The sequence below is a fragment of the Lissotriton helveticus genome, chromosome 2_2 (assembly GCF_964261635.1).
Source record: "Lissotriton helveticus chromosome 2_2, aLisHel1.1, whole genome shotgun sequence".
NCBI classification, from domain to species: Eukaryota; Metazoa; Chordata; class Amphibia; order Caudata; family Salamandridae; genus Lissotriton; species Lissotriton helveticus.
This window is the reverse complement of record NC_136060.1, coordinates 525446425-525705668: the sequence shown is the minus strand read 5'-3', so window position 1 is coordinate 525705668 and position 259244 is coordinate 525446425. Positions and strand designations below refer to the sequence as shown.

The window sequence follows — 259244 nt, the reverse complement described above, 5'->3', positions numbered from 1 at the left end:
TTGTTCAGTGTTTTCAAAACAGTTCTTATTCGGCTTATTTCCCCCAAAAACGGGGATTCCAGGCTCCTCACGGTACCTTTCTCTGTCCTGATAGTCAACCAGGATTCCCCCAGCTGTCCGCGGCCTCTCTGTGCCCCTAGGTTACCCAGCGATAGAAAAACGGGCCCAATCTGCCCCCTCTCACGCTTTTGGCGGGAGCGGCGGCCGGGGAATCAGCGCCTGCCTCTCAGGGCGGGCTGCGCGGCTGTACACGGCTGACAGGGGGAGAGAGCGGGGGCCCTGGGAGCGCTCCACACGCAGCTCCGAGGGCTGGGCGGGACAGAGGGAAAGGAACAGTACCTTGCTGGGGAGTTGGCTGGGCGCAGGTCAGCGCGGTAGTCCGCGTCGCGTTGTCGTCCGTCCGATGTTAGGAGCGAGCGACGGCTCGGCTCTGGCTCGGGGGTTGGTGGTGCGGCGCGGGCCGGGTTGCACTGGGCAAGCGCCTCGGGATTTCCTGAACGGGAGAGCACATACAGGGGGCAGTGATCCTCGGCGCAGGCCTCTTTTGATCCAGGCGACGTTCAGGCGCCCCACGCAACAGCTGTTTCAGCGGCGGCGCGTTCAGGGGCACAAGACTCGAAGGGGTGCAAGCAGGCACCGGGCGCCACCTTCTCTTCACGATGCGAGCTGCAGCTCGGGGCCAGTCACGGTGCTTGGATCAGCTGGGCTGGTCTTCACGTTGCTTCTGGGCCCGGCAGGCGGCAGTCACTTTGTTTAGAGCGAGGGCAGCTCCCAGAGTGGTGCTGGAAAGCGCGATTGTCAGAGCGCGCTCTGCTTTTCCTGGAGAGGCTCGCAAAAGGAAAACAGCGTCTTGCAGTGGTTCCTCTGTCAGGGGGTAGCGCCCACTGTTCCTGGGGCGCTGGTCAGGGGGCAAGTTCACAGGCAAGCCCTTGGAGATCTTTCAGCAGAGTTTGGTACAAAGTTCAAAAAGCAAAAGTCTCTTGTAGTCTCTTCTTTTCCTCTCCTTCTGCAGCAAGGCACCAGACACAGGCCAGAGACAGCCCTCCTCCTTGTAGTCCTTCCAGGTCCTTCTCTTCGGGCAGAGTTTCTTCTGTAGCACAAACAGGATCTAATTTACAAGGAGCAGGGCTCCTTCTTTTATACCCAGTTTCTTTTGTTCTAGCAAGCCAGGGGGGCCTCTGCATAACTGCTCCAGTCTCTGAGCACTTGTGGGTACTTCTGGCTTCTGCATTCAGCGTGAGGGCAGGCACATCAGCCGCTCCCCAGGGGGGCGGAGCCGGCATTGTGAAGACAGGGGCAGCTTGAGCACTTTGTTGACAAGCTTCGGTCCTTCCTGGGCCAGGTGCAGGCTGAGTCATCAGTCGCTCCCCAGGAGGGCGGAGCCAGCATTGTGGAGGCAGAGCACAGCCTGATGCATCATTCAGGGGAAACTCCCACCACCCACTAAGGTGTCATCTGGCTATTCACTACCTGTCAACTCCCAGCCCTGTCACTCACACACACCAGACAGTCAGATCCACATCCAAGCAGAGGCGGGCTGAAATGGTTAGGCCAGCAAATGCTAACTTTCTAAAAGTAGCATTTGCAAACACAGGATATTAAAATAAACTTTACTAAAAGAAGTATTTTATTATTCTGAGTTCAGGCATACTAAACATTAATTTCTACCATGTTCCCTGAGCCTGCTGGGATTATAGAGTGTAATAATTCCAGCAGCCCATCTGGCCTAAAGGGAACTGGTAGCCTTACAATAGTGAAAAACGAATTTGGCAGTAATTCACTATTAGAACATGCCACACACATCAGGGCATGTCCTACCTTACACTTACAATGCACCCTGCCCTCAGGCCTACCATAGGGGTGACTAATATGAAGTTAAGGGAAGGTTTAGGGGCTGGCAAGTGTGTGCACTTGCCCAGCCAGCATGACAGTACCAGACTGCACGCAGGTTCTGCAATGGCAGACCCTAGACACATTTTAAGGCTGCTTCTGTGGGTGGCGCAACCAGCGCTGCAGGCCCACTAGCAGTATTGGCATTCACAAGCCCTGGCACTCCTGGTGCACTTTACTAGGGACTAACAGTAAATCCAATGAACCAATCATGGACATCAATCACATGTACACTTTACAGTAGGGAGCACTTGCACTGCGGCACGGGTTGGCCGTGGCGCAGTGCCCTGAGTAGCAGACACCAGCAAAACATTTGAGGCACAACAGCAAAAAGTGGAAGGGAAACTCACGCCAAGGTGCCAGGTCTAACACATGTCCCCTCCAGCTGAAATGTGGGGGGAACTACCCTTCCCCAGGGAGTTCCACATCACTAAGGCGGAAAAATCTGGACAGACCATTAGCATTGGCGTGATCTGTGCCAGGGCGGTGTTCCACCGTGAAGTCCATACCCTGTAGGGAGATGGACCACCTCAACAGTTTTGGGTTCTCACCCCTCATTTGCATCAACCATCTGAGGGGCCTGTGGTCTGTCTGAACCCGGAAGTGAGACCCAAACAAGTAGGGTCTTAGCTTCTTCAGCGCCCAGACCACAGCAAATGCTTCTCGCTCTATTGCACTCCACCTACTTTCCCGTGGAAGTAACCTCCTACTGATGAAGGCTACGGGTTGGTCCCAGCCTTCCTCAGTCATCTGTGAGAGAACAGCCCCTACACCATGCTCTGAAGCGTCTGTTTGCACTATGAATTCCTTGGAGAAATCAGGAGCCAGGAGCACGGGTGCCGTGCACATGGCAGTCTTCAGGGTGTCAAAAAGCCTTCTGACAGGTGTCAGTCCAAATCACATTCCTGGGCTGCTTCTTAGAAGTCAGCTCTGTCAAGGGGGTCAAAATAGTGCCATAGCCCTTGACAAACCTCCTGTAGTACCCAGTGAGCCCCAGGAAGGCTCTCACTGCAGTCTGGCTCTTGGGGGGTTCCCAAGCCAGGATGGTTGCAATTTTGGGTTGCAAGGGTGCCACCTTGCCACTCCCCACTTGGTGTCCCAAGTACACCACTGAACCCTGCCCAATCTGGCACTTGCTTGCCTTGATTGTGAGGCCTGCCTTGCGCAGGGCCATCAACACTTCCCAGAGGTGCCGCAGGTGTTCTGGCCAGGTACCACTGAACACTGCGATGTCATCCAGGTAGGCGGCACTGAACTCATCCAGCCCAACCAACACCTGGTTGACCAACCTCTGAAAGGTGGCAGGGGCATTCTTCATCCCAAATGGCATAACCCGGAACTGGAAATGCCCATCTGGTGTGGAGAATGCTGACCTCTCCTTTGCCCCATCGGTCAAGGCGATCTGCCAGTACCCAGACGTTAAATCAAACGTGCTGAGGAACCGGGCAGCCCCTAGCCGATCAATGAGCTCATCAGCTCTGGGGATAGGGTGCGCGTCAGTCTTGGTGACTGAATTGAGTCCTCTGTAGTCCACACAGAACCGGAGTTCAGGTGTGGCTCCCGGCGCAGCAGCCTTTGGGACCAAGACCACGGGGCTGGACCAAGGACTGCTGGAAGACTCAACCACCCTAAGAGCAAGCATCTTGGAGACCTCCTCCTTGATGCAGGCCCTGACCCTGTCAGTCACCCTGTAAGCCTTATGCTTCACAGGTAAGCTGTCTCCTGTATCCACATCATGGACGCACCAATCTGTGACACTAGGAACCAGGGAGAACAGATCTGGAAACTGCCCCAGCAATTGGCGGCAGTCTTCCTGTTGCTCAGGGGTCAGGGTGGGTGAGAGGTTAACTCCATCCACTGACCCATCTTTTTCACAGGCCACTAAGAGGTCAGGAAGAGGCTCAGACTCCTCTTCCATTCCATCATCAGTGGCCAACAGCATGCCCACTTCGGACCTTTTCAAGTGGGGCTTGAGGCGGTTAACATGGAGGACCCGCAAAGGGTTCCTGGGCGTCTTCATGTCCACCAAGTATGTCACTGAGCTCTTGCGCTCCACAACCTCAAATGGGCCTGTCCACTTATCCTGAAGTGCACAGGGTTCCACTGGGGCCAAGACATACACCTCCTGTCCAGGCTGAAGCTCTACCAGAGTGGCATTCTGGTCGTACCACCGCTTCATCTCCTCCTGGCTAGCTTCCAGATTTGCCTCAGCAAGTTGTCTGAAGCGCCTGGTTTGGTTTCTGAAGGCCAGCATGTAGCTATATACATTCTGGGGAGGTTTCCTGGGAGATTGCTCCCAGCCTTCCTTTACCAAACTCAGGGGTCCTCTCACGGGGTGACCATACAGCAGTTCAAAGGGGCTGAACCCTAGGGACTTCTGTGGCACCTCACGGTATGCAAAGAGCAGGCATGGTAAGAGGACGTCCCACTTACGCCTCATTGGACCTTCCAGGCCCATGATCATGCCCTTCAGGGTTCGGTTGAATCTTTCAACCAACCCATTTCCTTGGGGATGGTAAGGGGTGGTGAACTTGTAGGTTACACCACACTCTTGCCAAAGGGACTTCATATACTTGGATATAAAGTTGGTCCCCCTGTCGCTCACCACCTCTAGAGGGAATCCCACTCTGGAGAAAATTCCCATTAGTGCACGCCCCACCACGGGGGCCGTCACTGTCCTCAGAGGGATGGCTTCAGGGTACCGGGTGGCATGATCCACCAAGACCAGGATGAACCTGTTGCCCATGGCTGTCTTGGGGTCCAGAGGCCCAACAATGTCAATACCCACTCGTTGGAATGGCGTACTGACCACAGGGAAGGGTTGGAGGGGAGCCTTGTTCTTCCCTCCGCTCTTCCCACTTGCCTGGCAAGTTGGACAGGTCCTACAATGAGCATCTGAGCTCTTGTGCATTTGGGGCCAGTAGAAGTGGGTGACAAGCCTGTCATAGGTCTTGTCCATCCCCAAATGTCCTGCTAAAGGCACATCATGAGCCAGTCCCAGTAGGAAGGCTCTGAACTTCTGGGGTACCACCAGCACACGGGCTGACCCAGGTTCAGCAGCCTTAGGCTCTGAATACAGGAGGTCATTCTCCCAGTACACATAATGTGTTTTGGCCTGAACACCATTGGCCTGGTCTGCAGCCTGCTGCCGCATACCCACGAGAGAAGGGCATTCTTTCTGCTCCCTGCAGAATTCCTCCCTGGAGGGGCCTCCTTCTTGCTGCCAATGGGTCAGCTCAGGCAGGTCCCCCAGTTCGGCAATCTGTTCCCCAGTAGGCTCCAGGGCATCCCCCTCAAGGTCTGCTTCCTCCTGGACCGTGAGAACTTCAGGGGCCGGTTTCCCGCGCCCCCTGCGCCTTCTCCCTAAGGCCGGTTCCTGGGCCTCTCCTTCAGGCCCCAGGACCTCTTGATCACCCCTACTGGCTGCCATTTACCGGGTGGTCACGCACGCCCTGTCAGGTAGACCCACCATCTTCAGGTGAGTCGTTTTCTCCACCTTTTCCCAAGGGGAGTCCTCCAAGTCATTCCCTAGCAAACAGTCAACAGGCATGGCTTTCCTCACACAGACCTGCAGAGTACCAGAGACCCCCCCCCACTCGAAGGGAACTTGAGCCATTGGACATTGGCTCTCTGAGTTGTCAGCATTGACAACCCTACAATAGGCATGGGGTACAACCTGCTCTTGAGACACCAGGTGATGCCTCACTGCAGTCACACTGGCTCCTGTGTCTCTAAGAGCCTCAGCTTTCCTACCATTGATGGTAACCACCTGCCCATATTTTTTAGTGTTAGAGGGCAGGTAGTTTGTAGGGACCATCTCACTGTCTCCTAGCGAGACTAGGGTCATCTGAACAGGATCTCCACCCCCCGGGACCATCACTTCTTCTCCTAAGTGAACACTGGTCACTTGTCGGGGCGGAGCACCAGTGGGTGCTGGTTTTCCAAACAGGCGACACTTGGGGTCCCTGGCTATGTGCCCCGGGTCACCACATTTGAAACAATTGAAGGGCCTCTTTGGAACAGGTCTACCTGTCGGGCCCCATTCTGCTTTGGGGGTGGGGGAGGCTGAGAACCTTTCTGCTGGTCCCCTTGGGGATTACTTTGGGGGCCTTTTTGGAACCCTTTCTGTTTTCCCTTGTCCCCCCCACTCTTCTGCTGGGGACCTGCCCACCCTTGGCGGAGTCTCCCACTGGACCCTTGTGGACCCTGGTGCTGAGCCAGCGGTCCGTCTCCTCAGCAAGCTTCCTCGGGTTGGACAGCTTGCTATCAATCAGGTGCTGGCGTAACTCAGGAAAACATTGATCAGACAAGTGCTCCCATGCAATTAAATCAAAGAGACCTTGAAAATCATTCACTTTGTTACCCTTCACCCAACCATCCAGTGCTCTGCAAAAAAAAGTCACAAACTCCACATATGTATTCCCAGGCCGCTTATTACACCCCCTAAACTTCTGTCTATACATTTCAGGGGTAAGCCCATACCTGGTCATTAAAGCTTCTTTCATATGGGGATAGGATCTCTGGTCTTCAGTGGGCAAATCTAGCAGGGTGTCCCGCCCTTCGCTAAGGAACCTTCCCCATAACCCCGCTCCCCAATCCTTCTCAGGGACCCGGTGGGAAAACATGGCTACCTCATATGCCCTAAACCACTGTCCTATGTCATCCCCCTTAAAGAACTCTTTAACTACATCTTTGGGGATGTGCACTCTAGACTCTACCTGCACCGGCGTTGCGCTGCCACCAGAGGGAGGATGATCCAAGGTTTTCTCTTTTAGACTCCTCTCCCTCATTTTCACTTCATGCTCCATTTGGAGTTTTCGCTCTTCCAGAGCCATTCTTTTGCTTTCAAGCTCCATTTGGCCCTTTAAATTCAATTCTGCCAACTTCATTTCATGATCCCTGGTTGCCTGTCTGTCTGCCAGCTCCTCTGGCGACAGGCCTCTGCCAAAGCTAAGGACGCTGTCTGGTTTTTCCAGACTCACAGGATCCACAGGTGCACCCTGATCCTCAGGTGCCTTCCTAGATTCGAGCCAGGCTCTCATGGCCTTGTAGAACTCAGGTTTGTTTCTGCACCCTGCGTGTGGAACCTTGAGTTTCCTGCAAAAAAAACTCAACTGCTTCTTTGTGTAGTCATCCAGCTTTGATGCATCCCATTCTAGCTCCTGCGCACCAGAGGCTATGGATTCTCCTCCATCAATGCTGTTTGTGCCAGGCATGCTTGCAACACTAGGGATCTTCTTCTTTTAGTAAAATTAAGAACCAAAAAGTCTGTGGCTAAGATACTGGACTGTAATCACTATGCAATGGTCAGTAGCTAAGGTAAAACACTGCAAATGTAAATTCGCGAAATCCTCACCGCTGCGTCCAATGTAGGAAGGGGGAGTCTCTGGTTGGCGCAGTGCAGCACTGGCGACAAGCAGGGCCTCTCTCTTCCCCGTCAGGGCTGAGGGTTACCTTCAAGACAACCTCTGCTTACCCTCTAGGTAGTGTGGCTTAAGCAGTCTTAGGCTAATCTCTGGGGCACATAGGGTTAAACATTTGCAATATTACACCATCACAACCAACCCACCACACAATGACGCCAAACTGTATTTTGTAAAAATATATACTCTTTATATAAATTTCAAGCAGGCTTGTAAATACAGTCTTGGTTCACTTTAAAACGGTTCCAGTGTACTTTAGATTAGGTTGCCACAGTTCTTTCTAGCAATAAGCAATCCTTGTTCAGTGTTTTCAAAACAGTTCTTATTCATCTTATTTCCCCCAAAAACGGGGATTCCAGGCTCCTCACGGTACCTTTCTCTGTCCTGATAGTCAACCAGGATTCCCCCAGCTGTCCGCGGCCTCTCTGTGCCCCTAGGTTACCCCGCTATAGAAAAACGGGCCCAATCTGCCCCCTCTCATGCTTTTGGCGGGAGCGGCGGCCGGGGAATCAGCGCCTGCCTCTCCGGGCGGGCTGCGCGGCTGTACACGGCTGACAGGGGGAGAGAGCGGGGGCCCTGGGAGCGCTCCACACGCAGCTCCGAGGGCTGGGCGGGACAGAGGGAAAGGAACAGTACCTTGCTGGGGAGTTGGCTGGGCGCAGGTCAGCGCGGTAGTCCGCGTCGCGTTGTCGTCCGTCCGATGTTAGGAGCGAGTGGCGGCTCGGCTCTGGCTCGGGGGTTGGCGGTGCGGCGCGGGCCGGGTTGCACTGGGCAAGCGCCTCGGGATTTCCTGAACGGGAGAGCACATACAGGGGGCAGCGATCCTCGGCGCAGGCCTCTTTTGATCCAGGCGACGTTCAGGCGCCCCACGCAACAGCTGTTTCAGCGGCGGCGCGTTCAGGGGCACAAGACTCGAAGGGGTGCAAGCAGGCACCGGGCGCCACCTTCTCTTCACGATGCGAGCTGCAGCTCGGGGCCAGTCACGGTGCTTGGATCAGCTGGGCTGGTCTTCACGTTGCTTCTGGGCCCGGCAGGCGGCAGTCACTTTGTTTAGAGCGAGGGCAGCTCCCAGAGTGGTGCTGGAAAGCGCGATTGTCAGAGCGCGCTCTGCTTTTCCTGGAGAGGCTCGCAAAAGGAAAACAGCGTCTTGCAGTGGTTTCTCTGTCAGGGGGTAGCGCCCACTGTTCCTGGGGCGCTGGTCAGGGGGCAAGTTCACAGGCAAGCCCTTGGAGATCTTTCAGCAGAGTTTGGTACAAAGTTCAAAAAGCAAAAGTCTCTTGTAGTCTCTTCTTTTCCTCTCCTTCTGCAGCAAGGCACCAGACACAGGCCAGAGACAGCCCTCCTCCTTGTAGTCCTTCCAGGTCCTTCTCTTCGGGCAGAGTTTCTTCTGTAGCACAAACAGGATCTAATTTACAAGGAGCAGGGCTCCTTCTTTTATACCCAGTTTCTTTTGTTCTAGCAAGCCAGGGGGGCCTCTGCATAACTGCTCCAGTCTCTGAGCACTTGTTGTGGGTACTTCTGGCTTCTGCATGCAGTGTGAGGGCAGGCACATCAGCCGCTCCCCAGGGGGGCGGAGCCGGCATTGTGAAGACAGGGGCAGCTTGAGCACTTTGTTGACAAGCTTCGGTCCTTCCTGGGCCAGGTGCAGGCTGAGTCATCAGTCGCTCCCCAGGAGGGCGGAGCCAGCATTGTGGAGGCAGAGCACAGCCTGATGCATCATTCAGGGGAAACTCCCACCACCCACTAAGGTGTCATCTGGCTATTCACTACCTGTCAACTCCCAGCCCTGTCACTCACACACACCAGACAGTCAGATCCACATCCAAGCAGAGGCGGGCTGAAATGGTTAGGCCAGCAAATGCTAACTTTCTAAAAGTAGCATTTGCAAACACAGGATATTAAAATAAACTTTACTAAAAGAAGTATTTTATTATTCTGAGTTCAGGCATACTAAACATTAAATTCTACCATGTTCCCTGAGCCTGCTGGGATTATAGAGTGTAATAATTCCAGCAGCCCATCTGGCCTAAAGGGAACTGGTAGCCTTACAATAGTGAAAAACGAATTTGGCAGTAATTCACTATTAGAACATGCCACACACATCAGGGCATGTTCTACCTTACACTTACAATGCACCCTGCCCTCAGGCCTACCATAGGGGTGACTAATATGAAGTTAAGGGAAGGTTTAGGGGCTGGCAAGTGTGTGCACTTGCCCAGCCAGCATGACAGTACCAGACTGCACGCAGGTTCTGCAATGGCAGACCCTAGACACATTTTAAGGCTGCTTCTGTGGGTGGCGCAACCAGCGCTGCAGGCCCACTAGCAGTATTGGCATTCACAAGCCCTGGCACTCCTGGTGCACTTTACTAGGGACTAACAGTAAATCCAATGAACCAATCATGGACATCAATCACATGTACACTTTACAGTAGGGAGCACTTGCACTGCGGCACGGGTTGGCCGTGGCGCAGTGCCCTGAGTAGCAGACACCAGCAAAACATTTGAGGCACAACAGCAAAAAGTGGAAGGGAAACTCACGCCAAGGGGCCAGGTCTAACATTTATGATTTAAAAAAAAAAAAGAAATGTCATGAGCAATGCCAATAGCTCTACCTTTAATAATGCCGAGACCATTGCATTGTAAATGCTTGTTTGGTTATGAGTTTTCCACAATAATTTTTTTTATTTATAAATTAATAACACGCCCATCCCCAATGCATTACTGGCCTATCGCCCTTCGTCAGGGTGTACAATTTGTCAAATTCTCTCCTGGGGAATTAAAAGGAAATGCAAAAACAGTTGATGGACAGAATGCAGAGCAATGTCATTCATTCACCCCAGCATATGGCCATGTCTGAACTGGGGTGGCTTGGTGAGCAAAATAACGATGGATTAAACCCAGATCTGTCCATCATCTTGTGTGTTTTGCTGTTCACCTTATGTGGGAAGGGTATGCTCAGATGTGAGTACCGTGCTCACTACGCCACTGGAGTCAATCTATCCTGGCTGATAACGGCTGATAGCCAGAAACCGGTCCTAGGAAGCTTGATTCCGGTCCAGGAAAGACATGGCTTGGCAGTTTGGGCTGGACTGTTCCCATGAGGCACAGGGTCAAGACTGATTTGCATATGGCCATGTCTGAACTGGGGTCAATCAATCAATCAATCAGGTCATTTGTAGAGCGCACTACTCACCCGTAGGGTCTCAAGGCGCTGGGGGGGGGGGGGGTGCCGCTACTGCTCGAACAGCCAGGTCTTGAGCTTCCTCCTGAAGGAGAGGTGGTCTCGGGTCAGGCGCAGATTGGTCGGAAGTGAGTTCCAGGTCTTGGCGGCCAGGTAGGAGAAGGATCTTCCTCCTGTTGTCGCTCTTCGGATGCGGGGGACGGCAGCGAGGGCGTGGTTGGTTGATCTGAGGAGGCGCTTGGGAGTGTAGAAGTTGATCCGGTTGTTGAGGTAGGTCGGGCCTTGGTCGTGTAGGGCTTTGTGCGCGTGGGTGAGGAGACGGAAGGTGATTCTCTTGTTGACCGGGAGCCAGTGCAGATCTCTCAGGTGTCTGGAGATGTGGCTGCGTCGGGGGATGTCGAGGATGAGTCTCGCCGAGGCGTTCTGGATCCGCTGGAGTCTCTTCTGGAGTTTGGCAGTGGTTCCGGCGTAGAGGGCGTTGCCGTAGTCCAGTCGGCTGGTGACGAGGGTTTGGGTGACCGTCTTCCTCGTCTCGGTGGGGATCCACCGGAAGATCTTCCGTAGCATGCGCAGGATGTTGAAGCATGACGAGGAGACGGCGTTGACTTGTCTGGTCATGGAGAGGGAGGAGTCCAGGATGAAGCCCAGGTTGCGTGCGTGGTCCGTCGGTTTGGGTGCGGTGCCCAGGGCGGGGGGCCACCAGGAGTCGTCCCAGGCGGAGGGCGTGGAGCCCAGGATGAGGACCTCCGTCTTGTCTGAGTTCAGTTTCAGGCGGCTGGTCGTCATCCATTCGGCTACGTCTCTCATCCCTTCGTGCAGGTTGGCTCTGGCGGTGGCGGGGTCGTTGGTCAGGGAGAGGATCAGCTGGGTGTCGTCAGCGTAGGAGATTATGTTGAGGTTGTGTTGGCGTGCGATGGTCGCGAGGGGGCTCATGTAGACGTTGAAGAGGGTGGGGCTCAGTGAGGATCCTTGAGGGACGCCGCAGATGACTTTGGTGGCCTCTGACTTGTACGGTGGTAGGCAGACTCTTTGTGTTCTTCCGTCGAGGAAGGAGGTGATCCATTCCAGTGCCTTCTCCTGGATTCCGATGTTGCTGAGGCGCTGTACTAGGGTGCGGTGGCAGACAGTGTCGAAAGCCGCGGAGAGGTCCAGGAGGATGAGGGCCGCTGTTTCTCCGTTGTCCATCAGAGTTCGCAGGTCGTCGGTGGCGGCGATGAGGGCGGTCTCGGTGCTGTGGTTCGCTCGGAAGCCGGACTGTGAGGGGTCGAGGGATCCATTCGTCTCGAGGAAGGCGGCCAGTTGTTTGTTGACGGTCTTCTCGATGACTTTGGCCGGGAACGGGAGAAGCGAGATGGGACGGTAGTTCTTGAGGTCGGTGGGGTCTGCTGTGGGTTTCTTGAGGAGAGCGCCGAGTTCGGCGTGCTTCCAGCTCTCGGGGAAGGTGGCGGAGTCGAAGGAGGTGTTGATGATGTCCCGCAGGTGGGGTGCGAGGACAGCGTCGGCTTTGTTGAAGACGTGGTGAGGGCAGGGGTCGGTCGGAGATCCGGAATGGATGGAGTTCATGGTGCGGATGGTGTCTTCGGTGCTGATCGGGGTCCAGGTGCGGAGGGTGGTGGTGGGTGGCGTCGTTGCGGTTGTGGCTTGCGTTGGTTGGTTGTTGAAGCTGTTGTGTATGTCCGTGATCTTGTTGTGGAAGTAGGACGCGAGGGAGTTGCAGAGTTCTTGCGACGGGGTGATGTCATTGTTTCCGGCGTTGGGGTTGGATAGCTCTTTCACGATGTTGAAGAGTTCCTTGCAGTTGTGTGCGTTGTTGTCCAGCCGGTCCTTGTATGCATTTTTCTTGGTGGCGCGGATCAGTTGGTGGTGTTTCCGGGTGGCGAGCTTGAGGGTGGTCATGTTGTCCGTCGTTGGTTCCCTTCTCCAGGCTTTCTCGAGGGCTCGACAGTTCTTCTTGGAGCTCTTGAGTTCGTCGGTGAACCATGGTGTTTTTCTGCTGCAGGATCTGCTGGGTGGGGTTCTCAGAGGGGCGAGTTCGTCCACGCAGTCGTTGATCCATTTCGTGAGGTTGTCGGCGGCCTGGCTGGGGTTCGCTGAATTGGCGGGAGGGTGCTGGCTCAGGGAAGCGGTGAGCTGGTCGGCTGTGATCTTATTCCAGCTTCTTCGAGCAACCTGTTGCTGGTGGTGGTGGATCGTCGTTCTTCTGAAGGTGAAGTGGACGCAGCTGTGGTCCGTCCAGTGGAGTCCTGTTGCGTGGCTGAAGGTGACGTCTTTGCTGGATGAGAAGACGGCGTCGAGTGTGTGTCCGGCGAGGTGGGTGGGGGTGGTTACCAGTTGCTTGAGTCCGAGGTTGTCGAGGTTGTGGCTTGGTGAGCAAAATAACGATGGATTAAACCCAGATCAGTGACTGGGGGTGAATGTTTTGCCAATGTGCAACATTCCGTCCATCATCTTGTGTGTTTTGGAATTAAAAGGAAATGCCAACAGGGGTAATCATTTGTTTGATTACACTGATTTTTTTTTTCTTTTTCTGGAGACACATCCCTCGCATTAGCCTATTTCCATTTATTTTAGATGTTTGGAATGCTTAGTTAATCTTCTATATGACTACTATGTTGCTTCCAAAAATGTAATTAAACATATTGCAGTGATCAGTATTAGATACCCCTCCGAGAATATCAAGATGGCCGGCCATATCCCACATTTCAGGGCATAATCGTTAGAACAGTTGTCCAGCCTGTCATGTGCGTATACAGGTCCACAGAGAATTTTAAGACGGCCACCACATCCATCCTCATTTGGGCGATCCAGCGATTGAGTCAGTTTACATGCATGATGAACCATCGTTGGGCACAGTGAACAGTGTCCTCCAATACCAGTGGAGGGGCTCACCTCCTCGTGCCCGTTTCAGCTGCCAGTACACCGACTTTGCGGTTATGTACTTTTGGAGACTGAACGTGAGTGAAGCACAACATAAATGCCCACCCGTGCACTCTTACATTCAAAACCTGTTAATTGATAGCGTCGACATGCGCTTTCTTGTTTGCGTGTATACTTTAGGCTTTCTCCTCTGGATTATGGAAATCCCTATTAGTGATTCGTCTCCGAGTCAATCTCTGGAGGATTGGACAATTAATTTTATCTATCAATAGAAATTATTGCAATAACATGATTATTTTGAGCAATTAAACCTATTTTAAGATGGATATTGTGATCCACGCCAGCCTGGAGCCATTTCTTTCAAACGATTCTAGGTGTCACTGATCATCAGAGCACACATTGCACTATTTAAGGGCCCGCTCCAGCTGCCTCTCCACCTCATTTGGGAAATGTGTTCCGCAGAGCTAGGTTGGGAATGTCTTGGTGAACATTGGTGCAGTAAGTAATCCCCCTGGGTCACTTGTAACCATGAGCGGAATTTGCGAATTCGTAATCGCGAATCGCAAAAATCCGCAAAATCCGCGAGCTTGCAAATTATTTTTGTTGCGAGTACGCAAAGTTTTTGGCGAGTTTGCGAGGTTTTTTTACCAGTTCGGGAACGCAAACTTGCGCATGCGGTCGCAACGGTCGCGAACATGTTGTTTCCACTTAACCAGCCTGCTCGCGATGCCTTTTTCCTGTGGCGGGGCTTAATGACGTGTTCGCGTTCGCAATTTCCTGGTTCGGGTCGCAATGACGTGTTCGGGATCGCGGCGTCGCTCGGCCAACTGTGTGACCTTTTATCCCCTGCATTTGCTCCCATGAGGCTTGGATAATCTCCGTTGCCACGTATGTTCCCCACTGAAAACATTAGGAGCCTGGTGGCTTGCATTGATGATCTTACTCTCCTCTTAATGTGTGGATTTGTGATGCACTGTGTGAATCCACTTGGATAATGAGGGGACTGCATGATCCTGTGATTACTAGCTCTTACATGTACTTTAAGTCACACCAGGGCACTTATGCTGGCTTATAAATAAGGGTATCCCCAAGATTAGAGGCCCCGCCATTTTAGAGTGCTGCACGGGTTTCTTTGTTTCAAATACCCGTATTCTAATATTGTTGTTATTCCGTTTCTGCGTTCCTTCTGCTTTTCTATGATTCTTGAAATGGATAATCTCCAGTTTTCAATCGACTCCCCTGTTTAGCAGGGTTGATTATTCTCTCAACTACACTACATACTATCTCTTGATCCTGCATGGAGTGCGTGCGGGTGCATAACTCCTGCTCAGGATAGGTTTGGAGCTCAAGAGTCTTGGAGATCCTGGTGAAATCTGCACATCTTACGAAGCAGATGAAACACGACGACCTAGAATAGACACCCTGGCTCAGTAAATGCCTCTTTATGTCATGTTATGTTTCTAACTATATCACAGGGCCCCTCCAATGAAAGAATTGGGTTAGGATTCCCTAGTGATATTTTTGACCTTTTCTGTCCTAAGATCCTTATAGGAATATATAGAATATCAAAGTGCTCCCTCCCTGCGAGGTCGAGTCCTCCTGGTGGTGAGTACCTCACCAGGTGTGGACTTGATGATGATACATGCCTGATTATTAACATGTGGGTGAGGGTTCGATAAGATTTGATTAGAAATAAAGGCCGGATGAGATGCAAAGGCTTCTGGTAGTAGATGGAACATTTTAAGTGGGCATGGATCCAGTGGAGAGCCAGATTTGGTAGACCGCAGAAGATTAGTGACCTCATCAACAGACAATGGAAGAAAGACAGATAATTCAGGAGGGTCACCAATATCTGAAGTAACTGGTGGCAAATCCCTTTCCTCCATAGGTTTTGTTCCGGTCTCCGAAGAGGATGATGTCCCTTGGGGTAACAGTTGGGAGAAACCACTATAAACTGCACTGACTTTGTCTTGGAAAGACGTGGCCAGTGAGTTACGGAACGTCTAATTCATTGGTGAATCTATCACCTCTGGGCATTTGGCTAATTTCTTTACTGTTCTCCTCATGCACAGATTTTTACAGTCTAGCAAGGCTTGTTTATAAGCAGTTCTGTCATTGATTTCGTAACTAAATCTCCACTTCCTTTCGAGGCGAGGACATTTTAGTTTCAAAATTCTAAGACGTTCGGAGTACCAGGGTTCCGTGTGTCTTGCCCTATGATTGACCATGGATTTGACCGGTAACACCTGATCAATTTTTACTCCTGAGCCATTTCTCAAATGAGGCGGCAGCCCCATTTGGATCCTCTATGAGGTTAGGTGGGTTCTGGGACAAGGAATTTTTAAAAGCATAAATTGCAATCTTATTCCAAGGCCGAACCCTCACCACAGGGCATCAGTTTGCCTGCTTGTTTTTCTTTCTGAATGAGTTTGATATTTATGTACATATTTTGGGATATTGAACTTCCCTGTGTGTTACACGTGCATTGTTCTGATGTAAGTTTTCCACATCATTTTGGCCACTCTCTGCATGGGATGAAGCCGGTGTGATCTGGGACACACCTTCCCTTTTGGTCTTGCTGCTGCCTTGTACGCCACTTCGGGTCCCTGCTTCTTCGCTTGCCTTTCTTGGCATCCATTAATGCATCCCTTGATCGCCCTTAGAATGTTGATCCAAATAGCCTGTTTGCAGTGATTGGGAAGCTTGTTAGTGTGTTTCTTGTGTCCAGGGCATTTGCCTTTGCCTTGATGCTAGTGATTTTCATTAAGATCAGCCTCACTAAGCTGACTTCTTTCACACTGGTAAGGTCTGGTTGTAAAACTATTCTAGATACCACAGGCCACATGTGCAAAACTTCAGCATTGCAATTTCCTAATTGCAATTCTTAGTGAATCACAAGTCATCTGTGAGTGAGTGACCACCAGTTCGAAATTGGCCGTATTTTGCTAATGTTTTGCGACCTCATTTTGGTTCCAAAATATTCACACATACCATTGCGATTAGGTATTAGGAAGAGACGCCTTAAACACGCCCCTTCCTAATACCGAATCGGCAACCCAATTTGCAATTGGATGATAGGTTACTGAATCGTAAATGGGGCTTTCTACATCCCCAAAAGCCTTTTTGCGTTCACAAACTGGCATTTCTGCTAATCGACCCATTTGCGAACACCAAAAAGGTTTGTGCATGTGGCCCTAGGTGGAAAAGATGTTTGCAGGTAGTTTTTGTATATTTTTGTAAACCCTGGTGTTCACGGGACATTCATTCCTCAGGGAGATCTGGGCTGATGCAACTGCACTGCACTGTGGTTGTCTCCTGGGTTGGTCCGTTCATTGATGGTTCGTTCTTCTAGCCATCAGCCAACTTGAATGTAAGGGCTATGACTCAGTTACTACCAGCCAATGGCTCTTTCTAGCCTAGAACCACATTATATTATGATTGACAATACTTTGCACTGACTTGATAGATGCCAGTTGCGATTATCATGCAACATTCTGAAGTTGGGCCCTCCCTGGATTTGTTTCTTTAGGTCATTACTTCTTCTTGTTTTTTCATATATATTATAGTTTAGCTTCTGGTGTGGAATCTTACCTATCTATGTTGTCTCAAAAACTCCTATAAGTTTTCTAAAGGCCTTTCACAGTCTCACATTCACCAGGAGACGTTTCTTACTTTTTTTTTTTTCTGAATCTTCCTTTTGATGTGGAGAGGAGCCAGCATTTGTTAAGTGGATGAAATACCAGAAAAATCCCATTCACACCATAAAGGATAATAATAAACACATATGAACAGATCCATCCTTTCATATGTGTTTGTCTTTTGACAGATGAGCTTCCAACACTTTGAATGCCTGTTGTGTGGTCCCCGGTTCATTGATTGTTAAACAGTTGTCAGCCTTCAGGTAGGGTGATCTTGTTCACGGAGTAAGAAACAGGCAGCAGCCGACCCTTACAAAATCATGGCACTTTGACGATAGAGATTTTCAAGGCAACCTCATGGGCTACACTGCACGCATTTTAACAGATACATATACAAACAGAGTCCATTTAAAGATTGAAAGGTTTAAAAATAAGGAAGGAAACACAGTAGCTGACGCCTGAGGGAACCTGTTGGAAGCAAAGTTCACTGCGTCTTCTTCTTTAAATTAAACCATTCTATAACATTGATTACTGTCAGAGGGTTCAACATTTGCAGTAGTGATGACAACACACACACAATATTGCAACACATCCACATGGAACATATTGACTGAATATACACAGTATCACACGCGCCAACACACACACACTCTTTATATCTCTCTCTCTGACAGGCACACCAGTACTCTCCTCCCAATGAAATATTCTTCAACCTTCGCTCCTTCCAGTTCCTGACGTCTGTGAGACTGACGTGCCTCGTGCCCATTTGGTGCTTTGTTCCATTCCTTGGAATTTTGTTTGATAAACAGGCAACCACTTCATAAACGACCCACCTTCCTTCACTCTATTCATCAATTCCAAATTCTTCATGTGTATCCTACTCCATGACGTTGAACTCGCTTCCTATAAATAAACTTTCTCATCAGCGTCCGCCTTCCATCCCTTCTCCTTCCAGCCAAGAATAGACACACGTCCTGCAGTCCTTCGCTTCGTGACCACAAAGGACTCCGCTCATCAGCGGTGTTCTCCGTTATTGTCTACATCGTCCGGGAAAAAAACGTTTCCAAACTCCTTTCAGCCGCCAATTGAGTTCCTACTGCTCTGTTGGCTCTTTCTGCTAAAACATTCCCTTTGACATCCTATACAACTCTTAACATCACAAGTCATCAATATTTCAGCAAAGCATACCACAGCCTGGGCTCTGCATGGGAACCGAGGCATCAGCAGTGAGGCTTCTTGGCGCTCGACTGTCGCGTCACTCATGACACATCGAGGGATATAGATGACAAAACGCTGACCCTGCTATGCAGGAGGTAGTTCTTGGGATGTGTGGGCCCCCATGCGAAACATCTGATCCTGGAATCCTGCAGGTTATTTCTAACATATGGAGGAATCCATGTCAGATATTGAAAAATGGGGCAACAGCCTGGGAGGGTCAGACTTTCTTGATGCACTAGGAAAGAACTGGAAAATGTCATGACTTCCCTTTCTGAGCATGACTTTGGCCAACTTATGTGAACATGTTGCCTTTAAAATGCACTTTTAACTCCATCTTTTTAAAAATGTTTGGGATAGGGAGGCAGGTTTGAACCCCCTGAACCTTTCTAAAAGATGTCTGGCTGGCTCATTTCACTCTCGGGTAATAGGCGCAAGTGTTCTTGCTCACCACTTTCCCAGACCACCAGCCGCCACTGGTGAGTAGTAATGTCAGGGAGCACAGAGGGCAGCGTCTGAGCAGGGGGAAGATGTTTGTGCAGAAAGGGCACAAGCTGAGATTTGGCAAAGAAATTAAAATCAGTGTCCCATCTTTAAATAGATAGAATTCTTTACATATCAGAAGGGAAAAAGCCGTCTGTACTCTGCTCTTACCTGACATTCTTCCCCCTATATATCCAGAGTTAGGTCATGTGATCTGGGACCCCACAAATAATTGTTTTAACCTGGATCCCATCTGTATCTTGGAAGACAGTAGTTAAACTCCATTACCGGTGGCAGTTAATTTCACGCTCCCACTCTGCAAAACCATTTCTTGAAAAATCCTACCCCAGCTTCAGTAATCGACGCCATGAATTCCACTTCGATCCATGTAGAACCATTATCCTCCACCTCTCATGTGTATCTTTCCACATTCCACAAATTTCCACTAGACCCACTCTGTCCAGATCTATATTTCAGAAGCTACACGTGGGAATCCTGCTTACTGCAGCTGTGTAGCATGTATGTGTTGAACTTCCCTCAATAAGACATCAGAAACCAACCTCATCGGCTACTCCAGATACTTGTCTGACTTATGTTTAGGGCTGGGCGTAGTTTGCGAAGTAGCGCTTCGCGAAGCTACTCAAAGTGCACTTCGCACTACGCGAGTTACTCGTAGCACTATGCGAACTGCGTAGTAGACGTTTTCAATGATTGCACAGTGCGGACAAGCATCCCGCACTGTGCAATCATTGAAAACGGCATCCTGCACAGTGCGAGCTGTAGTTTTCTGGCGCTCGAGGAGATTTTTCCTCGAGCGGCAGCTTTCTCAATGCAGACTGGTAGTTTCTCATCGCGAGCGGTCGCGAGCATAAGTGACCACTCTCAATGAGAAACCAGACCTCCCCGCGTTGAGAATCTCGCAGGGACGTTTATTTTCCACGCTCGCGATCGGCAACTTGATGTTGCTGATCGCGGACGAGGAAAAAGTCTCGCCAGGATGTCATTTTGCTTGCTCGCGGTCGCCAACTTGACGTTGAGGGCCGCGAGCAAGCAAAAAATTACCCCTGCACTACGCTACGTGTGTTGGCACTGTGCTACGTGCAGTTCGCATAGTGCGAAGTTGCGCAAACTTCGCAAACTACACGAGCGTAGCGCTTTGCCCAGGCCTACTTATGTTACCCCTCTAGCTCTGCAGCCTTCTTTTTGTCATGTTGCTACCTGCCTCTCTGCCATTTTCCAGCACCTCGGTTTTCACCTTCATTCATGGTCTGCTGGCGCCTGAATCAGCTCTTGGGGTGTCCTTAGGGTGTCCTTGTTGTAATTTCCCCTATCCGTAAGCATTTTTCTTTGGTAAGTCGCACTTTCTACCATCCACTCTCCTTTCTCCACATTTTGGGATATCCTCGCCCCTAGAAAGGATTCACCTCCTATGTCCTCTGTCTATCATACATGTATCTCACAACTTTCTCTAAAGTTATGCACAATGACAATAATTCCCCTTCGGCTCCACCAACTTGACCTACGCCTCATCTTCACAGTAAGATAACTGTCACTGTCTCAGTTGTCTATCGTCTCTTTTCCTGCACTTAATTCCAGTATGCTCCCGCTGTGCCTCCAAGAAGAGTAGTTACCGAAACAACGTATGTCCGATGGCATGCAGTTTTACAGATGACATATTTCAATTAGACAATCCCTAAATAACATGAATATTGCATTTCTTGTTGTGCATAAGACATGATTTCTTGTTGAGTTTTTCTTTCACCTTTTCTAGGCTCGAGAGGATGGCCAAATGTTGGCCGCGGAAGTGGAGTCCATCGCACAGCAACTCAAGACCAGAAGCCCCTCCCTGCTGGAGGCACACCGGCTCTCGAAGGAAGTGGGCGTGCTGACAGATGTGAGTAAGGCTGGGGATACAGGATACGGGGGATACAGGGCAATCACTGGCTGTCTGCTCACTGCCATATTTTTCTGTTCATAATAGAAGAAGGTGATCAGCATAGCTTGTGTGTTATCAGTTTTGTTAAACACTATTTGGGTCATCATCTAGTGGATGCATTTTTTTAAATTTCATAATTTAGCGGCAAACTCAGTCACAGCCAAGCTCAGATTGTGAGTGTGCAATGAGCACAAGGCATAGTTCAGAGGTTTGCAGTTTTGGTTTGAAAGTGGTACCCGCCTTATCTCACAAACTTAATTACCTATATCATCTCCTCTATCAGTCCCTGTCATCCAGTCAGCATAAGAGATTCTGTCTGACATCATATAAGGTCCTATACACACCAAAAGGTGTAGGGAGTGAAAATCGCGGTGTAGTGATCCAGTGGTGGCATGTGCTGTATGTCCTAATACTGCCCTCACTCACACATGTGTGTGACATGCTTCCTCATAGGGCTGCTTACAATACACCCCAGCACAGCCAACGCCTGGGGTTGAGCAATAGGGTGGGGAAGACAAACACAACATAAAAGAGAGAAAACAATGCTTTCAATAGTGACTGGGAAGGCCGGAAGTGAAAGTGCAGTGTGATGTGAGTTTTAAACTAGCTCAGAGGTATCTCTATACCTATACTTTATTCCTAGACCCTCCGGCCAAGATTAAAAACGTGAAGGATGGTGGTGATAGGGAGATATAATGTGCTCCTTACACCCCACCTTACTGGCAGGTGGTCAACATGTTTTGGACGTGTGTATGTGCCCAGTACTCAGGGTCACGCCTGCCTTCTTCAGGACTCTACCGGTCCCAGTGTATTATGTAGTGCTCTGATCTCCGTTTGAGGATCGTAGGTGTCAGAAACCCTAATCCTCACATAAAGGAACTTGTAGGCATACCTACACGGCGGGAGCAGGCGAGCACCGATTAGGAGGAGCACCACCCTTGGAGTAAGTGTGACAACAGGGGATCTCGCCTCGCCGACTGCCATTTTTAACACGACTTAGGGGTAAACTTGTAAATCCACAAATTTTCTAGAGGAAGTTCCTTTATGTGAGGATTAGGTTTTCACCTGTGTGAGTGAAGGTAGTATTAGGACACACAGCACGTGCCACCACTGGATCACTACACCGCGATCTTCACTTCCTACTCCTTTTGGTGTGTGTAAGTATTTGACAGAGGGTTCGTCCGTGGCAGCCCAGCTCCACCAACATGCACGAGGAAGTTACAAGAGGCTGGTGTTGGAGCTCTGGGTGCAGGGAAGGCATAGCGAGAAAACAGGCATCATAGGGTTCTGGACACCTCTCCCAGGTCTCCGTCTCCACCTCCCTTTATTGGACGGCAGATGCCTTACAAATAGTAGCCAGTATTCAATCAGGGGAAGGAGCTGAACCCGCCCTTCTATTTGTTAGATGAATGTTGCTGTCTGTTAGATTTCAGTGATCCACTGAGGGGGGTGGAGCCAAGGGTGCTGAGGGTGTGCACAAGTAGCAGCCTTGATTCAGCTAAAGGTGCTGGCCCTGCTGTCTCCCCTGCTCCTTTATACACACTGTACATGTGAAGGAGGCTGGTGGGTTTAGAGCAGCTTTCCCCACATACAGTCAGTTTACATGCGTGATGAACCGTGGTCCGGGCACAGTTAACAGTGGCCGCCATTAACAATGGGGGGAGGGGGGGCTTGACCCCTTGTGCCTGTCTCAGCTGCCAGTCCTCTGGCCTTTGGAGTTCTTTACTCTGGGAGACTGAGCGTGAGTGAGGCACACCATAACCGATCACCGGTGCATTATCACATTTGAAACTTGTAAAGTGATATCAGCCTTGCAACACTTGAACTTTCTTGAGGCATCGCTCTAACGAGATGGCTTTAAGATCTGCTCTCCTTCATGCTTTTACCTGAAATCCAGACCACAATGTCACGTCAGTCACCTGAGTCTTGGGTTTACTTGATTAACCCCTTCGGTGCTGATGACGGCTCCCGGTCATCATGCGTCACGGTGGGCGTGTGCTGATGACGGCGGGGGGCCGTCATGACCACGCCCGCGATCGGAATGTCCAGCACCGGCGCGGAATTCCGGCCGCAGCCAAGGTGTTAACTAGGTGAGAGGATGCGTGAAACTTTGTCTCCGTGACCAGATCAATGGGGGAGAGGAGTTGGCCTTATGGCTAGGGCGGTCGACCTTGAATCTGGGGAACCGCGTTCGAGTCTCGGCAATGACGCTGAATATCCTGTGAGTCTGGGCAAATCACTTAATCTTCCCGTGCCTAACAAAAATGAATGTGTGTCCTCATGTAACGCAACTGGTGCTATGTAAAGTGCTCTGATACCCGATACCGGGTCAAGTTCGCGCTATATAAAACTCCGTAAAAAAAAAAAAAATCTCCAAGCCAACTTGAGGATAAGTTGCAATGGAGGCCATGATAAAGAGATGGTTGTGTTATAGAGCTGGAGTATGAGACATAGCTAGCTACAATGAAAGGATGCAAGGGATGTATTCCAGGAAGGCAGGAGTTTGGATCGCACCCATTGTTTGCCACATTTGACGTTTTTGTGCTTCTCCCATTGCATGGGTCTGTTATCAGAGTGTGGATAGTGCCGCGATGCCGCAGTGGCAGAGGAAGGAGCTGCAGATGGAACTGAAGTCTCTTCAGAGGGCCGCCAACACAGCCATCCGGAAGCTGGAAACCCGCCAGGTAAGGTGAGGTAGGATGTGAGTGTACATGCCCGATGCCCTCTTCAAAGCATCTGTGTTCTCTGTGATCGCCCTCTGTGAGAAGCTCAGACACTACATCACTCATCAGCGGTATCCTGCTGTCTCCTGCTTGCTTTTCTTGCTCTTCGCCTCTTCGGCTCCTGCTGCCTGCTTTTCCATGGCTCCCTTCGCTCTGTTCCTTTTCTCTGTGCTCCTGCCTGACTCTTTCCTCTGTTTGAGATGAATGCCTTTTGGAGATGTTCAGCTAAAGTTTTATCAAAGTAAGAGTGGAGAAGTGTGGCTCAATGGTTAGAGCGGCAGACCCTGATGCAGAGGTCTGGCCCGGGACCAGGGTTCAATTCCCGCCTTGGCGGGTCTTGGGCTCAATTTCCTCGGACCTGATCATTCTCGCCTCGGTGCCTATTCTAACCATGGGTCCCACGCTGCGACTCTGGGCAATAGCTTGCTTAATCTCCACAACCGCCCCAACAGTGCTGGGATGCCTGGCTTCACCTTGGGGGTGCCCAGGAGTGGACATTTCACAGGGAAAAGCCAGGAAGGGTTCCACAGCGGTATGTGTACAGCGCCAAGACGCCTCATGGTATAAGTGCGCTATACAAGTACGAATTCCTCTTCTTCTTCATCTGTCCGGCTAATTGTCCTCTGCCTACTAAGAAACCCCTGTTCATACTGCAACGTGTGCTTTCTATTTCCCCCTAATCTGATAGAGCCCAGTACGCAAGGTCATTCAGTCCCCTGCCACTAACTTCCCACGACTGCTTCAAGTTATTCTGCCCCAGGGAGTACCAGGAACATGCATCGTCCTCATTGAGCTGTTTCCAAGGCTGCTCTGATGGGATTCACTCCTCTCCCTTGAACCCTGGCTAGTGTCTTCCTTTGAGGGATTCTGAACTTTGAGCTGAGTTGCCTCCAGGGAAGGAACACGCTCTTGCATCAGTTTGCAAGAAAAGCTTTGATGTGCACGAAGACTCCCAACATGTCAACAGTTGACGTCAAGTCTAAATCCATGATGGTCAAGTATATCAAGGTCTTTGGAAATGATAAGGGCTTAAACACTTTTTACTCCTGGAAATGAAGCTGCCGGACCCGTTCACCGGCCTTTACGCATAAATATCACAGAGGTGTGAGCCGCCTGCTCAGGGTCAGGGAGCGAAGCTGACGGTTGCGATGGTTTGGGATATCCCTTTTGATCTGGTTCTAATCTTTGTCAACAGACAGATTTCAAGCATTGAAACACTAGCTTCAACTATTTACACAAAGTATTGAATGATGACAAGAAAAGTTACATCTCTGTCTTCTGCTCCCTGCGATCTGCTGTACATCAACAGAGGGTCCATCGGGAATGCGGAATCCAGCTATGCCGCAGGTATCTGCGATTTGAGCGGGGATCGACTGATCCACCCTTGAGATGGGTGGTGGCTTATACTGATGGGCTCTTAGAATGATTGTTTCTGGGGCATTCTGTGTGAAGTCTTTCCATCTCCGTTAAAAGTAGTTCAGATAGGTCTGTTCAGAGATGGGGGCACGGGCAAGGACCTCGCGTTGAGAAGCATTTAGCACTGGAGTCGCTGTTGCATGCGTTGAGGGTAAGAGCGGTCAGGATGACTTCGGTCTTTGCTAGCTGCAGCAGAGAGGTTGCTAGTGCAGGCTAACTAGAGTATGTGTGATGGAATCGGGTGACTGACAGCTCAGGCCCTAAAACTCTATGTCTTCTGAAGCACATTTTAGAGCCATCGAAGGGCCCCAAAAGAGTGGTGAGTTAGTGAGCCTTTTCTAGAGAGAACTGTGAGAAGACCATGGATGAAAGCTTGGTCTGCATAACAGCAAGCAAACCCAGTAGTATTCTTAGTTGCAGGTCAACCATTTGCACTGGTGTACCACCAAAACATCTTCAAAAGAAGAAGCCAGGCAAGACTACTTTATTCCCCATCGCCCATTTTCACAGGAAGTGACATCACTGCATTTTCCATCTTCCATCTTTACAGAAAGTGACATTTCTTCCTGCCTTCCCCTTAATTCAGTCACTTCCTTGGGGTGTCACACTGTCTAGTCGTCTCCCGCGGCAGACCGCGGACTAGGACATTCCCCAGTTAGGGCCAGGAAGGGCTTTGGGCCAGAACCTGCTCCACCGAAACCAACACAGTAAGATTTATATCACCTGGCACCCCGTACTGCCAATTCTCCCAATCATACCCGGGTCAATACGACACAAACGGACACATAGTATCCTCATTACACATAGACCCGATCCGACACATTTCCTACTCAGTATCACACACCCTTAAACTACAGAACACACATTCCACTCGTGATATTTTTTCAGGATTTCTTTTCAAAACTCAGCCAGTAAGGACTTTGTAAATGTAAGAACCTGAGACGGAAAGCCAGGTGGACTGCAGCCATCCTGCAACCCACTGAGCATCACTTGAGTGAGATGAGTTTTAGGTAACAATGAATCCTGTGGGATATCACAGGATAGTTAGTGGAACCCAAACCCTCTTTTATCACGTAAAGGCCACTCAAGCAGACTAGGAATCCAGAAAAATATGTTCAATATTGATTTGAAATCAAAACCCTGTCCCAATGCATACAAGATGAATAGTAAAAACAGGTCAATTAGTGGCAATGATACTTACCAGGAGGGGAACAATACAACATATAGGGGCATATGTAGGAAGGCGTTTGCGATTCGCAAAAAAAAAGATCACAAACGGCGTTTTGGTATGTAGGTGCCACTTAGCAAAATAAGGAATCGCAAAAATTGCGATTCCTTATTTTGCTCAAATTGCGATTCCTTATTTTGCTCAAGCATTTAAGAAATTGCAATTTTGCGATTCCTTAAATGCTATGTAGAGGTGCCTTTAAAATTGCGATTTTGGCTTAAGGAATCGCAAAATACCACCTACTTCAAGTAGATGGTATTTTGCGATTTCCAGTCAAAATGCATTTTAAAAAAAAATTCAAAGTGCCATGTGGCACACAGACATGCCCTTAGGGCATGTATGTGCCCCACATGTACATACATGCACATTCCAGGGGTGCAACAGGTGTCCTTTGGACACCCTAGCACCATTGGAATTGCGATTCTCAAATTGCGATTTTCTCATAGAAAATCGCAATTTGAGAATGTATCCCCATTCATTCCTATGGGGCTCCTGGCCCCTAGGAATGAATGGGACACTCATTCCTTAATTGCGATTCGCAATTTTCTAATCGCAATTAAGGAATGTCAGAGATTGGCAAACAAATTGCGATTTATTACCTACATTCCATTTTGCTATTCTCAAATAGCGATTCCTTAAAAATCGCTATTTGAGAATCGCCAAATGGAAATTACCTACATATGCCCCTACGTAACGTTGTGGTTGTATAATACTATGGATATGATATATGGATATTTTCCACTTCACCTTCCTCTCAGTTTACTTAACTAAGCTTATCACCGTAAGCAGCCTCCCTTGAGATTCAGGGATCCTTCATTCTTGTCTCCATGGGCAGGCTGGCAGAGAAGCCTACCGAGTGAAGGCGAGATCTCCCTCCTGTAGCGTACAGAGAATGAAGGCAGTTACAGCTCTCTCCTTGAAAATACTCTCTGGAGCTACTAACACGGCACTCCCCACAACCCTCACCCCCACCTTCCATCTCAGCTTGAGGCCTTCTGGGCCGAAGAATCAATACATTCTCAGATCTCCTCTCCAACTTTTCCATCGTCCATTTGTTAAAAAATACAACCCCTCAATGCTCTAAATGATACAGCTCGTCACTAAGCTAACACACTCCAAGTCCTGCCCTGACCACTTGGTCGTCACCATAGATTCTGACCAATCCCTGATGTCCTCCGTGATGCTACTACACCCTCCCGCCTCAGCATATCCAGGTGCTGAGGCTAAAATACGTGATCACCTGCTTGATCTGCTTTGTGAACCTTTGGCCAATGACTTTCACATACTCTCTGATGTGGCTTCTTGAAGACTCAACACACTGAGACTCAACACACTGAGACTCAACACTCTGCTGTTATATTAGCTCTGGGGTTGGGTGGGTTCAACCTCCTTCCCAAGTATGCTGTTGTAACGAATCAAATGTTTGTTCCTGTTTTGCAAATGGTTTCAGGGGGTGTTGATGGTGCCATACAGAGAGGTGTTCACACTGCCCATAATTAGTTGAATTAGTCTTATTAAATGTGGTTTATCCTTGCTTTTCCTGGAGCTCTGCTCTATGCTGATGCTCGCTGTGCTTTGTATTTTATCTCCAGGCTGCTGAGAAGGCCCGCGTTCTTCTGGAGAAGCACCCTGACCAGCTCGTGATCGTCGACACGGTTCCCGCTGACTCCGTGTTTGTAAGTTCTTCCTGTAGTTATTCACTCACACTAACATCTGGGGACAGGCTTCTGGTAAATACCTAAGATCACAGAGATGAACTTTGAAGCTGTAAGTTTACCAGTTTGTTTACTTGTTTACACAGCCATGAAATGTGCGCTCTCTCTTTCTGACTCTATCTATCTATCTATCTCTCTCTCTCTCTCTCTCTCGCTCTCTCTCTCTATATATATATATGTTCGAGGCATGTGGGCTGCTAAATTCATATCTATAGCATAGATCGCCGCCTAGTGTTGGGTCCGGATGATTGCACATTGTTGTCCTGGAAGAGTCTTCGAAGTATCACGAGATAGGTGGCTCCTCCCCTGGACTACAGTGCGCATGGGCATCGACTCCATCCCCAGATTGTTTTTTTCCGCCATTGGGTTCGGATGTGATTTCGACGTCTCCTGTTCGGAATCGTGATAGAACTTTTTAAAGGCCAAAAGGCCTTCTTTGCACCGTCGGTATTGTTCGCGTTCGGTCCCGTATATCTTCCAGCTCGTGGAGTCGGATATCCGGGGGGTCGTGTGACTCTTCGGTGATCGGGGCCTGGTCGACGCAGCAAGACTTCGACGGCATGGAACGGAGTCCGTTCAAGAAATGTCCCGTGTGTGGATCCAAGTACCCACACATTGACGTCCATCCTGTGTGCAACAAGTGCCTGTCGCCGGACCACGACGAGGCCAACTGTATGGCCTGTTCAAGATTTCGATCGAAGAAGACGATCAAGCTTCGGCGCTTGGCGCGCCTGGAGGCCCAGCGATCGGCTCCGGCACCGGTGGACATCTTTGACGACCCCGAAGCAGATGAGCAAGTGCGTCACCTGCAGATTTCACCTACACCGGTGGAGGTCGAGTCCGACTACGGAGCGGACGTCCACAGTCAAGACATTGAGGAAATCGTCGAGAAGATAGGGGACGACAAAGAAGCATATGGGGCCATGGAAGATAGCTCGGAGGAAGAGCTATGCCCCGTTCGTACTCTTACAAAGGCTCAGGTCACGGGATCGCCACACGGCCTTACCCAAGACCTTACACCTCAATCCACGGCCCCGCCTTCCGGCCCGGCTACGGAGACCTCCGTGGAGCCGCCATTATTGAAATCGAAACCGAAACTGAAACCCTCGGTATCGACGAAAACAAAGATGGCCAAAACGCCATCGAAACCGAAGACGTCTGCTCCACCATCGACGCCGTCGTCTTCGGGGGCCTCCAAGCCAATGAAAGCTGTCGACCAGGCAAAGGTGCCGAAGGTGGTCAAGGAGCCAAGCTCGAAGAAGGCCGTCGAGCCGGTGTCAACCACAGCGGACAAGCCGACATCCAAGAAGGCTGTCGAGCCTACATCGGGAAAGTCTGTCGCGCCGAAGACCAAGGGGCCCGCTGAGGCAAAGTCAGTGAAGGGCGCAGAGCCAAGGTCTGGGGTCGTGCCACCTAAAGGAACACCTGTCGATCCGAAGCCGTCGGCGACGACGTCTGCGGCCGTGGACAGGGATTGAAGCGCACCGGTCAAGGGTGCTCCTGCGCCTCGACCAGACAAACACAAGTCATCCACGCTCGGGTCTTCCCCTGGGGGCGGACCAAGGACATCGGTCGGGTCGACAAAACCGTCCGCTTCCTTTATGAAGCAGGTCTCGGACTCCCTCAAGCGCCTTAAGGACAAGGCTTTGGCATCGGAACCGAAGACTCCTTCCGCACCGAAGCCGGCGGACCCACCGAAAACCACCTCGGCGCCGATCCTCTACACGTTACCGCCTAAGGTGGCGCCGGAGGCCTTTGCACCGCGGTCGGTGCCCAAGGACACTGTGTCGAAGTCAACTCACCCGGCTGGGTCTTTGGGTCATCGACATCCTTTAGTTGAAGAACGGTCGGAGCATTTCATCGATGCCGACACCGGGAAACTCACGCTATACAAGAGGAAAATAACTTCGCAGCCTTTAGAGTCGTTTACAATTCCTCTGAAACGAAAGAAGCCTGCACCAGAAACACCAGTACTGGTTGAGCAGATTCTTCCACAGCCTAGGAGGAGTGCAACACCCTCACCCACATACTCTGATGGGGATGAAGGGGAGCAGGATGAGGAGTACAATTTTCCTGCACATGCAGAGCCTGATGAGCAGCAGGACTCATGGATGGACTCTGGTGATCAAGGGGACCAGCAGACGGTCCAGGATCCACAGGTTTATAACGTCAAGCCGTCTCCCACTGAAGATTCTGAGGCATTTAATGCCTTGATTGAAAGGGCAGCTACAAACCATAAAGTGGAAATGCATGCTGACCCCGTGGAGGTGGACTTCCTTTTTGACACTTTCTCTACTGCTGAAAGACTGTCAAGACTCTCCCAATGTTGAAAGGGGTCCTTAAGCATGCGGCAGACATTTTCAAGGAACCCACGAGATCAAGGGTTGTCAACCCACGGATTGAGAAGAAATACAGACCGGCACCTGGCGACCCGACCTACATAAGGGGCCAGTTGCCTTTGGACTCTTTGGTGGTCTCTAATGCCCGCAAGAGGGCAAACTCCCAAACCACGGATGAAGCTCCTCCCCCAGACAAAGAGTCAAAAGAGCTGGAGGCATCTGGGAAGGGGGTAGCAGCTCAGGCGGCCAACATCTGGCGCATCTCAAACACGCAGGCCCTGTTGGCCAGATACGATAGGGCACACTACGACACCCTAGAGCAGCTCTTACAACACCTCCCAGACCAGTTTAAAGAGGGAGCTGAAATGCTTATCCAGGAGGGGAAGTTAATCTTCAACGCTGCGATAAAGTGTGCGCTGGATGTTGTGGACACAGCAGCGAGAGCGATCAACACTAGTGTGATGTTGAGGCGTCAGGCATGGCTCCACATCTCGGGATTCAAGCCAGAGATACAGACTACTATCCTCAACCAGCCCGTTAATCCAGACAGGTTATTTGGTCCAGAGGTGGACACCACCCTGGAGAAGATTAAAAAAGATACCGAGACTGCCAAGTCCATGGGAGCTCTCCAGTCACAACAATTTAGAGGGAACACTTTTCGTCGCTCAGGCAATCGAGGTGTTAGCAGAGGGCACATGTCGCAGCAGACGCCATTCAATAAAAGTGGTGCGCAATCCTCCTACAGCAAGCAGGGCAGAGGTGGATACAGAGGAAACAGTGCCAAGGGTAGAGGCAGAGGCAACAACAGTTACCGTTCCTCTGCCGCCAACAAACAGTGACTCCCTGTCACTGCCCCCGACCATCCAACACCTGTCGGGGGGAGACTCCAACAGTTCCTGCCAGTCTGGAAGTCCATCACCACAGACAGGTGGGTCAGGAAACTTATCCAGTTCGGCTATTGTTTGGAGCTGACATCCACTCATCCAAACATACCCCCAAAACACCGTCCTATGTCAGCAGAGCACTTGCACTTATTGCAGCAGGAGGTTCTGGTGATGCTGCAAAAAGGCGCAATAGAGCTCGTGCCAGTGGAGGAAGACGGCACAGGGGTTTATTCCCTGTACTTCTTAATCCCAAAAAAGGACGGCTCACTCAGACCGATTCTAGACCTACGCCCCTTGAACCAGTACATTCTTTCAGAACACTTCCACATGTTGACACTGCAGCAGGTTCTTCCCTTGTTACAACAGGGAGACTTCCTCGCAACCTTGGACCTCAAGGATGCTTACTTTCACATACCACTCCACCCATCCCACAGAAAGTACCTCCGGTTCACCATCCAAAACCGGCATTACCAGTTCAAGGTACTCCCCTTCGGAGTGACCACTGCTCCCAGAGTGTTCACGAAATGTCTGGCGACAGTGGCGGCGCACCTCCGGAGACAGAGTATACATGTCTACCCTTATCTGGACGACTGGCTCGTTCAGGCAAAGTCAGCCCAGCAGTGCGCCACAGACATGTCCCACACCATTCACCTCCTTCACAGTCTAGGATTTTCACTGAACTACCCGAAGTCGCATCTTCAGCCGGCCCATGTGCGGCAGTTTTTGGGTGCGACGATCAATACTCTGGCTGCCACAGCTCAGCCAAACCCAGCGAGGATCGACAACATCCAGTCGCTGATCCAGAGGTTCAGACCGCAACACTCACTCCCAGCGAGAGTGTTCATGCAGTTGATAGGCATGATGGCCTCCTGCATCTTCATAGTCCCGCACGCCAGGTTGCATATGCGTCCGCTCCAAGAATGCTTAATGCATCAGTGGACTCAGGCTCAAGGACAGTTGAACGACCTAGTGTTGGTGACGGGTCGGGCATACAGCTCTCTGCATTGGTGGAATCCACACAACCTTTGCAAGGGCCGACCGTTCCAAGAGCCTGTGCCACAGATTACACTGACGACGGACGCATCTCTCCAGGGATGGGGGGCTGATGTGCTCCACTACACAGTGCAGGGACTGTGGTCCACGCAGCAACAAAAGAAGATGCACATCAACTACTTGGAACTGATGGCAATCTTCATGGCTCTCAAGTCCTTCAAGGTACATCTGTGCAACAAAGTCGTGTTGATCTGGACGGACAACATGACAGCCATGTACTACATTCAAAAGCAGGGAGGTACGCACTCTCCACAGTTGTCTCATCTGGCTCAGAGCATGTGGAAGTGGGCCATTCAGAGGAACATCTTCCTCATGGCGGAACACCTCCCGGGCACGGACAATCAGATGGCGGATCTGCTCAGCAGGTACAGCCACCAGATGCACGAGTGGGAGTTACATCCATCAGTACTCCGCCCGTACTTCCAGCAGTGGGGTCATCCAGAGATAGACCTGTTTGCCACGGAGGAAAACGCAAAATGCCAAAGCTTTGCCGCCAGGTTCCCTCACCCACTATCGCAGGGCAATGCGATATGGATGAACTGGTCAGGCAAATTTGCGTACGCTTTTCCACCTGCGCCTCTCATTCCGCTGGTGGCAAGAAAGCTAAAGCAACACTCGCTGACGCTCATCCTGGTTGCTCTGACGTGGGCGCGACAACCATGGTACACCACGTTCCTCGAACTCTCCGTGGTACCGCATCAAAGACTGCACCTCACACCCCGGCTCTTGACGCAGAACCGTGGCGATATTCAGCATCCAGATCCGCACCAGCTCAATCTGGCGATCTGGCTCCTGAGGTCTTAGAGTTTGGCTACCTTGATTTGCCCCCTGAATGCATGGCCATCATCCGGGAGGCAAGAAAGCCCACTACCAGAGCTTGCTATGCAGCGAAATGGAAGCGGTTTGTCATCTACTGTACTGAGCACGCTATCAACCCGCTCGATGCATCCATTCCTAATATCATCTGCTATTTGTTGCATCTTTACAAATGCAATCTAGCATACGCTTCCATTCGGATACACTTATCCGCCATAGCGGCTTATCTCCAAAACAGGCAGCATCTCTCTGTCTTCAGGGTGCCTGCCAGTAAAGCATTCCTGGAAGGGCTGAAGCGGGTCATCCCTCCCAGGACCCCGCCAGCTCCTGTGTTGAACCTCAATGTGGTACTCACCAGATTGATGGGTCCCCCGTTTGAACCTCTGCATTCATGTGAGATTCAGTTCCTAACATGGAAAGTGGCTTTTCTCATTGCCATCACGTCTCTAAGACGTGTTAGTGAGCTACAGGCGCTCACAATTCAAGAGCCATTTATACAAATTCATTCAAACAGGGTGGTGCTGTGCACTAACCCCAAGTTTCTTCCGAAGGTGGTGTCGCAGTTTCATGTCAATCAAACCATCGAACTGCCCGCATTCTTTCCAAACCCAGAAACGGTGGCAGAGAGGATGCTCCATACGCTTGATGTCAGAAGAGCGCTTATGTACTACATTGACAGAACACAACCTTTTAGAAAGACACAGCAACTCTTTGTTGCCTTCGCAGCCCAGCATAAAGGCAACCCCATTTCCAAAGCAGGAATAGCCAGGTGGATCGTTAAGTGTATTCAGATTTGCTATCAGAAGGCTAAGCGCACTTTAACGGTCCCCCCCAGGGCACACTCCACATGCAAGTTGGGGGCCTCCATGGCGTTCCTAGGTAACATTCCTTTGGAAGACATTTGTAGGGCAGCCACATGGTCTACACCACATACGTTTACCAAACATTACTGTCTAGATGTGCATTCCAAACAGCAGGCAGCTGTTGGACAGGCTGTTCTTAAAACACTTTTTCAGACTTCTGCAGCTGGCACGGGCGGCCGCCGTTAATGGAGGGACTGCTATGTATTCTCTGCAATAGATATGAATTTAGCAGCCCACATGCCTCGAACTGAATATGCTACTTACCAGTATGCATCTGTTCTTGGCATGTAGGGCTGCTAACATTCATATCGCCCGCCCTCCTCCCCGGCGCCTGTAGCGGCTGCAGACTTTCTTACATTTACTCTTAGCATGGCCATCTCTTACTGTACTATACTCCATCTTCGCCACAATGGCTAAAAACAATCTGGGGATGGAGTCGATGCCCATGCGCACTGTAGTCCAGGGGAGGAGCCACCTATCTCGTGATACTTCGAAGACTCTTCCAGGACAACAATGTGCAATCATCCGGACCCAACACCAGACGGCGATCTATGCTATAGATATGAATGTTAGCAGCCCTACATGCCAAGAACAGATGCATACTGGTAAGTAGCATATTCAATATGTATATATAGTAGTAGAAAAGCTTTATTCGATTTTAGAACAAAATAAAATCATAAAAGCAACAATCATTATATACAGTTACATATACATCATAAATCGATACACAATAAAAATAGTATTAAACAACATATGTGTGTATACACATGTGAAAGCCTTTCAACCATACAATGGATCATATCAAAAGTTTGGATTCTGTCTGCTAATTATCTAAAATCAGGCATAACAATCTAGAATGGTACATTTCTACGTCTCTGTAAGTCACCATAAGTGGCTCGGATTTTCAAACAGGTCTTAAGAAACATGGCAATGCATTTGGCATTTGATACTTGGTCTAAAAATTGTAGGGCCATAAAAGCTGGGCGGCATCTTCTCAGCCCCAGGGATAACAGAATTGGAATAATCCAGCGTTTGCGTGGTACTTCATAATATTTACAGAACAGTAATACGTGAATATTGGACTGTTCAGAAGTACCATCGCAAGGACACTGGATGATAGAGTTTGACCCATCCTGTCTTCCCGGGAATGTTACCAAGCGGAAAAACAAATTGAGCCTTAACCGAGTTAGCAAATATTTTTCAAAGGTGGACAAACAGAAAGTAAGATACGGCTGGATGCCCTGAGTGCATTGGATAGTTAAAATATGGCGATTGGTAGCTTTTTGGATTTCTTGTGCCATACGAAGTTCCCCCAAGTGAGATAAACAGAGCGATCTTAGGGCCTTCCTAGTAACAGTAGTTAAAATTACAGGTTCTTTGAAATATTTGGAAAGGCCCAGATCATTAAGGAAATTATGTACATAGGACAGCCATGGAACATCCAGCCAGTTGTCTAAGACCAAGCAATCTGCAATTAGTGCACGGGTCAAGCTACACTGCTCCGTCGTCCAGATGCGATGCCACAATAATATTGGCTGGATTTTTATGGAGTCAGCAATATAATCCATGCCTAATTCAATATAGCAGGCAAAAGTTGGAGAGCACTGTGGAGCAGCCAAAAGGTAGCGTATGAAATTATTCTCTGCCCTCTGCAAGGGGACCACAGATACATGGCCCCACACCCCAGCACCATATACAGCTACGCTATGACACTTGGCGTAGTATATTTGCAAGAGTTCTTTTGGGGGTGGTTTCCCTATTTTACGAGAAAAAGCAATCAGCGCAGAGGAAGCTCTTAAAAATAGAAGATATCTACTATCAATGGCCGATTTCCAAGAGGAGGTATTATCAAATAATATACCTAAATAAGGTTATGTCCTAGTGCAGTCTAACTTAGCTTTTTCAATACATATCGGTTTTTTCTTATTTCTCTTTTTGCCTAGATGCATGACTAGTGTTTTCTTAATATTGACCCTTAGGTCTAATGAAGCCATACATTTACAGTATGAGTTTAGCTGGTTCTGGAGTTGTACTGGGGTTCGAGCCATAATTACCGCGTCATCCGCGTAAAGTAACGCGGGAATCGGACGACGGGCGATTGTTGGGAGGTCCTGACTCCCTTCTAACATGAATAAATGAATGATCAATGTGGAGGGAAGGGAGGAATTCGTGATCCGTCCAATTTCCTCTAATAATGTATTCTGATCAAAAGGGGAGGATCACTTGTCCTGCATAACTTCGGGTATGCCGGAACGGTTTTAACTAGTCCCAAAAAACCCCTCATACACGTGTTGGTAAGTTGACGGTGTTAAGCGGTATATCTTGGTTCTCCGCTGTCCCTCACACGTGTCTGCATAATCATGGGGTTTAGTCGTTTATGCAACCTCCATCCAGGAGGCGATACCCTCAGTTAAAAACAGTAGTGATCAGTGATAGTGACTGTAATGTGATTAAGTGAAAATTGTAAAATGTCTCGCTCATTCAGAAAAGATTTTTATTAGTTCTGATTTTTGGAGGCAAATGTAAAAACATTTTTTTTGAGGGTTAACTAGAGTGATAATGACTCTTTCACGCTAAAGTTGTGGAAAAAGTCGACATGTTTCAGCCCTTGAGTCGCCAGAAGGTCGTAGGGGCTTTCATCAGGACCACGGTGCAGAGTGTATAGAGACCTCTCACGTCTCTACTTGTGAGAATTAAAAAAAATTCAAGTTTAAAAGAACATGTCGTTATGCTGCTCCTAATAAGGTCAGTTTGTACCTTCGTTTGTGGCTATATTGTGGCGCTTCAGGATCCAGGTGGGTCAGGGAGGCACACTCGCTCTCTCCGTCAGTTGCTTGTTCTGACACTGCCAACGCTGGTCCCGGAAACATGGCCTTCTCAAGGCCGTTTGTGTACAGGTTGAATAGAAAAGGAGCCAGGACACACCCTTGTCTGACTCCCTTAGTTACTGCAAAGGAATCGGTGAGCTCCCCATTCACCCCAAATCTCACCCTTGCCGATGCTCCTGAATACAGCTCACGCAAAAAGGATACTATTTGTGGGTCCACTCCCATTTCCACTAGGATTGACCACAGCCTAGAGTGTGAAACACAATCAAAGGCTGCGGTCAAATCCACATAGACCAGGTGAAGATTGCCTTTCTTCGCCTGGACATATTTCCCAATTAGAAGGGAGAGATTCAAAGCCTGCTCCACGGTACCCAGTCCCTCCCGGAAACCGTATTGCAGGTCTGTCATGATGTTGTTATCTTCAGACCAGACCCGCAATCTCTCCAGGATCAAGCGACCTGCAACTTTACCAAGGGAATCCAGGAGGGAAATGGGCCTGTAGCATGCTGGGTTGTTTCGTTCACCCTTCTTAAAAATGGGGAGCAGGATAAATGTAGACAAAGATTTTATGAGACCACCTCTTAGTGCCGCTTCAATTACTCTGGTTAGTACTGGCGACCAAAGCTTCTGGGTATGCGTATAGATGTCCAGCGGAACGCCGTCCGGCCCAGGAGCTTTACCAGGCTTTGAAGAGGACAGAGCGTTGATTACTTCCTCCTGGCTAAAAGTTAGTTCGAGGGAATAAGGGGATGAATATGGGTTTTCACTATAATGTGCTTCCTCAGCTAAAAAAATCTGTGAAAAGTGGGAAACCCAACCCTTTGCGGTAATCGCTACTTCCACAGTAGGGCCGGTCTTTGCCGTGTTCAAGAATGGTGAGTTAACCACTTTCCAGAACATTAAGCTGTCTTTCTTTTTACAACTCTCATGGAGCTTCTCCCACAGATCTTTTTTCCTATCTTTTTTACAGTCTTTTTTCGCTTTATTATAGAGTTTTCTCAACCTCCTAATTTCTAGTTGATCCCTCTCGGTTTTATGTAGGGCTGATTTTAAAGCGGATAGGGCTTTACGGCTTTCGGAATTAAACCATCCTTTTTCCTGTAGGCCATTCTGCTTTTGTTTGCGAAGGAGCTCTTTGCTAATCACTTTGGTTATATCAATAAAATTATTCAATATTTCCTCTTCAGTAGAAAGAGGGTTTAAACATATTTCTAACATTGAGATTGATTTAACAATGACGTTTTGTGTGATAACGTCTGGGTCAACTTTAGCCCATTTAATCGAGTACCCGTTAGTGTTATCCAAAGTCAGGGCTCTTTGGTTCAACAGGCCCAATTTATCAACAGGAGCCGATCCAAACGGAACTGTGATAGTCACACTGTTTGGGAAATGATCGCTGCTAGCGTCATCTCCAGTAAAAAATGTCTGCAAATCATCCCTCATGTGATTGGAAGTCAAAATGAAATCAATTGTGGTGCTACAGCCCCTACCGTGAAAGGTAGGTGAAAAATCAATTGGGGGGTACAACTAACTTGTTTGCAAACCCCAGTCCTAACATAAAAAGCTTTTCATTTAAAATATTCCCGACATTTGAGTGAGCGAAGTGGGTTAAAGGACTCCCCTCCTCGTCCACGATACCGCAATTAGAGTTAGAATATTCAGTACATAAAGGAATATTGTAATCACCACCCCAAATTAACTTGAACGGAAGAGAAAGATAACATTTCCGATGTTCCTCTAGAGTGATGGTTATCTTGTTAACAACTTTCACGAAATCCAAGGGCAACATATTATTATAAAAATTTACCAGAAAATATGTATGCCCTTGGTCCACTGAAAGTTTAATTATCTGATAATTCTCTTCAGTTGCTATTTCAGTGATCTTCTTACATGGGAGGGTATTAGATATATAAACTGATAAACCTCCCTTAGGTCTACCGGAAGAAGAGGGACAGGCGCTAGAGAAATAAATCTATAACCCTGTAGTTGTATCTCGGCTTCCGACCATGTTTCCTGGCAACATACTACAGTGTGGTTTCTAACTATTTCTAACCAGTTAGGTTGCTCAAATTTTGTCCGCAGTCCTGCGACATTCCAAAATAGGATAGAAAGAATCAGACTACCCGACTGGAGAGCCATAGGGGAGAGTTGCCGCTGTATATTTCGTGCTTCGATTTCCACCATTTGCCCCTGTGGCAGCGAAAAGACATTTTGTGATAGGACGTTGGACCGTTCGTTCGGGAAACCAACGTCGTTGGTCTTATTTGGGGGGTCTGGAATACATGGTGTGTTACCACAAAGATCTTCAAAAGAAGAGACCGTCTCCGCCATCTGCCCTTGAGGTAACGGGGGAGGAACCTGTAATTGACTGCGGTGCCCAAAATTCGTGGCACAATTAACCAGGGCCGTGTGTAGGGAGTCGGATTTTATCAGTAAAAGCACCACGGTGATCATCCATTAGAGTGTCCTTTACAACCATTGTCGGCCTGTCCAGGGGAGGGGGGTTAGAGTTGTTTAAAAGGATTGGGTTGATGGTTAGTCACTCGATGTCGTCTAAGCCTGACAGAATGTCAAAGCGATTCTGAATAGGGATCGTGTATGGTCTTGTTATCGGGGGATAATTATTATAATTCCCTTCCCATGCATGTGAGCCATTCCATGATAAAGGATAGTGATCCCATGGGGTCCTAGCAGGGTCATTATAATATTGAAGGATAGGTCGAGGATAATTAGCCTGATGTGGATGAAAAGGCCTAAAGGGGGCACCCTGGTGATGAGATAAAAATCTGGAATGATCAACACGTTTATCAGAATATGGTCTGTTGTAGGGAGTTTCTTCAGCGGATAAAGACCTAACATCATCTACCTGGTATTTGGTCGATGATTTAGGATTAATCGGGAATACCATATTCCTAGGATAGAAATACGTGAGGTCTCGGGCTATAATTTCATTGCTACCATTTGGAGGAAACCAGTCTAGAATGTAACTAACTGCCCTGGTATCTCTAAAGTTTATTACAACAATGTCCCCCGTAATGTTTTTTATAGGAGGACCTATCCAGGGAAGGCGCCTCACGTGTAAAATTTCGCCATTTACGTATGGAGGAAGTGGTCGATTTTTCTTTAGCCAAAATATGACCTTATTCTTTAGCTGGTTATGGTTTTCATTGATATTCTTTTTACCATCTATTCCTTCCTCCAAGGGCGGGACGGCAGTGAATACCACCACTAGCGGAACTGCTTCCGGAGGCAGCTCTATGTTTAGCCTCTTATGGGCGGTCGACCTCATTATTGCCTCGGGGCCGGTAATTTTATCAGGGTTTACTGGCGAATTTGTCCTTCCTTTTTCCTCACCTATTCTAGCACTGTTTTTTTCTTTTGTTTGTGAAGCTATGGTGGACATTAGTTTAGGAGCTTCCGGGGTGGGTAGCTGTACAGGATTAATGGCAGATAAATCAACAACATTAGAAGGCACCTCCTTCGTTATGGGTACTACAGGAGGTACTGCGGAACCCCTCATTCCTCCTTTGATGTCGATTATTACCTGTTCCAGGTTCCCCAGTTGTTGGTCTATTTTTTGTAATCTCTCTACCAAGGGTAGTATGAGTGACCTAATTAATTTTTCAATGTTACCCATTAAGTTAACACCTAATTGTTCAGGTATTGAAAGGGATGGTTCAGTAGATGAAACAAGCGGCACAGGTGTAGGGGATATAAGACTCCTGGGTTTAGCGCAGTCGGTGTAATTTAATTTATTAAGTTGGGGTCTTTTACCCCCTTTCCTCCTTTTTTTGGGGGGTGGACCTTGCGGACGTGGGTTTATCAAGGCATTTGTACAACTATTAACATGATCAACCGCAGGTAGTGGTGAAACTGACAAGCTCCCGGCCGATTGGGTCAAGATTCCGGGGGAAAAAGAGAGATCTATAAGCAGGTCATTGTTAGTAACCAAGGGTGGAGTAGTGTTTTGGAGGAGTACTGGGATGCTATTACTATTACTAATTAGAACATCGTTTCCCTCACTTTCACAGTCGGTAGAAGGAAGTGGGGACAGTGCCTGCTGTAATGAGCCCAAGGAAGACCGCTTATTCTTTATTAATTCCACTGATCGACGTCTTTCTGCCCGTCGTTCAGCTAGGGTGATGGTTCTCTGCGTTCCCACCGGAGGCTTTATGAAATAATCGTCCAATGTTCCCTGTTTGTCACTTCCGCCCACCAAAAAGGGGTCAATATGGACCGGGGAGGTCATTGTGGCCACTTAAAACAATCAATGCACAAGCACAAATAATGGTAATGGGATCGTAAAATAGTAAATACCAAATGTCATTAATTCACAACAGACAACAGAGTGAGACCAACTATACGAATACAATGAAGGAGCCTTAATAGTCAGTCATACCTCCGTATGACAATTCACAGCTTGGAAGGAGGGGGCCCGGTCCGGACTCCTCCGGCCTCCTCCGGCCTCAGAGGGCCCGCCCTTTGCCCGGGCTTCGCCCCGGGCTGCGACCCGCGAGCGCGGGCCCTTGTTAATCTAAATAGAGCGAGGAGGTGAGGGCGGGAAGAGGACCAGCTGTGGCAGGTTGAAATCCGCACTGCCCGCTGGTCCTCGCAGTCCCGCGGGGTCCAAGCAAAGTCTCGAATCACTTCCCTCCGATTACTTAACACACGAGCGGCGGGCCGCGAGAAGTGGGGTCAGCGACCAGAAAGCAGCAATCCACAAAGAGATGGTCTAAGAGGTCAGCTCCCACTCGCGCTCGCAGCACAGGAATATATTACCTACTGGCGGTCGCCAGTAGGTATATATAGTTAGAATTTTCAAAAATCCCATAGAGAAAAAATCCTATGTCTAATAACTTTGGCGTTTGTGGACGGAATTGGCTGACATTTTCAGGAAAATGGCACATTTTGTTTCTGAGCAGCCCTTGAAAATTTGGGGGGGGTTCGTCAAGGGGGGGCCGAGAAAAAAGGGGGGTCCCAAACGTGTTTTTAACATTGAGTTTTCCATAGGGCGGTTGGCCTCACTTTTAGCCCGAACGGCTGAATGGATTTGCACGAAACTTGGCAAAATTGTAGGGACTGGTAGCCCGATGTGCCTTTTGTAGGTCTCAATATATGTGCTCCAGTGGATTTTGAGAAATTAACGTTTAAAAAAAGATATATATCTGTAACAGCGGACCTGGCAGCGTCCCAGGACGCGTACTTTACGCGCAACGGAGCTTTGTGAAGCGAAGCTGATTGGTTCTCCGGCGTCTGTCAACATTCCAAAAAGTCCGTAGCGGCCGCCATCTTGTCTCTCGGTAGGATCGAGAGACAAGAGGAGGTCAAAACAAAGGGGGAAATAACTATAAGGGGGCATAGTAGATCCTCGCTGACCCCCTAGGTTTGATGTGGAGGTTTTAAAAGGGCCCCGCGGGGCAAAAAAAATAAATAATAATAATAATCGAACGGCTGAATGGATTTGCACGAAACTTGGCAAAATATTAGGGACTGGTAGCCCGATGTGCCTTTGCTAGGTCTCAATATATGTGCTCCAGTGGATTTTGAGAAATTAACGTTCAAAAAAAGATATATATCTGTAACAGCGCTCCGCTTCGCGTAACGGAGGTTTGCGAAGCTGATTGGTCATTCTGTCACTGGGCTATAGTTGGGCTACATCTGGCTGATATTTGGGCTACATTTGTTTTTTTGTGTGTCTGGCGGCCATCTTTGGGCTACATTGGGCTACATTGGGCTTCATTGGGCTACATTGGGCTACATTTGGGCTCCAACATATATATAGGCCAATGTAGCCCAATATATATTTTTCAAAGTTAATTTTCGTAAAAACCACTGGAGCATATATCTTGAGACATAGCAAAGGCACATCGGGCTACCAGTCCCTACAATTTTGCCAAGTTTCGTGGAAATCCATTCAGCCGTTCGAGCTAAAAGTGAGTCCAACCGCCCTATGGAAATGAAGGAAATGAATGGGTAATTTGTAATTAGCAAATAGCTCATCGCAAACTAGGAATGGTAAAGAATCGCTATTTATTCCTTAAAGTTCGCTATTTAGGAAATGCAAAAAACTTTGATGATACATATGGCGGTTCATCTCTAACAAGATAAGAAGCATAGGGATACATTTATGATGACTGGCGCATCACCAGGGATGTGTTAGTCATTCTGTGCCGCTGTTCCGTCACCTATGGTGTGCTGCATTTACAATGCGGCGCATCATGGGGCAAAAACAGCACAGATGCGTGATGTATCTGTGCCGTAAAGGTGGCGCATTGCTGGAGTTGTATCGCAAGTGTAATGAAGCTCCAGCAAGGGTCGGGGGTGCCCCTGTCGCAGGGTTTCTGTTCTCACACAGAACTGTGGACAGAGGATTGGAACCTCGGCGAATTAGGGTGTCCCAAAACTCACGTTAGTAATCAAAAACTCCTTAGCAAGCTAGGTACAGTGTCACATTGGATATAACAAACTCTCAATGTTTAGACAATCCAGAATATGAACTTATAGTACCTCAGGATACGTGGAACTCATGAACAGTCGGTCGTTATATATTTCTTAGAAACCAGAACATGGAGTTAAGAAGAACACATGTGTATTTGAAATGTTTATTTACTAATGCCGTCTTCTCAGGCGTAGTATCTTAGATAATAGAAGTACACATATTATCAGTAGCAAAATTACCAGCATAGTTACTAGTACATAAAAAGCGAATGGTGATAGTATGTTAACATGCTGTAAATGAATAAGAGTTAGCAACACTTATAAGCAGCCGCGGGCCGTGGAGGGAGTTACGGTGAGGCAGGGAGGCGGGGAGGGGGAGAAGCAGGGTGGAGAATACAAGTACACATATTATCAGTAGCAAAATTACCAGCATAGTTACTAGTACATAAAAAGCGAATGGTGACAGTATGTTAACATGCTGTAAATGAATAAGAGTTAGCAACACTTATAAGCAGCTGCGGGCCGTGGAGGGAGTTACGGTGGGGCAGGGAGGCGGGGAGGGGGAGGGGCAAGGTAGAGAGGGCTCCACCCTGCTTCTCCCCCTCCCCGCCTCCCTGCCTCACCGTAACTCCCTCCACGGCCCGCGGCTGCTTATATCTCACCCTCCCTAATACACATATTATATTATTTGCTAAGAAGGTCTCTTTGTGTTGGTTTAGGGCGTGCCCATACTTTAGTGTCTTAGATTTGAAGGAATCACATCAGCATACACCAGCTCTCTCTTCATGTGAACCGCATCAACTGTTGTGTATGTGTGTTCGGCAAAGCAATATAAAACCCGCCTCATGCCCAGAATTGGCAGAAGTTGCACTTATGTTATGAGTATGAAGTCGTGGAGATCAGACCTCATAACAATTCTGTATCGTGTTGTTCTTGAAACTTTAGCACTCGCTGTACAGATATAGTTTAACAAGCAAAGCAGATAGTAGAGCAATAACATATTATTCTCATGTAAACCACGATGAACTACTAGGTGGAAAGCTAAAGCAACAACTAAGTGTCGTGTGCAGAAGTTGCAAAAAAGGAAAAATGGCGTTTAAACCGGTAATGAGCCCATGCTAACTTAACACGGTGTAAAGATATCCAGGACCTAGATGACACCTCCCCATGATCCGGAAACGAACTGAATAAGATAATAGAAGTGCCATCTCATGAGAGCAGATTGCAAGTTTATATGTGGACGGTCCGCAAGGTAAAGCATTAAAAACTAGGAAAATTTAATGCTAAAGGAAAATACAACAGCCAAGTACTTTATCGAGTCTTAAGCCAATAGGCAAGGTAAATAATAAAAACTTGACAAATAAGTCAATGAATTGTCAATGAAATGCTAGTACTCAGCATATCAAACATGAAAAAGGTCTATGACATAACTGTGTATGCAAAATAAGCTGCAACAGCCTCCAATAGGAAGTCACCGTCTTCATCCGAAAACAGTTCAGCCATCCAATTTAAAAGCGGAAAAGAACATACGTGCTCTCCCAGCACCGGATCCTCTATCACCATCAGAGGACAGCTCGGTGGGTTTTCAAGAAAGCTCTGTTCCAAGAAAGACTGTGCTGCCGCCAGTAAATTCCAGGGACCAAGTAGTCCATGCATCAATGCCACAGCCATAATCCTTTCGCCAGGACAAACCAACTCGTGAGTAATGATAGGAGTCATCAGCTGATTAAAGTCGACGTCAGGAGAAACCGGTCCGCAGAGACACAAATCAATGGCCCAATCGAAATCACAGGTCAGGCAGTGAAATACAGGCTGGACACAGGTGAAGTAGGAGAATCGAAAAGATAATCCATATGCCGTGCTTAATATCGCCAACGGCATTGTGCCATAATATTCTAGCATGCGATTGCGGAACAGTGTCAGCAGCTGCAGGGTGGGAGGTTGCATAGGAGGGACATCCATATTTAAAAATGTAAAAAAGCACAAGAGCGTCCGCTGGTAATGCAAGTAAAAATGCCAATCCACGAACCAGAGTGGAGAAAATAGAATGAAAGGAAGCAGGGATGACTCCAAAGATTTTCTCAAATGAAGTCACGAGACCACTGGTAACAACTTTAAAAAAGTGCGCCAGGGTCTTTGTGGAGGATGCGTTAAAGATAGTCGGAACCATCTTGCTGAAATTGAAAGGCAAATCTGAATTAAAAGTATTCCTTTAATCGTAACAGTAAGTGAACGGGTTATTTGCTGCAGAAATGTTCTATTTCCTCCCACACATGAACATAGGGAGTTTTCAATCTGGCCACAAATACCAACCTTGGGACAGATTTCAACGGCATGGCAAGAATAAGAGCTCTTTTGTCTCAGAGAGAGGTGGCCTTGAGTTCGGCCCGTGAAACTTTCGTGCTTCACATAGCGAACACCCGTACAGAGGTGCAGACCCTTTTCAATTAACTCAGAACAATCTTCATTATTGAGCATCAAATAACTACCATTTTCCAACAACTTGAACGTGGGGATGATAGCAGGAACTGGCGTGCCTTGCAACACGCAAGCCATATTTGGTCGGTGTTTGTTGCATGAACCGTGTAACTGTATGTGCCTACACATTAGTGAATGATCTGGCGTCTCAGTGCATTCCTCTCCATTCAGATAAACTTCTTGATCATCTTTGAAACATCTGTATGTGTATGGAAGCGACCAGACCTCATGAAGAAAAGCACTACCTAAAGGTTCATAACGACCTATTGGTATATATTTCATACAATTTGAAAACTTATATAAAGCAAAAGGCAGCGTTATTAAACCGTGGATAAGGCACGTTGCCAAAAAACCCGCAATCCTCTGCTGATGATGTCACTGAGCATGTCATGAATGATGTAATATGTGACATCATCAGCAGTGGATTACGGGTAATAGTATCTCTAGTTTACTCCCCTATAGCTGTCTTTCTTTTAACATAAGTGTCTGTTTCCTTCCCTTATACTTACTGTTTTTGGTTCGCTTCTAGTTCGCGTACCGGCGAGCGAACTGGGAAGCGAACTAAGAGAAATAGAGGTTGGCACAGTTCCAAATATTGTACCAATTTTTTAATAACGGGGAGGTAGTTCTGAAAAGAACTTTTTTTTTTATTGTTTTTGTTGTTTTATATTTTTTTTATTATTTTTCGGAACATTTTTTTACTTTTTTTGAATTTTTCTGAAGTTTTATATTTTTTTGGGTTTTTCTTGGAGGGGGCAATGAAAACGATTCATTGTAAAGGGCTCAACAGGAGCAACAAAACAAAAAAAGAAGTATTTATTATTTTGGGCGTTTCGTACAAACTTGCATATGATAGTCAATAGCTCTGTTGATCAGAGTGATGCTTTTTTCTCCGTAGGAAATGAATCCATCGCAAAATACGCAGGTGTGTTTTACTTCACCAAATTTCATTTGTATATTTGGCACCATCTCCCTGCCCTCTGGTCCCGTTACTTCCGGTACAACAGATCTTCTGGCCATAATAGGGAGATTATCTAGGTCGTTCCGAAACTGTGCAGCACTGTAGTTGTTAGGATGCCACCTAGTCATATGGCGATGCATTGTGTAGTTTCCGAAACTGTATTTTTTCTCGGTTCCTCTGGACAGTCTATCTTGACATATAAGGCAAGTTACGTATCTTGCATTTACTTTTTTCTGACCTTTGGGAATTTTAAAAAATTGCCAAATGAAGTTTTCTTTCCGGTGAGACGTCCTGGGCTGCTCAGGCAAAAACTGCCTCTCTTCGTGCTCGTCGTCCTGTTCCTCTTCTTCTTCTTCTTGTTGAATTATAACTTGAGCAGGTGGTCCACTCTTCCTTGGATGTGGTGGAGGTGGTGGGGAAGCACCAGCTGAAGCTACTAAAGAAGCCATTGCTCAGTGATCACAAAGGGTCTTTCTCTCACAATGATGAAAGTCAGAGTGAGGAAAGAAGGAGGGATTTTCATCATTTGGGAAAAACAAGAGTTCTCAACCAATCAAAAGTGTTCATTTTAGATTATATGACCTAGTCTTACATCATTAGGAAACCAAAAGTGAAATGAACCAATGAAAAGTGTTATTACCAAGTCACATGACTTGCTGTGTTTACGTTAAGCGCTTTGCAGGGCCTCCCGGTTTGCTTCCAGAAACCTGCGCTTTGCGACTCGCTTCGCGTACCAGTTCGCTTACGTAGCACGTCATATGACGTATCACGCGACAACGTGAAACGTCATGCGGACGGGAGGCGTCACGATGTTGTTTTCTAACGCGGCACTTGCGGTAAAGAAACGTTTACCGGCTCGCGGTCTATTTCGCGGCATCAAGGTCAGCTAACGGGAAGCTTCCCGATTCGTGAAGCGGGAACGAAGAAAAAAAAATATTTAAAAAAAAAATTATTCATAAACATATAAAATATATTTTTGGATTTAAAGAAGAATACATTTTACAGCTACAGATATTAGCTGTTAAAAAACCAATGAAATTCACAGAAAAAACCATAGGTTATAGACCATATATAGTTAGGAATTAGCATTTACAAAACCTTGAAAATTCACTGAAAAAACCATAGGTTATAGACCATATATAGTTAGGAATTAGCATTTAGAAAACCTTATTTTACTCACACAAAACCATTGAAATTCCATATATAGTTAGTTGCACTAACTATATATCGCGCACCCGCAATCCACTGCTGATGATGTCACATATTACATCATTCATGACATGGTCAGTGACATCACTGATGACATCACTGATGACATCTCAAATGACATCACTGATGACATCACTGATGACATCTCATTTGACATCAATGACCACATCACTGATGATATCATTCATGTGACAATACAATGCATCTCCTCACATTTTAATATAACCTCTGTTTCACCCAGTGTTAAAAAGAGAGTATAATTTTTGAAACCATTGACACACCAATACTAGTTACTACATACGCACTCACTGATTGCTACGTCTACACACACCTTCACTCATTCACCCATACAATCATTCATACATACAATCACTCATCTTTACAACACTATCATATGCACTCATACACCTATACAGACACTCACAGTCTGCCACTCATCCATGGAGTTACTCACACACCTAGTCAGTCCTGTAAAGAATCAATGACACTTCCATTTTCTTGTCTATACAGTTAAACATAGGCTTGACTACGGTAACATTCTATACCTGGGCTCCAACTTAGCTGTAACCAGGCGGTTGCAGCTTGTCCAGAACTCCGCAGCCAGGCTGTTGTGTAAGATCCCTAGGACAGCAAGGATCTCGAGTCACCTTAGAGACCTACACTGGTTGAAAGTTGAGAACCGGGTCCGGTTTAAGGCCTTGACCTACATGTTCAAGATTAGAGCGGGAACCGCACCACGGTATCTGCAGAAACTGGTTAAGCCTCATGTACCTGTACGCAATCTCCGCTCTTTAAATGGAGCAACCTTCACGGTACCCAGATTCAAACTGGCCCGAATGGGAGGTAAATCTTTTTCCCGCCTGGGACCAGTTCTTTGGAACTCCCTTCCTTTAGCCCTGCGCAAAGAGGAGAACTATGCCAGTTTTAAGAAACAAGTTAAAACCTGGCTGTTTAATAAATAACTGTTTAAACAAATAGCGGTCAATGTGTTGTCAGCAGTTGCTTTCTGTGCCTTGTTCTTTTAGCCATGGCGCCGGGAAACCCTTTGTGGGTATCTGTGCGCATTACAAATGCAAAAAATAATAAATAAAAATAATAAACATAGAGCACCTTACATTTTCAAACATATACTAACACATACTTACCTTCTTATACAATCATTGATACAAGTACAGATTGATCTGCACAGAGTCACACACCTCCCAGCTAGCCACACACACACTCAGTCTCCCATACAAATACTTGGGCAATCAATCAATAACCCATATAGTTACTCATATAGCTACTGATCAACACATGCAGCAGTTTACAGAACAACAGACATAATGATGCACAAATTAAGACAGTTTAGTCACTAACCCATGCAGTCAGTGAGACACATTTAATCACTCACTCATACAGTCAGTCATGCACCTACTAAATCCTTCGTCCAGACACTTACACATCCACTCATTCTTCAATATGTAAGACATATTTAAACTTTATAGAAACAAAAAATCACTGGATGTTGTTATCAGTGATGTCACTGACCATGTCATGAATGATGTAATATGTGACATCATCAGCAGTGGATTGCGGGAGCGCGATATATAGTTAGTGCAACTAACTATATATGGAATTTCAATGGTTTTGTGTGAGTAAAATAAGGTTTTCTAAATGCTAATTCCTAACTATATATGGTCTATAACCTATGGTTTTTTCAGTGAATATATATATATGTAAATAGAGAGAGAGAGAGAGAGAGAGTATATATATATATATTTATACTCACTGAAAAAAACAAAGGTTAAAATAACATCATAATTGGATATGGTATTAATATCTTTTTTTTATGACAGATTTTATTGAGTTAAGTGGTACATGGCGGGTAAAGCCTAAAGTATACATTATGGATACATTTCGAATGAGATAGTACCAAGTATTTTTCCACAACAAGCTAACCTGCAGGCCAAGAAACTGAAAGTGAAACTGAAACTTGGCACAGGTTACCCCAGAATTCACTGACCAAAGTGTATCTAAGTGTGCATATAATGACACCAGAGCTGCTAATCTAGGTTATCTAAAGGTTGGGGAGATGTAAGGACCTGTTTTCGAGGGAGTCTGATGGTGGTAGGGGGGTAAGTCTATGCCCCGGTATGTCGCCCAACGGGACCATATTTTCCTATGTTTCTGTGGTCAGCCACGTGCCTAATAAACTGCGACTTCTGCCCCCATGCATCTGTCCATGGCCGCCTTCCACCCACCAATAGTTGGTGGGAAGATCCCTTACCACCGTTGGGCGATGTCCTCTTGGCAAGCTTGAGGCCCAAGAATAAGAGGTGCTGTTTGTAGCCAATCTCCTCCGTGCTATGCAGCAGGAACAACTTGGGGTCAAGCGGGAGGCTCCAGGACAGGACCCGGCCCAGACATGATGACATTTTCCCCCAAAACGGCCGCAGCGCCCCACAGCTCCAGTGTGGAAAAGGGTTCCCTCCGTTTCTCCGCATCTAAGACACATAGGGGACTGGATAACACCCACCTTCCAAAGACGGGAGCGGGTGAAGTATGCACGGTGGAGATATTTAAATGGAATGAGACAATATCGTGTGGATATAGCGGCTCCAGGAGGACCAGCGAGAGCCTCCGTCCAGTCATCATCGTCATGTCGAGCATATCCGCTTCCCACGTCCCCTGGGTTTTGTGTAGCGAGGTATGAGTATGTGCGGTTAACGTCTGATAGATCTGTCGGATCTTATCGGCTCCTAGGTCTCCCCTTACTAAGCGACCCTCAAGGGGGTGGAATTACGGCAATTCACTCAGTGAGCGGAACAAAGGAGTCCGAGCAAGCCTCAACTTCAAATATTTATAAAACTTCGATCGGTGCAGTTGAAATTAATTTTCTAGTTGCTGAAATGATTTTAAAGTGGAACCCTGCTCGGTGTCCCCAAGGGTAGAGATTCCGAGAAGGTCCCATGCATGGAAGCCTGAAAGTTCAGCCGTGGGGTGCAGGTAGGTATCCTGCCACAGCGAGTCATCTGTGTCAGGAGCCCCCATCCCATTTTCTTAACAATATATCGCCAGAGCTGAACGACCGTTCGACTGGCTGAGGGCAAGAAGTCAAGGTTCATGCGGCTGTAAAGAAGTTTCAAGAGGGGTATGCTTAACTCAACTCAAACGCTCAACTGCATATGCAGGCTGCAGGCTGTACCATCACTCATTGATCGTCCGCAGGTGTGACGCTGCATAATAAGCGTATACATCAGCCGCTGCAATTTCTACTCACACGACTTGTGTAGTATATTGGAGTGTTCGTTTTTAGACACTTGGTTATGAAAACCTGCTCTCCATCATCTGTTTTTAAAGAGCCAGATTCTCCATCAGGGGAATGCCGCTTCTTTAAGCGCAGAGCCGCGTGGTGTACGGTTCTGAGGCTTGTGCTGACTCTGCCCCCGGCTCTTTAAAAACAGATGATGCAGAGCAGATTTTCATAACCAAGTGTCTAAAAACGAACACTCCAATATACTACACAAGTCGTGTGAGTAGAAATATTCATGTATGTTAGTCCTGACGAAAGCTCCACAGACCCATAGGGCCAAAGGGAGCTGAAACATGTCGACAAGCCCATTATAATACTCACAGATCTAGTAACTCGATCTTCCTGAAGTATCAGTATATTTTATGGCAGTAGAATCTCACCTCACATTAAAGTATTAGGGAGACTTTCTCTTTTTAACTTTTTTCAAGAATTCTGGTTTTACATTTTTTTGTGGGGCAACCCTCAATCTCTGGACACTGCATTCTAGACCAGAGGTGCCTCAGGATGAGGCTGGCACTTAGCACATATTGGAACATCCAATGATAACTGCCACAACGTCAATGTGGGGCGGATGAAACATATATACCGCTTTTCCGAACAACATTGAGTTTTTGAGGGTGTTTCAACTATTCTTCTAACCAGTGGTTTAGAATTGTTACAAGTGTCCTGTTTCTGTTTTTGATTAATTTCATGAATCCAGTACCCCAGATGACTTATAGGAAGTGTTGCAAGGGCATCCTTGTGCCCTGGGCACCCCCACTTTTTGCTGACTGACACTGGTGGTAACTGACTCTGACTGTCTCTGGGCTCTGCTTAACCAGGCCCAGGGCCCGTGAAATGGCGAAAACACAGTGAAAATACACACACACGTTAGGCTACACTATGTGTTAGGGTACCCCTATGATTGGCATGACCTACCCTGTAAGGCCCTAGTACGTAATCGGTTAGGGGGATTAAAACTAACTTTAAGTCCCTAGTATGTAATAGGGCATGGCAGTTTAGAGGCCGGCAGCACTTTCTGCACTTGCAAGTGTGCACTGCTGGGGCCTGAGGTCAGATTAAAAGCAGCCACGTGTTGCAGAACTGCTTTTCGATGTCAATTGTGCCCAAACTCGACTTTGGTAGCAGGGGCACTTAAAAACTACAATATTTTGGCATATTAGGTACCCCCAGGGTCTCCTCAAGGTGTCCTATGGGTGGGGGGTCAGGTACTTATAAGGAGACCCTTACAAAAGGAGTTGTATATGCCCTGGGGATAGAGAAATTGCACATTTCACTCCCCCCGCCCATTGTAGTAAAGTGCCTTCCAAAATCAACTTTTGTGCAAGGAGCACTGTGGAGTGAGGATCTACATCATGTTTGCATATTCAGACCCCCTAAAATCTCCCCCAGGTGTCCCAGGGGTGGGGGGTCATGTAGCTATAAGCAGGGTCCTTATGAAATCAGTTTAATGGGCCCTGATATTGGAGAAATTGGACATTTCATGTTCCCCATTTTAATCCCCAGCCACATAGGTGAACATTGCAATGGTTTATGAACGCATAACGTTTGGTAGGAATCAAATTAAACTATCATCCAAGGACTTAGTAAAATGGCATTGATAAATCCAACAGTATTCTATTTTTGAAGTTATCCTGAGAGGTACAGAAAATACGTTATAAGACTTTGTTGTCTGTAAGCCAAAATTCAGCCTTCTAGGGAGGGGCCTGCCCCGATCCGTCAGAGCTGCTTTGATGAAGTGATAAGTGGCACCCAGGGAGAAAAGGCTCTCTCTTGTAAGGGGATCCTGCTCCACAGGAGTGCCAGAGCAGGGGGAAGGGTCGTAAGGCATCGTCTTCAAAGGCAGAGAGAGACAGCCAGGTCCGTCTACCCCCTTCCACTTTTAACCCATCCAGGTGGAAGGCTTAAGGACAACATTTGCAGATGTCGCGGGAGGGAGACTATGGAGATCAGCCATCCTGGAGTACGGTTTAGCCAACACTTGCCTCTCTGCTGGGACTTCAGCCATATTGAATTCTGGAGAAATATTGCTTTCTGGGAGACCTTTGTACCATACTTTGGAGGAAATGGTCATGCTCTGGTGGTGTTGGCCTCCACTTCGTTGGAGAGGAGTTCCCGCCGTTGTGACCCCAGAGAACACTGAATAAGTATCTGAAAGGGGCAGAGCCTTTCAGCCCTGCTCCTGGAAACTAAGAGAAGAGGAAAGAGTGCCAAGCAGGAAACTTGATTTGCACCATCAGGCCCTGCATTCTGACTGACTGCGCCTGCTGCATTATCTGGACTACAGTCTTCAGATGTACCTTGCTTCAAGAGGAATAAAGAGTGGGCTCCCTGCAAGCTACAGGTTAACAGAGCCCACCTGAGCCATCTCCACCAAGAGTCCCCTGCCTGTAGTGCATCCAGTGGAATTTTAAGGGTTTCTGCAGGTGCATTGTGGGAATTGTGGTCCCAAACTTTGCAGGACCATCTTGGAGCTTTCAGACCCTTGGATTGTCTTTTGGACCCTTTGGACTCTCTAGAGGAACTTCAGGAAGATGCTTAAGACATTTGGATAAGTTTGGAGCAACTTTGGGAATAAACTCAATATGGTGACTAAGTGCTAGAAAGTGTTAATTCTTTAAACATTCATATATCAGGTTTCCAACATTGGATTTGTTTAATTTTGGTGTCATTGTAAAGATACAAATATTTCCCATTTTTATAATTTGTTGTTGGATTTTTATTATGTGTTGTGCCTTAATTATTGACTGAATTTTAGTTTTTAAATGTTTTATATACCTATCTCTTAAGTTAAGCCTGTCTACTTGCAGCCAAGCTACAAAGGGTTGAGCATGGGAATAATTTCAGCAGACTTTTTCTTATCAGAGGACTCTTTTTGCTCACACATATGCTTACTCACATTCTCCCCCAATCATTATCTTTGGACTTGTATATATGAGTGTTAGAGCACAAATATTTTTATTACAAAGCAATGTATAGTCATTCAGGACTTTGTAGCTTAACTGTTTCTAGCAACTCGCTGTTCACTGGTTATTTTTACTAAATTCACATGTCGCAAGTGTAGTTCTAAGTTTAAAGATATGTAAATGTAAAGCGCACTACTACCTTTTCTTAGGGTCATGTTTATGCTAGATAAAACACCAAATAAATAAAATAAATAGAGTTTTATGAATGTTGTTCCCAGATTATAGTAACCAAGCGCCCGTCCACCTCTTTCTCTACTTCTAGGCGCTGATGAAGGTGGTGAACCAGGTGTGTGAGCAGGTCCCGGCAGCCTCAGTCCTGCTCCTCAGCCAGCAGGATTCTGGGAAAGTCCTTTGTGCATGCCAGGTATCCAAGGTAAGGCGCTGAGCATGTAGTGGAACCCTACAGCCCTGTCCGTGCTTTGTAAGCCCATGCATGACGTAGTGTCGAGGAGCCAATCACACAAGCCTGTCGGACCAGCACGGCAAACACGAGCTCTGGCAGCATCAGATGCTAAGGACGTGTTAAGATAAATAACAGATTTATTAATGATTAAACACTTTTTATAGGGTTTTATCAACTTTTGACGTTAGCAGTTGCACAGGATGGGATCAAAAAATGGGTGGCATTCTATTAGACAGTTGTAGCAGGATAAGAACAAAAACAGGTAGCACAGACTTATTTTAAAATCTATAGATTAATGTTGAAGAAGGAGTGAACATGTGCAGGGCTTGGGCTCTGTCCAAGAGAGCTTTAAAGAGACAGTGCTCCCAGAAACTGTCCCCACAATGGCTCGCGTCTGGATTTCCCCCCACGGTTGTGTTATGGATCAGGCCCACCAGAGAGAGCCAATCATAGCACAGTGCCTCTGATATTACTATGTTTCTAACTGAGTTTCTGCACTTGGCCCACAGATGACCATTGTATATATCGGATCCACAGATACGACGTGGTGTGTGTGTGGGTGGGGGGGCACGGAGTGGGGAGGGGGCGTTGATTGGGTACCACATTCTTATTACAGGCGACACTGCCATTAACGTAAAAAGTAATATTTCTGCCAGCTGTGCCCATGCTTGTACAAAAGATTGAAATTGATTGAAACTCATTTAAATGTAAACCTGATTCTCGTGATTCATCAATCAATCAATCGCTCCGGATCAGTCGAAGAGACAGGTCTTGAGGTCCTTCCTGAATGTGTGCAGGGTCGGAGAGCGTCTAATGTTCACAGGGAGCTCGTTCCAGGTCTTGGCTGCGACGTAGAAGGCTCTTCCGCCGGTTTTGGTTCTGCGTATGCGGGGGACCTCGGCCAGGGCGAGGTCGGCGGAGCGGAGGTTCCTCTTGGGTACGTGGAAGGAAACTCTCTCATTGAGGTATTTGGGTCCGATGTTGTTGAAGGATTTGTAGGCGTGAGTGAGGAGTTTGAAGGTGACCCTCTTCTCGACAGGGAGCCAGTGGAGGCCTCGTAGGTGTTGGGTCATGTGCTTGTGACGTGGAGTCCCGAGGAAGAGTCTTGCTGCGGCGTTCTGGATGGTTTGTGGTTTGAGTAGAAGAGTTCTGCTGATTCCGGCGTAGAGGGCGTTGCCTTAGTCCAGTCTACTGGTTATGAGTGCGTGGGTGACGGTCTTTCTGCAGTCTGGGGGGATTCATTTGAAGGTTATACGGAGGATGCAGAGGCAGTTGAAACTAGTGGAGGTGACGTAGTTGATCTGGCAGTTCATGGAGAGGGAGGTGTCAAGGATGATGCTGAGGTTCCGAGCGTGGTCTGTCGGGGTGGTTGGGTTCCCGATGGCGGGGGCCACCAGGTGATGTCCCAGGTGGAGATGCAGGGTCCGAGGATGAGGACCTCGGTCTTCTCTAAGTTGAGCTTCAAACAGCTGACTTGCATCCATGCTGCCACGTTTTTCATTCTTTCCTGGAAGCAGAGGCTGGTGTCTTCAGGGTTTTTCGTGAGTGAGAGGATGAGCTGGACGTCGTCGGCATAAGATATAATTGTCAGGATCACACTCCGCAGGATCCGCATGCAGAAGCAATGCTCCACCTCCGGACCTTTCGAACACCCCGACTGTATATCACAGGGTGTTCAGGTGATACGGTGAGGGAAAAACCCCAAAAAGGGAAAAAAAACAAAAGAAAAGATAGAAGGAAGGGACAGCGGGGGATAAGAAGCTGCAAGAGAAATACACACGCATTAATAATGTTCTAAATGCTACTCTCATTACATTCTCACTACATGTAACGCAACCTGATTCACCTGTAATGATACACGTGTTTGCCCCTTCATACAGCAGTATCTTCTTTGTCCCTCCTGCCCCTGCACAACACAAGAAGCACGATTATGATCAGGCAAATGAAACAATGACCTTCCTATTTGAAGCTGTCACTCTGGATACATACCCTGCAATGTAATGTAAGCTACCTCTAATATGTACAGTAAGGAGTGTTGACGGAGGTCACCTCAAAGAAAACAAGCAGATTCCTCCTCTGCTAGGAAAACGTAAGGCAAGTCCCAGATAGAACCTCTAGTTTCCAAAAGAAACTAAACACGGCATGATGTAGTTAAACTCACTACTAACATCCGCTTTAGTATTTGTAATCCACTAGGTTTAAATCAACATCCTGTAGTACTTTTTCGTGCCGGCATTGCGGAGGACTGCCCCCTGCAATCCGTCACTAGATCAAAAAAAATACAATCCCCATCCGGGGGTTGCTGGCATCTGTTAGGCAAACCAACAATATAGAACCAAACAAGAACCGTGACTGTCCCTCGCAGCCGCGAGGCTCAGAAATGACTCGGGCGGGAATTCCCCGAGCTGGTACCAGTTAACACAAACGATGCGCTAGTAGCGCGAACACATTACCCGACTGTTCTCCCTTCTAGGCGCCACTGGAACCTCAGAGTTCTCTGTTCCGTCACGTACAGGGCTTTCAGGAACAGAACGGGAAACAGATGAATCCTCCGGAACAAACAAAATCACGAGCACTGTTCCCTAGTCCCGCCCCGCTATATCCTGTACCGCAAAAGAGCATGGGACCTGTAGTTATTGGCCCGCATGTCTTGGGAGTTGTAGTTCAGGTAGGCGCGGTATGGAGCTAGATCCTGACAATAATGCTGAGTCCATGCTGTCTGACGATGGTGGCGAGGGGGGCCGTGTAGATGTTGAAAAGCGTGGGGCTGAGCGATGATCCCTGGGGTACTCCGCAGTTGATTTCTGTGGGTTCGGAGAGGAAGGGAGGGAGTCGAATCCTCTGGGTTCTGCCGGAGAGGAAGGATTGGATCCAGTCGAGGGCGGCTCCTTGTATGCCAGCGTCGTGAAGTCTGGCTGCGAGCATGCAATGTGAGACGTTGTCGAAGGCTGCGGAGAGGTCTAGAAGGATGAGGGCCGCAGTGTGTCCCTGGTCTAGTAGCATGCGGATGTCATCCGCGGCGGCAAGGAGAGCGATCTCAATGCTGTGGTTGCTGCGGAATCCGGACTAGAAGGCGTCTAGGATGGAGTTCTCTTCAATGAAGGCGGTCAATTTGGCATTCACGAGTCTCTCGGTGACTTTGGCCGCGAAAGGGAGGAGGGAGATGGGCCGGTAGTTTTTCAGGTCTCTTGGGTCGGCTGTTGGTTTCTTGAGGAGGGGTTTCACCTCCGCCCGTTTCCAGTCGTCTGGGCAGATGTTGGATCTGAGGGAGGTGTTGATCATCTGTCGTAGTTCGGGTGCGATGACAGCGGTGGCCCTGTGGGAGATGTGCGGTGGGCAGGGGTCCGTTGGGGTTCCTGAGGGGGTTTTCTTTATGGCCGTGGTGATGAGTTCGACGGTTCTGGGACCCCAGGATGTGATGTTTGGCTTATCAGCTGCGGTGAGTAGGTGGGTAGTGTCCGGTGCTGGTTCGCTGAAGTTGTCGTAGAGGGCCTTGATCTTTAGATGGAAGTAGGAGTTGAGCTTGTCGCAGAGTTCCTGGGATGGGTTGACGTCCGTGGCTTCGCAGTGGGGGCAGCCTTACTGACATCACAGATTTATGACGAGCGCGTCTCAACACACCCAACAGAACCGACATATTTAAACCTGATGCAATACACTCCCTACAGCACTTTTCCTTACTCTACAGTGAGAATAGTGTGCACCATGTTTATGTAGGGGGAGCCCTGGAGACAGTGGGGGGCTTCATATTAAAGACGACAGCAGAGCCCTCCACCCAGGCGACAGCACAGACCGCAGGAGAATCGATGCCACCTAGAACAGAACACTGACAGGCTACACCTAGAACAGAGCACAGACAGAATGCACCTAGAACAGAGCACTGACAGACCACACCTAGAACAGAGCACTGACAGACTGCACCTAGAACAGAGCACCGTCAGACCACACCTAGAACAGAGCACTGACAGGCTACACCTAGAACAGAGCACCGTCATACCACACCTAGAACAGAGCACTGACAGGCTACACCTAGAACAGAGCTCTGACAGGCTACACCTAGAACAGAGCACTGACAGGCTACACCTAGAACAGAGCACTGACAGACCACACCTAGAACAAAACACTGACAGGTTACACCTAGAACAGAGCACTGTCAGAACACACCTTGAACAGAACACTGACAGACCACACCTAGAACAGAGCACTGATAGACCACGTCTAGAACAGAGCACTAACAGACCACACCTAGAACAGAGCGCTGACAGACCGCACCTAGAACAGAGCACTGGCAGACCGCACCTAGAACAGAGCACTGACAGACCACACCTAGAACAGAGCACTGACAGACCACACCTAGAACAGAGCACTGACAGACCACACCTAGAACAGAGCACCGACAGACCGCACCTAGAAGAGAGCACTGGCAGACCACACCTAGAACAGAGCACTGACAGACCACACCTAGAACAGAACACTGACAGGCTACACCTAGAACAGAACACTGACAGAACAGAGCACTGGCAAACCACACCTAGAACAGAACATTGACAGGCTACACCTAGAACAGAGCACTGATAGAACAGAGCACTGGCAGACCACACCTAGAACAAAACACTGACAGGTTACACCTAGAACAGAGCACTGTCAAAACACACCTTGAACAGAACACTGACAGACCACACCTAGAACAGAGCACTGACAGACCGCACCTAGAACAGAGTACTGACAAACCTCACCTAGAACAGAGCACTGACAAACCTCACCTAGAACAGAGCACTGACAAACCTCACCTAGAACAGAGCACTGACAGACCACGCCTAGAAAAGAGCACTGACAGACCACACCTTAAACAGAGCACTGACAGACCACACCAAGAACAGAGTACTGACAGTCTACACCTGGAACAGAGCACTGACAGACCACACCTAGAACAGAGCACTGGCAGACTCACCTAGAAAAGAGCATGCTTTATGGCCATGGGAGTGCAGTGTAACCCTGGGCGTAGTTTGCGTAGTAGCACTACGCATAGCTACGCGAAGTGCACTTCGCGCTACACGTAACTACGCGAACTGCATAGTGCCGTAGTGAAATGCTGTTTGCACTGATTGCACAGTGCCGGATGCTTGTCTGCACTGTGCAATCATTGCAAATGGCATCTGGCACAGGGCAAGCTGTTCTTTTCTGTCGCTCGAGTAGATATGTACACGAGCGGCAGCTTTCTCAACGCGTACTGGTAGTTTCTGATCGAGAGCGGTTGCAAGCATACGCGACCACTCGTAATGAGAAACCTGACCTCCCCGTGTTGAGAATCTCCCTGGAGCGTTATTCTCCACGCTCGCGATCGGTAACTTGATGTTGCTGATCGCAAACAAGGAAAAAGTCTCGCCGGGATGTTGATTTTGGCAGCTCGCGGTCGCCAACTTGACGCTGAGGACCGCGAGCAAGCAAAAAATGCCCGCTACCCGTTTTTGCACTGTACTACATGCAATTCGCATAGTAGCGCAAACTATGCACGCCCCGCGAGCGTAGCGTAGAACTGCGCCCAGGGTTAGTGCAGTGCCCATTTTAAAACTGGAACTCATGACTATAGTCCTGATATCCGTAATGCTAATTAGTACACAGACGGAGGGATCACTAGCCAAGAACGAGGTAAGTTTGGATCAGAGACCTAAAGAGTTTTCTTTTGATAGTAAATAGGACTTGTTTCCAGAACAGTGGTTCGGGTTCCTCCAGTGCTTGGTTGATGGGGATTGGGAACTTGCACCGAGGAGCGGTACTGGGGCAGTGGCCACAGAGCAAAATCCCTGCTGTTTACCACAGAGCTAACATCTTAGACTCAAAAAAGAAGCCACCACAGTAATGTGGGAGGGTCTGATGCCGCTACAGAAATGTGGGAGGGTCTGACGCCACCACAGTAATGTGGGTGGGGGGGTCTGGTGCCACCATGGTAATGTGGGTGGGTCTGGTGCATCCACAGTAATGTGGGTGGGTCTGGTGCTGCCGCCGTATTGTGGGTGGGTCTGGTGCCTCCACAGTAAAGTGGGTGGGTCTGGTGTCTCCACAGTAATGTGGGTGGGTCTGGTGCTGCCACCGCAGTAATGTGGGTGGGTCTGATACCTCCACAGTAAAGTGGGTGGGTCTGGTGCCACCACTGTAATGTGGGTGGGTCTGGTTCCTCCACAGTAATGTGGGAGGGTCTGGTGCCTCCACAGTAATGTGGGTGGGTCTGGTGCCTCCACAGTAATTTGGGTGGGTCTGGTACCTCCACAGTAATGTGGGTGGGTCTGGTGCCTCCACAGTAATTTGGGTGGGTCTGGTGCCTCCACGGTAAAGTGGGTGGGTCTGGTGCCTCCACAGTCAAGTGGGTGGGTCTGGTGCCCCCTCAGTAATGTGGGTGGGTCTGGTGCCCCCTCAGTAATGTGGGTGGGTCTGGTGCCTCCACAGTTAAGTGGGTGGGTCTGGTGCCTCCACAGTAATGTGGGTGGGTCTGGTGCCTCCACAGTAATGTGGGTGGGTCTAGTACCTCCACAGTAATGTGGGTGGGTCCGGTGCCTCCACAGTAATGTGGGTGGGTCTGGTGTCTCCACAGTAATGTGGTTGGGTCTGGTGCCACCGCAGTAATGTGGGTGGGTCTGATGCCTCCACAGTAAAGTGGGTGGGTCTGGTACCTCCACAGTAATGTGGGTGGGTCTGGTGCCCCCTCAGTAATGTGGGTGGGTCTGGTACCTCCACAGTAATGTGGGTGGGTCTGGTGCCTCCACAGTAATGTGGGTGGGTCTGGTGCCTCCACAGTAATGTGGGTGGGTCTGGTGCCCCCTCAGTAATGTGGGTGGGTCTGGTGCCTCCACAGTAATGTGGGTGGGTCTGATGCCTCCACAGTAAAGTGGGTGGGTCTGGTGCCTCCACAGTAATGTGGGTAGGTCTGGTGCCCCCTCAGTAATGTGGGTGGGTCTGGTGCCTCCACAGTAATGTGGGTGGGTCTGGTGCCTCCACAGTAATGTGGGTGGGTCTGGTGGTGGTTGACGGGCTGTGGTCTTGGATGGTCTTGGCTGATTCTTCTTACTGAATTTCTAGAATCTTTCAGTTTGCAGACCCCCTTACATATATACCAATGTTTTTGGTATTAGTGGACTTGGTGATGACATCTGACCTTTTTTAGTTAAATAATATTAAAAATGCTGATCTGGTCATTTGTAACCAGTGAGACCATTCTGGTGGGGTTGAGGGGTTTATACCTTACATCTGTGTGAGCTGCAAGAGATTTGGCCTTTTGTGCTACTTCTTCAACTCTATGCCTGGGAGCCCCAAATTCTGCGAATCTGCCCTCCCGTCACCATGGCTGCGTACCTCTGTCAAGCACGACTGCCTTCCCTTGGGCTTGGGCAGAAGTGAAGCTGCATGAGAGTTGGCCTCGACCCGCCTCTGGGACACCAAGTGCACAATCCCCCTCAGTAATGCCATTGTGAATAAAAAGGAGTGCAAAAAAGGAATGGTGTGTGCCGAGGTGTAGGGTTAATAAGGCTATGTGTGACCGCCATTAATGCCAGAACATAGGTTCACCAGCGAGACACCAGGTCTCTTTCTGTGTCCCACGTACAGCAGGTGCATTAACCTGTTGACTCTTATTATGCAGTAGGAAGGTTATTTCTATCCTCCTGTGGTACACAGAACTCACAGGTTATCTTACACCTTAGCTGTAATGATTGGCATCAGATGAAGGCTGCAGGAAGCACACTCCCCTTCCTGTTGCAGTTTTGCAGAATGAACCTAGTTACCTGCTCCTCTGGATGCACAGAGAGCTAAACTTTAACCTATGATGCTCTCTAAATCTACATAAAAAAAAAAAAACGAAAAATGTTCTTTTAATTTTTTGGTCTTGCCTAGGCAGCACGTGCGCTATCTCTTCGAGACCTGTTGTATTAAGCTCCGTCCATTTTCCGCTCATACATTTTATTGTCTCCTTGCACTGTCTTTCAGAATTCTTGTAAGTTTGTTGGTTTATTTTTTTGGTAGTCCCTCATTCTTCCTGTTTAATACCTCCCTCTCTTCTGTTGTTACCTTCCAATCGGACAGCCCCTTTTACATGTAACATTACTCTGTACGTTGTACTTACTGTTTCGAAGCACTCTTTTGTTAATACCTTTTTCGTGGTAGCTGGCGTTGGAGGCACAGCTACGCACTTCCCCCAACTCTAACTCATCAGTTGCTTCTGAGGGTGCCTGTTCCGTGTACTTCCCTCTCCTGCATTGGCACACACATTTTGCATCTCAGGGCACGGTGCACTTCCCACTTGTTTTCTTTTGGTGGTATTGTTTAATATTATTTAACAATAATTATTATAAGTTTAATTAGAGCATTGGAATGTTGGGAGCTCCATTGCAGACAATGGAGTGCTCCCTGCTTCTACGGGCCGGTAAAGGCCCGCAGAGCAACATTCCAATGTTCTACAAAGGCTTCTCGAAGCTCGAGGGGATTTATATCCCCTCGAGCTTCGAGAACCCTTTGTTTAATTTGTTAGAACATTCTGCCCTCTAGTGGCAGAATGTTCTAATAGCCTTATAGCCCTTCGTAGCAGGGCTATACCGGCTATTAAAGTCCCGCTGTCTCGTTAAAGTCCCTCGTCTTCGGCTCAGGGCCTTTAACGCTGGAGAGGGCCTTTAATAGACTAGAACCTAGTTCCCTAGGGCCAAAGTCAGCAGTTCTGTTTGTTACGCTGAAAGCACAGTTACACACTTCCCCCAACCTGAACAGATGCTTACGAGGGTGATGTTCCGTGCACTTCCCCCTCCTTCATTGCCCCACACGGCATTGCCACTCTTCATGTTTCCAACAGCATTTCTATTTTTGAACAGTAGCATGAGTAAACCGACTTTTTTGAAGCATAGCCGGCTCTCTTTTGCTCTGCTGAAGAATTCCGTAACGCATTAACGGCGGCCGCAAATGGGCGGGCCGCGTCGGCCATTGGCCAACAGCAGCACTGGGGAGGTAGTGCTGCCGTCGGCCAATGGCCGACGGCTGCACGGAACGGGTTAAAGCTGTTTTTGCTTCCCCCATCCCGCTACGCATTATGAGCACACAAACTCGGCCTTTTGCTTAAACAGGCGGCAACACTTCCTCATTCCTCCTTTTGCAGCCATTTGCTGCTCTGCCCTATCACCTTCCTCTCTCGCTCCCGAGGTCTCTTCAGGGACACCCGCTTCATGTTTCCAGCGGCATTTCAATTTTAAAAACAGTAGCGTGTGCAGGCATTTTTCAACAATAGCATGTGTAAACAATTGTTTTGCATGGCGCTGCGTGTTCTTGAAGGTGTTTTAAAAAATGTTTTCACTACCATTCACAAATGAGAACTGGTCCCCTGTGGACCCCTTCCTGTTTACGAATGGGTTACCACCTACTTGAAGTAGCTTCCAGGATCAACTTTATTGTAAACTGCGTGGATGTAAGTTTATAATATGGACCACTTTTGCTTATCTTGTGTGACATATGACAACTTGTGCTGCATTATTTATGGGGCAGATGTATCAAGATTCCATTTTGCGATATCTAAATAGCGATTTTTAAGGAATCGCTATTTAGAAATCGCCAAATGGAATGTATGTAGAAAATCGCTATTTTTTAGCGATTTCTTAATCTTCCTTATTTGCGAATTCGCAATTAGGGAATAATTTCCCATGCATTCCTATGGGCCTCCTGATTGTGAAATAATTCTCAAACTGCGAATTCGCAATTTGCTAATCGCAATTTGAGAATTATTTCTAGGGTGCAGGGGTGTCTCAAAGACACCCTGCTGCACCCCTGAAATTTACATGTGTGTGCATGTGGCGCACATACATGCCCTATGGGCATGTATGTACGTCACATGCCACCCTCACAAATGCCAAATAGGGCATTTTTAAAAGAAATCGCACATTACCACCAACTACAAGTTGGTGGTAATTTGCGATTTCTTAACCCAAATTCGCAATCTCAAAAAGTTACATATATCGCATTTAAGGAATCGCAAAATTTGCGATTCCTTAAATGCTTAAGCAAAATAAGGAATCGCAAATTATTGCAATTCCTTGTTTTGCGATTTTTTCCCTACATTTCAAAAAATGCAAAAATGCCTTTTGCGAGTCGCTTTGCGAATCGCAAAAGGCTTGATACATCTGCCCCTATGTTTGCTATTTGAAAATTATAAATAGAATATAAAAAAAAGCAAATGTTTTGCGACCACCTTTCATTCGCAAAACATTCACACATACCACTGTGATTCGGTATTAGGAAGGGATGCCCTAAACACGCCCTTTCCTGATAAAGAATCGCAATCCCAAATTGTGATTTAGTGATAAGTTACTAAATCGCAAAGTGGGTCTCTGTACATTGGAAAAGGCCTTTTTTTATTCGCAAACGAACCAATTTTGCAAATCTGGTCATTTGTGAACAAAAAAACCTTTGTACATCTGGCCGTAGGTGCCTTACCTCTCCGGGACATCTTACCTACTACACCCAAAATGAATGGCTGGAGCGTACAAAGATATCTCTGCAGTTGGTGGATTGACGCCTTTGGTTATTCAATATCAATCTGTGTTTAACCTGAAGGTAATCTGTAACTCTGTATGGCTGGCACTTTACACCCTGAGCTCGTGTTCATGACACAAACACAATATGACCAGTCGGGTCAGATGGGTGTGGTAGCAGTTATTTCATCATAGATGATGTGGTGTTTGTGTGAACCTAGGGTAAAGGTAGCTGAGCACTGCACAAGGTCAAAGGTAAAAAATACATTCAATGTATTATTGGAGGAGTAGATGGTGTCGGAAAGCAATGGTCTACTACTACTGCACTGTGATGTAGTGTAATTCAAATAGGTGTCTTCAGCTCTTTACTTATGTGGAGCAGCTCTGGGCTGGTCCCCCTTAATGATGGGTGCAGAGATGGAGAAGGCCTGTTGCCTTGCTTGTTTTTTTTTGGGCATCTTTTCGTCCCTAGTCTGATGTTTTCCAGCAGATACCTAAATAATTACCTCCAGTTATACTAACTTCTCTGCAGCAGGTGCACTAACCCACTGTCTCATCTCACACTGTGGAAACCTGACAAATATAATGTATTAAACACATCCCTCTGCTGTACGTCAAGTAACTCACTGAAAACTATAGGTGCACTAACTAACTATTTTATCTTGCACCATGATTGGCAAATAAAAATGGTAACAAACACAAACCTCTGCGCAGGTCCAATAACCCACTGACCAACCTACTATTTACAGGTAATAAACAAGCAGTATAAATGAAGCTAGTGCTGCTGCTGTAACTATGCAGGGATCCCAGGGTGCTCAAGTGCAAAGTGCATTAGATGCACACTTTAGGATAGCATTAGTAGGTGTGTTCACATGGTATCCACAATTCTCAAAGCAGTATCTCTTCTCTTCATATCTGTTCTAGGCCTCAGTGCACAGGTTATCAGCAGCTGATTGGGCCCTGGAGGTCTGCGGTCAGATGGAAGGAAGCGCTGGTGGCTCTGACGTTGTGGCCAAGGGGACAGGTAGCACCAGCAACGTGGACACTATTCTGTGTGCTGCTCTGGCGTGCGCAAAGGCGAAGCTCCAGGAATCTGGCTCATGAGCCCTGAAGAAGCCTGAAAAAATCGAATGCAAGTCGAAACGTCGTGTTGGAGAAGCAACACACACCCACCCTGTGAAGGTCGTTCTGGTATCTAGAAAGGACACCGCTTCTAAACCCTGTCATTTGGATATCAAGGGACACACATCCTTTGCCAGGCTGTGTCATAACACTGACCACGACTGAGAAACCGGTTTCGCGACTGGGAAACCGGTTCATTGACAGGTTTCGGCTGCAAAGGGAAGGATCGATGTACTTACTCTTGGGCTCTGCGTTCTCCGGCCTACGTCATCGTTGGCCCTGCCGCCGGGCAAGAAAGTCTGTTCACAGTAAGAAAAACAAATAAATAAAGAACAGCACTGTAGCATGTTTTGGAAGCAACTTCTGAAATGGAGATTCAGCCCTGCTCTCCAATCGTCACACTGCACTTTGTTACACTGAATCCCTGAACCGGATTATAACATCTTGTTCTCCTGAAATCAAAGGTACATGAAGGGTCACACCCATGAGGACACTGCAGGTATGTCAAGCACTGTGTCTCCTCAAGGTGGAGGACTGTTCCCAAGTCTTGTATTAATTAATGCAATAAAATGTTTCCCATCACCTTTTATTTTGAACGCTCAGTATCAGTTCTTCAATGTCTCCAGAGCAAAAAAAAGTTTTGAGGACCTGCAGTGTAACGTCCTGATTTCCTAAAGATAATAGGTAAGTTAAAAGGGTTGCAGTTTGCTTCTGTGGGTTTATTCCTAGGACTGAAGCAACTGTCCAAGAGGTGTCCTTGTGAAAAACTGTGTCAGGTGTAGCTTCTCCTGGGCACCCTCATACCTAACATTTGTAATTGCTATATTTCCACTAGTTGGAATATACACTATTTTGAAATTTGTTGCAAATGTTTACTAACTCGTGCAACTCTATTTTGTTTCTTCTGAGTGGGGAAAACATTTGCCCCAAGCCCCAGCTTGAAATCACACTTACTCCTGCCCTGGAAAGGAGTCATTTTGCAAGTATTTCCATTTTCTCATTTTTTTTCGAAGGCCCACAACCTTATGAGCTGTGAGTGTTGATTACATTTTAGAGGTGGAACCACCCGGGACCATCCACACGTCTTACAGCCACACGTGTGAATGTGGAGGTTTCAGAAATCCGACAAAATTCTCATAATGCCCGTTGCGTACAAAAAAACTAGCAAATCCTGATTCTGTGAATTATGATTATAGAAATTTCCATCTACAAAGTTTGCATTTTATTTACCTAAGTTGACCGTAGCTGTGCATAAGTCTTTCTGAGTCGCGCCTCTGGTGGTCAGACATGGTTGCCTTCCCCATGTTACTGTGCTGCTCTATGATTAGGGGTGGGTGGAATTTGCGTAATCGCGTTATGCAAATCTCTGCGAAACGGTAAAAAATCTCTGCGAACACGCAGAAATTCCGCGAACACGTGGGATTGCTTGTTCGTGAAGCTTTTTTACTGTTCGCAATCGCTGTTTGCGTGCTCGGGGGAAATATCTTGTGAACACGCATTTTGTGACCGCGAACAAGCAAAACATTTTGCGGAATGCAGAATTTTGGGAAATTTCGCGTTCTCTGCAAAATTACCCAAATTCCGCGAATGGAACGGAATTTACCACCCAGGCCTAGCTATGATTTGGGATCTGAGGAGTTTTTGAGCCTCCTCCTCAAACAATATGTTGCCCTCTGCCATGACTACTCACACTGGCCCAGTGGAGAACCCCACACACGCCGCCGCCATCTTTACAGCTATCCTTGAAGCCGTGTGAAGGTCGCTGTGCGCCACCACTGGCAGGGACTGGTATTTTGTAAATATTACTACTCCACTGGTACCATGAGTAGTGGCACCTTGGAGAGGCGTTGAGTCTTTCTCTCTGATATCCTTTATTATTCTTGCCACAAAAGTATACTCGTGCCCAGTGAGACCGCTCCCAAACATGCTCTTATAGGACCAGGGCCGGCGGTACCGTGGTAGCGCCTGGAGGTGCAATCTCATAGTCCACAGATTCCCTCTCTACCACCCTCCACCAGTGCCCCTCATCTCTCCACAGCCTCTCTCTCACATGCATTTTATTTGTTTTATAGCACTGTGTGAGGTGTCAGAGCACTTTACATCACACACATTATACAGAGACAATGACTATGTTCACATCAGTCGATTGGAAATGGTACATAAGGCAGTGAGGACTATAAGGCGCAGGAGTCACATTTCATCCATACTGGTAGGCAGTATGTTTTAAGAGTGTTTGGTCTGGAGAGGACAGACTCAGGATTTTAAACATGCCACAGTGGTTGGGATTGAATTTACTAATAAGAATGGTTTTCTACCCAAAAGAACTATTATTATCTGCATTAGGATAATGTAAGACTGGGGGAAAAACATAATGTTCTTATTATACCATGCAGTTTACATGCAGCTCTTTGATGACAGTTCATAGGTCACTGTGCTGTATTAGAAGGATTGTAACTTGTGAACTACAGGTAACAAAAGGATCTCTGTGACAAAAGCAGTAACCCACTGAGTTATCCACATAAAATACAAGTCTGTGATCTCCATGATACATTTTCTTTGCAGCAAGCACATTAACCCTCTGCATTTCTCTATGATTTATTTATTTTTAAGATTTATAAAGCGCATCATATGCCCTTGGGCGTCTTGGCGCTGAGACTCACAGGTACCTCAAAATACTCCATTTGCCGTTTTCTTCATGAAAATAGTAACGGTGGAAGAGAAGCTTATTGGTCAAACAGCCATGTCTTCAACAATTTTCTAAATTGTAACAATGTGGGAGTGGATCTAATTTCTAGTGGAAGCGTGTTCCAAAGTTTGGCTGCAGCCTTGGTGAAGCATCTGTCTCCCCAAGTGACTGTCTTTGTTCTTGGCACAATAAGATGGAATGCATTTGTTGACCTTAATTGTCGACTGGGGCGGTAAAACATGAGCTTCTGTTTAAGGAACGCCGGCCCTAGCTGATGGATGGCTTTAAAGGTGAGGCACAGTGTCTTAAAAGTAATCCTATCTTTCACCGTCAACCAGTGATAACTCCTGATTACCTGTTTAATCGGTTTATATTTGGGGGTCCCAGACAGCAGCCTTGCTGCCGCATTCTGGACCAGTTGTAGCTTAGCAACCACCCTAGCTTGAGCATTCAAGAATAAACCGTTACAGTAGTCCAAGGCGGATAGTACCAGTGAGCTCACCACCGTTTTTCCTCCATTGTCTGAGAGCAATGGAAGTATTTTTCTTAGTAGTTTGAGTTTGAAAAATGCAGTGGAGGCTACTTGATGGGCATGGTTAGTGAAGTTTAATCTCTCATCGAAGATAACTCCAAGATTTCGCACCTTCTGCACCGGAGACGGTAGCACCCCGAGCAACGGAGGCCACCAGATTGATGACCAGATGGGAAGAAGTTTACCAAAAATGATCACCTCCGTTTTCTCGGAGTTCAGCCTTAAACAGTTGCAGGCCATCCACTCCTTAATTGCCAACATGCCTTCCTGAAACCGGGCTGCCACCTCATCTCCATCATTATTGATGGCTAGCACCAGCTGCGTCATGATGAGTCAAAGCTGCCACTAGACGAAATGAAATGAAATGAAATGAAATGAAAAAGAATTTCTAAAGCGCATGGCTGCCCTTGAGCGTCCCAGCACAACACTCTGTTCTCTCTGCAGCAGGAGCATTAATCACCAGAGTTATCTCAACATCTTTATTGTTGCCTGAAAACTGCTGGATACACAAGGAGCTCTGCAGCATAAGTGATTTCTAAATGCAGCGCCAGCCAGCTCTGCGTCAGATGCGGCCACACATCCCTAAAGCCAGCCCTGGGTATGACGTTTACTAGACCAGTCACAACTGGCCAGTGAGGCAGAGCTGGGCAAACAGTCTTTGCCAATCCATGTGTCCTTCATCAGATGCATGTGTAAAGTTTTCGTAGACAACAATTTAGAAACATGAACTGTTGATTTTTATAGATTTTGGTAATTTTTGAAATGTAAGTATTAAGAGAGAGAAGCTCTGGACCTATGTCGAAGGCACCAGTCACCACGACTCCGTGTCATCGAAACAGAGCCGGCGCTGCGGAGCTCTGCCAGACATTTCGAGATCCAGAGAAGCGCCTGGGATATTCAAGGTGAGGAAACTGCAGGTAGGATGAGCATCCACCAGAAAGAGCGTTACCGTAGGAAAGTCGTTCGTTCATTCCACTCGACTTAAGCACATGTATGTAGGTCGGCTTGTGTGCACATTGGTGTGTTTGTATGGAACCTAGGGAGAGTAGTGGCACACCGTAGATTCAAAGGTGTCAGGAAAGATTCTCCTGATCAGCCCAAGGGAATTATTGGCTCAGTGAACCCTGGCAGTTTGTGTCCAAACAAGAGAGCTTCTACAAGTGTTCAGTGACACGATTTGCATGGCTTAAAAGAAGAGGATTGCTGCATCAACCATTCAAGCTGAAAGGAGGAAAAAACTGTTCAACATCAAAATATGATAGTAGGATCCAATACGACAACGCTTGGTCTGAAGAAAAATATGAGCTCTAAGGCTCAAGGGACAACATAACAATAATACTCCTCTTCCAGTGCATGATAGGTTGGTCTTGCAGTCAGAGAACGTGCAGGTACACTATTTAATACCAACATTATTTTGGTGGGGAACAACAGCATTGAGCCATGTTGCTCTTTCTTTACCGAAGTAAAATCATGATATCAGTGCTTTAGAGAACCCCTCATATTGCCACTGAGTCAAGTTGGGGAGAGGAGTTAGTCTAACGGCTAGGGCCGTCGACCTCGAATCTGGGGAACAGGGTTTGAGTCTCGGCAATGACGCTGAACATCCTGTGAATCTGGGCAAATCACTTAGGGCCCAATGTAGGTGGCTCATTACCGGTCAGTAAACCCGAAATTCAGTAAATTTCAGACTTACTGACCAGTATTGAGCCATTTCCAACGTAGGTGATGATTCGGTAAATACAGAATCGGTATTTACCGATTCTGTATTTACCGAATCATTATTTACCAAATTCGGTATGTAGGAAGCACATTTAAGAGTGCTTATGTGCTATAAGGATTCGTTATTTACCACCAACTACAAGTTGGTGGTAAATATCGAAAACCTTTGAAAAAGCAAGTTTGTGCTTTTTCAACAGTGCCAAGTGGCAGACATACATGCTCTTAGGGCATGTATGTGTGCCACGTGTGCACCCATGCACGATTCAGGGATGCAACAGGGTGTCAATGTGACACCCTGCCACCCTTGATTGTGATCCCCCTATTACTGATTCGGTATTTACCGAATCGGTAATAGTGAATGGCTTCCCATTCATTCCTATGGGCCTAAAGTCCCATAGGAATGAATGGGAATTACCGATTTGGTAAATACCGAATATTACCGAATCGGCCATATTTACTGAATTTTTAGCTACATACCATTCACCGATTCTGAAATACCGAATCGGTAAAATTCAGTACTTTAGAATCGGTAAATAGTATTTACCTACATATGGCCCTTAATCTCCCCTTCCTTAATGATGGAGCGGTAATTTCTTCTGGTAGTTTCTCAATGCAAAACCCTCATGCTACCTCTAATTTACCGCTCAAAAGGTGTTGGGCCCTTCACACCATGTATTACCTTCAGGAGACTTTAAATAAAGATGAACAGTCAAAATGCAATTATTATTTCAGCCTATAAAGAGAGTTGTTGAGTATTTAAAGGGTTTTATTTTCTAGTCAAAAGTTAAGTTTTCTCTGACCTTTTATTCATTAGTAAAATATCAATCAGGTTACAGAATTTTGAAAACAGGAAAAATAGCATTAATACAGAACAAATTACAGTCTGCATATAAGCATTACATGTAAGAAAGAAAATGTGGCGCAAAATTTCAGTCACAATTCTTAAAGAGTTTCTAAGAAAAATAGTCTTGCAAAGCTAATCAATAATTAAATAGTTTGCAGAAATCTCCCATTAAGAGAAATAAATGCACAAGTCAAATAAATCTTTTCAGACCTAATTAATTAGTCAAAGCATAAACTTAAAGTTTAGCATCTAATTCTATCTTAATCAGCTGCACTCTCTGTCTGTCTGTGTCTAAAGAGGAAGACAGCCCCTCCTTCACAAGACCTCAAAGGAATGTGGCCTGCAGTGCCAAAATATGACGTGGAAGCAAGAAACCTCCCCCTGACTCTCCTCGGACGCAAACTCCGCCCTTCAGCAATCTCCCGGGACGTTTCTCGTACCTAACCCATAGAATGTCTGGTCTAATCTGTTCCTTCTCTCAAGAGCTCACACACCCCCCTAATGAGCCTAGAAGCCAGCTGAGCTGAGAAAGCCAGCCCCTCCTCCGGAGAGGTCATTATTTATACTCTAATCCTTGGCAGACTACACAAAGATGTTGCATTTTCAGGAAAACTTGTACGTGATTGGTCAGTCATGATGGCATGAGGTCTAACCTTACTGACTAATTGAAAATTCTAGTGCATACCAGTTTTAACAAAAGAAGCGCAAATGATTTAATACATTTTATATGTTTGCAACTTTTACTAGGAAAAATGTTTCATTCTAATTCCTACTTCCTTCCTTTCACAGCGCAGTCAGGACGGATACTTTATCTAACTTGTACATTGGCACAATCACAAGAATATCCAGTTTGAAGTGTCCTTGGCTTCTTCAGGAAAGCTGGCACAGTCTGCGCATGCTCCCTTCTCATTAAAGTGCAAGCCATAGCCTTGATGGTTTCACAGGCAGCCATGTTTTGTGTAGGCCCCAAAAATAAAACGGACACAAAGAAAACATTAATTTCATGTAAATCAGCCCATTATGTGGAGTGGAGAAGTGTGGCTCAGGGGTTAGAGGCGGCAGACCCGGAAGCTGAGATCGGCCCTGGACCAGGGTTCAATTCCCCGCCTCGGCAGGTCTTGGGCTAAAAAAATTCCACGGACTCGATAATTCTCGCCCCGGTGCCTCCTCGACTCACGGGTTCACACTCTGCGACTCTGGGCAATAGCTTGCTTAATCTCCACAACGGCCCCTCGCGGCGGGATGCCTGACTTTCACCTTGTGGATACCCTGCTATCTCACAGGGGAATATCAGGACGGGTTCCCTAAGCAAGCGCCGGGACACCCACTGCGGGTAGCCGTGCGCTATATAAGCACAATCTACATTTACATTTACATTATTATGTTTCCCAACTCCATACGAATACCCCTTATAAATGTGTACCTAGCCAAGCTATTAGTTTCAAGCAGCTTTTCTATTATTTATGACAACATGCAAAATAAATGTGCAATGTGCAACATAGCATTTTCATGCATTTAGTGTAAACTTTAAAAGCACACACAATTAATACAGCACACAGCAACATGCTTTAGTATTTTAGATAGCTTTTCATGCAAAAAGCATTTAGCCCCCTGTGTGGTGTTTGGTGCATTATTAATTCACACACATTATAAAAAGAGGTGTTATTAACTGAAAATGTTTATCAAAATATGGAACAAGTCAAAGTCTTTTAAGACAGAAATAGTGAATTTAGATTGCAAGGGATGAGCTGGGAAGATAAAAACCCATTCTATTAATCTTCAAAGCTAAAAAGGCCACTTTTCTCTACATTGCAAAAACACATGTAAATTCAGCACAAGTATTTCAGACTGACTTAGGCCTCACTTTCATGTTTTTCATGTGCCATGGTTTTAACTTGCACCAAAATGTGCGTGGCAATTTAAATGCAGTCTGTCTGTAGAACAAAAAATAAAACAAGGCCTCACTGCAGATGAAATCTGCTCCATCACTAACAATAAATGAATGTGCCCTCATGTAATGCAACAGGTGCTATGTAAAGCGCTCTGATACCCGATACCGCGTCAAGTTTGTGCTATATAAAACACATGGAGAAAAAAAATAAAGTTATAAACTGCCTATTAGGACTTCTTACAATTATACCCCACGTAGCACAATGAAGTGACTTTGGAGCACCGTGCCGTGCATACGTACAGTTATCACCGCAAGCCTAATTAGTTATATGACAAGATTAAGAGCATGCTAAAATGTTTCGCGCAGTAGCTATGGTGGCCGGGACTATCACGAGAGACAAAAGGTTGTTGTTTTGGGATATATATATTTAATCCGACGTAAACAAGAATTATGTGCACCATCTCGTCCTTATAAAAGCCATATCATGTATTTGATTATATTTAACATGACACATGGACATTATTGTGTCTCATCGTCTGCAATGTACAAAAATCTATGGTTATATATATTGGTTAAAGTTCTGAATAGCAAATCTCCATTGGTGTCAATCATTATTTTTTTATTGTTTACTTTAGGTTTATTGAAAATGTTGGTTTCTCTTTGACTGACTTTGAGTACCGGCTATAGATGCCCAGCATTGGCAATACATTTTTGAAATTTTTTGCAGCATTCAAAAAATAGAATGCACAGCCAGGAGGTCGTCTATGGCAAAGTCAAAAGGTGAAAACTATGAACTTTGCCAATGTTTGTTGTAGGATGGAAACGTGAATTAAACACCTGTGCACCATTTATTTACGGTTCGTTTTCCGGTTATTATGCAGATTTATCTTTTACAATGTGCGGAGCAAAACCAATAAAATAAGTATCCGTGACCTGAAAAATAGCGTTTTTTTGCCACTTATAAATATAAATTTGAAACAGCATGCTCAAGACGCAATCATTTTTTAAGTAACTTAAAACTCATTTTTATATAGTACTAAGTCGGCCGAAGATAGTCGAGCGCTTTACATTATACAAGAACAAATATATTTTTTGGGCCGGGGTAGATTGCCGGGAATCGCAGGATATTGAACGGCGGTTTGCTCGTTCCGAAGTCGCAGCGCTTGCAGTTTACTCCTATAGTTGTGTAGTACACGGGGTATTTGTATTAATATGTAGAAGGCATTAGGCCATTGTTCCTGCACTGCACAGACACATAAAGGTTTTTTTCTAAGTGAAACTAATAGCCGAGTGCTTCTTACGTCTTGTCCATACACTATCCTTAAAGTATAAAACATTTTTATTAAAGAGGGCAGGGCGGTATACGTACGAGAGGTCAAATGTATTTATTTAATAATACATTTTATACAGCGCTAGCTACACCCGTGGGTATCAGAGCGCTTTACATACACAGGGGAAAACAAGTTGCATTACATAGCAGGACATACGGCTGCATAAAGATATAAGCCAAGCATTATAATTAGGCATATATTACATGGCAAGACATAAGGATGCATAAAGATATAAGCCCAGCATTATAATTAGGCATATATTACATAGCAGGACATAAGTAGGCATAAAGATATAAGCCAAGCATTATAATTGGGCATATATTACATAGCAGGACATAAGGATGCATAAAGATATAAGCAAAACATTAAAATTAGGCATATATTACATAGCAGGACATAAGGCTGCATAAAGATATAAGCAAACATTAAAATTAGGCATATATTACATAGAAGGACATAAGGCTGCATAAAGATATAAGCAACACATTATAATTAGGCATATATTACATAGCAGGACATAAGGATGCATAAAGATATAAGCCAAGCATTATAATTAGGCATATATTACATAGCAGGACATAAGGCTGCATAAAGATATAAGCCAAGCATTATAATTAGGCATATATTACATAGCAGGACATAAGGATGCATAAAGATATAAGCCAAGCATTATAATTAGGCATATATTACATAGCAGGACATTAGACTGCATAAAGATATAAGCCAAGCATTATAATTGGGAATATATTACATAGCAGTACATAAGGCTGCATAAAGATATAAGCCAAGCATTATAATTAGGCATATATTACATAGCAGGACATAAGGATGCATAAAGATATAAGCCAAGCATTATAATTAGGCATATATTACATAGCAGGACATAAGGCTGCATAAAGATATAAGCCAAGCATTATAATTAGGCATATATTACATAGCAGGACATAAGGATGCATAAAGATATAAGCCAAGCATTATAATTAGGCATATATTACATAGCAGGACATTAGACTGCATAAAGATATAAGCCAAGCATTATAATTGGGAATATATTACATAGCAGTACATAAGGCTGCATAAAGATATAAGCCAAGCATTATAATTAGGCATATATTACATAGCAGGACATAAGGATGCATAAAGATATAAGCCCAGCATTATAATTAGGCATATATTACATAGCAGGACATAAGGATGCATAAAGATATAAGCCAAGCATTATAATTGGGAATATATTACATAGCAGGACATAAGGCTGCATAAAGATATAAGCAAAACATTATAATTAGGCATATATTACAAAGCAGGACATAAGGATGCATAAAGATATAAGCCCAGCATTATAATTAGGCATATATTACATAGCAGGACATAAGGATGCATAAAGATATAAGCCCAGCATTATAATTAGGCATATATTACATAGCAGGACATAAGGATGCATAAAGATATAAGCCAAGCATTATAATTGGGAATATATTACATAGCAGGACATAAGGCTGCATAAAGATATAAGCAAAAAATTATAATTAGGCATATATTACATAGCAGGACATAAGGATGCATAAAGATATAAGCCCAGCATTATAATTAGGCATATATTACATAGCAGGACATAAGGATGCATAAAGATATAAGCCAAGCATTATAATTGGGAATATATTACATAGCAGTACATAAGGCTGCATAAAGATATAAGCAAAACATTATAATTAGGCATATATTACATAGCAGGACATAAGGATGCATAAAGATGTAAGCCAAGCATTATAATTGGGCATATATTACATAGCGGGACATAAGGATGCATAAAGATATAAGCCAAACATTATAATTGGGCATATATTACATAGCAGGACATAAGGCTCCATAAATGTATAAACAAAGCATTATAATTAGGCATATATTACATAGCAGGACATAAGGCTCCATAAATGTATAAACAAAACATTATAATTAGACATATATTACATAGCAGGACATAAGGATGCATAAAGATATAAGCCAAGCATTATAATTGGGAATATATTACATAGCAGTACATAAGGCTGCATAAAGATATAAGCAAAACATTATAATTAGGCATATATTACATAGCAGGACATAAGGATGCATAAAGATGTAAGCCAAGCATTATAATTGGGCATATATTACATAGCGGGACATAAGGATGCATAAAGATATAAGCCAAACATTATAATTGGGCATATATTACATAGCAGGACATAAGGCTCCATAAATGTATAAACAAAGCATTATAATTGGGCATATATTACATAGCAGGACATAAGGCTCCATAAATGTATAAACAAAACATTATAATTAGACATATATTACATAGCAGGACATAAGGATGCATAAAGATATAAGCCAAGCATTATAATTGGGAATATATTACATAGCAGTACATAAGGCTGCATAAAGATATAAGCAAAACATTATAATTAGGCATATATTACATAGCAGGACATAAGGATGCATAAAGATATAAGCCAAGCATTATAATTGGGCATATATTACATAGCGGGACATAAGGCTGCATAAATGTATAAACAAAGCATTATAATTAGGCATATATTACATAGCAGGACATAAGGATGCATAAAGATGTAAGCCATCTTGAAGGGGAGGGAGGAAGCTCGGGAGGTTGAAACAGTCAGATAACCACCTATCCTTGATGGGCAAGTGAGCAGGGAGTCAGCTAGGCCATTGAAGTCTAGGTTACTTGACTTGGATGGTAAATGCCATAGGGAGAGTGGCTGTCGATACAGCTCTGTCCAGAGGGGATAATCCGACCCTTTCCTAATTACTAACCTGCAGCTCTGACCCTGCTGCTCAGTCTGACCCCCTGCGGAGGCACCCCTTCGGGCCAAATTACTGCAGCCCAACCCCAACTCTGCCAAAGTCCTAACAGCGCCATCTCCCACTACGGCGCTCGGTGATGACGTCGGAGCAATAGAAAAAGGACCCAGAATGGTGGCGCTTCCTTGCTGCAATTGTAAATGCTTATCTGGGCACTGCGCATCCATGTTGCATTCAGGCTCTGTCTGTCACTCGTTGTAAATTAATTCACGGCATTCAGTACGATAACACTGCACATTTGACTTTACGTTAGCGCAGCAAATGGTGTAGTCTGACAATATGTTGACTGTATGTATGCATCTGGCCCTTTATTCAGTTGTGAAAACAAAAGCAAGACTCAAACCACAGCACCTTTACGTCAGATATATAAGTTTCAAGAGCGCTCAGATGACGTAGTTTCATGTTTGAATAACGCCACCCAGAGCAGATTTTTAGATCTGGCTTGATAGCACTTATGTCACCACACTCCATGATTCTACCATGCCCTCATAGGCCAGTAGCTCATTGCAGATGTTGAATTAAGGGGCAATGAAGATTACTGAATGGGTACAAGTCTTAGCAAGCATTGGGGAATGCAAGAAAATGTGCCACAGCCAATAGAACTGGAGGAAAAGTAAGTGGCCCGTCCAAGAACCAATGAAAAGCCAGAAAAGAGAAGGGGCAGGATGCCAACCCTTTGCAGGGGGCACCCAAAAAAAATAGCCCAATCCCCCTTAAAAGAAAGCCCAAACCAAGCAAGTAACCTACTAGAAAAAACCCAAATGGCGGTGGAGATCAAAAACTGCTAAAAGTCAAATTACAAAAATACAAGCAACGGAACTGGAGCCACAGTGGGGGAGGCAGCAGTTAAAAAGACAGCAGAAACACAACTGTGGCATTAAGAGGAGGTGGTAGGAAGAATGTTATAAGTGAATAAAAGCAGGTAGGCCGTTGAAGCTAAACACAGGCAAACAGTAACATAGCAGGAAACCAAGAAACAAAATAGTCCCTCAAAGTACAGATAAAGAACCATAGCAGAATGAGACAGTAATAAGTTCCTGCTCTAAGAGAGGAACAGAAGAGAGAAAGGAGGGACAAAGAGTCAGGACTGACCACTAGCAAGCAAGGATTTTTAAAGGACACTGACACAGACAAATCAAAAGCAATGGCAAGAAATGGGATGGACTTGAAGTCCACTGACTGATTACAGCAGGTCTCAAAGAGACAGTGCATGCTCTCTCTAGCTTGACCTAAAAAAGTTATGTGAATGCAGAGAAGTCTTGAGCAGCATTTTTGGATCAGTTGTATTTTGTGTCTGTTGAATCTGGGTGCACCGAGGGCTGTTGGCATAGTCCAGCCTGAAGATTTGGAGCGTGAGAATGGCCTGAGGTTTCTGTTGTTATCGAAGATGCGGCACAGTTCTTCATTGTGTAGAGGGCACTTTTTGTGACGTTGTTAAAATGCGCCATCAATGATAGGACTGAGCCTGTGCTTATCACTGGATTTCTGATGTCTCTCGAGATTGTTGAAGGGGCTCGGGTTATTTGGACCATGTTGCGGTCGACTGGTATTTTTGCCATTGTCCGTAGGTCACAATCCATGTTTTTGTAGTATATATTAACTGTTTCAATCTTTTCTTGAGTAGGTTAGTTGTATCGTTCCTCTCAAATATATTTGTATAGATGTCAAGAACTTCTTCCAACACGTGTTTCATCCTATGGACTTTTTCAAGGCTTAGTAAGCAAATTAATCGTTGAATAGGCGTGGAGAGCTTTGTGGTATTGGTTGCATTTTAGAGAGATGTAAAAATAGCCACTATGAATCCCTGAGTGACGTCACAGGCGTGGTTGTGACAGTCTGCAGGCCCATAACAGTGTGCTATTATTCTAGGTGGGGGTAGGGTCTCATAAGTATTATGAAACCCTAAGAAGTAACCTATGATAAGCCCTCAAGACGTTCTATTGATGTGATTGCTGTATGCGTTCATGTCTTCCGTGACTAGTCTCTGGACTACTTGTATGTTTAACATTTAATATTCACTCCGGTATGTGACGTAGGACCTGAATTTCAACAGGATTGTTCAGCAATGTTGTATGTTGTAGGCCACTGCCACCTTTTGTAATAGGGCTGGTAAGGGGTTCGGGAGATGCTGACTAATTCAGGCCTCTGAGGGACGCCATAGTTGTCAGGATTCTACCGTCCTGCCACTAGATGTCGTTTACAAGGGCCGTTTGGGAACCACCCTTTATATCCGTGTAGGAAACCATACGCATCTCCACCTTGCCTACTTGATGTGTCTTCACACTCCAGTCCAGGTTTCTGTCCCACATCCCTGCTTGATTGTTATCCTTGCAGTTCCCTCTGTCACCAGACCCTTCCTAGCTCACTTTGTGGTGGAGTTTATTTGTTAACTAGCTTAGTTCCTGGATTCTACGGTTATCTTGACCCTTTTATATCTGCATTCTTGGCTCGGATCCATGCTCCCTTCCTGGCTTTTCTGTGCCCCGTCTTGTATCTGCTGGTTTCCCTGGCCTTCCCCTTTCCACGTCCCAGTTCCTCCTTCCATCCATTGGTCATCCCCTGATTCCTTTCACCAGGTTTGTTCCTTGCACCTGGCTCTCACCCTGCAGCCGTGCTCGTACATCGAGCCTCCTGATATCACAACCACCCTTGTTGCCTCACACCCGCTCACCCGCAAGTCTCTAGAATGCATCAATGGACGGCGGCACTCTAGAGTCAAGGGAAGAGTGTCTGGGATATGTGTATGGTTGGTGTTATGATATGATTTTGTATTGATGATGTGGTGACATTTATACCCATGTGAAATAGAGCTTGGGAAAAATACACTTTGGTGAGTCTTTCAAGCCGGGCAATGCCTCTGGATAGAATGTTTGAAAAACAACAAGATCTAAGTGGCCTGGAAACTTCCCCGGAAGGGGACGTACCAGGGGGCATATGTAGGTAATTTCCATTTTGCGATTCCCAAATTGCGATTTTTAAGGAATCGCTATTTGAGAATAGCAAACTGGAATGTAGGTAAAAATTCGCAATTTTTTTGCGAATCTTTAATGTAGGAAGGTGGATATCTGACTATGGTTACCCCCAAACTTTTTGCCTGGTGTTTAGCTGGTTTTTGACTTTAGTTGGCCTGGGATCCTGCTATCCAGGGCCCCAGGCTAATTGCTCTCTCCTTAAAATGGACTCCATGTACCTTAGGTACATACACAATTGGAATTGGCACACCTTATTGGCCCCTGTAACAGTGTACCCAGGTACCCAGGGCATAGGTGCTTCCAAGGCCTACCACGGGCTGCAGCATGTATTGTGCCACCCCTGGCCTGGCCTCCATATTTGACACAACTGGCTGATCACTCAGCTGGGGTAAGTCGGTGTAACCACCCCTTACTTAGGTGTAGTATGCCTATACCTAACCTAAAATGGACACATATGTTCCTATCAGTCACTCCTATGGAAGGCCTCATCAATCCTGGAGGCAGAGTGCTTGTAAATATGTGAGATGGTGCTCTGGCATGAGCTGAGCCTGTCTGCAGCTTTCGGAACCATGTCCTTTAGCTGTTTCATGATATTGCCATACCATATACTCTTAAGTGCATTATGAACCTCGCGGTTAAATGCTATCTTGGATTTGGCTTTATCAAAACATGTCGAGTAAGGTGTCATACGAATTGGAATACTACCCCCTCGCCAATTCTGGCGACGGGGGTAGCATTCCACCCTTCTAGAGGGACACGACATGTACCTAACCTGAACCCCGGTTAAAGTTAAACAGAGCCTCAGCATCACAAAATGGATGCTGCCACCACAGACACAAGTCTGACCTCCTGCTGCTGGGAGTCCTTCCAGCGAGGGCAGCTTGGACAAAGGGTTTCCTGCCTGGGGAGGTGCTAGCACCACTCCAGACAGGATTTTGTGTATTGGGTAGGACAGGGCTGAATAGAATCAGACATGCCTGGGGCACACAAAGTGTCCCTGTGCATAGGCCAGTTCAAACCGGTGCTGGGGCTTTCCAGCCCCAGTCCTGGCACGAAACTGGACAAAGGAAAGGGGGTGTAACCACCCCCCTTCCTGGTTCCACCCAGAGGAGGGACCTAGTAGGTGATCCGGCCCCCCAGATTCGAATAAGAGTGGGAGCTGTGTCCTGAGACTGCAGATCATCCTGAATCAACTTGAAATACAGAAGAAGACTGGACTTCGACATTCTGCTGCACAGAAGACGGAAGAGAATCTCCCTTGTGGCCAAGGAGTGACCACCCTGTGAATACAGGCACCAACCAGCAACTCGACGTCTGCTTTGCCGCTGCCTCCCGCCGGAGCCCGAGCCCAGAGCCTGACAAGACCCAGACTCCCAGACTTCTCACCGCCCGATCCACAGTCCCTGCAAAGAAGGAACCCGTGGAGGCACCGAGAGACGTGGGACCGGACCTCTTGGAAGACCCCCGAAACGCTGACTGTGCAGCATCAGAGGCACCCTCGATGCTGTGCTTTGGGGTTTGAGAAGCCCCAACCTCGAGCAGCCCTTGCACCGAAGATCAGCCCCCCAGCATCTCCACGATCTGCGTGGGGCCCTTTTGCACTGTGCCACACGACGCGCCATCCCGGCCAATTGCCACGTGGCTAGCGGCCATCTTGGCGACGAAACCTTCAACTTACACTGCGGGTCTGGTTGCGCCAGACTTGCCCTCGCTCCTGTAAAAAGGAGCACCTGCTCTGACCTTGCTGGTCCGAGTAACAAGCCTTTTTCGATTCCTGCGTGGCTTGCATTAGCCAAGGCCTGTTTGCTCCAATCAAGTTGCCGACACCGTCAACAGCGAGAAGCCTGCGTGGGACAGCTCGTGACCGACTCCTGGACGTCTTCGACCCCTCGTGTCCACGTGGCTGCAGAGAGAAGCTACACCTCGACGCCTGTTTGCACCCGACATCGCCTGGTTCCACTCTGGTTCCACGGTAGTCACTGGCTAGTGACTTTGAACATTGTCCCCTCTGCTTTCAGGTCTTCACCTCTTCAGATCCACCCTTGTATCCACCGGAACTCTTCGCATCGAGCCGCCTGCAGCATCTTCAGCTCCAAGCACCATCGACCTGCGTGATGAAACCCGACACTACTTCGACCCTATGCACCCGCTTCCTGTGGGTGAGGTAACTCAGCTCCGCCGGTGTTCCCACACTGGTACACACCTCTAGTGTCTGTGTCTGAAGTTTCATCCTTCTAGGTCACTCGGAAGGTTCCTTTCTAACTAACTTTGTACTTTTTACGCACCATAGACTTTGCATTGGTGAGTGCGTGCACTTTAAACACTGCACCCGAGTCCCGCGGGCCTTTCCCGACTTCTTCACTGCTAGTCCCGAACAGCTCCAGCGATTCCCCAGACCCTATGATGAGTTCAGGCCTCAGCAAGGCCCAAAGGTACCGAAAGGGTTCGCCCTTCTGTGTACAAAGTCCTTAGACTTACAAATGAAGTTGGCAAGGAAACTGGAAATACAAAAACATAGTTTAATAAACCTTTAAAGGTGGTGATACAACCTCCACAACACTTCTACAGTATTGTACAGAGTAGCACACTGAATACAAGCACATGGCCCCTTTTATACACAGTGGAAGGGGTTCAGCTTACAGCTTAGACAGAGGTTGCAACCACGTAAGGACATTTCCAAATATATCAGTGGGTGGAGCTAACAGTATTTCTAGAACATGGGAGGGCTATGCTAATAAGGAACAACTGTTACTTCTGCTGAGCATGCGCTACACTCTCAAGAAGGACTAATAATAACTGTTGCTAGGTAGAATCCACAGTGTAACTGGCAGAGAGGTAGGACAATCAGAACATTGAGCACATGGCAATGTAGGGCATGAAAAATGGTGGACTCGAAATACAAAATGGAATCCCTATACTAGATATTTGGACTGATGCATTATGGCTTCAGCTAATGCTTAATAATACCGTTGTTTTATTTACAACAGACGACCCTTTCAGCGTTAGCTGAAGCCATTCCATTTCATAGGGTAGTCATCAAACTCATCTTGAATATCAATGCTCATAATGTTAGAAATCTCTTTAGTTAGACTCTTTTGATAAGCAGCTTCGGAAACAGCTTTCTTATTGGGTATACAAGAGGTAATGCAAAGGGAACATATCATAGGACCACATTGAATACACATACAGCAAGAAAAAAGAATTACTACTATTATACAAAGGCCAGTGAGGATCTTCCAACCCCATGTAGTAAATAAGGTCCAAAACCAACTAGAGAAGGTCCATGTACCATTATCAACATGTATGTCAGCAGCTATTTTATGCAGTTTATTTATGGCATTATAAACAGAAGGCGAGTTGTCTGGGATGAAGACACAACAGCTACTTCCAATAAGTCTACAAGCTCCTCCTTTTTCTGCTAATATGACATCTAACACCATTCTGTTTTGCAGGGCAACAATTCTAGTAATTTGCAACTCTTCAGTTACGTTTCCTAGTGCTGCAGCAGTTTGGTTGGTCACTGCCTCTACAACTCTAGTTAATCTTCTTATCTTTCTACTGTTTAGGGCAGCTCCAACAAAAAAGAATAACCCTAGGTTAAAATCTACATATTGCTGCAAACTAGTATCGGTCTGGTCCACATCATCGATAGATAAAGTACGTTTGTATCTATTCACAGTGGCATTATTCAACAATTTCAAGTCTTTATGATAAGTGGCAGGTGCTAAAAACACTGGTGGTAATAAAAACGATACATAGCATACTCCTGACCAGCCAGCTGGTAATCGATAATATCCTCTATTACCGCATACAAAATATGTATTATGGGATGCTAAAAATGTGCTATTATTCAGACCATCTATATTTAAGACTTTAATACAATCACTAACACCTACAGGGATGTTCCCAACACTTTGTACGCATAAGTCCGCTTGTGCTTGTGCAACTGAGATCACAAATTTTTCACTTTCGACAGTGTCTCTAGTGTTCGTAAAAATGTAGGGAGTAGACTCATTGTCCGGTCGATATTCTTCCCACTCCCATATTGTTCCATTGGCTTGTGGATAGCCGTCTTTATTCTGGTGACATTCTTTGTTTAGTCTAAAAAGTAATCTTCCAACAGCAGGCTTTCTTGTGGCAAATAGAAGAGTATACCAGGCACGACAAGAACCATTATGAGAGAAAGGGAGAGGTATAAACGGTGTTCCCCCCTTCTTCTGGTGCGCTGGCATCATACCACATATCCAGCAATTTGTTTCATTTGTAGCAGTGTGGGTATGATGTAGCATCTGAATGAAGGTGTTATTTACAAAGGACAAGCGGTGTTTTGATTCCTGATAGGGGAGCGTATAAAAGAAATGCTCCTCTGGCACCGGTGTAGAAACCACATATAGATCACGGGCAGGAATTACATCCTCAACAAACCACGTGATAATGGCAACAACTGCCACACTAGCAATAAATCCGAAGGCGCAGATCACTTTCTTTCTCTCCATGTTGAACAAATGTCTCGCAAATCTTCCTGAAACTAAAAAAAAGGCTGTCAGAACTCTTCCCCCAAGGCGGCTGTTGTTTTCTTCACCAACGGGCCAAGACGGGTGTCACTACTCTAATGCAAGGCTGATCCCCCCCCCTTGCCTCATCGGCTCTCCGTTGCACCAACCAAGAGGCCGTTCTGACAGCAGTCTAAACAGCAGAAAACTTCTTCCTGGGTCGAAGGTTGTATTTTCTTACTCCAGAAGTCGTCGGGTCCGGGAAGAACTCCTCTTGCTCATCAGGTACCACAGCAGGGCCTTTCTCTGTAGTCAGGATTTCTCGATGGTCAGTCAACACGGCAGGCTCCATCAATCCGGGTTGCACTCTGCGACAATGAAGGGAGTGAATCCAGTTCTTCCGGTTGGTCACTCGGACGGCCGTTCTTGTTGCGAGCAGAACCTGCTCGGGACCGCACCATCGGGGCTCCAGGCCACTCGTCCTCTCGAACGCCTTGATGAGGACGAAGTCACCGGGTCGGAGACTATGACCCTCACCTGTGGACCGGTCAGGGAGTGCTTCTCGAACCTGTTGATGAATAGAAACCAAGTTATCAGTTAATTGTGCCAGATAGTCATTCATCAATACACAAGGTACATCATATACGGAACTTGGTTTGGGCACTCCCCAAATATTCATGGGACGACCAAACACCACCTCATACGGTGTAAGGCCAGTTCGGGAGTGTGGTACTGATCTTATTGACAACAATGCCAAAGGCAAAGCGTCGGGCCAAGTCAGAGAAGTGGAAGCCTGGATCTTTGCTAGTTTAAGCTTCAGTGTTCCATTGTAGCGTTCCACCAAGCCAGCCGACTGTGGATGGAACACTGCATGAAACTTCTGTTTTATCCCCAGACCTCTCAGAACGTACTTGATAACGTCTGCTATAAAATGAGGCCCGTTATCACTCCATAATAGTCTACAAACACCATACCTAGGGAAAAACTCCTTCAGTAGCACCTTTGCTGTAGTCATTGCAGTATTGTCCTTAGTAGGGTAGGCTTCAATCCATTTACTGAAAGCACACACCACTACCAAGACGTACTTTAGATTATTACAGCGTTCAAGTTGGATATAGTCCATTTGCAGGACTTCAAAAGGTGCAGTAGGTATTTCAAATCCTCCTGCTGGAGTCCGTGTTCCTTTCCCTGGGTTGTATTTAAGACAGATCATACAGGTCTGTACCACTCTCTTGGCCGTGCTAGCAATCTCTGGATGCTCCCAAACTTGCGCAAGCAATTTCACAATCGCTGAAGCTCCAACATGTGCTAGCCCATGTGCCATTTGAACCATAGGTTGGACAAAAGCTGTGGGCAACTTCCACCTATCCATTTGTTTGTTGCGCCAACAACCTTCATCATCCAGTTCTCCATTTTCAGACCATTGCTCTCGTTCTTTATCAGAAGCAACTCTCTGTATTTCCCTCACTTCTTTCCTAGCATCATGCCATCGTTCTGCTTGTGACTTCACAACATACATTGAAGTGGAGTCAGGTCTCATTGCAGTTTCTCGTGCTACTTGGTCAGCTAAAGCATTTCCTTGCCCTACTTTGTCAATAACTTTCTTATGTGCACTGCATTTCACTATAGCTATCTTCTTAGGAAATGTCAGGGCAGTCAAAAGATTGTGCACCAATTTGTGGAAAAGTAAATTTTGCCATGTTCTGTGTCCCTACGCCTCATCCATCATATGTTATGTGTGCATGACCAATATGCATATGTTATTCCCCATGTCCGATTAAAGACGCAATTACAGTTGTGTCCACCTCTGGTATGTCCTTTTCCAGTCCTCGTGAATACTACGAATATCAGGCCTAGGTAAAGTTATGTTGCCACGTTTCTTAGTGTGCACGTTATTCCATTATAAAGTCCCCGTTTCCAGGCCTCAAAAGGGCCCGGACATCAGATTCAGCTCCTGTCTCCTGAAAAGCCTCGCTAAGGAGCGATACAGCCCCCACCTGTATCCTCGACCCTTCACTTACTTCCTGCTTCGCAGTGCCCGGTGCAGCTTGGTTCTGCCTCTGAGTCTGCCAAAAGTATGTTATAGTTCCAGCTATCAGTTCAGTCCTCCTTCTCTGCATTCCTAAGCTACTGAACTGCATCAATAGTTTCCGTCATTGTCTAGCCTTCTCGTCTCCATGTTAGAGAAATACTGCATTTACGGGTCATTTAATATTCTTCATCACGCACTACCTGTAGAATAATGCATGGTCCAGTCTTAGAATCAAGTTAGCTTTTCCCCTCATGACTTCTAGTTTATATCAACATGTTCCCTAAACATCAGATACCAGATAGGGTTTAGGTACATGTCGCTCCGACCCTCCAGACTCTAGTCTCTGCTCCTAGCACAGAGTTCGTAGCCCCCAGCTTCTCCTAGTAACACGTCATTGCCAGTTTACGCGCACCACCAGGTTAGAGGTCTCGGCTCCTTAGGTAGCCCCCTCCAATGATTCCGCCCATTCATGACATATTCTGTTACGTTTGCACCACATGTCTATGTATACGCCCAGTTACACCTCTTTTCACTGTTATCTTTCGCGACTGCTACGCGTCACGCCTTCTGCTCCACCCACTGCTACGCCTACTGCAATGTAATACTATGTGTTTGCGCTATGTATATAAGTTGATGTATTGTTATTAAAAGTTAGCGCGCTCATCCCAGACCAAGCCCCAGCAGCTGCTGGGTCATCCTATGCAGGTTGTCCTGATCCTGTCCTTATGCTGTAATAAACCTGCAAAAACTCCTACTACCTCGAATCTTGACTCTTATTTTATTGAGCTATCTGTTATTCATTCATTCATTCAAAAAAGAGAGGTATTATTTATTTATTTACCACATAATGGCGCCCGAACAGGGACTTGCCCTTTCCCCACGCGTCGGTGAAGCCACGCCGACCCCCTGACCCTCTGCAGTCGTGACGGAACCATACCGTGCACTGGCAGATATTTCTGCTCCAAGTATCCCTCAGGCCCACGGAGGAGACGGAGGAGGCGGTCCAGCATCCAAACGAGACGGTGGAGGAACGCGGCGAGTCCCGACCAGAGCCCAAGCCGAGAGTCCAAGGTCCAGGGTATCCGGAGGCCCACCTGTAACTGAAGTCCGAAGTTCGTCGTCCGTCGTCCAGTCCAGTCCGAGGCCTTCCGTTCCGTGCTGCCCGGTGAGTACCATTGCTGGGGTAGTATCTAGACAGGACCAATCTAAATTGACTCCTGGTCCGTGGGTTGGTGGTGCCCAGACTCACAAACGAAGTGTTCACCTAGGTGGATACGGGTCTTGATGCGTCCCTTTATGGGACCGGTATGTTCCGTACTGTTACAGCAGTGCATCCAGTAACTCTAGTCTGTTCCGTTCTCGAGAAAATCTGTTCTATTTCTGTTCTCAGTATTCCAGGTAATATTCTGTTCGAACTGTTATTTATAATGTTCTTCATGTATTTTACTGTTGTGGTATGAGTGCGATGTGATTTCGTGTTTTTATTGTGTATTGTATTGTGTCCAGATTACAGTTCAGTCATGCCTATATTTTCCAAGTTACGTCAGTTAAAAACTAGAAAGGGTCTGTTAGAGGAAGCGGTTCCTGTCCCGCCTAGGGACAGTCCAGGTCACTTTATGTATCAGAAACATGGCATAAGCGCCATATTGTATCTAGATTTATGGGTAGAGTATACCAAACAGTTAGAAGAAAAGTATAGATGGCCCGTATCGGGTACATGGGATGCCGAATGTATCATGCGAGTAGAAGAAGCATTATGGAAAAAGAAAGCCAGACAGTCACAGAAAGATGCCATCGAGTTATGGCGCAAGGAAGCTCATAGAAGAACGGAAAAGGAAGTCAGAAAGTCAGAGTTAAGTAGAGAATCCCAAGAACGAGTCCAAGAAAGAGAATTAATCGAGATAGGTGAACGAGTCAAAGCCGAACAGTCAGACAGACGGAGGCATGCCCTCATTAAGGGTATGTATCCTCTTCTTGCCGAGGGCTTGCCAAAAGCGACCCCAGAGGCATCCAGTAATTTCCCGCCACCATTAGTTCCGACCAAGCTACGTCACAAACCGACCGCAGCTGATATTTTTATTTCGTCCTATTTGGACGACACAGTCCCCGAATATGCAAATCCTGTTCGCGCTCCGCCAGTCCCTATAAATCAGGCACTTCCCGCTCCTCCAGACACCGGAGTACCTGTTACGGTACCCCCGGTCCAGCCTACAGTTCCATTTCCCACTCTGCCAGGACGTAGAGCCTCAGTAGACGACTCCAGTCTAGGGGCCGCAGGAGGAGCTACTCCTCAAACCCCGCCGCCACACAAGCGTTTATCAGCACTCGAATTACATGCTCAAGCATCACAGCGTACTCCTAAAAGTAATAAGTCTGTCACAGAAATCAGACAAGCCCTTAACGAATGTGTCTATGATCCAGTCCCAGGCGAGTATAATATGGTTTTATATTCCTTACGTGTAAGGAGAGTGACCGAGTATCTAGTCACCTTACCGAATATGAAAGAAGATCTAGACAGAATATATCGTTTCATCCGTACAGGGGATGATCCAGAAAGTATTGGCGAGATTATGTCTCAAAGGAAAGCCGAGATTCAGCTCATGATATTAAAGTTCCTGATCAATTGTCTAATAAGAGAACAAGATTACCCGTCTAAAGATCCCGCCGAAATGAGAATCCTGACAAAGTGGAGTGATAATATAGCCGAGGGTAAGCACAAGACCGTCGGTGCCATGGAGAGTATGTACAAGAAAATTCGTAAAGAAATAATAAGGTTACACGACCAGCGTAAAGCAGCACAAGTAAGCGAGAAAGAAAGTATCTCTGATCCTGAAGAGGAAGACGAGAATTCCGCCAGAATAGCGTATGTAGGAAAATCTAGATTTCCAGATCGCCATTTACGCCTAGAACACAAGTCTATTTTTCATCATTCAGCACCAGAACAAGGTTCTCTAGAACAAGTATTTCAAGCTACCGATCACATTCTGAAATCACGAATCGGTTACAGTGAGTTAAGTACCATGCATGAACAAGAACTAGCCCGATCAGCAGTCCGATGGATTACTGATTCTACCACTTTTCCAGACGAAATAGTGGCACAAATGTTTCTGAAACTGCCCCCAGCCGAGCAGCGACTGGTGGGAATGTATATGATTCAGTACCTCATTACTTTGTATGAGGGTCAGCACTCTGATCCAGGTCCGTTACATGATATCCTGAACGAGTTACTCCAGTACAAATGGAGAGGTCTAGGTACCGATTTAATTAGTGTCATTCTAGAACAGCGCCACAAATATAGAACGTTTTTGAACCCGCATTTTGTTCATGTCTCACCTCCAGAAAATAAATCATTTTACATAGACAGACAGAATCCGTTACGAGAAGTCCACCCAGTCAGAGGGACGGGTGGCGAAATGCAACGAGTGTTCGTATACACTCCGATTTCAAAGATGGAACTTCTTGAAATGAAGAAATTAATTCCCTGTCATGACAAAGATCCAGCAGGGTTCCATAGAGAATTAAAAGACATGCTCCGTATGGGAGAATACACTTACCCAGATATCATTAAAATGTTAAAGGTCCTGTTACCCGCAGGGGTGTATGAAAAGTTAAAGGAAAAGGAATGGGAGGTGGGAGAGAAAAAGATCGATTGGGCAGTTCTAGAAGCTGAAGACAAGGCACGAGTACCAGGTACCGGTCTTGGAGATAAATGTAAAGAATTACCAGAATTATTGATTCAAGTTTTACCCAGATTATTGACAACGAGAAAAGAAGACTGGGATGCAATCTCAGCCTGTAAACAGAAACAAGATGAAGATATTAGTGATTTTTATTCTAGATTTGAAAAATGTTTCAGTATTAATAGTGGTCTCAAGACAAGTAGTGAGTCATACCCTCATCTTTTTGTTACTAAATTAGTCGAGAATTCAAGTCCACAAATTAAAAATCGAGTTTTGAAAGTCGAAAGCACCTGGCAAGCAAATACTCCGTCCCAGATGCTCCAGATGCTCCAGTATCACCAGAATAGAATCAGGGAAGAGCAAGAACACGAGAGAAAACGTATAAAAGATACGAAAATGAAAGTGCTAGTTGCACAATCTGTTCCTCAAGACAGTCAGAAGAGGGGTCCGAATCAAGCCAGTCATCCTGCAGCTCCCGTTAAAGGGAACTGCAATTATTGTAAACAGCCAGGTCATTTTATAAACGAGTGTGCAGTTCTGAAACATAACATAGCTACTGGTAAGACTAAAGAAAGACCACGTCCGCCTAGACAAGAACAAGTTTCACAGATTCCTCAGTTACAGAATGCACCACAGACAGTTACAGTACCGCAGCCCATTGCTGCAACACAGCATGTTACACAACAGATGTACCAGTATGCACAGTCCGAGTATCCAGAGTATCAGCCATATTCATGAAACAGCCTAGAGAGGGAGGTAGGCTTGCCTCTCATCGAGATACCTGTAGATCAAGAGGGTCCCTATGTTCACAGTCAAGTATTAGGGAAAGACAGAAAGTTTTTGATCGATACAGGGGCAAGTAGGACCACAATTAGTCACGCCGAAGTTCCAGGGGCTCCGCTCTCAGGCTCAAGAAATGTTTCCCTTGGATTTTCAGGAAAGCCAATAGTTAATGAGATATCAAAGCCAGTCACTCTAGAAGTAGGTCCATTGTCCCGTACTACTGATCTGTTACTTACTAAGTCATGTCCAGAAAATCTATTAGGCATTAAGACACTGAAAGAATTAGGTGCAGTTATATGCTGTTCCCCAGAGGGAATACGATTGTTCCTACGTGACTTTAAGGGTCACTATGTATTACGAGATTTTGATTCAAGATTGTCTAATGTTCCACAGCACTTATGGGCGCAAGGTCCAACTGATGTAGGTTACATGCAAATCACACCCTATCGTGTGACTCTCAAGCCAGGTGTAGTGTTACCACGAATCAGACAGTACAGATTGCCACCTGAGGCTGTAGCAGCCTTATCCAAAATTATTGACGAGCTCATGGCTCAAGGAGTAGTTGTAGAAACTGACTCCAATGTATGCAATTCTCCGATCATTCCAGTCATGAAACGTACTGATCCAAATGCACCCCCAGTATATCGATTAGTGATTGATTTACGAGAGCTTAATAAATGTATTATTCCTCAGTACCCAGTTGTCCCAGATATCTCTTCCCTGTTAACAGCCATTGATTCCGAAGCCATGTTTTTCACTGTCATTGACCTCAAGAATGCATTTTTCAGTGTTCCAATTCATCCAGACAGCCAGTTTCTTTTCGGATTTTGTTTAAATGGAAGGAGCTATATGTTCACACGCGCTCCTCAAGGTTTCACAGAAAGTCCTAGTATTTACAGTCAAGCACTTAAGAGACAACTAGACAACATTCACATGCCAACTGACACTGCCCTGCTCCAGTATGTCGATGATCTACTGATCACAGCCCGTTCTGAACGTGCTTGCGAGCGAGCATCCCTTACAGTTCTGTATTTTCTAGCCGAGATGGGGCACAAGGTGTCACCTTCGAAGCTTCAATTCTGTGTTCAGCAAGTGGTATACTTAGGACACTTGCTGTCCAAGAGGGGTAGGCAGTTGACACCAGACCGTATCCAGTTAATAGCGAGTCTTCCCCAGCCCAGAACCCAGAAGGAGGTACGTGCTTTTATCGGCCTTACTTCTTATTGTAGACAATGGATTCCCCAGTATGCATTTCTAGCCAAGCCACTGATACAGTTAACGACACAGGAGGCAGCCGTATCGACTGTCCTCCCTTGGACATCTGAACACACACTTAGTTTCAACGAGTTAAAGAAAGCTTTATGTCAAGCTCCAGTTCTAGCTACACCGAACTACAGTAAGCCTTTTACACTTTTCGTTACTGAACGCGAAGGTACAGCATTATCTGTTCTCACACAAGATCAAGCAGGACAATACAAGCCCTGTGCTTATTTTTCGAGCACATTAGATCCAGTCGCCCAGGCGTTGCCTGCGTGCCTCAAGTCAGTTGCAGCCACAGCACTAGCTATCAGACAAAGTGATTCCATAGTTTTAGGACACTCCCTGACAGTACAAGTTCCACATTCAGTGGAAGTTCTTTTAAATCGAACACAAACTCAGCACTTGACAATTGCACGTTTAACAGGTTATGAATTGACACTGTTCCAGCCACACATAGAAATTAGACGCTGCAACGTCCTGAATCCTGCTACACTGTTACCATCAGTTAGTTCAAATCCTGACCCCCATGACTGCGTGGAAGTAGTTAACATTACGACAAAGCCAAGACAAGACCTGACAGACATTCCGTTACCAGATCCCGATCTGACACTCTATGTGGATGGTTCATGTATGAGAACTAGTACAGGAGAACTAGTCGCCGCGTATGCAGTGACTACTGACACCGAAGTTATTGAAACACACCGTATTGACACCCTGTCCGCTCAAGCAGCAGAGCTAGTCGCTCTGACACAAGCCTGTATACATGCCAAGAACCTGAAAGTTAATGTTTACACAGATTCACGTTACGCATTCGGAGTTGTACACGACTTCGGAGTGCTCTGGCAGGAGAGAGGTTTCATGACTTCTCATGGAACCAAGATTCAGCATGGTCTCCTTATTCAAGCCCTGTTAGATGCCATACATTTACCGACATCCATTGCTATCATGAAATGCAAAGCACATACGAAAGTTACAGACATTATTTCCCAAGGTAATGATCTAGCAGACCGCACAGCCAAGCTTACAGCACAGACTCCAGACATTCCAGTTAATCAGACACATACTCCAGATCCGATTACATGCATGACAGTTAAGGACCCTACACAAGACGTCATAGATATACAGTTACATGCTACCCCCGATGAAATCAAGAAATGGTCTGAACAAGGAGGGGTCCAGACAGATCAAGGATGGTTAACGAAGGGTAGAGCCACATGGTTTCTCCCCGATTCTATGGTTCAAGTCATTATCAGTACCGCACATAGTCCAGCACATTTAGGAGAAAAAGCTATGTTAGACAGTATCCAGAACATTTGGTTCAACAAGCATTTACGAGCTGCAGCCAAGCAGAAAGTCCGTACCTGTATGATATGTTGTCAGTTTAATCCAGGTAAAAGTGTCCCGGTGGAACAAGGTGGTTTCCAGCCCCCTGACCACCCTTTTGAGGTCCTCCAGATGGATTATATTCAAATGGAGCGATGTCGAGGTTTCAAGTATGTCCTTGTAGTTGTATGCGCTTTGTCCAGGTGGACAGAAGCATATCCAGTCCCAGATTACACAGCCGCGACCACTGCCAAGCAGTTGGTTCGTGAATTTTTCCCTAGATATGGACTCCCTAGAGTCGTATATTCTGATAACGGTCAGCCATTCTCCTCAGAGTTAATGAAGCACGTTTCCCTTTTGTTAGGGTACCAGTGGAAGTTCCATTGTGTACGCCATCCTGAAGCAGCCGGTCTCGTAGAGAGACATAATCAGACCCTGAAAATCCGCATTGCCAAAGTTTGTAAAGAAAAAGGTGTGGACTGGCTAGTAGCTCTGCCAGTCGCTTTGTTTTATATGCGCATGGTTGCACATTCCAGATCAGGTCTGTCCCCGTATGAGGTCGTATTCGGCCGCCCCCCTAACATGTGGGGTACTCCTAGACCCCGAAGTATTACCGATGTTTCATGTAATATGCTGACAGATTACCTAGCTTCCTTGATGTCTGCCCTCAACTCATGTCGTTCACAGGTTGCCGCCGCATTTCCAGACAATACCGAGGTGGCACCGCACGAGATCGTTCCAGGCTCCTTGGTGATGATCAGAAATTTTGACAGATCAAGTCCGCTGGAACCACGTTGGAAGGAGCCACGTCAGGTCCTCTTGACCACCCGTACTGCCGTCAAGTTGGAAGGCAGAAAAGGATGGGTCCATCTTTCTCATATTAAACTTTTTAAAGGATTGAAACCGGTTTCTAAAAACATTTCCAAGGATTCCCAAGATTCTAAAGACTGCCAAAACATTGTTTTAAAGGACTGTCCCGCAAAAGACATTACTACAACCCCTCCCTTGTTAGAGAAAACTCCGCAGCAGGAGTATAAGTTAAAGCTCAGGTCTAGTAAAATAAGTCAGTCAGTTTGATTGTATAAGTCCTCCCCTAGGTGAAACGGTTAGATTGTTTCTGACATGAATAAAATAGACCCCCATAGTGAGAGAGTCAGTAATAACTCAATTCAATGTATCGTTTTTCTGAGTTTCATATTATTCATCAGCATTTTGATTTCCTGCACCAGCTATGCGTTCTATCTGTATTTTCCAGTTCCTCATGTAAATATGTCTGCTAATGCTACAGTAGAGCACACGTTTAGTGATCTGCCTCCTCACGAATATTCATACCGCCTCGCTATGCGCAACAATTCTTTCATCCGTATGTTACATTATTCACACCAGACCAGCAATGCCACTAATTGTTGGGTGTGTGGTCGACTCCCCCCTTTCCAGACACCGAAGGGAGTTCTGCCACTGTTTCCTTATCCTTTTTCACATAATGGTTCATGTGGAGCATGGTCCACGTTAACGTCATCCTCAACAGATATGTCTTTTCTTAACAGTACATGTTTTCCAGACAAGCAAGGTCTTCCCCACAGAACAGGTTTAGATCTAGAAAATGAAGTTTATAATTTAGGTAATTATTCGTCGAATTTCATGGTCCTGAATGTTCAGTCTGATACTACTCCAGACTTACCTGCTATTTCAGTATTACCTGTCAAAGGCGAATTATGTGTCCGTAGTTATGGTTCCATACATGTAGGACATAGTGAATGTACTACTGTTATCAAGTATAGTGACAGTGGGAAATCTATTTTCAAAGCTTCACATCATTCTTATTTTGTTTGTGGTCAAACCGCATATGTTCATCTGCCCCTCGATTGGGAGGGAACCTGTTACATTGCCTTCCTACTGCCACCTGTTTTCCTAGCCCCACCTGACTACCATAGGAATTCCTTCCTAGTACATACTAGACACAAGAGAAATCTCCCGATTGTCGATTATACTGAAACCGCCGCAGAACAATTCATTGATATAGATAAAGGTGTTTTCCCTTATTTAGGTACAGTTGTAAATAGTAAACTGATCCGTAGGTTAACAAGAACCCTTGAAGCAGTAGTAGATGAGACTGCCTCCGCTCTAGGTAACCTAACCGAAGAGCAATCCTTTATGAGAATTGTCGTTTTACAGAATCGTCTCGTCCTTGATGTCATACTGGCCGATAGGGGCGGGGCCTGTAGAGTTCTCGGATCTAGTTGCTGCATTTTCATTCCAAATAACGCGCCGTCTGTTTATTCAGCTATAACCAGACTTCATAAAATTGCCCATCTGTTACATCAAGACCCAGGCACCTGGACATGGTCCGGTTGGTTCTGGAATATAATTTCCGCATGGGGATGGAAATTCCTGTCCTTTCTAGGTATTGCAGTAGCGATCATATTTAGCTGCTGCCTCTGTATACAATGTGGCCCTGCGATTTGCAGCATGTGTGCTACCTCTTGTATTCCTAGTCCCAAGCCCCGTTCTAAATCCCGTTCCAAGATAATTCGAGACGAGCAAATGGTACTGTATGAAATGATAGATGGTATCATGAAAATTGATGTTTCCTGATGGAAACGTAGTGACAAGGAGGGAATGTGGAAAAGTAAATTTTGCCATGTTCTGTGTCCCTACGCCTCATCCATCATATGTTATGTGTGCATGACCAATATGCATATGTTATTCCCCATGTCCGATTAAAGACGCAATTACAGTTGTGTCCACCTCTGGTATGTCCTTTTCCAGTCCTCGTGAATACTACGAATATCAGGCCTAGGTAAAGTTATGTTGCCACGTTTCTTAGTGTGCACGTTATTCCATTATAAAGTCCCCGTTTCCAGGCCTCAAAAGGGCCCGGACATCAGATTCAGCTCCTGTCTCCTGAAAAGCCTCGCTAAGGAGCGATACAGCCCCCACCTGTATCCTCGACCCTTCACTTACTTCCTGCTTCGCAGTGCCCGGTGCAGCTTGGTTCTGCCTCTGAGTCTGCCAAAAGTATGTTATAGTTCCAGCTATCAGTTCAGTCCTCCTTCTCTGCATTCCTAAGCTACTGAACTGCATCAATAGTTTCCGTCATTGTCTAGCCTTCTCGTCTCCATGTTAGAGAAATACTGCATTTACTGGTCATTTAATATTCTTCATCACGCACTACCTGTAGAATAATGCATGGTCCAGTCTTAGAATCAAGTTAGCTTTTCCCCTCATGACTTCTAGTTTATATCAACATGTTCCCTAAACATCAGATACCAGATAGGGTTTAGGTACATGTCGCTCCGACCCTCCAGACTCTAGTCTCTGCTCCTAGCACAGAGTTCGTAGCCCCCAGCTTCTCCTAGTAACACGTCATTGCCAGTTTACGCGCACCACCAGGTTAGAGGTCTCGGCTCCTTAGGTAGCCCCCTCCAATGATTCCGCCCATTCATGACATATTCTGTTACGTTTGCACCACATGTCTATGTATACGCCCAGTTACACCTCTTTTCACTGTTATCTTTCGCGACTGCTACGCGTCACGCCTTCTGCTCCACCCACTGCTACGCCTACTGCAATGTAATACTATGTGTTTGCGCTATGTATATAAGTTGATGTATTGTTATTAAAAGTTAGCGCGCTCATCCCAGACCAAGCCCCAGCAGCTGCTGGGTCATCCTATGCAGGTTGTCCTGATCCTGTCCTTATGCTGTAATAAACCTGCAAAAACTCCTACTACCTCGAATCTTGACTCTTATTTTATTGAGCTATCTGTTATTCATTCATTCATTCAAAAAAGAGAGGTATTATTTATTTATTTACCACAAATTCTCCATACATAATTTGTGTTCCGTGTGATGTCAGAAAACCTCTTTCCTTCCAGAGCAGGCCAAAGTCGTGCGCTACTCCGAAAGCATAGCGGCTATCTGTATAAATATTCACACACAACTCTGCACTAAGCTCACATGCTCGTGTCAATGCGATCAGCTCCGCTGCCTGGGCTGATTTCTGTGGAATGCGTGCTGTTTCCACGATAGTATACAAAGTAGTGATGGCATATGCTGCCGAAGTCGTACCATCCGGTAGCTTCAGGCAGGAGCCATCCACCCATAATTCTCCATCTACATCTGGGAAAGGCGTATCCTGGAGATCGATACGACCCTTTGTCTGTTCCTCAGTCACAAAAATACAATCATGTGCTTCTTGTGCCTCAGGCTGAGTCGTCAGGAATGGTAACAATGTTGCTGGATTTAACGTAGCACATCTCCTCAGTGTGATATGGGGAGCCAGCAACGTTAGTTCATATCCGGTCAGACGGGCACTTGTTAAATGCTGCGTCTTTGTTTGATTCAAAAGGGCTTCAACAGCATGGGGAACCAACACTAACAGCTTGTGAGATAACACTATTCCCTCACTCTGACGTATTGACACAGCTGTCGCTGCGACCGAACGAAAACACCCCGGCAATGCCCGAGCGACAGGATCGAGCAATGCCGAGAAATATGCACACGGACGCTGCCTGTCCCCGTGCATCTGTACTAACACAGATGACGCACATCCATCTCTCTCATGTACATATAATGTGAAAAGTTTCGTGTAATCAGGAGTGCCTAACACTGGTGCTGAACAAAGGGCCTGACGTAACTGTTGGAAAGCGTTTTCACATTCATCTGTCCAAGGAAGGGGAATTGGAGTGTCTTTTGTCAATAGCGCTAACAGTGGTTTGACTATATGTGAAAACCCCAGTATCCACTGCCTACAAAAGGACGTAAGACCCAAAAATGCTCGAACATCTTTCTGTGTAGAAGGTGTTGGTGTGTCCAGGATGGCTTGGATACGATCTGATGTAAGTGCACGCCCCTCCTTAGACAAAAGGTGGCCTAGGTAGGTCACCTTAGGTCTACAGAATTGCAATTTCTTCATAGATACCTTATGATTGTGAGAAGCCAAAAAGGAAAGCAAGGACAACGTACAAGTCTCACATTGCTCAGGGATGTCAGCAGCCAACAAAATGTCATCGACATATTGAATAAGCACTACCCCCTCAAGCAAGACAAAGGAATCCAACTGTCTTTTCAACGCCTGACTGTAGATACTAGGGCTCTCAGTATAGCCCTGTGGAATTCTACAAAATCTATACGATCGATTATTCAAAGTGAAGCCGAAAAGGTAACGGCTATCAGGGTGAATAGGGATCGAAAAGAAGGCGTTCTTCAGGTCGACAACCGAGAATGTTGTCGCTGTTGGTGGAACCAAGGTAAGGAGTGTCGTGATGTCAGAAACAACAGGGTATTGGGGCACCACTATCTTGTTCACCTCCCGCAAATCAATAATAAATCGATATACCCTAGTATCAGTGTCTTTCTTCAAGATTGGTAAAATAGGACTGTTACAAACATTGTATGGGACTTCTTCCACCACCCCCACTCGGATGAGATCCTGCACAATCTGTATGAGCGCCTCCTCACCCTCCTGTGAAATCCTATATTGAGGCAGGCGTGGTAACACAGCTCCCTCCTTCACACTAATGTGAACCGGAGGAATGACCATCTGTCCCACATCAGTGTCTGAAGTAGCCCACAACGTGTGAGGTAAAGAGGCTAATGCAGCACTTTCAGCGACCATACACACTCTCTCTTTTGCAGGGTAATTGTCATTTAAAATCACGCGTACTCCTTCAGGGGAGCAGCGGATTGTGGCTCTAAAATGTTTCAGCATGTCTAGACCCACAATGTTGTCAGGCGTGTTTGAGGAAAGCAAGAATGGACATGGTGCTGTAAATTTGTCGACATGAAATGCAAGGGGTTGGGATAATGGGCTAAGAGAAGGTGTTCCATCGAACCCTACAGATGTGATCGTTAAGCCAGACAGGGGAGCCCTCGGAACCAATTGTTTAGACAAAGCGCTACGAGTAGCCCCTGTATCAACCAAAAACTGATCAGTAGAACCCAAAACATGTGCTGTAACATAAGGACCCCTCTGATCTACTGGTACTTCAACTGATTCCTCCCCCCATCCTACGCAATCCTATGCATATTGGGAATCATGACTTTCGGGGTGCACATAGTCAGACATCTGATACTGATTTCGTCTATCAAAGGTATTAGACCCTCCTTGTTGTTGCTCCCTAGATTCGAATCTAGCCCTGTCATTTAGGTTACCTCGTGGGCCAGAAAACCCCCCACGATTTCTCCCAAAACCTCTACCCCGTCCCATAGCCCTGTGTTCTCGCGCTAAAGGACACTCATTGGCCCAGTGGCCTCGTTGCTTACAATATGCACATTGATCTTTAGCCAAGTCTGTGCGGTTATATGTAGAATCATAAAAACCCCGACCACCTCTATTATTTCCTCTCTGGGGTGGTCCATACACTTGTGCTAACATAACTTTTGTTTTCAAATCCTTAGATTTCTTATCTTCATTACTTTTTGCTTCTAATTCCTGACGCTCGTAATACTGAGCCATAGTCAGGAGGGATGCCGGAGTCGAAGTCGTCCAGGAGCTTTCACTCGCTTTCAACCGAGCTGCTACTCCGGTAATAAATTTGAAACATATTTGTCTACAAACAGATGTCGACCCGTGTCATCCGTCAGAGACTGACCACTAAAATCATGAAAAGTTTCTTCAAATCGCGTAAAGAAGTCAGAAACTGATTCATCTGTCTTTTGCTTGCAAGATGCTAACATAGTCCAGTCAATCTTTTTAGGGGGAATAATCGTCTTTAATTTAATCAAAATAGCAGCAGGGAGGTCTAGAATGAGCTGGGGTGGTTTCTGCGCAGGTTTCCTAGCTCTGTCCTCCTCCTCAATGTCTTCCCATTTAGCTTTAAACGTCACTAAATCATCAATTTTCCGTACTGATCTCCACATGTCAGGGGGTAATATAAGACCAAAGAATAAATCAACGTCAGCTAATGTCATAGTACAAGAATTCAAAGCCCCCTCAACTTCCTCATAAAAGGCAGCAGGATTTTTCCGTGGGTCAGGTAACGCTTTCTTTAAGGCCATAACATCCGCTCTATTCCAAGGAGTATATACCCAATTATAGATAAAATACCCTCGGGCATCAGCTGAATCTTTATCTGAACTAGTACCCGCTCCTTTAGGAGGAACATACAAAGGCGCTGCCTCTCGCATAGGTTTAACATGCACAATATCGACCTTATCTGAAGAAAAGATAGGTGATTGTTTCCCGTCGCCACTCAAACCCGTCTCTTTGTCGTCCACCGTCTTTTGTCGCTTTTCTTCTCGTAACCGAGACGCCTCATCCCGCAATACGAATAACCGTCGAACTGCATCAGCTGCCTGGGAAGGAGAAAAGAGACCTTTACGCAATTCTTTCTTATCTTGTATTATGTCATCAGGTTCAAGAACAGGAGAATATTTTCGAAAAGCCCCGACTACTTCATCAGAAAAGGTTTCAAGAAAATAAATTTTTTCCCTGTCCGGCCATTTTTCAAGAGACAACAATATTTCAGCAAGAGGAATTGTACCCTTAAGAATACGATAAGAAATTTGTCGGAGCTCCGCCATACGATCAGATGTTAGCTTAGACCGCGTGTCTACCTTATCTTTAAATGATCCAGAATCCTCATCTTCCCCTTTCGGAGCAGACGGGCCAGCATACGGAGGCGGAGAACGATCTAGTAATGAAAAATCATCATCAGAATTATTAAGGACAGGATAAAGAGGCCGACGAATGGGATATTGGCCAGATATCTGCAATCTACGTTCCTTTTCCCGTTTTTCTTCCGCGTCTTTTTGTTCACGTTGTCTCATTTCTTGCGCCTTCTCACGCACATTCTTTCTCTGCTCTTTCTCAATCAGCGCATGTTCACGTTTCTCACGCTCACGTACTTCTTTCACCCACATTCGCACACTCTCAAACATATCTTGTCTCGCTCGGCGCTTACACAGGCACTGTTCCACATACTCAATTTTGCGCACATCAAACGAACCATACAAAGGCCATCTCAACTCAGGATCCTTCTTGGTATACTTCCTCCATAATGTGCTGTACATTATAGGGGAAAGACCAAACTTAATGTACATATCCCTATTCGGCGTCCCTTCTAGGGGAGCCGGCTGCGATTCTTCAAGACTTAACCGGTTTCCACAGCAGCACCACTTACGTAGTGCGCTAAAAGTAGACATGCTAGAAATAGTGCGAAATACGCAATATTATACAGAAAAATGGCACTTAATCGTTGCGCCGCTCACAAGCATATGTTGGAGAAAAATCTCCACATTGCCTACCTATATGTGTTGCAACGCATATATACCCATATTCATAATCATAATATGATCGATCATCCAAACATCTCCATATCCATATCCATATCCATAAGCCACAGCAAGCGTATCCTAAAACTGCCTTGCTAATCACTGGCTACCATAAACACTCACAGTAATTACCATACATTGGTCCTTACCAAGCACGAGCGTCCAGATTCCACTTGCCAAGTTCCACAATTTGCTCAAACAGCTTATCCACAGCAAACCGACAGAAGAGGTCTCAGTCGAAGACCGGCGCCACCCAGATGGTCAGATCGGAAGGAAGGAAGAAATACCTCAGGATGCCAGGACTAAAGACGCCGCTGGCAGTGATCACTTCCCCGGCAGAGTTCCACTCCTTCGTCACGACCAGTCCTTCGAGCCTCCGAGTCGCCGATGAGCCCCACGTGACGGGCGCCAATTGATGAGTTCAGGCCTCAGCAAGGCCCAAAGGTACCGAAAGGGTTCGCCCTTCTGTGTACAAAGTCCTTAGACTTACAAATGAAGTTGGCAAGGAAACTGGAAATACAAAAACATAGTTTAATAAACCTTTAAAGGTGGTGATACAACCTCCACAACACTTCTACAGTATTGTACAGAGTAGCACACTGAATACAAGCACATGGCCCCTTTTATACACAGTGGAAGGGGTTCAGCTTACAGCTTAGACAGAGGTTGCAACCACGTAAGGACATTTCCAAATATATCAGTGGGTGGAGCTAACAGTATTTCTAGAACATGGGAGGGCTATGCTAATAAGGAACAACTGTTACTTCTGCTGAGCATGCGCTACACTCTCAAGAAGGACTAATAATAACTGTTGCTAGGTAGAATCCACAGTGTAACTGGCAGAGAGGTAGGACAATCAGAACATTGAGCACATGGCAATGTAGGGCATGAAAAATGGTGGACTCGAAATACAAAATGGAATCCCTATACTAGATATTTGGACTGATGCATTATGGCTTCAGCTAATGCTTAATAATACCGTTGTTTTATTTACAACACCTAGGCCTCTTCACTTTCCCCATAGTGGTTCTTATACCACTATTTTAGTATATGGTTTAGGTGGCCCCTAGGGCTCATCCATAATTGTGCAACTTTTGTGTATTTTAACTGTGTTTTGTTTTAACGCATTTGCTTCTGTGCTCATAAAGAGTATCAGGGATATTTGTAGTAATAAATCCATATATATTTTCAATATATATCTGTGTGGTGTCCTTTCATTTGGTATTCAAGGGATTGTGTATGGTAAAACAGCTTGCTTCACATGCCTTTACAGAGTTTAGCCTAAGACTGCTTAGTCCATGCTACCCCTAGGATAGCTTGTCTATAAGGTTGACTTTACAACCTGCACCATAAGGGTTGCTTGGCATGGTACAAGGTGATCACTAGAACTAGTGAGCATCATATACCAGGCCAACTTCTCACATTGGTGAGCAGCGGATTGGGATTTGAGCTTGCTGTTGTTTTACCATTACAATCTTTGAAAATATCATTTGAAAGATCATACAGGTACCTGATAGGTACACTAAAACAAGACTAGATATACTTAAGTTCTACTGAACTTAGTTGTTGTAGAGGATAGGGAGTAGCACACCCTGACTACAACTACTAGATAGGTTTTGTAGGAAAACACCAGTGTAGGTAGATTGCAACACATCCACGACACTAGAGCAATGTCTGGAGCAGAGGGATCCACTGGACCCATCTCTGTTGAGAGTGACCCTCCAAGGGCACCATCCAAATTTGCTACCTTTCCATTTAAGGAACCGAGGCAACTGTGTTCCATGAGAGGAATCAAAACAGGTCCTTCTCCTACAGCAGGACACCTCAGAGAGCTGTTAGACCAGTCTGAAGCTCTAAGGAACTCCAAACCAGGCCCCTCAGGGACTGGAGATGGAGGATCTCCCACTGAAGATGATAACCCTGATACCCCTGCCCCTGTCGTCCAGATAGATGAGGAAAACCAGACCACTGGGAATACTCAGCCTGAGGAAGAAGAAGAGGGGGAGGAGGTTGAAGAAAGTGAGTCTGATGATGATAGAGATAGCCAGGTGTTAGTCAGCAGGCTTAACCAGGCTAACCTAAGCTTATTTGGGACTGAAGGTGGGTCCAACCCATTCAGACCCCCAAATGGACTTAGCCAGGAGCATAGGAGGAGGAGGAATCACTCAGGTGAATCCAATACTTCCCATGTTTCTAAAGGTTCTCATGGCAACTCCAGGAGGGAGTTGACTAGCCCTCAGAGAAGGGAACATGAGGCCAAAATGAGAGAGGCTGAACTTAGGATCCAGAGACAAGAATTAGAAGTTGCCCTGGCCAAAGAGAAACTTGCTAGAGCAAGGCAGCCTAGAGAGAGTGGATTAGATTCCACTGGTGGCAGCACTATCCCTAAGGATAAAGACAGGTCCTATGACAATAGAAACCTTAGTAAGATTGTGCCCCCCTACAAAGTTGGGGATGATATCCACAAATGGATGACTGCACTTGAGAGAGCTTGCAAAGTACAGCAGGTCCCTCAGGAGCAGTGGGCAGAAATCTTGTGGCTCTCCTTTGAAGGTAGAGGCCGAGACAGACTCCTCACAGTTAGTGATGGGGATTCTAGAAACTACCTGGTCCTGAAGAGTGCTCTGATTGATGGGTTAGGCTTAACCACTGAACAATACAGGTTAATGTTCAGAGATACCCAGAAGACACAGACTCAGGACTGGTCTGAATTTGTTGAATGTGCCACTAAGGCTCTGGAGGGCTGGTTGCTGGGAAGTAAGGTTACAGACTATGAAGGATTGTACAATTTGCTTATGAGAGAACAGATTTTAAATAACTGTCAGAACCAGCAGTTGCATCAACATTTGGTTGACTCAGATCTAACCTCTCCCCAAGAATTGAGAAAGAGGGCAGACAAATGGGTTAGAACCAGAGTTAAGCAAAAGAACCAGAACCAGAACCAGGGTGGTGACCAAAAGAAAACAGACCAGAAGGGTGGGGAGCAGAAAGCTAAAGACCAGAAGTCTTCAACAGGGCCCCAAACTACTACTGAGGGTGGGTCCCAAACTTCCAAGAAGAAGAAGAAAGAAGGTCAAAGAAAACCCTGGTGTAGCTTTTGCAAAAACACCACTCACTGGACAAGTGATTGTAAAAAGGGTGGAGCCACCAACACTGCAGCCCCTAAGGCACCTGCACCCACTAGTACAGCTGGCAGTGTTGGACCACAGACTAAGGGGGTAGTGGGTATCACCTTGGGAACTGATGGAGATTCTGACCTAGTCAGAGTCCCCACACAGGCTGTTCTGATCTGTGATGGGGAGATTGATTTCTCCCCTACTGTCAGTCTCAATAATCTGGGCAAGTACAGACAGACACCATTAATTAATGAAAAAGTGGCTCAAGCATACAGGGGCACATGTGCCAGTGTCACTATGGTGACGCCTAGCTTTGTGGACCCTGGACAATACATACCAGGTGATAATTACCTGGTGACCAATGCCAGCAATGTCACTACTACACATAGTGTGGCAATTGTTAACTTTTCCTGGGGAGGGGTAACTGGCCTAAAAAGAGTTGTGGTTAGTGCTGATCTCCCAGTAGAATGTTTGTTGGGCAATGACCTAGAGAGCTCTCTATGGTCAGAAGTTGAGTACAGGACTCATGCAGAGATGTTAGGGATATCATCACATGTCCTTGCTGTGACCAGGTCACAGGCCAAAAAGTGCCTCTCTGAACCTCAGGTCTTGGATCCTGGAACAATGGACCAAGTACCTTCCAAGACAAGGAACAGGAGGGCAAAGGCTGTGCCTTCCCAAATGCCTACAAGTGAGGATCAGCCTTCACAGGAAGATGATTATGAGACCCCTGAAGGAACTGTCCCTATAGAGCTTGAACCTGATCAGGTTGAGTTTCTGAGGACAGGGGGACCTTCTAGGGCAGACTTGGGGCAGGCTCAGTTATCCTGTCCTTCTCTTGAACCCCTCAGACAGCAGGCTGCTGCTGAGGCTGCTGGGAATGTTCAAGGTACCCATAAGGTTTATTGGGATGATGGGCTCCTTTATTCAGAGGGAAGAGACCCCAAGCCTGGTACAACCAGGAGGTTGGTCATACCTCTGCAATTTAGGGGCTTCCTTCTTACCTTGGCACACGATATTCCCTTAGCAGGACACCTAGGCCAGAACAAAACATGGGACAGACTTGTCTGTCACTTTCACTGGCCTCACATGTCAGAAGATACCAAGGAGTTTTGTCGCTCCTGTGTAACCTGCCAAGCAAGTGGCAAAGCAGGTGGTTCCACAAAGGCCCCCCTTATACCATTACCTGTGGTGGGGGTGCCCTTTGAAAGAGTGGGGATTGACATTGTTGGACCAATGGATCCCCCTACAGCATCTGGGCACAGATTCATACTGGTGGTGGTGGACCATGCCACCAGGTACCCAGAGGCAATTCCACTTAGGACCACAACAGCTCCTGTTGTGGCCAGGGCCTTACTTGGAGTTTTCTCCAGAGTGGGGTTTCCTAAGGAGGTAGTATCCGATAGAGGTGCCAACTTCATGTCAGGATACTTGACAGCTATGTGGAAGGAATGTGGTGTTAACTATAAGTTCACCACTCCCTATCATCCACAATGCAATGGGCTTGTTGAGAGATTCAACAAGACCCTAAAGGGCATGATCAAAGGATTACCTGAGAAGCTCAGGCGAAGATGGGATATCCTTCTGCCCTGCCTTCTGTTTGCTTACAGAGAGGTCCCACAAAAAGGAGTTGGCTTCAGCCCCTTTGAATTGTTGTTTGGACATCCTGTAAGAGGACCCCTATGTCTGGTGAGGGAAGGATGGGAGTTACCTCTCAAAAAGCCCAAGCAAGACATAGTGGACTATGTACTTGGTCTCCGCTCCAGGATGGCTGAGTATATGGAGAAGGCATCCAAAAACCTTGAGGCTAGCCAGGCCTTACAGAAAGCCTGGCATGACCAAAAGGCTGTCCTGACTGAGTACCAGCCTGGACAGAAGGTATGGGTGTTGGAGCCAGTGGCCCCAGCAGCACTCCAAGACAGATGGTCTGGACCCCATACAATCATGGAGAAAAAGGGAGAGGTTACCTACTTGGTGAACCTAGGAACTCCCAGGAGCCCCCACAAGGTGCTCCATGTTAACAGGCTGAAAGCATATGTTGACAGGGCAGACATGGGCTTGCTCATGGCTACAGATGAGGGGCAGGAGGAAGAGAGTGACCCTCTCCCAGACCTGCTGACTCAGAACCCTGAAGATGGCTCAGTTGATGGTGTGGCCTTAGATGGCAGCCTCACTGAACATCAGCAACATGACTGTAGACAGGTTTTGCAGTCATATAGACATATGTTCTCCCTGACACCCAGTCAGACTAACTGGTGTACCCATGTGGTGGACACTGGTGATAGTCTTCCTGTAAAGAACAAAATTTACAGGCAGCCTGACCATGTCAGAGACTGTATCAAGGCTGAGGTGCAAAAGATGCTGGAGTTAGGTGTCATTGAGCCTTCAGAGAGCCCCTGGGCTAGCCCAGTGGTTCTGGTCCCCAAACCTCACACCAAAGATGGAAAGAGAGAGATGAGGTTCTGTGTGGACTACAGAGGACTCAATGCTGTCACCAGGACAGATACACACCCAATTCCAAGGGCAGATGAGCTCATAGACAAATTGGCTTCTGCCAAGTTTTTGAGCACATTTGACTTGACAGCTGGCTACTGGCAAATCAGGTTAGCTGAGGAGTCTAAAGCCAAGACAGCATTTTCTACCCCCAGTGGGCATTACCAGTTTGTGGTGATGCCCTTTGGTTTGAAAAATGCACCTGCCACCTTCCAAAGGTTGGTGAATCAAGTCCTTACTGGGTTGGATGACTTTTGTGCAGCATATCTGGATGATATTGCTGTCTTTAGCTCCACCTGGGAGGATCACCTGGTCCACCTGAAGGAAGTGCTAGAGGCTCTGCAAAAGGCAGGCCTCACTATCAAGGCAACCAAGTGCCAGATAGGGCAGAGTAAGGTTGTGTACTTGGGCCACCTTGTGGGTGGAGGCCAAGTTCAACCACTGGAGAGTAAGATTCAGACCATAAAGGACTGGACTCCTCCAACTACCCAGACTCAGGTCAGAGCTTTCTTGGGCCTGACTGGGTACTACAGGAAGTTTGTTAAGAACTATGGGTCCATTGGGACTCCTCTTAATGATCTGACATCCAAGAAGATGCCCAAAAAGGTTCAGTGGACAGAATACTGTCAAAAGGCATTTGATGACCTGAAGAAGGCCATGTGCTCTGCACCTATCCTGAAGAGTCCTGACTACTCCAGAGAGTTTATTGTCCAAACAGATGCTTCTGAGTTGGGAGTGGGAGCTGTGCCTTCACAACTTAATGTAGATGGTCAAGACCAGCCCATTGCTTTCATTAGCAGAAGGCTTACCCCCAGAGAGAAACGTTGGTCAGCCATTGAGAGGGAGGCCTTTGCTGTGGTGTGGGCCCTGAAGAAGTTGAGACCATACTTGTTTGGCACTCACTTCAAGATTCAGACCGACCATAAGCCCCTCTTATGGCTTAATCAGATGAAGGGTGAAAACCCCAAACTGCTCAGGTGGTCCATTTCCCTACAGGGGATGGACTTTACAGTGGAGCACCGCCCAGGGACTGACCATGGTAATGCAGATGGTCTCTCCAGGTACTTCCACTTAGAACATGAAGACACAACTGGTCAAGGTTAGTCTAATGTCCCTGCGTTTGGGGGGGGTTGTGTAGGAGAGTAGGGTCTGCTATCTTATGGTCACCCCAAATTTTTGCTTTTTTGCTTCACTGGTTTATGACTTAATGTGGCTGTGGGCCTGCTAATCAGACCCACAGCCTGCTGTTCTCTCTCTAAATTGTAACCCATGTACTTTAGGTGCATGACGAAATTGGAACTGGTTCACCTTATTGGCCCCTGTAACAGTGTACCCAGGTACCCAGGGCATAGGTGCTTCCAAGGTCTACCAGGGGCTGCAGCATGTATTGTGCCACCCCTGGCCTGGCCTCCATATTTGACACAACTGGCTGATCACTCAGCTGGGGTAAGTCGGTGTAACCACCCCTTACTTAGGTGTAGTATTCCTATACCTAACCTAAAATGGACACATATGTTCCTATCAGTCACTCCTATGGAAGGCCTCATCAATCCTGGAGGCAGAGTGCTTGGAAATATGTGAGATGGTGCTCTGGCATGAGCTGAGCCTGTCTGCAGCTTTCGGAACCATGTCCTTTAGCTGTTTCATGATATTGCCATACCATATACTCTTAAGTGCATTATAATCCTCGCGGTTAAATGCTATCTTAGGTTTGGCTTTATCAAAACATGTCGAGTAAGGTGTCATACAAATTGGAATACTACCCCCTCGCCAGTTCTGGCGACGGGGGTAGCATTCCACCCTTCTAGAGGGATACGACATGTACCTAGCCTGAACCCCGGTTAAAGTTAAACAGAGCCTTAGCATCACAAAATGGATGCTGCCACCACAGACACAAGTCTGACCTCCTGCTGCTGGGAGTCCTTCCAGCGAGGGCAGCTTGGACAAAGGGTTTCCTGCCTGGGGAGGTGCTAGCACCACTCCAGACAGGATTTTGTGTATTGGGTAGGACAGGGCTGAATAGAATCAGACATGCCTGGGGCACACAAGGTGTCCCTGTGCATAGGCCAGTTCAAACCGGTGCTGGGGCTTTCCAGCCCCAGTCCTGGCGCGAAACTGGACAAAGGAAAGGGGGTGTAACCACCCCCCTTCCTGGTTCCACCCAGAGGAGGGACCTAGTAGGTGATCCGGCCCCCCAGATTCGAATAAGAGTGGGAGCTGTGTCCTGAGACTTCAGATCATCCTGAATCAACTTGAAATACAGAAGAAGACTGGACTTCGACATTCTGCTGCACAGAAGACGGAAGAGAATCTCCCTTGTGGCCAAGGAGTGACCACCCTGTGAACACAGGCACCAACCAGCAACTCGACGTCTGCTTTGCCGCCGCCTCCTGCCGGAGCCCGAGCCCAGAGCCTGACAAGACCCAGACTCCCAGACTTCTCACAGCCCGATCCACAGTCCCTGCAAAGAAGGGACCCGTGGAGGCACCGAGAGACGTGGGACCGGACCTCTTGGAAGACCCCCGAAACGCTGACTGCGCAGCATCAGAGGCATCCTCGATGCTGTGCTTTGGGGTTGTGAGAAGCCCCAACCTTGAGCAGCCCTTGCACCAAAGATCAGCCCCCCAGCATCTCCACAATCTGCGTGGGCCCCTTTTGCATCGTGCCACTCGACGCGCCTAACCGTCCACTTGCCACGTGGCTAGTGGCCATCTTGGCAAAGAAACCTACAACTTTCACTGCAGGTCTGGTTGCTCCAGACTTGCCCTTGCTCCTGTAAAAGGGAGCATCCGCTCTGACCTTGCTGGTCCGAGTGACAAGCCTTTTTTGATTCCTGCGTGGCTTGCATTAGCCAAGGCCTGTTTGCTTCAATCAAGTTGCCGACACCGCCAACAGCGAGAAGCCTGCGTGGGACAGCTCGTGACCGACTCCTGGATGTCTTCGACCCCTCGTGTCCACGTGGCTGCAGAGAGAAGCTACACCTCGACGCCTGTTTCCACCCGACATCGCCTGGTTCCACTCTGGTTCCACGGTAGTCACTGGCTAGTGACTTTGAACATTGTCCCCTCTGCTTTCAGGTCTTCACCTCTTCAGATCCACCCTTGGATCCACCGGAACTCTTCGCATCGAGCCGCCTGCAGCATCTTCAGCTCCAAGCACCATCGACCTGCGTGACGAAACCCGACACTACTTCGACCCTATGCACCCGCTTCCTGTGGGTGAGGTAACTCAGCTCCGCCGGTGTTCCCACACTGGTACACACGTCTAGTGTCTGTGTCTGAAGTTTCCTCCTTCTAGGTCACTTGGAAGGTTCCTTTCTAACTAACTTTGTACTTTTTACGCACCATAGACTTTGCATTGGTGAGTGCATGCACTTTAAACACTGCACCCGAGTCCCGCGGGCCTTTCCCGACTTCTTCACTGCTAGTCCCGAACAGCTCCAGCGATTCCCCAGGCCCTAGGCCTCTTCACTTTCCCCATAGTGGTTCTTATACCACTATTTTAGTATATGGTTTAGGTGGCCCCTAGGGCTCATCCATAATTGTGCAACTTTTGTGTATTTTAACTGTGTTTTGTTTTAACGCATTTGCTTCTGTGCTCATAAATAGTATCAGGGATATTTGTAGTAATAAATCCATATATATTTTCAATATATATCTGTGTGGTGTCCTTTCATTTGGTATTCAAGGGATTGTGTATGGTAAAACAGCTTGCTTCACATGCCTTTACAGAGTTTAGCCTAAGACTGCTTAGTCCATGCTGCCCCTAGGATAGCTTGTCTATAAGGTTGAGTTTACAACCTGCACCATAAGGGTTGCTTGGCATGGTACAAGGTGATCACTAGAACTAGTGAGCATCATATACCAGGCCAACTTCTCACACAAGGACCGCAAGTACATCACCTTCAGCCACGCCACCGGACTCCACTGGACCGACCACAGCTGCGTCCACTTCAGCTTCAAAAGAACCACGACTCACCACCACCCACAACAGGTACCTCACAGGAATTGGAGCAAGATCACCGCGGACCAGCTCACCACCTCCCTCAGCCAGAACCCACCTGCCAACACAACGGAACCCAACGAAGCTGCCCGCAACTTCACACAGTGGCTGTCCGCCTGCGCCGACGACCTCGCTCCACTGAAGAACCCTCCCAGCAGACCCAAAAGCAAGAAGGCATCCTGGTTCACCAACGAACTCAAGGACTCCAAGAAGACCTGACGCACCCTTGAGAAAGCCTGGCTCCTCGACCGGACCACCGACAACATGACCGCCCTCAAACACGCTACCCGCAAGCACCACCAGCTCATCCGCACCACCAAAAAGAAATCCCTGAAGGAACGACTGGACAACAATACCCAAGACAGCAAGGAACTCTTCAGCATCGTCAAGGAGTTCTCCAACCCCAGCACGGGCACCAACGACATCACTCGGTCACAAGACCTCTGCGACTCCCTCGCCTCGTTCTTCCACCGCAAGATCGCCGACATCCACAACAGCTTCGGCGCACCACCCACGCACCCAACCGTCGAACCAACGCCCCCTACTGCCACCCTTCGCACCTGGACCACGGTGACCACCGAAGACACAGCCCGCACGATGAACACCATCCACTCCGGACCACCGACCGACCCCTGCCCACACCACGTCTTCAACAAGACCGACTCCACCATCGCACCCCAACTCCGGAATATCATCAACACCTCCTTCAACACCGCCACCTTCCCGGAGAGCTGGAAGCACGCCGAGCTCAGCGCCCTCCTGAAGAAACCTACAGCGGACCCCACCAACCTCAAAAACTTCCGCCCCATCTCGCTCCTCCCTTTTCCTGCTAAAGTCATCGAGAAGATCGTCAACAGACAGCTGACCGCCTTCCTCGAGACGAACGGATCCCTCGACCCCTCGCAGTCCGGCTTCAGAGCCAACCACAGCACCGAGACCCCCCTCATCGCAGCCACGACGACATCCGGACCCTGCTCGACAAGGTGGAAACAGTGGCGCTCATCCTCCTGGACCTCCCTGCTGCGTTCGACACTGTCTGCCACCGCACCCTAGTCCAGCGCCTCAGCAACATCGGTATCCAAGAGAAGGCACTGGAGTGGATCATCTCATTCCTCGCCGGAAGAACACAAAGAGTCCGCCTCCCCCCGTTTTGCTCCGAGGCCACCGAAGTCATCTGCGGCGTCCCGCAAGGATCTTCACTCAGCCCCAGCCTCTTCAACGTCTACATGAGACCTCTTGCAGCCATCGCACGCCAGCACAACCTCAACATCATCTCTTACGCCGACGACACCCAGCTGATCCTCTCCCTCACCAGAGACCCGACACCGCCAGAACCTGCCTACACGAAGGGATGAAAGACGTCGCCGAGTGGATGAAGGACAGCCGCCTGAAACTGAACTTGGACAAGACGGAAGTCCTCATCCTGGGATCTTCGCCCTCCGCCTGGGACGACTCCTGGTGGCCCCCGGCCCTGGGCACCGCACCGAAGCCAACCGACCACGCACGCAACCTGGGCTTCATCCTGGACTCCTCCCTCTCAATGACCAGACAAGTCAACGCCGTCTCCTCAACGTGCTTCAACACCCTGCGTATGCTTCGCAAGATCTTCCGCTGGATCCCGACCGAGACCAGGAAGACTGTCGCCCAGGCACTCGTCACCAGCCGACTGGACTACGGAAACGCCCTCTACGCCGGAACCACAGCGAAGCTACAGAAAAGACTCCAGCGCATCCAGAACGCCTCCGCCCGACTCATCCTGGACGTCCCCCGACGCAGCCACATCTCCAGCCACCTGAGGAACCTGCACTGGCTCCCCGTCGACAAGAGGATCACGTTCCGGCTCCTCACCCACGCACACAAGTTTTTCCACGACCTGGGCCCCAAGTACCTCAACGACCGCCTGACCTTCTACACGCCCACCCGCCAGCTACGGTCCACCAGCCTCGCCCTCGCAGCCGTACCACGCATCCGAAGAGCCACCGCCGGAGGATGATCCTTCTCTTACCTGGCTGCCAAGACATGGAACTCCCTCCCCATCCACCTTCGGCTGACCCAGGACCATCTCGCCTTCAGGAAACAACTCAAGACCTGGCTGTTCGAGCAGTAGCATACCCCTTCCCCCAAGCGCCTTGAGACCCTCCCAGGTGAGTAGTGCGCTATACAAATGGTATGATTGATTGATTGATTGAGTAGATCTCAGAGACACTCCTCTTGTGGAGTGTGATGGTACCTTATGGGTGGATGGTTCATGCTTTAAGCTTCCGAATGGTGATACGACTGCGGCATATGCTGTTACGACTTTGCATACGATTGTTGAAGCTGCACGCACCCCACATAACTCAGCTCAAGCAGCAGAGTTAATTGCACTTACAAGAGCGTGTGTGTTATATAAAGGAATGAAAGTGACCATATATACTGACAGCCAGTATGCATTTGGTGTGGCTCATAGTTTTGGACGATTGTGGAGAGAACGTGGATTTCCAACTTCACATGGAGCCAAGATACAGCATGGTCAGTTGGTGAATGAGCTTCTTGAGTCACTTACTTTGCCGTTGCAAGTTGCGATTGTGAAATGCAGTGCACATAAGAAGGTTACTGATAATGTTGGTCGTGGCAATGCATTTGCGGATGAAGTCGCGAAGGAAACAGCAAGAGATGTGATGAGTCAAATGTATGTTGCAGGCCCTGCAAGATGGGTTGGTGACATTGGAATGTGTGAAGATACGATAGAGAGTGTGAAGTCTATTCAAGCTGAAGCTACAGAGAAAGAGTTGAGTGTGTGGAGAGAGAGTACGGGTAAATTGGATGCAAATGGTTGTTGGGTTGAATTGTCAGAACACCAGCGATGGTTGTTACCCGATGTGTATGTGCTCGCAGTGGTTACAATGGCTCATGGAATGGCTCACATCAGTGTGAAAGGGATTTGTAAGTTGTTGGCCCCAGTATGGCAAAATGCTAGAATTCCTAAGTGTGCAGAGAATGTGGTCAAGAATTGCATGGTGTGCTTGAAATACAATCCTGGTAGGGGAACCCCAACTCCAGCTGGTCATTTTGCGCCTCCAACGTATCCGTTCGAGGTTTTGCAGCTAGATTTCATCAACATGGAGAGGTGCAACAACTTAAAATACGTACTTGTTGTTGTTTGTGCCTTTTCGAGATGGGTAGAAGCATATCCCCTGAAAGACAATACTGCCCTGTCCACAGCCAAAGCCCTTGTCAAAGAATTCTTCCCCAGGTTTGGGTTGCCGAGAATGGTCTGGAGTGATAATGGGAGCGAATTTGTGGGTCAAGTGATGAAGAAAGTATGTGAAGGGCTAGGAATCCAGCAGAAGTTTCACGCTGCAAATCACCCCCAATCAGCTGGACTAGTAGAGTGCTACAATGGCACGTTAAAACTGAAACTGGCCAAGATACAAGCAAGCTCTGGCCTTAAATGGCCCGATGCCTTACCCTAAGCACTCCTATCGACAAGAATGACTGTGCATTCACGAGAGGGACTTAGTCCTTATGAAATCGTGTTCGGCCGCCCGGCCAACATATGGGGAGTGTCTAGGCCGACAAAATTCAGTGAAATTGAACACCCTGTATTGCTTGATTATTTGTATGATTTGACGGCTAAATTGCGTGTTTTACACCAACAGGTTCACGATACTCTGCCTCAGGTCTCTGAAACTCCAGGGCACACTATCGATCCTGGTTCGTGGGTCTTGGTTAAAAACTTCCAGCGGACAAAGAATGATCAGCCCCGTTGGACCGGCCCCCACCTAGTCCTTTTGTCAACGAGATCAGCCGTGCGAGTGGAAGGGAAGAAGAACTGGATCCACGGCAGACACTGTAAGAGGGTCCCTTTGCCTCTGCCGTACGACCGGTGGGTCCAGGAGGGTATTGCTGACTCTGAGACTGAGACTGTGCCTCGTTTTCTGCCTTTCAGCGATGCACGTGTAAAAGGAACAAATTCTGAACGTGAAAGTGACAATCTTTTGCAGGAAGCTGTGCCACCGTTAATTCGATTGGACACTACCGAGCCTGAACTGTTGTTCCAAGATCAGACATTATCTGGGAAAAATCGTTATAATCTGAGGCCGAGAACTATGGACAAATAAACTTCTCTTTACTATTTTTTTGAAAAGTGCAGCTCTCTCATCTGAGAAACTTTTTTATTTTTCGAACTACCATCCGGGTTCAGCTGTAGGGTCGTGGGCGACAAGTCTTTGGAGTGCAAGCCGAAGACACAAGGTTGACGGTTCTGGTCGGTTCTTGGGCGTTTCCCTTGGACTGACAGGCGCATTCCTTAGCACGGAACACCCTACCTCCGCAAGCAGCAAGGTTAGAGGATGGAGTTTTTCGAGATGGAGAGACCTGCCAAAGAGATGAACTTTAAAACCAAAATGTGTATAATGATGACCAGAAAAAGCTTTTTGATATTTTGCATTTTTATGTTGCTTAGTGTAATGATGTTTTTAATAGGATATGTTTTATTCTCTTTTCAAGTGACATTTGCACCCACTATACAGCCCATGCCTCCTTCTACTGTTTCCTCACATTCTTTTCACCCTTTACCTGAACATGAGTCCGTTAGGAGATTAGAGTTTATGAATAACTCCTTCGTTCAGCTTTTGCACCAACACCAATTAGTAGTGAACATGACTAACTGTTGGGTGTGTGGTCTTATGCCTCATACTACTGATAAAGGTATCCCTTACCTGGTCCTGCCTTTCAGCCATAATGGTTCTGTGTGGGCATACAGAACTATGTTCATCTATGCTCATGAAGTCCACCCCTACGTTCTGTAAAAGATAATCCAAAGAATAGTGCTCTAGTTAAGGGTATAGTAGATATGATTAGAGAAGCTACTTCCTATGAGACTATCCCGAGAGATGAGACGCTAGCCTATATTGGATGGAACGTGACCGGATATGGAGTTACTCTGAGTGAGAACCAGCGAGCGAAGGGATCCTCCCCGATTTGGATTGTACCCCATCAGGGTCACCTATGTCTGCAAGGTAATGGCAAGAATCCCAGAGCTCAGTTAGGAAAGAGTATCTGCACGGAGACATACGTCTTTGCATCTCAGACTTCCCCTTCGTTTCTAGCAGCTAAGGGTACCTATTTCATCTGTCATGATAGAGCCTACACATGGTTGCCCCCTGACTTCTCGGGCACATGTTTTGTTTCGTTCCTGTTGCCACCCACCTACACCGCTGCGGCAGATTACCACAAGACAAGGATAGTTAGAGGTGTTTTCAGTAAAGAGAACACTGCAGGACAAGAATTGGGAGACTTCCTGAAGGGTTTTCTGCCGTTTTGGGGACCCATGGTTAACAGCAGGAACATAAGGCAATTAACGAGGGTGGTTGAATCCACCGTAGTTGAAACTGCCGGTGCCCTTAGTAACTTGACAGCTGAGCTCCAGTCTTATGACTCTTCAGAACAGAGTTGCGCTAGATGTCATACTTGCAGACCGAGGTGGGGTATGTAAAGTGATCCAATCAAGTTGCTGTGTTTTCATTCCTGATAATGCTCCAACAGTATACCAGGCCATTTCCAGACTACATAAGATCTCTGAATCTATTCAAGTTATCCGCCTGGGGATGGAAGATTCTGATGGTCATTGGGATGACCTTAGCCATTTTTTTCCTGTTTTGTCTGTGCATACAGTGTGCTCCTGCAATATGTGGCCTCTGTGCTACATCATGTATAAGGAAACATGTATCAAGGGACGAACTAAGTAATAGGATGATGCTACAGCAACATCTCAATGATTTTATGAATATAGACCTAGACTCAGATTAGCGTGAGGGTAGGTTGATTACCTATGTAAGGGCAAAAGGAGGGTCTGTAGTACTGAAAATTCTGGACCTGTGTCATAAACATCGTCGTATCATGACGATTTTGGTATCAGCGGACCGAGAATGACGAGTACACTATATACGAGCATTTTCGGCGTATTCGAGTGGCGAGATCATCCTGAAATCAGGGATTCTGTCCTGAACCATCGGGTTCCATTTTGTACATGGCAGCCATTTTAGTGGTTGCCCTCACATAGGCCGATGACTAAGGCCAAAGCGAGTCTTAAGAACACGTACACCTTTGCTGACTTTTGTGTGACCTGGGCAAGCTGACTCCACTGCCCGAAGCCAAACCGGTTCGGTCAGTTCCTCTCCCACTGGCCGATCGAGATTAGTATCAAGGCACAGCATGCCATAAACCCTTCATCACATCCAAACAGCGCCTAATCTTACACACACCTGTCTCTGTTTCCTTCTTTATGACCTGCTTTACGAGGAGGAAGTGCCCGAGTTTATTAGGGGTCCGTCCGATATCCGATGAAAATGTTGGGCCTTGCCGGGAAATTGATTGTGGGCTGGACAAACTGAAAACGGGCTTGTCATCATGAATCTGCTTTTTCTTTGTCGTCAAAATATGTGAATGGTCAACTGTAAAATAAGGAATGTTTGCCTGAAGCATAATATTTTGTATAAAAAGGGATAGCTGGTTTGTAAGATTGAGGAGTCTCCTGAGAATATACACCGTGTTGTACTTCTAGGATACCTGTTACTGGCTGCAGCCATTAAATTTGATCTTTGACTTCACCAAGAAGACTCTGTGTTTCTGTAGTCTGGGACAGGAAGGACTCGAAGTCTTAGGGTGTGTTCCCTGGCACTACTGGGTCATAAAAACCCAGTACTTCAGTCTGTCTGAGATTAGAGTCAAAGGAAAGGTGTGGAGGTTCCTAAAAGCGTTTCTAACGGACAGGAAACAAACGGTGTCCAAGGGAAATTCTACTTGAACCCATTTTCGCTGCCATGTGAAGTTCCACAAGGATCGTCCCTTTGCCCGACCCTCTTTAATGTGTATGTGGCTCCCTTGGCCCATTTGATCAGATCATATGGTTTTAGTCTCACGTCATATGCAGATGACACACAAACTGTAGTATCTCTATTACCAGGGCAAGAAGTAGGCATGAGCAAGAAATTCCAAGACTGCATGGGAGCAGTCAAATCTTGGATGTCGCAAAATCTCTAAAATTAAACTCAGCAAAACCGAGGTACTCATGTTCGGAAACAAGGCTAATTTCTGGACCCTGGACTGGTGGCCAGTAGATCTGGGCGTCCCCCCTAAACCCACGAAGAAGGCAAAAAATCTATGTATAATGGTGGCTAACAAACTAAACTTTGAGGACCCGATAAACGTTACAACCTCGGCCACCTTTCATTCCCTTAAACTGCAAAAAAAGGTCAAACTTCCCTGCCAGAAGACAGTTTACGAACAGTCGTCTCATCCATTATCTTATCCCGGCTGGACTACTGAAATGGGGTCTATTTAAACATCCTAGAGCAACATCGGTTGTACGGCTTTACAACGCGTGCTTTTACACCGCATGCCGTTACAACGCGGTTTTTTCAACCCAAGTCGTTACCACGACTTGCGTTGGAGGGGTGCGGACTTAGGAATTTTTTTATTTACTATTCTAACACCAGCCTACCGTACAGTAGGGAAGGTGTTGGATAGTAAATTAAAAAATTCCTTGTCCTGCAGCGCCCTCCAGCGCAAGTCGTGGTTACGACTTGCGTTGAAAAAAACGCGTTGTAACGGCACGTGGTGTAACAGCCGAGTCGTAAAGGCTGTTCCCCGTGACATCTAAACAGATTGCAGATCCTGCAAAATGCAGCAGCAAGACTGGAGACAGGTACCCCCAAATTCGTATTGGTAGCCAAAGAAATTAAAAGAATACACTGGCTGCCCATTAAGAAAAGGGTGCAATTTAAGCCACTTCGTATTGTCTTTAAGGCCCTACATGGTTAGGGTCCTGATTATTTGACTCTCCAGTTTTAATGGTACACTCCCAAACAAACCCTAAGTTCACTAGGAGCCAAACTTGTGCTCGTACAACCCACAAAGAAAGCCTCTTTGGGGGGGGGGAGAAGTTTCATTACAGGTGCGGCCAATGCATGGAATGCCCTCCCCTGGAGTTTGAGAAACTCCACTAACCTCCTCGCTTTCAGGAAACAACTCAAAACCTGGCCTTTTAACTTGTAATTCCCTCCGGCTACATCTTTCCGTGCCACCCTGTTCTCAGTATAGTTGAGCTAATAGCGCCGGGACACCTCCGGGTAACCGTGCTCTCTATAAATATAATTAACATAACATAACATTCTATCCACCTAATGGTGCTTGAGTGTCTGGAGGAAGTGGACTGTCCATGAAGACTTCTGTACAAGGAGAAGAGTGTGCATAGTAGGATCTTATCCACCTAATGGTGCTAGAGTGTCTGGAGGGAGTGGGCTGTCCATGAAGACTTCTGTAGGAGGTGAAGAGTGTTCGTTGCATGGTCTTATCTACCAAATTGTGCTTGATTGTCTAGAGGGAGTGAACTGTCCATGAAGACTTCTGTACAAGGAGAAGAGTGTGCGTAGTATGAACTTATCCACCTAATGAGCTTGGGTGTGAGATGGACAGGCCTCTCAAAGAGGAACTGTGTAGAGAACGAAGGCTGTGTGTAGTAGACTCTTGGTCACTTAATAGTGCTAGGGTCTCTCGAAGGAGAGTGGGCTCTCGGTAAAAGGTTCTGTACAAGGCGAAGAAAGTGCGTAGTAGTGACTTGGCTGTCCAAAGGTATTTATTTCACACAGGAGGCCTAACTGGCTCCCACTGCAGTTCCTCAGGAGACAAAACTGAAGACTTTTTTAAATTGATCCCATGTTGGGTTTTTCTGAGACTGCCTCCCACTCCCACAAGACAAAAGGGTGGGGTTCTCCTTCCCTGCCCTGTTATGAACTATTTACTCTAACAAATTCAGGGCAACAGGAAATGTACTTGTGTCTGTAATGGCACCTGCAACATTTCCCTCAGTGTTGCAGCCACATATTCAGATTGCTTTGGTAGTGTAGGATCTGCGTAGAAGGTGGACCGGAAAAAAAGGTCTCTAGGTCATTAGAGCACTCCAACTCAATACCGTTCCATAAATAGTGCTCTCGCTGAGTCTTTGTAGTAATCTAGTGTGGGACACGGTATCGAAGGCTGCAAAGAGGTCCAGTAAAACCAGAACCTCATTACCTCCTCTGTCCAATGTAGTCTTAATTGTCTCTGCAACTTCCAGCAAAGCTGTCTCAGTGCTAAAATTAGCTCTGAAACCTGACTGGCTAGAGTGCAACAAGCCACTAGTCTCCACATCATTCGTTAAGATTCCATTAACAAATATTTCCACAACTTTGGAAAAAAAAGGCAAAAGTGAGATGGGCCTATAATTACTGGCGGCCTTGGGGTCTGCCGTAGGTTTCTTTTATAGCAGGAGAATTTTGGCGTGTTTCCACATTTGGGGCATGGATCCTTCCTGCAGAGCGGTGTTCAAAATAGGGTTTACTATAGGGTTGATCACTTCCGCTATAGAGTACAAGAATTTAGCTGGGCAGGGATCAGAGGCGGCGCCGGATTTCAGTGATTTCACAAGCACCAGAGATTGCTCTGAGGTGATCACAGGGAATTCCGTAAGAAACGTACTGGGCAGTGGCGTAGCTAGGGGAGTGCGGGGGGAAAGTCCACCCCAGGCGGCACCATTTTTGTGGCGGCCGCGCGGCACTGGAGGCCCATTGCAGCCGCGGCGGCGGTGAGGAAGAGGTGTGGCGCCGCGGCCAGGGCGACTGACTCCGGAATCTGGGGATCACGGTTCGATCCCCGGCACCGGCGGCAGATTAGCCCAGCACCATGTGACTCTGGGCAATAGCTCGCTTAATCTTCCCGACGGCCCCCAGCGCCTAGAGACCCTAACGGGTGATTGTGCGCTTTACAAATGTGAATATTATTATTATTATTATTATTATTTATTTGGGAATGAACACAGTGTTCCCAAAAAAATGATAAAGGCGGCCGCGGCTGCAACGGGCTTCCAGTGCCGCAACCGCCCGCGGCCCAGTTTAAAAGTGCAAAGCTGCGCTGCACTCCACTTCTTCTGACCTGCTTTGGTAAAAGCTGAGCTGCACAGTGCACACAACACAAACGTGGGACTCTAAGTCTCGCGTTTGTGTCTCCTTGGACTTCTCGACCATTGTTGCCCCCCCCGTCCCAGCCTCAGAGTCCAGGGCCGTCAATCGTGCGCGAGCGCTACCAATGACGGCCCTGTAGTGATATTTTGGCCAGCCCTCGCGATTAGAACGTAGCAGTGACGCGTTATGCGCTTCACCGCTACGCTCTGGTGAGGAGTCAATTCTGGCCTGGGGCAGTGCTTTATGCCTGCAGGCAGCTTGGGCGTTTTGCTGGCAAGCTCTCTGGACATCACTCAATATAGAAGAGGTATAGTAACATAATACTACGCACTATATGTTGTGGTATACAAATATTATAACATAAATGTAGGCAACCGAAATATCGACATGGTAAGTGCATAACGTTTTAATGTAGGTTTACAATACATGATTCTCCATATATGAGAGGCCTTCAAGCTGTGGATGGAGGGCTGGTAGGTGTGAAGTGATGTCAGCGTGGGCAGCAGGCTCTGGCCAATAGAAGCACGCAGAGCACAGTGATTTTAGTTGAGAGATAAGAGTGGAGGTGTGAGTCCTTCTATAATGGGTCATCAGTAATTGTTTTATCACTCATGTCCTGACACAGAGTAAGTGTCAAAGGAGGTGGGGCTCCAACACCTCATTCCCTCATTCCGAGAAAGAATCACAATGTTAACAGCACTTAGGAGGACAGGATTTACAGCTGAATCTTGGTAAACCGATATTTGACTGCGATTATAAGACTGATAACTGAGCAAAGATGCAGTCTTCAAATTGTTGAAATACTCCCAGCTGCCATGCTGCCCTATTTCTTGTGGCAGATCTTTTGACCAGTCCTGGTATTCTGGTCAACAATGCATTGCATTTTGGGTCTTGTAGTTCCATATTTAACATTGTGAGCAGAGGCTTACATATTCTAGCATGCAAAGTGCTTACGGCTAAAAAGACAGGACTGACACATGACATCAGGCTAGTTACCAGATGGGTATAATACTGTGACAAAATAAAAGGCAACTATTACCATAGATGTTTCTCAACATTTCTTTGACACACTCTGTCTCTAACACGTCTCTTACATTTAGACAGACTTATAATTGGTCGGGATTTTGATCCTTGTTCCTTGGGAAACTTCCATACGGTATTTGTCTCTCGTGGTGAGGTAACATTGATTATGAAATGGTTAAATATAACTCTAAACACCATATTGACAGCTCAACTGCAGTTGAGACTTCTAAATTGGATGAATCATGCAGTCTGTGTGTTCTCCTTTGTACTGCCAGTCACCGGTGTATTCAACTGTGTAGCCTTTGACCGTGTCATGTATGTGCATGTAACTTGCATGGTCGAGGTAACTATTAGCGGCAATATTACGTGTCTCTTGGACATCTTTCAAGTACTCGCCGTCCTTTTTCCCAGCACCCCCTGCCCCCTCAAGCGGCGGCAATCTGAGGGATACCCCGTGCGCCACAAGCTCTAGCTACGCCTCTGGTACTGGGGCGGGGACAAACATCTAGCTGAAGTCCCCTGACATCCTCCAGGTCCAATGACTGCACTACAAAGGAGTCCTGGATAACTTTCATTTTTTTATAAAAGAAGGGCCATACGATCAGTCCATTCGCTTGTAGGAACAAAGGGTTGGCTGATTATCGTAGGGGAGGAGAAGCTTTTAACTATATTGAGCAGTGTTTTACTTTTATTAGCTGCCAAATCAATTTGTGTAGAAAAAAAGGTTTATTTTCCTCACTTACTTTCTTGTAATGATTTTTCAAAGCAAGTTTATAAGTCAGTTTATCAGAGAAGCTATAATTTCTCCTCCACTCTCTTTCAAGATGTTTACAGTCCCTTTTACTATCTCTTAAGGCTTCGGAGAACCAAGGGGCGAAACATGGATGGATTTAGCGAACCTCACCGAAGGGGGGGGGCTAGTTCCAAAGCCTGTCGGTGTAACCAGCCTTCTAAGGCCTGCACATCAAGTTCCAGGGTACCACTTAAGGGAATCGGATGATACCGCATAGCACACTGAATGGCCTCAGGTGTCATCAGATAGAATGGCATGAAACTGTGACTGGCCCTGGCTGTGTCCGAAAGTTGGGGCCTTGCATACTCCCTAGGAATTTCAAACTCGATCAGACGGTGGTCTGACCAAGTTAGGGCTAGTGGGACATCCATGTAAATCCGGTTTGAAGAAAAGAATTGATCCAGTATGTACCCTTTGTCATGGGTGGGAAGACCTACATACGGAGTCAGGTTGAAAATATCACAGGATTCATACAGTCTCCTGGACTCCGGGTCCAATAACTTGTCCACGTGAAGATTGAAATCACCAAGGACCATACAATGGCTGTATTTAGCTGCAATGGGAGAGAGAATATGGATGACGGATTCCAAAAAGTTCTTTGCCGGTCCAGGAGGACAGTAGATTACTACTCCTGCCATAGATTGCTGGGCCGAGAATGTCAGGAGAAATCCCAGACTCTCAGCCCCTCTATTTCTGTATTTACTAAGGAAATACAGGAAAAGGACTTCTTACATACTATGGCTAACCCGCCGCCTCTCCCCGTGGGGCGGTCCTTCCTCAAAATCTGATAGCCCTGGGGATCGCATTAGCAATAGTAGGATTGGACGCATCCATTAGCCAGGTTTCCGAGAGAAACAAAAAAATCGTGAGAGGAGTTGGCTAAAAAATCATAAATTTCAAATTCAGTTTTTTTTATTAAGGAGCGAACATTCAGTAAAGAGGCCCTCAGGAAGTTACATGAAGCGTCTGCTCTAATGTTAGGTGCAGTTGTGTCCATTTTAACTTTGCGCTCTCTGAGAGAAGGGCAGACTGTCCAGTTACAATCTTGGCTCCTCAGGGAAAGATTGTTCCCCAACATATCTAAGTGAGGTCTGCAAACAGAGCGCTGGTCAAAGTCTAGAAGGCAGTCCCTGCCATATGTGATTACCTTGGACGGCTCCAGGACAGACCCGGCAGCATCCCCGGCCCCCTCCGGAACGCTGACGGGCGCAGATGGGCTTACCTTAGGCGCATCCCCTGCTCGCTCGCACAGCGTCCCGTTTTGAAGGGGCCAGCGTTGAACCACTAGACCGCACCGTCGTGAGTGAAATGGTGGAATGCGGTCGAAGAGCGAAAAAGATATTAGGGTTTGATTTCCCCTCCCTCAGCCAAAATTCCCACATAAAAATTCCCAGCGCAGCAAATGTTAAAACAACATTAAAATGATAAAAACAATTTCAATAAAGTGCAGCGTGTTCAATTAGCAGCAAGTGAAGTGAGAGGCAGGCAAGGCACGAGTTACGGGGTTGGACCGCTCTTCCAGCGTCCTGTTTTGAAGGGACCAGCGTTGAACCACTAGACTGTGCCTTCTTCTAAGAAGATGTACCAGGCATATCACAAAGTGCACATATTGTAAATAGGTCAGTGGGTCTCTGCTTTGGTCAGAGAGATCCATTTGTTACTTGCAGTTAATAAGTTAAAATCCTAACATAGAACATTGAGCTATTAACTGTCATGTAAAAGCTGCATGCAAACTGCAAGGTATAAATTAGAGCGTTATGGTTTTTTCCCCAGCCTTTCATTATCCAAATGTTGCAAAAAAGGGATCATTCGGGTAGAAATCATTTCTGATTATTAAAAAGATCCCCCAACCATGGTATTACATTTTAAATTCTGACTTTGTGTTTCTCCAGACCAATCACTATTAAACTATGCTGCCTACTAGAATGTTTGTTATGTGTCTCCTACACCTTGTAGTCCTTTGTAACATTTCCTATATAGTGTTTACACTCGTATGATTGATTGTATCGGTGTAATATGTGTGATGTAACGTGCTCTGACACCCTACACTGGTATTAGTGGTGCTGTACAGTTTCTGATACTTTACTATTTTGACATTTTTACACATGCTAACAGTCTCTGCAAAGATTTTTCCTTATTAGAACCAGTGGAACATACAACTGAACAGGGTGAAATGTGACCAGTCAACCTTTGCGAGGGCCCTCCACGTCACAGCAGCACAAGTCACATTTTTTAGTAACTTTTTATCCATTTCAGCTATAATCAATGTATTAGTTAAAATCGTCAAATTATGCAGCAGATGACGTATTATATGGCAAATATGGCAGAGCCATAATTATGTGGAAATCTTTTTACGAACTAGAATATTTTGCTATTCATGCTGGAACTGCTCTTGTGGAAAAAGGGAGGAGAAGTGCTGATGACAGAGGAGCCATGGCTGAGAGACAAATGGCTCGCGATTCCACTTTTGAGGATATTTGGGAGATTCTGTGATTGGAAATGTATTCATCTTTGTGAATGTATTTTAATGTCAATAACTCATATTAAACCTTAAATAAACATGTGTATCCATTGGTTACATTAACCCCTTGTATGCTTGTGTCGGAACCATTCCGTCAGGAGTCACGTGGTGCTGTGCTGGTGACGGAATGGTTCCGACACAGCCCGGCCGCCGCGCCTACGCTGCATCATTTTGCACCTGCGCGGCACATTCTATTGAGCGGGCGGGGCCGTGATGGAACCAGTCTGTCACAAGCACAGCGCCACCGTGGCTCGTGACAGAGTGATTGTGTCACGAGCATGGCGGCGCGGCACGGCCTCCCCCTGCCCCCTAGCTTAATAAGCTGTAACCGGTTAGTGAAAAGGGAAACAAATATTGGGATATTTTGCTGTTTCTGCTATACCTCTGACTGTGCCCACTGGCCCAATCCACAGGTTATTCCCGCCCTCTGATTCTCCGCCCACAATTCCCCTACTTTTTTTCTCCCACTTCAACCACTGCTGCAGCCTGTGCTTGGCTACATGTCTATTATATGTACATACATCTTTATGGTAAGAACATGTGTTACTCTTTGAGGTTTGTGAGTGGTCTCTTAGTTTCAGGAGGAACAAATGTATTTATAGATTTATTATCATGCATTTACTGCCGTCTGTGCTCGGTTACATGCCTGTTATCTGTACATACCTGTCTATGGTAATAATATGTGTTACTCTTCACAGTTTGTTAGTAGGCTCTTGGTTACAGCCTGTACATATGTATTTATAGATTTATTATAATGCACTCACAGCAACCTGTGCTGGTTTTCCTTTCTCCACATTCCCATAGTTTACTGCAGGTTCATAGATGACTCTACGGCTGCCACCACGGGTCGCACCTGAAATAAGAGAATACATTATATCGCACCTGCTTTTTCACTGCTTTATACTTTGAAATGGGACTTTGAATAGACTCTTACCATTTGCTTTCTTTGCGCGTCTCTCATAGAAGAGAATCACAACAAGGACAGCGACAACAGCACCGAGAAGCATCCCTGAAGCCACCGCCAAGGTGACCCACCAGCTAGAACAGGAGGCATCTGAACCAGGAGAAGCCCCTGAAAAAGAAAGACAACCTGTGAATGTCAGGCTCGTCCGGCTCTTGGCAGGTACAGGAAGAACGTAGAAAAAAAGAATAACAAAAGGAGTAGAGTCAAAAAGGTCTAAGAGATTCTTTAAACACACCAGTATTTTGGATTAAAGGTTCTGAGCTGGTTATCGTCACTCCTCAACAGCAGTAAATCATTTGTCAAATTGTGATGGTTGAAATGGTTTTAGGTTTTGCATTATTATGGAAAATGTTTCTGAATTATGAATTTAATAATGGATCCAATCTGGTAATAATAACCTCACATGAACACACTTGAAATTAGTTTAATATAATGTATAGCAGTGTGTTTATTAATGTACTTTTGTTGCCACATTTTGATGAAATGTCCATTTTATTTAATATGGATGTTGTTTTCAGGTCACTCCTGTTACTTGCCCCCTCCCACCCCGTTCTATATGTGTATCTTTCCGTATGCAGCTTTGCACATGAAGACTAAATTATGTCATTGTAAATTTCCTAAACCTGCATGAATTGTGAATAAACTTTCCAGTGTTTCTAATGTTGCAAGTGACCAAGGTCCTTCCACTGAAGTTCCATTACTGGGCTCTTCTGCTGGTGCATAGTCCATTGTTCATTACTGGGATTAGCTCTCTTCCACTGGTGCATAGTCCATTGTCCATTACTGGGCTTAGCTCTCTTCCGTTGTTGCATAGTCCATTGTCCAGTATTGAGCTTAGTGGTCTTCCACTGGTGCAAAGTCCATTGTCCATTACTAGGCTTATTGGTCTTCCACTGCTGCATAGTCCAATGTTCATTACTTGACACAGTGCTCTTCCGCTGGTGCATAGTCCATTGTCCATTACTGGGCTTAGCCTCTCCCACTGGTGCATAGTCCATTGTCCATTACTGGGCTTAGCCTCTCCCGCTGGTGCATAGTCCATTGTCCATTACTTGTCTTAGATCTCTTCCACTGGTGCATAGTCCATTGTCCATTACTGGGCTTAGCGCTCTTCCGCTGGTGCATAGTCCATTGTCCATTACTGGGCTTAGCCTCTCCCACTGGTGCGTAGTCCATTGTCCATTACTGGGCTTAGCCACTCCCGCTGGTGCATAGTCCATTGTCCATTACTTGGCTTAGCTCTCTTGCACTGGTGCATAGTCCATTGTCCATTACTAGGCTGAGCATTCTTCCACTAGTGCATAGTCCATTGTCCATTACTGGGCGAAGCGCTCTTCCACTGGTGCGTAATCAATTGCCATTACAGGGCTTAGCGCTCTTCCAATGTGCAAATTCTACTGTCCATTACTGGGCTTAGCACTCTTCTGCTGGTGCATAGTCTATTGTCCATTACTGGGCTAAGCATTCTTCCACTGGTGCATACTATATTTTCTATTACTGGGCTTAGCGCTCTTCCAATGTGCAAAGTCCATTGTCGATTACTATCAATCATCAATCAATCGTGCCATTTGTCTAGCGCACTACTCACCCGGGAGGGTCTCAAGGCGCTTGGGGGGAGGGGTATGCTACTGCTCGAACAGCCAGGTCTTGAGTTGTTTCCTGAAGGCGAGATGGTCCTGGGTCATCCGAAGGTGGATGGGGAGGGAGTTCCAAGTCTTGGCAGCCAGGTAAGAGAAGATCTTCCTCCGGCGGTGGCTCTTCGGATGCGTGGTAAGGCTGCGAGGGCGAGGCTGGTGGACCGTAGCTGGCGGGTGGGCGTGTAGAAGGTCAGGCGGTCGTTGAGGTACTTGGGGCCCAGGTCGTGGAGAGACTTGTGTGCGTGGGTGAGGAGCCGGAACGTGATCCTCTTGTCGACGGGGAGCCAGTGCAGGTTCCTCAGGTGGCTGGAGATGTGGCTGCGTCGGGGGACATCCAGGATGAGTCGGGCGGAGGCGTTCTGGATGCGCTGGAGTCTTTTCTGTAGCTTGGCTGTGGTTCCGGCGTAGAGGGCGTTTCCGTAGTCCAGTCGGCTGGTGACGAGTGCCTGGGTGACAGTCTTCCTGGTCTAGTCGGGATCCAGCGGAAGATCTTGCGGAGCATACGCAGGGTGTGAAAGCATGATGAGGAGACGGCGTTGACTTGTCTGGTCATCGAGAGGGAGGGGTCCAGGATGAAGCCCAGGTTGCGTGCGTGGTCGGTTGGCTTGGGTGCGGTGCCCAGGGCTGGGGGCCACCAGGAGTCGTCCCAGGCGGAGGGCGAAGATCCCAGGATGAGGACTTCCGTCTTGTCCGAGTTCAGTTTCAGGTGGCTGTCCTTCATCCACTCGGCGACGTCTTTCATCCCTTCGTGTAGGTAGGTTCTGGCGGTGTCGGGGTCTCTGGTGAGGGAGAGGATCAGCTGGGTGTCGTCGGCGTAAGAGATGATGTTGAGGTTGTGCTGGCGTGCGATGGCTGCGAGAGGTTTCATGTAGATGTTGAAGAGGGTGGGGCTGAGTGAAGATCCTTGCGGGACGCCGCAGATGACTTCGGTGGCCTCGGAGCGAAACGGGGGGAGGCGGACTCTTTGTGTTCTTCCGGCGAGGAACGAGATGATCCACTCCAGTGCCTTCTCTTGGATACCGATGTTGCTGAGGCGCTGGACTAGGGTGCGGTGGCAGACCGTGTCGAACGCAGCGGAGAGGTCCAGGAGGATGAGGGCCACTGTTTCCCCCTTGTCGAGCAGGGTCCGGATGTCGTCGGTGGCTGCGATGAGGGCGGTCTCGGTGCTGTGGTTGGCTCTGAAGCCGGACTGCGAAGGGTCGAGGGATCCGTTCGTCTCGAGGAAGGCGGTCAGCTGTCTGTTGACGATCTTCTCGATGACTTTAGCAGGAAAAGGGAGGAGCGAGATGGGGCGGATGTTTTTGAGATCGGTGGGGGTCCGCTGTAGGTTTCTTCAGGAGGGCGCTGATCTCGGCGTGCTTCCAGCTCTCCGGGAAGGTGGCGGTGTTGAAGGAGGCGTTGATGATGTTCCGGAGTTGGGGTACGATGGTGGAGTCGGCCTTGTTGAAGACGTGGTGTGGGCAGGGGTCGGTCGGTGATCCGGAGTGGATGGTGTTCATCGTGCGGGCTGTGTCTTCGGTGGTCACCGTGGTCCAGGTGCGAAGGGTGGCGGTAGGGGGCGTTGGTTCGACGGTTGGGTGCGTGGGTGGGGCGCCGAAGCTGTTGTGGATGTCGGCGATCTTGCGGTGGAAGAACGAGGCGAGGGAGTCGCAGAGGTCTTGTGACGGAGTGATGTCGTTGGTGCCGGTGCTGGGGTTGGAGAACTCCTTGACGATAGTGAAGAGCTCTTTGCTGTCGTGGGCGTTGTTGTCCAGTCGTTCCTTCAGGGATTTCTTCTTGGTGGTGCGGATGAGCTGGTGGTGCTTGCGGGTAGCGTGTTTGAGGGCGGTCATACTAGACTCAGCCCTCTTCCACTTGTGCATAGCCCATTGTACATTACTGTGCTCATCACTCTTCCACTCATGCATAGTCCATTGTTCATTACTGGGCTCATCGCTCTTCCACTGGTGCATAGTCCATTGTCAATTACTGGGCTTAGCTCTCTTCCACTCGTGCACAGTCCATTGTCTATTACTGGGCGAAGCGCTCTTTCGCTGGTGCATAGTCGATTGTCCATTATTGGGGTTAGTGCTCTTCCGCTGGTGCATAGTCCATTGTCCATTACTGGGCCTAGCTCTCTTCCACTCGTGCACAGTCCATTGTCTATTACTGGGCGAAGCGCTCTTTCGCTGGTGCATAGTCGATTGTCCATTATTGGGGTTAGTGCTCTTCCGCTGGTGCATAGTTCATTAGTGGGTTCAGGGCTCCTCCACTGGTACATAGTCCATGCCCATTACTGGGCTTAGTGCTACCAATGCGTGGCACTTTACGTTAAAAAACCCTCGTCAAAAGATACAACAACAACAGTTCTGCAGTTCGGACTTTGGGGATAACCAAACAGTACCTTAATCCACAGTTCTTAGTCCTCGGCGGGCAGCCGGTGAGAGTGTAGTCAGAGAGGGGCAGTGACATAATTGTCAGGGGGATGGCCCAGCCCAGTCTCTTCCGTGCTCTGACGTCCGGGCATCCCCGCGCGCGTACCACGCTGCAGGAGAGCTCCTCGGTATTTAAAGGGCCTCCTGACCCATGTGAGCATCTTTGGAGGCAAGCAGAAGAGCCGCAGAGTGCACTGGGACCAGTAGTCCTTGTCCCCTGTTGAAACAGCGGTGGTGTGGCAATAAGGGAGAGGGAGCAGGTACCTTAGGAGCAGTGGTAGTAGAAATTTTCTTGGCCTTTGGACCCCCCTTGCCCAATGGGTCTTTACTTTACATAAATAACACCATGGTTTCTTTTTGAAATTTTGGGAATCACACCCAAATGCAGGTTTTTGGGGCCCTTCTGAAGATTCCTTTTTATCTTTACACTTGTCCCCACCTTTATTCTGTGGTTTAGAAGAATCTTGCTTCTTCTGGTCACCTCCATTACCATGGCTTTTCTGCTTGACCCCGGTGTGGACCCATTTGTCAGCCTTCTTTCCCGGTTCTTGGGAAGAGGTCGGATCAGAGTCCACCAGGTACTGTTGCAGTAGTTGGTTCTGACAGTTATTAAGGATGGGCTCCCTCACTATCGAATTGTACAATCCTTCATAGTCCTTTACCTTGCTTCCATGAAGCCAGCCTTCCAGAGCCTTAATAGCACTGTCTAACAAGTCTACCCAGGCCTGGATGTGTGCTTCTGGGTTTCTCTGAACGGAGTCCTATACTGTTCAGTGGTTAATCCAAACTCATCTATGAGAGCACTCTTCAGTACTGAGTAATTGTCAGCATCCTCTTCTCTAACAGCAGGGAGCATATCTCTACCTTTGCTAGCAAAGGAGAGCCACATGATAACTTCTCACTGCTCTTGAGGGACCCTCTGAACTTTGCAGTCCATCTCCAAAGCAGTGATCCATTTATGGATATCATCCCCATCCTGGCAAGGTGGAACTATCCTGCTTAGGTTCCTATTGTCAAAAGAACTTTCTCTGAATCTAGGGACACTGTTGCTGCCGCCATGAGACCTATTTGCCATCTGCACTAGTTACCTATTCCCTGAGGAGTCAGAGGTTAACAGATTGGGCTCATTTGATTCCACCTGCCCATACTCTGAATTGAGGTCACTAGCGAAACCAATGGTGCTCCCTCTTCAAGAGTTGATCTGCTCCTCCTGGATTTTTGTCATCCTGTCGCAGCAGTTCAACCTGTGTTTATCTTCCTAAGGCTACACAGGGGCCTTAGTTCCTGAAACTTTAGACCACTGTACTTAGTAGACTTGGGTATGCTGGTCTCCCAACTAAAGACACGGCTCTAGGTGTAGTGAGGTGTTGCACCTACCTACCCTCGTGGAAGCTTCACTCCCTGAGGTTGGAGAAAGGGTTGTGCCAGACTCTTAACTACTCAACTCCACGTTCAGTAGAACGTACTTATTCTAAGCTGTCTTGTATGTGCTTAATATTAGTGATTGTTTTTCAATTATTCCACACCAAGATTAGCTGGTAAAACAATGCAGTCTTGAATCTCAATCGCTGCAGACTAGTATAGGAGGCCGGCTTAGTATACGGTGCTCACTTACGGAAGTGTAGCACCGGCACTAATCCTTACATCCCTTACGTTGATTATAGTGGTCTTAGACAACCATAGAAAGCTCTTTAAGTGGTAGCTTTGGAGAAGAGCCTCCAGTGGCAGCAGCTTGTTTTTGCCAGAAAGTAATCTTACTTATATGGATTAAATAAAAAAGAACCACAGAATGTATTTATAAAAATAGATATTTCTTATAAGATACTCACTGACACATACAACCCGGAGAATTATACAATGCACACAATACTTTGCAAATAAAACAGGTAAGTAGCATGAATACACAGTGGTCACCAGGGGGAGACCAATCCATACACTAAAATAGTGGGATGCGAACCACGACTCAAGTCAAGACTATACCCAGAAGATGTAGAAGTGCTGGGGACCCAAGGAACCACCCAAGGTAAGTAACCAGGAACCCCACTGAGACTGTGTGCAGTGTGGGAACATGACCGTATGCTCAATTCAAGTAAATGGGTAAGTCGTGGTTGCAATTTTAAAGAAGAAGGACCCTTCCCAGCGGTCCATGAAGAATCCCAATGGAAGACCAAACATTGAGGAGCCACCCAACCCATGGATACCCTAGGAACCAGGATACCTACATCAGGGAAGCCGGGTACATAGATGCGAAGCGGCGTCGAACCCGGTGTCAAACTCAATGGAGGACTTCGGGAGGATGCCGCTTGAAAAGAAGGAGAAAGTGTCCGGTGGAACCCAAATGTGGATTCATGTAGAGAAGCACCTGCAAGAAGAGGAGACAGAGTTCATACCACTCAGGAGTGACCAGGAGGCATGGATGACAAATGCCCACCGATATCGGGTGTTGCAGGAGAGTTGATAGTGTCCTTGGAGATGCAGCTGTGTGGACCAGGCAATGCTATGGAAGCCCAGGAGCTGTTCACAAGCTGATCCACATCAGATGTCGAGAGTTGAGGGGTCGGTGTCCGTCTGTAACACCAACAAGCCTTGGCAACTGCAAACAAAATGGCAAGCAAAAAAATTGTTGTGTCGGGATCAGCAAGGTCCAAGAGACTCACAACAAGCAGAGGAGTCAGAGTAGGCACGAGCAATCAGGGGATCCCACTGGAGTCAAAGAAGGCCCTCAAGAAGACCCACAGGACGGAGGCACTGGAGTCGCAAGAAGACCTCGAGCAGTTTGACAAAGACGCAGGTCCACAGTGCAAGAGATCTGGTGAAGAGGAATATCTTGGTCACAGGAGATGTTTGAGGTTGAGGCTACTTGGAGCCCAAAGATCTCTGAAGAAGAGAGCCAATAAGCATTTGCAATGATACGTTAACGTGGTGCAAATTGGTTCAGTTCCTGCGGTTCCAACGAGGGATACTGGCCTCAAGCTCAGCGAGAAGACAGTGCAGGACTTGACGGAGTTGAAGAACCACTTTTTGTTGCTGAGCCTTTCAGAGTCAGTGGGAGCCCAGGATCAGCAGACTGGTCAGATTTGTTGCAGTGCCTGCAGATGCAGGAAAGTGACTCCTTCACTTCAAGGAAGATTCCTTCAAGTGTCTTGGATGTCCACAGGCCTTCGGAGGATCCTGTTTGAAGCACAGGCACAGACTTTGCAGCAGACGAGCAGGACTATGAGACCAGCAGCAGCATTAGTCTTCCCAGTTGCAGTCTTGGTGACCAGAGCAAAGTCCAGGGAGGTCGAGAGTGCCCAAACGGTCAAAGCAGAAGTAGTGTCAGATCTGGATCTTATCCCACAACAAATCTAGGGTCGCACCCACAGGTAAAGAAAGGGCTCAGACGATTCAATTGTCCCTCCCACAGTAGGGGCTGGACAGTGGGGAGGGTACTCACATGTCCTTTGTCCAGTTTCAAGCCAGAGTGGGAGTCAATGGCTCTCAGAACTGGTTTGAACTGGACTATGCAAGGAGGGCACCAAGTGTGCTCTTCAAACAGTCTCAGTGGTGCTGGTAAGCATCCCCACCCTGCCCCAACACACTAAATCCCATCTGGGAGGTGGCCACACCTTCATGTGACAGGATATCTATTGTTCTGCCTTCCCCTGCTCAAGCTTGGCTCAGCAGCAGAAGGGCAGAAACATGTCTCTGGTTGCTGTCTGATCCTGGAAAACTGGTACCGGGATCACTGAGGGCCTCACGGAGGTGCCAGAAATCATAAATCCCACACCGTTCACGGTGTGGGAGATATGATTCCAACATGTTTGATAGCAAACATGACAGGGTTCATTACAGCCAGTTTAAAGATGGTAATTGCGTAATGACGCTTGGCCCCTCTATATATCATAATGGCTGACGCACTTACAACGCGGAAAAATGGACTACAACATTTTAGTGGTGTCCCGCTTTTGCAGGGGCACCCTCACACTTAGAACTGATCACCCTGCCTACAGGAATAAAAAGACTGCTTTAGGGGTGACTTATAGGTTTTAAGTGCAGTGACCTTAGATATAGAGAAACCTACATCTGCTGTAAGTGGTGCTAGCACCAACTTACACAGGCTGCAAAGGCAGGCCTGTAGTCGCAGTTTGAATGGTGTCTCATGGGTGGCATAATACATGCTTCAGCCCATGGGGGACCCCTAGGGTACCTAAGCCCTGCATACCTCCGTACAATATACTAGGGTCTTATAAAGCTACACCAGTGACCAATTTGGGGTGTACCTAAGTACTCACCATAACTCATTTAGGAGAGAAAGCACATAGATGGGGTCCTGATTAGCAGGGTCAAAGTCAGGCTAGTCCGAAACAGCATATTCCAGGCAAACAGTGGGGGTAACCATAAAAGCAGAGTCGACTTTCCTACAGGCATGGATACCTTATGTGGACAAAAATGTATGAGGCCTAAGAATGAAATACCCCAAATAGCAAAAAAAGGGTTTGGCCAGGGGGTAGAGTGAGGTTCCGTGACGATTTTACCCGTGTTTGTAACATTGTCGCAAATGCATAATTTTGGTATCAGTGAACCGCAAATGATCCATTTAGTATATCCTGGTGTTTTCGCTATGCTACGAGCAAGAGCACTCCTGTTACAAACACATTTCTGTTCTACCCGTGGCATCCATCTTAGAACAAGGAAGCCATTTTGTATTCCTTGCCCTCACATAGTCAATGGACACGCAATGACCTCTTTTTCCAATTTGAGGACACGTAGGCTTTAGCCGGCAATTCACCTTGCTAGTGACACGTGCACCTTAGGCCAGCAACGCTGTGGCAGCATGACTCGGCAAGAGCTGCCTCCCCAGCCTGAGGCCAGTCCTGCTATACTGGTTCTCGTGTTCGTTGGTCTGATCATGATTAGGCGGCCGAAGCTGGTAGCCGTGCCCATTTACGACCCACAAACATCTCTTATCCTACTTTTCTATCTTCTGCACCTGGCTCTGCTCCTTTCCTTCTGGGCCTTTATTAGGGGGAGGTAACGAAATTTACGATGAGGCGGTCCGGGTCTTGAATGAGAAGTTGACATGGGATTATGATGGAATAGTGGGAACCCCTCGTTCGTAATGTTTTGACATCAGATATTGATGACGATTCCTGTGCAACGCCAAATATTTATTGTTTAAGATACAAAGGTTTTGGAATGTGCTAACATGTAAAGAAATTTGCCTGAAGCCCAATATTCAGTATATAAGGAACAACCCTCTTTGTACAAATTGAACAGGCTCCTAGATACTGCCCATGTGTAGTTTCTGTGACTTCTGTGTCCCTGCAGTAATAAACCTTTGGTCTTTGACGCCACCATCGAGAAGCCCGTGTTTCTGTTTGTTTGTGCACCGAGACAGGTTGAACTCCGGGGTCTTCGGGTGTTGTCCCTGACACCTCTGGACGGAACCAAAAAGTCCAGAACTCCAATTGGCGCCCAACATGGGGCGACGTCATTCGGTACGGTCCAAAAGCCTGAAGAGTTCGAGAAGCTTCGTGTGAAGATTTCAGAGGGAGGCGCCCCACTTCATCGATCCCGGCATATCGCAAAAGTGGCCCGACGTTCTCTTCCACGAGGGTTCCCGTTCAGACGGCTGCAGTGGTTCGTTGCCTTGACCGTCGCCCTGTCTTGGACCCGAGGTGCAGTCCTTAGTACGGCGAGACGTGACGGGTTTCTCCTTGGTGACGTCTTCAGTGCCTCAGTTAAGTATTAAGTGGTTGATAGTTGGTTACTTCGTAAGGGTTGTTTCTGTTTTGCTAATCCTTTTAGTTCTTGGTTTGGTTCGGTTTTATAAGATTGTCGCTGGTTATTCTGGTTACGATAATCATTCAGTTCAGTTCGGGTATCGATACGTTTGTCAGTTCTGGTAGGCCTAAGTTCTTGGTTCAAGTGCGCACCTTTCTTTAATTTGTGTTTCGTCTGTTTTGTGTTCCGGGTTATAAAATGGTAAGTCGGAAAAATTGTATGTTGTCTTGTTTTAGTTGCAACAGTGATTCCCAGTTGGAGGACTCGTGTTTGGTTCCTCCGATTGGAACTCCCCTTTATGATCTATATTGCAAATTTGGTGTGGGCCCTATCTCTTATAACCAGGTATGGATCCACTACACAGAGAAAGATGGTGTCCTTAGTTGGCCACTGCATGGTAGTTTCGAACCTCAAGTTCTTGATAATTTAGAAACGAAATTGTTCAAGAAGAAAGCCCGGCCGGCAATGTTTGATTCTTTCCGTTATTGGCGAAAAGAATCTAAACAGAGAGAAATTAAAAAGTTGAAAAAAGAACAGAAAGAACAAGAGTTGACTTTAGAACAGTCTGCTAAGCAGCTGCAACTCAACGAGTCTGAGAAAGCGATGGAGGTGGCCAATAGAGAGCATAATTTAGCAATAGACAAGTGCTATGCTGCTTTGCCATCAAGTACAGCTAAGATAGTAGAGGACCCTGAAAAGGATCCCCTGTTATCTTACTTGTTACGATCACCCCCACCGTATGCACAGGGTGCTACGGCTCCACCTATACCGAATGTTCAATTACCGGTTGCTGGACAACCTGGTGTTCCCGCTCCTCTGAATCAAGTTCCTGTACCTCCTGTGGTCACTATTAATGTTCCTTCGGCACCCCCTCTTTCAGGGTTGCCGGCTTCTTTACCTATGCCTGTATCGCTCACACCTGCTAGTTCACAAGCTGTTTTGCCCACTACTCCTACTGTTTCTAATCTATCTGTTCCAACTGCTACTCTATTTACTGCTTCTGCTAATATTATGACTCCACTTTCTGTTCGTCGAAGAATCACTGATTCTGTCTCTAACATTCTATCTCCCTTCTATAAAACTCTGATTAAGACTCCTACCTCTGACTCTGTGCAGAGACGTAGTCAGCTTCCCAGTACTGAAGAAAGAGGGATATTAGATTCCACTGCTCTTAGATGGATTTCGAAAGTTGGAAGATATAATGTACAAGATGTATTAGATACGTTTATGCAATGGAATGAACCGACACAACGATATGTGTTCGATGAAATGTGTTTCCTTCTACGTGAGGAATTGGAAGAGGATGACCCTGAATCAAATCTAGAAGAATTAATTAATGTTCAGAAAGAGTTTGCTGCAGGTATGATAGTTGGACAAAATATAAAAGAAGCGATGGAACTGATTTTAAGTTATAGGATTGACCCATCCCTTCGTTCTCCGAGGGAGTCAGAGAAACGTAGTACGAAACTAAATCGTCAATATCCAATGAGAGAGGTTCCACCAATTTGGCGTGAAGCTGTGCAAGCTAATGTCAACCTTGGTATTGCAGCCGCTCCGGCCCAATTCCAGAGAGTATGGATACATATTCCATGGAAGCGAGCTGAAGTATTAGCAGTGAAACAGGCCTTACCAGATCCGCGTAAAAATCCTGCAGGGTATTACAAAGAGTTGGCTCAGACAGTTGACGCTTGTGTATTAAATCTAGCTGACATAGATCTGCTATTTGGTAATGTAGTACCGCAACCAATTTGGGCTAAAATTCGTAAAGAGAATCATCCAGTTGCCCTAGGTGGTGATTGGGCAGCTATAATTGCAGCGGATGGTCAACAAATAGGTGGTTCTAAACCTGAACCCTTAATTGCTAATTTGCCCGGTAGAATAATCGACTTAATGAAGACCCTAATGCCAGCATTACGCGTTAACTGGGACAAATTGTCCGCGTGCAAACAAAAGAAAGACGAAAGCGTCTCCGACTTTTTCACAAGATTCGAGGAGACTTTCGTGGATCACAGTGGTCAGGATATGAGCACAGAAGGAGGCCAGAGATTATTTGTTGATAAATTTGTGCACAATCTGTTGCCAGAACTTAGTGGTAAATTAAAGAATTCTGAAAGTGCGTGGGCTGTCTCTACGACTGCGCAAATACTTGCTACTGCCCAGTACTATGAAAATAGGGACAAAGAGGAGAAAGAAAAATCAGATAAAAAGACGAAAGAGTTAAAAACTAAAGTTCTTTTACAGCAAGCATATCCGCCTCGCACCAATCAGACCAATACACAGCAAGGGTCATATCAAAGAACGGAGTATAATTCTCAGAGGCCACAGTACCAATGGAATCAGTGTGCTTATTGCAAAATGGAAGGCCATTATAAGACTGAGTGTCCGGTACGGGCACAAAATAATGCTGCGGCAGCTCAAAGAGGTCGTGGTGGTTATATGCAGAACTCTAGAGGTCGAGGAAGAGGTGCTATGCCTCCACAGACAAGTGATCGCCCTTCTAATTATTTCGACCAACGAAATGGACAATCTGCCCAACAGAATAGGTCTCAACAGTATCATGTTGAAGATTACTATGAAGCTAGTGAGGAAGGTCAGCCAAGGGAGTACTAGGACAGCCATGGACAAAGAGAGGGAGTAGTATCAGTTCCAGTAGATCAGAGTGGGCCTTATGTCGCAGTAGCAACATCAGGTATAGTCGAACCGTTTCTGTTGGATACTGGTGCAGCAAAAAGTTCTATCATACATGCGAAACTCCCTGGCGCACCTTTGTCTGGCTCAACAAACGTTTCAGTAGGTTTTTCAGGCGCCCCTGTTCACAACCCTGTTTCTGGTCCTTTGTCTATTTCTGTTGGACCCCGACAATTGAAAGCACCCCTGATTTTGACGACAGGTTGTAATGAAAATCTGCTTGGTTTAGACTTGTTAAAACGCCTATATGCGACATTGTACTGCTCTCCAGAAGGAGTACGTCTTACGTTGGGTAAAAGAATCATCTCTCCAATGTACTTGTCGATGGATGCACTCCCACCAGAGCTGCATTCACTCCCTGATACTCTTTGGGCGACTGGTCCTAATGATGTAGGTCTTTTAGAAATTCCACCATATGTAGTAACTTTGAAAGCGAATGTAAAATTTCCACGAATTCCACAATACAGAATATCTAGTGAAGGTGAGTGTGCGCTCCTACTGATAGTACAAGATCTGATCAAGAAAGGCGTTATAGAAGAAACTAGAGGTAATGTCTGCAATAGTCCTGTACTGCCCATTCTGAAACGAACTGACCCAACAAAACCTCCAGTATATAGATTTGTAATTGATCTTAGAGAGGTTAATAAAATTGTGATTCCACAGTTTCCTGTGGTTCCAGACATTACTGCATTGTTAACGTTGATTCCTGCTACAGCAGCATGGTTTTCAGTTATCGACTTGAAAAATGCCTTTTTCAGCATTCCGATAGCCGAGGAAAGCAGAGATATCTTCGGTTTCTCTCTAGGAGGACGAAGCTTCAGGTTTAAACGCGCTCCACAAGGTTATTGTGAAAGCCCATCCATCTACAGTCAAGCATTAAAAAGCCAGTTAGACTCATTTGTACTTCCTCCTGGTTCTGCTTTAATACAATATGTCGATGATCTTCTAGTGGCTGCCGATGACAAGGAAACTTGCAAAACAGCTACAATTTCCTTATTGCATCACTTGTCAAATTTGAATCACAAGGTGTCACCTTCAAAAATGCAATACTGTTGCCAAGAAGTGACCTACCTAGGTCATCTCTTGTCAAAGGAGGGAAGGAAGTTGACCCCAGAGAGAATAAAAGCAATTACACAGATGAATGTTCCTAGCACGCAGAGAGAAGTACGTGCCTTTTTAGGTATTACCTCATATTGTAGGCAATGGATCCCAAATTTTTCTCTTTTGGCGAAACCGTTGGTAGCTTTGACTGGGAAAAATGTTCCGAGTCCAATGCCATGGTCTGCCGAATGCCAGGAGAGTTTTTCTGAGTTACGAAATGCACTGTGTTCAGCTCCTGTATTGGGTACACCCGATTACAGTAAACCATTCACGCTCTATGTCCATGAGAGAGAAGGTTGCGCGTTGAGTGTTTTGACACAGAAATTCGGTGATAAACAACGCCCTTGTGCGTATTTTTCATCAACATTAGATCCGGTAGCTAGAGCGTTGCCTAGTTGCTTGAGAGCTACAGCCGCAGCTGCAGCCTCCATTCGGCAATCTGCTGGTTTAGTAATGAACAACATGCTAGTGGTTATGGTTCCTCATGCTGTGGATACACTCATGAATCGAACCAAGACGCAACACCTTACCAGTGCTAGATTATCAGGTTACGAACTGACATTGTTAGCGAGTCATATTCAGATCAAAAGATGCAATGTATTGAATCCAGCAACATTGTTGCCGACTAGCCAAGAGTCGAGTGATTCCGAACCACACGACTGTTGTTTTAAAACTGAGGAAGAAACAAAAGGACGAATTGATTTAAAAGACACTCCATTATCAGATCCAGATGGCACGTTGTATGTTGACGGGTCTTGCTTCAAATTGGAGAATGGTGATGTGACTGCTGCCTATGCAGTAACGACTTTGAGTACGATTGTGGAGACTGCGAGAGTGAGTCAGAATTCTGCCCAGGCTGCAGAATTGATCGCGCTGACAAGAGCGTGCGTTTTAGCTAAGGGAAAGAGAGTGAATGTGTTCACAGATAGTCAGTACGCATTCGGCGTGGCCCATAGTTTTGGCCGTTTGTGGAAAGAGAGAGGTTTCATTACGTCCCATGGGACTAAGATTCAACATGGCCAGCTAGTTAATGACTTGTTGGAATCTCTAACCTTGCCGACTGAAGTTGCGATTGTGAAATGCAGTGCTCATAAAGCAATCACGGATGATGTTGGTCGTGGGAATGCTTTTGCTGATGAGACTGCAAAACAGACAGCTAGAAATATGATGAGTAGAATGTATGTTGCAACGTCTGCAAGATGGATTTCTGAGTCTGGAATGTGTGAAGACACAGTGGAAAGCGTGAAAGAAATTCAGAAAGAGGCAACTGAGGAGGAAAAGCGTGCATGGAAAGAGAGCACGGGTAAATTGGACTCGAGTGGGTGTTGGATTGACTTGTCGGAACAACAGCGTTGGATGTTGCCTGATGCGTATGTGCTTGCAATAGTAACGATGGCACATGGAACAGCGCACATCAGTTCAAAAGGGATTTGTAAGATGTTGGCTCCAGTTTGGAAGAATGATGGGATTAGTAAGTGTGCAGAGAGAGTGGTGAGAAATTGTATGGTATGCTTGATGCATAATCCTGGCAAGGGAATCCCCACACCTGTAGGTCACTTCGCTCCTCCTTCCTGCCCCTTTGAAGTGATCCAGCTAGACTTCCTTCACATGGATCGTTGTAATAATCTGAAATACGTCCTGGTGGTAGTTTGTGCTTTCTCCAGATGGATCGAAGCATACCCGCTAAAGGACAATACTGCTTTGTCCACTGCCAAAATCCTCCTTAAAGAATACTTCCCCAGATTCGGAATGCCACGGATTGTATGGTCAGATAACGGAAGTGAGTTCGTAGGGAAAGTTATGCAGAGTGTGTGTGCCGGCCTAGGGATTAGACAGAAGTTTCATAGTGCGAATCACCCCCAGTCCGCGGGTTTAGTTGAGGGTTACAATGGCACCCTTAAACTGAAACTTGCTAAGATACAAGCATCCACAAATTTGTCCTGGCCAGATGCACTGCCTTTGGCTTTGTTATCAACAAGAGCAACTGTACATTCTAGAGTAGGGCTTAGTCCATATGAAATAATTTTTGGTCGTCCTGCAAATGTTTGGGGGGTACCTAGACCGAAAGAATTTAAGCAGCTGGAATACCCAATGTTAATTGATTATCTTTTCGACTTGACTGCTAAATTGAGCCTTATTCACCAACAGGTTTTCGATGCATTGCCAAAGCCATCGGAGAGTCCAGGTCATCAGCTGAAACCTGGGGATCAAGTAGTCATTAGAAATTTTGCAAGAACGAAAAATCTTCAGCCCAGATTCATCGGCCCTTTCCAAGTCTTATTGGCAACGAGAACTGCTATTCGTGTGGCCGGACGGAAGAACTGGATCCATACGACACATGTCAAACGTGTGCCTCTGCCACTTCCTTACGACAACTGGGTAAAGAAAGGAATCGGTGCCTCTGAAACAGAACAAGTCCCCAGGTTCATACCTTTCAGTGATGCAGAACTGATCACTGATACATCAAACTCTGACTCTCCTCCTGAAACTGCTCTTTTGAACCCTGAACACTTGCCATCTGCACCAAAAGAACATTTGTCATCTGCAAACGTGAACATTGCAGCGTCGGCTGAAAATATATTATTTCCAGATCAGACAGCTCCTGCAAAACTGAGATACAACTTGCGACCTCGCAATATGGACAAATAAAGCAGGAAACTGCCTATTTTCAGATTTGAATTTTCTATACATTGCCTTCAGCCAGGAAGTTTACTATTATTTTTGTTGTTTTAAAATTTTGCCTTGCCGTCTGGGTAGCAGTAGGGTCGTGGCTGTGTGCCTAGTTGAATCTGCGGGGGTCAGACACAAGGTCGACCTTTCTGTTAGTTCTGGGAACTCCCAGGGCTGATAGAGGCATTTTCATCTACGTACACATCATCAGTGGTCACGAGCGGATTGTAGAAGATGGAGCTTCCTGAGCCGCAACGAAAGAATGTAATTTATGTGCGCAGAAATAGACTGTACAGAATACTTCACAGCAAATGCTTTCTAATGCAATGTGCAGTTACATTTTTAATTGTTTTAATAATGTTGGTGGGTGGAATCATCTTTGGTGTACATTTGATTTTTATGCCGGTAACTACAGTACCTCCCCTTGATCCTACTACTTCTACGGTTTCTTCTATGCATTCTTTTCACTCGTTTCCTGAACACGAACAAGCTCGACGCTCAGAATTTATTAACAATACATTTGTACAGCTCTTGCATCAACACCAACTGGTAGTTAATACTACAGACTGCTGGGTGTGTGGCTTGATACCTCACACTATGGATAAAGGCATTCCCTATCTAGTCTTGCCTTTTAGCTACAATGGATCATTTCAGGCCTTTCAGACCATTTTTTCATATGCCCTTGAGACCTATCCTCCGCGTCCACCACGGTCCACTAAATACAACTCAGCCAACAAAGCTTTAGTCCAGGGAATTATTGACATGATTAAAGACGTCAATAATACTCCATCTTACCCTAGAGATGAATTACGGGTGTATTTGAGTTGGAACTCTACCGAGTATCGCCTTAGTTTGGGAGAAAGCAAGCGTAAAAGCTCCACTTCAGTCTGGGTCGTGCCTCACCGAGGTCAGGTCTGTTTGCAAGGAAATGGGAGAAATCTGAGAGCTCAGCTAGGGAGGAGTGAGTGCGTTGAGACTTACGTATTTCCGTCTAACTCCTCCCCTGCCTTCCTTACTGCTAGGGGTACTTACTTCATCTGTCAAGACAGAGCGTATACATGGCTGCCTGCTGACTTCTCAGGTTCATGTTATATTGCTCGATTGTTACCTCCGACATACACTGCTTCCTCTGATTATCACAAGACCAGAGTAGCAAGAGGTGTCTTCAGCAAGGAAGATACCGCTGGTCAGGAAGCTGGAGACTTCTTCAAAGGTTTCCTTCCGTTTTGGGGGCCTATGGCCAATAGTAGAAATCTACGTCAACTAACACGGGTAGTTGAATCTACTATTACAGAAACTTCTGGTGCCCTTAGTAACTTAACAGCTGAGCTTCAGGCGGATCGTCTCATGACGTTGCAGAACCGTATGGTTCTAGACGTAATACTTGCAGATCGAGGTGGGGTATGCAGAATGATCCAATCGAGCTGCTGTGTTTTTATTCCCAATAATGCTCCAACCGTCTATGAAGCGATCTCTAAGCTACACAAGATTTCCGACTCTATACACGTAGACAAGGGAAACTGGTCCTTCATGGAGTGGTTTTGGACTCTGGTATCAGCGTGGGGATGGAAGGTTCTGATGGTCATTGGTGTCATCCTAGTATTTCTGTTCTCATGCTGCCTTATTATCCAATGTGGTCCCGCTTTGTGTAGTCTCTGTGCTGCAACCTGTTTCAGAAGACCACCTGCATTAGGAGAAAAGGCACGAGACAGGATGATGATGCAACAACATGTCACTGACCTAATGAGCATAGAGTTAGATTCTGACATAGACTGAGTAATTGCCTATGTAAGGGCAAAAGGAGGGTCTGAGGTTCCGTGACGATTTTACCCGTGTTTGTAACATTGTCGCAAATGCATAATTTTGGTATCAGTGAACCGCAAATGATCCATTTAGTATATCCTGGTGTTTTCGCTATGCTACGAGCAAGAGCACTCCTGTTACAAACACATTTCTGTTCTACCCGTGGCATCCATCTTAGAACAAGGAAGCCATTTTGTATTCCTTGCCCTCACATAGTCAATGGACACGCAATGACCTCTTTTTCCAATTTGAGGACACGTAGGCTTTAGCCGGCAATTCACCTTGCTAGTGACACGTGCACCTTAGGCCAGCAACGCTGTGGCAGCATGACTCGGCAAGAGCTGCCTCCCCAGCCTGAGGCCAGTCCTGCTATACTGGTTCTCGTGTTCGTTGGTCTGATCATGATTAGGCGGCCGAAGCTGGTAGCCGTGCCCATTTACGACCCACAAACATCTCTTATCCTACTTTTCTATCTTCTGCACCTGGCTCTGCTCCTTTCCTTCTGGGCCTTTATTAGGGGGAGGTAACGAAATTTACGATGAGGCGGTCCGGGTCTTGAATGAGAAGTTGACATGGGATTATGATGGAATAGTGGGAACCCCTCGTTCGTAATGTTTTGACATCAGATATTGATGACGATTCCTGTGCAACGCCAAATATTTATTGTTTAAGATACAAAGGTTTTGGAATGTGCTAACATGTAAAGAAATTTGCCTGAAGCCCAATATTCAGTATATAAGGAACAACCCTCTTTGTACAAATTGAACAGGCTCCTAGATACTGCCCATGTGTAGTTTCTGTGACTTCTGTGTCCCTGCAGTAATAAACCTTTGGTCTTTGACGCCACCATCGAGAAGCCCGTGTTTCTGTTTGTTTGTGCACCGAGACAGGTTGAACTCCGGGGTCTTCGGGTGTTGTCCCTGACACCTCTGGACGGAACCAAAAAGTCCAGAACTCCAATAGGGGGGGGGGGGGCAAGGTCGGGCAGCAAAGGGGTTGATTGCTCTGAAATTGTGAATAACAACTCTTTTTTTTTTAGGTGAGCCAGAAGACATTCTTGTTTAGTATTGGGGAGCCTTTCCTTTTCTGCCGGAGATGCTGTTGGTTTCCTTTGTGATTATATCAGTTATAATGAGATGACTTTCCTTTTCTACCAAGGACTCTGTCCTCTCCACTTATAATTTAGCTGTTCATTTGCGACTTAGAATAATTGGATTTCTGACTATGTATTGTGCATTTGAGACTTCACAGCATATTGTGCATTACTCTGTACCCCTTGATTTTGAGATTTTGTAATAAAATCCTTTGAACTATTCCTGATCTAGAACTCAGTTACTGAATGTTCCCAGTTAATTATTTATACTTGGCTAGATTAATGTTAGGTCTGATAATGAGGATGAGGTTCTTTTTTGATAGATTGAGGATTGAAGCGGAACCGCTAAAGGTAAAATTTGTGGTGATCTGAATTTCTGAGTGCCTAATTTTTGGGGTGTTGGGTGCTGCTCCCCATACTAACAGGTCCAGCTCAGTGCTTGTCTGTCACCAAAGGTGACATGAAAATCACCTATAATATGCAACACACAACCCTTTTTCCACAAGAAATTCATACCAAACTTCACTCTGACCTACCTCTCTCTGGAACGGAGACGATCATCGGGGTGGAGGTCCGGATGTTATTTCCACCAGCTTGAAGCACTACAAAGCAATCAGAAATTCAATCTATAAATCCTTTGACCACTTAATTCTGAAGTGCATCTCCAGGCCCTCTGATTTCTTATCCTTGGAAGCAATTTCCCTGCTCCACAAAAACCTTTCCATCACTCATTTTTGGTCTAACTAAAGGTCCTAGCCTCTATCCAGCATAACAGTTCTGATTACCATCTGCAACAGACTGGGTGTGAGTGTTTGATTGATTCAGATGCTCCGTCCATCACCACCCCCTTTTGTACCGCTTTTGGCCGCCATAAGTGTGGCACGGTATGCTCAGACGTGAGTCCCTTGCTCACTTTGCCACTGGATTCAAGCAAGCCGGGATGAAGACGGCTGGAATGCCAGAAACCGGTCCTCGGAAGCTTGTTTCCGGTCCAGGGAAGACATGGCTTGGCAGTTCGGGCTGGACTGTTCCCATGAGGCACAGGGTCAGACTGATTTGCATATAGTCATGTCAGAACTGGGGTGGCAGAGTGGGCTAAAGAACGGTGATGGATTAAACCCAGATCTTTTGACTGGGTGTGAGTGTTTGATTGATTCAGATGCTCCGTCCATCACCACCCCCTTTTGTACCGCTTTTGGCCGCCATAAGTGTGGCAGGGTATGCTCAGACGTGAGTCCCTTGCTCACTTTGCCACTGGATTCAAGCAAGCCGGGCTGAAGACGGCTGGAATGCCAGAAACCGGTCCTCGGAAGCTTGTTTCCGGTCCAGGGAAGACATGGCTTGGCAGTTCGGGCTGGACTGTTCCCATGAGGCACAGGGTCAGACTGATTTGCATATAGTCATGTCAGAACTGGGGTGGCAGAGTGGGCTAAAGAACGGTGATGGATTAAACCCAGATCTTTTGACTGGGTGTGAGTGTTTGATTGATTCGGATGCTCCGTCCATCACCACCCCCTTTTGTACCGCTTTTGGCCACCATAAGTGTGGCACGGTATGCTCAGACGTGAGTCCCTTGCTCACTTTGCCACTGGATTCAAGCAAGCCGGGATGAAGACGGCTGGAATGCCAGAAACCGGTCCTCGGAAGCTTGTTTCCGGTCCAGGGAAGACATGGCTTGGCAGTTCGGGCTGGACTGTTCCCATGAGGCACAGGGTCAGACTGATTTGCATATAGTCATGTCAGAACTGGGGTGGCAGAGTGGGCTAAAGAACGGTGATGGATTAAACCCAGATCTTTTGACTGGGTGTGAGTGTTTGATTGATTCAGATGCTCCGTCCATCACCACCCCCTTTTGTACCGCTTTTGGCCGCCATAAGTGTGGCACGGTATGCTCAGACGTGAGTCCCTTGCTCACTTTGCCACTGGATTCAAGCAAGCCGGGATGAAGACGGCTGGAATGCCAGAAACCGGTCCTCGGAAGCTTGTTTCCGGTCCAGGGAAGACATGGCTTGGCAGTTCGGGCTGGACTGTTCCCATGAGGCACAGGGTCAGACTGATTTGCATATACTCATGTCAGAACTGGGGTGGCAGAGTGGGCTAAAGAACGGTGATGGATTAAACCCAGATCTTTTGACTGGGTGTGAGTGTTTGATTGATTCAGATGCTCCGTCCATCACCACCCCCTTTTGTACCGCTTTTGGCCGCCATAAGTGTGGCAGGGTATGCTCAGACGTGAGTCCCTTGCTCACTTTGCCACTGGATTCAAGCAAGCCGGGCTGAAGACGGCTGGAATGCCAGAAACCGGTCCTCGGAAGCTTGTTTCCGGTCCAGGGAAGACATGGCTTGGCAGTTCGGGCTGGACTGTTCCCATGAGGCACAGGGTCAGACTGATTTGCATATAGTCATGTCAGAACTGGGGTGGCAGAGTGGGCTAAAGAACGGTGATGGATTAAACCCAGATCTTTTGACTGGGTGTGAGTGTTTGATCTATTCAGATGCTCCGTCCATCACCACCCCCTTTTGTACCGCTTTTGGCCGCCATAAGTGTGGCAGGGTATGCTCAGACGTGAGTCCCTTGCTCACTTTGCCACTGGATTCAAGCAAGCTGGGCTGAAGACGGCTGGAATGCCAGAAACCGGTCCTCGGAAGCTTGTTTCCAGTCCAGGGAAGACATGGCTTGGCAGTTCGGGCTGGACTGTTCCCATGAGGCACAGGGTAAGACTGATTTGCATATAGTTATGTCAGAACTGGGGTGGCAGAGTGGGCTAAAGAACGGTGATGGATTAAATTCAGATCTTTTGACTGGGTGTGAGTGTTTGATTGATTCAGATGCTCCGTCCATCACCACCCCCTTTTGTACCGCTTTTGGCCGCCATAAGTGTGGCAGGGTATGCTCAGACGTGAGTCCCTTGCTCACTTTGCCACTGGATTCAAGCAAGCCGGGCTGAAGACGGCTGGAATGCCAGAAACCGGTCCTCGGAAGCTTGTTTCCGGTCCAGGGAAGACATGGCTTGGCAGTTCGGGCTGGACTGTTCCCATGAGGCACAGGGTCAGACTGATTTGCATATAGTCATGTCAGAACTGGGGTGGCAGAGTGGGCTAAAGAACGGTTATGGATTAAACCCAGATCTTTTGACTGGGCGTGAGTGTTTGATTGATTCAGATGCTCCGTCCATCACCACCCCCTTTTGTACCGCTTTTGGCCGCCATAAGTGTGGCAGGGTATGCTCAGACGTGAGTCCCTTGCTCACTTTGCCACTGGATTCAAGCAATCCGGGCTGAAGACGGCTGGAATGCCAGAAACCGGTCCTCGGAAGCTTGTTTCCGGTCCAGGGAAGACATGGCTTGGCAGTTCGGGCTGGATTGTTCCCATGAGGCACAGGGTCAGATTGATTTGCATATAGTCATGTCAGAACTGGGGTGGCAGAGTGGGCTAAAGAACGGTGATGGATTAAACCCAGATCTTTTGACTGGGTGTGAGTGTTTGATTGATTCAGATGCTCCGTCCATCACCACCCCCTTTTTTACCGCTTTTGGCCGCCATAAGTGTGGCAGGGTATGCTCAGACGTGAGTCCCTTGCTCACTTTGCCACTGGATTCAAGCAAGCCGGGCTGAAGACGGCTGGAATGCCAGAAACCGGTCCTCGGAAGCTTGTTTCCGGTCCAGGAAAGACATGGCTTGGCAGTTCGGGCTGGACTGTTCCCATGAGGCACAGGGTCAGACTGATTTGCATATAGTCATGTCAGAACTGGGGTGGCAGAGTGGGCTAAAGAACGGTGATGGATTAAACCCAGATCTTTTGACTGGGTGTGAGTGTTTGATCGATTCAGATGCTCCGTCCATCACCACCCCCTTTTGTACCGCTTTTGGCCGCCATAAGTGTGGCAGGGTATGCTCAGACGTGAGTCCCTTGCTCACTTTGCCACTGGATTCAAGCAAGCTGGGCTGAAGACGGCTGGAATGCCAGAAACCAGTCCTCGGAAGCTTGTTTCCAGTCCAGGGAAGACATGGCTTGGCAGTTCGGGCTGGACTGTTCCCATGAGGCACAGGGTAAGACTGATTTGCATATAGTTATGTCAGAACTGGGGTGGCAGAGTGGGCTAAAGAACAGTGATGGATTAAATTCAGATCTTTTGACTGGGTGTGAGTGTTTGATTGATTCAGATGCTCCGTCCATCACCACCCCCTTTTGTACCGCTTTTGGCCGCCATAAGTGTGGCAGGGTATGCTCAGACGTGAGTCCCTTGCTCACTTTGCCACTGGATTCAAGCAAGCCGGGCTGAAGACGGCTGGAATGCCAGAAACCGGTCCTCGGAAGCTTGTTTCCGGTCCAGGGAAGACATGGCTTGGCAGTTCGGGCTGGACTGTTCCCATGAGGCACAGGGTCAGACTGATTTGCATATAGTCATGTCAGAACTGGGGTGGCAGAGTGGGCTAAAGAACGGTTATGGATTAAACCCAGATCTTTTGACTGGGCGTGAGTGTTTGATTGATTCAGATGCTCCGTCCATCACCACCCCCTTTTGTACCGCTTTTGGCCGCCATAAGTGTGGCAGGGTATGCTCAGACGTGAGTCCCTTGCTCACTTTGCCACTGGATTCAAGCAATCCGGGCTGAAGACGGCTGGAATGCCAGAAACAGGTCCTCGGAAGCTTGTTTCCGGTCCAGGGAAGACATGGCTTGGCAGTTCGGGCTGGATTGTTCCCATGAGGCACAGGGTCAGACTGATTTGCATATAGTCATATCAGAACTGGGGTGGCAGAGTGGGCTAAAGAACGGTGATGGATTAAACCCAGATCTTTTGACTGGGTGTGAGTGTTTGATTGATTCAGATGCTCCGTCCATCACCACCCCCTTTTTTACCGCTTTTGGCCGCCATAAGTGTGGCAGGGTATGCTCAGACGTGAGTCCCTTGCTCACTTTGCCACTGGATTCAAGCAAGCCGGGCTGAAGACGGCTGGAATGCCAGAAACCGGTCCTCGGAAGCTTGTTTCCGGTCCAGGGAAGACATGGCTTGGCAGTTCGGGCTGGACTGTTCCCATGAGGCACAGGGTCAGACTGATTTGCATATAGTCATGTCAGAACTGGGGTGGCAGAGTGGGCTAAAGAACGGTGATGGATTAAACCCAGATCTTTTGACTGGGTGTGAGTGTTTGATTGATTCAGATGCTCCGTCCATCACCACCCCCTTTTGTACCGCTTTTGGCCGCCATAAGTGTGGCAGGGTATGCTCAGACGTGAGTCCCTTGCTCACTTTGCCACTGGATTCAAGCAAGCCGGGCTGAAGATGGCTGGAATGCCAGAAACCGGTCCACGGAAGCTTGTTTCCGGTCCAGGGAAGACATGGCTTGGCAGTTCGGGCTGGACTGTTCCCATGAGGCACAGGGTCAGACTGATTTGCATAAAGTCATGTCAGAACTGGGGTGGCAGAGTGGGCTAAAGAACGGTGATGGATTAAACCCAGATCTTTTGACTGGGTGTGAGTGTTTGATTGATTCAGATGCTCCGTCCATCACCACCCCCTTTTGTACCGCTTTTGGCCGCCATAAGTGTGGCAGGGTATGCTCAGACGTGAGTCCCTTGCTCACTTTGCCACTGGATTCAAGCAATCCGGGCTGAAGACGGCTGGAATGCCAGAAAACGGTCCTCAGAAGCTAGTTTCCGGTCCAGGGAAGACATGGCTTGGCAGTTCGGGCTGGACTGTTCCCATGAGGCACAGGGTCAGACTGATTTCCATATAGTCATGTCAGAACTGGGGTGGCAGAGTGGGCTAAAGAACGGTGATGGATTAAACCCAGATCGTTTGACTGGGTGTGAGTGTTTGATCTATTCAGATGCTCCGTCCATCACCACCCCCTTTTGTACCGCTTTTGGCCGCCATAAGTGTGGCAGGGTATGCTCAGACGTGAGTCCCTTGCTCACTTTGCCACTGGATTCAAGCAAGCTGGGCTGAAGACGGCTGGAATGCCAGAAACCGGTCCTCGGAAGCTTGTTTCCGGTCCAGGGAAGACATGGCTTGGCAGTTCGGGCTGGACTGTTCCCATGAGGCACAGGGTAAGACTGATTTGCATATAGTCATGTCAGAACTGGGGTGGCAGAGTGGGCTAAAGAACGGTGATGGATTAAACCCAGATCTTTTGACTGGGTGTGAGTGTTTGATTGATTCAGATGCTCCGTCCATCACCACCCCCTTTTGTACCGCTTTTGGCCGCCATAAGTGTGGCAGGGTATGCTCAGACGTGAGTCCCTTGCTCACTTTGCCACTGGATTCAAGCAAGCCGGGCTGAAGATGGCTGGAATGCCAGAAACCGGTCCTCGGAAGCTTGTTTCCGGTCCAGGGAAGACATGGCTTGGCAGTTCGGGCTGGACTGTTCCCATGAGGCACAGGGTCAGACTGATTTGCATATAGTCATGTCAGAACTGGGGTGGCAGAGTGGGCTAAAGAACGGTTATGGATTAAACCCAGATCTTTTGACTGGGCGTGAGTGTTTGATTGATTCAGATGCTCCGTCCATCACCACCCCCTTTTGTACCGCTTTTGGCCGCCATAAGTGTGGCAGGGTATGCTCAGACGTGAGTCCCTTGCTCACTTTGCCACTGGATTCAAGCAATCCGGGCTGAAGACGGCTGGAATGCCAGAAACAGGTCCTCGGAAGCTTGTTTCCGGTCCAGGGAAGACATGGCTTGGCAGTTCGGGCTGGATTGTTCCCATGAGGCACAGGGTCAGACTGATTTGCATATAGTCATGTCAGAACTGGGGTGGCAGAGTGGGCTAAAGAACGGTGATGGATTAAACCCAGATCTTTTGACTGGGTGTGAGTGTTTGATTGATTCAGATGCTCCGTCCATCACCACCCCCTTTTTTACCGCTTTTGGCCGCCATAAGTGTGGCAGGGTATGCTCAGACGTGAGTCCCTTGCTCACTTTGCCACTGGATTCAAGCAAGCCGGGCTGAAGACGGCTGGAATGCCAGAAACCGGTCCTCGGAAGCTTGTTTCCGGTCCAGGGAAGACATGGCTTGGCAGTTCGGGCTGGACTGTTCCCATGAGGCACAGGGTCAGACTGATTTGCATATAGTCATGTCAGAACTGGGGTGGCAGAGTGGGCTAAAGAACGGTGATGGATTAAACCCAGATCTTTTGACTGGGTGTGAGTGTTTGATTGATTCAGATGCTCCGTCCATCACCACCCCCTTTTGTACCGCTTTTGGCCGCCATAAGTGTGGCAGGGTATGCTCAGACGTGAGTCCCTTGCTCACTTTGCCACTGGATTCAAGCAAGCCGGGCTGAAGATGGCTGGAATGCCAGAAACCGGTCCACGGAAGCTTGTTTCCGGTCCAGGGAAGACATGGCTTGGCAGTTCGGGCTGGACTGTTCCCATGAGGCACAGGGTCAGACTGATTTGCATAAAGTCATGTCAGAACTGGGGTGGCAGAGTGGGCTAAAGAACGGTGATGGATTAAACCCAGATCTTTTGACTGGGTGTGAGTGTTTGATTGATTCAGATGCTCCGTCCATCACCACCCCCTTTTGTACCGCTTTTGGCCGCCATAAGTGTGGCAGGGTATGCTCAGACGTGAGTCCCTTGCTCACTTTGCCACTGGATTCAAGCAATCCGGGCTGAAGACGGCTGGAATGCCAGAAAACGGTCCTCAGAAGCTAGTTTCCGGTCCAGGGAAGACATGGCTTGGCAGTTCGGGCTGGACTGTTCCCATGAGGCACAGGGTCAGACTGATTTCCATATAGTCATGTCAGAACTGGGGTGGCAGAGTGGGCTAAAGAACGGTGATGGATTAAACCCAGATCGTTTGACTGGGTGTGAGTGTTTGATCTATTCAGATGCTCCGTCCATCACCACCCCCTTTTGTACCGCTTTTGGCCGCCATAAGTGTGGCAGGGTATGCTCAGACGTGAGTCCCTTGCTCACTTTGCCACTGGATTCAAGCAAGCTGGGCTGAAGACGGCTGGAATGCCAGAAACCGGTCCTCGGAAGCTTGTTTCCGGTCCAGGGAAGACATGGCTTGGCAGTTCGGGCTGGACTGTTCCCATGAGGCACAGGGTAAGACTGATTTGCATATAGTCATGTCAGAACTGGGGTGGCAGAGTGGGCTAAAGAACGGTGATGGATTAAACCCAGATCTTTTGACTGGGTGTGAGTGTTTGATTGATTCAGATGCTCCGTCCATCACCACCCCCTTTTGTACCGCTTTTGGCCGCCATAAGTGTGGCAGGGTATGCTCAGACGTGAGTCCCTTGCTCACTTTGCCACTGGATTCAAGCAAGCCGGGCTGAAGATGGCTGGAATGCCAGAAACCGGTCCACGGAAGCTTGTTTCCGGTCCAGGGAAGACATGGCTTGGCAGTTCGGGCTGGACTGTTCCCATGAGGCACAGGGTCAGACTGATTTGCATAAAGTCATGTCAGAACTGGGGTGGCAGAGTGGGCTAAAGAACGGTGATGGATTAAACCCAGATCTTTTGACTGGGTGTGAGTGTTTGATTGATTCAGATGCTCCGTCCATCACCACCCCCTTTTGTACCGCTTTTGGCCGCCATAAGTGTGGCAGGGTATGCTCAGACGTGAGTCCCTTGCTCACTTTGCCACTGGATTCAAGCAATCCGGGCTGAAGACGGCTGGAATGCCAGAAAACGGTCCTCAGAAGCTTGTTTCCGGTCCAGGGAAGACATGGCTTGGCAGTTCGGGCTGGACTGTTCCCATGAGGCACAGGGTCAGACTGATTTGCATATAGTCATGTCAGAACTGGGGTGGCAGAGTGGGCTAAAGAACGGTGATGGATTAAACCCAGATCGTTTGACTGGGTGTGAGTGTTTGATCTATTCAGATGCTCCGTCCATCACCACCCCCTTTTGTACCGCTTTTGGCCGCCATAAGTGTGGCAGGGTATGCTCAGACGTGAGTCCCTTGCTCACTTTGCCACTGGATTCAAGCAAGCTGGGCTGAAGACGGCTGGAATGCCAGAAACTGGTCCTCGGAAGCTTGTTTCTGGTCCAGGGAAGACATGGCTTGGCAGTTCGGGCTGGACTGTTCCCATGAGGCACAGGGTAAGACTGATTTACATATAGTTATGTCAGAACTGGGGTGGCAGAGTGGGCTAAAGAACGGTGATGGATTAAACCCAGATCTTTTGACTGGGTGTGAGTGTTTGATTGATTCAGATGCTCCGTCCATCACCACCCCCTTTTGTACCGCTTTTGGCCGCCATAAGTGTGGCAGGGTATGCTCAGACGTGAGTCCCTTGCTCACTTTGCCACTGGATTCAAGCAAGCCGGGCTGAAGACGGCTGGAATGCCAGAAACCGGTCCTCGGAAGCTTGTTTCCGGTCCAGGGAAGACATGGCTTGGCAGTTCGGGCTGGACTGTTCCGATGAGGCACAGGGTCAGACTGATTTGCATATAGTCATGTCAGAACTGGGGTGGCAGAGTGGGCTAAAGAACGGTGATGGATTAAACCCAGATCTTTTGACTGGGTGTGAGTGTTTGATTGATTCAGATGCTCCGTCCATCACCACCCCCTTTAGTACCGCTTTTGGCCGCCATAAGTGTGGCAGGGTATGCTCAGACATGAGTCCCTTGCTCACTTTGCCACTGGATTCAAGCAAGCCGGGCTGAAGACGGGTGGAATGCCAGAAACCGGTCCTCGGAAGCTTGTTTCTGGTCCAGGGAAGACATGCTTGGCAGTTCGGGCTGGACTGTTCCCATGAGGCACAGGGTCAGACTGATTTGCATATAGTCATGTCAGAACTGGGGTGGCAGAGTGGGCTAAAGAACGGTGATGGATTAAACCCAGATCTTTTGACTGGGTGTGAGTGTTTGATTGATTCAGATGCTCCGTCCATCACCACCCCCTTTTGTACCGCTTTTGGCCGCCATAAGTGTGGCAGGGTATGCTCAGACGTGAGTCCCTTGCTCACTTTGCCACTGGATTCAAGCAATCCGGGCAGAAGACGGCTGAAATGTGAGGAAAATTGAATTTTGCCCTGTCATGTGTCCCTACGTGTTCCCCATCGTATGTTATATGTGCATGATCAATATGCATATTTACCCCCTTGCCCGAATAAAGACGCAATTATAGTTGTGTCCAACGTTAGTATGCCAGTTATCCAGTCCTCGCGAAAGCAACGAGTATTAGGCCTATGTTGCCAACGTCTTTACATTGTGCACGTTAATTCATCGAGTTGTCCCCGTTTCTAGGCCTCAAAGGGCCCGGACACCAGATTCAAGCTCAAGTCTCCTGAAACCACTCCGAGGAGCTATGCAGCCCCTCCCGCATCTCTGACCCTTCACTTACTTTCTGCCAAGCATCGTGGTGCCCGGCCTGGCCTGCCTGCCTGTCTGCCAAGAATATGTTATGCCTCTAGTTATCAGTTCAGCTCCCCGGCTTCACATTCCTAGGCTAACGAACCGCATAAACATCTTCAGCTATAGTCTAGTCTTCCTGTCTCCATGCAAAGAGAATTACTGAATTAGTATCCATAGAAGATCCATAGCACACGCAATACATGTAGAATATATGCATGCACCAGCCTTAGTGTCAAGTAGCCTTTGCCCTGATGAGATTTAGATTCAAGCAACATGTTCTCCAAACACCAGATATCAGATATGCTATAGGTACATGTCGTCCTGACATCCCAGACTTTAGTCTCCTCTTCTAGTGCCAGAAGTCAGAGCCCCCAGCTCTCCCCAGTTACACGTCATGGCCCGTTTGCGCGCACCAGTAGGTTAAAGGTTCCAGCTGCCCAGGTAGCCCCCTCCATGTATCCACCCATTTATGACACTTCTGTGACGTTTACATCACATGTCTTCGTGCACGCCCTGTGCACGCCTTCTCTTTACGCCCATGTGTTCTTATCTTTCGTTTGTCACTTGTTACGCCTACTGTATGCAATGAAATTGCACTGTTTTACTATATATACTGTATGATGTTAATATGACATTAGGCTTTTACTTCCCTTTGTCCTGTGTCTGTCCCTTCCTGAACCTTTGCAGGTGATGGAACCCGATGGTCCATTGGCTCGAGCCATCTGATTAAAGCCTATTCGACTCAGATACCACGGATCCTGCCTCTTATTTATTGAGCTATCTGTTTCAGTTAATGCCTAGAAAAATAGTACCGGTAATTAATTATTTATTTACCACATAATGGCGCCCGAACAGGAACGAGCCCCTTCCCCACGCGCCGGCGATGTAACGCAGGCCCCCTGACCCTTCTACAGCCGTGACGGAACCCTACTGTGCACGTGCAGATATTTCTGCTTCAAGTCTCCCTCAGGCCCACGAAGGAGACGGAGACTGCGGTCCGGCATCCAGACGAGGCGGTGAGGAAGGCGGATCGTCCCGACCAGAGCCCAAGCAGAGAGAGCAAGGTCCGAGGTATCCGGAGGCCCACCTGTTTCCGAAGCCCGAGGCGCATGCGTAGTACGTAGCAGTAACCAGACGTCGTAGCAGTCCAGTCCAGTCCGAAGCCTTCAGTTTGCTTCCCGGTGAGTACCGTTGCTGGGGGTATCTAGACGGGTTCATTAATTTGTGCCCGGTCCGACGGGTTTGGGTACACAGATCCGGTCCGACGTGTTCACCTAGGTGGATACGGTATGACGTGTCTCTTTAGGAGACCGGTATGTTCTGTACTGTTTTAGCAGTGCATCCAGAAATTCTAGTAAGTCCGTTTCTCGAGAAATTCAAGTATTATGTTTTCAATGTATTAGGTAGTATCTGTTGGAACTGTTATTAATGTGTTTTTTTTTTATATCGTGGTATGAGTGATTGTTTTGCTATTTCATTACTGTGTCCATTGTGTATTGTGTTCAAGTTCAAGTACGGTTCAAACATGCCGCTGTTTTCGAAGTTACGTCAGATAAAAACCAGAAAAGGGTTACTCGAAGAATCAGTTCCTGTCCCTCCCAGGGACAGTCCTGGATATTTCATGTATCATAAGCATGGCTTAGATGCCATATTGTATCTAGATTTATGGGTGGACTACACCAAACATCTTGAAGAGAAATATAGATGGCCTGTTTCAGGAACATGGGATGCCGAGTGCATCATGAGAGTAGAAGAAGCATTATGGAAAAAGAAAGCCAGACAATCCCAGAAAGATGCCATAGAATTATGGTGTAAAGAATCGCATAAAAGAACAGAGAAAGAATTCAGAAAAGCAGAATTAAGTAGGGAATTCTCCGAAAAAGCCCAAGAAAGGGAATTACTAGAAGAAGGTGAACGAGTTAGAGCAGAACAATCAGACAGACAGAGAAATGCCCTTATTAAGGGTATGTATCCGCTTCTCGCCGAGGGCTTGCCTAAAGCGACCCCGGAAACGTCCTGTAATTTACCGCCACCCTTGGTCTCGACTAAGCTACGTCATAAATCGACCGCGGCTGAACTTTTCCTTTCTTCCTATTTAGATGACACTGTCCCAGAATATGCTAATACGAATCCTACGCTAGTTCAACTTTCACCTCCGCCTCCTGTTAATGTAATTACTGTGCCTCCAGTCGTTGGTCCTGTTAATGTGCCAGTACCCCAGGACCAACCCACTTTACGTACGCCTGCTTTACCAGTCACGTTACCAGTAGCCACACATTCAGTATTAATTGACGATTCCAGTTCAGGAGGGGCAGGGGGAGGTATTCCTATCACCCCGCCTCAAACAAAACGCCTGACGCTGAGAGATGCAGCGTTACAACGTACCCCGAAAGTGACTACGCACGAAGCCCTCAGAAAGTATTTCAATGAGTGCGGATCTGATTGTAGATATGATCCAGTACCAGGTGAAGATAGTATGATAATATATTCCATACGCTTACGATGAGTTGCAAGCTTCTTGGTTACCATATCAAATATGAAAGAACATCTAGACAGAATATATAATTTCATCCGAACAGGGGAGAAACCAGAAAGTATTCACGAAGCTATGGTACACAGAAAAGTCGAGATTCAAGGCATGATTTTGCAATTTTTAATAAATTGTTTAATAAGAGAACAGGATCATCCTGATAAAAATCCAGAAGAGATGAGAGTCCTGACCAGATGGAGTGACAATATAGCAGAAGGAAAACATAGAACACAGAATAGTATAGAAACCATGTACAGGAAGATTCGTAAAGAAATTATAAGTATACACCAAAAGGAGGAAGCAATGAGAGTAGCCGAGAAAGAGAATGACTCTTCAGACGAAGAGGTAGACAACGAGAATCCCACTAGAATAGCGTATGTAGGTAGGACGAGACCTTCTGATAGACACACACGCCTAGACTACAAGAAAGCTTTTCCTCCTCCCGTGCCGGAACAGTGTTCTCTTGAACAATTATTCCAGGCTACCGATAAAGTTCTGAAATTACGAATTGGTTACAGTAAACTTAGTACCATGCATGAACAAGAACTCGCCCGATCAGCAGTCCGATGGACTAGTGATTCTACCACGTTTCCAGACGAAGTAGTGGCTCAAATGTTTCTGAAACTACCGCCAGCCGAGCAGCGACTGGTGGGTATGTACATGATCCAGCACCTCATTACACTGTACGAGAGTCAGCACTCTGATCCAGGTCCCTTATATAATGTACTGAACGAGTTACTCCTAAACAGATGGAAAGGTCTAGGTACCGATTTAATTAGTGTCATTTTAGAACAACGCCACAAATACAGAACGTTCCTGACTCCGCATTTTGTTTCTGTTTCACCCCCATTCTACATAGATAGACAGAATCCGTTGCGAGAAGTGCATCCTGTTAAGGGAACGGGGGGTGAGCTCGAACGAGTATTTGTTTACACCCCTATAACGAAAATAGAGCTACTAGAAATGAAAAAGTTAGTGCCCTGTCACGATAAGGATCCAGCAGGGTTCCACCGTGAATTAAAAGACATGCTCCGTATGGGAGAATACACGTATCCTGATATCATCAAAATGTTAAAGGTCCTGTTGCCTGCGGGCATATATGAAAAACTTAAAGAAAAAGAATGGGAGGTGGGAGAGAAAAAGATTGACTGGACCGCGTTAGAGAACGAAGATAACACACGAGTCCCAGGTACTGGTCTTGGGGATAAAGCCAAAGAATTGCCCGAACTGTTAATACAAGTCTTGCCAAGATTACTAGCCACGAAAAAGGAAGACTGGGACGCCATCTCAGCCTGTAAACAGAAACAGGACGAAGACACTAGTGATTTTTATTCCAGATTTGAGAAATGTTTCATTATTAATAGCGGTCTGAAAACAAGTAGTGAGTCGTATCCACATCTTTTTGTTACCAAACTAGTTGAGAATTCTTTACCACAAGTTAAAAATCGAGTATTGAAAGTCGAGAGTACATGGCAAGCTAATACCCCGTCCCAAATGCTCCAGATGTTACAGTATCACCAGAACAGAATCAGGGAAGAGCAAGAACACGAAAGAAGACGTATGAAAGACACGAAAATGAGAGTACTAGTTGCACAGTCTGTTCCATCAGATAGTCAGAAGAGGGGTACGAATCAAACTAGTCATTCTGCAGCTCCCGTTAAAGGGACATGCAATTACTGTAAACAGCCAGGTCATTACATAAACGAATGTGCAGTTCTGAAAATAACATAGCTACAGGTAAGACGAAAGAGAGACCGCGTCCTCCTAGACAAGAACATGTTCCGCAAAATACGCAACCACCGCAGAACGCACAACAGACAGTTACAGTACCGTAGCCTATAGCTGCCACACAACACGTTACACAACAGATGTACCAGTACGCACAGTCTGATTATCCAGAATATCAGCAGTATTCATGAAATAGCCTAGAGAGGGAAGTTGGCTTGCCTCTCATCGAGATTCCTGTAGACCAAGAGGGTCCCTATGTACACAGTCAAGTATTAGGGAAAGACAGAAAGTTTCTGATTGATACAGGGGCAAGTAGGACTACCATCAGTCATGACGAGGTTCCAGGGGCTCCACTCTCAGGCTCAAGAAATGTTTCCCTGGGATTTTCAGGAAAGCCTATTGTTAATGAAATATCGAAACCAGTTTCCCTAGAAGTTGGTCCATTGTCCCGAACTACAGACTTGTTGCTTACGAAATCCTGTCCTGAAAATTTACTGGGTATTAAAACATTGAAAGAGTTAGGTGCCGTAATATGCTGCTCTCCGGAAGGAGTGAGATTGTTTTTACGAGATTTTAAAGGTCATTATGTGTTACGTGATTTTGATCCAAGATTATTGAATGTACCACAGCATTTATGGGCGCAAGGTCCAACTGATGTAGGTTGTATGCATATTACACCATATCGTGTCACTCTGAAACAAGGTGTTGTATTACCACGAATCCGACAGTACAAGTTACCCCCTGAGGCTGTAGCAGCCTTATCGAAAATAATTGACGAGCTCATCGCTCAAGGAGTAGTTGTAGAAACTGACTCCAATGTATGTAATTCTCCTATCTTTCCGATTCTTAAACGTACTGATCCAAATGCACCTCCAGTTTATCGATTGGTGATTGACCTTCGAGAACTTAATAAATGTATAATACCCCAGTACCCAGTGGTTCCAGATATCTCTTCCCTATTGACTGCCATTGATTCTGAAGCTACGTTCTTTACTGTTATTGATCTCAAGAACGCATTCTTTAGTGTCCCCATTCATCCAGACAGCCAGTTTCTTTTCGGATTCTGTTTAAATGGAAGAAGCTATAAATTCACACGAGCACCTCAAGGTTTCACAGAAAGTCCTAGTATTTACAGTCAAGCACTTAAAAGACAACTAGACAGTATTCACATGCCAACTGACACTGCCCTGCTCCAGTATGTCGATGATCTATTGATCACAGCCCGAACAGAACTTGACTGCGAACGTGCGTCACTGACAGTCTTGTATTTCCTGGCAGACATGGGGCACAAGGTGTCCCCTTCCAAACTGCAATTCTGTGTCCAGCAAGTGGTATACCTTGGACACTTACTGTCCAAGAGGGGTAGACAGTTGACACCAGACCGTATCCAGTTAATAGCACATCTTCCACAGCCCAAGACACAGAAGGAGGTACGAGCTTTCATCGGCCTCACTTCTTACTGCAGACAATGGATTCCTCAGTACGCATATCTAGCCAAACCACTGATACAGTTAACGACACAGGAGGCAGCCACATCGACTGTCCTCCCTTGGACCCAGGAACATACACTTGTTTTCAATGAGTTAAAGAAAGCTTTATGTAATGCGCCTGTGTTAGCGACACCAAACTACAGTAAGCCTTTTACACTTTTTGTTACTGAACGTGATGGTACAGCATTGTCTGTTCTCACACAAGATCAAGCAGGACAACACAAGCCTTGTGCTTATTTTTCTAGCACATTAGATCCAGTAGCCCAGGCTCTGCCTGCGTGCCTCAAGTCAGTTGCAGCCACAGCTCTAGCTATCAGACAAAGTGATTCCATAGTGTTAGGACACTCCCTGACAGTACAAGTTCCACACTCCGTGGAAGTTCTTTTAAACCGAACACAGACTCAGCACCTGACAATAGCACGTTTAACAGGATATGAACTGACACTGTTTCAGCCACATATAGACATCAGACGCTGCAACATTTTAAATCCTGCTACACTGTTACCCTCGATTACATCAAACCCTGCCACACATGACTGTGTGGAAGTTATCAACACCATTACAAAGCCAAGACAAGACTTGACGGACATTGCATTACCTGATCCAGACCTGACACTTTATGTGGATGGTTCATGTATGAGAACAAGTACAGGAGAGTTAGTAGCCGCGTATGCAGTGACTACTGAAACTAATGTTATAGAAACACATCGTATTGACACCCTGTCTGCTCAAGCAGCAGAGCTTATCGCTCTGACCCAAGCCTGCATACAAGCCAAGAACCTGAAAGTAAACATATATACAGATTCCCAAGGTAACGATCTAGCAGATCGAACAGCCAAGCTTACAGCTCAGACTCCAGTCATTCCAGCTGACAAGACAAAGACAGACGTTTCAGTTCTGACAACTTGCATGACAGTCAAGGATCCTACACAAGACGTACTAGACATACAGTCACATGCTACCCCAGACGAAATCAAGAAATGGTCTGAACAAGGAGGGGTCCAGACAGATCAGGGATGGTTGACGAAGGGAAAAGCCACATGGTTTCTCCCCGACTCTATGGTTCAAGTCATTATTAATACAGCACACAGTCCAGCACACTTAGGAGAAAAAGCCATGTTAGACAGCATCCAGAACCTTTGGTTTAACAAGCATTTACGAGCAGCAGCCAAGCAGAAAGTGCGTACCTGCATGATCTGTTGTCAGTTCAATCCAGGTAAAGGTGTTCCGGTGGAACAAGGTGGATTCCATCCTCCTGACCACCCTTTTGAAGTCCTCCAGATGGATTATATTCAGATGGATCGATGTCGAGGTTTCAAGTATGTCCTCGTAGTTGTATGCGCTTTGTCCAGATGGACCGAAGCTTATCCAGTTCCAGATTACACTGCCGCGACCACTGCCAGGCAGTTGGTTCGTGAGTTTTTCCCATGCTATGGTTTGCCCAGGGTCGTGTATTCAGACAACGGTCAGCCATTCTCATCCGAACTCATGAAACAAGTATCTCTTCTGTTAGGGTACCAGTGGAAGTTCCACTGTGTGCGACATCCCGAGGCAGCTGGCCTCGTCGAGAGACATAATCAAACTCTGAAAATCCGCATTGCAAAAGTTTGCGCAGAGAAAGGCGTCGATTGGATGGTAGCTCTGCCAGTCGCCCTTTTTTACATGAGAATGGTCGCTCACTCCCGTTCAGGTCTGTCCCCTTTCGAGGTTGTATTCGGTCGTCCCCCGAACATGTGGGGTACACCTATGCCACGTAAAATTACCGATGTTGACAGTAATATGCTGACAGATTACCTAGCTTCCTTGATGTCTGCACTACTCTCTTGTCGTTCACAGGTCGCGGCTACCTTTCCAGACAACACCCAAGTGAAACCGCACGAGGTCATTCCAGGCGACCTCGTTCTAGTGAGGAACTTTGATCGTTCAAGTCCGCTGGAGCCCCGCTGGAAAGAGCCGAAGCTTGTTCTAATGACCACAAGGACCGCCGTAAAGCTAGAAGGAAGAAAAGGGTGTCTTCACTCCAGCCACATCAAGCGTTTTCATGGACTCCGTCCAAAGACTTTTTTCAAGGACTGCCCCGATACTGACTCTAAACTTCCCCGGTTAGAGAAAACTCCGCAGCAGGAGTATAAAATCAAGTTAAGGTCTAGCAAGTCAGACAGTTTAATTATTTAAGTCCCTCTCGGGTGAAGCGGTTAGACAGGTTCCTGACATGTATGCGATAGACCCCCATAGTGAGAGAGTTAGACGAAACTCCAAGAAAATACGTTATTGTAAAAACCTGCGAAGCAGATGTATTATTACGTTATTGTTTATGTTATTTCTGAGTCTTACGATCACATGTATAAGTTACGTTTTACATGTATTTTTTCCTCCTCTTGATTCACATGTACATCTTTCCTCTAATAATACAGTAGAGCACACTTTTAGTGAACTACCTCCTCACGAGTTATCCTATCGACTTGCCATGCGCAACAATACTTTTATCCGAATGTTACACTATTCACACCAGACTAGCAATGCCACTAATTGTTGGGTGTGTGGTCGACTCCCCCCTTTCCAGACACCGAAGGGAGTTCTGCCACTCTTTCCCTATCCGTTTTCACACAATGGTTCGTGTGGAGCATGGTTTACGATAACATCATCCCTAGATGATAAGTCCCTTCTGAATAGAACATGTTTCCCAGACAAGGAAGATCTTTCCCATAGGACAGGGTTAGATCTAGAAAATGAAGTATATGATCTAGGTAATTATTCCTCGAATTTCATGGTTTTGAATGTTCAGTCCGAGACTACTCCAGACTTGCCTGCTATTACAGTTCTACCAGTAAAAGGCGAATTATGTGTCCGAAAGAATGGTTCAGTACATCTAGGACACAGTGATTGTACTACTGTGGTCAAGTACAGTGACAGTGGGAAATCTAATTTCAAAGCCTCACGTCATTCGTATTTTGTATGTGGTCAGACCGCATATGTACGTCTGCCCCTAGATTGGGATGGAACATGTTACATTGCCTTCCTACTGCCACCAGTTTTTCTAGCCCCATCCGATTATCACAGAAATACACATCTAGTACACATCAGACATAGAAGGGAGATCGAGTCCCCAATTGCCGATCAAACTGAAACTGCCTTAGAACAGTATACAGACTTCAATAAAGGTTTCTTTTTCTTCATAGGACCTATCCAGAATAGTAAGCTAATACGTAGGTTAACCAGAACCCTTGAAGCAGTAGTGAATGAGACTACTTCCGCTCTAGATAACTTAACAGAAGAGCAATCTGCTATGAGATTTGTCGTTCTTCAGAACCGCCTTGTTCTTGACGTCATACTGGTCGATAGGGGCGGAGCTTGTAGAGTCATCGGATCTAGTTGTTGCATTTTCATTCCTAATAACGCACCGTCTGTTTATTCAGCTATAACCAGACTTCACAAGATAGCCCATCAGTTGCACCAGAATCCAGGCACCTGGACATGGTCCGGTTGGCTCTGGAGTATAATATCTGCTTGGGGATGGAAAGTACTATCATTCCTAGGAATAGTAGTAATGATCATATTCAGTTGTTGCCTATGTTTACAATGTGGCCCTGCGATTTGCGGCTTGTGCGCTACCTCTTGTATTCCAAGTCCTAAGTCCCATTCCAAGAAGATTCGAGATGAGCAAATGATGCTGTATGAACAGATAGATGGTATCATGAATATTGATGTTTCCTGAAGGAAACGTAGGGAACAAGGAGGGAATGAGGAAAATTGAATTTTGCCCTGTCATGTGTCCCTACGTGTTCCCCATCGTATGTTATATGTGCATGATCAATATGCATATTTACCCCCTTGCCCGAATAAAGACGCAATTATAGTTGTGTCCAACGTTAGTATGCCAGTTATCCAGTCCTCGCGAAAGCAACGAGTATTAGGCCTATGTTGCCAACGTCTTTACATTGTGCACGTTAATTCATCGAGTTGTCCCCGTTTCTAGGCCTCAAAGGGCCCGGACACCAGATTCAAGCTCAAATCTCCTGAAACCACTCCGAGGAGCGATGCAGCCCCTCCCGCATCTCTGACCCTTCACTTACTTTCTGCCAAGCAGCGTGGTGCCCGGCCTGGCCTGCCTGCCTGTCTGCCAAGAATATGTTATGCCTCTAGTTATCAGTTCAGCTCCCCGGCTTCAAATTCCTAAGCTACCGAACCGCATAAACATCTTTAGCTATAGTCTAGTCTTCCTGTCTCCATGCAAAGAGAATTACTGAATTAGTATCCTTAGAAGATCCATAGCACACGCAATACATGTAGAATATATGCATGCACCAGCCTTAGTGTCAAGTAGCCTTTGCCCTGATGACATTTAGATTCAAGCAACATGTTCTCCAAACACCAGATATCAGATATGCTATAGGTACATGTCGTCCTGACATCCCAGACTTTAGTCTCCTCTTCTAGTGCCAGAAGTCAGAGCCCCCAGCTCTCCCCAGTTACACGTCATGGCCCGTTTGCGCGCACCAGTAGGTTAAAGGTTCCAGCTGCCCAGGTAGCCCCCTCCATGTATCCACCCATTTATGACACTTCTGTGACGTTTACATCACATGTCTTCGTGCACGCCCTGTGCACGCCTTCTCTTTACGCCCATGTGTTCTTATCTTTCGTTTGTCACTTGTTACGCCTACTGTATGCAATGAAATTGCACTGTTTTACTATATATACTGTATGATGTTAATATGACATTAGGCTTTTACTTCCCTTTGTCCTGTGTCTGTCCCTTCCTGAACCTTTGCAGGTGATGGAACCCGATGGTCCATTGGCTCGAGCCATCTGATTAAAGCCTATTCGACTCAGATACCACGGATCCTGCCTCTTATTTATTGAGCTATCTGTTTCAGTTAATGCCTAGAAAAATAGTACCGGTAATTAATTATTTATTTACCACAAATGCCAGAAACCGGTCCTCGGAATCTTGTTTCCGGTCCAGGGAAGACATGGCTTGGCAGTTCGGGCTGGACTGTTCCCATGAGGCACAGGGTCAGACTGATTAGCATATAGTCATGTCAGAACTGGGGTGGCAGAGTGGGCTAAAGAACGGTGATGGATTAAACCCAGATCTTTTGACTGGGTGTGAGTGTTTGATTTATTCAGATGCTCCGTCCATCACCACCCCCTTTTTTACCACTTTTGGGCCCATAAGTGTGGCAGGGTATGCTCAGACGTGAGTCCCTTGCTCACTTTGCCACTGGATTCAAGCAAGCCGGGCTGAAGACGGCTGGAATGCCAGAAACCGGTCCTCGGAAGCTTGTTTCCGGTCCAGGGAAGACATGGCTTGGCAGTTCGGGCTGGACTGTTCCCATGAGGCACAGGGTCAGACTGATTTGCATATAGTCATGTCAGAACTGGGGTGGCAGAGTGGGCAAAAGAACGGTGATGGATTAAACCCAGATCTTTTGACTGGGAGTGAGTGTTTGATTGATTCAGATGCTCCGTCCATCACCACCCCCTTTTGTACCGCTTTTGGCCGCCATAAGTGTGGAAGGGTATGCTCAGACGTGAGTCCCTTGCTCACTTTGCCACTGGATTCAAGCAAGCCGGGCTGAAGACGGCTGGAATGCCAGAAACCGGTCCTCGGAAGCTTGTTTCCGGTCTAGGGAAGACATGGCTTGGCAGTTCGGGCAGGACTGTTCCCATGAGGCACAGGGTCAGACTGATTTGCATATAGTCATGTCAGAACTGGGGTGGCAGAGTGGGCTAAAGAACGGTGATGGATTAAACCCAGATCTTTTGACTGGGTGTGAGTGTTTGATTGATTCAGATGCTCCGTCCATCACCACCCCCTTTTGTACCGCTTTTGGCCGCCATAAGTGTGGCAGGGTATGCTCAGACGTGAGTCCCTTGCTCACTTTGCCACTGGATTCAAGCAAGCCGGGCTGAAGACGAGTGGAATGCCAGAAACCGGTCCTCGGAAGCTTGTTTCCGGTCCAGGGAAGACATGACTTGGCAGTCCGGGCTGGACTGTTCCCATGAGGCACAGGGTCAGACTGATTTGCATATAGTCATGTCAGAACTGGGGTGGCAGAGTGGGCTAAAGAACGGTGATGGATTAAACCCAGATCTTTTGACTGGGTGTGAGTGTTTGATTGATTCAGATGCTCCGTCCATCACCACCCCCTTTTGTACCGCTTTTGGCCGCCATAAGTGTGGCAGGGTATGCTCAGACGTGAGTCCCTTGCTCACTTTGCCACTGGATTCAAGCAATCCGGGCAGAAGACGGCTGGAATGCCAGAAACCGGTCCTCGGAATCTTGTTTCCGGTCCAGGGAAGACATGGCTTGGCAGTTCGGGCTGGACTGTTCCCATGAGGCACAGGGTCAGACTGATTTGCATATAGTCATGTCAGAACTGGGGTGGCAGAGTGGGCTAAAGAACGGTGATGGATTAAACCCAGATCTTTTGACTGGGTGTGAGTGTTTGATTGATTCAGATGCTCCGTCCATCACCACCCCCTTTTTTACCGCTTTTGGCCGCCATAAGTGTGGCAGGGTATGCTCAGACGTGAGTCCCTTGCTCACTTTGCCACTGGATTCAAGCAAGCCGGGCTGAAGACGGCTGGAATGCCAGAAACCGGTCCTCGGAAGCTTGTTTCCGGTCCAGGGAAGACATGGCTTGGCAGTTTGGGCTGGACTGTTCCCATGAGGCACAGGGTCAGACTGATTTGCATATAGTCATGTCAGAACTGGGGTGGCAGAGTGGGCAAAAGAACGGTGATGGATTAAACCCAGATCTTTTGACTGGGTGTGAGTGTTTGATCTATTCAGATGCTCCGTCCATCACCACCCCCTTTTGTACCGCTTTTGGCCGCCATAAGTGTGGCAGGGTATGCTCAGACGTGAGTCCCTTGCTCACTTTGCCACTGGATTCAAGCAAGCTGGGCTGAAGACGGCTGGAATGCCAGAAACCGGTCCTCGGAAGCTTGTTTCCGGTCCAGGGAAGACATGGCTTGGCAGTTCGGGCTGGACTGTTCCCATGAGGCACAGGGTAAGACTGATTTGCATATAGTTATGTCAGAACTGGGGTGGCAGAGTGGGCTAAAGAACGGTGATGGATTAAACCCAGATCTTTTGACTGGGTGTGAGTGTTTGATTGATTCAGATGCTCCGTCCATCACCACCCCCTTTTGTACCGCTTTTGGCCGCCATAAGTGTGGCAGGGTATGCTCAGACGTGAGTCCCTTGCTCACTTTGCCACTGGATTCAAGCAAGCCGGGCTGAAGACGGCTGGAATGCCAGAAACCGGTCGTCGGAAGCTTGTTTCCGGTCCAGGGAAGACATGGCTTGGCAGTTCGGGCTGGACTGTTCCCATGAGGCACAGGGTCAGACTGATTTGCATATAGTCATGTCAGAACTGGGGTGGCAGAGTGGGCTAAAGAACGGTGATGGATTAAACCCAGATCTTTTGACTGGGTGTGAGTGTTTGATTGATTCAGATGTTCCGTCCATCACCACCCCCTTTTGTACCGCTTTTGGCCGCCATAAGTGTGGCAGGGTATGCTCAGACGTGAGTCCCTTGCTCACTTTGCCACTGGATTCAAGCAAGCCGGGTATGAAGACGGCAGGAATGCCAGAAACCGGTCCTCGGAATCTTGTTTCCGGTCCAGAGAAGACATGGCTTGGCAGTTCGGGCTGGACTGTTCCCATGAGGCACAGGGTCAGACTGATTTGCATATAGTCATGTCAGAACTGGGGTGGCAGAGTGGGCTAAAGAACGGTGATTGATTAAACCCAGATCTTTTGACTGGGTGTGAGTGTTTGATTGATTCAGAAGCTCCGTCCATCACCACCCCCTTTTTTACTGCTTTTGGCCGCCATAAGTGTGGCAGGGTATGTTCAGACGTGAGTCCCTTGCTCACTTTGCCACTGGATTCAAGCAAGCCGGGCTGAAGACGGCTGGAATGCCAGAAACCGGTCCTCGGAAGCTTGTTTCCGGTCCAGGGAAGACATGGCTTGGCAGTTCGGGCTGGACTGTTCCCATGAGGCACAGGGTCAGACTGATTTGCATATAGTCATGTCAGAACTGGGGTGGCAGAGTGGGCAAAAGAACGGTGATGGATTAAACCCAGATCTTTTGACTGGGAGTGAGTGTTTGATTGATTCAGATGCTCCATCCATCACCACCCCCTTTTGTTCCGCTTTTGGCCGCCATAAGTGTGGCAGGGTATGCTCAGACGTGAGTCCCTTGCTCACTTTGCCACTGGATTCAAGCAAGCCGGGCTGAAGACGGCTGGAATGCCAGAAACCGGTCCTCGGAAGCTTGTTTCCGGTCCAGGGAAGACATGGCTTGGCAGTTCGGGCTGGACTGTTCCCATGAAGCACAGGGTCAGACTGATTTGCATATAGTCATGTCAGAACTGGGGTGGCAGAGTGGGCAAAAGAACGGTGATGGATTAAACCCAGATCTTTTGACTGGGAGTGAGTGTTTGATCTATTCAGATGCTCCGTCCATCACCACCCCCTTTTGTACCGCTTTTGGCCGCCATAAGTGTGGCAGGGTATGCTCAGACGTGAGTCCCTTGCTCACTTTGCCACTGGATTCAAGCAAGCTGGGCTGAAGACGGCTGGAATGCCAGAAACCGGTCCTCGGAAGCTTGTTTCCGGTCCAGGGAAGACATGGCTTGGCAGTTCGGGCTGGACTGTTCCCATGAGGCACAGGGTAAGACTGATTTGCATATAGTTATGTCAGAACTGGGGTGGCAGAGTGGGCTAAAGAACGGTGATGGATTAAACCCAGATCTTTTGACTGGGTGTGAGTGTTTGATTGATTCAGATGCTCCGTCCATCACCACCCCCTTTTGTACCGCTTTTGGCCGCCATAAGTGTGGCAGGGTATGCTCAGACGTGAGTCCCTTGCTCACTTTGCCACTGGATTCAAGCAAGCTGGGCTGAAGACGGCTGGAATGCCAGAAACCGGTCCTCGGAAGCTTGTTTCCGGTCCAGGGAAGACATGGCTTGGCAGTTCGGGCTGGACTGTTCCCATGAGGCACAGGGTCAGATTGATTTGCATATAGTCATGTCAGAACTGGGGTGGCAGAGTGGGCTAAAGAACGGTGATGGATTAAACCCAGATCTTTTGACTGGGTGTGAGTGTTTGATTGATTCAGATGTTCCGTCCATCACCACCCCCTTTTGTACCGCTTTTGGCCGCCATAAGTGTGGCAGGGTATGCTCAGACGTGAGTCCCTTGCTCACTTTGCCACTGGATTCAAGCAAGCCGGGCTGAAGACGGCTGGAATGCCAGAAACCGGTCCTCGGAATCTTGTTTCCGGTCCAGAGAAGACATGGCTTGGCAGTTCGGGCTGGACTGTTCCCATGAGGCACAGGGTCAAACTGATTTGCATATAGTCATGTCAGAACTGGGGTGGCAGAGTGGGCTAAAGAACGGTGATGGATTAAACCCAGATCTTTTGACTGGGTGTGAGTGTTTGATTGATTCAGATGCTCTGTCCATCACCACCCCCTTTTTTACCGCTTTTGGCCGCCATAAGTGTGGCAGGGTATGCTCAGACGTGAGTCCCTTGCTCACTTTGCCACTGGATTCAAGCAAGCCGGGCTGAAGATGGCTGGAATGCCAGAAACCGGTCCTTGGAGAATTCCTAAGAGCTCGCAGAAACTGCAGTGACGATCAAGATTTTAAAAACACACTCATAAGTATGCAGAAACGCTTCAAGAGAAGAGGCTACTCTGACGACCTACTCAAATCAGCAACCTCTAGGATCATGAAAATCAAAAGAGAAGACACCCTGAAGGATAAACCCAACAAAAAGACAGATGATCTTGGAACCATCCGCATGATTACTGACTACAGCAACCACCACCAAGCACTACGCAGAACCTTCAGCAAACACTGGAACATCCTCAAGAAGGACAAGAACATCTCGAACTATGTGGGAGAACACCCCCAGATCATCTACAGGAGGGGCAGGACTTTGAGGAACAGACTCAGCCCCACAATCCCACGAAGCAACACAGATGATAACTGGCTGACCAAACGCAACATTGGCTTCTACAAATGCGGGTTCTGCTCTATGTGCTGGCGGGCCAAACACAAAACTACAGAATTTCATGACACCAAGGGCAACACCTACATCATCAGAACGAACATCAACTGTACTACACGCTATGTAGTATACATTATCGAATGCAAATGCAGAAAAATCTATGTGGGGAGTACTATCCGTCCGCTCAAAGAAAGGATAGCAGAACACATAAGAGCGATACATAAACAGGATCCTAGATATCCAGTTGCTCTACACGCGGCTGCGTGCGGGGAACAGTCTATGGATAAACAAGTCTCGTTCTTTGGGATAGACTCTGTCCCTATTGGTGTACGGGGCGGTAACAGAGAACTTAAATTAAGACGCTTGGAGGCTACATGGATCCTCCGCCTTCGTACCGTGTCTCAGGGGCTAAATTTTGACCAGGAGATGCAATTTTTCCTGGGGGACTGAACCCCTGTATCCATTGCCTGCATATGTTGCTATGACTTTTGCTGTAATCTTGTCTTTATCTGCAGTTTATACTGCATTAGACCTCTCTACAATGTCCTCTGATACCACCCTTGCGGATGGTATCTCTCAATGGGGCCACATGAGGTTACTATTGGTTTTTGATATAACTGTTACATTATACACTATCAGTACATAAGAGTAATGACATTATGCCACTAATGATACTGCATTCACTGTGTCATTCTTTCTCACATCAAACCATGGATTTCACACTGTGATTTTGACCTCCACCAATGATTTGCCATGTTTAAAAACTCATTATTTGTTTCCATGCCTTACCAAGTAGTGTGAAAAGACTTACAGGAGTCTTGAGATGGAATATGTATTTAACTTATCGTGTACATTTGAATTTTGCAATAGGATTTATGTATTGTAAAACGTGCTTATTGCCTATGTATGCATCACCAAGCACTTTGGCATGTTGTGGATCGGATGCATGACCACCTTTTGCATGCTTTTGAAAATATCCGTAGTCTCAATTACCCTATGGTTTCTGAGTTATATTCAAAACGGATCACGGAGATTTATTCTGTCTTATTCTCACATTTTTTTACATTGTTTTATTTTTTATTTTCCTAATTTTTATTTTCATCGGGTTATGCTTCGTGATTACGATATTGTCGACAATCACTGAGAGTCCGCCCTGACCCACGGGCATCCCGTCGCGCTATCAATATTTCTCGAACACACCCACCGACGAGGTGTATTTGCCGTTCTAGTCTCTTACATACGGGCTCCGCGCCCTCCAACATAAAACCACTTCCGGGTCGGAACCACGTGTCCGTACCCGGAACTTCTGTGTGGGAGCACCCTCCCCGCTGACTGTCAACCTGATATCGGGTAAGTGATTGCCATTTTTGCACCCCCTGCTTTGTGCCTTTCTCTGGAAAGACATTGTTCCGATCCCCGCAGCATTCCGACTGAGACCGCGCTGTTCGGTCTTCTATCTACTCACGCTCGCAATCCCTTATCATCCACAGATCCCGCTGAAACCGAGCGCTCTCTCGCCTGCCACTACCGGACTCAACACTCTGATACTCCTGTATCTTGATGTGAATGCTCGTTATTATTGGGTGGCACCACGCACTTCAGGACTTTGGAGCACTGTCTCCTTCGTTGAGGTGAGACTCTTCCACACTTGCCTAATTAATTTACTTAGAGCGGCTTCTTTACCCCTCCAAACCGCCGCCCAGATTTAGTGTGCCTTTGTAGTCAAACTTCTCCTCAGTACGTTTGGGCCACATATACAGTACTTTTATTATGCTCCCTTTCCAGCATTCCCTTCATCACATCCGTCCACTGGATCTGGAGCTACATCCATTTACCAACCTTTAGCCTGGTCCCGAGCAAGGGCCGGGTCGGAAGTATCACCGGCTAAGCGGTGAGTCTTCAGTCTTGTTGTGTCCACCTCTTACTTTTTGCTTGTATCTGTACCCTACAATGGGTGTGCAGTGCTCTATTACATGATTGTACTGGTCATGATACGTTGTTTTGCCCTTTTGTTTCCTTCTTCCTGCCCATGCTATAGACCTGTGGTCCTTCTTCTTCTCGTCACAGGTAGGAAACGCTGAGTATCCCGCCGCCCCTCTCCAGTAGATAGCTTGTTTTTTCACTAGCCTTATTCTACTGTTCACCTGTAGCCCTTCCAGGCAGTTACCCACCACTTGAAGTAGATACTTAAGGGATAAACCCACCCTTTGTTGTTGTACCACCGTCCCCATACAATTATTTTAATAAGAATTTTTTCGATTTTCTCACGGGATACTCTCACCGCCATTCCCCAGTGATAGCAACACACACTTGGCGCATGGTATTCACTTTCTCCGCACTTCTTCACGCACCACCATATAGTCACATCTGGTCTCCTACATACAGTTTTCTCACCATCACCATGTGTGGCACAGTGTGTTTCCACCTTGCTGTTTGCAACGAATCTGAAAAAATTGAGAAAATTAAACTGTTACACGTCTCCCACCAGCACTCACCCGCGCACTTACCAATCACCTGAACTTATTCAAACATGTTTACGTAATATCGTGTGGACATCTGATCCCATTCTGTACTTTGTATCCTCCCCAGCCCTGATGAGTCGTGCAAGCACTGTTACCGCTTGACGACGAAACACGTGTCGGCTGGCCATTCATGCAATAAAAGAGGATTCATCCAACAACCATTTTCCTCCGCTTCGACCACTGTTAATTGTACCTTTATGTCCATTGAGGCATCTCTCTCTTTACTGTAATTTGGTGTGCAATTGGTATTTGTTCTTGCTTTGTATTGCGTGTGCTCCGCACACACTTGGAGGGGTTTAGGGCCTTTGTCCCCTCACCTACTTGCACCCGGACCTACCTATCCTGTACACTAACGTGCGCTGTGCGCCTAGTATTTTCCTGTACCCCAAAAACCCCTTCTCTCCATAGGCTTTTCTGTACAGAACAGGGAGGCAGCCACCACTTATTCTAACTACCTCATATAGGATAGCACTCTCTATTCCTAACCATGAACAGAGATAAAGCTGCCGAAGAGCTTTTTGACAATCTCGCCAAAGGCATGTCCACACATAGAGCCACTTCCAGCAACGCCCCTAGTAGCACCAAGGAAGAAGGTCTGAGGGACAAGTTTGTGAGACTTGAGAAACTGAAAAAATTAGAGAACTCAAAGTGGTGGGATGGCATCACTTTGAAGCAATATGTTAGACTGAAGCGCATACCGAGAGGTTTGCGAGCACAGATCTTCCCCACTTACGACAACTTAGACACAGATCTTCTAAGTAAATGGGAAGATGCCCTGACCAGCAACTCCAATATCCTCATGGACATTCTCATTGAGAGCTCTGACCGTAAGGTCGCTAAATTTCAAGCCGAGATTGCCATTTTGGAGCAGGAGATCAAAGACCTGAATCGTCCTGAATCCACTGTAAAAAACTATACAACACTAGATGAGATTCTTCTCAAACACTAAAATGAGATAAAAAGCCGTAAAGCTAGACAGTTGAAAAGGGATGAGGCTGACTATACTGACGGCAGAATCTTCACCTACGATAGGAAATACGATTACATGATTAACAAACCACCATCAAAGACCAGAGACAGAGCGAATCTCACTGATGCTAGCTCTATCTCCTCTAGTAGCACTTCACTGAGCACTATCAGTGTCAGCGAAGATGAGTCCAATAGAACTGACAACCAGACAACTCCTTTTTTATGCGAAATCCAGCGGATAAGAAGGGGCATCCGTACACTAGAACCAAAACCCGTAGGGGCAGGAGGGGGAGGTGCAGAAGATTACCGGAAGAAACTCAGGTCCGGGAACCTCCAACAATAAACGACACACAGGAGGGGGAGGTTCAGGTCATTAACCTTTCATCCAAATCACTCACTCCTAACATGATCTCCCTTCTCAGTAAGGGTCTTAACTTCAACCCTTTTTCCAATACTGATGTATGCAGACTTAAGATTGATCTGTTTAAATTCACTCGTAAATTGAAACTGAAAAAGCATTTCTCTAACAAGATCATGTCCAATAAAAGTTCTACCAACATCCCTACTGAGTTTGAACCTGATGTTTTGACCATTAATGACATTCAAGCTACACACCTCCTTCTTTCTATTACGGACTTAGAACGAACTCCTCAGGATATGGACACCCTATTGGAGGAACTCAACATCGAATCAGACTTTAGTATTGTCAGTGGGCTCAAATCAAAATCCAAATGGATTCCTACATTACCTGGAGGCAACTCCATAGACAACTTCCACAAAAGAGTTCTGGAAGATATTGATAAACTGGAACTAAAAGACACCAAACGTATCTTTAAATACAAAGACAACCTAACCACAGGAGAAAGAGCAGCCATGAACAGCCTCATCAAAGACCAGGAGATCATAATAAGAGAAGCATACAAGGGAGGGAACGTTGTTATCATGAACCGAAAAGACTATGATGAGGAAATTCTCGGTCAGTTACAGGACAACACGTGCTACCAACACCTTGACCACAATCCCACAGCACAACTCACGACTAACATCAATAGATCTCGCACCACTTGGAAAGAAAGTGGCCTAATCAATGAAGACGAATATCTCTACTTGAAAGTAATCAAACCCTCGTTCCCTTGGTTGTACACCCTTCCCAAGGTTCATAAAGATCACCCCTTCCCTCCTGGACGCCCCATCATCTCCGGGATTGGGGGTCCCACGGAAAGACTAGCGGAATAAGTTGACCTGTTTTTAGGGCCCTTGGTACGCAACCTACCATCCTTTATTCAGGACACAAAGCACATACTGAGTATTCTCTCTGATCTACAATGGCAACCAGGCAACCTCCTGGTCACTATGGATGTGGTAGCCCTGTACACCAGCATCAAACCGGATCTTGGACTTGACGTTGTCACCAAAATTCTACAAAAACGCCCAGCCACCATGTGGCAACATACTAACATGCTTATCTCCATGATGGAACTCATCTTGAATAACAATGCATTTATGTTTAATAACGCATGGTACAGACAAACGAAAGGAGTCGCCATGGGCTCGAAATTTTCCCCCTCGTTCGCCAATCTATTCATGGGCGCACTGGAGAACGACCTCATCTGGGGCGCCAAAGGAGCAAGTTTCATAGACTCTATAGTATTTTGGGGGAGATACATCGACGACTGTTTCCTGATTTGGTCTGGTTCACATAAACATCTGATGGAATTCTACAGACATCTCAACAACAACACGTGGGACATGAAGTTCACCATGACGTCAAGCCTGGACAAGATTGAGTTCCTGGACCTGGAGATATACATCCTAGACAACAAATTAAACAGCAAACTTTTCAGGAAGAGCACTGCTTGTAATGCGATTCTGCATGCCAACAGCGCTCACCCATCCCACCAGATCAGCAGCATACCGTTTGGAGAATTCCTAAGAGCTCGCAGAAACTGCAGTGACGATCAAGATTTTAAAAACACACTCATAAGTATGCAGGAACGCTTCAAGAGAAGAGGCTACTCTGACGACCTACTCAAATCAGCAACCTCTAGGATCATGAAAATCAAAAGAGAAGACACCCTGAAGGATAAACCCAACAAAAAGACAGATGATCTTGGAACCATCCGCATAATTACTGACTACAGCAACCACCACCAAGCACTACGCAGAACCTTCAGCAAACACTGGAACATCCTCAAGAAGGACAAGAACATCTCGAACTATGTGGGAGAACACCCCCAGATCACCTACAGGAGGGGCAGGACTTTGAGGAACAGACTCAGCCCCACAATCCCACGAAGCAACACAGATGATAACTGGCTGACCAAACGCAATATTGGCTTCTACAAATGCGGGTTCTGCTCTATGTGCCGGTGGGCCAAACACAAAACTACAGAATTTCATGACACCAAGGGCAACACCTACATCATCAGAACGAACATCAACTGTACTACACGCTATGTAGTATACATTATCGAATGCAAATGCAGAAAAATCTATGTGGGGAGTACTATCCGTCCGCTCAAAGAAAGGATAGCGGAACACATAAGAGCGATACATAAACAGGATCCTAGATATCCGGTTGCTCTACACGCGGCTGCGTGCGGGGAACAGTCTATGGATAAACAAGTCTCGTTCTTTGGGATAGACTCTGTCCCTATTGGTGTACGGGGCGGTAACAGAGAACTTAAATTAAGACGCTTGGAGGCTACATGGATCCTCCGCCTTCGTACCGTGTCTCAGGGGATACATTTTGACCAGGAGATGCAATTTTTCCTGGGGGACTGAACCCCTGTATCCATTGCCTGCATATGTTGCTATGACTTTTGCTGTAATCTTGTCTTTATCTGCAGTTTATACTGCATTAGACCTCTCTACAATGTCCTCTGATACCACCCTTGCGGATGGTATCTCTCAATGGGGCCACATGAGGTTACTATTGGTTTTTGATATAACTGTTACATTATACACTATCAGTACATATGAGTAATGACATTATGCCACTAATGATACTGCATTCACTGTGTCATTCTTTCTCACATCAAACCATGGATTTCACACTGTGATTTTGACCTCCACCAATGATTTGCCATGTTTAAAAACTCATTATTTGTTTCCATGCCTTACCAAGTAGTGTGAAAAGACTTACAGGAGTCTTGAGATGGAATATGTATTTAACTTATTGTGTACATTTGAATTTTGCAATAGGATTTATGTATTGTAAAACGTGCTTATTGCCTATTTATGCATCACCAAGCACTTTGGCATGTTGTGGATCGGATGCATGACCACCTTTTGCATGCTTTTGAAAATATCCGTAGTCTCAATTACCCTATGGTTTCTGAGTTATATTCAAAACGGATCACGGAGATTTATTCTGTCTTATTCTCACATTTTTTTACATTGTTTTATTTTTTATTTTCCTAATTTTTATTTTCATCGGGTTATGCTTCGTGATTACGATATTGTCGACAATCACTGAGAGTCCGCCCTGACCCACGGGCATCCCGTCGCGCTATCAATATTTCTCGAACACACCCACCGACGAGGTGTATTTGCCGTTCTAGTCTCTTACATACGGGCTCCGCGCCCTCCAACATAAAACCACTTCCGGGTCGGAACCACGTGTCCGTACCCGGAACTTCTGTGTGGGAGCACCCTCCCCGCTGACTGTCAACCTGATATCGGGTAAGTGATTGCCATTTTTGCACCCCCTGCTTTGTGTCTTTCTCTGGAAAGACATTGTTCCGATCCCCGCAGCATTCCGACTGAGACCGCGCTGTTCGGTCTTCTATCTACTCACGCTCGCAATCCCTTATCATCCACAGATCCCGCTGAAACCGAGCGATCTCTCGCCTGCCACTACCGGACTCAACACTCTGATACTCCTGTATCTTGATGTGAATGCTCGTTATTATTGGGTGGCACCACGCACTTCAGGACTTTGGAGCACTGTCTCCTTCGTTGAGGTGAGACTCTTCCACACTTGCCTAATTAATTTACTTAGAGCGGCTTCTTTACCCCTCCAAACCGCCGCCCAGATTTAGTGTGCCTTTGTAGTCAAACTTCTCCTCAGTACGTTTGGGCCACATATACAGTACTTTTATTATGCTCCCTTTCCAGCATTCCCTTCATCACATCCGTCCACTGGATCTGGAGCTACATCCATTTACCAACCTTTAGCCTGGTCCCGAGCAAGGGCCGGGTCGGAAGTATCACCGGCTAAGCGGTGAGTCTTCAGTCTTGTTGTGTCCACCTCTTACTTTTTGCTTGTATCTGTACCCTACAATGGGTGTGCAGTGCTCTATTACACGATTGTACTGGTCATGATATGTTGTTTTGCCCTTTTGTTTCCTTCTTCCTGCCCATGCTATAGACCTGTGGTCCTTCTTCTTCTCGTCACAGGTAGGAAACGCTGAGTATCCCGCCGCCCCTCTCCAGTAGATAGCTTGTTTTTTCACTAGCCTTATTCTACTGTTCACCTGTAGCCCTTCCAGGCAGTTACCCACCACTTGAAGTAGATACTTAAGGGATAAACCCACCCTTTGTTGTTGTACCACCGTCCCCATACAATTATTTTAATAAGAATTTTTTCGATTTTCTCACGGGATACTCTCACCGCCATTCCCCAGTGATAGCAACACACACTTGGCGCATGGTATTCACTTTCTCCGCACTTCTTCACGCACCACCATATAGTCACATCTGGTCTCCTACATACAGTTTTCTCACCATCATCATGTGTGGCACAGTGTGTTTCCACCTTGCTGTTTGCAACGAATCTGAAAAAATTGAGAAAATGAAACTGTTACACGTCTCCCACCAGCACTCACCCGCGCACTTACCAATCACCTGAACTTATTCAAACATGTTTACGTAATATCGTGTGGACATCTGATCCCATTCTGTACTTTGTATCCTCCCCAGCCCTGATGAGTCGTGCAAGCACTGTTACCGCTTGACGACGAAACACGTGTCGGCTGGCCATTCATGCAATAAAAGAGGATTCATCCAACAACCATTTTCCTCCGCTTCGACCACTGTTAATTGTACCTTTATGTCCATTGAGGCATCTCTCTCTTTACTGTAATTTGGTGTGCAATTGGTATTTGTTCTTGCTTTGTATTGCGTGTGCTCCGCACACACTTGGAGGGGTTTAGGGCCTTTGTCCCCTCACCTACTTGCACCCGGACCTACCTATCCTGTACACTAACGTGCGCTGTGCGCCTAGTATTTCCCTGTACCCCAAAAACCCCTTCTCTCCATAGGCTTTTCTGAAGACGGCTGGAATGCCAGAAACCGGTCCTCGGAAGCTTGTTTCCGGTCCAAGGAAGACATGGCTTGGCAGTTCGGGCTAGACTGTTCCCATGAGGCACAGGGTCAGACTGATTTGCATATAGTCATGTCAGAACTGGGGTGGCAGAGTGGGCAAAAGAACGGTGATGGATTAAACCCAGATCTTTTGACTGGGAGTGAGTGTTTGATTGATTCAGATGCTCCGTCCATCACCACCCCCTTTTGTACCGCTTTTGGCCGCCATAACTGTGGCAGGGTATGCTCAGACGTGAGTCCCTTGCTCACTTTGCCACTGGATTCAAGCAAGCCGGGCTGAAGACGGCTGGAATGCCAGAAACCGGTCCTCGGAAGCTTGTTTCCGGTCCAGGGAAGACATGGCTTGGCAGTTCGGGCTGGACTGTTCCCATGAGGCACAGGGTCAGACTGATTTGCATATAGTCATGTCAGAACTGGGGTGGCATAGTGGGCTAAAGAACGGTGATGGATTAAACCCAGATCTTTTGACTGGGTGTGAGTGTTTGATTGATTCAGATGCTCCGTCCATCACCACCCCCTTTTGTACCGCTTTTGGCCGCCATAAGTGTGGCAGGGTATGCTCAGACGTGAGTCCCTTGCTCACTTTGCCACTGGATTCAAGCAATCCGGGCTGAAGTCGGCTGGAATGCCAGAAACCGGTCCTCGGAAGCTTGTTTCCGGTCCAGGGAAGACATGGCTTGGCAGTTCGGGCTGGACTGTTCCCATGAGGCACAGGGTCAGACTGATTTGCATATAGTCATGTCAGAACTGGGGTGGCAGAGTGGGCTAAAGAACGGTGATGGATTAAACCCAGATCTTTTGACTGGGTGTGAGTGTTTGATTGATTCAGATGCTCCGTCCATCACCAACCCCTTTTTTACCGCTTTTGGGCGCCATAAGTGTGACAGGGTATGCTCAGACGTGAGTCCCTTGCTCACTTTTCCACTGGATTCAAGCAAGCCGGGCTGAAGACGGCTGGAATGCCAGAAACCGGTCCTCGTAAGCTTGTTTCCGGTCCAGGGAAGACATTGCTTGGCAGTTCGGGCTGGACTGTTCCCATGAGGCACAGGGTCAGACTGATTTGCATATAGTCATGTCAGAACTGGGGTGGCAGAGTGGGCTAAAGAACGGTGATGGATTAAACCCAGATCTTTTGACTGGGTGTGAGTGTTTGATCTATTCAGATGCTCCGTCCATCACCACCCCCTTTTGTACCGCTTTTGGCCGCCATAAGTGTGGCAGGGTATGCTCAGACGTGAGTCCCTTGCTCACTTTGCCACTGGATTCAAGCAAGCCGGGCTGAAGACGGCTGGAATGCCAGAAACCGGTCCTCGGAAGCTTGTTTCCGGTCCAGGGAAGACATGGCTTGGCAGTTCGGGCTGGACTGTTCCCATGAGGCACAGGGTCAGACTGATTTGCACATAGTCATGTCAGAACTGGGGTGGCATAGTGGGCTAAAGAACGGTGATGGATTAAACCCAGATCTTTTGACTGGGTGTGAGTGTTTGATTGATTCAGATGCTCCGTCCATCACCACCCCCTTTTGTACCGCTTTTGGCAGCCATAAGTGTGGCAGGGTATGCTCAGACGTGAGTCCCTTGCTCACTTTGCCACTGGATTCAAGCAAGCCGGGCTGAAGACGGCTGGAATGCCAGAAACCGGTCCTCGGAAGCTTGTTTCCGGTCCAGGGAAGACATGGCTTGGCAGTTCGGGCTGGACTGTTCCCATGAGGCACAGGGTCAGACTGATTTGCATATAGTCATGTCAGAACTGGGGTGGCAGAGTGGGCTAAAGAACGGTGATGGATTAAACCCAGATCTTTTGACTGGGTGTGAGTGTTTGATCTATTCAGATGCTCCGTCCATCACCACCCCCTTTTGTACCGCTTTTGGCCGCCATAAGTGTGGCAGGGTATGCTCAGACGTGAGTCCCTTGCTCACTTTGCCACTGGATTCAAGCAAGCCGGGCTGAAGACGGCTGGAATGCCAGAAACCGGTCCTCGGAAGCTTGTTTCCGGTCCAGGGAAGACATGGCTTGGCAGTTCGGGCTGGACTGTTCCCATGAGGCACAGGGTCAGACTGATTTGCATATAGTCATGTCAGAAATGGGGTGGCAGAGTGGGCTAAAGAACGGTGATGGATTAAACCCAGATCTTTTGACTGGGTGTGAGTGTTTGATTGATTCAGATGCTCCGTCCATCACCACCCCCTTTTGTACCGCTTTTGGCCGCCATAAGTGTGGCAGGGTATGCTCAGACGTGAGTCCCTTGCTCACTTTGCCACTGGATTAAAGCAAGCCGGGCTGAAGACGGGTGGAATGCCAGAAACCGGTCCTCGGAAGCTTGTTTCCGGTCCAGGGAAGATATGGCTTGGCAGTTCGGGCTGGACTGTTCCCATGAGGCACAGGGTCAGATTGATTTGCATATAGTCATGTCAGAACCGGGGTGGCAGAGTGGGCTAAGGAACGGTGATGGATTAAACCCAGATCTTTTGACTGCTTGTGAGTGTTTGATTGATTCAGAAGCTCCGTCCATCACCACCCCCTTTTTTACTGCTTTTGGCCGCCATAACTGTGGCAGGGTATGCTCAGACATGAGTCCCTTGCTCACTTTGCCACTGGATTCAATCAAGCCGGGCTGAAGACGGCTGGAATGCCAGAAACCGGTCCTCGGAAGCTTGTTTCCGGTCCAGGGAAGACATGGCTTGGCAGTTCGGGCTGGACTGTTCCCATGAGGCACAGGGTCAGACTGATTTGCATATAGTCATGTCAGAACTGGGGTGGCAGAGTGGGCAAAAGAACGGTGATGGATTAAACCCAGATCTTTTGACTGGGAGTGAGTGTTTGATTGATTCAGATGCTCCGTCCATCACCACCCCCTTTTGTTCCGCTTTTGGCCGCCATAAGTGTGGCAGGGTATGCTCAGACGTGAGTCCCTTGCTCACTTTGCCACTGGATTCAAGCAAGCCGGGCTGAAGACGGCTGGAATGCCAGAAACCGGTCCTCGGAAGCTTGTTTCCGGTTCAGGGAAGACATGGCTTGGCAGTTCGGGCTGGACTGTTCCGATGAGGCACAGGGTCAGACTGATTTGCATATAGTCATGTCAGAACTGGGGTGGCAGAGTGGGCTAAAGAACGGTGATGGATTAAACCCAGATCTTTTGACTGGGTGTGAGTGTTTGATCTATTCAGATGCTCCGTCCATCACCACTCCCTTTTGTACCGCTTTTGGCCGCCATAAGTGTGGCAGGGTTTGCTCAGACGTGAGTCCCTTGCTCACTTTGCCACTGGATTCAAGCAAGCTGGGCTGAAGACGGCTGGAATGCCAGAAACCGGTCCTCGGAAGCTTGTTTCCGGTCCAGGGAAGACATGGCTTGGCAGTTCGGGCTGGACTGTTCCCATGAGGCACAGGGTAAGACTGATTTGCATATAGTTATGTCAGAACTGGGGTGGCAGAGTGGGCTAAAGAACGGTGATGGATTAAACCCAGATCTTTTGACTGGGTGTGAGTGTTTGATTGATTCAGATGCTCCGTCCATCACCACCCCCTTTTGTACCGCTTTTGGCCGCCATAAGTGTGGCAGGGTATGCTCAGACGTGAGTCCCTTGCTCACTTTGCCACTGGATTCAAGCAAGCCGGGCTGAAGACGGCTGGAATGCCAGAAACCGGTCCTCGGAAGCTTGTTTCCGGTCCAGGGAAGACATGGCTTGGCAGTTCGGGCTGGACTGTTCCCATGAGGCACAGGGTCAGACTGATTTGCATATAGTCATGTCAGAACTGGGGTGGCAGAGTGGGCTAAAGAACGGTGATGGATTAAACCCAGATCTTTTGACTGGGTTTGAGTGTTTGATTGATTCAGATGTTCCGTCCATCACCACCCCCTTTTGTACCGCTTTTGGCCGCCATAAGTGTGGCAGGGTATGCTCAGACGTGAGTCCCTTGCTCACTTTGCCACTCGATTCAAGCAAGCCGGGCTGAAGACGGCAGGAATGCCAGAAACCGGTCCTCGGAATCTTGTTTCCGGTCCAGAGAAGACATGGCTTGGCAGTTCGGGCTGGACTGTTCCCATGAGGCACAGGGTCAGACTGATTTGCATATAGTCATGTCAGAACTGGGGTGGCAGAGTGGGCTAAAGAACGGTGATGGATTAAACCCAGATCTTTTGACTGGGTGTGAGTGTTTGATTGATTCAGAAGCTCCATCCATCACCACCCCCTTTTTTACTGCTTTTGGCCGCCATAAGTGTGGCAGGGTATGTTCAGACGTGAGTCCCTTGCTCACCTTGCCACTGGATTCAAGCAAGCCGGGCTGAAGACGGCTGGAATGCCAGAAACCGGTCCTCGGAAGCTTGTTTCCGGTCCAGGGAAGACATGGCTTGGCAGTTCGGGCTGGACTGTTCCCATGAGGCACAGGGTCAGACTGATTTGCATATAGTCATGTCAGAACTGGGGTGGCAGAGTGGGCAAAAGAACGGTGATGGATTAAACCCAGATCTTTTGACTGGGAGTGAGTGTTTGATTGATTCAGATGCTCTGTCCATCACCACCCCCTTTTGTTCCGCTTTTGGCCGCCATAAGTGTGGCAGGGTATGCTCAGACGTGAGTCCCTTGCTCACTTTGCCACTGGATTCAAGCAAGCCGGGCTGAAGACGGCTGGAATGCCAGAAACCGGTCCTCGGAAGCTTGTTTCCGGTCCAGGGAAGACATGGCTTGGCAGTTCGGGCTGGACTGTTCCCATGAGGCACAGGGTCTGACTGATTTGCATATAGTCATGTCAGAACTGGGGTGGCAGAGTGGGCAAAAGAACGGTGATGGATTAAACCCAGATCTTTTGACTGGGAGTGAGTGTTTGATCTATTCAGATGCTCCGTCCATCACCACCCCCTTTTGTACCGCTTTTGGCCGCCATAAGTGTGGCAGGGTATGCTCAGACGTGAGTCCCTTGCTCACTTTGCCACTGGATTCAAGCAAGCTGGGCTGAAGACGGCTGGAATGCCAGAAACCGGTCCTCGGAAGCTTGTTTCCGGTCCAGGGAAGACATGGCTTGGCAGTTCGGGCTGGACTGTTCCCATGAGGCACAGGGTAAGACTGATTTGCATATAGTTATGTCAGAACTGGGGTGGCAGAGTGGGCTAAAGAACGGTGATGGATTAAACCCAGATCTTTTGACTGGGTGTGAGTGTTTGATTGATTCAGATGCTCCGTCCATCACCACCCCCTTTTGTACCGCTTTTGGCCGCCATAAGTGTGGCAGGGTATGCTCAGACGTGAGTCCCTTGCTCACTTTGCCACTGGATTCAAGCAAGCTGGGCTGAAGACGGCTGGAATGCCAGAAACCGGTCCTCGGAAGCTTGTTTCCGATCCAGGGAAGACATGGCTTGGCAGTTCGGGCTGGACTGTTCCCATGAGGCACAGGGTCAGACTGATTTGCATATAGTCATGTCAGAACTGGGGTGGCAGAGTGGGCTAAAGAACGGTGATGGATTAAACCCAGATCTTTTGACTGGGTGTGAGTGTTTGATTGATTCAGATGTTCCGTCCATCACCACCCCCTTTTGTACCGCTTTTGGCCGCCATAAGTGTGGCAGGGTATGCTCAGACGTGAGTCCCTTGCTCACTTTGCCACTCGATTCAAGCAAGCCGGGCTGAAGACGGCAGGAATGCCAGAAACCGGTCCTCGGAATCTTGTTTCCGGTCCAGAGAAGACATGGCTTGGCAGTTCGGGCTGGACTGTTCCCATGAGGCACAGGGTCAGACTGATTTGCATATAGTCATGTCAGAAATGGGGTGGCAGAGTGGGCTAAAGAACCGTGATGGATTAAACCCAGATCTTTTGACTGGGTGTGAGTGTTTGATTGATTCAGATGCTCCGTCCATCACCACCCGCTTTTGTACCGCTTTTGGCCGCCATAAGTGTGGCAGGGTATGCTCAGACGTGAGTCCCTTGCTCACTTTGCCACTGGATTAAAGCAAGCCGGGCTGAAGACGGGTGGAATGCCAGAAACCGGTCCTCGGAAGCTTGTTTCCGGTCCAGGGAAGATATGGCTTGGCAGTTCGGGCTGGACTGTTCCCATGAGGCACAGGGTCAGATTGATTTGCATATAGTCATGTCAGAACTGGGGTGGCAGAGTGGGCTAAGGAACGGTGATGGATTAAACCCAGATCTTTTGACTGCTTGTGAGTGTTTGATTGATTCAGATGCTCCGTCCATCACCACCCCCTTTTGTACCGCTTTTGCCGCCATAAGTGTGGCAGGGTATGCTCAGACGTGAGTCCCTTGCTCACTTTGCCACTGGATTCAAGCAATCCGGGCTGAAGACGGCTGGAATGCCAGAAACCGGTCCTCGGAATATTGTTTCCGGTCCAGGGAAGACATGGCTTGGCAGTTCGGGCTGGACTGTTCCCATGAGGCACAGGGTCAGACTGATTTGCATATAGTCATGTCAGAACTGGGGTGGCAGAGTGGGCTAAAGAACAGTGATGGATTATACCCAGATCTTTTGACTGGGTGTGAGTGTTTGATTGATTCAGAAGCTCCGTCCATCACCACCCCCTTTTTTACTGCTTTTGGCCGCCATAAGTGTGGCAGGGTATGCTCAGACATGAGTCCCTTGCTCACTTTGCCACTGGATTCAATCAAGCCGGGCTGAAGACGGCTGGAATGCCAGAAACCGGTCCTCGGAAGCTTGTTTCCGGTCCAGGGAAGACATGGCTTGGCAGTTCGGGCTGGACTGTTCCCATGAGGCACAGGGTCAGACTGATTTGCATATAGTCATGTCAGAACTGGGGTGGCAGAGTGGGCAAAAGAACGGTGATGGATTAAACCCAGATCTTTTGACTGGGAGTGAGTGTTTCATTGATTCAGATGCTCCGTCCATCACCGCCCCCTTTTGTACCGCTTTTGGCCACCATAAGTGTGGCAGGGTATGCTCAGACGTGAGTCCCTTGCTCACTTTGCCACTGGATTCAAGCAAGCTGGGCTGAAGACGGCTGGAATGCCAGAAACCGGTCCTCGGAAGCTTGTTTCCGGTCCAGGGAAGACATGGCTTTGCAGTTCGGGCTGGACTGTTCCCATGAGGCATAGGGTAAGACTGATTTGCATATAGGTATGTCAAAACTGGGGTGGCAGAGTGGGCTAAAGAACGGTGATGGATTAAACCCAGATCTTTTGACTGGGTGTGAGTGTTTGATCTATTCAGATGCTCCGTCCATCACCACCCCCTTTTGTACCGCTTTTGGCCGCCATAAGTGTGGCAGGGTATGCTCAGACGTGAGTCCCTTGCTCACTTTGCCACTGGATTCAAGCAAGCCGGGCTGAAGGCGGCTGGAATGCCAGAAACCGGTCCTCGGAAGCTTGTTTCCGGTCCATGGAAGACATGGCTTGGCAGTTCGGGCTGGACTGTTCCCATGAGGCACAGGGTCAGACTGATTTGCATATAGTCATGTCAGAACTGGGGTGGCAGAGTGGGCAAAAGAACGGTGATGGATTAAACCCAGATCTTTTGACTGGGAGTGAGTGTTTGATTGATTCAGATGCTCCGTCCATCACCACCCCCTTTTGTACCGCTTTTGGCCGCCATAAGTGTGGCAGGGTATGCTCAGACGTGAGTCCCTTGCTCACTTTGCCACTGGATTCAAGCAAGCCGGGCTGAAGACGGCTGGAATGCCAGAAACCGGTCCTCGGAAGCTTGTTTCCGGTCCAGGGAAGACATGGCTTGGCAGTTCGGGCTGGACTGTTCCCATGAGGCACAGGGTCAGACTGATTTGCATATAGTCATGTCAGAACTGGGGTGGCAGAGTGGGCTAAAGAACGGTGATGGATTAAACCCAGATCTTTTGACTGGGTGTGAGTGTTTGATCTATTCAGATGCTCCGTCCATCACCACCCCCTTTTGTACCGCTTTTGGCCGCCATAAGTGTGGCAGGGTATGCTCAGACGTGAGTCCCTTGCTCACTTTGCCACTGGATTCAAGCAAGCCGGGCTGAAGACGGCTGGAATGCCAGAAACCGGTCCTTGGAAGCTTGTTTCCGGTCCAGGGAAGACATGGCTTGGCAGTTCGGGCTGGACTGTTCCCATGAGGCACAGGGTCAGACTGATTTGCATATAGTCATGTCAGAAATGGGGTGGCAGAGTGGGCTAAAGAACGGTGATGGATTAAACCCAGATCTTTTGACTGGGTGTGAGTGTTTGATTGATTCAGATGCTCCGTCCATCACCACCCCCTTTTGTACCGCTTTTGGTCGCCATAAGTGTGGCAGGGTATGCTCAGACGTGAGTCCCTTGCTCACTTTGCCACTGGATTAAAGCAAGCCCGGCTGAAGACGGGTGGAATGCCAGAAACCGGTCCTCGGAAGCTTGTTTCCGGTCCAGGGAAGATATGGCTTGGCAGTTCGGGCTGGACTGTTCCCATGAGGCACAGGGTCAGATTGATTTGCATATAGTCATGTCAGAACTGGGGTGGCAGAGTGGGCTAAGGAACGGTGATGGATTAAACCCAGATCTTTTGACTGCTTGTGAGTGTTTGATTGATTCAGATGCTCCGTCCATCACCACCCCCTTTTGTACCGCTTTTGGCCGCCATAAGTGTGGCAGGGTATGCTCAGACGTGAGTCCCTTGCTCACTTTGCCACTGGATTCAAGCAATCCGGGCTGAAGACGGCTGGAATGCCAGAAACCGGTCCTCGGAATCTTGTTTCCGGTCCAGGGAAGACATGGCTTGGCAGTTCGGGCTGGATTGTTCCCATGAGGCACAGGGTCAGACTGATTTGCATATAGTCATGTCAGAACTGGGGTGGCAGAGTGGGCTAAAGAACGGTGATGGATTATACCCAGATCTTTTGACTGGGTGTGAGTGTTTGATTGATTCAGAAGCTCCGTCCATCACCACCCCCTTTTTTACTGCTTTTGGCCGCCATAAGTGTGGCAGGGTATGCTCAGACGTGAGTCCCTTGCTCACTTTGCCACTGGATTCAATCAAGCCGGGCTGAAGACGGCTGGAATGCCAGAAACCGGTCCTCGGAAGCTTGTTTCCGGTCCAGGGAAGACACGGCTTGGCAGTTCGGGCTGGACTGTTCCCATGAGGCACAGGGTCAGACTGATTTGCATATAGTCATGTCAGAACTGGGGTGGCAGAGTGGGCAAAAGAACGGTGATGGATTAAACCCAGATCTTTTGACTGGGAGTGAGTGTTTGATTGATTCAGATGCTCCGTCCATCACCACCCCCTTTTGTTCCGCTTTTGGCCGCCATAAGTGTGGCAGGGTATGCTCAGACGTGAGTCCCTTGCTCACTTTGCCACTGGATTCAAGCAAGCCGGGCTGAAGACGGCTGGAATGCCAGAAACCGGTCCTCGGAAGCTTGTTTCCGGTCCAGGGAAGACATGGCTTGGCAGTTCGGGCTGGACTGTTCCCATGAGGCACAGGGTCAGACTGATTTGCATATAGTCATGTCAGAACTGGGGTGGCAGAGTGGGCTAAAGAACGGTGATGGATTAAACCCAGATCTTTTGACTGGGTGTGAGTGTTTGATCTATTCAGCTGCCCTGTCCATCACCACCCCCTTTTGTACCACTTTTGGCCACAATAAGTGTGGCAGGGTATGCTCAGACGTGAGTCCCTTGCTCACTTTGCCACTGGATTCAAGCAAGCTGGGCTGAAGACGGCTGGAATGCCAGAAACCGGTCCTCGGAAGCTTGTTTCTGGTCCAGGGAAGACATGGCTTGGCAGTTCGGGCTGGACTGTTCCCATGAGGCACAGGGTAAGACTGATTTGCATATAGTTATGTCAGAACTGGGGTGGCAGAGTGGGCTAAAGAACGGTGATGGATTAAACCCAGATCTTTTGACTGGGTGTGAGTGTTTGATTGATTCAGATGCTCCGTCCATCACCACCCCCTTTTGTACCGCTTTTGGCCGCCATAAGTGTGGCAGGGTATGCTCAGACGTGAGTCCCTTGCTCACTTTGCCACTGGATTCAAGCAAGCCGGGCTGAAGACGGCTGGAATGCCAGAAACCGGTCCTCGGAAGCTTGTTTCCGGTCCAGGGAAGACATGGCTTGGCAGTTCGGGCTGGACTGTTCCCATGAGGCACAGGGTCAGACTGATTTGCATATAGTCATGTCAGAAATGGGGTGGCAGAGTGGGCTAAAGAACGGTGATGGATTAAACCCAGATCTTTTGACTGGGTGTGAGTGTTTGATTGATTCAGATGTTCCGTCCATCACCACCCCCTTTTGTACCGCTTTTGGCCGCCATAAGTGTGGCAGGGTATGCTCAGACGTGAGTCCCTTGCTCACTTTGCCACTGGAATCAAGGAATCCGGGCTGAAGACGGCTGTAATGCCAGAAACCGGTCCTCGGAAGCTTGTTTCCGGTCCAGGGAAGACATGGCTTGGCAGTTCGGGCTGGACTGTTCCCATGAGGCACAGGGTCAGACTGATTTGCATATAGTCATGTCAGAACTGGGGGGCAGACTGGGCTAAAGAACGGTGATGGATTGAACCCAGATCTTTTGACTGGGTGTGAGTGTTTGATTGATTCAGAAGCTCCGTCCATCACCACCCCCTTTTTTACCGCTTTTGGCCGCCATAAGTGTGGCAGGGTATGCTCAGACGTGAGTCCCTTGCTCACTTTGCCACTGGATTCAAGCAAGCCGGGCTGAAGACGGCTGGAATGCCAGAAACCGGTCCTCGGAAGCTTGTTTCCGGTCCAGGGAAGACATGGCTTGGCATTTCGGGCTGGACTGTTCCCATGAGGCACAGGGTCAGACTGATTCGCATATAGTCATGTCAGAACTGGGGTGGCAGAGTGGGCAAAAGAACGGTGATGGATTAAACCCAGATCCTTTGACTGGGAGTGAGTGTTTGATTGATTCAGATGCTCCGTCCATCACCACCCCCTTTTGTACCGCTTTTGGCCACCATGAGTGTGGCAGGGTATGCTCAGACGTGAGTCCCTTGCTCACTTTGCCACTGGATTCAAGCAAGCCGGGCTGAAGATGGCTGGAATGCCAGAAACCGGTCCTCGGAAGCTTGTTTCTGGTCCAGGGAAGACATGGCTTGGCAGTTCGGGCTGGACTGTTCCCATGAGGCACAGGGTCAGACTGATTTGCATATAGTCATGTCAGAACTGGGGTGGCAGAGTGGGCAAAAGAACGGTGATGGATTAAACCCAGATCTTTTGACTGGGAGTGAGTGTTTGATTGATTCAGATGCTCCGTCCATCACCACCCCCTTTTGTTCCGCTTTTGGCCGCCATAAGTGTGGCAGGGTATGCTCAGACGTGAGTCCCTTGCTCACTTTGCCACTGGATTCAAGCAAGCCGGGCTGAAGACGGCTGGAATGCCAGAAACCGGTCCTCGGAAGCTTGTTTCCGGTCCAGGGAAGACATGGCTTGGCAGTTCGGGCTGGACTGTTCCCATGAGGCACAGGGTCAGACTGATTTGCATATAGTCATGTCAGAACTGGGGTGGCAGAGTGGGCTAAAGAACGGTGATGGATTAAACCCAGATCTTTTGACTGGGTGTGAGTGTTTGATCTATTCAGCTGCCCTGTCCATCACCACCCCCTTTTGTACCGCTTTTGGCCACCATAAGTGTGGCAGGGTATGCTCAGACGTGAGTCCCTTGCTCACTTTGCCACTGGATTCAAGCAAGCTGGGCTGAAGACGGCTGGAATGCCAGAAACCGGTCCTCGGAAGCTTGTTTCCGGTCCAGGGAAGACATGGCTTGGCAGTTCGGGCTGGACAGTTCCCATGAGGCACAGGGTAAGACTGATTTGCATATAGTTATGTCAGAACTGGGGTGGCAGAGTGGGCTAAAGAACGGTGATGGATTAAACCCAGATCTTTTGACTGGGTGTGAGTGTTTGATTGATTCAGATGCTCCGTCCATCACCACCCCCTTTTGTACCGCTTTTGGCCGCCATAAGTGTGGCAGGGTATGCTCAGACGTGAGTCCCTTGCTCACTTTGCCACTGGATTCAAGCAAGTCGGGCTGAAGACGGCTGGAATGCCAGAAACCGGTCCTCGGAAGCTTGTTTCCGGTCCAGGGAAGACATGGCTTGGCAGTTCGGGCTGGACTGTTCCCATGAGGCACAGGGTCAGACTGATTTGCATATAGTCATGTCAGAAATGGGGTGGCAGAGTGGGCTAAAGAACGGTGATGGATTAAACCCAGATCTTTTGACTGGGTGTGAGTGTTTGATTGATTCAGATGTTCCGTCCATCACCACCCCCTTTTGTACCGCTTTTGGCCGCCATAAGTGTGGCAGGGTATGCTCAGACGTGAGTCCCTTGCTCACTTTGCCACTGGATTCAAGGAATCCGGGCTGAAGACGGCTGTAATGCCAGAAACCGGTCCTCGGAAGCTTGTTTCCGGTCCAGGGAAGACATGGCTTGGCAGTTCGGGCTGGACTGTTCCAATGAGGCACAGGGTCAGACTGATTTGCATATAGTCATGTCAGAACTGGGGTGGCAGAGTGGGCAAAAGAACGGTGATGGATTAAACCCAGATCCTTTGACTGGGAGTGAGTGTTTGATTGATTCAGATGCTCCGTCCATCACCACCCCCTTTTGTACCGCTTTTGGCCACCATAAGTGTGGCAGGGTATGCTCAGACGTGAGTCCCTTGCTCACTTTGCCACTGGATTCAAGCAAGCCGGGCTGAAGATGGCTGGAATGCCAGAAACCGGTCCTCGGAAGCTTGTTTCCGGTCCAGGGAAGACATGGCTTGGCAGTTCGGGCTGGACTGTTCCCATGAGGCACAGGGTCAGACTGATTTGCATATAGTCATGTCAGAACTGGGGTGGCAGAGTGGGCTAAAGAACGGTGATGGATTAAACCCAGATCTTTTGACTGGGTGTGAGTGTTTGATCTATTCAGATGCTCCGTCCATCACCACCCCCGTTTGTACCGCTTTTGGCCGCCATAAGTGTGGCAGGGTATGCTCAGACGTGAGTCCCTTGCTCACTTTGCCACTGGATTCAAGCAAGCTGGGCTGAAGACGGCTGGAATGCCAGAAACCGGTCCTCGGAAGCTTGTTTCCGGTCCAGGGAAGACATGGCTTGGCAGTTCGGGCTGGACTGTTCCCATGAGGCACAGGGTAAGACTGATTTGCATATAGTTATGTCAGAACTGGGGTGGCAGAGTGGGCTAAAGAACGGTGATGGATTAAACCCAGATCTTTTGACTGGGTGTGAGTGTTTGATTGATTCAGATGCTCCGTCCATCACCACCCCCTTTTGTACCGCTTTTGGCCGCCATAAGTGTGGCAGGGTATGCTCAGACGTGAGTCCCTTGCTCACTTTGCCACTGGATTCAAGCAAGCCGGGCTGAAGACGGCTGGAATGCCAGAAACCGGTCCTCGGAAGCTTGTTTCCGGTCCAGGGAAGACATGGCTTGGCAGTTCGGGCTGGACTGTTCCCATGAGGCACAGGGTCAGACTGATTTGCATATAGTCATGTCAGAAATGGGGTGTCAGAGTGGGATAAAGAACGGTGATGGATTAAACCCAGATCTTTTGACTGGGTGTGAGTGTTTGATTGATTCAGATGCTCCGTCCATCACCACCCCCTTTTGTACCGCTTTTGGCCACCATGAGTGTGGCAGGGTATGCTCAGACGTGAGTCCCTTGCTCACTTTGCCACTGGATTCAAGCAAGCCGGGCTGAAGATGGCTGGAATGCCAGAAACCGGTCCTCGGAAGCTTGTTTCTGGTCCAGGGAAGACATGGCTTGGCAGTTCGGGCTGGACTGTTCCCATGAGGCACAGGGTCAGACTGATTTGCATATAGTCATGTCAGAACTGGGGTGGCAGAGTGGGCAAAAGAACGGTGATGGATTAAACCCAGATCTTTTGACTGGGAGTGAGTGTTTGATTGATTCAGATGCTCCGTCCATCACCACCCCCTTTTGTTCCGCTTTTGGCCTCCATAAGTGTGGCAGGGTATGCTCAGACGTGAGTCCCTTGCTCACTTTGCCACTGGATTCAAGCAAGCCGGGCTGAAGACGGCTGGAATGCCAGAAACCGGTCCTCGGAAGCTTGTTTCCGGTCCAGGGAAGACATGGCTTGGCAGTTCGGGCTGGACTGTTCCCATGAGGCACAGGGTCAGACTGATTTGCATATAGTCATGTCAGAACTGGGGTGGCAGAGTGGGCTAAAGAACGGTGATGGATTAAACCCAGATCTTTTGACTGGGTGTGAGTGTTTGATCTATTCAGCTGCCCTGTCCATCACCACCCCCTTTTGTACCGCTTTTGGCCACCATAAGTGTGGCAGGGTATGCTCAGACGTGAGTCCCTTGCTCACTTTGCCACTGGATTCAAGCAAGCTGGGCTGAAGACGGCTGGAATGCCAGAAACCGGTCCTCGGAAGCTTGTTTCCGGTCCAGGGAAGACATGGCTTGGCAGTTCGGGCTGGACAGTTCCCATGAGGCACAGGGTAAGACTGATTTGCATATAGTTATGTCAGAACTGGGGTGGCAGAGTGGGCTAAAGAACGGTGATGGATTAAACCCAGATCTTTTGACTGGGTGTGAGTGTTTGATTGATTCAGATGCTCCGTCCATCACCACCCCCTTTTGTACCGCTTTTGGCCGCCATAAGTGTGGCAGGGTATGCTCAGACGTGAGTCCCTTGCTCACTTTGCCACTGGATTCAAGCAAGCCGGGCTGAAGACGGCTGGAATGCCAGAAACCGGTCCTCGGAAGCTTGTTTCCGGTCCAGGGAAGACATGGCTTGGCAGTTCGGGCTGGACTGTTCCCATGAGGCACAGGGTCAGACTGATTTGCATATAGTCATGTCAGAAATGGGGTGGCAGAGTGGGCTAAAGAACGGTGATGGATTAAACCCAGATCTTTTGACTGGGTGTGAGTGTTTGATTGATTCAGATGTTCCGTCCATCACCACCCCCTTTTGTACCGCTTTTGGCCGCCATAAGTGTGGCAGGGTATGCTCAGACGTGAGTCCCTTGCTCACTTTGCCACTGGATTCAAGGAATCCGGGCTGAAGACGGCTGTAATGCCAGAAACCGGTCCTCGGAAGCTTGTTTCCGGTCCAGGGAAGACATGGCTTGGCAGTTCGGGCTGGACTGTTCCCATGAGGCACAGGGTCAGACTGATTTGCATATAGTCATGTCAGAACTGGGGTGGCAGAGTGGGCAAAAGAACGGTGATGGATTAAACCCAGATCCTTTGACTGGGAGTGAGTGTTTGATTGATTCAGATGCTCCGTCCATCACCACCCCCTTTTGTACCGCTTTTGGCCACCATAAGTGTGGCAGGGTATGCTCAGACGTGAGTCCCTTGCTCACTTTGCCACTGGATTCAAGCAAGCCGGGCTGAAGATGGCTGGAATGCCAGAAACCGGTCCTCGGAAGCTTGTTTCCGGTCCAGGGAAGACATGGCTTGGCAGTTCGGGCTGGACTGTTCCCATGAGGCACAGGGTCAGACTGATTTGCATATAGTCATGTCAGAACTGGGGTGGCAGAGTGGGCTAAAGAACGGTGATGGATTAAACCCAGATCTTTTGACTGGGTGTGAGTGTTTGATCTATTCAGATGCTCCGTCCATCACCACCCCCGTTTGTACCGCTTTTGGCCGCCATAAGTGTGGCAGGGTATGCTCAGACGTGAGTCCCTTGCTCACTTTGCCACTGGATTCAAGCAAGCTGGGCTGAAGACGGCTGGAATGCCAGAAACCGGTCCTCGGAAGCTTGTTTCTGGTCCAGGGAAAACATGGCTTGGCAGTTCGGGCTGGACTGTTCCCATGAGGCACAGGGTAAGACTGATTTGCATATAGTTATGTCAGAACTGGGGTGGCAGAGTGGGCTAAAGAACGGTGATGGATTAAACCCAGATCTTTTGACTGGGTGTGAGTGTTTGATTGATTCAGATGCTCCGTCCATCACCACCCCCTTTTGTACCGCTTTTGGCCGCCATAAGTGTGGCAGGGTATGCTCAGACGTGAGTCCCTTGCTCACTTTGCCACTGGATTCAAGCAAGCCGGGCTGAAGACGGCTGGAATGCCAGAAACCGGTCCTCGGAAGCTTGTTTCCGGTCCAGGGAAGACATGGCTTGGCAGTTCGGGCTGGACTGTTCCCATGAGGCACAGGGTCAGACTGATTTGCATATAGTCATGTCAGAAATGGGGTGTCAGAGTGGGATAAAGAACGGTGATGGATTAAACCCAGATCTTTTGACTGGGTGTGAGTGTTTGATTGATTCAGATGCTCCGTCCATCACCACCCCCTTTTGTACCGCTTTTGGCCGCCATAAGTGTGGCAGGGTATGCTCAGACATGAGTCCCTTGCTCACTTTGCCACTGGATTCAAGCAAGCCGGGCTGAAGACGGCTGGAATGCCAGAAACCGGTCCTCGGAAGCTTGTTTCCGGTCCAGGGAAGACATGGCTTGGCAGGTCGGGCTGGACTGTTCCCATGAGGCACAGGGTCAGACTGATTTGCATATAGCCATGTCAGAACTGGGGTGGCAGAGTGGGCTAAAGAACGGTGATGGATTAAACCCAGATCTTTTGACTGGGAGTGAGTGTTTGATTGATTCAGATGCTCCGTCCATCACCACCCCGTTTTGTACCGCTTTTGGCCGCCATAAGTGTGGCAGGGTATGCTCAGACGTGAGTCCCTTGCTCACTTTGCCACTGGATTCAAGCAAGCCGGGCTGAAGACGGCTGGAATGCCAGAAACCAATCCTCGGAAGCTTGTTTCCGGTCCAGGGAAGACATGGCTTGGTAGTTCGGGCTGGACTGTTCCCATGAGGCACAGGGTCAGACTGATTTGCATATAGTCATTTCAGAACTGGGGTGGCAGAGTGGGCTAAAGAACGGTGATGGATTAAACCCAGATCTTTTGACTGGGTGTGAGTGTTTGATTGATTCAGATGCTCCGTCCATCACCACCCCCTTTTGTACCGCTTTTGGCCGCCATAAGTGTGGCAGGGTATGCTCAGACGTGAGTCCCTTGCTCACTTTGCCACTGGATTCAAGCAAGCCGGGCTGAAGACGGCTGGAATGCCAGAAACCGGTCCTCTGAAGCTTGTTTTCGGTCCAGGGAAGACATGGCTTGGCAGTTCGGGTTGGACTTTTCCCATGAGGCACAGGGTCAGACTGATTTGCATATAGTCATGTCAGAACTGGGGTGGCAGAGTGGGCTAATGAACGGTGATGGATTAAACCCAGATCTTTTGACTGGGTGTGAGTGTTTGATTGATTCAGATGCTCCGTCCATCACCACCCCCTTTTGTACCGCTTTTGGCCGCCATAAGTGTGGCAGGGTATGCTCAGATGTGAGTCCCTTGCTCACTTTGCCACTGGATTCAAGCAAGCCGGGCTGAAGACGGCTGGAATGCCAGAAACCGGTCCTCAGAAGCTTGTTTCCGGTCCAGGGAAGACATGGCTTGGCAGTTCGGGCTGGACTGTTCCCATGAGGCACAGGATCAGACTGATTTGCATATAGTCATGTCAGAACTGGGGTGGCAGAGTGGGCTAAAGAACGGTGATGGATTAAACCCAGATCTTTTGACTGGGTGTGAGTATTTGATTGATTCAGATGCTCAGTCCATCACCACCCCCTTTTGTACCGCACAGTTGTGTGAATGACATACTGGAAACCTTCCTCCACAAGTAATCATATATAGGGAGGGCCCGATTCACAGAACTAACTTAAGACAAAATCCTAAACGTACAACTTTTGGTATTCACAGAATGCACTTACGATTTTTGGTATTCACAGAAATAACTTAAGACAGACTTAAGACAGACTTAAGACAGACTTAAGACAGACTTAAGACAAACTTAATACAGACTTAAGACAAGCTTAAGACAGACCTAAGACAAACTTAAGACAGACTTAAGACAGACTTAACACAGACGTAAGTTAGAATTTTGTCTTAAGTTTGTCTTAAGTCTGTCTTAAGTCTATCTTAAGTTTGTCTTACGTCTGTCTCAAGTTTGTCTTAAGTCTGTCTTAAGTCTGTCTTAAGTTCATTCTGTGAATACCAAAAATCGTAAGTGCATTCTGTGAATACCAAAAGTTGTAAATTTAGGATTTTGTCTTAAGTTAGTTCTGTGAATCGGCCCCGGAGTCTTTACAGTTCAGGTGTATGGTTTGGCACACAAGGGGGTCACAATGTGTCTCATCACCAATCATCTACTTTGCAAGCAACAGCTTCCGCAAGAAGATGTAATCATCTGCTCACCTGGGAAATTAATGTTGATTTTTAAACATACTTCTTCATCCACTTGTTCAAATTGTCCCCAAGGCAAACTTTCATCTTAAGAGAACTTGTCCTGGATTGTTGCTGAGTGACTTTAGGTTTCAACATATTGCTCTCCTCCCTAAAATAATCTCAATGACAGACTAGAGTTTGGGCTAATAAGCCAAACTCTTATGAGACAATACACATTCGTAACATGTCTGTTTTAGTTTTATCTATCAGATTCCGACTCTCTTGTCAACTTGTGCTGGCAAGAAATAATAAATAAAGACTATGCTAGTGCTTGGAGATCCTATTTAACGGAGAGCCTAAACACTTTTAAGTTCCCGTCTTTCAAGCACTTGGATAGAAACAACATTGTTTTGAAGCAGATGTTAAATCAATCAACTATTTTTTATCACTTGTATTGGATAAGGAGGTGATTAAAAAAAAGCATGCTTGGTTGGTTAATTAACGGTATAATAAAACTGAACCCCAACCCTATTTAACCTCTCAATTAAAACCAGTTTTATGGGGTAGATATCTTATGTTAAGATTTGGTCACTGTCCAACAAAGGATGGGACTCGAGATGGTTACAAAATAGACAAACACAAAGGGCCAGATTTAGGTGGCCCAATACCGGTCGGTAACGGCCGAAATTACTGAATTTCGGCCGTTACCGACCGGTATTGGGCATTTGGTATGTAGGTGGCCTAAATTGCAAATTCGGTAATTTACCGATTCGGTATTTTAAGGAATCGGTAAATTACTGATTCCTTAAAATACCGAATCGGTAAATTACCGAATTTGCAATGTATGGAGCACTCAAATGAGTGCTTTTCCCATTTTAGAATTCGTTATTTACCACCAACTATAAGTTGGTGGTAAATAAGGAATACCTTTGAAAATACAAATCTGTGCATTTTCAACTGTGCCATGTGGCAGACATACATGCCCTTAGGGCATGTATGTGTGCCACATCTGCACAAAAGCATGATTCAGGGGTGCAACAGGGTGTCAAAGTGACACCCTGGCACCCTTGAATCTTTTCCCCATTTTACCGAATCGGTATTTACCGATTCGGTAATTGCCTTCCATTCCTATGGGCCTCCAGGCCCATAGGAATGAATGGCAATTACCGAATCGGTAAATACCAATTCGGTGAATACCGAATCTTAATGATTTGGTAATTTTTACCGAAAATGTATCTACATCCCATTTACCTATTCTTAAATACCGAATCGGTAAAATTCAGTATTTAAGAATAGGTAAATTAAGATTACCTACATCTGGCCCAAAATTCCAGATTATGTGTTTGTCAATGAAATGCTATTGCATATTGTATGAATTTACCCTAGATTGAGACAAGAGAGGCAACACTGTTAAAACTCATTTGTAAGGAAATAGGAGCGAGAAAGTACCGCAAAGCAATTATATTGTGCCTCTGAGGGCATACCACCGCTTTAACAACCCATTTTGCTAAATTCATCCTTATAGCTGAGAAGAAACTGTCCCAGACTGATGTTTTGCCTAGGCTACAGGAATATTAAATGGTTATATTAATAACCTTGTTGTTGTATTAGTATTGCTATGGCATCATTGTAAGATGGGTGTCAGTTAAAGTAAAACTTTACTGTTTGTAAATAGAAAAGCTCATTACAACTAGATATTAAAGTGGCCAATTTACCAAAAATTAGTCAAATAATTATAATCTTAACTCGCTCCTTTAAAAAAAAAACAGTTTGTAAGAACACTGGCACGTAGACATTTGAAACTTGGTAATCCTATTTATTTGACTTTAGCAACGAGTCTTCCTATAGATAGTTTCAGAAATGTGTTCTGAAACATAGGTTTCCTTGCATAAGATCCTATTAAAACGCTGTTAGATTTCGAGTAGAGACACAGAGGCACTTTATAGATTAAGTTATTATTTATAATTATTACATTTGATATGTGTCCGTATCAAGTACAGCTTGTTCGAAGGGATTGCACAAAGGCACTTTAATTACTTGTCTGGGAGAGGCGGATAAGATTGAAGGTATGAAACATTTTATTATTATTATATAGAGTTGTTACATAATTATATGAAATTAAATGAACAAAATATTACTTTTACGATGTATTATGTGATGTCAGTGCTCCAGTACGGCATGTCATGGCTGAATTATCTTAAAATTTGTAATGCATCTGTTCCAAAAACCTTTTTGACGACTCTGTCATAAGAAACCTGATGCTTTTATTCTCCTTGATTGTAAAGATTTTTATCAATTGGTCAATAAACACTTACATACTAGACTGATCCACAGAATGCTTACCATATTCACAATTGTGGTTTCAGGAATATTTTTCTCTAATTTTAAAATCTCACTCTACCATGTAATGCTCTGTGCAGATTCCCTGAAATCCTCCAGTGAATCCGCATCTTGTCAGTCAGCCCAGGACTCCCTCCTCTCTGGCAGATGATTAACACAAAGCATCAGACAATGCACTTGAATATCTACCAATCAAGTATTGAAGAGAACCAAACTGCCACAGGTGACCTCATCTGTGATCATTGCCTGAATCACACAATCCTCGCCACCCCTCATCAATGACCTGAGAGTAACCAACCAACTTCTCCTTAATCTAGTGTATTTGATATCATTATTCAGAAAGAAATGTATCTGTTGTTGCAAACTTTTGAATTTAAAAAGGTTGATATTATATCTTAAACTTTGAGACATTACATACAGTGGAGTAATTAAACTTTGTCAAGAAGTCGCTTATTTCAAACAGTCAAAACACTTCACTACATTACATTTGCCTTTTAATTGCCCACTCTAAGCATTAACACTCCAAATTTTCAAACCAATTCTAAATTATCCTAGTAAATATATGGTGAAGGAATATGTGGTGTATGTATTTATACAACACATTTCTACCCAAGAGCTAAGGAGAGTTGTTCACTGAGGAGTTAGGACATAATACCTTGGACGACAAATTATTTAAGATTAGATACACTGTTCTGCTGTTTCTAAATTTTCATTTAACAAACTGATAGAATCACTTTTCTTTTTTGAGTTTTGTAAGGTCACTGAAATACATCTATGGTTTTAAACCCCTATATGAGCTAAGAGGGAAGGTATGTTTTAAAATGCATTTGAGGTGATGTTAAAGGGCCATCAAACTCTAAACCATGTTTTAACTGATTAATTTAACCAATTAAGATCAAGCCTTATTCGGGACCAAAAAGAGTCAAGTAACTTTCTAATGAAGATAATTCATTATCTTCATGCTGCAGTTTATTTATAGAAAGATGATGTGATATTTGACTGGCGGGCGGATAAATAGTGTGGAGGTGGGTTTTATTTAGCTGGACATGAAGGAAAAAGTGCCTCCAAGCAATGGTGGGGTGTTGGTCATTTTGTAACCAAAAACCAATGCACTACTGGGAGGTGACTGGAACTTAGTCCAGAATCCTTCCATGAGGATGTCTTTCCAGCCTTGTTCTCAGAATGTCTGGGAAAGGGGGCTACTTGGGTATATGATGTCAGATAGCCCCATGGTGGACCCCTGAAGATTACTCCAGCACACAAATTGGGACTACACTTACACTTCCTGTTATCCCCACCCTTATGGCTCATGTACTTGACACCGCCCTACAACAGGGGTTTCAGATCACAATCCCAATCATATCTACCTCGATCTGGGTGTGTTGAGATCACCTCCAAGTCAATGGAGAGGGAGCCTGTCTCACTGTAAATTGCCTGACGACAACACTCAACTACGCTCCCAACTCGAGGTCTTCTTGGAACATATTAATGAGTCAATTGACTCCCTCAATAAACTTTGGGCAGCTAAAAAGGCAACTATAAGAGGATATCATCTGAGACACATCCCATAGGAAACAAAAGGCCTCCAAGACCAAAACCAGACTACAACTCAAAGATAATAGTAAAATTATACGTTTTCATTGGCGAACAAAATCTCATCACTATTATCAAATTCGCCTATTATGAACTCTCCATCAACCCCGACTCACAAATACGTAGTCGGGCAGGCTCTGCAACATAGGCCTGAGGTTGCTGATTAACAGGTCACAGGAGGGGTGGCATTTTGCTGGCAGACAAACATGCGAACAGGAAACTCAGGTCCATCACCCAGATGAGCGTAGCAACACCAAAGTGGTCCAGGGAAATTAGCCCCAACAAAGCACATAAGGCAAGAAGGGTGCACACATCCCCAAAACACCATAAAGGCAGATGCCACATGAAGTTAGGAATACACAACAAATCAGGACACATCATACACAGTACGAGCAGTGATGAAGCGCCCCTCATATCAGACATCTGGACACATTACCCACTGGCCCACATTGTGTCCACGCAAGGTCGAAGTTCACCTGCATTTGTTATCCAAGGCCTTATTTATGACTCCACAGATAAGGCCCGCAATCTTTTAACAAAAAAGGATCACCAGAAGTACTTCTATGCTACCCAATAATGGTATAAAGACTCGCTCAGATTGATCGTACTTTGAGACAGTCCGCAGACCCGCTTCAGTAACTATGCTCCTGGCCTAAGTGTTTAATTAAACCAACTGTTCCTGGTTTGCCAAACATCTCTTCTCTTTAGTTTTTTCAAGGTAATTTGAGCAGCATGGTGCAAAGACAAAATGGCCACCCAAACGTTCCACAAATGACATTCGAAGCACATCCACAAAGCCAAGCGGCTACACCAGCTGAGGCAAATGAACACCTAACGAAGTTGATTGTCATCTAAATCATTGTTGAAAAGCTCTTCAATATCATTATCAAGTGAAAGTGAAGATGATGGCTGTGCAATGTTGATGTGTACCTCAGAGAAAAATGAATGTGTGGGACTAGTCGCATTTGAAGAAATGTACAAATCAGAGTCGACATGAAAAAGCAGACAAGTCTTTCAAACATTGTCTAAAGATAAATGGATGTTCGATACCTTTCATCATCGACAGTGGTGTGTGGATAAACATTATGCCTGAGGAGAAATACAATGAATTATCTCCATTTCCCCAACTTATGCAATTGAAAATTAAAATATATGCATCAACACCCTAGGAAAGTTAAGGTTAATTTGAAACTACGACACAGCACAAGAATACACAAGTGCAGGCACCCATTCATGTACTTCCATGAATGCTCATCAAGAAATAGTACATCAGTACCCTTCGTTATATAATTGGTTAGGAAAACACAAGACTATGAAAGTACAATTACATATAGAGGAGGCTTTCTGTCCTATTGCTCAGGGACACAGACGAATGCATTTAATTTGCAGAAGGCAATTGAAAAAGAACTTGAATCAATACTCAAACATGATATCATTGATTGTTCCACTGGTCCGACGCCATGGGTTTCTCTCATAGCGGTAATGCCCAAAAGAGACAGTGAAGGAGCTGTAGGCATCTGCCTTGACGTATTTAATGCGGTACAAAAGGGGGTGGTGATGGACGGAGCATCTGAACCAATCAAACACTCACACCCAGTCAACAGATCTGAGTTTAATCCATCACCATTCTTTAGCCCACTCTGCCACCCCAGTTCAGACATGGCCATATGCAAATCTGACCCTGTGCCTCATGGGAACAGTCCAGCCCGAACTGCCAAGCCATTCCTTCCCTGGACCGGAAACAAGCTTCCTAGGACCGGTTTCAAGCATGTCTGAACTGGGGTGGTGTGGAGTGCAAAAAAACGATGGATTTAGGCCCAGATCTCTGTACTGGGGTGAATGTATGACATTGTTCTGCATTCTGTCCATCAACTGTTGTTTTTTTCATTTGTCACCCCGAGTGGGATGGGTATGCTCAGACGTGAGTCCCATGCTCTCCACACCACTGGAGACAAGCTATCCTGGCTGAAGATGGCTGATAGCCAGAAACCGGTCCTAGGATGCTTGATTCCGGTCCAGGAAAGACATGGCTTGGCAGTTTGGGCTGGACTGTTCCCATGAGGCACAGGGTCAAGCCTGATTTGCATATGGCCATGTCTGAACTGGGGTGGTGTGGAGTGCAAAAAAACGATGGATTTAGGCCCAGATCTCTGTACTGGGGTGAATGTATGACATTGTTCTGCATTCTGTCCATCAACTGTTGTTTTTGCATTTGATGTATTTAATGAACAAGGCAATCCAGGTCAGCACATCGCTGACACGAAAACACAATTAAATGGTGTGACGGTCTTCACTAGCCTGTTTTAAATAAGGGATATCATCATCTGGAACGCGAGGAGAATTGCAAATACATTACAACCTTTTCTACACATATCGGTCTGTTCTGATATAATAGATTAAGTTTTGGTAACTAGACACAATATCGAGAAAAAAAATATATAGAATGGACAGAATATCGAATCCAAAATATAGAATGGACATAAAATCCAATGGACATAATATAGTGGTTAATAATATCGACCTGCTGGTAAGTAATATCGAAAGCCAAAATATCGAAGTACATAATATAGGCATTAAAATATATCAAATTCTTAATAATATCGAATTTTTTAAAGTGTTTTGTATGTTAGTATATGTGTTAAAAGTGTATAATATTTTTGTAATGTATGTTTAATTATTTGTTTAAGTTAAGAAATCTATGTAAAATAATGTTGGTGTATTTTTCTTCCATAGCGGGTTGTGGATTTACAGGGGAATAGGGTGGGAAGTAATTTAATTATATTAATTAAATATTAATTTGTAAGAATTATTAATTATTTATAATTTAATTTTGCGTTTTAGTTCTGTAGCGGGTTTTGGGTTTATAGTGGAATAGGGTGGGAAGTAATTTAATTGTAATTAAGTTAATATTTATTTTAATTTATTGGTATTGATAATTAATTTATTGCTAAATAATTATTAATTGGTCATTAATGTTTAATAAGTGGTAATTAATTGGCATTAATTGATTAATTGATAATTATGTTAATTGTCTTAATGTATTATTCACAGCATGTTGTGGGTTTATAGAGGAATAGGGTGGGAAGTAATATCATTGTAATTAAGTAAATATTTATTTGTATTTATTGGTATTGATAATTTATTTATTGTTAATTAATTATTAATTGGTAAAATAGTTTTATTAATTGCTAATTATTTTTTATTAATTGATTAATTGATAATTATCTTAATTGTATTAATGTATTATTCTGAGTGGGTGGTGGGTTTATATTGGAATAGGGTGGGAAGTAATTTAACTGTTATTAAATAATTATTGCAATTATATTTGTTTATTGATAATTAATTTTTTGTCAATTAATTATTAATTGGAAATTGTTTTATTACTTATTACATGTTTGGTATTGAACATTAATTGGTTGTTAATTAATTATTAATAGTTAATTAATTTGTAATACATAATATATGTTGTTATTTATAATAATTAATTATTAAATAATTTGTAATCCTCCTCGGCGACCTCAACTTCCACCTGGAGAACAACAAGGACCGCAACACCACCGCCCTGCTGGAAAACCTCGCCAACCTCGGACTCAAGCAACTGGTCAACACCACCACCCACTACGCCGGCCACACGCTTGATCCCGTCTTCTCTTCCAGCAAGTACATCACCTTCAGCCACGCCACCGGACTCCACTGGACCGACCACAGCTGCGTCCACTTCAGCTTCAAAAGATCCACGACCCACCACCACCCGCAACAGGTACCTCACAGGAATTGGAGCAAGATCACCGCAGACCAGCTCACCACCTCCCTCAGCCAGAGCCCACCCGCCAACACAACAGACCCCAACGAAGCAGCCCGCAACTTCACACAGTGGCTGACCGCCTGCGCCGACGACCTCGCGCCACTAAAGAACCCTCCCAGCAGACCCAGAAGCAAGAAGGCATCCTGGTTCACCGACGACCTCAAGGACTCCAAGAAGACCTGCCGCACCCTCGAGAAAGCCTGTCTCCTCGACCGGACCACCGACAACATGACCGCCCTCAAACACGCTACCCGCAAGCACCACCAGCTCATCCGCACCACCAAGAAGAAATCCCTGAAGGAACGACTGGACAACAACGCCCACGACAGCAAAGAGCTCTTCACTATGGTCAAGGAGTTCTCCAACCCCAGCACCGGCACCAACGACATCACTCCGTCACAAGACCTCTGCGACTCCCTCGCCTCGTTCTTCCACCGCAAGATTGCCGACATCCACAACAGCTTCGGCGCCCCACCCACGCACCCAACCGTCGAACCAACGCCCCCCACCGCCACCCTTCGCACCTGGACCACGGTGACCACCGAAGACACAGCCCGCACGATGAACACCATCCACTCCGGATCACCGACCGACCCCTGCCCACACCACGTCTTCAACAAGGCCGACTCCACCATTGCACCCCAACTCCGGAACATCATCAACGCCTCCTTCAACACCGCCACCTTCCCGGAGAGCTGGAAGCACGCCGAGATCAGCGCCCTCCTGAAGAAACCTACAGCGGACCCCACCGATCTCAAAAACTTCCGCCCCATCTCGCTCCTCCCTTTTCCTGCTAAAGTCATCGAGAAGATCGTCAACAGACAGCTGACCGCCTTCCTCGAGACGAACGGATTCCTCGACCCCTCGCAGTTCGGCTTCAGAGCCAACCACAGCACCGAGACCGCCCTCATCGCAGCCACCGATGACATCCGGACCCTGCTCGACAAGGGAGAAACAGTGGCCCTCATCCTCCTGGACCTCTCCGCTGCGTTCGACACGGTCTGCCACCGCACCCTAGTCCAGCGCCTCAGCAACATCGGTATCCAAGAGAAGGCACTGGAGTGGATCATCTCGTTCCTCGCCAGAAGAACACAAAGAGTCCGCCTCCCCCCGTTTTGCTCCGAGGCCACCGAAGTCATCTGCGGCGTCCCGCAAGGATCTTCACTCAGCCCCACCCTCTTCAACATCTACATGAAACCTCTCGCAGCCATCGCACGCCAGCACAACCTCAACATCATCTCTTACGCCGACGACACCCAGCTGATCCTCTCCCTCACCAGAGACCCCGACACCGCCAGAACCTGCCTACACGAAGGGATGAAAGACGTCGCCGAGTGGATGAAGGACAGCCGCCTGAAACTGAACTCGGACAAGACGGAAGTCCTCATCCTGGGATCTTCGCCCTCCGCCTGGGACGACTCCTGGTGGTCCCCAGCCCTGGGCACCGCACCCAAGCCAACCGGCCACGCACGCAACGTGGGCTTCATCCTGGACCCCTCCCTCTCGATGACCAGACAAGTCAACGCCGTCTCCTCATCGTGCTTCAACACCCTGCGTATGGTTAGCAAGATCTTCCGCTGGATCCTGACCGAGACCAGGAAGACTGTCACCCAGGCACTCGTCACCAGCCAACTGGACTACGGAAACGCCCTCTACGCCGGAACCACAGCCAAGCAACAGAAAAGACTCCAGCGCATCCAGAACGCCTCCGCCCGACTCCTCCTGGATGTCCCCCGACGCAGCCACATCTCCAGCCACCTGAGGAACCTGCACTGGCTCCCCGTCGACAAGAGGATCACGTTCCGGCTCCTCACCCGCGCACACAAGTCTCTCCACGACCTGGGCCCCAAGTACCTCAACAACCGCCTGACCTTCTACACGCCCACCCGCCAGCTACGGTCAACCAGCCTCGCCCTCGCAGCCATACCACGCATCCGAAGAGCCACCGCCGGAGGAATATCCTTCTCTTACCTGGCTGCCAAGACTTGGAACTCCCTCCTCATCCATCTTCGGCTGACCCAGGACCATCTCGCCTTCAGGAAACAACTCAAGACCTGGCTGTTCGAGCAGTAGCATACCCCTCCCCCCAAGCACCTTCAGACCCTCCCGGGTGAGTAGTGCGCTATACAAATGGCATGATTGATTGATTGAAATAATTTGTTATTGGTATTGATACTTAATTTATTTTTATTTAAATATTAAATCATCACTTTCCCTCCTATTGCTCTCACTGGAGTGGGAATAGTAATTTTTACCCCTACGCTATCCAACACTTTTCCTACTGTTGCACTCTCTGCTCTGGAGTGGGAATAGTAATTTTTACTCCTACGCTATCCAACGCTTTCCCTACTGTTGCACTTGCGGGAGTGGGAATAGTAATTTTTACCCCTACACTATCCAACGCTTTCCCTACTGTTGCACTATATGGAGTGGGAATAGTAATTTTTACCCCTACGCTATCCAACGCTTTCCCTACTGTTCCACTATATGGAGTGGGAATAGTAATTTTTACCCCTACACTAACCAACGCTTTCCCTACTGTTGCACTCTCTGGAGTGGGAATAGTAATTTTTATCCCTACGCTATCCAACACTTTTCCTACTGTTGCACTCTCTAGAGAGGGAATAGTATTTTTTACCCCTACGCTAGCCAACGCTTTCCCTACTGTTGCACTTTCTGGAGTGGGAATGGTAATTTTTACCCCTAGGCTATTCAACGCTTTCCCTGCTGTTGCACTCTCTGGAGTGGGAATAGTATTTTTTATCCCTCCCGCCATCCAACGCTTTCCCTACAGTTGCATTCTCTGGAGTGGGGACTAGTAATTCTTACCCTCCCGCTATCCAATGCTTTCCCTACTGTTCCACTTGCTGGAGTTGGGAATAGTAAATTTTACCCTACCACTATCCAGATTACATATATTATTTGTTACATTTAAAAAAATTAATACTTTTAAATATGTTTTACTTAAATTATATTGATTATTTATTTAAGTTAATGTCACTCTTAACATATTTTACAAATTCGATATTTGTACATTCTATATTTTAACAAACAATATTTTGTCTTTGATAATTTTGTTCTTACCTATTTGTAGATAGGGAGATGATATTTTGTATTTCGAGATTTTGGCGTCGCTATTATGTCCATTCTATATTTTGCTCGTCGATATTATGTCAGTGATTCAAGCCATGTATCATACAGCCTGTCGTGAATGCTTTCAATTATAGTGATGACATATTGGTTTTCGGAGCTATACATAAGGGAACATGACAAAACTCTCATGCAAGTATGTCGTTTACTAGTTGATGCAGGTTTATCTTTGAATGCCGATAAATGTGAGAGCTGTAGAACAAGTTAAAAATATCTGGCCATATCTTTTCTGATTGGGGCAATCCAGCTACAGTTCAAGCACTGTCAGCTGCCAGTTCCCTACAAGACATTTCTATTTTACCTTCATACCTTGGCATGGCCACTTCCCACTGTAAGTGCTCCTTTAACCCCTTCGATGCTTATGACGGAACGGTTCCGTCATCAGCGTCGGTTGAGCTGTGCTGATGACGGAACCTTTCCGTCATGACCACCCCCGTTTTTCGAATATTCAGCACAGCGCGAAAATTTGCGCCGCGCTGAAGCGGTTAAGAGACTTGATGAAAAAGAGTGTTTCATTTCATTGGTAAAGAGAATATGAGCAAAAAAATCCAAACAAGGAATAGAGAACGCCACTGAAATGGCATACTTTGATGCAAAGCTTCAAACAGAGGTTATTGACTCTAGCCCAGTTGGGTTAGGTGCCATCTTTGCACAGCAAAGCAGTCAGCAGCATGCTCGAAGGCATATTGTAGCATACTCAAGCAAAGGTTTGTCCCAAACTGAACCTACTTATTCACAACCAGAGAAAGAATGTTTAGTAGTGGATGGTCTTGCGAACATTTCAACATATTCTTATATGGAAATACTTTCACACCTGTGACTATCTTTGGCAACCCAAAAGCGAAGATGCCTCCTTGCATTGAACATTGAGGTCTAAGATTACAACAGTAGAACTACACAATGGTGCATCGTACAGGAAAAGATAAAAAACCTGCTGACTATTTCTCAAGACAACTGAAGCCTGCATACATTTCATTGTGAAATCGAGCACACCAGCTGCTATTTCATTGGAACAAATTGTCGCTGCCACGAGTCAAGATAGTGACATGTTTAAACTGAAAGACATTGTCACTCATCAGTCGTGGAACCAGTACTCTCGACTTCTCAAACATGATAGTGAATAACTGTAGCCATATTTTAGAAAGTGCCCCAGGAGCCCAACAGGCATGTGCACCTGCTTTGCACTCCCCGGAGCTCTTTGGTATTACAAAAAGGGGCGCATACGCTTGTACAGCTCTGGCACATTTATCGCACTATTCCCAGAGGGTGCCCCCACGCAAATGAGGGAATCCCTGTGCATCTGCACCTGTGCCACGTTATAGACCTGGGAACAGAGGCAAATAAGCTGTCAGAAGGAACAATGACAGTGTGCCACCTAAAAGGACTTCACTTGTCACATTGACTTTTGGCGCACATTTGCGACACTTTGGGTTACTTTCCTGGAAACATCAACCTTGCTTATATGAGTCAACTTGGCACTATATACGAGGCCTACTCATACGTTTTGCAAATGTGTTTCCTATTTTCGTCCATATGACAACAAAACTATCTGTAGGACATAAACAATGGCAGCCTGATCACACCCTCAGCCCAAGGCACAGATGCCTTTTATTATCAAAAAAAAGTTCTGTTTCTGGGTATAGTCAGAGGAGACACTTCTTCTGACATCTGGAGGTCTCTACAGGCTGATGTTTTTGCACAGCAGCTGGCTAGCAAAGGTTAGGGTTTGCATTGTAGTGTATGCCAGAATGTTATAATATTACATATGCCTGCACATATACGTTGTTTCAGCATGATGGTGGAACTTTTTGTATTGTTCACTGTCCTGATACTTATAACTTTCATCTGCTTCTGTATATTGATCATTGCAGCACTCGTTGCTGCAAAACCTTGCTGCCACATCCGCTCCCTCCTCTACCGGGAAAAGACAGGCAGTGTTTCTAGGTCTTGGCGGTGAGGTAGGAGAAGGATCTTTATCCGGTCCTGGCTTTGTGGATCTGAGGGATGGTGGTTAGGGCCAGTTTGGCGGAATGATGGTGTCCAGAGGGTACGTAGAATGAGAGGCAGTGGTTCAGGTATGCTCTCAGCTGCCTTCGACATAGTCTCCCACCGTACCTTAAGCATGAGACTTCATGACGCCAGCATCCATGACAAAGCTCTGGGCTAGATCTGCTCCTCACTCGCCCGAGGAACACAGCGAGTCGCAATACCACCGTTCCTATCAGCACTCACAGACATTGGCTGTAGGGTCCCCCAGGGCTCTCCCGTGAGTCCCATCCCTCTTCAACATTTATATGGCCCGCTCGCAGCCACAGCTAGGAACCACAGACTCAATATTGTCTCCTACGCCAAGAGCATCCAGGTGATCCACTCCCTCACCAACAAGCCCACAATCAACAGAATAAACTTCCACGATGGGATGAAGGCTGTCACTACATGGATGAGAGACAGCTGCCTCAAGATCAACTCAAACAAGAATGAAGTCCTCATCGTGGGGCCCAACACCTCTGCTTGGGAAGACTCCTGCTGGCCCGCTGCATTAGGAATAGCCCCCAAACCCACGGATCGAGCAAGAAACCTAAGCATCATATTGGACTCCTCTCTCACGATGAACCACCAGATCAGCACCGTCTCCTCATCATGCTTCCACTCTATTTGCCTGCTTCTAAAGACCTTCAGATGGTTCCCCGTCGAAGCCAAAACAACGGTCACCCACACACTCCTCAGCAGTAGACTAGACTAAAGCAAAGCACTCTACGCAGGCTTCCCCCAGAAACCCCTCAGGAAACTACAGAACATTCAGAACACCGGAGCCAGGCTGGTCCTCAACATGCCCTACCGCAGCCACATCTACGACCACTTGAGAGAAAACCATTGGCTCCCAGCCAACAAAAGAATCAGGTTCAAGCTCTTCACACACGCCTGCCTTCAAGGCCCTCCAGGACGCCTGACCAGCATACCTGAACCACTGCCTCTCATTCTACGTACCCTCTGGACGGATCACTGAAAGAATATCGACCGACAGAATATCGACCATCAAAAATATCGTTGAGAAAATATCGACAGTCAAAATATCGAGTTTCTATCTACAAACAGGTAAGTACAAAAATATCGAGTTAAAAATATCGTTTACAAAAATATAGTTGTAAAAAAATATCGTATTTACTAAAAACAGTGTTAAATTAAATTAATATTAATAATTAATTACTAAAATATACTTAAAATTACTTAAATTAACTTATAATAATTAAATAATTAAAGAAAGTTAAATAAATATTTTTTTATTTCATATTTATTAAACAAATATATATAGTAATAAAATATAATAAAATAATACCCAAAAACTGAAAACTGACCCTGAACCCTAAAAATACCCCTTTACCCAAAAACTGAAAACTGACCCTGAACCCTAAAAATACCCCTTTACCCAAAAACTGAAAACTGACCCTGAACCCTAAAAATACCCCTTTACCCAAAAACTGAAAACTGACCCTGAACCCTAAAAATACCCCTTTGCCAAAAAACTGAAAACTGACCCTGAACCCTAAAAATACCCCTTTACCATAAAAACCCAAAACTGACCCTGAACCCTAAAAATACCCCTTTACCCAAAAACCCAAAACTGACCCTGAACCCTAAAAATACCCCTTTACCCAAAAACCCAAAACTGACCCTGAACCCTAAAAATACCCCTTTACCCAAAAACCCAAAACTAACCCTGAACCCTAAAAATAAAAACGATATTACTTCACTTACCTTAAAAACGATATTACTTCACTTACCTTAAAAACGATATTTTGGCTGTCGATATTCTGTCCTGTCGATATTTTCTCCAAACGATATTTTGGAGTCGATATTATGTCCAAACGATATTTTGGAGTCGATATTATGTCTGTGTACCCCTCTGGACACCTTCACTCCGCCGAACTGGCCCTGACCACCATCCCTCAGATCCACAAAGCCAGGACCGGATAAAGATCCTTCTCCTACCTCACCGCCAAGACCTAGAAACACTGCCTCTCTCCCTCAGCCTACACTCGTCGCTGACCTAGTTCAGGAGAGCCCTCAAGACCTGAACCTCCCAACACCTAGAGAGCCTAGTGGGTGTGTAGTCATGCTTAACAAATACTGATTTATTGATGGATTGATTGATTGATTGACAGATATTCTACATACGAATCATGTTGATTCAATAAAAATTGAAAATGCATCTCCATGTATTTGTTGCCGATTTCTCTGAGCAAAAGAGAGCATGAGTATGTGAGAGAAAGGTTCTAGATCTGTCATCACAGTTCCTGATGGAACAGAGTTGTCATGTTCAGTCGTTGCCAGAACTGTTAACTCTCTGTCTAAGTTAGGAAGGCTTATGGTTGTGCCATAAGCTAGCTGATCTATGGGACAGCATAAGGCTGGGCGTAGTTTGCGTAGCAGCACTACACATAGCTTCACATAGTATACTTTGAACTTCACGTAGTAGCAAAGCTGATGACACTGTGTACTTGTCTGCACTGTGAAAAAAATGCAAAATAATTGCAAATGGCATCCTGTAAAGTGCCAATTATGATAAAATAAGTATCTCTATCTTTATATGCTAAAGTGTACTTACACAATTGAGAAATTAGCAAGCAGTGGGAGATGTGATGATTTTGGGATCCTCCCTAACCTAGGGGGAGTACCAAACAGATGCCTTGAAAACTAAAATGCAAACACAACAATGATGGACAGAATGTGGATCAATGTCACACATTCACCCCAGTCCAAAGATCTGGGCCCAAATCCATCGTTTTTCCACTCCACACCACCCTGGGTTAGACAATGGCGATATGCAAATCAGCGCTGACCCTGTGCCCCATGGGAACAGTCCAGTCCGAACTACAAAGGCCATGTCCTTCCCAGAACGGAAACAAGCATCCGAGGACCGGCCCGGTTTCGAGGTAACACCTCTCTTCAGCCCGGCTAGCTTGATTCCAGTGGTGTGGAGTGCCTGGGACTCACGTCTGAGCATCCCCAGTACACTTAGAGCGGTAACTGCAAACACAACAATGATGGACAGAATGTGGATCAATGTCACACATTCACCCCAGTCCAAAGATCTGGACCCAAATCCATCGTTTTTCCACTCCACACCACCCTGGGTTAGACAATGGCTATATGCAAATCAGCGCTGACCCTGTGCCCCATGGGAACAGTCCAGTCCGAACTACAAAGGCCATGTCCTTCCCAGAACGGAAACAAGCATCCGAGGACCGGCCCGGTTTCGAGGTAACACCTCTCTTCAGCCCGGCTAACTTGATTCCAGTGGTGTGGAGTGCCTGGGACTCACGTCTGAGCATCCCCAGTACACTTAGAGCGGTAACTGCAAACACAACAATGATGGACAGAATGTGGATCAATGTCACACATTCACCCCAGTCCAAAGATCTGGGCCCAAATCCATCGTTTTTCCACTCCACACCACCCTGGGTTAGACAATGGCGATATGCAAATCAGCGCTAACCCTGTGCCCCATGGGAACAGTCCAGTCCGAACTACAAAGGCCATGTCCTTCCCAGAACGGAAACAAGCATCCGAGGACCGGCCCGGTTTCGAGGTAACACCTCTCTTCAGCCCGGCTAGCTTGATTCCAGTGGTGTGGAGTGCCTGGGACTCACGTCTGAGCATCCCCAGTACACGTAGAGCGGTAACTGCAAACACAGCAATGATGGACAGAATGTGGATCAATGTCACACATTCACCCCAGTCCAAAGATCTGGGCCCAAATCCTTCGTTTTTCCACTTTAGAGCGGTAACTGCAAACACAACAATGATGGACAGAATGTGGATCAATGTCACACATTCACCCCAGTCCAAAGATCTGGGCCCAAATCCATCGTTTTTCCACTCGTGTCATGCTTAACAAATACTGATTTATTGATGGATTGATTGATTGATTGACAGATATTCTACATACGAATCATGTTGATTCAATAAAAATTGAAAATGCATCTCCATGTATTTGTTGCCGATTTCTCTGAGCAAAAGAGAGCATGAGTATGTGAGAGAAAGGTTCTAGATCTGTCATCACAGTTCCTGATGGAACAGAGTTGTTATGTTCAGTCGTTGCCAGAACTGTTAACTCTCTGTCTAGGTTAGGAAGGCTTATGGTTGTGCCATAAGCTAGCTGATCTATGGGACAGCATAAGGCTGGGCGTAGTTTGCGTAGCAGCACTACACATAGCTTCACATAGTATACTTTGAACTTCACGTAGTAGCAAAGCTGATGACACTGTGTACTTGTCTGCACTGTGAAAAAAATACAAAATAATTGCAAATGGCATCCTGTGAAGTGCCAATTATGATAAAATAAGTATCTCTATCTTTATATGCTAAAGTGCATATAGTACTTACACAATTGAGAAATTAGCAAGCAGTGGGAGATGTGATGATTTTGGGATCCTCCCTAACCTAGGGGGAGTACCAAACAGATGCCTTGAAAACTAAAATAGCACATCTTATTGAACAATTTGGTGGTGGTCCCATCCTCTTAGGACCACCCCAAACACAGTTATTGCCAAAAAACATTCCCAACCAAAGGCCCTGCAAAGCATTATGGGATGAGATTAGCAGTGGGCAGTGAATATTATATAGTATCCAATATCAAAAGAATTCTACAAAGAGCTGCAGTTCAACTGGTGGTTACTAGATGTCCCTCACGAGTCAAATGCAAATGCTTGATGAAAGGGTTTCAATGGTTTTGCATTTGACTCGTGAGGGACATCTAGTAACGACTTGTGGATCTGCAGCTTGATGTAAGAATAATTTCAATGCTTTGCATTTGACTCGTGAGGGACATCTAGTAACAACTAGGGGAACTGCAGCTCTTTGTAGAATTATTTTGATATTGGCTACTATAATATTCACTGCCCACTGCTAATCTCGTCCCATAATGCTTTGCAGGGCCTTTGGTTGGGATTGTTTTTTTGCCAATAACTGTGCTTGGAGAGGTCCTAAAATAATGGGACCACCACTGAAGTTCAACAAAATGTTCTTTTTGTTTATGCTCTTTGTGTTCAAGGCATCTGCTTGATCCTCCCCCTAGGTTAGGGGGGACCCCAAAATCATCAGCTCTCTCATTGCTTAATGTTTTCTTCTTAAAAGTTTACTTTTGTGAATTGGTTATATGCTTTTAAGCATGTAAAATTGCTTTTGCAAAACATCTGAGGATATTGTTGATGTAGCTGCTACTGTACTACGTGCAAAGTGCGAATTAGTAGCTTAGTATTAAGCCCAGGGTTACAGCATATCCTGCGGTGGCACAGAAGCAGTCTGGCACTGTCCCAAAGTTTATGTCATCCACAAATTTGCAGTTACTACTGATTAGTAAAACCTACATGACATGGTGCTGCCAATGTTGGTGGGTTTCTTATTTTGTATGGATCATCTGAGTAGTTCAATTGTGCCTTCTCTGAGACCCCTACACTCCTTCCAACCTGAGACGTCTGTGGTGGTAGGGAATATCCTCCTCAGCTGAGTAGGTACATCCTATGTATTGACTGTTGGCAATTCAAGCTTGAAAGGATCTAATTCCCACTGTGATAGCCTTATCTGTGCTTCATATTTGCATACATGGCACAAAACAGCACAGACCTGCAGACATGCAGACCTACAGCCATTCAGAAGCTACTACAAAATGGTCTCACACTAGATGGTGGGGGTGTTACCTTTGTGGTAGAGGCACACGAAGCATATAGAACAGAGGTGTTTTATTCTTGGGTTAAATTCCCACCTGCAGATAAAAGATGGGTCAGTGGAAGGAGTTGTCTTCGCAGACACCCTCACTTCCCAACAGCAGACTGATTGCAAGCAAGTCTTACAGCAGTATGCTACGCTCTTTTCCTCGACCCTGGTCAGACAAACTGGTGAACCCATGATGTGGACACTGGTGACAGTTCACCTGTCAAAAACAAAATCTATTGTCAGTCTGATCATGTCAAGGAAAGCTTCAGAGCTGAAGTCAACAAGATGCTGGAGTTCAGGGTTTTTGAACACTCTGAGAGCCCCTCGGCCAGCCCAGTGGTTCTAGTCCCCAAACCTCATCCACAGGGTGGAAAGAGAGAAATGAGGGTCTCTGTGAACTATAAAGAGCTCAACTCTGTCACCAAGACAGATGCTCACCCCACCCCAAGAGCAGATGAGTTGATAGGTAAATTGGCTGCATCCACATTTCTAAGTACCTTTGACTTAACCGGAGGGTACTGGCAGGTTGGAATGACACCGGGAGCAAAAGAGAAAACATTATTCTCCATAACGGATGGGCATTATCAGTTTACTGTTATGCCCTTTCATTTAAAGAATGCCCCTTCCACCTTCCAAATGTTGGTGAACCAAGTCCTTGCTGGATTGGAGGCTTTTAGTGCACCATATCCAGATGATGTTGGTGTCTTTAGTTCCACCTTGATCTGCCTTTGGAAGGTTTCAAAAGCCTTGCAAAATGCAGGCCTAACTATCAAGGCATCCAAATGCCAGATAGGGCAGGGAGTTCGCGAATACTTGGGCCACCTTGTTGGTGGAGGCCAAGTGCAACCCTTACAGCCCAAGATTCAGGCCATGCTGGACTCGGCAGCTCCAACAACCCAGACCCAAGTCAGGGCATTCCTTGGCTTGACCGGGTATTACAGTAGGTTTGTGAAGGGATATGGGTCCATTGGGACTACCCTCACAGAACCTACCTCCAAGAAGATGCCCAAAAAGGTAGACTGGACAGCTGTCAAAAGGCTTTTGAGACCCTGAAAGAGGCAATGTGCTCAGCACCAAATTCTCAAACATCCAGACTATATCAAGCAGTTCATTGTGCAGACTGATGCCTCTGAGCTAGGGGTAGGGGCGGTCCTATCCCAGTCCAATAATGAAGACCAACCTGTGTCTTTTATAAGCAGAAGGCTTCTCCCCAGAGAGCAGCGTTGGAGTGCCATTGACAAGGAGGCTTTTGCTGTGGTTTGGTCCCTGAAGAAGTTGAGGCCATACATATTGGTACTCACTTCCTAGTTCAAACTGATCACAGACCTTTCAAAAAGCTAATGCAGGGGGGCATGGCCAAGATGGCGGCCTGACCAGACGTGTTCTGCGCGGCTCCCCGGCCCTGAACCCCGTATTGCCCTTCCAATAGCCTGCAACTCCCTCACAACGCGGGCTCCGTGACCCCTGAGTGGTGCTCCCCGGCGCTGTCCCTTTGGCTTACCTGCGATCGCTGGAGCACCCACCGGAGCCGCGATCGGCGCACCGCGAGGGCCCCGCTTGGGAGAAACGGTGTAATGGAGGCCGCGCGCTATCGGCGGCTGGGCTGGCTCTGATGAGGACTGCGCCCTGCGTGGTGACAGCTGTGTGTTGCGGACTGGGATCACCGCGGCTGGGACCGGATACAGACAGCCGGGACCCGGCGTGACGGGTGCAGCACCGGGGACCGGAGGCGGCAGCGTCCTGGAGAGGCCCGGCGGTCTGTCACGAAACTCGAGGCCCTGGCTTCGGGCCTGGTCCGCGTGGAGCGGTGGGGCCTAGCCGCAGCATTTCAGCCCGGCGGAGGCTCGCCACAGCGGATCTCACAGCGGGCGCCCACTTGGGCATGTGGATGCTGACCCCCACTACTCGCCGGCAACTGGGAGCCTGAAACCAGGGAGCTGGGGCCCGCACAGGCGATGCGGACGGTCGCGAAAATTAAGGCCCAGTCTTCGAACCTGGGAAGGCCTGACTGCCGGCAGGAAGGTGGCGGCTTGCAGGGGCACTGAGAGCCGGCGCCTGGCGAGAGGAGACACAGACCGCCCGACAGGCCTCACATCCCAGAGGCTGAATCCACGACCGGCAGGTGAGGAGGGGCACGGTGGGAGTGGAGGTGCCCAGCTACTTGCCACGCATCGAGACGACCGGGTGCAACTGGGGGACTACGGAGTGTGAGCGGAGAGGCTGCCCCATAGTGCGGGGACCCCTTCGGGTGGCGTACATCTTGCTGGACCGGCCTGGTCTCTGCTGAGTTGCCCGACTCCCCGGGAAGCGCCCCTTCATCACGCCCCACCCAACTGAGGACACTGGCCTACCCTGCCCTTCAGTGACCAGGGACGGAGGCGACATGGCTAATACAGGGCGCAGGGGGGGCCGCACTATAACTGACATGCTAGTCAAGGGCGCCACGAAGGGGGAGAAGACCCAGACAACCCCCTCACCAATGGCACCAACCAGCACCCCATGGCAGGAGAGCAGAGGGGGCCCTATCACTAAGGCCTTCCTAGAGTAGCTATTCAATACTCTGCGAGATGATTTCCAGGTCTTGAAACAGGAGCTGGCCGGGGAGCAACGCAAACTGCGCTGAGATGTGGATGGCTTGGGAGAGAGGGTGGCTGCGGTGGAGGAAGTGGACCAGGCCCGCGGCGAGGAGGTAGAACTTTTACAGCAAGAGGTCCTCCGCCTCCGGGAGCAACAGGTGGACCTCCAGACACACACGGAGGATCTCGAAAACGCTCCCGGAGGAATAGTATACGTGTCCGGGGAGTGCCATTGGAAGCCGAGGGGAATAGCGTCACTAGCTATCTGCAGGAACTATTCAGGGAGATTCTTGGCGAACCTGCTGACTTTGACATTCGCATTGACCGCGCGCACAGGGTCGGCCTGGCACGGCGTGCACCTGCCCCTCCGCCGGACATCCTGGCATCTCCCTGACTTCCCCTTAAAGGAGCGGATCCTGAAGGATGCCCGTCAGAAACAGCCTCTCCACTTCCAGGGCCACCCTGTGGCCTTGTTCCAGGACCTTTCAGCCATTACACTTCAGAAGAGGAGGTCTTTCCGGGTGGCCACAACATTTTTGAGGCACAACGGGGTGCCCTACTCTTGGGGTCACCCATTTCGATTAGTCTTTAAATGGAAAGGGGCCCTACACCAAATGCGCTCGCTCCGAGACACTTGTGCCCTGCTGGGCATCGACCTTGCAGAGGATGAGCCACCGGGAGAGGATTTGCCGCGACGATTGCAGGAGAGATCTACACAGCACTCGCAGAGCGGATGGCACCAAGTGCGACGACGACTCCCTCCTAAAGCGGACCTTAAACCTGACCCGACAACCATGGCCCAATAACAGGCGGCAGCCATTCAAGGGGTGGTCAGGGACACGTCGAGCCCGCACTGAGACACTGACAACGAGGGATTTGCCTTCACCGCATTGACTTTGCAGGGTTGGGGGGTTCGGCGGGGGGGCAACGGGGCTGCCACTGCTACATACTCTCCCACATTGAGACTCCACAGGTCTGGGCTACGTTCTGATAGACCTGGGACTATGGTTTGCACTCGGGGATTCCTAGTTGGGGTTCGGGAGAGGAGACGGGGGGTTGGCGGGTTGCAGGTTGGAGTTGGGGGGCTGGCAGGGTTGGAGTTCAGGAGGGGGGCAGCGGGCGTGGTGGGGGTTCTTCAGTTGGGGTTGGGGCAGGGGGGCGGGTGGGGTGGGGCTGGGGGAGGGATCGAGGGTGGGAACCAGTGTGCCGGGGGGTTCAATGTGCAAACTCGCTTGCTCTACATACACCAATTGTGTCGCGGGGTTATCAACCTCACATAGCACCTTTCATCCCTTCCCTTTAAGATGACAGACTCTGTCTGGAAAATACTGACCCTTAATGTGAAAGGCCTGAATAACCCCGTTAAATGGAGGGGAGTGCTCTCTAATTTGGAAAATACAGGGGCTGATATTTGTTTACTCCAAGAAACCCACTTACTTGCGAAGGATTGGCACAGGACGCGGTCCCGCGCTTTCCCCCACCAATTCTTCTCCTCTCTATCATAGAAAAAGCGGGGGTGGCTATCTTGGTGTCTGGGCGCTTTCAGGGCCGGATTGGTGATAAGATGGGTGTGATTAAGAGTAGACTCCTGACACGTAGCTTCCTGATCGGGAGCCAGCAGCTGACAATAGGTTCCCTGTATACTCCGAACACAGGCCAGGACCTTTTGCTGAAAACTGCCATCTCGGAGTCACTCAGATCCCCCAACCCTCTTTTGCTTTTAGGGGGGGACCTCAACCTGGTGATGGACACTAATGCGGATAGATCGGGGCACAGGTTTTATGACACGGGTACTCTCTCCACTGCAGACAAGTCCTGGCTACACGAACGGGGTTGGTGGACTTATGGAGGGCCAAACACCCAGGGGCGTCACAATTCACGTTTTACTCACATGTACACCGCACTTATGCTGGACAACTTTCTCGGGTCCTCTGACTTGTTCGCCCAGCTGACTGACACTTGCATTGTGCCAGCAGCTCTTTCCGACCACGATGCAGTCGAACTTACACTCCAGATCCCCAAGATTAGGCGTCCTCCTGGGAAATGGCGGTTACGCGAAACTCTCTTGCAACATCCGGAGGTCACTAATCAGCTTCACAAATGCATTACTGACTATCTGACCATTAATGATACGCCCGAGACCTCGGCTTCAACTTTATGGGGTGCCGTGAAGTCGGTGGCCGGCGGCGAGCTCATCGCGATAGCAGCGGCAGAAACTAAGGTTCGTACAGCGAAACGGGCCGATCTAACAGCCCAAGTCTCCGAACTCGAAAGGGTTCACAGCCGCACTGGGGTGCCGCAAGTCTGGAAACAATTAAAAGCAGCCAGAGCCCAATTGGCCAGCTTGGACATGGATAGGGCAGAGTTCAACACCCTGTGCCTCCGCCATACTTATTATGTGGGAGGGAACAAGACGGGCCGCCTACTCGCTAGTGCGTTGAAAGCGAAAACCCAGCGCTCAAAAATTCAGGGTCTGAAAGACGGAAAGGGCGATGAGATCAAGGAGGAGACACAGATCGCAGAGGCATTCCGAGACTTCTACGCCTCTCTATACCGAGCTGATGCTGTCCCGGGTGCGGACATCGATACATATTTGTCCTAGAGGTCCCCATTCGACTAGATGAGGTGGTAGCGGCTATATCCCGCCTCCGGCCCCTCAAATCTCCAGGCCTGAACGGTTACTCCGCCGTTTTTTATCAAACCTTTAGCCCATGATTGGCTCCAGTTCTTACTCGGCTCTTCAACTCCTTCTGTGGCCCGGGCTCCATCCCTCCAGACAAGTTGGAAGCCGAGATAGTGGTGCTACCTAAGCCCGGCAAAGACCCCAAACATTGCTCGGCACTTCGCCCTATCTCCCTCCTCAACGTGGACCTGAAGCTCTTTACAGGTGTGCTGGCTGCACGCCTCGGGCCGTACTTGACTGGGGTTCTCGAACCCGATCAGTCGGGTTTCGTCCCGGGGCGTCAATGTAGCGATAACATCAAACAGATCCTCCACTTGGTGGACAAGGCCCATTTCCAACAGTCGGATTCGGCTCTGCTGGCCATTGACGCCGAGAAAGCGTTTAACCGCGTTGACTGGTCTTTCCTGCAACGGGTCTTGGCCCACTTTGATATAGGAGATCGCTTTCAATCTTGGATTGTGAGCTGTTACCACCGCCCCCAAGCGCTGGTCCACCTGTGTAACTTCCGCTCGAGCCCCTTCGAGATTCAGCGTGGCACGAGGCAGGGGTGCCCTCTTTCACCCCTTTTGTTTGCTCTGTATGTGGAGCCGTTGGTGCAAAGGGTTCGTGATAATCCGGACATACAGGGCATCACTTTCGGCGGAGAGCCTCATACGATTGGCCTCTACGCTGACGACATCATAGCAGCCCTTGATCGCCCAGAGCGCTCGATCCCCACATTTCTAGGAGAGGTGGAATCCTTTGGTGCGGTGTCCGGTTTTAAGGTGAACAGGGGAAAGTCGCTCATACTGCCACTGGGTGGTAATGCCCGTTCCTCTGAGGACATGCCGATGTATGGAGGGGGCCTGCAGACGAGATCGCAGATTCCGTACCTGGGTATCACCCTCACCTCCTCCACGGATTTGACGGTCGCCCTGGATTATGCAAACCTTACATCCCAGATCCACTCAGATTTGGCACGATGGTCCCAAACAGCCTCTCTCCCTACTGGGGCGTGTTGCCGCAGTGAAGATGTGTCAGAAGCAGTACCAGAATTTCCTGATTCCGTGGGAGCGGATGACCAAGGCTTCAAAGCTGAGTATTTCCAAATTCCCAATCACCCCTGCACTCGGAAAACTCCAAGCCCAGGAATGGAAGGGAAAGGGGAAGTGGATAACAAGAGAGACTGCCACACCGGTGTCTTCTACTGCAACCTCTCGAATTCAGGAAGCTGGAGAACACCTGTAACATTTAACAAAAAATTACCACAGTTCAAGCAACTCTAGTTGGAAGTGACTCTCTAATCTACCTTAACTCTAAATACCTGTGACTGTGTGGATTTGAGCTTCTCTCTTTAAATGACAATCTGTTTCTGTGTTTAAAGTTTTTTCTGCAGATTGAAGAATTCAGTTCTGTTGATAGTCTTTTGCCTTAAATTGAGTCTTTTATAGGTGGTAAATAAAAGTATACTCTATATGCATATATGGATACTCCTATATACTGCAGCTGAAGGACCTTGCTCTTCCTGCGCTGAATAGGTACCATATAAGATGACTAACACTGTTCTCTGATCTCTGATGTATATGATTACTTCACTGGAAACAACTAAAACTGCTGCCTCAGGAATACTTGGTTTCTCAGTAACTGACTTCACTCGGTTGACTTGAATTAAGGCTTAATATTCGAAAATGTTCAGTACTAGCCTTATTAAATTACTGAATTGACAATGATCAAATTCTGCTGTTCTGCTTACTTCGACCTCAAGCAGAATATTAGAATGCTGAAATCAAAAAGCTGCCTCCTGCCCAAGCGCAGCAGAGTCCTGTTTGATTATCCGCTTTCATTAAATGACCCAGAGCAATAGGAAATGCGGATATAATTGAAAGACTCCACCGGCAAGCTCCAGACCGAACTCCGCAGGAAACCTCTGAAAGCGGAGCTTCGGGTGAGAGCTGCGGCCGTAAATACCTGACCTCGTCGCTGCAGAGCTGACAGGAATTGAAAACACCCGCCGGAAACTCCCGACCGAACTCCACTGAAAACCTCAGGAGTGGAGCTTCGGCTGAGAGCCGCAGCGGTTAAATTCCTGACTTAGACGCTGCTGTGCTGACTGGAACACTCAGACGAGGGGGAACCAAAAGGGGACTAAGGACAAGGAATTACTCAGGGAAAAAATACTCTAGTGACAGGGAGCTAAATACGGAACGTCTTACAGCTAGGGAAATGACAGTTGAAGTGCGCAGCATAATACGTGCTAAAGCGCGAAATGGCCGATTACAAGAAACAACTAGAGCGCTCCCTGAACCCTCAATGGAACTATCAGGAAGCATGTCAAATCCAAGACTCCGTTTACTAGCGTGGGCCTGTCTCTGCCTCCAACCCCAAATTGACAACTGGGGCAAGGGGTTATTGCGAGTCTTGAACACAGGTACTGGAGTGAATTTTGAACCCAAAACTGACATGGACCTGACAGTACCCCCCACCAAAACTCCCTCCCTGGGTTTCTGTGGGTATGTCTTGTGGAAATCAGAGACCAATCTTGAAGCATGCACATAGCTCCTGGGTTCCCAAGACCGTTCCTCATGACCATAACCTTTCCAATCCACTAAATAGAATAATCTCCCTCTTCTCCATTTAGAATCTAAAATTCTCTTAACCTCAAATTCTTCCGTGGATTGAACTTGAATGAGAGCTGGCGGTAATTTTTGTCTGAAATTGGGTGGGTTTCGTTTGATCAAAGAGACATGAAAAGTAGGGTGTATCTTCAAAGACTTAGGCAGTGCTATTCTTACACTAACTGGATTTACCATTCGAATCACTGAATATGGACCCACAAATCTTGGTTGGAACTTTCGATTTCCACTCAACCGCATGTGTCGAGTGGAAATCCAAACCTTATCCCCAGGCTCATAAATTGGGCTCTCTCTTCGCTTCTTTTCTGCCTGAACCTTATAAGCCCCCTTTGCCTTACAGAGATTAGAGGAAGCGACCTGATAGGATCTTTGCAAATTTCGAATCACCTCTTCCGCAGCTGGGACTTCTACATCTACCCTTCCTACCAACATGTTGGGATGGCGACCTGAATTCAGAAAGAATGGGGAAAACCCAGTGGCAGTATGAACAGAATTGTTATAAGCAAACTCTGCCGTGCTCAACAAAGAAGGCCAATCCTCTTCCTGATCCATTAAGTACATGTGGAGATATTGTTCCAGGTCCTGATTAACTCTTTCTGTCTGCCCATCAGTTTCTGGATGATAACTAGTGGACAGACGAGAATCTACCCCCAACCCCTTTAAGAAGGATTTCCAGAATCGGGAAACAAATTGCGACCCACGATCAGAAATGACCACTTTAGGAATTCCATGCAATTTTACTATGTGGTCAACAAACAGAGTGGCCAACTGAGAGGCAGTAGGTAGAGTCTTAAGAGGAATGCAGTGACTCATTTTGGAAAACTGATCCACCACCACCCAGATCACAGTATATCCCTGACTAGATGGTAAATCCACTATGAAATCCATAGATATGGTGTGCCAAGGGGATGGGGCTACAGGCAGGGGCATAAGGAGACCCTGCGGGGATTGTCTCAAACTCTTACCCTAACGCACTGTTCACAAGTGGCGATGTACTGTCTCACCTGAGCGTCCATGCCAGACCAAAGGAATGTTCTCCTAATCAATTCCACAGTCTTTAAGGCTCCTTTGTGTCCTGCCAACTGATGATCATGAAACTGCTGAATTATTTCTTTTCTAAGACCTTCACTTGGGACGAACACTTTTCCTTGTAAGAATGGTTTCCCATCTTTCACTAGCCAATCTGGGCCTTCCATTGCCCAATTGGAAAATTCCTGCTTTGAAAATTCTTCCTTGATACGATTTCCCAACTCATCCTCGACTGTAATGGCCACAATCTTGTCTTCTGGAATAATAAAACCCTCCACTTTGGCAACAGAATCTTCACCCACACTCAAACGAGAAAGAGCATCTGCCTTTCCATTTGCAGATCCAGGCTTATAGGTCAAAACAAAATCATAGTCCGCAAAGAAAAGGGACCACCTAAGTTGTCGAGGAGTGAGAGTTCGAGCTGATTTTAAAAATTGCAGATTCCGATGATCGGTGAAAACGGTGATCACGTGTCTCGCTCCAAACAAGTAATGTCTCCAAACCTGGAAGGCCTCCTTCACGGCCAAAAGCTCTTTGTCCGCGATTGAATAATTGACCTCTGCAGGTGACAGTTTTCGGGAATGATAGGCCACAGGATGGAGCTGACCGGTATTCTTCTGACGTTGAGACAGAATTCCTCCAATCGCCAAGTTGGAATCGTCTGCTTCAATGAAAAAAGGTTCCTTCAAATCGGGATGCTGCAGAACGGGTGCGGTAATGAACGCCTCCTTTAAAAGCTGAAAAGCCTCCTCTGATTCATGTTCCCAGGTAAACCGCACATCTTTCTTAAGCAGTCGAGTAATTGGACTCACTTTTTCTGAAAAATTCTGAATGAAGCGCCGGTAAAAATTGGCAAATCCCAAAAAGCTTTGTATCTCCTTCACTGACCGTGGAGCTGGCCAGGCCTGGATTGCCTGAAGCTTAGAATTATCCATGGAGACTCCCTCTGGAGAAAGTATAAAGCCCAAGAACTCCACTCTAGACGAATGAAAAACGCACTTTTCCAATTTCACAAACAGCTGATTCTCCAGCAGCCGCTCCAAAATGGCATGTACGTGAAACACATGCTCCTCAAGACTGTTGGAGAAAATGAGGATATCATCGATGTACACCACGGCAAATCGATCAAGGAACTCACGAAGCACATCGTTCACAAAATGCTGGAATGCTGCTGGGGCGTTACATAGCCCAAAGGGCATCACTTGATATTCAAACAACCCCAATCGGGTTCGAAACGCGGTCTTCCACTCTTCACCCTCAGCCATGCGAACCAAATGGTAAGCGCCTCGTAAATCCAATTTGGTATAAACACAAGCATCCTTGACCTGATCGAGGAGCTCAGAAATGAGTGGTAACGGATAGCGATTCTTTTTGGTGACTAGATTTAATGCCCGATAGTCAATACAGCTTCTCAGGGTTCCATCCTTCTTTGGAATAAAGAACAGAGGTGATGACACAGGGGATTGGGACGGCCGAATGAAACCATTAGCCAAGTTTTGTTCGATATACTTTTTCAGGTGGACATTCTCTGGTTCAGATAATGCGTAAATTCGGCAGCACGGCAAAGAGGCTCCAGGCTCTAATTCTATCCGACAGTCGTACTCCCGATGAGGCGGTAACCTTTGAGCTTCTCTCTCATTGAAAACTTCCTTCAAATCTTGATATTCATCAGGGATTTCTGGAACTTCCAAAGCACAAATCATCTGGGTTTGATTAGCCAAATTTGATGACATAGTGGATCTCGGGGCCTCAGATAATGACTGAAAACAATGCTCATGGCAACAGTCTGAATTCATTTCCACTGTGCGTTTTGACCAATCAATCTGTGGATTATGCTCCGTGAGCCAGGGCAGTCCTAGAATGAGCTGGAACTGAGGAGCATCAATCAGATTAAATGTGATGTAGCTCCGATGTTCTCCCGGACCCAATACAGTTATCACCTCAGTATCAAAGACTATGGGTCCCGAAGATAAATTGGTGCCGTCCACCGCCCGAACTGGTTCTGGTCTTAACTTCTTCTCAAATCGAATTCCTAATGACCTGGCAAACTGGATGTCACAAAAGTTCCCTGTTGCCCCCGAATCAACCATGACGGAGACTTCTTCCACTCGATCTTCTCCAAAAGAAATTTTACTAGATAATATCAAATGTGGAGCTGCAGATTGTAAGGTATTTGCCAATAATTGTGATTTTGGAGTTGTCTCTCCACTTGCTCCCACCAGTGCAACTCCGTCTACTGGTGGAGCTTGTCTTTTACCCATGAACTGGTCTTAGGTTTCTTTGGGCATTCTTTTACGAAATGGCCTGACTGTCCACAATACATGCATTGCCTTCCCAAACGCCTCTTTTCTCTTTCCTCCTTAGTGAGAGGACCGCAGATTGTTCCAACCTGCATTGGCTCTTCACTCGAATGACCTTCTGGGTTCTTGACTGACTCAGACCTAACAGGACCAAATCGAGGTGGGAGAATTCTGACTTCCTTTCGACGTTCATTTCGTCTTTCTGATTGCCGTTGGTCAATTTGCAATACAAGATCTATTAGTTCAGACACATCTGTGGGCCTCTTTGGTATCTGAGCCAATCCATCCTTCAACTCATCCTTCAAACCTCTGTAAAAAATTGCCGCTCTTTTAGCCTCTGGCCAACTGGTTTCTACGATCAATTTGTTGAATTGCACCAGGAATGCCACCAGATCCCTATTTCCTTGTTTTAAATCCAATAATTAGTTGTCCGTGGTTTGAGAAATTGTCCTTCGATCGAAGATGCGCAAAAATTCTGCCTTGAAGTCTTCAAACTTGTACAGAACCGGATCATTTGAAGAAACCAGAGGCAAGGACCATGCTGCAGCATCGCCACTCAGGTAGGACAGCACAAACGCCACCTTAGACTGATCCTCCTTGAACAGAATGGGCTTACAAAGGAAATGCAAGGAGCACTGTGTAAGAAAGATCTGAGCCTTATGGGGATCTCCCTGAAATCTCTCGGGGGGGGCAACGGAATTGTGGGGGACATGGCATGCACCACCTGAGTAGTTAACTCTGAAGAGGACGATGGAGAAGGGGCATAGGTTTGTGACTTGATACTCCCAAAGTTAGGACTAGGACTCACAGAAAGCTCATCTATCCTCCGACGCAAATAACTTGCTTCCTGATTGGACTTCCTTACCTCCTCCCGAGTTTCACTCAATTGTTTCTGTAACCCCTCTAAAATAGAAGCCAACGCCTTGACGTCAAAACCTTCAGCCATCTCGCTCAGACAGAAGGTAAGTTCCGGCACTTCAATCTGTCAGAAGCAGTACCGGAATTTCCTGATTCCGTGGGAGCGGATGACCAAGGCTTCAAAGCTGAGTATTTCCAAATTCCCAATCACCCCTGCACTCAAAAAACTCCAAGCCCAGGAATGGAAGGGAAAGGGGAAGTGGATAACAAGAGAGACTGCCACACCGGTGTCTTCTACTGCAACCTCTCGAATTCAGGAAGCTGGAGAACACCTGTAACATTTAACAAAAAATTACCACAGTTCAAGGAACTCTAGTTGGAAGTGACTCTCTAATCTACCTTAACTCTAAATACCTGTGACTGTGTGGATTTGAGCTTCTCTCTTTAAATGACAATCTGTTTCTGTGTTTAAAGTTTTTTCTGCAGATTGAAGAATTCAGTTCTGTTGATAGTCTTTTGCTTTAAATTGAGTCTTTTATAGGTGGTAAATAAAAGTATACTCTATATGCATATATGGATACTCCTATATACTGCAGCTGAAGGACCTTGCTCTTCCTGCGCTGAATAGGTACCATATAAGATGACTAACACTGTTCTCTGATCTCTGATGTATATGATTACTTCACTGGAAACAACTAAAACTGCTGCCTCAGGAAAACTTGGTTTCTCAGTAACTGACTTCACTCGGTTGACTTGAATTAAGGCTTAATATTCGAAAATGTTCAGTACTAGCCTTATTAAATTACTGAATTGACAATGTTCAAATTCTGCTGTTCTGCTTACTTCGACCTCAAGCAGAATATTACAATGCTGAAATAAAAAAGCTGCCTCCTGCCTAAGCGCAGCAGAGTCCTGTTTGATTATCCGCTTTCATTAAATGACCCAGAGCAATAGGAAATGCGGATATAATTGAAAGACTCCACAGGCAAGCTCCAGACCGAACTCCGCAGGAAACCTCTGAAAGCGGAGCTTCGGGTGAGAGCTGCGGCCGTAAATACCTGACCTCGTCACTGCAGAGCTGACAGGAATTGAAAACACCCGCCGGAAACTCCCGACCGAACTCCACTGAAAACCTCAGGAGCGGAGCTTCGGGCTGAGAGCCGCAGCGGTTAAATTCCTGACTTAGACGCTGCTGTGCTGACTGGAACACTCAGACGAGGGGGAACCAAAAGGGGACTAAGGACAAGGAATTACTCAGGGAAAAATACTCTAGTGACAGGGAGCTAAATACGGAACGTCTTACAGCTAGGGAAATGACAGTTGAAGTGCGCAGCATAATACGTGCTAAAGCGCGAAATGGCCGATTACAAGAAACAACTAGAGCGCTCACCTGAACCCTCAATGGAACTATCAGGAAGCATGTCAAATCCAAGACTCCGTTTACTAGCGTGGGCCTGTCTCTGCCTCCAACCCCAAATTGACAACTGGGGCAAGGGGTTATTGCGAGTCTTGAACACAGGTACTGGAGTGAATTTTGAACCCAAAACTGACATGGACCTGACAGTATGTCGGCTCTGCCCAAGATTTTGTATTTTTTCCAAACTATTCAGGTATTACACCCAGCAGGCGCCATTGCCACCCTACAAGGTGCCCTTCAGCACTTCATTTGGGGGGGAAACGCCCGCGCTTGCACAGACAACTAGCCTACTGGGGCATTGATGAGGGAGGTCTTGGGATCCCCAATCTTCAGCAATATTTTCAAGCAACACAGCTCCGCTACCTCGTCGAGTGGTATAGGCCGGAGTCTGAAAAGAGATGGCTGTTCCAGGACAGGGCGATGGCTCAGACGTCCCTCTGGAAGTTTCCATTCCTCCGCCGACGCGACAGGCCGCGGTACCTCCAGAGATCACCTATCACCCGCACTATCCTGCACGTCTGGGATACAGTCACCATCAGGAAAGGCCTTACAACCTTCCCCTCCCCGCTCACTCCCCTTCTAGATAACCCGGAGTTCCTGCCAGGCACTGTCCCCTCACAATGGCGTGGCACTAGCTTCAGGTCGGCTGGGCATCTCTTCGATCTACAAGGTTTCCTTCCCCTCTCAGATCTATCTCAGGGGTGCGGCGTTGTCTCACCCCAACTTTTCCAATATTTCCTACTTCGGCACTGGCTCACTTACCCCGACTATGCCTCATTAGTTGGCAGACGAATGACGGATTTTGAATGCTGGCTAGTGACAAAAGACTCGGATAAACGCCTCATCTCGGAACTCTATCAGCTGCTCACACCCCCACTCGCGAGAGGTCGCACGGCGGGACAGAAACGCTGGGAGGCAGAGCTAAAGAGATCGTTGACGGACCGGGAATGGCGCTACATATACTATAGAGCTTCCCACACAACGCGCAATACTGCCGGTAGAGAAGCGGCGGTGAAACTAACTATCTATTGGCACCTCACCCCCGTTCGGCTCAACAAAGGAAACCCCGACTCGGAGCGCACTTTGCTAGAGGGGCTGCGGGGAGCGAGGTACACTGACTCATCTCCTCTGGGATTGCCGAGAAGTCAGGGACTACTGGAAAGTGGTATTAGATGACATAGATAGCACATTCGACACTGAAATCCCGAGGTTTCCTGCCTACACTCTCCTGGGCCTTCCCAATGCAATCACCTTCCCCCTGAAATCCATGCGCGGGCGTCAAATGGGGATTGCCATGCAAGCTGCATCCCAACACATTCTGTCACTCTGGGGAACAACCACTAGGCCCACTCACACAGGATGGCTACACAAAATCTGGTTTACACTGGGAATGGAGCGCATCCAGGCCACACTTACTGTCAGCTGACACGTTCCACAAGATTTGGTTACCATTACTGTCCCTTCTTTCGAAGGAATTTAACGAAATTACCTGCCCTAGATACCTCTGATTATTGCGCCTCACAGAGATTCCGACTGACCCTCACCTATCTCATGAAGGGACAAGATGAACGAGCTGTGGAAGCCTTGATGTTTGCTCTATTAATTTGGCACACTGGTTGGGGTAGGGGGAGGCTGGGGGGGAGTGTTTTTTTGGTTTGTGTTCTTAAAGTTGCATTCTCCTACCAGGCTTCATACAGGTGTCTTTTGCCTCATACTCATGGCTCGGTCCATGTATCCCGATTACCGATTGCATTATGGAGAAGACAAGCTTGTCTGTCTTGTACGCTACTTATATGTGGAACCCTCCTTTTGCAATGTATTGCCTGTGCTTTTTCTAGAAACCAATAAAACAAATTTGAATTTAAAAAGCTAATGCAGATGAAAGGTGAAAATCCTAAACTGTAGAGGTGGTCCTTCTCCCTACAGGAACACAGACCAGTGACTGCCAATGCAGATGTACTTTCCAGGTTCTTCAGCTTAGAAAATGAAGACTCTTTAGGGAAAGGTTAGTCTCATCCTCTTTTGTTTGGGGGGTTGTTTGAGAAAGTGCCTTCTTTCTGCATGGTTGCCCCCACTTTTTGCTGAACTGCTGATGTACTTTGAGTGAGTGTGTCCTGGGCTCCATCCAATCAGGTGCCCAGGGCCTATGTTCTTTCCCTAAAACTGCTTTGAAGACCAAACACAATTGGCACTCTCTGTCCACAGGTCAGTCCCTGGTAAATGGTACCACAGGTACCCTGGACACTGTGGCAAGGAAAGACTCTTAGGACTGCAGCACTTATTGCGCCACCCTTAGAGGCCCATTACCTTTAAACTCACACACTGCCTTTGCAGACTGTGTGTTTTGGTGCAGAACAAATTGAAGAGTCAAAATGGCACACATCACCGTGTGTCATGCGTACAATCCACTGCCATGGCATAGATCAGTCACCCCTCTAGCAGGGTGCACTATACCAGTGGTGCGGGTACAGGTGCATGAGCCCTGTACCCCTACAGTGTTTAAGTCCATTCTTAGACATTGTAAGTGCCCTTGCAAACTCATTTTTAAATGTAATCTTTTATTATTTTTAATTCTTGTGCCTTATTGTGTTTTGGGGGATCCTACCTATTGTGTTGTGGCATTTATCTGGGAGGAGACCAGCAGTAAGTACCGTGCCATAGTCGAATTGCCTGGAAATCATAGAGCATTATTAGGAAGCATGGTAGAGAGGTAGTGTTAACCCTCTCTACCATAGAGTTGTGTGTGGTGCCAGAGATCAGCGGTCGAGTGTTCAGACCTCTGACACCTTAAAATGTCAGCTGCAAAGCTGGTGCCCAAAAGGCAAGCCTGTCTGCGCCCATCCGCGCCCGACAAGGCCCAGGGACCCTGCCCAATTGCAGAGAATACATTACTCCAAGAAACAGCTTCTAGCACTTTGACAGGCTCCGACACCATGCAGGGACAGAGGGGGCTACTGGAATCGCATGTCGAGGGATTGCATGTATGCAAGCTCTGCTAACATACAATAAATATCGGGGGCAAAGTAATTAAGATGGACCAAAGTGCCAATGAGACAAACCCTCCCTGAACCTTGGCCTCATCAACTGTCGCTCGCTCCCCAGACATAAAATTCAAATTCATCTGCTTTTGGAGGAGGGCAGTTTCGACGCTCTGTTCCTTATTGAAACCTGTCTTAATGATAACTCAGCCCCAGACATTCTGATGGCCCTGCCCCCAGTGTTCCATATTCATAGACTCGACCTGTTAGACCTGGCACCTTGGCGTGAGTCTCCCTTCCACTTTTTGCTGATGTGCCTCAGATGTTTTTGTGGGTGTTCGCTGCTCAGGGTACTGCGCCATGGCCAATCCATGCCGCAGTGCAAGTGCTCCCAATGTAAAATGTATATGTGATTGATTTCCATGATTGGCTCATTGGATTTACTGTCAGTCCCCAGTAAAGTGCACCAGGAGTGCTAGGGCTTGTAGATACAAATGCTGCTAGTGGGCCTGCAGCGCTGGTTGCGCCACCCACAGAAACAGCCCTTTAAAATGTGTCTAGGTCTGCCATTGCAGGACCTGTGTGCAGGCTGGTACTGTCATGTTGGCTGGGCAAGTGCACACACTTGCCAGCCTCTAAACCTTCCCTTAACTTCATATGGGTCACCCCTAAGGTAGGCCCATGGGCAGGGTGCATTGTAAGTATAAGGTAGGACAAGCCCTGATGTGTGTGGCATGTCCTAATAGTGAATTACAGCCAATTTCGTTTTTCACTATTGTAAGGCTACCTGTTCTCTTAGAATAATGTATGAAAGGGGGCTGCACTCGAATATTCCAACTTAGTGCAAATTTAAACCAATGTATGTGCTGTGTCGGGATTAGTGCCTGCACACTGTGAATATAAACTGTATATGGCCTGGTGCCAAAAGGCCACCAGGACTCCAAACACGCACAATGAAATAAATGCTCCTTTTAAACAAACTGCGATGTATTTTATCTCATATGCTTCAATGAAAAAAGGTTCCTTCAAATCGGGATGCTGCAGAACGGGTGCGGTAATGAACGCCTCCTTTAAAAGCTGAAAAGCCTCCTCTGATTCATGTTCCCAGGTAAACCGCACATCTTTCTTAAGCAGTCGAGTAATTGGACTCACTTTTTCTGAAAAATTCTGAATGAAGCGCCGGTAAAAATTGGCAAATCCCAAAAAGCTTTGTATCTCCTTCACTGACCGTGGAGCTGGCCAGGCCTGGATTGCCTGAAGCTTAGAATTATCCATGGAGACTCCCTCTGGAGAAAGTATAAAGCCCAAGAACTCCACTCTAGACGAATGAAAAACGCACTTTTCCAATTTCACAAACAGCTGATTCTCCAGCAGCCGCTCCAAAATGGCATGTACGTGAAACACATGCTCCTCAAGACTGTTGGAGAAAATGAGGATATCATCGATGTACACCACGGCAAATCGATCAAGGAACTCACGAAGCACATCGTTCACAAAATGCTGGAATGCTGCTGGGGCGTTACATAGCCCAAAGGGCATCACTTGATATTCAAACAACCCCAATCGGGTTCGAAACGCGGTCTTCCACTCTTCACCCTCAGCCATGCGAACCAAATGGTAAGCGCCTCGTAAATCCAATTTGGTATAAACACAAGCATCCTTGACCTGATCGAGGAGCTCAGAAATGAGTGGTAACGGATAGCGATTCTTTTTGGTGACTAGATTTAATGCCCGATAGTCAATACAGCTTCTCAGGGTTCCATCCTTCTTTGGAATAAAGAACAGAGGTGATGACACAGGGGATTGGGACGGCCGAATGAAACCATTAGCCAAGTTTTGTTCGATATACTTTTTCAGGTGGACATTCTCTGGTTCAGATAATGCGTAAATTCGACAGCACGGCAAAGAGGCTCCAGGCTCTAATTCTATCCGACAGTCGTACTCCCGATGAGGCGGTAACCTTTGAGCTTCTCTCTCATTGAAAACTTCCTTCAAATCTTGATATTCATCAGGGATTTCTGGAACTTCCAAAGCACAAATCATCTGGGTTTGATTAGCCAAATTTGATGACATAGTGGATCTCGGGGCCTCAGATAATGACTGAAAACAATGCTCATGGCAACAGTCTGAATTCATTTCCACTGTGCGTTTTGACCAATCAATCTGTGGATTATGCTCCGTGAGCCAGGGCAGTCCTAGAATGAGCTGGAACTGAGGAGCATCAATCAGATTAAATGTGATGTAGCTCCGATGTTCTCCCGGACCCAATACAGTTATCACCTCAGTATCAAAGACTATGGGTCCCGAAGATAAATTGGTGCCGTCCACCGCCCGAACTGGTTCTGGTCTTAACTTCTTCTCAAATCGAATTCCTAATGACCTGGCAAACTGGATGTCACAAAAGTTCCCTGTTGCCCCCGAATCAACCATGACGGAGACTTCTTCCACTCGATCTTCTCCAAAAGAAATTTTACTAGATAATATCAAATGTGGAGCTGCAGATTGTAAGGTATTTGCCAATAATTGTGATTTTGGAGTTGTCTCTCCACTTGCTCCCACCAGTGCAACTCCGTCTACTGGTGGAGCTTGTCTTTTACCCATGAACTGGTCTTAGGTTTCTTTGGGCATTCTTTTACGAAATGGCCTGACTGTCCACAATACATGCATTGCCTTCCCAAACGCCTCTTTTCTCTTTCCTCCTTAGTGAGAGGACCGCAGATTGTTCCAACCTGCATTGGCTCTTCACTCGAATGACCTTCTGGGTTCTTGACTGACTCAGACCTAACAGGACCAAATCGAGGTGGGAGAATTCTGACTTCCTTTCGACGTTCATTTAGTCTTTCTGATTGCCGTTGGTCAATTTGCAATACAAGATCTATTAGTTCAGACACATCTGTGGGCCTCTTTGGTATCTGAGCCAATCCATCCTTCAACTCATCCTTCAAACCTCTGTAAAAAATTGCCGCTCTTTTAGCCTCTGGCCAACTGGTTTCTACGATCAATTTGTTGAATTGCACCAGGAATGCCACCAGATCCCTATTTCCTTGTTTTAAATCCAATAATTAGTTGTCCGTGGTTTGAGAAATTGTCCTTCGATCGAAGATGCGCAAAAATTCTGCCTTGAAGTCTTCAAACTTGTACAGAACCGGATCATTTGAAGAAACCAGAGGCAAGGACCATGCTGCAGCATCGCCACTCAGGTAGGACAGCACAAACGCCACCTTAGACTGATCCTCCTTGAACAGAATGGGCTTACAAAGGAAATGCAAGGAGCACTGTGTAAGAAAGATCTGAGCCTTATGGGGATCTCCCTGAAATCTCTCGGGGGGGGCAACGGAATTGTGGGGGACATGGCATGCACCACCTGAGTAGTTAACTCTGAAGAGGACGATGGAGAAGGGGCATAGGTTTGTGACTTGATACTCCCAAAGTTAGGACTAGGACTCACAGAAAGCTCATCTATCCTCCGACGCAAATAACTTGCTTCCTGATTGGACTTCCTTACCTCCTCCCGAGTTTCACTCAATTGTTTCTGTAACCCCTCTAAAATAGAAGCCAACGCCTTGACGTCAAAACCTTCAGCCATCTCGCTCAGACAGAAGGTAAGTTCCGGCACTTCAATCTGTCAGAAGCAGTACCGGAATTTCCTGATTCCGTGGGAGCGGATGACCAAGGCTTCAAAGCTGAGTATTTCCAAATTCCCAATCACCCCTGCACTCAAAAAACTCCAAGCCCAGGAATGGAAGGGAAAGGGGAAGTGGATAACAAGAGAGACTGCCACACCGGTGTCTTCTACTGCAACCTCTCGAATTCAGGAAGCTGGAGAACACCTGTAACATTTAACAAAAAATTACCACAGTTCAAGGAACTCTAGTTGGAAGTGACTCTCTAATCTACCTTAACTCTAAATACCTGTGACTGTGTGGATTTGAGCTTCTCTCTTTAAATGACAATCTGTTTCTGTGTTTAAAGTTTTTTCTGCAGATTGAAGAATTCAGTTCTGTTGATAGTCTTTTGCTTTAAATTGAGTCTTTTATAGGTGGTAAATAAAAGTATACTCTATATGCATATATGGATACTCCTATATACTGCAGCTGAAGGACCTTGCTCTTCCTGCGCTGAATAGGTACCATATAAGATGACTAACACTGTTCTCTGATCTCTGATGTATATGATTACTTCACTGGAAACAACTAAAACTGCTGCCTCAGGAAAACTTGGTTTCTCAGTAACTGACTTCACTCGGTTGACTTGAATTAAGGCTTAATATTCGAAAATGTTCAGTACTAGCCTTATTAAATTACTGAATTGACAATGTTCAAATTCTGCTGTTCTGCTTACTTCGACCTCAAGCAGAATATTACAATGCTGAAATAAAAAAGCTGCCTCCTGCCTAAGCGCAGCAGAGTCCTGTTTGATTATCCGCTTTCATTAAATGACCCAGAGCAATAGGAAATGCGGATATAATTGAAAGACTCCACAGGCAAGCTCCAGACCGAACTCCGCAGGAAACCTCTGAAAGCGGAGCTTCGGGTGAGAGCTGCGGCCGTAAATACCTGACCTCGTCACTGCAGAGCTGACAGGAATTGAAAACACCCGCCGGAAACTCCCGACCGAACTCCACTGAAAACCTCAGGAGCGGAGCTTCGGGCTGAGAGCCGCAGCGGTTAAATTCCTGACTTAGACGCTGCTGTGCTGACTGGAACACTCAGACGAGGGGGAACCAAAAGGGGACTAAGGACAAGGAATTACTCAGGGAAAAATACTCTAGTGACAGGGAGCTAAATACGGAACGTCTTACAGCTAGGGAAATGACAGTTGAAGTGCGCAGCATAATACGTGCTAAAGCGCGAAATGGCCGATTACAAGAAACAACTAGAGCGCTCACCTGAACCCTCAATGGAACTATCAGGAAGCATGTCAAATCCAAGACTCCGTTTACTAGCGTGGGCCTGTCTCTGCCTCCAACCCCAAATTGACAACTGGGGCAAGGGGTTATTGCGAGTCTTGAACACAGGTACTGGAGTGAATTTTGAACCCAAAACTGACATGGACCTGACAGTATGTCGGCTCTGCCCAAGATTTTGTATTTTTTCCAAACTATTCAGGTATTACACCCAGCAGGCGCCATTGCCACCCTACAAGGTGCCCTTCAGCACTTCATTTGGGGGGGAAACGCCCGCGCTTGCACAGACAACTAGCCTACTGGGGCATTGATGAGGGAGGTCTTGGGATCCCCAATCTTCAGCAATATTTTCAAGCAACACAGCTCCGCTACCTCGTCGAGTGGTATAGGCCGGAGTCTGAAAAGAGATGGCTGTTCCAGGACAGGGCGATGGCTCAGACGTCCCTCTGGAAGTTTCCATTCCTCCGCCGACGCGACAGGCCGCGGTACCTCCAGAGATCACCTATCACCCGCACTATCCTGCACGTCTGGGATACAGTCACCATCAGGAAAGGCCTTACAACCTTCCCCTCCCCGCTCACTCCCCTTCTAGATAACCCGGAGTTCCTGCCAGGCACTGTCCCCTCACAATGGCGTGGCACTAGCTTCAGGTCGGCTGGGCATCTCTTCGATCTACAAGGTTTCCTTCCCCTCTCAGATCTATCTCAGGGGTGCGGCGTTGTCTCACCCCAACTTTTCCAATATTTCCTACTTCGGCACTGGCTCACTTACCCCGACTATGCCTCATTAGTTGGCAGACGAATGACGGATTTTGAATGCTGGCTAGTGACAAAAGACTCGGATAAACGCCTCATCTCGGAACTCTATCAGCTGCTCACACCCCCACTCGCGAGAGGTCGCACGGCGGGACAGAAACGCTGGGAGGCAGAGCTAAAGAGATCGTTGACGGACCGGGAATGGCGCTACATATACTATAGAGCTTCCCACACAACGCGCAATACTGCCGGTAGAGAAGCGGCGGTGAAACTAACTATCTATTGGCACCTCACCCCCGTTCGGCTCAACAAAGGAAACCCCGACTCGGAGCGCACTTTGCTAGAGGGGCTGCGGGGAGCGAGGTACACTGACTCATCTCCTCTGGGATTGCCGAGAAGTCAGGGACTACTGGAAAGTGGTATTAGATGACATAGATAGCACATTCGACACTGAAATCCCGAGGTTTCCTGCCTACACTCTCCTGGGCCTTCCCAATGCAATCACCTTCCCCCTGAAATGCATGCGCGGGCGTCAAATGGGGATTGCCATGCAAGCTGCATCCCAACACATTCTGTCACTCTGGGGAACAACCACTAGGCCCACTCACACAGGATGGCTACACAAAATCTGGTTTACACTGGGAATGGAGCGCATCCAGGCCACACTTACTGTCAGCTGACACGTTCCACAAGATTTGGTTACCATTACTGTCCCTTCTTTCGAAGGAATTTAACGAAATTACCTGCCCTAGATACCTCTGATTATTGCGCCTCACAGAGATTCCGACTGACCCTCACCTATCTCATGAAGGGACAAGATGAACGAGCTGTGGAAGCCTTGATGTTTGCTCTATTAATTTGGCACACTGGTTGGGGTAGGGGGAGGCTGGGGGGGAGTGTTTTTTTGGTTTGTGTTCTTAAAGTTGCATTCTCCTACCAGGCTTCATACAGGTGTCTTTTGCCTCATACTCATGGCTCGGTCCATGTATCCCGATTACCGATTGCATTATGGAGAAGACAAGCTTGTCTGTCTTGTACGCTACTTATATGTGGAACCCTCCTTTTGCAATGTATTGCCTGTGCTTTTTCTAGAAACCAATAAAACAAATTTGAATTTAAAAAGCTAATGCAGATGAAAGGTGAAAATCCTAAACTGTAGAGGTGGTCCTTCTCCCTACAGGAACACAGACCAGTGACTGCCAATGCAGATGTACTTTCCAGGTTCTTCAGCTTAGAAAATGAAGACTCTTTAGGGAAAGGTTAGTCTCATCCTCTTTTGTTTGGGGGGTTGTTTGAGAAAGTGCCTTCTTTCTGCATGGTTGCCCCCACTTTTTGCTGAACTGCTGATGTACTTTGAGTGAGTGTGTCCTGGGCTCCATCCAATCAGGTGCCCAGGGCCTATGTTCTTTCCCTAAAACTGCTTTGAAGACCAAACACAATTGGCACTCTCTGTCCACAGGTCAGTCCCTGGTAAATGGTACCACAGGTACCCTGGACACTGTGGCAAGGAAAGACTCTTAGGACTGCAGCACTTATTGCGCCACCCTTAGAGGCCCATTACCTTTAAACTCACACACTGCCTTTGCAGACTGTGTGTTTTGGTGCAGAACAAATTGAAGAGTCAAAATGGCACACATCACCGTGTGTCATGCGTACAATCCACTGCCATGGCATAGATCAGTCACCCCTCTAGCAGGGTGCACTATACCAGTGGTGCGGGTACAGGTGCATGAGCCCTGTACCCCTACAGTGTTTAAGTCCATTCTTAGACATTGTAAGTGCCCTTGCAAACTCATTTTTAAATGTAATCTTTTATTATTTTTAATTCTTGTGCCTTATTGTGTTTTGGGGGATCCTACCTATTGTGTTGTGGCATTTATCTGGGAGGAGACCAGCAGTAAGTACCGTGCCATAGTCGAATTGCCTGGAAATCATAGAGCATTATTAGGAAGCATGGTAGAGAGGTAGTGTTAACCCTCTCTACCATAGAGTTGTGTGTGGTGCCAGAGATCAGCGGTCGAGTGTTCAGACCTCTGACACCTTAAAATGTCAGCTGCAAAGCTGGTGCCCAAAAGGCAAGCCTGTCTGCGCCCATCCGCGCCCGACCAGGCCCAGGGACCCTGCCCAATTGCAGAGAATACATTACTCCAAGAAACAGCTTCTAGCACTTTGACAGGCTCCGACACCATGCAGGGACAGAGGGGGCTACTGGAATCGCATGTCGAGGGATTGCATGTATGCAAGCTCTGCTAACATACAATAAATATCGGGGGCAAAGTAATTAAGATGGACCAAAGTGCCAATGAGACAAACCCTCCCTGAACCTTGGCCTCATCAACTGTCGCTCGCTCCCCAGACATAAAATTCAAATTCATCTGCTTTTGGAGGAGGGCAGTTTCGACGCTCTGTTCCTTATTGAAACCTGTCTTAATGATAACTCAGCCCCAGACATTCTGATGGCCCTGCCCCCAGTGTTCCATATTCATAGACTCGACCTGTTAGACCTGGCACCTTGGCGTGAGTCTCCCTTCCACTTTTTGCTGATGTGCCTCAGATGTTTTTGTGGGTGTTCGCTGCTCAGGGTACTGCGCCATGGCCAATCCATGCCGCAGTGCAAGTGCTCCCAATGTAAAATGTATATGTGATTGATTTCCATGATTGGCTCATTGGATTTACTGTCAGTCCCCAGTAAAGTGCACCAGGAGTGCTAGGGCTTGTAGATACAAATGCTGCTAGTGGGCCTGCAGCGCTGGTTGCGCCACCCACAGAAACAGCCCTTTAAAATGTGTCTAGGTCTGCCATTGCAGGACCTGTGTGCAGGCTGGTACTGTCATGTTGGCTGGGCAAGTGCACACACTTGCCAGCCTCTAAACCTTCCCTTAACTTCATATGGGTCACCCCTAAGGTAGGCCCATGGGCAGGGTGCATTGTAAGTATAAGGTAGGACAAGCCCTGATGTGTGTGGCATGTCCTAATAGTGAATTACAGCCAATTTCGTTTTTCACTATTGTAAGGCTACCTGTTCTCTTAGAATAATGTATGAAAGGGGGCTGCACTCGAATATTCCAACTTAGTGCAAATTTAAACCAATGTATGTGCTGTGTCGGGATTAGTGCCTGCACACTGTGAATATAAACTGTATATGGCCTGGTGCCAAAAGGCCACCAGGACTCCAAACACGCACAATGAAATAAATGCTCCTTTTAAACAAACTGCGATGTATTTTATCTCATATGTTTCATAAACCAAAGTTCATGTTGTTACAATCATTGTATACTACAAGCATATAAATTTCATCAGTAAATCAGAACATCAAAGCATCATTAGTTCAATCAATGAAACTGCAAAACATAATCAAAACATAACAAAAACACCCAATGCATTTCGGGGCCCTGCCCCTTCGTCAGGGGTCTGTATAAGAAAAGAGAAAAGAAAAAGGAAAGGAAACCGTATTACTTTTGTTGCCAAGGGGGACAAATATATGTACACTAAGACTTGCGGTTTTTATATCTGGCTTACCTAGTAATTGTTATATTGCGCGTTGCCAAAATGTTGACAGGGCGCGTAATCCTCTTTTTTGACGTTCTATGGGAAAACGAGTGGAATTATGTGTTTATGAATGGTTAAATGACAGTCAATGAAGTGTCATACCTCGAGTAAATTGAAAAGCTCACCTGAGTATAGAAAACTATGTCCAATCTGAAAAACGCAAATGGGCATCTATAAGTGTGTTTGTCAAAAATACTAAACGGAGATAACATAAAATAAAGCAAGAAAAGCGTGCAGTTACCTGTGGGGTGTGTATGCGTTCTAACCCCCAGACAATCAATCTTGTCACCAGGGTTGCCTACAAAGCAATAGAATCAAAATATTGGAACTAAATATATCGCCAAAAATTAACTGCCATTCTTGCCGCTTTAAGCAGGCACATCCGCTTACCTGCGGGGAGAGTAGTATTGCCGGTCCCGCTTTGTAATATGAAGTACACACGTCCGCTTGGCAACTTATTCAGCGAAAGACCCTTGTTTGCATTTAAGAGAGCCCAGAATCTCAAAGAACTGCTCAATAAACCAAGTCACCATATGGATACCATCCAACAATCTGAAGTGTATAAAGGAACCACTCGCTGTTATAATTGCAAAAATTGCAACAATATAATACCGGGGAATGTCTTACTACACCCTCGCACATTGCTTTGTAGGCAACCCTGGTGACAAGATTGATTGTCTGGGGGTTAGAACGCATACACACCCCACAGGTAACTGCACGCTTTTCTTGCTTTATTTTATGTTATCTCCGTTTAGTATTTTTGACAAACACACTTATAGATGCCCATTTGCGTTTTTCAGATTGGACATAGTTTTCTATACTCAGGTGAGCTTTTCAATTTACTCGAGGTATGACACTTCATTGACTGTCATTTAACCATTCATAAACACATAATTCCACTCGTTTTCCCATAGAACGTCAAAAAAGAGGATTACGCGCCCTGTCAACATTTTGGCAACGCGCAATATAACAATTACTAGGTAAGCCAGATATAAAAAACGCAAGTCTTAGTGTACATATATTTGTCCCCCTTGGCAACAAAAGTAATACGGTTTCCTTTCCTTTTTCTTTTCTCTTTTCTTATACAGACCCCTGACGAAGGGGCAGGGCCCCGAAATGCATTGGGTGTTTTTGTTGTGTTTTGATTATGTTTTGCAGTTTCATTGATTGAACTAATGATGCTTTGATGTTCTGATTTACTGATGAAATTTATATGCTTGTAGTATACAATGATTGTAACAACATGAACTTTGGTTTATGAAACATATGAGATAAAATACATCGCAGTTTGTTTAAAAGGAGCATTTATTTCATTGTGCGTGTTTGGAGTCCTGGTGGCCTTTTGGCACCAGGCCATATACAGTTTACCTGTTCTCTTAGGCCAAGATGGGCTGCTGGAATTATTACACTCTATAATCCCAGCCGGCTCAGGGAACAGGGTAGAAGGTCAAGTTTAGTATGCCTGAACTCAGAATAATAAAATACTTATTTTAATAAAGTTTATTTTAATATCCTGTGTTTGCAAATGCTACTTTTAGAAAACTAGCATTTGCTTGCCTAACCATTTCAGCCCGCCTCTGCTAGGATGTGTATCTGCTGTCTAGGTTGTGTGAGTGACAGGGCTGGGGGATGACAGGTGGTGAATGCAAGGATTACACCTTGGTGGGAGGTGGGAGTGCCCCTGGACTCTGAATAGGGCTGTGCTCTGCCACCACAATGCTGGCTCCACCTCCTGGGGAGCGACTGATGACTCAGCCCGACACCTGGCCCAGGAAGGGGGAAGCCCTCAACAAAGTACTCCTGGCTGCCCCTGTCCACACAATGCTGGCTCCACCTCCTGTGGAGCGTCTGATGTGCCATCCCTGCTCCCTGAAAGGAGAAACCCAAGTTTCCCCATCATAGTGCTCCAGGACTGAAAGAAGTTATGCAGAGGCCCCCCTGGCCTGTCAGAACAAAAGAAAAGCTGTATAAAAGTAGGAGCCCTGCTCCCAACAAACTAGATTCTGTTTCCCACAACGAACCTCTGCCCAACTAGAAGGACTAAGAAGAAGCTGGAAGGACTGGCCTGCTGTCTGCCTTGCTGAGGAAGGAGAGGAGAAGACCTAAAGAGGACTTTGCTGACTTGTGCTGAAACTTTCTCCAAGGGCTTGATTGAGCTTGGCCCCTGAACTGTACCCCAGGACTAGTGGGTTTTCTGTGCCTTGGCTCATCTGCAATTGAGCCGTGTGTTTCCTCCCGCCGGAGGCAAGACTGCGCCCCCCTCGCCCCTCCTAGAATTGTGTCTTGGGAGCTTGCCTGCCCTTTCACCCGTTGAGAGCCTCGCTCTACCCAGAGGCACTCTCTGCCCTCGGGTCAGGCCGCCTGCTCCTCTGCCACTGTTCGCTACTGGAGTTCTTTTCTGCCCCCTCCCGCCGGAATCCTGGTCTCCTGAGCGCACCTCTGTAGCCTGGACGCCCGCCCGTGCGTTGCGAACGCACCCGGCTGCCCCGCTCTGCCCACTGACCTGTGGAGAAGCCGCGCTGCACAACGAAAGGAATCCGCCCCCAGTACGGACCGTACTGGAGGCCTACGTGCCGCGCCGTGCCTTCGGAAGCATCATGCCACTCTCCAGACTCCAAGGGACGTCTGCGCTACAAAGCGCGCCAAGAGCCTGACCCGTCCCCCTGCATCGAGGGACCGCTGCCAACTTGCGGTGTCAGTGCGTCTAAGCACGAACTTGCACACACCGGGCTCGGGGCCTGCAACGTTTCATTTCCCTGTAGTGCTAAACTGTGTGCTTCTGCTGGTTTTAGAGAAACCCTATGCTGAGGATCGTAGTTAAAGCTGTATGCTTCACCTTGTCCATTCGAAGCGCCTTGCCAAACTGAAGCGCACTTGCGACTCGAAGCGCCCTTCGCAAACTGAAGCGCATTTGATACTCGAAGCACATTTGACACTGGTGGCGCACAATAACCAGGTACGCTGAAGTATCCTATCGAAGCTGGTGCGTGACCTAGAGACAGCCCTGTACGCCTCGTTGTTGGAAGCGGTACGCCGCGTACACCGGCTCACGCGGGAGGCGTGAGCATCGGAAGGGGTGTCCGGATTTCACTTGTTCTAAGCGCACCAAAGCGATATGAAGCGTACAACTGGTGCAAGAGGCACCAAAGGGGTTGAAAATCTACCTAAATCATCAGAAGACTTCAGTTAGTTACAAGGACTACTAATAAGTAACTAGTAACCAAAAAGAACACTTGCCAATATCTGATATCTTGTGGCCCAAGCTTAAAAAACGTTATAAAAAGGTCTTGTGATAATTTGAACTGCATAACTATATATATTTTTACATAAAGAATGTATTTTGATAGAAATACCGCCTGGTGTCCATTTGTGGGGGGATTGATGTATTTACTGTGTGTTCCTACAAATGCTTAACCAGACAAACACCTGAAGATTAGCCTTGGCTGCTCACGCCACGCACCTAGAGGGTGAGCAAGGGTAATTCTAAGGGGTCATCCTGCGCCCTGACTTAGAGGAGCAATAACAATTGATTTAACTCGGATCTGTGACTGGGGTGAGTGTTTGAAAGTTTCAACTCTCCGTCCATCATTTTATTTTGTGATGTTGCTATATGTGCCCTGAGGGCCTCATTTATAAGGCCATTGTGCCGCCGGTGTGTCACTTTTTTCTGACTCTCCAGCAACACAGTGACTTTTCACGGCCTTGGAAATATGGGTCACTTTCACACATTACTCTGCGTGAAAAGGGCGTTCCATGGGTGTTGCTGTGGGTGTTCCCATGCAGCATCTATAAACCTGACACAGTCCCAGATCTACAAAGTGTTGTGATCCCGGTAATGCACCAGAATGCTACGCCTCCGAGGAGTGGTGCAACGAGGAGAAATACTTGTATTATTCCTCATTTTTCCTCTTTCAATGTGTGCTGCATTCTTCACTCAAGTCCAGCAAAATGACTGCAGCTGATCCACCTTGGTCAAGGACCCTTTTCAGCTCTTCAGTGGTAGTAAGGACGCCGTTTCCATACTGCACCCAGGCCGGAAACCAAGCCCGCCGTTCTGGTAACCCCCGTCCCACCACCATGGACCATGCACACAACCTCAGCATCATACTGGACTCCTTACTCTCAATGAACCACCAGATCAACACCATATCCTCATCCTCTTTCCACACGCTTCGCCTACTCCGAATACATTCAGATGGATCACCAGCAGACTAGCAGACTAGACTACGGCATCACCCAGAAACAGACCAGGAAACTTCAGAACATCCAAAATGCCGCAACCAGACTCCACTGGCTCCCAGTCATTAATAGAATCACCTTCAATCCTCACACATGCCTACAACACTCTCCATGACGCAGGACCAGCATTTCTAAACCACCATCTATCTTTCCAGGCACCCGCCAGACAGCTTCGCTCCGCCCAACTTGCCCTGGCATCCATCCCACGGATCCACAAGGCCAGTCCCGGAGTAAGATCCTTCTCCTACCTCACCACCAAGACCTGGAACACTGTACCTCCACCTCGGTCAATCACTCTCGCTGGCCATATTCAGGAAGGATCTCAAAACCTGGCTCTTTGATTAACCTTCCATGCCCAGATGGATCAACAGCCTCCCCTCCCTCCTCAGCGCCTTGAGACCCTTACGGGTGAGTAGCCATGCTATATAAATTCCTGATTGAATGCACACAAACCAATTCCCTGTAACAGTAACTTTCAATTTTTAGTGCAGGTCGTTCCATGTTACAATGCGGGGTTTATGTAACATTGAAGGAACTAACGCTAAATGTGTTATTTAATTCAAATACGTCTCTGCTTCCTACACAATTCCTATGATGTGCCTCAATTTAGGTTGTGTTGGTTCCTGCAGACACACAAAGATGCTGATGCAACTGTAAGAGAGGCTCTGGCCTGTCAATCACTGGGTCAGACTGCTTGTCACACATTAGACTTTGCTCCATCCTCATTGGCTATTCAAAGCCACTGGGCTGTGGCAAACCAACCCTTTTGCCAATGTTTACATGTATCACACCTCCTCTCTTCTCACACAACACGGAGCCTCGGAGAGGTCTACATGGCCACAGGCAGTGACAGTGAAATGCTGGCCCCGGTGGCCTCTGCCTGTCATCTTCAAGTCCTGGCAGGACTCAGCAGAACCTCTGGTGGTCCCTGACGGGTACCAGCTCCAACCAGGAGGTCTCTGGGGTGGAGCTTCGAGGCCACTCACAAACATTAAACAGATATTATGATCAGTCGGAATATAGAGACGACCCTGAAACACATCCTGCATGGGCCAAGTCTTTTATTTCTTCTAAGTAAATGGGAGACAGCCTGGTGCGAACCCCAGAGTTGCCGACCTCGGAAGTGGAGAAACAGGTTCAAGCCCCAGCCTTACCTCGACATCCTGTGACTCTGGGAACTCTGTAAAACTTCCATCCTTAAATAAATTGCAATGTAATCTGGTGCTGATGGAAAACACAACAATGCCCTTTGGCCAGGAGTGCCCTACATAAAACTGAAAAAATTATCTGAAAATCCAAATTTACCAATAATTCTTTTTCATTTACTTAGATGAAATGACCCAAAACTCCTACATTAAGTATGTTTTAAATGTTGTCAAGGTTTGTAGAACACTCTTGGAAATGCACAATATTCTACTTACTTCATTATATATTTCTGGTTAACCCAAAGCCGAGCACAACTGCCTTTAATGCTTATGATCTTTAAGGAATGTTATTGGAAGCGTGTAATACAGAACCCATGGTGCGTCCCTCCTTATGGAAGGGGTGATAAGCCCCCTGTAAGATTATCTTTACACCCCTCTGGCTCTCCCTCATGCTCCCAGACTGGAACAATGTCTTTAAAAGGCCACCTTGGTCGCCTATGCGCTATAAGCTCCTTGGGGTACAAGAGGCCTGCAGCCCTGAAAGTACTGTGTACCCGCCTCTGGGCTCACAATCAGGGCCGGCTTTAATGCTTGTGGCGTCCCGTGCGACAATGTTTGTTGGCGCCCACTCCAATGACCTCCTTCTCCATAGATTCCCTCACTACCACTCTTTAACAGTGCTCCACATGCCTCCGTAACGGGAAACAACCTTTACTGCGCGGTCAAAACACCGCAATACATTCACAACGCAGCTTTTACAACGCAAGTCGTTGCCACGACTTGCAGTGGAGGGTGCTCTAGACTAAGGAATAGTGGGGCATATTATCAAGGGATTTATCTCCACTTTTTTGGCTTTAAAACCCAAGAAAGGGGAGAGAAAATTATATCCCTATTACCTAGCTGTCGCTAACACCAGTTAGCCACAGCTAGTAGGAGATAGCGACCATCTTGGGCCCCGCTTTGCATGTCAGAGAAATTTATCACTAATGACATGCAAAGTAGGCGTGCCAAGATGTTAGCGACTGGAAACAGTCACTAACATCGCTATCTCCTATTACCAACTTTTGGAGATATTCGCGCTAAGTGCGAATATCTCCAAAAGCTAACACCTGCCCCTGAGCAGTTCTTAGCCATGTTATCCAATGGTAGGTGGATAACATGGCTAAGAGCATTTGCTCGGTAATGCATGAATATCGCTGACTTTTCAGTGATATTCATGCATTTCGGCCGATTTTTATCGCTAAGAGATAAACCTTGATAATATCAAGGCTCCTAAGCGATACAAATCGTCGCTACACGGCGATAAAATTATAGCCGCTAAGTCAACATAGCGATAATTATCGCTAGTTGTTGGTAATATGCCCAAGTGTGATTTACTCTTCCAACACCTTCCCTACTGTACGTAGGCTGGAGTTGGAATAGTAAATCATACTATTCCTAAGTCCAGCACCCTACAGCGCAATTTGTGGTAACAACTTGCGTTGTAAAAGCTGCGTTGTGATGTACCCCGATCATTTTGATCGCGTGGTAACATCTTACATCCTTCCGTAACCACCCTCTCTCTCAGATGCATTTATTTTGTTTATAGCACCAGTCACACAAGCGTAGGGTGTTGGAGAACTTTACAATACACACACATTACACAGAGACAATCAATAATACGTGTGTAAATCAGTGTATGGGAAATGCTACATAAGACAGAGGACTACAAGTTGTAGGATTCACAAGTCATCTCTACTAGTAGAGATTATAGTTTAAGTGTTATTGATCTGGAGAAGCACACACTGAGAATTTTTAAATGTAACACCATGGTTGGGGGTTCTCTTTAATAATAAGAATTGATTTCTACCCAATAGAACCCTTTTTACAACATTAGGATTATTAGGAAAGACTGGGGGGTGTGAGGGGTCATAATACTCTAAACTATACCTTGCAGTTTGCACGCAGCTCTTTGACGACAGTTATTAGCTCACTGTTCTTTAGTAGGATTTAAATGTATAAACTGCAAGTAACAAAAGAGGCTCTCTGACAGACAGAAGCAGAAACAGCACAGACCTGTTTCCATTATATGCTCTTTGTGATCTGTAGGGTACACGTGCTTTGCAGCAGGCACATTGACACTCTGTGCTACTTTCTGAGGAGTCAAAACTTGAACCAGAGAAAATACTGATCCCTGCAGCATGCCCGTCAGTCACCGGAGTTGTCTGGACACTTTTATGGTTGCCGTTAAATTGCTGGAGGCCAGGGACGCCCAACAGGTGCTTTTAAAGCCATAATGTACTTGAAAACACACAGGCCCATCCGCCCCCACCCCAAAGGTCAGTGCCTGGTGCGGAGGCACCAACCACACCGCCCTAGGACCTGCCCTGCTCACAATCACCGCAATCTGAGCAGTGCAAGTGTCCGAGGGTCACACAAGACCCCGCGCTCCTGGAGTAAGACAAGTGCCCAAGGGTCACACAAGACCCTGAGCTCATGGAGTAAGACAAGTGTCCGTGGGTCACACACAAGACCCAGAGCTCCTGGAGTAAGACAAGTGTCCGTGGGTCACACAAGACCCCGAGCTCATGGAGTAAGACAAGTGTCCGAGGGTCACACAAGACCCCGAGCTCCTGGAGTACAAGTGTCTGAGGGTCACTCAAGACCCCAAGCTCCTGGAGTAAGACAAGTGTCCGAGGGTCACACAAGACCCCGAGCTCCTGGAGTAAGACAAATGTGTGCAGGTGGCACTGACAGGACAGGTGTGACCGACCTTACTGTGCACTCTGAGCTGTGCTGTAGCCTCATGTATCCACCCCATCCCCCGGGCTCACAATCAGCACTGACTGAGAAGTGCAAGTGTCCGAGGGTCACACAAGACCCCGAGCTCCTGGAGTAAGACAAGTGTCTGAGGATGACACAAGACCCGAGCTCCTAGTGTAAGACAAGTGTCCGAGGGTCACACAAGACCCCGAGCTCCTGGAGTGAGACAACTGTCCGAGGATCACACAAGACCCCGAGCTCCTGGAGTAAGACAAATGTGTGCAGGTGGCACTGACAGGACAGGTGTGACCAACCTTACCGTGCACTCTGAGCTGTGCTGTGGCCTTCTGTATCTCTCCCGGGGACACGCTCATTTCCACGGTGTAGTTTCCGGTGTGATTTGTCTGCACATCTGTGATCCACAGAGACCCGTCCGGGAGCAGTGACTCTCGGCCGGTGGATTGAGGGCCATAGAAAGGAGTGGTGTTGCCAAAGAGATCGAGGATAACGCCATATCCGCTCCTGGACCAGATAACATATCCTAAACGTCCCACGTACCGCACAGACAGGGTGATGTTGTCTCCCACTGCCGCGGTCACCACATCTGGAGTGATTGACAGCTGCGCCGCTGTGCACTGGAACAATGACGTCACCCAGACTGACGTCACCCAGGCTGAAAGAAAACACAGAAGAGAAACAACATTAGAGGCGCTGCGGCTGAACCCCAAAAACAACAGACACCAGTGGGTGCTGAGAGACAAAGTCAACTGTAACTAGATGAACGGATTACACAAAAGTATTACAATATCAGCGCAGAGCTACAACTTCTACACTTGAAGTCCTATATAATTTATTTTTAATAAATACGCAATTATCCCAACTCATTCGAGAAAAACGACCTGATAAAATATACATAATAATCCCCACAGTTAATACCATAATCCTATTCCCGGGTTAACGTATCATACAAAATCTAAACAACAGTTTAATCAAGCTCCCGAAAAACTCAGCCTATGTCCTGCTCCCACAGAGAGTGTGTTCTAAACAAGGGTCTTATCTCTTCAGCCTACTCGCTGTTAACTCAGTAACCTTGACCAGTCTCCACAAACCTTGGCAGCATCACTGACCCCGAGACCACTAATGTCCATTAACACCTTTCCTGCGGCCGTGATTTTGCGGCAGTGCGGCACTTCCGCAAAATGGGCGGGGCCGCTTTGGCCGATGGCAGCACTAGCGAGGTACTGCTACCGACGGCCAACGGCCGACAGAAGCAGGCAAGGGGTTAAAAAGGCTTCAGGAGTTTAGCTCATCAACCTTTACTTCTGGACAGACTCAAGGGGGTGACTCTCAAGTGAACTGTAGGGTCACTGAGGTGGCCACACCTTCTATGAAAGATGCGTCACTTCCCCACCAGCCCTGATGGCCGATATTGGCAATAACAGGGGTCTGCATCTCATCAATTCCCTCCTCGAAGCCACCTCACTGGACTAGATCAATAAACCTGTGGATTTGGAGATCTGAGGGTCTCTGAAACAGTGTGACCTGCCGGTAGGTTCTCACCACATGTAGGACACATTTACTAAACTTTCACGCACTGTCAGGCGGCAAGCAACACTTCTGCGCTGCGTGAAAGGGAGGGAGCAGAACTACGCACTATTTACAAAGATATGAAGCATTCCTGCTCTCCCCATGCACTGGTGCACGGTGTGCTGCCTAGCGCCATCGCAGGCCCCATGGTGTACACTAGGCATCAAGACATTTTCTCTTTCTATGTGCGCTGCAAAATGCAGTTCCTGTGAAAAGATAAAATAATGACGGAAAATAAAGATGCTTCTCCTCAATATATTCCAATGTTCACACATTCCCTGGTTTACTTGTCGTTGTAAATAAGCGAATATGCCATCATCCATGGGTGGACGCATGGCAACACTCCACCCATAACTACATTGTGTTGCATTTCTTTACAAAGCTGTGTGATGTGGCACAAATCTCCCTTGCGTGGCTTTGCAAGTCTTACTATTGACTTTGCGTTGCCCTTGTGTCAGGCTTTGCAAGTCTTACTATTGATTTTGCGTTGCCCTTGTGTCACCTTTCATGACCATCCAAGCTTAGTTACTTAAGGAGAAGTGAAGAACATAGAACAGTAACTCATATCTCGGCCCACCCACAGTTTGTACTTCCCATTGGAGGAGGGACATGCCTGTTACGCAGGCTGGTTGCCTATTGGACAGGAACAATGCCTATCACAGTGTGGCCAACCCCTTTTGATGAGTGTGGTTCTGAGGCTAGCTTGAGTATGACTGCTACTAACCTGTCTTCAGTAGAGAGTTTATCACCAAATGTTATTGATCCATGGATTCTCATAGCTTGTAGAGTTCAGTCCAAATACTTTCAATCCCTTCCTGTGAGAATCTCAGCAGAAACAACCGAAAGAAGGACATCCACTGCTCGCTTGAGCTTTGTATGTTACAAGGAAGTGAATTCTGTAATTTAGGACCTTGCAATGAAAAGATCTTCACACAAGAGGAGGAGAAGGAAGGACGGTTCTTAGCAGAACAGCTGAAGATGAGGGAGATGGCAATACACACTTTCAAGACACAAAGGTGAGAAATACTAGCTACACAAGAGAACAAGGGGGATTCTCCATTCCCACCAGGCCCTTTACTCGTCAGAGAGATCATAACAAGGCTCGACTCACATTCCGGAATACCTTCAAAAGTAAGAATTCTGAAGGTTGGGCAAGAGATAGGGGGTGCTTGGGAGATAAATCAATCAATCAATTAATCAATCAGTAGATTTGTAAAGCACTTCTTGTCCCCGATGAGGGTATCTAGGCGAAGCTCACCGAAGAGGAATTAAGGAGGCTATTAACCCGTTGGCTGCGTCGATAGTTCAGCTCCAGTGCTGAACGTTCGAAAAACAGGTGGGGCAGCGTCGGCCAACCAAGGTAGTGCATGCGACGACCGTTGGCCGACTGCAGCAGCCAACAGGTTAAGGACCAATAGACAGAGGCAGAGGGTTTCTCTGGTGAATCTTATAAAATATGTGGTGAAGTTATAGCCAGAGTGCTGGCTAAGAGTTTCAAGAATCTGTTGACTATGGGAGAGAGTGTAAGTTCAATAGGGCAGTTATAGTGCAGAGAAAGAATATTGAGGAAGAAATATCGAATTGCACAAATATTGTGGTAAAAATATCGTGGGTCAGGAATATCAACAGAAAAATCCTAGTGGTCAAGAATATTGACTTTAGGTAAGAAATATCGATTTAAAAAAAATATAGAAGTGTTTAATATCGCTTGTAAAAATATTAGGGGGTCATTACGATGGCCGGGCGTGCGGTGGCGGTCCCTGCCTGCCAAATTAGGATGATGGGGGGATTCCTCAGTGCAGCGTGGTGGTCGCAAAGACCACCCACCACTGTTCCAGGAGGCGGTCCTTTTCTGGAGAGGGCTCTGTACACACATCAGGCTCCCTACTCTTCACCTTTCTCCCAGTTCATCTCCTTGTGCATCAAGGTCTCATGAAGGTCATGCAAAGAGATGAATGTCTCCCAGATACCAGGGCACGTGGCTTCGGATGGAGGTCATGGACAGTAAACAACTCTCACCTTATAACAATGGTTCACGAGTAAGAACAATTAAGAACAGTGCACACAAATAGTACACATCTTGTAACAGTAGTGCACTAACTGTAGGAACACTCACCCTGTGTTACTCCATCACCTCTTTAATTCCCAACCTATGTTCTTGGAAGACTTCTCAAGGTCTTTTAAGTGCATTATACAAACAATGAAAGAACACATTAAAGAACAATACAGAAACACGCCTGCCTCTTTTATCTCCCTGCTTACGTCATGCTTACGGCATTCATGGGAGACATGGCTTTCCACAATCATAGATTTTGAAGCTACCCACATAGCAATTAGTAATAATGTGAGGTCAGTGTCCTCTGTCTCTAATTGACACAATGTGTTACCCTGGGAATATCCTGTGTGTTGCGAAACTACAGGCAGCGGTCATAGAGTCTCATTGTGAGTTGCCTCACCTGTGTGGATCCAGCCCCAGCCGCCATGAACTCGTCCACTCTGCCTCCGGCTCTTCAGTGAAATCACCATTGTCTTTCAAACACCACGAGGTGAGCTCACACTTGAGCTGGAAGAGGAGTTGAGTGCGGAGATCCCGCCCTGAGTCCTCACTCCCCTGTCTGCGGAGACAGGACTCCTGGGCCTTTCACAATCTGATCCTTTCCTGTGTGCAGTGAGAGTGCCTGCTCTAGGCCTCTCTCCAGACAGTCTCCTCCAGCCCTCTGCTGCAGGGATGCCCTCTCACCAGCTGTGACTCCCTGGGTCTGTGGTTAGAGTTGGTCACTCTTCTGCAGAAAACTTCTGCTTATCTCACCATCATAGTCAGTTCCTCTTCTCTTGCAGGAAACAGTTCCCACGCCTTTGGTTCTTTTTTTAACTTTGCAAGCCTGCTATCTCAGACAGGACATGGAGACACTATAGCCCAGATCCAAAAAGATTTTGCATCGAGTTTGCATCACTCATCTAACACAGACCTGAAGCAAAATCCAGGTTGGTCTTCACAAACCAATGCAAATGGTGATTTGTTTTGGTTAGTAACTAAAAGTAATGCTATCCAATGTTCTGCCATGTGTTACTCTGTTTCAAAGAAGCATTCCACGATTGGTTCACGGCCATTCCTAGCCATCCACCCATGGATTGTGTTGCAGGCTCATGTCTGCATAGACTTGTAAAGATGGATTTGCCTAAAATCAGTGTGGGTAAGGCCCAGAAGTGCATGAAGATGACCACATCTTGAGGAGATATGGCTGCTGCAGTGATCTAGCACCCTGTCTCTTAAGCCCCAACACTTATTGGGGAGGGTGCGCACTGATGGTGGGCTGCCATGGCGGGCACCAGAGCCTAACCAGGGGCACTCTGCAGCATATATCGGCATCATGAGGCTGCCTGCGGCCTCCTTAGTGCCACATGATGGCACAAACACAACAGGGCTAGTGTTTGGACTGCCCAGATGTCCAATCGCTACTCTATTTCCGGCGCGCCAGTGGGTGGAGAGGCAGGTATATGTACCTCCCACACCCAGCTGGCGATCAGTTTCGCGCCGAGGAGCACGCCGTCAATTCCGGGGAAACCTAAGTGAACTAAGGCCATAGTGGGATTAGGACCAAGGGTCACAGCTGCAACCTGGTGGGCTGTGCAAGTTGTCACGCCAAGATAGGGTCTTGGGACTGCAATAGTGGGCACAATACATACATTCCCTCCAACCAGATATGACCCCATGAATGTGTTCGCTATGGGTTAGGGATCAAAAACGCCTCTGCAAATCCCTGCAACTAAGCCAATCCAACCTGCTGCCTCCCAGCCAGGTGGGCTGCGTTAGTTGTCATCTAAAAGTGTGCAGTGTCCTCAATGGTGGTGAGACAGATGGGATTGGAGCGCAGATGCTGACAACCACCAGAGCACATATGCATTTCCAGTGAAGGTGCAGGTAAATCGGTTCGCATGATTCACTGCAGGTTCTCATGATCCAAAAGCAATGGCATCTGTTCGGCACACTGGTATACCTTTAGCAAAAGTACGTTGATGGCCACACATGGAAAGCGCTATTCAGTCAGGTGGGGCGTGGTTTTGTCATTCCTAAAAGGGTGCTCTTACCTCAACAGTGTTGGAAAAGATGGGTTGGAGCACACATTCGGACAAATACTAGTGCACTCACATTTAAGAAGGTGTAGGTACACCTGCTCATATGTTTTACCCCCTGTCCTCAAATCCAAAAGCATTGGCAAACCTTTTTGGCACTCTGATATGCCTATGGCTTAAGCGGTCTATGGGCTACTACTCAGGTGAGGACACCAGCATGGTGACACAGCATCTATCACAAGACTCCCCGCCGATGACATTCTCCGGGGGTCCATATTTCTCTTGGTACCGCACAAGGTCAACAGTGAACCCCAAATGTGGACTTGCCAAGCAAGGGGGGTAACCAAGGGCATAGTTTACCCCCATATGGAACTGCACATAATGGTACACAGTGAACAAGGGAATATACCACGCAGAAGCCTGGTCAAGAGGAGAGCAGTAGTTTTAATTTCTATGGTAATATATCTGGCCGCACCGTACTCCCATACAACGGAGGTCAGTGGGTAGAGAGAAGGGTATTGTGCGGCCACAATTAATAACTGTTAACAATTATACCGATGACCTTGAAGGCGCACTCCATCATGATTACCAGTGACGCCTTATACCAGGAACATGGTGGTAATGGGTAAACACCATGACACAGAAGCACCTAACAAGAAGGCCCTTATTGGCGCAAAGGGCACCACAGGGATTTCTTAGTGAAAAGTGGGACACGTAGAGATCAGTTGCCACGATCCCGAGGAAGCCATTGAACATGCCCATGGGGGTAAATAAAGCTGTGATTAAATCAGAGAACAGTAGTTCCCAATTTAAGTGGAGGCCATCGAACTTGCCTAGGGAAGGGTAAATAAACCACGCGCAAGCACACCCAGCATGAGGGCTTGGTTCAATTCTAATTCAAAATCAAATAAAAATAGAAGGGCTTGGTGAATTAGGCATCGTCTCTTTGGTGCATACATCGCAAGGTCTCCCCGATAGGGCCGGGAATCACCTGCAGAGGTAGATGTGAATTGTCCAGCCAATAGGACTGATAACCATGTCAGAGGTAAATTTTAATTGTCCGGGTCTGGAGAGGCAGTTGAAATTTCTCGCAGTAGGGTAAACAGCGTCAGGGGCAAAATTCACTGAACAGAGGGGTTCCTGGCTTCATCAGACTCCTGCATGCCAAGACCACAGTTTTGATGCGGATGGGGGTCCATTTGTCTAGTTGTGGTATGGACCTGTTTTGTTTGGACCTGGGTGATGCCCTAGAATCAGCAGGGTGAAAGTAAGAGTGCCTGCTTTGGTGGGGGGCCCTGGGTATGACGGTCGCCACACCCAGATCCGTGGCGGAGTTACAGGGTGATCCGGAGTCTGAATGGTACATAGGGGTACCCTCTTCAGGACCAGAAGAAGGGTGCAAATGGCAAATAGCCCTTATGGCAGGAGTACTTTGGGCGGTTGTAAACCTGAGCAACCGGGAGTTGCGTGGATACGCTCTGCCCCCTCAAGGGGC

The 259244-nt window shown here is 47.3% G+C and overlaps 2 protein-coding genes across 2 annotated transcripts in view; one reads left to right on the top strand and one right to left on the bottom strand.

The window, feature by feature from the left end:
* The window catches only part of LOC144821935 (alanine--tRNA ligase, mitochondrial-like), a 189817-nt gene extending 123347 nt beyond the window's left edge, over window positions 1-66470 (top strand). Inside the window, exons 18-22 of the mRNA XM_078679085.1 lie at window positions 20481-20603; window positions 23219-23329; window positions 27605-27688; window positions 54120-54230; window positions 65684-66470. Of these exons, the coding sequence (XP_078535211.1) occupies window positions 20481-20603; window positions 23219-23329; window positions 27605-27688; window positions 54120-54230; window positions 65684-65863 (609 nt within the window). The 3' untranslated portion in view covers window positions 65864-66470. The remainder of the gene's footprint in view (window positions 1-20480; window positions 20604-23218; window positions 23330-27604; window positions 27689-54119; window positions 54231-65683) is intronic.
* A 60775-nt stretch (window positions 66471-127245) lies between these two features.
* Window positions 127246-256417, bottom strand: LOC144821703 (uncharacterized). The gene is made up of 5 exons (XM_078678920.1): window positions 256132-256417; window positions 252408-252761; window positions 147169-147234; window positions 127431-127568; window positions 127246-127349 (listed from the first exon to the last, which is right to left on the bottom strand). Exons 1-5 carry the CDS (start codon window positions 256199-256201, stop codon window positions 127246-127248), a joined length of 732 nt encoding a protein of 243 aa, XP_078535046.1. The 5' UTR covers window positions 256202-256417.
* Window positions 256418-259244: the final 2827 nt, after the last annotated feature.

Bases quoted from the DNA above. Each gene is read 5' to 3' on its own strand.
- LOC144821703 (XM_078678920.1), bottom strand. From the start codon at position 256,201: ATGGTGATTTCACTGAAGAGCCGGAGGCAGAGTGGACGAGTTCATGGC. The intron at 147,235-252,407 runs GTAAGGTTGGTC...ATTGCTTTGTAG, and splicing joins AGCACAGCTCAGAGTGCACG to TGCTTCAAGCTGGTGGAAAT. The intron at 127,350-127,430 runs GTAAGAGTCTAT...CTCTTATTTCAG, and splicing joins ACGCGCAAAGAAAGCAAATG to GTGCGACCCGTGGTGGCAGC.